This window comes from Anas acuta, chromosome 1 (assembly GCF_963932015.1).
Source record: "Anas acuta chromosome 1, bAnaAcu1.1, whole genome shotgun sequence".
NCBI classification, from domain to species: Eukaryota; Metazoa; Chordata; class Aves; order Anseriformes; family Anatidae; genus Anas; species Anas acuta.
Window position 1 is genome coordinate 34,373,995 of NC_088979.1, and position 288,358 is coordinate 34,662,352.

The 288,358-nt window shown below is 36.3% G+C and overlaps 1 protein-coding gene and 6 long non-coding RNA genes across 12 annotated transcripts; 3 read left to right on the forward strand and 4 right to left on the reverse strand.

Annotated features, from left to right (window-relative positions):
• Positions 1-3,391: 3,391 nt before the first annotated feature.
• Positions 3,392-30,364, forward strand: LOC137853404 (uncharacterized). Its single transcript, XR_011094489.1, has 3 exons — positions 3,392-4,849; positions 10,479-10,600; positions 30,000-30,364. It is a non-coding gene; the product is annotated as an uncharacterized lncRNA (long non-coding RNA).
• A 20,944-nt stretch (positions 30,365-51,308) lies between these two features.
• Positions 51,309-74,105, reverse strand: LOC137853408 (uncharacterized). The gene is made up of 3 exons (XR_011094490.1): positions 73,281-74,105; positions 56,664-56,793; positions 51,309-51,867 (listed from the first exon to the last, which is right to left on the reverse strand). It is a non-coding gene; the product is annotated as an uncharacterized lncRNA (long non-coding RNA).
• A 222-nt stretch (positions 74,106-74,327) lies between these two features.
• On the forward strand, positions 74,328-76,684 carry LOC137850109 (uncharacterized). Its single transcript, XR_011092268.1, has 3 exons — positions 74,328-74,538; positions 74,752-74,809; positions 76,130-76,684. It is a non-coding gene; the product is annotated as an uncharacterized lncRNA (long non-coding RNA).
• A 581-nt stretch (positions 76,685-77,265) lies between these two features.
• On the reverse strand, positions 77,266-84,657 carry LOC137850110 (uncharacterized). The gene is made up of 3 exons (XR_011092269.1): positions 81,070-84,657; positions 79,607-79,721; positions 77,266-78,833 (listed from the first exon to the last, which is right to left on the reverse strand). It is a non-coding gene; the product is annotated as an uncharacterized lncRNA (long non-coding RNA).
• Positions 84,658-88,892: 4,235 nt separating this feature from the next.
• On the reverse strand, positions 88,893-122,805 carry LOC137853410 (uncharacterized). 2 transcript variants are annotated; one of them, XR_011094492.1, is made up of 3 exons: positions 122,167-122,805; positions 107,348-107,486; positions 88,893-90,218 (listed from the first exon to the last, which is right to left on the reverse strand). It is a non-coding gene; the product is annotated as an uncharacterized lncRNA (long non-coding RNA). The 2 variants fall into 2 exon arrangements; XR_011094491.1 differs by lacking the exon at positions 88,893-90,218 and adding an exon at positions 96,089-98,076 and having other exon boundaries at positions 122,167-122,803.
• A 141-nt stretch (positions 122,806-122,946) lies between these two features.
• Positions 122,947-221,468, forward strand: PCDH17 (protocadherin 17). 5 transcript variants are annotated; one of them, XM_068675760.1, is made up of 6 exons: positions 123,210-123,838; positions 125,401-128,521; positions 151,871-151,929; positions 152,074-152,246; positions 207,697-207,771; positions 214,803-221,468. In XM_068675760.1, exons 2-6 carry the CDS (start codon positions 125,906-125,908, stop codon positions 215,483-215,485), a joined length of 3,606 nt encoding a protein of 1,201 aa, XP_068531861.1. In that variant the 5' UTR covers positions 123,210-123,838; positions 125,401-125,905; the 3' UTR covers positions 215,486-221,468. The 5 variants fall into 5 exon arrangements, 4 of the variants coding, with proteins under 4 accessions (XP_068531861.1, XP_068531869.1, XP_068531884.1 ...); XM_068675768.1 differs by having other exon boundaries at positions 152,077-152,246; XM_068675783.1 differs by having other exon boundaries at positions 207,680-207,771; positions 214,803-215,111.
• On the reverse strand, positions 144,591-151,090 carry LOC137853418 (uncharacterized). The gene is made up of 3 exons (XR_011094493.1): positions 150,820-151,090; positions 146,474-146,578; positions 144,591-146,308 (listed from the first exon to the last, which is right to left on the reverse strand). It is a non-coding gene; the product is annotated as an uncharacterized lncRNA (long non-coding RNA).
• Positions 221,469-288,358: the final 66,890 nt, after the last annotated feature.

Here is a 288,358-nt window from a genome sequence, read left to right on the forward strand (position 1 = left end):
TTGTTGTGTTGATTTGGTTTGGTTACTTTCATTGTTTCTTTTTGTTTGTTTGCTTGCTTGGTTGGTTTTGATATTTTGGCCTTGCTCCAAAGTAGTGTTTCCTAGTCTTCAGCTGTATTTGTACCTCCCTGGAAGACATGTGCATATTTCAGATACACTTTTTCTGTCATTGTGAATATCTTGGGGGGACATAGTAGCTACCCAGTTTGTGTGATACTGTCCTGTTCAAATGCAGAGCAGGTGATGCAAGCCCATGCTGATACAACTGGAGAATCTTTTCCAGTTGTTGTGTTATTCTCATAGATTCCCTAATATGATTCCCTAATGTTCATCTTCAAATTCATCTATAATGACTGCAGAAATAAATAAGTATATATATATAATTATATATATATATATATATATATATATATACATAGAGAGAGAGAGAGAGAGAAACTCAGGAGCAAGCTCAATCTTGGTACCTGGATACCTAGATATCTAGCTTCTGAGGGTGTATGGATAACAGCTATTAAAAACAAATAAATAAAAAAAATAACAAGGACTAGGATTCTAAGGCCACTGATTGACAGGCTACTGAGATACTCAACTAGAACTCTAGAACTTTATAACTGCTATAGGGGAAGGTAATGAGACAATTGTGGATCTCATAGGAAAGAGCGAACCTACAATGGAGTATTTCCTGGGGTTTATGGGACTGTATAATCTCATGGAATGTTTTAAGGGGGTTGTAAGTATATGTACTCCAGGATGTTTAGGAAAAATGCCGTGACTTGGGAAAGCTAGGGATCAAACTGTGACACCTACAAGCTTGTGAAGATGAAGAGGAATGAGTGATGCTCTTCTGGACAAACTCTGCAGCTAATCATTTATTTTATTATTAAATCCCATTCCTTGCTGTTTGCTGTGTGACCTTGTCGTCTGTTCTCTGTGTGACTTTTGTCGGGGTGTGATTCACTAGTGAACATCAAGCTGGACTAACTGATGAATAACCAGTATCTGGCCTGGACTGAAGGTTTGAGCTGGTGACTAGCTAAAGGTCTCAGGGTCCAGCATGGTTATCAGACTTAAAGCACATGCTAATATTTGATGTGGTTTTGTGAATGAGGAGAGTGAGGGTATGTGTATGTTTCAGTGGTTAACTTTAAATCTGATGAAATGGAAGAGGCCCAGGCTGTCTTTTTTCAGGTTTATAGGAGCACTGCTGGTGTTTATGTGGGTGCTGGAAATGACTCTGCTGTCTGTGTTGGCCTGTGTGGCCAGACACAAAGAGGAGAGATAGAAAATATACTGTTTAAATATCTATTATCATAAAAACTGTTCTTCTCATTTCTCATTTCTCATTTCATTTTAACTCAACAGTTTTAACTCTACTTCATAAAGGATCAAATTATCCCAATCACAAAGTGACAAAGGCATTCACACAGGATTTACTAGTTAAACTTTACATTTGTACTTGACTTTTAATCAGTGCTCATATTGCAAATATACAAAATAAAAACTGCTTTTGGTTTGCCTATCCTTAGGCTTTGCTGCCCATGTTCTCCCTCAAAAATCTTCTTTCTGCAGAATGTGTAATTGAATCATGTATTGAGGAGTGTTAAATGTGAACATGTGTGTACCTTTGCATCAAAAAACATAACAATCCCCAAAGTATCTGTTTTTACATTTGACCATAACAATGTGATCAGGTTAACAATACAGTTAAGGTTAATGAACCAATTATTTTTAGACTAAACAGGAAACACATGCACTAATTTCACTGTGTAAATAACTGCTTACTGTCAGTGGTCTTTTTATTACTGTTTGCACCTCTAAACTAGTTTTAGAAAAATATTAAAAAGATCTCAAGGAATTAGTAGCCATTAATGGTTTCTAAAACTGAATGTCACTCTAAGTGAAAGGTTTTGCTGAAATGTTTTTATTCTTTTGACATATATGTGTTTGTAACCTGATATTACAGACATCTCAGCAATCTAGTAGTATTATATGGAAATTTCTGCAAAAACTAAACTGTATGCTAGTGCTTGCCTAATACACTATACTTTAATCTGCGTAAATACAGAAAGTCTTATCATGATGACAATACCAGTGTGAGATTGACAGCTAAATTCTTGGTTTGGTGAAGATGAAAAAAGCCACAGGTAAGAGGATATAAACTTCACCACAAATACATCTTCCAGAAACATATTACAGCTTAGCATTATAAAAAGAACTTGACAAAAAGTTTTTTTTTCTTTTTTTTTTCTTTTTTTTTTTTTTTCACTGTACAGAAAGGAAATTATGGTTTCTTTTTCACCTGAGTCAACTGAAAGTCATTCCTGACTTTCCCAGATGAAAGGAGACAGAGCACCCTTGGTATTGGAAAGTGAGCTCAGTAGCCAAAAGTTTTTTAAGCAGCAATACAAAAGATTATTGTGAATAACCAACTCTGTATGCCATGTAAACATGTTGCTGTCGTGGTTCCACTCAAGTGGGCAGCCGAGCTCCACCACAGCCGCTCTCTCACTCCCCCTCCTCAAAGAGGAATGGGGAGAAAATATGTGAAAAGGGCTCAAGGGTTGAGATAAGGACGAGAAAATCACGCAATAATTATTGTAACGGGCAAAACAGACTCATCATAAGAAGATAGTAAGATTTATTGCTCATTACTAACAAGCTAGAGAAGTGAGAAACAAAGGAAAGAAACTAAAAGCACCTCCCCCCCAATCCACCCTCTTCCATCTCCTCCCCCCGAGCGGTGCAGGGGAACGGGGGAATGGGGGTTATGGTCAGTTTACAGCACTTCTTCTCTGCCGCTCCTTCTCGGTCACTCTCGTCCCCTGTGCTGTGGGGTCCCTCCCACGGGATACAGTCCTTGATGAACTGATCCGGCGTGGGCTTCCCACAGGCAGCAGCTCTTCCAGAACTGCTCCAGATATGGGTCCGTACCACGGGGTCCATCCCTCAGGAGAAAACTGCTCCAACCTGGCTCCCCCACGGGCAGCAGCTCCTGCCAGGTCACCTGCTCCTGCGTGGTCTCCTCTCCACAGGCTACAGGTCCGGCCCGGAATCTGCTCCAGCAGGGGTCTTCCACAGGCGGCAGCCTCCGTCGGTGCAGGGCCACCTGCTCCACCGTGGTCTCCTCCACGGGCTGCAGCGTGGGACCCTGCTCCACCGTGGTACTCCATGGGCTGCAGGGGGACATCCTGCTTCACCATGGTCCTCACCACAGGCCGCAGGGGACTTCTGCTCCGGCGCCTGGAGCACCTCTCCCCCTCCTTCTACACTGACCTTGGCACCTGCAAGGCTGTTTCTCACTGCCTTGACTCTCCCGGCTGCTGTGTGTCGCAGCATTTTTTTCCCTGTCTTAAATATGCTCTCACAGAGGCGCAAAACAACATCGCGTATTGGCTCAGATCTGGAAAACAATGGGGCCCTTCCCAAACATGGGGCGGCTTCTAGATCTTTCTCACAGAAACCACCCCTATGGCTCCCTGCTACCAAAACCTTGCCAAGTAAACCCACTACAGTTGCATGAGTAACAGGTATTTTTTCCAGTGAGCAATGAGGTAATCAGATCCTACTCACATAAGAATTGTACCTGTGTTCATGGCAGAGGTATTCAAATCTGTCTGGGGCATTGTTGTATACCACGTATCAACCATTTTCCTGCCTTTATAGAGAACAGATACAAAACTTGTCAAATGTCAACCAGAAATGTATTCCAAGGTGGACAACATGTTTTATGCAGATGGAGTATTGCTCTCCCATAAACAGCAAGCCACTGTTCAAGTAAGAACTTTTTCATTAAAATTGTGGTAAAAATTATCAGTGTAGAGGTTTCTGTGGTGATTATGCAAGAAAAAGTGTTGAGGACCATGAAATCACACAAGAGGTTTACTTTATAGCTAGCAGTCATTATAGAGGACAGTCATTATATGTGCTCTAGCCTATAGCTCTAGGCTACCACCAGAGCTCACCTGAATTTGAGCATTGTCATTTGTCTGTTACAGGTCACCTTCTCTCAGTGCCTGATTCTGAAGACACTTTAATCAAAACAAATTGGGTTACTTTAAACAGTGCAAATGGCAGGTCTTCTTTGTTCCAGGTCATTTTGACTGTTACAGAGTACTAGTAACAGCACTTCTGTAAGGAGATCTAATGGGGAGAGTAATCTCAGGTAGAAGAAAAAGGGACAACAGGGCTAAAATGGCAATGGTAGCCTTTTCTGTTGATACAGCTGAGTCACAAAGAGGCTGTTTATTCACAGTATAGAGATACTAATGGTAGGTATGCAGCCCCAGTGATACTAGTTGTGACAGGCTAGGAAATAAACATCAGCAGCAATGTGATCTAGGGATCAGCAGTGCTATAAAGCTGAATAATGAGATTCAAGCAGAGGCCGATTCAAGAAGAGTTTCAGTATTTTAGCCAGAATCCATATTCCCTTGCTATGAGCATATATCACATTATCAGATACAGCCAGCTCAGCAAGATGTCAAGGGTGTAGAAAGTCATTGCTGCATTTTAGTGTGGGATTGACAGCTATAGGTTTAACTATACCAGATGGGCAAACCTGTGGCATCTGAACAGTTCAAGTGTGGATCCATTGTAAAAACTGTGATGTGAATTGCTGCGGGCGAGCTCTCCTGGTGGAAAGCCTTCTGGATTTGTACCAGAAGTGAGGAAATGAGCCAGCACTGACTGTTTAAGCCAACACCAGCAGGTCTCTCAGGACTCAGCTGTCTGCTCATCCCACTCTCAGTCCACAGAAAAGTGTTACATAAATAACTGTCTAAGGAGAATGAATATTTTCTGACTGTGAACTGCTCTTGACTCCACCATAGGACATAGGTGTTTGATGAAGGTAAGATTTTTGTTTGTTGAGATTCTTGGAATAAAAGATCAGACATGCCTGAACTATACAACATACAGAACCTACTCTTGACCGTTTAAAAATATAAAAACATCTCACATTGTGCTGTAATAATCAGTGTCCAACTGAAAGTACAACTTGATGATATAGCCTTTTTTTGTTGTTGTTGTACTGTCAGTGGTACAAATCTGTTTCACTGAATGAAGGTAACAATAGGCATAAATCACTGTCATAGAAAATTCAGGTCAAAGAAGTTCTTAAGAACTTCTTGCTTCCTTGTTCTCTGCCTCTGTTGTTCTCTTGAAAGTCAAGCTGACCTCAGCAGGTAACAGCACCAGAACTTCTCACTGCAGCAACATTCACCTCAGTGATGCTGAGTCAAAGTGCTACACTCCACAAGAGTCAAAAACAGACATTGCACTAATCAAGCCTGTTGAGATATTTTTTCTTCTATGTTTTTTTTTTTTTTTTTTTAATTTATCTATTTATTTATTTATTCCTGGAAAATGTTTTTTGTTTTGTTTTTGGTGCTTACTTTTTATTATTTTTTTTATTATGGGAAAAAAAAGGCACAAAAGCACTTTTACTTCAAGCTACACCAACCCCAAAATTACCAGAGTCAATTTGAAAAGAAAGACACTTTTAATTGTTTTTATGGAAGAATTCATCAACCTAAACCCAATTTTGAGATAATAGAATGTGCCAAGAAAAAATGTAAGAACATTCTTATAACTCAGTGTTTAGACTCCTGAACAAGGCATGAAGCTGTGTACAATGCATTACCATTTGATTCCAGGAGTTATTTGAGTGTTCTTAAATTAGTGACTCCTTAAACTCCTCTGTTTTACCTTTTAGCTCTGGGGTTTATTGCACTTAAAAGTATGAAGACCAATGATTGCCTACTGAAGTATAATGCCTTCTTTGTGTTCTCCTAATGATAAAGCATCACCATGTGTTTGTAGCCAAATAAGGCAGATTTATTTCTGCCTTTGTGCTTGTGAGGTTGAAAGCAGCTGGATTATATCACCAAAACTTGTTTTCAATCTCTTCTCTAGAGAACTAGCAAAATTCTACAGAAAAAGCAGCTGCACAGAATGGCTGGGAATTACAGTTTGCACAAATTTTACTGTTTGGTTTCTTTATTACTGTTAGCATTTAGTTTGGCTTTTAAATTCTTCAGTGCTGCATACTGGTATCTGAGTGCCTGTTAGAAAAATCTGTGGAACACAATAAAATTTTAAGGTTTAGAGGTTTTTGTTTGTTTGGCTGGTTGGTTTGGGTTGGGTTGGGTTTTTTATTTTAAGTCATTTGTATTTATACTAGCCAAGAACCCAGCAAATTCTCAGAATAGCCTGCATGGACCTTACCACAAACAACTGGCCATGGCTTAAGCAATGTGTTACAGCTTTTCACTGGCATCCATAGCTGCCAGAAAATGATGGTACACTGCCAGTATAATGTGCAGATGTTAGTAATCATGAATTCAGTGTTGGGCATAAAGGAATGTGAAGTGAGGAATGCCAGAGAGTGTCCGGCAACATTGTGTGTGGCCAGAATTTTTCACGGGAATCACATGTGCTATGTTACTATTTGTGTACCTTCTGCCCAGATATATTTGAACACACGAGGGAGTAACTTCCTAATCAGCTGTTACCTGATGTCCATCTGCTATTCCAAATACCATGTGTCCGCTGTACAATTTAGTAATGTTTGTTTGTCACTCATTACTTTTATGGTATGCAGGATATGCTGTTTTATAAAATAATAGACATCCATTAAAGGTGGTATTCATACCACCTAACCACTTTGAGAGCTCAGACCTCTGAAAGTCTGATGCTTAGTCTAGACTGTTATACTGTTTCCTGCTATAGTTAGATGTATGCTTGTGTTGGGTTAGATGTATGGTTGTGTTGGGTAAAACCACCACAATGCTAAGCATCTTTAAAGGGAATTTCATACCATGATAAGTCTATCCAAAATCTAGAACAGTGACAGTGAGCTCTTCTCTGAAGGTAGTTTTCTCTTTCCTCTGAATACAGAGAGAATGAAATACCACTTTTTTAGATGTTGAAGTTAGCAACCTACAAGAAAGATTAATATTAATTTGGCTAATGCAGCTGTCTATAACCTCAGGCTCTTTTTTATAATCTTTGGAGAGAAGCATGTGCAATGTTCATGTGCAGTGTGTGTTCTACAGTCAGATGTCTAAAACAGGTGAGCTAAATCACACACTAGAGCTATATCTTCTTATGTATTGACTATGGTCAGGTACCTAAAGTCACTAGCAGAGATGCTGTTGAGACATATTGTACAGTAACAGCTGTTAGAAAAGGTCTAATAATGTCATGTCTTCATATAAAGACCACTTAGCAGTTAATTTTTTATTGCCATTCCCTGTACTGGACAGATATTACATGAAGAAATACTCTTCATGGGCAAATACTTAATCCCTAAATTCTTGTTATTGTATTAGACTGGTTGTTCAGATTCTACTTAGCTTGAAGTTTCTTGAAAATTCTCATTGACATAAATCACACTAGGAAAAAAGTTACAAGTGTGTTTCTTTCTTTTCAAAATAAATAAATAAATAAATAAATACCTGTTGCTGTCAGGAATCATCACATCTCAAATATATGAAGACCAAGATTCAAGTGCACTGTAGCTTCTTTGTGTTTCTGTACTTTCTGCACCTTTACCTTGATCTTGAGAAGAGAAGCATGAGCAGGAGAATCATTAGTAAATCAGAAAGGGAAAGCAGGCTACATATGGGGAAGGGTGTATTTCAGCCCCTGTTTTGTCCCCCCAGTCCCAAGAAACACTATCTAACCTTAAGGCAGCAATAGTCCCCGAAAGTCAATGTGTCATAAGCAATTCTATCTAAAGAAAAGCACACATTACTTTTTCCTGTAGGAAATGCTTTTTTTCTTGCGTAAGTATGAATGCCTTACACATTCTCTCTGCATGCATCCCCAGGATATACGAACTTTTAGACCCCACCAGCTACACCATGCTGCTATGTACCTCACCTTACTGCATCTCATGCATTTAGCCCTCAAAATCCTCTAGGAGAAAGCCAAGAGGTGCTGCTGGAGGTGGAATAAATCCATGAAAGATTCTCGCTGTCTACATTGAATTAGATCCTGTATTATGTATCATGTATCAAAAACTTTAAAACTTACAAAGACTGGTATATATTTCCTGTTAAACTCATTGGCATAAGATATCTGTTACTTATAAGGACTGAAGGTAAAATGAAATAATAACATCTCTCCTCACTCTCCCCTTCTGCCCCTTAACTTTGTCTCTAAGCTTAGCTCTCCCCCCAAATCAAAACAGAATAAAATGAAGGGAAACTTTCTGTAGCTTGAGCATTAGGAGGTATAAAAGCTAATACGGGTGTCAGCCTGGCAAGTAATAGCAGCTGCACTAGAGACAGTTGACCACCAAATGGTATCCTAGCAACATACAGTAGCATCGTTATACATAGTGCTATCAAACCAAATTTATCCTTTTCAATATCTTAGCTTCAAGAGAGCAGGGATGAATAAAGAGCAAAGGATGAAAATGGTGCTGATGAGAAAGACAACATGGGTTTTTTATTTAAGCAGAGGTTATATAGAATGTCTGTGTAAAATGAATAAAAAACATTGCATTTTTGCTACAAGGAAAGATACCTACCAGGGGTAAGGCACTCTCAAACAATTATGATTCAATTTGCTTTCAGAATACTAATCCTGTGTATATTTTAGCTTGGAACAAAATTTGCCGTACAGCTTCTCTTTAACTCCATTTAAATGTTTCTACTTAACTGGGGAGGGGAAAAGGGACATATATTTTCATTAATCAACATTTCTAAGTCTTTAAAAAAATCTCTAGGCAATCTACCTATAAATTGTGGTTTTCAAAAACAATTATAGCTTTCATTGTTTCTAATATTAAATTGGATAATTACAGCTCTGTTGAAAAACTCTTGAAATTGAGCAGTTTCCTCTTTTTAGACTATAAATTGTCTTTTATTCTCCTGTTATATTTAGAGCCATTGATCCTGCAATATCCACATAATTTACCAATGTGCATAATGATCATGACTGTAAATAGCCTTGTCAGAGAGAGTACAAATGAACCTACATGCAGATTAGTTACAGGAAAGAATCCTTTCTTCGGTTTGGAGCAAAGATTAGAAAAACCTGTTAGGAGTGTAGACCTGAGAAATTAGAAGATTTGGACTCTCCTGTCCAGCATAATCTAGGATGATTTCACTGATCCTAGTTGAAAGGGGGCCACCTAACCTCAGCTGGGGGTTTGTCCAAAAGCAAAAAGACTACTGATAACACAGACAGAATTGAAGTTAGGTAGGGCAGTAGTTATTAGTAAAAATTACTCCTGCTGACATGACCTCAAGCAGAAAGTAAAACTTTAATAGCTCATGTACTGCCAAGTACATTGCAAATATTAATATTTAGTATTAATATTAAGTAGTGCCAAACTTCTGATCACTGACCATTTTTAACGTATATTCCAAACATTATCCTTGCAGAGGATACACACCATCGGGAATGGATTTACAAAACTATGTTACATGATATACTAAGCATTTTTGTACACACAGGAAAATATGTATGAAAAAGTTTTCTATGTGACAGTCTGCAGCAGAGGATTGATTAGAGACTTTGCTGAAAAAAATAATAAATAAAATAAAAAGTGTATATATTAACTTATATATGTATTTATTAAATGACATAATTAAAACTAAACTTTAATCCAACATTCAATCTTTTCCTTAATTTGTATTTCTAACTATTTTCAAATACCATTTTTGGAACAGTGTATTTAGCTTCTTGTCTTTTGTTATTCATGCAGATCACAGCAATCCACTCTCCTCTCCAACTATTCTGACAATCTCTAGTGCTCAGTGGTAGTAACCCTTCTTTACATAAGTTGCTATCTTTCTAGCTTCTAAGGAATGAGTCTGCCCATAGTAGACTCTACTTTAACCTAGTAGAATAATTTATCTATCCAGTTCCAAGGGCATCTGCTATTCTGTCCCCAAATGTCTGTGCATTCATATAGCCAATGACAAGGAAAATTAAAATAAAATAAAATAAAATAAAATAAAATAAAATAAAATAAAATAAAATAAAATAAAATAAAATAAAATATAAAATAAAATAAAATAAATAAAGTAAAAATCACCCAGACAATTGACACATTTGCTTGTAATCTTGCTGCCACCATTCAGACTGTATGTTTGTGATTAGCATTCCTTAAGCAATCTATCAAAACAGTACTGGACAAGGAAGGGCCTGACAGTTGACAGGAGAGATATCCTCTGTTAGCTGGCAGCCACATTGACTGAGACCCATAACATATGTGCTGAATATTGCCTATGAAACAAATACATCTGCAGCAGTGTAGGCTGTATCAGAGGGACAACAGGCCAGTCTTTTTCTAAAAATGCGTTACATTATGCGTTAATAAAGCAAAGTATAACTTCTTGTATACACATGGATACCTATGAACAGATATTTCAAGCTGATGTAGTCTACCAAAGCAAGCATGTGTTTCAGAAGGTCTGTAGATTTTCAATGCATTAAATTTCTGGTCTATTTTCTTTACTTAGTCTGATCTTTGATAAGAGAGAAGCTAAGGACAGAGCTGCCCTATTCATAAGAAATGGAATGCTGTAATCAAGCTAAAGCAACTCTCACTTTTGCCTTCTTCATTACACAACAGAGGAAACAGGTAAGTCTTTGGGGTAATATGTGGAGCATGGGGCAATACAAATGCAGAGTGACTAAACAGAATTCATAGAAAGGAGTTAGAGTAAGCTTCTGAGATTTTACGTGACAATAAATTAAAGTTCCAGGGATATTAAAAACTTGGCAGCCAAGTGAGCAAAATTATTTAGAGAAATCATATCCAAAAAGTGCTGGAGCAATCCAGCTTGGTCGATTAGTGTAGGAATTTATGAAGTCATTATATGACATGTTTTCTTGTAATTGTAGAAACTGGATTTAGTGACCTGGGAAATCACTTCCATTTTTAGGATTCTGTGTTCACCTAACTTTCTTTTAAACTTTGAACACATTAGTGATGCAAGTGGAATTGCTATAATAATTTGTTGCCAATTCTTACGCACTTTCACCTTAAGTATTTTTAAGGTGTAATAGAAACAAACCTCCTTCAAGACTTTTATCTGTATCACACATTATGAAGAGTCTGTACTGTGTTAATCAGATAAAGCAAATGTCCCAGTTTTTGTGGGCAATGTGGCCAATTGTGGTGGTCTTACTGTGCTAGGCAGCTAAACACCACAATCACTTTCTCACTCCCCCTCTCAGATGAGGAGGGGAAGAAGTAAAGTAAAGAAAAACTCACAGGTTGAGATAATGATAATTTAATGAAAGGAAAAAATAATTATTAAGGAAAGATTATTATTAACTAAACAATTTAACTAAAGGGAAAAAAAGGTGGGGGGGAAGGGAGGAGGGAAAGGGAAAATAAAACAAAACAAAACAAATAAAGGCTACGTGGAAGTGTAGAGAAAAGAAATTACTCTCTACTCCCCACAAATGAGCAATGCTTGACAACGTCCTTGAAGCAGGGCCTCAATGCACGTAGCTGGTGTTCGGGAGGAGGACCAATGCCTTCACAACGAGAGCCCATCTCTTCCTCCTTTTTCCACCTTTTATTGCTGTGTGACATCATATGGTATGGAATATCCCTTTGGTTGATTTAGGTCAGCTGCCCTGGTGATGTTTCTCTTCTAGCTTTCTGCCCACACCCTAGGATGGTTAGAGAGAGTCCTGATGCTGTGCCAGCACTGCTCAGCAGCAAACACAACACTGGTGTGGTAACACTTCTGTTCTATCTACAAGTGCAGAGCACAGCACTGTATGGGCTGCTGCAGGGAAAGTTAACATCCCAGCCAGACCCAGTACACCAAAAATATATAATTAATATACAATACATAATATATTCATATATATTCACATATATATTTAATAACATATTAATGGTAATATAATAATATTATAATATAAATATATATAATATATTGTATAATATATATTATATATTAATATATTAATAGGTATTATATATATCACTTACATTAAATAATTATGTATCATATATTTATATTTATATAAAGTATATATTTTAAATATATTATATATAATATATATAAACACATACATTATAAAATATTATATATTATTATTTCATAACATATATATGATTAAATATTATATATAGAAATATTATAATATTATTTATATTATTTTGATATATATAATATAATATATAATATATTATCTTGATTATAATATTATACATATTATATTGATATATAATATTAATATATGTATATATATTAATATATTATAATATAATGATAATAATTAAACAATATATGGATATATACATATTTATAATATGTATATAAATTTATAATAAATAGGCAAACAAAACCAAGATAATTTTAGCTAGTGTTCTAGTTTGCTTCGCAAAGAAAATTACACTTATAACCAGTGCAACAGGCATGCCTTCTGCCATCTGTGTTAAGTTTGTGCATTGCAAGCACCTGGAGCTGTAAGGAACAGTTCTTGTAAAACAGATGGACAAAAGTACATCAAGTAGGGGGTTATGCTGTGTTTAAATCTGAGAAGACCATCACCCAGTCTAACTGCTGCCATTCAGACAGATGCATATATATTTGGAGTCACAGATTTTAATCAGCATAAACATGTCAGTGCTAAGGAGACTACACTGTTGTGAGCTTATAGCAAAAAATGGGAGAGACCACGGTGACCTAGTACTTAGGCAATGGTATGATACTGATTAGAGGAGATTATAGCTTCCTGAATGCAAAGCTCTAATTTAATGAGCATTTTAAGAGCAATGCAAGAAATCATGTTATGTCTAAGCCCTGTGAAGGTATGGAACAAAATGGAGGATTCACAGATGCACAAACTCAAATGTCAAAAGGGACAATTATAGACTTGCAAAGCTGTTTCTTATACACATGGTTGTAGGATTGCTACCAAAAAAAAAAAAAAGTTTGTAAAGCCCCATTTTCACAAAGGCTTGAAGAAGAATAAAGTGCCTTTGAAGAGGAATTACAAGCCTTAAACTAAGAAGAGCAATCCAGAAAAAACCTGTCTAACACACTGAAGCACTTGAAATTCTGTAGGAGTATAAGAGTCTTTGCCCAAAAGTTCCTAATTCAACTAACATTTTGATATTGTGTGTATGTAGTAGGCTGAGTGCTTCTTCTGAAATAACAATAACCAGTTTGGGACATAAAACACTGTCATTCTTCTGGTTAGACAAAATAAATGGGTATGCTCAAATCAAGCTCAAGTTGAAATATTGCAGCTCATATTGTCACAAAAATGGAAAGGTGTGACCTCAAAGTGATTTGGAAGTTGAAGGAAGAGGTAGACTGGTCTAAAAATGATGGCTGGAGTACTCAGCTGAGGGGAAACCAGGCAGCTCGTGTTTCCTTCATTATTTCTAGCCTTGCTATCCAGTAACAGTCTAAACTAAAATGCAGAAGAAAAACTGCTTGTACTACAGCTATTATGGCTAAGGCATACTGCTGAGATGTAAGTTTTGAAATTTTACAGTCTGATGATGGCTTAAACTATAGTTCTTGATGATTCATCCACCTGTAAGTGCAAAATGGTGCTGTGCTCCAGAAAAAGGCTTCAGGCTCTGAATATTTTACATCCAGGCAACAAACAGTATCAGATACATCTCACTGTTTCTTATTGGCTTGATTAAGCACCCCCCAAGTTAGCTATTTAAAACTAATTTCAAGAGTAATGGTACTCCTCCTATTCTAATCACATTGTGCTTTTCACTATTGACCACCTAAACTTTATTGGCCACAACACTGAAGTCATCAGTCCCTCTTTTGTCACCGATATGAATAACAACCTTCCCACCCCAAAGCAATTTTTTTTTTTAATCTCCTTTGAACTTACTATTCATTATTTTCTTTGATAAGAAGAATAAATTGAGCTCTGTAAATTTCAGTTTGCTTTTCATTGTCTTGATTACATTGTGTGGACATCAATAGAGAAAACAGTATTCTAAGAGTTATCTTATTTGTGTAGAATAGTGATCCAAAGATACAAAATAACTCCTTTTATATTAATGAGTCTTTTGGTCATAGAACTGTATTAAATGTTTCTACCGAGGGAAACAAATCAGTCTGAAATTTTGACTGACTGTTGTCTTCCTTGCATCTGGATGTATTAGGGTATGTTTTGATGAATTACAATTGTTACTGCAAAAAGTTCTGGTCTTGCTGTAACAATTACCTTTTTTTTAACCTAACACTTACCTCTTTGTTATTTACTCTTTAAGCCATTTTTGCATCTCTGAATAGTTCATCTGTCTAAGACTTTACAGTTGATATTAACAGATCCCAATTTGTGATCTCAAGACTTTGAACCAAACTATTGTGCAGAACAATACTTTTTTTTTTTTTTTTTTTTTTTTTTTTTTTTTTTTTTTTTTTTTTTAATATCGATTAATTAAACTTAGATGTGAAGAAAGCATTATAGCTCACAATAAATGTTAAAATGTTAATGGAGCCTATTTGTAGCCAAAAATCAATCAATCAATCAATCAAACAAACAAACAAAAAAGACTGCTTCAGACCATTTGTAAAATGTATCAGCAACTCTAGATCAGAAAATAATCCCTGGCAAGCCTAATAAGAACTGATCTGTAATAGGTTATAAATTAACACACACATATATATATACATATATTATTATATTAAATTAGCCAATTGGAGGCAATTGGAATATTTCTGATTTGTTCCAAGTAAGCTGGATAGTATCGTGGACTCACAGAATCACAGAATCACGGACTCATAGAATGGTTTGTGTTGGAAAGGACCTTTAAAGATCATCTAGTCCAGCCCTTTGCCATGGGCAGGGACATCTTCCACTAGGCTAGGTTGCTCAAAGCCCCATCCAACCTGGCCTTGAACACGTCCAGGGATGGGGCATCCACAACTTCTCTGGACAACTTGTTCCAGTGCCTCACCACCCTCATAGTGAATAATTTCTTCCCTATGTCTTATCTAAATCTACCCTATTTCTGTTTAAAATCATTACCCCTTGTCCTACTACTACAAACCCTTTCTCTTTTAAACAAGATTCTTTCCATCTTTCTCACAAGCCACCTTTAAGTATTGGAATGCTGCAAAAAGGTCTCCTTTGTGCCCTCTCTTCTTCAGGTTAAACAATCCTGTCTTAGACTTTGTAAGAGAAGTAACAGCAGTTACAGTAGGTGATTTTCATCCAGTTGGTATTCTTTCTAGCTACCTCAGATTTTTTTTTCTTTTCTTTTACCCAGAATGTCCAAATTAAAGAAATTTTTAATACTTAAAATCTGCTAATAATCAAGAGCTGTTGAGTGAAATACCCTGATACATCTTCTAACTAATGTGTTTCCCCAAAATCTTGAGTTAACAGGCTGGAGAGCTTAAATAAAACTGTTTTCTGTTGAATTCTCCTCCAACCCAATTTTCTGGAACCAGAGATAAACACAACATCAATTAAAATTTGTAAAGGTTATAAAGGTAATTTAAATATTTTACATTCTTTTGTATTCAGTTTTCACACTACTGGAAGAAGTAGTACCTGTATTTTAAAAGCTAATAAATTTCCTAAGAAATAAGAGATTCACTTATAGATGTATTTGAGAAAGTTGGTCTGTTTTCTTACTTTTGTCTCTAGGCTTTTACAAGTATTGTTTTTTTCAAAGTATTATAACCTATGTTTGGAAAATGTCTAGACTATATCATGGATGACACATAGATTTAAAAAATATGATTTCTAAATGTAAAAAGATAATTTTTATATCAGAAATATGCTAATTGATAGCTATAACATTATTTTAAAGAAGAAATATGCAATATGCATGTAAAATGATAAGAAGCCATTAAGTAATGGAACCATTAGGTCTGGGGTTAATTAGTGAAACTAGTGTGGTGATTTAATTATGGGAATTTCATTTTTCCAAAGCATTGAATTCAGCTTTTTAAATGATATTTCATAATCAGTGTGGTTGTGAAAGAAGACTTTCATAAAACAACATCAGAAGCCAGCTGATCTGTAAAGAAATCATTTCTCTAAATCAACAGTTTCATAAGTTTTATAACCCATCTGTTTTTATATAGTTAAGAAAACCTGAGATTCAGTATTCTTCCTGTGAAAGGAAAAAAGATTAATATTTATGAATTATGACTCAGATTAAGATTTATGTATTCCTTCCACATAAGTAAGCTTACTGAATCACCATTTCTCCCCACCTGAATTGCGGGTACCTTTTGCTTGGAAGGAAAGTGAATTTATAAATATATATTGTGCAGTGGGCATTCTAAGGTTTGAAACACACTTGCTGATGGCTGAGTGGCAGTGAATGGCAATTATCATATCTGTAAGTAGATTTTCTCTCAGGAATAAATTCCCTTCCAAAACTTGAATTTGAAATAACAATGAAAATAAAATTTTAGAAAGTTTAATGTAATTTTATAATTTTCCTTCTTCTAGAGGACAGCATGTTCTCCTTTATTACTGTTGTTGTTTTTGTTATTAACTATTTGTGTAAAAATGTGAGCTAAAGCCAGGGGACAAGATAGAATAACTGCTTATTCTAAAACAGCCTGTTACTTTTTCTTTTTGTTTGGGTTTTGCATGACTTCCTATGCTTTCTTCAGTGTTTTGAAATCATCAACAATTGCTATCTAAATGCCTGAGTTGGTTTATACCACAATGACTTGATAAAACACCTCTGATTTCAAGAAGAGTGTTAGTGCATGATAACAAGCATTTAATACATCACATCTTGGTTCACAGTTCTCAAATTTATAAAGCTCATAACCTGATTTATGTTTTAGTAGTTTTCATTATTTATCATGCATATAAACCCCTCAAAAAATCAAGAATAGAAATAGGAAAGACACTGCAGTGCATTGTTTCCTTGTTTGTTGCATTTGGTTTTGGTTTAGTTCTTTTTTTTTTTTTTTAATATAAATGTTTCACAGGGTTTGGATGTTATATATCAATATTTATTAGTGAAAGCAGGGCATGATATTCCATTTTCATGGACTGTAGTGTAATAAATGTTCTTTCACTTTGACTAAATACAAGTGAATGTAAAATAGAAATATTTGCAGTGACAATAATCACAATATAGTATAGGTACTTGCAAAATATTGCTCTTTCTTTCCCTTTTCTTTGATGAACATTGTAGATTTGAAATTCCTGATACCTTTTCAGGAAGTTATCATGGACAGCTGGTAGGAACAGAGAGTAAGAAAAGAAATTGAAGTTATCCTAAACATAATGTCTGTATTTCAATTACCTCTGAAAAACAGTCAGGATGCATCTGTCTGTATTTGGTAGTGTATTTAGAATATTACATGATCTAACTCTTTCAAATTGTCATTATCCCTCCCCTCGCCTCCTCTCCCCTCCCCTTCCCTCTTCCCTCTTCCCTCTTCCCTCTTCCCTCTTCCCTCTTCCCTCTTCCCTCTTCCCTCTTCCCTCTTCCCTCTTCCCTCTTCCCTCTTCCATCATTCAGACATTTAAATGATGTCAAATAACAGTATTGTCTTATCATGCATAGTGAAAATGAGAGGAAAAATAGAGCTCATTAAGAAAAGTTAGGCAACAAATTAAAATGTGTTATCAAAGTATTTTGCCTTAGGGAATACAACAAGAAGGCAAAACATCTATGGAATCTTTTATATACTGATTACGTGTTACATCTTTTCTTGTCAGAAGCATAGCATTAAGCCATGTGGAGAATGTTTTACTTTGGAAAGGCTTGAGTTTTAATAAGAATGTTCTGGGGTGGGTTACCCAGATTCAGGGGTCTGAAAAGTTTCCCTGAACAACAGAAAGTATCAGGTACAAATTAAATATTTGCAGCTGCTGACATGTCACTTGATTTTTGGCACACCTGTGTAATTGAAACATGGTAAAAAATACGCTTTAAAATAATTAAAAGAAAAAATAAAATCTATAAAGCTACAGAGTAACAAACTAAAATCAAACAAACAAACAAAATACCAAAACTCACAAAACAAAACACAAGTACAGAAGTAACCCCCCAAATAACATTTTCACTAGAATTTTCTTCATTAATCCACAGGATATTCAAGATTTTTTTTTTCTCATTTCTGAATGAAAAGTGTTTTCTGAATGAGAATTGTTTTCCATTAACTGGAAAACAAGACTTCCATTTGGATAATAATTTCAATGTTTAGGATTTTTTTTTTTTAATTTACATTTAAACAAAAACGAGACTTCTAAATTTTGCATTTTTTTTTTTAAATAAATTATAAAGAAAAGTTGAAAGTGGATAGTTTAGCTACACAGAGTTCTGTAACTGTTTTACCCTATAAATTAATATTCCATTAAAGATACTAGTAATCAGGCTCCCATCTGAGATGTGGACACCAAATTTGTTGTAAAAATTGTAATCATGGGTTTCTTCTATGCTGAGATTTTAGTTACTCTAATATACTTTTTTTCTTTTCCTTTTGAATTTATAACTTATTTCAGTTTAAAACATTGATAAAACTAGTCATGAGTTGGGGGAAAAACAACATTTTGCAGTGAAAATAATTATTTTGATGTCGATGATAATCAGTCATAAGCCTGAATTGCTAAGAAAGTTTGCATTTTCAATACACAAGCCAACCCACTTCCTAAAGTATGAATCTGGAGTTGCAAAGTTAGAACAGTAGGAGGATGCTATTTTGGGAACCTCAGCTGGCCAAAGTCTGATGATAAGGTGACCGTGGAGTTATAGGAGACTCAGTGTCATTATTTAAAAAAAAATGAAATTGGTTTATGATAATTTGAAATTTTTCAGGTTTATGTGTCTGTGGAATTTCTTTTGCAATTCATTTCCATTATAAAATTCAGCTTCATAATGTAGTCCCTCACAGTCACATCCCTTTGTATATATGTATTGGGTTTATGTGGCAAGGCTTTAGTAGCAAGGTGCTGCATGGGTGGTCTCTGTGAGAAGAGTCCAGCAGCTGCACCATGTTAGACAAAGGACAGTTTCAGAGGCTCCAAAGGAAACCATCACTGGCCAGAGCCAAGCCAATAAGCAATGCTGTTTGCACCTCTGTGAGAGCAGATTTGAGAAAGGGAAAAAAAAAAATAATAAAAAAAAAATGCTGCACAACAGCAGCTATGAAGCAAGGAGTGAGAACCAGCCCTGCAGCCCCCAAGGTCAGTGCAGAAGGAGAGCAGGAAGTGCACCAGAGCAGAAGTTCCCCTGCGGCCTGTGGAAAGGCCACTGGTGGAGCAGGCTGTCCCCCTGCAGCCCATGGGTCCCACATGGAGCAGATCTCCACGTTGCAGCCCCCCCTGTAGAGGAGCCCTCGGTGGAGCAGGTGGATGTGGCCTGGAGGAGGCTGCGGCCCATGGAGAGCCCCTACAGGAGCAGGCCCTGGGCCAGAGCTGCAGCCCGTGGAGAGAAGCCCACGCAGGAGCGGGGGACCTGGGGGGAGCTACCGCCCACCCGTGGGGGACCTGTGCTGGAGCAGTTTGCTCCTGGGGGATGGATGGACCCCGTTTTATGGAGCCATGTGGGAGCTGTTCTTGGGAGTTGCTGCATGTGGGCAGCCTCCACAGGCTCAGTTTGGGAAGGACAGCATCCCATGGGAGGGACCTCATGGGCAGCAGGGGCAGAGAGTGACCGTGAAGGGGCGTTGGAGATGAAGTGTTAGGGACTCACAGCAGCCCCCCTTGGAATTACCCCAGAAGAAAGATTAAATAATCTGATTGCTGTTGAATCAGATAAATATACAGTTTTTAATTCTCCTTGGCAGAAGAGTGAGCAGAGGAGCAGCAGGAACACCATTTTGAGGGAATCAGGGTTATCTTAATTCAAATCAGATACACTCCTAGAAAGCCTAGCAGATCAGATTCAAAAGAGTTAGAGAAATCCATAGTTTCAAGGCACCAGTGAATTCTATGGGTAAGGTAATTTTAAATATTTTTTAGTGTTACAACTTAAGGTTTAAATGTCTTTTAACACCTACTGCTTCTGCATGCATTCCAAAGCCCCTTTCTGAATTTAGTTTACAGAAATTTATGCAACATCTTTAAGGTGTCATAGCATGGCAGTATCACATCTGGATCCACTCTTTTCTACTCCTGTACATTATCTTCAATGCTATGGCAGAGAGGAGAAGGAATGTGAAGATGTGGAGTTCTTGTTCATTTGTTTGTTTTGTTTTGTTTTGTTTTGTTTTTCTGTTTCTCCTTAAAATACTATACTTCTTGATATTATGGCTATAGCAAATCATATAAATGAAAGTCACAGTAAATTGCTAGGATTTCAAATTTGTTCTTGGATCACTAAATTGCAGAACCTGTCCAGTTTAGACAAATCATTTATTTATCCTTAAACTTCTTGATGGATAAGAACTGAAAAGATGTATGTATATTCAAACATCTAGTAGAAAGGCACTTGCCATACATTTGGACATATTATTAAGCCTAAATGGTTTCAATTTTAGAATAATTCTTAAAGTAGGACATTCTTGTCTGTCATGTGTTTATCATAATGAAAGTAGTAGAACTTGCACAGATTCATATGAAAGCACTTTTTGTGTGTGTGTGTGTAGTACAGATTCTACAAACACACAAAGAGGACTCATACTATTCCTACTTCTTGATAATTAGGTACATTGTCCACTTAATGCAAACATACTTAACTGTATGAACTGGAAATAAATAGTCAAGTTAATCAGTTTTCAAGCCTGTCTAAAGGTGAATTTGTCTTTTATTTATTCAATACAGGAGGTTAAAGAAATGCCACTCTCTTACTTAGGACTTGCCTATTAAAACATTATGCAAACATCTTTTATTTAGCCTCTTTTTTTCCCTCAGCCTCATTAATAAGGTCATCATTCTTCCTCTGCAAGGCTGGCATGTCTTCAAACACAGCAAAGTTTACTTTTTCCAGCATTTAAATTCTTAACCCCATTTTAGAAAGCATAAATTTGCAGAAGAGTTGGATGTCCACTATTTTGACTAGGTAAAAAAGTTACCTTCACCCTCAGTTTAAGAAAAGCAAGCAAACAAACAAAAAAGTAAATAAGAACAAATATCAAAAACATAGAACATTTTTTGTAGGACTTTTTAGTAGTCCTCATTAATCAAACAGAAAGTAAAGTGGATCCATACCTTGCTCAAGACTTCTGGCTCTGGAAATGTGAGTAGAGCTTGATTCTGCTATATGCTATTTTTTGATATTTATAAGAAAAGTATAATGGACCCTCTATTCTTTCCTGTGCCACATAAGCCACTGTTTTCTATAGCTACATGGCTACAAAGTAAAAAGCTGTGGAAACCACGTGTCCCAAAGTAAAATGTCTGTTTCTTTCACAAAGCCTTTCATTATGATAAGGAAAGTGTTGTGTGCTACTTTCACCTTCTTAGGAAATTTTACCTATTAAAAACAAGGTCTTAGATTCTGGTTTTATCTCTAGCAGTTCTGTTGTAAAAAGCTACAAGACATCATAGCTTACAAATACATTGCAGCTTTTACAAATTAAGTTTGTAGTAGTACTCTAAAAACACCAGTATGGCTCTACACTAGCTGAAACTCCTATTATTCATTATTTTGGGAGGACATGTAATATAGCTGAACACGAGCTCATGTTATTCCCAGTTGCCAGAACTCATCCCTCATTGGTTCCAGAATATGAAGACATGTACCATTATTTCTCTCCCTCTCAGTGACCTGTCCAAAGTACAAATTGAATAAAGATCAGAATACAGCTGAGTCACACTTTAGCAATCCAGCTGTATTTAGTGTTCTTGACATGTACTATGACCATTACAATCTGAAATTAAGCATTTACTGGCTCTTACCAATCTTTGTAATTCAAAAGGAACTGGAGAACTGGTCTTTAAGTCAAGAAGGTAAATTCTACATCTTTTGTTTCATTCAAATTAAGCTCTAATAATTACTACAAGTTACTCAGGGATAGTCTATAATATTGATCCCACAGTTTTGTAACAGTATTTTGCACTGACTATAGTACACTGATAGTAAGAGGATTTTTATTCATCAGTCTTTCGTTTTTATATATATATTTAGAAACAATATGCACACAAAACAAACAAACAAACAAACAAAAAACAAACAGTAAAATTCTCAGTGGCAACATGGCAACATTAAGGAAAAATTAAATGAATGCAAAATGAGTATGAATAAACATCAAATTGTTTATGAATGTTATGTATACATGTAATGCACACAAAGAAAATTACTCCCTGCAACAAGGATTTTTTTTTTCTGACATCTCTTACATTTAAATATCATTCCATAACTAAACCAAGTATTATATTAGTGAAATATTGTAGCCTCTAAGGATTATCGTGGCAGATTCTTCCCAAAACAAATCCCCAAACTCAATAGCCTAGTTATAGGTAGCTAATTAAAGCAATGAATTTAATAGTGTACATGCCGTCTACAGTCAGTGGAGACAGAAGGGAGATCATGGTGGGCTGAGGGACATATCTGCAAGGGACATATTTTCTTTCTCCATTAATTATATTGAGCACAGGATGAGAACATTCCTTTCTTAACCTATTATTTCAGGTACTTAATATTAACCATGGTGTCTTCACATAGGAAATAAACAAGTCATGAACTCTCGTCATAATAATCAGTCATTTCTGACTCTCGTCAGAAGGTTCCTAGACTATTTCATCTCACTCACTTATCTTCCTTTAAAAAATAAAACAAATGAAAACACATTTTTCCTACCTGCTGAGAAGTCTTTCTTATGTGCATGTACAAATTGTAGGGACAGTTAAAACCTAAAGAAAAGATTACTAGAATCATGCTACAGTTGCCTTGGTGACATCAGTAATAAAGAAATAAAGAAAAACTTTTTACAGCATCTACCTGTACAGCCCACTTAAACTTCTACGTGTTTTTATCACTACAGAGCTTTTTTTAACAGTCTGGTTAAATAAACCTCTTACTAAACAAAAGTAGTTAGTGATTTTTTTGTCATATAGAAAAACACATTCCCACTTTTCCTTAGGAAAAGCAACAAAAACATGATTTTTCATAACAAAAATATATTAACAGTTGAATAGCAACAAAAATATATTAACAGTTGAATAGCATTACCCAAGTGTCAGCATTGTATTAAACAATAATAATTTATTATTGATTGATTAATTATAAAAGAAATATTGAAATATATGTGCAAAGACATTATCACATCCTTTATGTTATGTACAAAAAAAACCCATATAAATAAAAAGTCTGCAGTTTCATCACAGTGTCACTCTTTTGGCTGGAACAAAGTTAATTTTCTTCATAGAATCTCACACAATACTGTGTTTAGGATTTTTGATTAATATAGTGACGATAACACACCAATGTTTTTAGTTGTTGCAGAGCAGTGCTTACACAGAGCCAAGGACTTTTTTTTTGCTTCTGGTGCTGCCCTTCCAGTGAGCAGATTGGGGGTGCACCAGAAGCTGGGAGGGGACACAGCCAGGACAACTGGCCCCAGTTGGTCAAAGAGATATTCCATACCATGTGGCATCACGCTCAGCAATAAAAGATGGGATAAAGAAGGGGGGAACATTTGGAGTGATGGTGTTTGTCTTCCCAATAAACTGTTACATGTGGTGAGCCCTGCTTTGCTGGAAGTGGCTGAACACCTGCCTGACGATGGGAAACAGAAAATGGATTCCTTACTTTGCTTTGCTTGTGCACAGTTTTTGCTTTCCCTAGTAAACTCTCTTTATCTCAACCCATGTGCTCTTGCATTTTACCTCTCTGATTCTCTCCCCCTATCCCACCTGTGGAGAGCGAGTGAGTGGCTGTGTGGGGCTGAGCTGCCTGCCGGGTGAAACCGCAAGACACAGATAAAATACACTGTTAAATAGACTGGCTGGTGGTGAAAGAAGCCTCAGAGTCAGTGATATCTTTTGAGTTTAAGCTTGCGGTTGAAGTAACAGATAGTTATTTCTTAGATTTTCCATTAAAAAATAAATAAAAAATAAATAAAAAATAAAAGGTGAAAGTATTTCATATTTGTGCCTTGTTTTAGGTAAGAAAACCTAATGATAAGAAGCAGCATATTTAAATACATACACTTACATTCACATGAATCTATGCTATACATTTTAGTTGTTCTTCTTAGATGCCTAAAAAGGAATATTTTGAAAAATTCAGAAAAATCTTTATGGATTCTGTTATTGAGGCAAAAGTTCCTTAACCATGGGAAAACGAATAGATCATAGTAGCAGGGTAGTAGGGCTTTTTAAATACGTGATAATATGGTTAGGGTCATTGGCTATTTAAATGCGCTGCTTCTTATCATTGTGTTTTCTAACCTAAAATGACATAAGCTAGAGTCCATATTTAGGAGGTTGTAAGCTAATACAATAGGTCCAATTCTGACACAGCAGATTTGAATTTATGATTTTATGACATCCCATCTTTTTGATAGGTTACAAAACATTCCAAGTAAAATTATTTAAAATTCTTCTTTAATTCCCATTTTCCTGTTGAAACTGAAACATTTTCCTTCAAGAAAGTTCACAGAACAAAAAGTATGGACAGGAAAAGAGACGTTCCGGTTCTCAAGCCCAATTTTTGTCACATTAAGCTGAAAGGAGAGACCTGAGATCCTTTTCCCCTGTATATTGTTTGTGCCTATGTTTGTGAGCAGTGCAGACTAATACAAGTAGAGCAAAACAGTTCCTCAAATTATATACATTTCAATGTATTACATCAGATAGGATCCAGATAGAACACATTTCTGTAATATAGCCTACAGGTCATGAACAGAGACTATGAGCAGAGACAGGATATGAACAGAGACTATTAGTTGAGGTTTCATGTTTTGTAAATTATTCATATTTCAATTTTAAAATAATTTTTTTAATGTTATGGAAATCTTCCTGCCCTGGAGCAAGTTTCATAATACCATAAGTTAATACTAAGTTATACTTGCCTGTTACCTTCATAAGGTCTGGGTTTAAATCTGGCTTGGGTAATAAGTGAAATTAGCTTAATGGTCCCAAATTAGTCCTTAGTAGGCATTTGTCCATATTACAAAACTACTATTGTACATAATTTGGCAGTAGAGTACAATTGGCAGTCTATTCTCCAAGGAACCCAAAAAATGGAATGGAGGGGACATTGCAGAGCAGGTTTAATTCTGGCAATGGTATTTGGATCAAGCCAATGCAAATGATTTCTTACTTTCATGAAAATCATCATTCAGCAAACTAGTTAATGCAATGAGGTTGTCTAAATAAATTGACCATCATATTTAAATAGATCAAATTACAAGAAAAACACTGTTTTGCCATATTTTGGTAATATATTTTGGACATTGACTGCCCAAGCTAAACCTTGTCTGATTGATCTTATTTATGGCCACAGGCAAAAATTTCTGTAAGTAGTGACTGTATGGGAAAAAAACACTTTTTTTTTTTTAAAAAAAAAAAGATAATTAGAACATAAAACAACCAGGCAAACCATAATTAGAGGTTCAAATTAAAATAACATCATCAACATCATTCAACTGTACATAGTTAAATTAAATTAAATAATTTGCTGATTTTATGTGACCATCTTCATCTCATAATGTAAAAGAGAAAAGAAAAAAAATAAAATTTTTCAAGTAAATTAATTGTTTAAATTATTCCATTAGTTGTGCTAATACGGAAAAAAAAAAAAAAAAAAAAAAAAAAAAGCTGTAAAAATCCAAAATTGTATTTTATACATTTTTAAGACTATGAGTCACTGAAATTTCACTAACTTAAATGTAATCAAGAGGAGAAAAAAAAAAAAAAAAAAGTAGTGCTTCTGCTTACATAAGTATTTAGACACTTAATTGAATTGAACATTTTTAGGATAATAGTCTAGTTTCTTCAGCAGTTTCGCAAAAGATGCTTCAATAAATTAGTAGCATAAGAAATATAAGACTGCACAGAAGTATTAATTTTTTCTTGGGCTGGAAATGATTTTGAAAAGGGAACCCATCTCCTTTAATACCTGTCTCTACTATACATGTTGGTACATGAAATTTATTGAACCAGATCAGAACCTTCAGATCCACACATAACTGTAATAAATACATAACTGCTTTTTCTCTGTTCCTATAACACAGAGATGAATCTTGGTACAATGCATACATACATATATGCGTGTGTTTATATACACACACACACAAATGTGTTTATACAAATGCAAATATGCTTATGTAAATGAGGAAGTGTTCCCACAATGTGGATTTAGCAGATTAAATATTTTAAAAGCCAGATTTCAAGATCTTGCCCTGTTTATGCTTAAATATGTATGTTTATGATGTTTATGTTTGCCCTGTCTTGCCCTGTTCAAGACTTGCCATGTTTATGTTTAAAGATTGTTGTAGTTTAACATTTTGGTTTATAAAACTCTTAAGTGATTAAAAAAAAAAAAAGAGAGAGATGAAAGGAAGGGAAGGGAAGGGAAGGGAAGGGGAGGGAAGGGAAGGGAAGGGAAGGGAAGGGAAGCGAAGCGAAGCGAAGCGAAGCGAAGCGAAGCGAAGCGAAGCGAAGAGAAGAGAAGAGAAGAGAAGAGAAGAGAAGAGAAGAGAAGAGAAGAGAAGAGAAGAGAAGAGACGCAACATAGTGGAACATAATGAAGTAAGCGCAAGCACTGAATAATTAAGAAATCAATAAACAATTCAGCATTTTCTTGATGTTCAAATGACCTTCCTGAATTGGAAGCTAAGGCAGTGTATGCGATATGAAATCTTTAGCTAGCTAATGTACCAAGTAAATTTGAGTAGGCTGGTAAATTTTGATTTAACTATCTTAACTGTTTTGATAGGTTAACTGTAAAGATCATTGAATCAGTCAGATATTAGTTCAGCAGAAGCCAAATAAAAGAGAGTACTTACAAAGAAATAGACCTATAGAGAAAATGCCAGCAAGTTGTGGGAGGTAGGTGGTAAAATGACACTGTAATGATGCTCCTTCCTTCCAAAATCCATGATATAACCTCCCACTGTTGAAGACTGAGGTTACGCAAAACCCAAGGAAAGCCAAAAATACTTTTTTGATTAATAGAAATATCAGAGTTCATTGAGCATCTAGAAACATCTTACATGCCTGGGCCTGAGAAAGGCACAAATGAATATGGAAATCCCACCTTTGGCACCACGGTATGAATGGAGCAGTCTCACTGGACTGAGGCAGCTGAGCCAGGATTTGATGGCTTCAACACAAAGATACTGTTGGGGAGGGCAAAATGAGAGGTTGCAAGTCCTTTTTGTGTGTGTCAAACCACTAGTCTTTTTATCAGATAACTGTTTTATGAGCAGCAGTATGTTGTAGATGGGTAAATGTACAATGGCTGGAAGGTGATTTTTCTGCCTGAGGTCACAAAACACCTGACTCTACTGAATGAGTTTTCTTCTCTCACACCACCTACCTGCAGCAGTCTTGTTAGGATCACTCTGTGGATCAGCTTTTCTGCTTCTTCACTTATGTATTCAAGCCCAAATCCAGACCAGATATTCCTCTGTAACTGGCATATTATTAGGGATTCAGCTCAAGGACTCTACAAAGGCTCTACAAATTGCTGAATGCCTTTGGTATGAGGGCACACAGCTCTTCATAGAACAAATACAGCTCCCCCAGAAGTATAAATGAAATTGCCCCAAATGTCTCACCATGTATACAAAGTCTGTAATTCACTCTGTGTATCAGCTCTTTAAATGAGTCAATGCTCCTCATACACAAAAATAATCTTTCTGAGATGGTGGCAATAGATTTTTCCAAGATCAAGGGTAGCACTAAGAATCTGTGTTCACCTTTCATCTGCCTGCTTCGTGCTAGTTGTGTTGATGAAGTCTACAAAGCAGCCTGAATTGGAAGTCAGCTTGATAATTTGTATCTTGCTCTCTTACCTATCATTATAGTCCATCATTATCTTCTAAAAGATTTTCCATTGCTTTTGAAACAAGTGAAGTCAGCATTCTCTCTCTCTCCTTGGGAAGCAGTACAGCTGTCATTTTGCCAATCTACCCACAAAATGTTACATCCATTTAGCAGTTCTGAGGAAGAACTAAATGGTTTTAGCCATATTTGATCAATTTTAAGTTTATTTTTATGTTAGTTCAAATCATTAAAAATTTGAGCAATAAATGAGTAAATGGAAAATATCACTAAGAGTGATGTTATATGAAATTAATCATGAAGATTATCAGGATTTCTCAGGACATTACTTTCATTATCAACTCTAGAAGTATTGAAGATTAGCCTTTTCTTTTTCTTTTTAATTTTATTTCCTTTTTTTTTTTTTTTTTCCCAATTATTTATTTATTTTTCTGTCTCAAGCCAATCACATATGTTAGCATACAAACAAAAGACTAAACAGAGACAAAAGTGAACTGTGATGTACCTGTTTGGACCAGGAAGTCTGAGCACAAACCATGGCTGTGAGCTACTCATTACTGAGAACTCCCTCATTGATTATATAATCAATTTCAATAGAGATTGATTGCATAAGGAATCTACCCCCAAGCTTACATGCCATTTACACATTATATTCAGTATTTCTTAAAATTACCCAAATAATAATATATCATAAATCAAGAACTCAGAGTTCTTGATTTAAGAGTTCTCTGCTCATCGCAAAGAAATTGCTAGAAACCCTTGGAAACTTAATGCAAATTTACTTAAGCTATCACTTAACTCTACAAAATCTTGAAGCTTGTTTAAGAATTATTGTTAAGAATTATTTAAAATCAGAGCTGGAATTATTGGTCTATAGGGTGAAGAAAAACTAGTTTTTATGTTTGTTCCCCAAAAGATGAGTGTTTCAGCAACACATAAAAATAAACCCATGTGTAAATGGCACAGTCTGAGTCATGTATCAGATGCAGTAACTGGAGGGACATGACTGTGAAAAGTAGCCAACAGTTATTTCCAACTATTAATGAAATGAAATGAAATGAAATAAAAATAAGTATAAAATAAAATAAAATAATAATAATAATAATCATAAATATTAATAAAAAGTAGTGCAAGTGTATCAGCTGTGTACTTAGGCAGACAGTTTATAAGCAATCTGCTTTGTTGGCAGTATAAGAGCATAACTATAATAATAATGATAATTTAAAAAAAAAAAAAAAAGTATATGGAAGGCAGATTGCAGTAGAACATGAGCTTCTGACTTTCCAGCATTTGGACAGAACAGTGTGAATACCAAAGCTCCAGCCTCTGCTCAGTGTCAGAAATTTCCATCCTTGTCCCTGCCTTATATTTCCACCTTTTGACCACATAATAAGGTTGACTGGAGCAATTAAATTTCACAGTGAATTTTCTCCGACTTTGGAAAATACAGGAAAGGTTATATTATCCACTGTGACCCTAGAAATCTTTGATTTTGGCTTTTGACCTAAACATTTTGATACTAAAGTAAACATTATGAACAGTGATGAATATGAAAATGTTAATTTGTATATGGTACAGGTTAGTACTGCTATTAAGTAAGATACTTGCTGGTGGTAAATGTGATGACATTTTCTATACTGATATGTTCCAACTACCAGGAAACAAACGTCCATGGATTTTGTTAGAGTATTTATAGTCAGTGTGCTACTCTCTCCCCTTGATTGTCAAGGCAGTCAACACATTTTCTTCTGCAGGTCAGCATGTGAACTGACTGCTGTTTATTGCTTTCCCAACAGGTGACTGAACCTGGAAGCTCCAAATCAAAAATTTACTTGGATTCTGATTCAAACACTTCCAGGAGGCAGCCACAACATCTCTGGGCAACTTCTTCCTTATCACCCCCACAGTAAAGAAATTCTTCCTTATATCTGATCTAAATCTACCCTCTTTTATTTTAAAGCCATTCCACCTTGTCCTATCACTACAGTCCCTGACAATGATCCCCTCCCCAGCTGTTTTGTAGGCCTTCTCTTCTCCCAGCTGAACAACCTCAACTCCTCAGCATGTCTTCATAGGAGAGATGCTCCAGCCATTTGATCAACCTCATGGCCCTCCTCTGGACTTGTTCTAATATGTCCATCTCCTTTTTGTTCTAGGGGCTCCAGAGCTGATCACAGTACTCCATGTGGGGGGTCTCCCGAGAGCAGAGCAGAGGGGGACAATCACCTCCCTCACCCTTCTGGCCATGCTTTTTTTGATGCAGCCCAGATGGTTGGTTTTCTGGGCTGCATGTCCACATTGCGAGCTCATGGTGAGCTTCTTGTCAACCAACACCCCAAGGTCTTTCTCCTCAGGGCTGCTCTCAATGCATTCTCCACCCAGCCTGCATTTATGCTTGGGGTTGCCCCTGCCCAGATGCAGGACATATACCCAGCTCTGCATTGGCAACTCCACTCAGATGGTATGAGTTGTGAGCCAAAATTGACTTTGTAACAGTTGTTTTCATTAAAGAAGGCATAAAGGTGAATGGTGTAGGTATGCAGTGTTCTTTCGTCTCTGAGTAACTGTTCCTACTGCTTTAATTAAAGTGTAAGAGGTTACATGAAGATATACTGAAAGTCTAACAATGAAGTTGTAAAAGGATAGAATCAATTTACATTTTAAGAAATAAATTGTGACATAGATTGTCATTAACAACATTACTATGTTTTTGAGGAATTTCTAATATCTGGTAGTTTTTTTTTTTTAACACTTTTTCAATAAATATTCATAAATAAGTTTTAGGTTGAACGTATCGGACTGAAGGGTCACAAATAATAATACTGAAAAAATTCTGAAATCCTGAATAAGCAGTCAGCTGACATACAGGATGTTATTCCCTCCTGAAGAAAGTGTTTAGAGGTAAAACAGCAGAAACCCCATTGTCTACAAAAAAATGTGTTTTTTTTTTTTTCAGACATGCAACTTACAGCAGACAGTATCTTTGTCGTCAGATATTTAGGTTAGTCCTTCTGCCATACACCTTTATCAGAATAGCCTACTTGATATAAGAGGATTAAAGACAGATTTTTCTGTGCTTGTGGTATTCAACATGTTTAGTATGTGTAACATTTAGGTATTCTAAATCTGAACTCCCGTGCATCAAGATGATGGACATCTTTTATTAGGTGGCTCGAAATTTCTAGGAGACAGTATAATTTCAGTGAACATAGTGCTCATCCTTATGTTAAGAATTTTGGCATAATTCACAACCACATTTAGACACAAACCAGGGTTTAAATAATGAAAAGTCAAAGAGAAACATGATCTGTTAATAGCAACAAAATGAATTTGCCGTCTCTCCTCATGAAAATGAAGAAAAACTGCAAACTGTTTTCCGGTCTATTCAACAAACTCATTATAATCAACCATACTACTCACTTCTGGCAGGCAACAAGAAAGTTTAACAAAATATTATGCCTCACACAGACAGAACTTTCATAGAAACCCAGCAGAGAGAAGGGAGAGTGGAGGGACATCATTGATAGTTGTCAGGACTACTGGCTCTTCCATAAGACTGGAGAACAAAGAAGAGGCGAGAAGCATTTTCATTATCAGATACTCGTTTAACAATTCTAGCAAAGAGCATTTCTCATGCACGTCATCCGCTTCTGCTGGGAGAGTGGCTCTGAGAATGCAGCCATGGGGAGGCATGTTTTGATCAAGTCTGCTGCTTTCCCTTTCAAAGTGAATGAGATAATGTGGCTGTGGAACAGCACCTTTTAATCAGATCAGCAGGATCCCATTGAAATGAAGTACAATGCAGCTGCAAGTTAGTATTCCCTAAAACAGGTGTACACTTCTCCCTTTGAAATTGTGAACACAGCTCTTGTCCCTGTATCCCAAACTAAGCTTCAGTGGAACTGTGCTCAGCATTGCATTTTACTTTTTGCCCTTTTGTCACATTTTCTTTCTGTCCAAAGTAGATTTATATATGTGCCAAAAATACATTTAACTAGCACAAGTCAAATGAGTTTTAGGTATTTTTTTGCAAAAGGTGAAAGCAGCCTGAAAGTTAAATCACTTTCTTACCTCATTTACCCTCCTAGTTAGTTTCATCTTTATGCCTGGACTTAAAAGAAAACATGGCAGAGGATTGTGTTATGAGTTGAAGAAGATGATCAGAAGTCAGTATTTTGGGAAATAAAATGGGCTGATGTTACACAACCCCTACAAAGCCCTATATTCACTGTTGCTAGTTAGTAAATACAGTACCGTCAAACAAGTTCCTCCCCCCCTTTTCATGTACATTGCATAACAGATTAATTAGCCATAACTGATGCAGTTGTGAACAGCATAATGATCACAGAGTGCAGCATACAGCTCCTGGAACTCTGCCTAGGAATAAGAAAGTTACTGAGAAAAAACAGAAAAAAATCCAGAGATGTTTATGAGGTTGAACACAATCAGGGGAAAAAGGAAGGATAGTCACTTTATCATGATCTCTTTTAGAGCTGATTTTCAATACTCCCTTTTAGGGAATGGAAACAGGGTGGACCTTGTAAATGTTATGGGGCTAAACTTGGGTGATGTGAAAACCTTTTCTACTGATTAGTCTTGTGCAAGGGAGTTTTGCATGAAGCATCTCTGTGTACAGAGGGTGACACTGCACAGCTGGTGGTTTATGTCCAATGATCTTTCCAAATCTTCAGGTATAAAACCCAAGACTAACACCATTGACACAGGCTGAGACTTGGAACTGCAGAAATAAAGGAGTGGGAACCAGTGTGGGCAATTTCCATTGTTGTATGAAGGGCAGAGCAGTATTTTTTTCATCTCTGTAGAATGACAAATGCCTTGTGACAGCCTTGCCTGAGTTTCACACCCCCAGCTGCAGAAAATGGTTCCTCACCTGAGAAATTTAACAGCATGAGAGTTTTATCTTGAAAGCTATAAACTCTAGTTGTGCTTCCACTTAAATTTATGGTTGAAAGTTTAGAGACTAATAGAATGGAAAACATGAGTGTCTCAAACTTAAATTAGAGAGCTGGCCTTTGCAGCTTGGAGTTTGGAAAAATCTCTATTCAACAGGCACAGCAATGACATATAACATACTCCTGTACTGGGTACTCATCATCCCATTAAATAGAAACTTAAAATGAGCAAGCTAATTAAACAAACAAACAAAAAAAATAGTGGTGTGTAGTCATTGTAGTATTTTTTTTTTTCAATTCCCCACTGAAGTTATTGAAAAATAGGAAAATAGACTAAGCTCAAAGAAAACATGAATGTCTGCTTCCTCCTTTCTTTATCACTCCTGGGTGAAGGAACTTCAGAGGTGGAATTTGGTGAGATCTTCTTGAGAAATAACTGGATTATAAAATCTTTGGAGCCAGGTAAGCCAATACATTAACTATCACCCATAAATCTGTTTTCAGTTAAATGGAAGGATCTGTTGAACATAATTTATTAAAAGGAGCAAAAGTATATGAAAGTAGGTGTGTATTAAAAACTAAAATGGCCTCTAGTGAAAAGGCAGAGTCTGGACCTTCCTTATGTGAACATAAGAGCTTAGAAACTTTTACTAGGCAGTGTTTGCTTCAGCCCACACATGGGATCTTAGCCTCATCCAGATATTCCATAAAGTGGGGTACTTAACTTGAGATACAAGCTCAGTATATCCACAACAGACCCACAGGTAATAGTTGTCAGTTTTAAAGTTCTGTTTGCCTTGAAGCAGGGTTTAGAAAATAATACTTATTTCTTATGAAGATTGTATTTGAATTTTGTAAGTTAAATTAACATTATTCCTGAGGGATTTTTAATTTAAGATCCTACCTCTTCTGTATTTTTTTTCATAGACTCCTGGTTTTCTTTGCTTTTACAGTGCCTCTGAGGCTTAAATACTGTGACTGTTATTTCAAATTTATCTCCCTATGTAAATGATTTTATGGCACAAGAGTAAGAAGCAAGTAGAAACTCAAAAATAAAAATAATTAGTAGGAGATATTTAAAAGATAACAAATGATAAAAAAAAAAAAAAGTAAATGTAAATGTAAATATGAGGCCCCAAATCAGCCTTATTCATAAAAAGCAGGACTAAATTTGGTTAATGAAAGGAGCTATATATATATGAGACAAAAAAAGAAGAATTTATCTGATTGAGCTTCATATGTAAGTTTGAGTTTGTAACTTTAGTCTATCTCAGTAAATGAGAGCAAACAGTCAAATCTGGAGGCTAATATTTCTTGCTTATCTTAAATGCCTATCTCAGGATGAAATTAATGGCCATCTCCATTTGCTAATTTTTCCTAATTGATGGTAATCAGATCAGATTTAGGTGTCTAGTTTTGAAGTACCTACGTTAGAACAAATAAATTATGTCCAGGCTTTTCAAATACATGCTAATGAAAAAATGATTAGGAAAAAATAGTATAAGATACCTTCAGAAAATGTTTTACAGAATCATGGAGTATATTGAGCAGATATCTAGCTTTTAATACTTTGACTTTAAAAATCTGATTCTACCTCTATTGAAATCAGAGAAAAGATCTAAAATAACATTTTATTCAGGCAAGTGACAAGAACAACTCTTGCTTATTTCAGAAGACATTTAGAAATATTTTGTAAAATCCCAGCAGAAATTAGGGCTGAGTCCCTCTAGGCTTACTACTTACCTAATTGTATTTCTATCCTTTCCTTTCCTTCTCCTTCCCACTTACATATGGACTCTTTATATTCTCTCTTCTAGTCCTCTTCTTTATGCAGTTTATCTGTTCTCACTCAGCCACATCATATCTTGTTTTCCTCCCCCTTACTACCTTTCTTTTTTTCTTTTTAATTTTGTTGTTTAAAATACCATTTTGCTTCTCTTCCTAATTTTTTCTTTCACTTACCAATTTCCAAATCAATTTGGAGGGAGCCAAATGATCTTCTCTTGGATTTACTCCAATAGTTCCATCTTCTCTTAATCACATAATTCCACTAAGGCCTTTCTCTCGCTTTTTCATCTATGAAGTAAACAGCCTTCACATAGACTTGCACACATGTAGGCACAGACAGTTTTTAAATTCCATCACTTATGCAGTCACTAGGTTTTTCATTCTAAATATGAAAACAACAGAACCTGCAAGCATGTCTTTAAAAGCAAGCTACTTTTAGGGCTTATTTTAGTACTCTAAAGCTAACTCAACATCCAAAGACCCTTTCCAGTTCAATTTGTGAAGGACAGACTAACTCCCTGCAACACAGACACAGTTTTTCCGTCAGAAAACAAACCTGAGGTGTAATGGGACCAAATGGGCAAAAAAGTCATGGAATGTATTTTATTTTAGGTGAGAGTCTAAAAGATAAGCAAATATGTCTACTAGACACGGGGCAACAAATCATCTGTTCAATTCAGTACAGTAAAGGAGCTTTTCAGACACCTACTTTTGCCTTATATATTTCTGTAAGAATTCCAGGTACCAGAAAGTAGTCAATTTCCAATATATTTTTTTCTTTTCACCCTCTCCCCTTTCATTTTTTTTTTTTTTCTGCACGATTTCTCTTCTTAAAAGAAAAAGGAGATAGCAGCTGACAAACAGGCATTTCCTATCTTTTTTTTAGAAGACTGAATTAATGTTTTGATAAAGGAGTGAACAATAAAGATCCTTCCTACACACATGCACTAGTGTATCTGAGCTTTTTATATCTAATAGATTGTTCCTAGTATTTTAGTACATGAGGAGCAAGCTTTCCCATTATGCAACTGTTTCAGGTAGTGATAAGAAGAGCAAGATAAATGCATAGAAGTGTATTTTGAATTATTGGCTAACAAATAGATTTTAAGAATGTATAAGAAATGTAGATTTTCAAAAGCAAATGCAGTACTTAATAAAGTGACAATTTACTGCCTTGTGATGTCCTCTCTTTATTCACATAAAAGCACAGCTCTCAAATATCAGATGAAATTAAGCTTACCATAAAGATAACAGTTCAACACTTGAGTCTAGCTATCCTAGATTACTTGGCTGAGATTTCCAGGAGATGTGTCAAATAGCAACAGCTGTAATGTATCTTTTCATAAGTCAACAGACATATATCACCAAGCTCATTTCATACAGATCAATGGTTAGCCAAAGCAATTCACTGCTCTCTGAGGTCTGGTTTGGAACAGTCATCTAGAAAAGAAGGATACTATATCCCATTGTGATACTTCTGAATTCATAGACGTGCACTCAAGAAATTTTGCACATACTTCTTAAATCTAGCCAAGAACAATTACTCTGAGATGAAAGAAAAAAAGTCATCCAACCTTGGGAATAAGCCTCAAGAGTCACAGCACCTTTGCATTAATTACTCCTTCTCTGTTTTGATGGTCCTGACACCATTTCATATTTTCTGGCCTGACTAAGTAGGGCTTACAAGGTGACCATGAAATTATTAAATGTGTTACATACAGTAGGTTAGTTTATCCAATGAAACGTTATTATTCTTAAATGTTCATATATAATCACAATTCTATTTAGATAAACATCTTTCTTTTTTTTTTTTTTTTTTTTTTTTTTTTTATATATATAAATGTCCGTTGGTAAGGGGGCTCTCTAATTAGGTTAATTCTCCATACCTATTAAACTATGGATACCAACAGATGCCTCCCTGCTCACAGGTGAATAGGTGAGCAGAATAAGAACATCCTGCTCATATATCCTCACGTGATCCTCTCAGGAGATCAGAGTTTTTGATTCCTCAGTTTGTAGCTACAAACTAAGCACTAATATCTCAAGCATATTTGTATAAAATGAATTTGCAATGGCTAGCATTTGTCTTAGAACACATAGTTAATATGTCTTTGGACACTGGGTTTCAGAGCAGGATGATTTATGTATGTGTGTATGTGTGTATGCATGTATTTATTTTGCAGCTCAATAAAACATTCAAAGGGTAGGTCTAGATTTATCACAGGTGGGCAGTTCATAGAGATTGATTTAATCCTAAGGCTTTCAGTTCTCAGATTTACATTGTGCCAGCCACAAGTGTATAAGAACTGCAATTTATGTAAGCCCCAAGAGAACTAATTATGTGTTAAGAAGAACATACATTTTACTGTGTAGCATACAACACAGAAAAATTGCTGTGCATCAGGCTCTGGAGAGACAGAAGAACTTTAGGCAGGTAATAGGTATAGTTGTGTTTAGTTTTATTCTAAAACAAAATCCCTTGAAGGCTAATCAAAACTAATGCTTCTTTTTTTTTTTTTCTCATTTAAATATATCTTCTTCATAGTATAGAGTTTTTCCCCTGAAAATGTTCTGAATCCAAATACCATGTAAAGGTCTTTAAAAAAAATCTCAAGTTTCAACAGTTTTTTTTTTTTTTTTGTTCCTTGTACTAGCAATGTTAGGCAACAGTGCTTTACTGCAAAGCCAGTATCTAATGACACTAAGAGAGACTAACTGTCTATGTGGTGTATCTTCATGTTCAAAATTAGTACAGAATGTCATATTATGGTAATAAATGAGAGGAATATCTAAATTAACATTTTCCATGCTGTGATCATGGAAAATGAAATATATTTATAACAGTAATGATTATATGTGATCGTTACTGTTATAAATAAATATAATTTAAATGTGTGACAATTATGGTTTGAGGAACCAGTATCTCATGCCACTGAGTTTGTTAGGCGGTCTGTCCCATTGTATTTGGTTGTACTTGCAACAATATGCTATGTAAAGCTTTTTTACTCACATGGAAGATCTCAATTACAAAACTTAGAAAGACTTGGTTGCTTTCACCAGAAGTATGTGAATAATTCAGAGATGTATTATAGAAGCACAAGTTGGATGAATAATAATAATAATAATAATAATAATAATAATAATAATAATAATAATAATAATAATAATAATAATAATAATAATAATAATAATAATAATAATAAATGACATGGTCTATGGTACCATGTCAGTGGAGCTATGTTAAAAAATAAAAAATAAAAGACATCAATTTAAAAAGAACCAGTTTGTCAGAAAATGTTTTCATGGAAACTTTTTCAGAATAAGAGAGTATTTATTTCCTTATCTTACCTACTTTTCCACAAGAACACTTGACTGCAGCATGGTCAAGTAGTTCATGGTAGATGCTAAAAAAACATCCTTGAATCATAGGTTGTGGAGCTGTGAGAGCAGACAAAAAGCTGGATTAGACATATGATAGGAAAGTGGTCTATGTTTTTGGAAATGAATGTTGGGAAAGAACAAGAAAGGAAAGAAATGAATCTGGCTCTTGTGTCTGCATAAATGCTAAAAGGTTTTCGTGTCATTCAGACACTTTCTTGAAATTCATAACAGAGTATTTCTAAGGCTGCAGTGTCTTTCTCCTTCTAATGTATAAAAGGCTATGGCAACCACAAGTCTATCATCAGAGCCTAAACTCTTCTAAGAAATACCATTTTCAGAGTGCCTAGACAGATAGCCTTTTTCTAAATCTTTTCTGTAAAAGCAAGGATGGTGATGTGTTCCTCCCCATGCACTACTGAATCTGCAATGGTATATGATTTAGCCATTAGTATGTTTTCTTTATCTGTATATTTTTAGTGAAGACATTTTACATGTTAATTTGTTAACTGATTTAGCCCAAACATTCTTAGGAGGGAGTTTTAAGTGTACGGAGGGACACTGTCAAATACTAACATGCAGTTTATATAGACGAGCTTACTTGTGGTTGCTGTTGAAATGAAATTAGTCATTCTGGTGCTTGTCCAAAAACCATGAACTCAAGACATGAAATGTCACTTTGAAAGACATTCTGATTAAGAATTTTTTCAATGTTTTACATTGAAAACAACTGTAGCTGACACAACAGGAACAACAGGAGCTGACAGTGTAGTTGGTGATGCCTATCAGTGAAGTTAGTGACTTCAGGTATGAGGTCTTCAACAAAGAAGTAATTCTACCACCTAAAAATTTTGATTTAGCAACCTGGGTAAATAAGTACTTCTTTTCATGTGCCTTTACCTGTCTATCCTTCTCCTTAACATACAGAGTCCATGTGCAAAACATAAAACTATCATGGGAGTATAAGAAAGTAGGTCATGTAATATGACAGTAATCTCCCTGGCAATTTTCTTGGGCAGCAGCTCTTTAGCTCATCTCAGTATCTGTCAAGATAGGTGTATAAAGTACAAATGTACCTGTGGATCATAACAGTTCTGCTCTCCCTTCTGGTATACTCTTACAGTCAGTTATCAGCCTATGACTTTATGAAGTCCCAGTGTTTGGAAAAGGACGTAATTGCAAAGGTCCCAGACATCTGCAGGAAGTTTTCTACTCCATCTATAGAAATAGTGCAATCACCATTTTTATACTCCATCTGGAAGGCATGTTTCTGTCTCTAATACCAGTCCTAATAGGCCTTTAACACATGGTATCTTCAGACGTTCAAGTTTCAAACTCAACTACAGCTGTAGCTAAGGCAATTACAGCCTTACGGGCACTTATTCTGAAGTTCAGCTTATCCTGCATTAAAGAAGTAAGATGAAAGATCCCTTAACTCAGTCCCAGGTATGAATATTGTTTGCCTTTGCATGGTGGTGGGAGGAACCCATTTCCTCTTTTCTACTGCAACAAAGTCAGTCATGCAGACATTCAAGAGTTTTCATTGCTGAAAAATTCTCAATTGTCTGCTTGAGTTTACTGTCATTTTTATGAGAGCAGGGCTAACAACATTTTATTCCTTCCTTCTTTTCAAAGTATATGTAATTATTAAACAAGTACCCTCACCAGACTTTATAAATATGTCTAATGAAACTGATCTTTGGCATATATGGTCCCTAGTTCGTCAGCAGATACCATCATAATTCCCTCCCCTGTGATTCTGCCCCTTATTCCACTTATAAAATACATATTTGAATCAGGCCCTTGCTGTGTCTGTGCAATAAGCAAATGCCTTCAGAGAAAACCTAAAATGTCTTCCCAATCTTTTGAGGATTAGAAAGACTAGTAAAACGACATTTTATTTGTGTTTAACCCCCATAAGTGATTTTGACCTTTCATGGTGGATTTGCTTAAGTGAGCTTGAGTCATATCTCAAGATAGACATCATTCAGCAGTTTCACAGCACAAGGGTTGATACAAACATTTTCTTCACCTTGAGTGCGCACAGTTTTTCATCTACAGTATTTCACTGTTGAGTCCCAGTTTAAAAACAAAACAAATATTTAAAGCAAAAATACATAGCATAGATCTATGAGTTTGCCCAGGGTTCTTGATACCAAACTGCCTATTTTGATGCAAAAGCAATCAGCTAAAAAGCATTTACAGCTGAGTCACTGCTGGATATGTAAGCTATTCTCATGGTTTGGTCAGTATGATACTGTTCAATACACATATACAGGTATATTATAGGTACCTTGCCAAAACAGAAAAGTTCAGTTTATCAAAGATAAAGCTGACATCACAATTCATGTCAAGTTCTATTAGATGAGTTTTCCTTCTGCTTTCTGTTTATGAGTTAATTAACTGCTATATATAGTTTTCTCTATATATCTTTGGGTAGCAATCTGACAAACAGTTTCTAAGAATAATTGCTTGTGAGCCATTTGTTGAATACTTGAAATTCAAAACAGGAGTGATATTGAGTTGAAGTTATGTTGACAATGCTATTTTTCCTGATTGGAAACATGAATTATGTTAGTGAACTCACTTTACTTGACTACTTTTTTTATTATTTTTTATTTTTATTAGCTTAGTATTACCTATTTCTACAAATAATCCTGTCAGAACCTGCTTTTCAGAAAAGATAGGTAGGGAAGGAGGGGTGGGGTTGTTGTCCTCTGTGTTAGGGGATGGATCAGTTGTGAAGAGATGCCTCTGAGAAACAGCCATAGACAGATTGAGAGTTTGTGGGTAAAAGTTAAGTACCAGAGCAATAAAGGACACCTTTTGGCTGGGGTCTACTACAGGCCACCTGATCAAGGGGAGCCTGTGGATGAGGCATTTTTATTTCAACTATATGCTCTCATGCTTGCACTCTCTCATCCTGATGGGGGACTTTAATCACCTGGATGTCTGCTGGAAAAGTTATGCAGCAGGCTGTACACAATCCAGGAGACTCATGGAGAGCATTGAGGATAACTTCCTTGTCCAGACATTAGATAAAAAAATCAGATGAGAAGCTTCCTGGTGCTTACCAATGGTGCTTACCAATGCAGATGAACTCATCACAAAAGTTAAGATTGGAGGCAGCCTGGGCTGCAGTGACCATGCCCTGGTTGAGTTTGTGATCTTGAGGAATATGGGACTGGCAAAGAGCAAAGTCAGGATCCTGAACTTCCAAAGAGCGCACTTCTAGCTATTTGAAGACCTAGTGGATGAGGTCCCCTGGAACACTGTCCTTAGGGACAAAGGGGCTGAACAGAGCTGGCAACTCTTTAAGAATGTTTTCCTTAGAGTACAAGAACTCTCCATCTCCCTGTGTAAGAAAGTGGGCAGAGAGGGCAGAAAGCCGGGATGGCTGAGCAAGGACCTATTGATCAGACTGAGGTGCAGGAAAGAAATGTACAGGCAGTGGAAGCAGGGACACGTGGCCTGGAAGGTGTACAAGGATGCTGTCCAGATGTGCAGGGATGGGGTAAGAAAAGCCAAGGCATTAATAAAACTAAGCTTGGCAAGGGATGCAAAGAATAACAAGAAGAGATTTTATAGTTGCATTGCTCAGAAAAGAAAGGCCAAGGAGAGTGTGTCCCTTCCAACAAATGATAAGGGAGAACTAGTAACAACAGACATGGAGAACGCTGAGGCACCCAACAACTTCTTTGCCTCAGTCTTCACTGCCAGTCAGGCTTTCCACATCTCTCAGTTGCCTGAAACCCTAGGCAAGGTCTGGGAGAGTGAAGTCCCTCCCACTGGAAGTGAAGAGCAGATTCAAGACCACCTGATGAAACTTAACAACTGCAAGTCTATGGGGTCTGATGCTGTGCATCGCAGGGTCCTGAAGGAATTGGCTGATGGAGTTGTCAAGCCTCTCTCCATTATATTTGAAATGTCCTGGCAGTCAGATGAAGTCCCTGGTGAATGGAAAAAGGTACACTCCTCCCACACCCCTTTTTTAAAAAAAAGGTAAAAAAAGGAACTGGGGAACTACAAACACTGTGGTGAGCCTCACCTCTGTGCCTGGGAATATCATGGAACAGATTCTGAAAGCAATGTCAAGGCACATGCAAGACTAGGAGGTGATCTGAGATAGCCAGCACAGCTTCACCAAAGACATATCATGCCTGACCTATGTCTGGCATATGTCTGGTGACCTATGATGGAGTGACTGCATCTGTTGACAAGGGAAAACCAACCAATGTCATCTACCTGGACTTCTGTAAGGTCTTTGACACAGTCCCAAATGACCTCCTGGTCTCCAGATTGGAGAGAGATGGATTAGATGGGTTGACCATTCATTGGATAAGGAATTGGCTTGAAGGTTGCACCCACACAGTGGTGGTTAATGGTTCTATGTCCAGGTGGAGGCTGGTGACAAGCGGTGTACCTCAGGGGTCTGTCTTGGGACTGGTGCAGTTTAATAGTTCATGGTCTGAACTTTTGGGTAGACCTGTGCGGTGTCAAGAGTTGGACTTGATGATCCTTAAGGGTCCCTTCCAACTCAGGATATTCTATGATTCTATGATTCTATGAATATTTTTATTAATGACATAGACAGTGGGATCGAGTGCACCCTCAGCAAGTTTGCAGGTGACACCAAGCTGAGTGGTGTAGTCGATACAGCAGAAGGAAGAGGTGCCATCCAAAGGGGCCTGGACAAGCTTGAGAAAAGTGGACCCGTGTGGACCTAATGAGGTTCACCAAGTGTGAAGAAGAAGAAGATAGAAGTTGTGGATGTCCCATCCCTGGAGGTGTTCAAGATAAGGATGGATGAGGCCCTCAGCAACCTGACCTAGTGGGTGAAGTCCTTTCCCATGGCAGGGGGTTTGGAACTAGATGATCCGTAAGGTCCCTTCCAACCCAAGCCATTCCATGAAAATGTCATTCTTACAGATATTGCAGATATGTTACAAAGAGAAAGCACAGATGCAGCTAAAGCCAGTCTGCTTCTTTAAGAAGGTATCTTTTATAGTTTCAAAATTTAGTTTTAATGTTCCAGGTGTAGGCAAACTCAGCACCTTTTTCCTGCTTCTCCAGATTTCAGTTAATATTTTCTAACATCAACAAAATGTGCTCAGCAAATAGACTTCTGAAAGATGGATATTAATTCCCTCTGCATTCTTTTTGGGATCAAAAGATGGACTTCAGCCACTCTGTTCAAGTCCCAGATTTCTAAATTTGGAAAGGGATCACAATTTTTATTGTAACTTGTAGATGATGACATTCATACTGTAATCATTAGAAACTGAGCTGAACCGTCAAATTCATTTTGATTTGTAATCCCAAGCACTTCACATCCAGTTCTCCATAAGGGCAATTTAAATACATTGTTAGTCAAGATCTGCAGCTCTTCATGTGTTGTTAAATGATTTCAATTGAAAATTATATGTATTAGAGATGATATATGCCATTTTTTACTAGTAAGAATTAATTTGAATAACCATTTGAGGTACACTACAACCAGTTCCTAAGGTTTTGCAGTTCTCTGCTTTACACAATATAAGATAAACATTCAGCTTCTTTTTTTATTTTTTTTGTTCCTATTGATTTTTTTTCTTTAAAGACTCAGTCTCTTGTTTAAAATTTTACATAAGTATATCTAATTACACTATATGTAATCAGCATGTAATTATTCTGTGTATAAATGCAAATATGTTTTTTTCACAATTAACTTTGTTCACCAGTGAGGTAAAGAAGCTATTTATTTACAGTAGTAGCATGGCACACATTATGCCAGGAAACCTGAATCACACTCAAGTTCAAATGTTAATAATGGATTAGAAATATTCATTAAATGTGCAGGAATTGAGCAAAATTCAAGGTGGTACCATATATTCCTTCAACAGGAAATGCAGGAAATATTGTTTAATTACTGTATAATGCTTTTAAATCTTAAAAATCTTCAAAGTTAAGCTCACCTAGTAGTAGAACTAGAATGGTTAATAAGGTGATTAATATTGAGGGTTTGTAATTTTGGGTGCTGGATATTAATTTAAAACTTCTGAAGGGCACTGAAATTCATTACTACATATACTTTTTTGCTGTAACAAAAAAGATAAAAACAAAAACAAAAAGATAAAACAAACAAACAAACAAAAAAAACCAACACAATGGGTTTAGCCATAAACCACCTCACCTGTAAACTGGTAGGATATTTGTGTTAATGTTTTTCCCATTTCCTTGGATTTCAGATGGGAAGGCAAAGAGTTTTAAGGATTTTTTTTTCTCCATTTTTTTTTTCCACACCTTTTTACCAGTCTAATTTACTTAAGTCTATCTGCCCCATTTCTATTCCCAAACTCAAAATTCTCCTGGAATCAAGAGTCAATAATACCGTAAGACTCGTTTCTCTTCATTCTTACTGCCAAGGGGAAACCAACCAAACAACAACAAGAAACACAACTAACAACAAAAACATACAAACAGTGCAAATGAAAATCTTTTTGATAGTGTTTCATATATCTGAAATCTGAGAGCACTTCTCAATTGTCTGGAATGGATTCTTAAGATGAAGCAGAGAAGTGCAAATGTGCGGAGTAACTTCATTGTGTGGGATCTTGTATGTTAATTTTCTGCCTTCATAGACCAGGAGTTTGACTGAGAAGTTAACTACAGTGACACCAACTACTGCAAAAAGAAGAAAAGCACATCTAATGCCTGCTTTCCCCTCTCATCTTCAGGATGAGAAGAAGAGGAGAGCATGTATTAGAATTTAGTTCAAAAGTAGTATTAACATCCCTCATGTCTCTGAGTTCAACAAAAGCTCCCAGAACTCTTAGTTCAATAGGAATTTGCACAAATAAAGTAGTTCACTCATGTTTCAAACCGGACAATACAGTCTTTAATGTATAACTCCCTAAGGAGATTCCCCATTTCCAGCCTCAGCCTCCATGACACCATGAAAAGTTTGGGTGCCTTAAGAAAGATTGTATTTCTTTTATATGTTTCTTCATAGTTATGTGTGTGGGTTATTCACAAAGGTTTGAGCTGACAAGCAGGGAGAAACAGGAGCAATTGTGTCTATACTAATGAATTTAAATGATCCACAGAACCTTCTCCTGCTCTGGGATTCTGTCATCTCTTCAATTCAAGTTGCAGCCATAGTCCTTATACATGGTGTGGCCTGTGACATTTAAACTGCATTCGTAGTTGGAAGTTAGCAGAGAACAGGATCAGTTTGGCCATAGTCACTAAGCTTTAGAAAGCCAGAGCTTAACACTTCAGACTCAAGCATTTCCAAGGCAGTTAGCCTTGTTTCCAGAGAACAATCAAACACGCTTTTAATTTACCAGTAAAGAAGTAGCTCCTCTCAGGCTGTGACACTTGTGGTCAGGTGAAACTGAAAAGAGCGTGCATCTTCCCAGAGCACAATGTGGCACAGTTAGTTTGGGAAAGATTATCGGGAATATGGAAAACACAAAATGACCTGTGACACCTGAAAAGTATGAACCTGGTTCCCAGGAAGGGTTGAGGAAAAAAAAAAAAAAAAGTCTCTAAAATGGCAGAATGGGGTTTCTTGGGGTGCTGTCTTTAAGGCAAAGCTGGAAGAAGATCAGCCTCTGAACTCTCTTCACTTTGGAGTTTCTACCTCCCACAAATTAATAGTAATTATATCCATAGAAATAATTTATTTGTTTGTTTATTTTTAATCTCTCAGAATGTAAGGCAATCTAGCTAGTAATATTAATTACAACATTAGGTGACTCTCTCTCTCATTCTCATAACTGTCATTTCGGTGATAGAACTTAAATTAAGAACTTTATTACCTTAATATTTCTCATTTAGCATGACTGCTATACAAACTCACAAGCTAAGGAAGGCAGAAACAAATCATGCTAAAGAAATCTTCAAAGATATTTTCTCAAGGCTTTTTTTTTCTTTTTCTTTTTTTTTTTTTTTTTTTTTTTTTCCCAAAAGGTCTAAGCAAATTAGTTGAAATCGTTGAATGTCTATATGAGATTTTTCTAGCTTCAGTATTTAACAGGAGAGCAAAATCATTCTTTCTTTACAGTATTTTTATTTCCTTTTATAACGCTGTTCAGAAACGTATCAAGTCATACCACTTGTGCAACTATTTTGGAGAGCAAATGTCTAATACTTTTTTCTCATGGTAAACTGTCATTTTAGGGCTAGACTTTTCAATTGAAATATGTACATGTATTTTGAAGGTACTTGGAAATCATCTTCTTTGCCTATCATGTTAAACAACATTATAAGAAATAGGAGAAGGGGAATCCCCAAATCTGCTTTCTGAGCTAGCTGTTGACCAAAAGGAAATACCGAGGGCCAGGACAATGGCAGGATCTGAGATCCCACCTCTTTCTACAAATGACTTTCAGAATTTAGAGCCCAGAAGACTCTTCCAAAGTTAGGTACCTATATGCCACGCAGTGAAGGAGCATAAGAGTAACATGGTGGCTTACTTTGAGAGCCTGTTTAGAAAATAGCACTCTTGTTTTCTGGAGGTTGAAGTTGCTTTATTACATTTAAAAATAAATACATGTAAAATACCTTAATATTCTTGGTAGTTGAGAACAAAGCTCAGACTTCTTTCTGTAGGAGACATTTTTAAGGCTTTGATTTCTCATGATTATTGTTATTATTATTATTATTTTTACTTTTCCTATCTAGCAAAAATTAATCTTTTAAGATGTCTTTGCATTTTACACTATAGCACTATTTCACCACTTTTACTTAGTTCTGTTTCCAGCACTTTCTATTAAAACTTCTGTTAATTTTAAACTTCTATTATTTTAAACTATTAATTTTAAACTATTAAACTATTCATTTCTATTTTGGTACTGCAGAGACTTTCCAAGTGTCTGGAAGATGCAGTTTGACAGCCATTCTGGCTGAAGAAAACATTAATCCATTAGATGAGAGGTGGGAGCAACCACCACAATTGTTATCCTTGATTGTAAAGAAATGGCCTATGCTAGATTTCCGTGGGAAGGCCAAATATTTTGGTGGATTGTAGAAATGTTTGGGAGTTCTTTCAAATTGGATCCCTCAATCAAAAGATCACATAGGCTAGAGTTAATTTGACATAGTCTCCTCATGTTACCTGAGATGCACACTGCCGGTGTGCATGACAAAGAATTCTAGTGAGCCACACCGTCTCTAACACATAGGATTCATTTGGTCAAAGGCAGGCATCTACATCTGAATTAACATTCAAAAGCTCCCTTTTATACAACCTGTTGGAAAAAATAGAAACTTTTGAAGCCTAATTCATGTCATTCTAAGGTAGATGTCTAGATCAGCTTAATAGATCAGCTTAAATAAATCCTAATAATATTTAATAATTTATTCAGTTTACTTTTAAGAAACTGTATATCACAGGCTTCCTTGCACATGTCTACAGTGCATGCCTACATCTGTAGGTGGGACAGACTCTAGGCCTTACTTCTGGGGCTAGTTCCTCATCAGAAAGATGACAAGTTTCCAGGTTCAGTGTATGAAGAGGCAAGGCTCTAGTTATGTATAGGCTAATAAAGCGTAGAGGAACCTGCACAATTCAGACAGCAACAGACACAGGATAAAACTGATTTAATCTACCCCAAAACAACGGATTTTTTTTTTTTTTTTGGGAGGCTTTCTCTAGATTTTGATTTAAGATGTACTGCTGATAACCTACAAGATGATCTGAATTACCCTCCTCTCCAAAAAGTACCAGATAAAGGAGGCTTTAGGAGTTATCATGTCTCTTAAATCTGTTATTTTCAGAGCCACCAGATGTTGATAACTTTGTCAGATTCATTACAGGGAAAAAAAAAAAAAAAAGTCCCAAGTTTTACTAAGTTTTAATTCTACTAAAAAGAGTAGAGTGTTATTATCGAGTTGTTATTATTATTATTTTTTTTTTTTTTCACAGCTATAATGACCTAACAGTTTCTGATTTACTTAGAGATACTTGAGTTCACAGACCATTGACCGAATAGCCTGGAACAGCAACTCAGAAATTATGCTTTTTTATGTTGAACTGGTTTCCACATAATGGCATTCAGACACATTTGGAGGTGGAATAGGGCCAGCTAGGGCCAGAAAGGTATGTAAGGCAGAATTTACATGTAGTAAAAACATGAAAAATATTGAATTATTTAGTCAGTAAAAGAGAAATACTGAATGGGAACTGAATAAGATAATTGATACAATATAACACATAGGATAAAATAAAATAAAATAAAATAAAATAAAATAAAATAAATAAAATAAAATAAAATAAAATAAAATAAAATAAAATAAAATAAAATAAAATAAAATAAAATAAAATAAAACAAAATAGTTACTGTCATGTTCTGTCCCACAGTATATTAAAAAAGCATAAAATCATAAAATAACAAAGATAAATATCCAGCAAATTATAAAAGATGCCTTTATACTCTCAGCAAATAGAGTCAGAAAATCATGAGAGAAAATATTTCAACTAGGTCTTAAAAAAAAGATGGATAATTTTATACCCAGTAATAACATTTGTAACTATGGTAGCTAAGATAACGATAAGGCTAATCAGATCTCTTGTTGTAAGATATACTCTGATAACATGCTGCAGCCAGGAACGAAATATTTGTATCCTGTATGAACTATAATGTAATAGAGCTGGTTACATGTCCTATGGAGGAAGTTTCTGCTAAAACAGTAGGTGAAGACAATATTAAAATCATTCCTTTGCACAGTGACTGTGATCTAGAATAATCAGTCTGAGTAGAGACATCTAAATTTAGTTATGGTTCCTAAACACATTAATGAAAATGACAGTGTAGATTATTTGTCATTGAAAAAAATGCATTTGTTTACAAAATTGTTAAAAAAGGAATTGTTTTAATTTTAGTTTGTTTGACTTTTATTTCTTAAATTTAGTCTTTTACATAAAATCTGTAGAAAAACAGTAAAATGCAAAGTAGCTATGGGGAAGCCACATATAACAAGAAAGATTTCCTGCCTATGCACATTTTGTACCTTACACAAGCTGTAAAACCTTGGTTTCCCGGGATTTCTTATAAATATAGTGACAGCAATACTAGCATAAAAAATGCCATGTTGATAAGGTGTACAAATATTTAGAAACTAAACTGATACTGAAAGTGAGATTTACACACAATTTTTATTTGGTTAAATTATGTGTTAAGTTATATTCCAGAAATCTAGTTCATTTGTCCTTTTAATTGAGGTACTCTTTCAAGATGTCAAATTTATAACTATCCTTGTTATTAGATTTGTTTGTTTGTTTGTTTTCTCCTAGGGAAAACCACCAATGCCAACAACAAATTGCTTTTTTCTCTCACTGCTGTGAAAAAGCTGTTTTTACCACCTTTAGGGTAGAAGAGAAAAAGAGTGCTACCTATTTTTTACATTTCTGTAAAATCCAGTATCAGAGACCGTACACATATAATTATTTAGAAAATGCTTGGTACCATTCTCTGATGCATTTAACACTGGTCTTGATATGCTATTGCACTGCAGAATAACAAAAGCTAGCGCTTTATCAAAGCTTTTGACAAAATATGCGTCTCCCTCCTTTTACAAGGAGAGAAAAGCACACAGTAGTGAAATGATTTGCCAAATAACCTGACAGCCCGATGGTAGAAATATGCACAGAGATCAGATCTTTTGAGTCCCATTCCTCTGGGATACTCACCTAAAGGGTCTTCTCTGCTCAGAAGATGATGTTGTCAGATAATTGTTGCTATTGGAAATAGAATTTCAAGCACATGTTGCATCTAAACATTTGTAAAGAAACATGATATTTTTATTGCATTGCACTTCAGTAGCAATAGGTTTACAAGGGAATGGGTATAATTATCAGTGGAGAAAAGCTTGAATTAAGTCTCTAGATGCAATTTCATTGTCTGTAAAGAAAGTGAAAGTGGAACAGTCATTTTGGTGACTGTATAAAAGTCATTGCTTTGCAAAGTCAGTAGTTAATGCTTGTAAATATTCTACATGTATGTCACCTATACAAAATGTGTGGAAAACAGTGAGTCAGACTAGGACTTTTCCTTTGAAAAGAGAGATGTGAGGAACGGAATATATGTGCAAAGCATACCACTTTTTCTTAGTAGCCCCATAAATATGGATCTATTTAAAACCGTGGGGAGAAAGCTTAGCCCCAACCAGCTTCAACTCAGGCTTACATGCCATATATTGAGCACCCTGGGACGGAAATGTTTCCGTGGGAGGATCTGTTCTACTTCTGAAATAAGATTCATACCTACAAAACATTTTCTATTTTCACCTTGGGGGACAGTTCTGCTTCTTGCATATACACACACAAATCATTTGGCAATAGATAAATTTACATGAAAATATGTAGTTGCTGCCCATGCAACTCCACCTACATTTTGTGTGACTTCTGATCACAGTAGGATCACAGTGTTACCAAATGTAACATTCTGAGCATCTCTACACCAGCTAAATATAATACCGCAAATTGATGTAGCCAGACACAGGTAGCCAGACACAGGGAAAGCAAAAACTCACAAATCTATCAAAATATAAATTTGCTTTTTATGAGAGAAAAACTTTCACATCAGAGAGAAAACAATCTAAAATTCTAAATGGATGAGATAGAGGAATCTACAAAAAGGTGCTTGATGCTATGCTAGTTTTATGTTATGTCCTAAAATATTTTGTCTGTCCTCCTAATGCTTCTCTAAAAAACAGGAGTCACAGTTAGGTCCTGTATCACACCTTCTAGTCCTGTGTGGGTGTTTTATATACTTTAGAGCATCTAAAAAGACACCAGACACCTGAATTACTTCTCAGATTTCCCTACAGGTAGAATATAAGGAGAATAAATAAATAAATAAATAAATAAAAATCTATCTACTTTTAATGTGGAACTCAGAAAGTAATGCTGCATCTAAATTGCTTGGTAAGTGTCTCTGTGGCAGGCTGGGAAGCCCTGGTCACCTTATCATTCAAGTCAGAGACCTGGTAGGAGTGCAGAGTGGCTGCTTTCCAGCCTGTACAACTGAATTCCTTTTCCCTAAAAGCAATTGTTCACATTTTCAAAGGAATATATGACTAAATTTAAACTCTTACCAGGAAAGGTTTGGGCAAAATGTCTTTTTAGTTTATACTAAGAATGTGGAAACTAAAATAGACTTCATAATCCAGTCTGATTTTTAAGAAAACTGTAAGAAAAAAGGTGAGCAATAAGACTTGCCTGTGTGTAACGTGCATGAAATTGATATTCATTATCCCAGACTGTCTGTTGCACAAAAAGATGCTGATCTACTATGTGTCAGGACATAATATAGAGAATGGAAGATTGCTTGTGCTTTCCTCTTCATGGCTGCTTTCTCTATACTTTCAATCAGATTTTCTGGAAGCAACTTAAACAGTGATAAAAGTATAGCACAAATTTCCCTTTCATTTCAGAGTATTACAATAACAGATTGCAATTCCACACTTTATCAGCAGTCAAGTATAAGCACCTAAAGCTTGGTAGCATGAAAGTGTTGCAAGGTATGTGAACTTTAAACTGAATAAAATATATAACATGATCTAAACAAAGGAAGTTAATATTTTAACTGTAGCATAAATCTTACAAAATCATTAATTTCAAGTTGTTTAGATAAACAAAAAAAACAGTATATTTATCATCACATGATTTGAAAACAAATAACAATTTACATAAATTAAATGAAGACAATTATATTTCCTGGAAAGGTTAAGTGATGGATTTACCATATAAGGCTAAAATGTATCAAGAAATAGTAAATTAAATGTTAATAATTCCAATTCATGAAGTGCTACATTTATCATAGTTTTTTTAGTGCAGGTAATCTTGAATCCCAACAGAAAATTGTGCTTATTCGTCTTCATTGATCAGTAAATCCAGATTTATGTCAACCAAAATCTTCATCAAATCAAAGAACATAACAATCCAACAGAGTGAAACTGTCTGTAAGATAGGTTTATAAACAATTACTGAATCACTTAAATGTTAGTTATATTAAAAAGCTACCTTCTTACATATTGATGCTAAACAGTTAAATTTTTTTTTTTCATTTATTCCATATGTGGACATAAAATGTTATAGGAAAATAATAAATAATAAACAAACAAAAGAAAATCCTAACACCTAAGCATATGCTTAAAATTAAACTCCTTCTAATTTATAATAGTGAAATTCTCTGATGGTATAAGCACAGTTAATGTGAAATTGTCATCTTAATTTACAATCAATTTTTATGTTATTCTAGCAAAACAATAAAAAAAATAATTATCATTGTACCCTATAAATCACAGTTATTTTAGGCTTCTTTCTCTGTGAAAGGCTGTGCCTTGTGGACTACAAAAAATGATTCATTATCCAAAAAACTATTCTTGGCATACATTAAGAGTTAGGACAAGAACTATGTTAAATTAGTCGAATGAATTTTATGGTCTCAGTAATAAGGCAAGCTAAAGAATAATTCTGTTTTGCAAAAAAAAAAATGAAATATTTAACATTTTTATACTTCTAAACTAAAAAAAAAAGAAAAAAAAAATGAAAGAAAAAAGTGCCCAAATGTGTATTTTTAAAGAAGGTACTTCCATCAGTTGAGCTTCACCTCCCGTTCAGTTCCCTCTCTCCCAACCTTGGTTTCCATCTCCTTCTCACCATTTTGTCATGAATTAATGAAAATCATGGGATCTAAAAATCTCATTATAAAACTTTTTATATGGTATTTTTCCCCCCAAATATTACGGCTCAGATTATTTATTACTCAGATAGTTTAATTCTTTATTTCATAAAGAAATGTCTTTATTTCATAAAGAAATAACCAGAGAAATAATCAGAAAATTTTCTGATTTGTGTTTAGACCTTTGTCTTGTTAAACTAAATAAACCAGGCAAACAGTAGAAAGATTTCTAAGGAAACTTAGGCTACAGGAAGAGAAATTCTTTGTTACTGAAACCTTTGATTGGATGAAATTTTCAATTCTTTTGAAAGTTCATAGTAGCCGATCTTACAGTCTAAATAAAATTTCAGATTTCTTTCAGGAGAATATTGCACATCTCATTCTTCTCTTTTTCCTGCAGGGGTTAAAAACTTGAGACATACCAACTATTTTATCTACCTAAATTCTTAAACATTATAGCAAGTGGGACTTGTATAGAATTACAGCAATCAGAAAGGAAAATGAGCTATTGCAGTCCATCCCAATACCTTTGGATAACGTGCACACAGACTGTTTCTTGGTGGTTACCCAGAAGTTTTGGTCTGACCTCACCAGTTTTTTTCTGACAATATAACATGCAAATCCCATAATTTGCTTCTGAATTGAAACTGAATTCCTTCTGTAAGAAATAAATAGTTGATGTGGTACCAGTGTCCCAAGGTTCCCTCAGAAAGGTTATATAGAATTTTCAGCTTATCTAATGTAATTCAAAGTTCATTTGATTTTTTTTTTTTTCCTGTACTAATATCCAAGTTTAGCAGCAAGAAATCCTTTTAATCAAGATGCTTCCTGAGCTATTTATGCAGCAAGAGTTAATAAGCTATTTCTTGTTTTCTGCATATGGAAATTCTGAAGCATATATTATCATGGCTCAGCTTTTCCTCTGAAATTGCAGAAGCTTGTTTTTGTTTATGATCTGTCTCAAGTCTGTATAACAGACTGTCCAGGCCGTACAACAGTTTGTTCTCCAGTCTGTTTAGATGATGCAGTGTTATCTGCAGTTGTTTGTTTATTTGTATTTCATTTTTAGGAGAGTCTGGTATGGCACCAGACAGCTTAGTCCTGATAAAACCATCTTATTAGAGCTTGGCATTCCAGCCTGAGTTTCTCCTTGTGCTTTCATATTCTTTGTTCCATAGAAAACTAAAGTAAGCCAGGCCCAGCCATAACAATACTTTAGTGTTGTGTATACGTTTCTTATTATTTACAAGCTTGTTATTTTAGAAAACTGTTATAGGTAATATCTTTAAGATGTTAGATATTTCCTCTGACATTTCACTTGTAATGTAAAAGGGTCTTTGTTTTATGTTTAAAACCAAATATTTTTTAACCATTAACAATTATAATACTATTAATCAAGTTTATAAACTGCTGTCTTTAAAAGATTTTAGGGACAATAAAATATTTTTCTTTCAGGCTTTTTTTAGATTCCATCTTTTCTTATTGTTTGTTCAAGGAGAATATTTAGACTGGGGAGAAGGAGTCTAAAAAACAAACAAACAAACAAACAAACAAAAAAACAGAAATCTCAAAACTTTATCTAAAAAAGCCTCATAGCAAGTTCAAATATTTGAGAAATTATGGTAATATCCTACTAGACAGTAAATTAGTCATCTAAACCTGGTGAAATTTACCCTGAGGTACTTAGACTTCAATCTGGTAAAGCAATAAAAATGTTAGTGGGGTTTCATCCAAGATTTGTGCAGGATAGATAAAGTTCCACATGACTAGAAGTGTAAAACCACAAAGCTTACCTATAAAAAGGAATAGGCAGGGTATTACAGGACTATCATCATACTTTCAAACTCAGAAAATAACTAGGATATACTGTCTGTTGGTAAGCATACAGAAGATAGCAAGAGGCTAAGTAACAGTCAACATCGATCTGTCAAAAACAAATTATATCATTCCAAAGAAACTTCGATCTGTAGTAAGGGAGAAAAAGATTTGTTGTCATATAATGCAATGTAAGTAATGTATGTGATATTGTGACACATGTTCTCACCACAAAAGGAGTGAAAATTAATCTAGAAAAAAATATTTGAGTTGAATATTCAATTAGATGAAGATCTATGCTGAAAATATAGATATCATGATGGTGTCAAAATAGAAAGTTGTGTCAAGTGTTGGTCCACAGACGTCTGGTCTGAACCTGGCACTATTTAATATTTTCATTAATTATCTGGACAGTGAAAGAGAAGCAATGTTCATTAAATTTACAGATGATACCAAACTCAGAGCAGATGCAAGTATATTGAAGCATAGGATTAGAATTTCAAATGATTTACAAATGGAGAAAATAGCATAAAGTAAACAGAATACAATTCAAAATGGGACAAGAGCAAAATATTACTTTTAAATAGATATAAATAACCAGAATTACAACAGTGAGATCAACGAGTTAGACAGCAGTGCCGCTGAAAAATATTGAAGTACTGTCTCCAAGCTATCCAGCTATCACTTCTCCTCCTTTACCTTCTCTCCAGAAAAAGAGAAAAAGATTATGATGTATTATATGAAACCAGGAAACAGCAACACAAATAAATAGTACTCTTAAAAATGTAAGTCATGAGGACAGACTAAAAAAAATTAGAAAAGGTCTTGCTACTAGAAGACTTGGATAAATTTCTAATGGGAATCTAAAATGTCCAGAGGTTTTCTTTAGGTAATTAAGACCATCCAAAAGTTAAGAAAAGATTGGGTATTGTCATTATTCACTGGATGTTCACACAGAGATCCAAGCACTCCAGTTGAAGCTCTTTACAGTATCCAAGATGCAAGAAGAGACTGCCTGAAATGATACAGGAGCTTTGAAACAACAGTATTCTTCCTTCATAGTGGCTGGAGGCCAACACACACTGTACAATGTATTGAAAGGCAATAGACTTCTGTGTGGGGGTAACTCACTCCAACTCCAAAAATGATTTAGCTGCAGAAAGCAGGCAACTAAATGTCAATGTCCAAGTGATAATTATAGTCATTGCAGGTCTAAGGTTTAGTTGCACACCACGGGCATCTAGCAATGATTTACTCTATGGTATTGTGCCTGCCCCCCAGCAGCCCCTCCGGAAAATCATGTCACTTGTTGGCCTTATGTCTTAACTTGCAGTCACATCTGCATGTCTCAGGTATGATAGGGCATCTCAAAGGACCATTAGAACATAAACACATTCTCAACTGAAAAGCTCTCCAGGCAAAGTTAGACTTCATTCAGTGACCTCCAGATACTATTTCAGGAAAGCAGTTTTCTCACTGGTGTTGTGTCATATATGTCAGTCCCATCTGGATCTTTCAGACACACTAGGTACCACAGATGACAATAGGCATGGGTGGGCAGCTAAATCAAGCCCTATATTTCCAGTGGCTCTTATGGGATCACAATACTCTGAATATGTCTAAACACAGCATTTCAACTGTGTGTTTCACAAACCTGACAGACACATTTAGATAATTTAGGGTTAAACACTATGTGACGAATTCAATTCTGATGTGATCAAAAGATCCCATTCGGTTACCTCATCAGGGCTGAGCTAATATATAAGAAAAGAAGAATCTCGAGAAATTTGAGATATAAAATTTTTTCAATCACAAAATGTAGGAAATATTGCTAAAAAAGGTTATTTTCCTTGTCCCTATGACAAGGACAGGAAGTATTGCTCCTAAATGATAGAAAAGGAGATTTAGTTTAGACATGACAAAAAACTTTTGATCTGTAAAGGTGTTTAAGCACTACAACAGATTACCATGGAATACTATGGAATTTCTATCAGTGGAAGTTTCTGAAAACAAGTTAGAGAAATAGCTACCATGAATCTTTTAAATCTAGTTTATCCTGTCTTAAGGACAAACTATTAGACTCTCAAACTGCTTTTCGATCTGCTTCTATAATCTTGAAGTATAATTAGTATCATTTCTCTTCCTTCTTTTATGTTTTGGTCTTGATATTGTTGACATTTAAATTATCATCATTTAGGTTTTGTGCTACCATTGTAACTAAACTATGACAGGTCATACCTCTTATCACTATACTTACGGGATGGTCACAGTCAGACAAATAGCACTTCACAACTCTGTACTCTTTTCACAGTTTGACAGCAGTAGAAAACATGTTGGGTGAGAGGTGCAAGGGGCAGGTCTTCTACATTTCACAACAGCAATTACACCTGGACAGAGGTTTTAAAACCGTGTAAAAAAAGAAATAACAAAAGTTAAGTATATGGGAAAAAAAAAAAAAAAGGAAAAAAAAAGGAAAGACATTGTCAAGACAGACCTAACTTAGGTTTTCTTGAAGGCTAATGTCTGAGTGTGAAAAACTGCAAAAATATATCTTGAATGGGTCAATTGGATCAATTCATAGAAACACAACAGGAAAGGTGTGAATATAATGTTATTCTGAAAGCTGTAATCATAAGAGACTTGAATAATAGGAACACACAGTAAAAAAAAAAAAAAAAAAAAAAAGGAAAGCACAAAAAGAATTTCCAGTTTAAATTATGTTTACAAGTATTTATACTAATAAAGTGCCCAAACTGGGAAAATTGTTAGCTCTTACTGCCTCAGTTCTTGTCTAATGATGTCCCATCACTATTTCTTCTTTTCATTGGGATTACACAGATTTTAGAAGTCTATAACACCAATATTTTCCACAGCATGTGAGGGGCATATTTCTGCACATGGAAAATTGACAAGATGTTACAATTTTGCCCTTGGATGTTAGCACCAGCTTATTACAGGGATTTGTTCCACTGTCTGCCAGAGTATAGTGAGGCAGACATCTGGTTACTCTGTTTGATTTGCAGGATCAATCTATTCTTATATGTATTAGACAGCATATTTAGGATACTAGGTATGTTTTTTCAACACGCCACGAAAGTTAAATTCACACAACAAACAATAGCTGCACTTTGGGCCAAATTCTGTGTTCCTTATGTGTTCTTGCTATTTTCTGCATTAATCTTTGGTTGCCAGACATCATTTATCACTGTTTTCCTGTGATCAGTTTTTCTTATTATTATCTCTTCTCTGTCACATCCTCACATCTTTCCTTCTAAGCCTTCTGGGGTTCCTCATACAGGGTCCTTATGAGGACCACAAATCTTTTCTGAGTGTCTTGACTTGATATTTTCATTTCCTCAAATGAAATATTCAACATTGTCTTCTGGACTGAGTCTGACAAGTGGTCTACCCTAGAAAAAAAATGGCCGAAATACTAGCTGAGATCGTGGACATCACTGACAAGCATGAGCTGGTAACTTCTAAATAAATAAATAAATAAATAAATAAATAAATAAATTCCTGGACTGAGTATAAAAAGATCGCAGTTTGTTATAACTTGTGTGTTACACAGATAACGACTGAAAACAAGGCTCCATCTTATATGACTCTGTAAATATCACTTTTGGAAAGAGATATTCCTACACTTCACTTAAGATTTCAGAGTATATGCAAACTTTTGTAGAACTTGCACCTCCTTGCGAAAGACGGTCTTAAACATCCAGTTTGGGATTGTATTTTTGCATTAGTATCACTGTTTGTGACTAATTTGTCATCCTTTATGCCAAAGGTCAGCATGGTCTGCACGAGCCCACTGTTGCTTGTTCAAACCTGTAGCTGTTCATTTCTTTTCTTTACATAATCATTTCCTACCTCTAAAGCAAAATCCTTTCTGAACCAGCAGCTTTACAGTCTGTCTCTGTCTCTTACAAGTATTTGCTAAACTGTAGCTGCTAAGGAATGTAGACTCACTGAGCTGAGCATCTGCCAGGAGCTATTTGGCATACAGTCAGGATGAGACTGCTACAGAGGCAACATCAATAGACAGACCAACTTCTGTGGTAAATGTGCAGCCATTGCGTTATTTATAAACTGTGTCTCTCTATGTGAATTTTACATGCAATCTGGCCAGTAAAAGTAAAGAGAGGCTTTTCCCTATTGTCTGACTCTTTGTTGAGATTCTTTCTCCAGCAGATCTTGGCAGATGTTCCCACTGACTTTGTTGTAACTACCATGCCTGTGTCTTCCTGTGCAGATAAAAGGGAAAACTTCAATGCACTGGCCTCTAAGGACACTATATAGTACTCCAGTTAAATACAAAGGTAGTCCTTGTCTCTGGATAAGCACAGTGCAAGATGCTGTAAAGTATTTCCAGCAAGTTTACAGTGTTAGTGAATACACCTTTTTGTTATGCTGCTTTCAGAATAGAAAAGATGATTGAAAGATTGAGTTTAAAATGTACATTGAAATTCTGTGGTTGAATTCAACCACTTTTACTCATGATTAATAAAAAATAGACATTTATTCTAATATCAGTCTTCATCTGCAAAGTCTAACTTTCCACAAGCCAAAATACTTGAGAAATATTTCCCTTCTGTAATCAAGGTGGCTAGTCTTTGGGATTTCATTTGAATATTTCTCCAGCACATGACAATATCTAGAAATATCTCTGTTTTCAGATGGTCTAGGAAAAAATATATCAATTTAACATATAAAATATTGAATATAAATTCTGTTGTAGAAAGACAGCAGTAATTACTTGAGTATTATTTCTACCCCAGGTCTGGTTACTTAGCAAAGGAATCTCTATAGTAATATTTTTCTAAGCTTTCATTTCTCTACTTGAAACATCCAAATAGGACTAAGCATTTTGTAATCAGCTCTTTCCCTTGAAAAGCAGAACACAAGAGTAAGCAGTCATGAGGTACCTGGCATCTTTTTCTTCATGTGGGAGCAAGAGAATTAAAAAAAAAAAAAAAAAAAAAAGGAAGAAAACTGAAAGAGAGGGCTTTATTATTTCCTACAAATTGTACACAGATGTTAATTTGTATCTCAGCATGATTCGGCTGAATTGGAATCCATGAGAATATCTAGGTTCCTTTCTGGAACTCTTCTGGAAGGTTAGTGATATTTCTTATTGAAAGTTTAGACAACGTGCTAGATCTGAGGAAAGTTACCTGAATCTGCACACTAAAATGTCAGCAAAATAGATGTTAAATACTAAAAGGTATTGCTGCATCCATCAGTCAAGGCTATAATTTGACATTAAGAAACAATAAACCAGCATGATGCCCCAGTATTCTCAAATCAACTCTTGACCCATAACACAGTTCTGAAACACCACTTAGGTACAGCCCACTTAGGAACATATGTCCTCTTTCCCCATCTGCTCAGCTTTTCACCACTCCATCCAATGTTTATGTGTCTAAATGTATGATTGGATTTTCCATGCAAAGTAGCATATCAGTACCTTAAACCTCCTACTCATTTTTTTTCTCTCCAAATACAGTTATTTTCTAGTAAAACTCCAAGTGTTTAAGATCTGAAAGTCTGTTCATTATGCCTTAATGCTTACATGTCTGAGCCTTCAAAGATTAGAGCCTTCAGAGATACTGGTTTGTTGGAACACTGCCAGCCATACAAATTCTAGACCTAAACCTACCTAGCGGGGGGTACGGTTCATTCTGGTAATAGGAGGTAATGAAGTCCTGTATATTTGTACAAGTCTCCAAATAAGCCCATAAATGACTAGAAAATACAGTATTTTATTTCCTCACATATTTTTTTTAATGAATTGATGGTGCAAAAAGACAATGAAGGATGGCCTATGAAAGCAACTGTAATCATTCCTGAAGAAACCTCAAGCTAAAATCTGTACATGAAAAGGAATCTATTTTTCTCCTTATAAGAAGATACATAGACACATTTCCTATTTGAGTCTTGTTATTAAAGCTTATTAAATGAAAATCCTTTTCAAAAATAGAGAAGTTGAGATAGAAGTATCAACAAAGATAAAGACCAAGTAAAACAAAGTTTTAATTTGACCCTGCACAACAGGATCTTAAAGAAAATAAAGTACTTTAAATTGTCCATCTCTTTACACTAAATTCCAGGTTGAACTTGCAAAAATGAAAACCTAAACACACAATTAATTGTCCCAGGTTCCATCTGAATAAATTGTGTAGGGCAGGAAGGAAGATTTGGAGCACGGCAATAAAGTATGTTATAAAACAGAGAAGTGAACTAGAGTAAAAATGCAGCCACAGGAGCATGTTGGTGAAAAGATTAAATACTGCAAAGATGCTGGAGATGACTCTTCCTTTTACCAACTGATGTGATTCTGGTACTTTCAGGATAATTCCAGGCACTCAAAAGATGGCTGTGGAGGGCAATCACAAATGGCAAAGATGGAAAGAACAGTTCAAAGTAGCTCCCCACATTTCCTGAAATAGATACAGACTACCGTGGTCCTGAGCAAGAAAGAGCTGCTGTCACAATTCTGAGGGGGGGGAAGGAGTCCTGGCCTGTGGCTAGCTATGCCAAAGACAGGGAAAACTGGAAGGGAAAGATAAGAGGAGAGCAGATGTTTGACACTCAGTACCAGAGAGGAAACCTCTACTGTGGCTGTTGAAATGAAGAGATCCCCTGTGAGAACCATGTCTCAGAAAGCAGCTGCCAAGACAAATAGCCATTAAATCTCAGCAGAAACAAACATCATCACACTATGCTGTGCCTCTTTAGTAGACCCAACAGCAGTTCACACTGGGCTAGTATCAATTGTACCATACTAAGCCTGGACAAAAACACAGGTCAGAGTGACAAAAGCATGCACTTTTAATTTAGCAGTTTGAAATGAAAATAAAAATGTACTAGAGAAAAAAAAATAAATCTGTGAATTATACTTGTATTCTTTGTTATGGGTAGTGCCTCACTACTATGCCCTGATGTAAACCCTATGTCCATATTGGTCTGAGAAGCACTTAGATAACACTGGATTTTTACTAGTGCAAAGTATGTATTCCAGTTTGGGATAACACGGATTCTTGCCACCCCATGTTCCGTCTCTGTTGCTCCTGAATACCCATACAAGATGATATGAAATGAATTCTTAGACCTAGTTATTCTTTGTGTGTAGAGAAATCCTGTTAGGAATCTAGGTAAATGAGAAATACACCAAATTTGATTCCACATAAGGCACCTGTTATATCTTTGCCTGGGGAACAGAAAAATGCTACAGCTACCTGAAAGCACACAGGAAGTAGGAAGACAACTGACTACTGCATCAGTTCAGTTGATATCTAGAAAAATAAAAGGAGCTCTATAAATGTAGACAATTTCCTTTTCTGTGCCAGAACAGAGAAGTTAAAAATAAGTGAAAGCTGAAAGAGAAGCTTCAGATTTTGGACTGTTTAGACAGGCAAGAAAAAAAAGGAAGGCAGCTGTAATGGCAAAGAAGGAAGATGTGCTGCTGGTACTATGGCATACTCTGGTGTCTTCAAAGATTGTTCAGCTCAGACATACAAAATACATTGAACAAACACAAAAATCTGAATCCTGTGAAGAAAAAAAAAAAAAAAAAGGAAAAATTAGAAAATCTACCCTTTCCCCCCCCTTAATAATGCAGGATTTTCAGACTGCCTATCTGTATTGGTCAGGTTTCTTTTGTCTAGTACCTCCACCTATTTAATCATGTAGAAAGCCAAGGTAGGGTCCTACTGGTGACAATTCTGCAATACTGTTGCAGACAATCCCTCCTTCTTGGCTGGCTAATATTATACTGGGTAATCAACACACCTAAGTGGAGGCACTAAATTTCCTTTCTCCAGCAGGATAGAGAAAGGAGTTGAAGCATAATTCTTAAAATGTCATTACCATGATGGTGGACAACCACAGCAGATGGCTTGATGGCTTTATTCTTGCTGACTTCTGATAAGCTGTCCTAGTTGTATAAAAAGATCTAGGGTTGAGAAATCAAATAGAACTTGATGTGATGTTTGGGCAGAAAGAAAGTAGAAGGACTAACAACTCTGTGATTAATAGATTTGAGGGAAACAGTCCTTGGGGTAAGAGACAGTGGAATAGGTGAAACAATAATAATAAGAGTATAGAAATGGTGTTTTCTTTGGGACAGGAAAAAGGAACTGATGAATTACTGAAGAAGGACAGGAATAAATTGACAGACCTGTGAGAAAAGAGACATAATGAAGAATTCAGAGATATCCTTTGGGTGTGTACTATGCTGAGGGCAAATCATATATTGCTGATTGTGGCAACACATATTATAAGGAGCCAATGCAATACTTGGTTTGAATAAAAAAAGACATACTCTGGGTAAGAAATCACACGAATAGCATATAGTATGAAAGTAAGCATAATTAGGTAAATAACTAAGTGCAAAACAAGAGCAAGCAAGGAAAATTGATCCAACAAAGTATAGTTTCAAATTCTGACTGCAAAGATTAGATGATAAAACTATCACAGTGTGTATGATAATAAATCGTTTGTTGAACCTAAGCCTAAGGCTGTTATATGTTAATCTAATGAATTTAAAAGTAAGATTTACTGAACATATTTATGAATTTATAAAATGTAGTTAATGGTATCAGATGTGTGAGAAGAGACTTAGGGATCCCAGCTTGTTCAGAGAATGGACAAAATTGGGGAGAGTTAGCAGCAGCCCTCCCTTAGCTGTGAGGAAGTTAATGAAGAGGACAGAACCAGGCTCTTCAGAGCCGTGAAATGTGAGAGTGCAAAAGAGAATGGGCATAAGTAGAAACAAGAGGAGTTTTCAGACCATATGTAAGGGAAAGATTTTCATGATGAGGACAGCCAAATGAAGAAATAAGTTGTCCAGAAAGGTTGTGCTTCTGTCTCTGGAGATCTTTAAGACCCTACTAGGCAAAGTCCTGAGTAACCTGGTCTGATTTCAGAGCTGACCCATCTTTGAGCAGGAAGCTGGAGAAAATGATTTCCTGAGGTTCCTTCCAAACTCAGTTATCACATGATCCCATTAAATTTTGAGTGTCATCATGTGGCACTTGCAGGGCAAGCAGGTGGTCAGGCCCAGTCAGCATGGGTTTATGAAAGGCAGGTCCTGCTTGACGAACCTGAACTCCTGTGACAAAGTGACACACTGGGTGGATGAGGGAAAGGCTGTGGATGGGGTCTACCTTGACTTCAGCAAGGCTTTTGACACTGTTCCCCACAACATTCTCCTCAAGAAACTGGCTGCTCTTGGCTTGGACTGGCGTATGCTTCATTGGGTTAAAAACTGGCTGGATAGCCGGGCCCAAAGAGTCATGGTGAATGGAGTCAAATCCAGTTGGAGGCCGGTCACTAGTGGCGTTCCCCAGGGCTCAATGCTGGGGCCAGTCCTCTTTAATATCTTTATCAATGATCTGGATGAGGGCATCGAGTGCACCCTCACTAAGTTTGCAGATTACACCAAGTTAGATGCGTGTGTCGATATGCTCGAGGGTAGGAAGGCTCTGCAGGAGGATCTGGATGGGCTGAGGCCAACTGTATGAAGTTCAACAAGGCCAAGTGCCGGGTCCTGCACCTGGGGTGCAACAACCCCAAGCAGAGCTACAGACTGGGAGATGAGTGGCTAGAAAGCTGCCTGGCAGAGAAGGAGCTGGGAGTATTGGTTGATAGTCGGCTGAATATGAGCCAGCAGTGTGCTCAGGTGGCCAAGAAGGCCAACTCCATCCTGGCTTGTATAAGAAGCAGTGTGGCCAGCAGGTCTAGGGAAGTGATTGTCCCCCTGTACTCGGCTCTGGTGAGGCCGCACCTCGAGTACTGTGTTCAGTTTTGGGCCCCTCGCTACAAGAAGGACATCGAGGTGCTTGAGTGGGTCCAGAGAAGGGCAACAAAGCTGGTGAGGATTCTGGAGAACAAGTCTTACGAGGAGCGGCTGAAGGAGCTGGGTTTGTTCAGCCTGGAGAAGAGGAGGCTCAGGGGTGACTTTATTGCTCTCTATACGTATATTAAAGTAGGCTGTAGTGAGGTGGGGATTGGTCTATTCTCCCATGTGCCTGTGACAGGAGGATGGGGAATGGGCTAAAGTTGTGCCAGGGGTGTTTTAAGTTGGATATTAGGAATAAATTCTGTACTGAGAGGGTTGTTAGGCATTGGAATGGGCTGCCCAGGGAAGTGGTGGAGTCACCATCCCTGGAGGTCTTTAAAAGACATTTAGATGTTGAACTTCATGATAGGATTTAGTGGAGGACTGGTTAGTGTTAGGTCAGAGGTTGGACTCGATGATCTTAAGGTCTCTTCCAACCTAGACAGTTTTGTGATTCTGTAAAAGAGTTTTATATCAGTGTGCAATTGTTGCCTTCTGTCTACTTAGGAAAAATGCTAATGCTATCTTTATAATATCCTGAGGGTATGTGGCTATGTGTACCTTCCCCTCTCAAGTGTGTGTTTGCATGAGGCACACTACTTGGTAATTTTTAGGACATGAAAGGACATAAAAAGGAAAGAAAGTCAATCAAATATTTTTAGTGAACCTGTATGTACCATAGAGCAATAACAATGAAAGTGAAGAAAGGTCAAAATGGATTAAAAAGGAAAAGTTAATAAAAGTAGAATGTAGCTCCAGATTTATAAAATGTTCCACATTCATGTAAAGAACACACAAGATTACAGAATTAAATTGGCATGCACTGCAGTAGTACCAATGTTAATATCTTAGCAATCTCTCACCAAATCTGTAAATCTGTAAGACATTGAAAAGCATGAAGGGGTTCTAAAGGACACTAAGTTAGTAAACAGAAATTTTCTGTTTTCCTGTACATGACCATCTAAAATTCAACTAAGACGCAGAGGAGAAGAACCAATATGATTTCAGCAAGTTGACAACTTGTATTTTGCATGATATAAATTTCAGAAAACGTGAAAAGGAGTAACAATTTCAGACAATGATTGTGTCATATCACCAAGAGTTTGTGCCATGAATAAAACATAGGTATTTCATGCACATAATAACTGCAAAGTGGACAGAAATATTCCAAATCAGCTATAGGCCTACCAAGATGATTTTCTGATATTGATATTTTTTCTTCTGTATGGATGCATTATAAGCTAAGTCAGTAAGTACTCTCAGACTGTGCAACAGCTCTTTAGGAGCCATTAGAGCATATTGAACTAATGACCCATGGATAATCAAAGTGTCTCATTCACTTAATGATGGAGCCTTCATTCTAGTTCCTATGAATATATTATATTTGCTTTCCTTTTTGGTAATAAAGAGTAGGCATTAATTATGTCTCAATTGCTGTAAAAATCCTATTGAGGTACCTGCATTATTAAAGTATTGATTCTTTTTATTTTGATTGTTCTGGAAGGTTTTCATAAAATCAAAAGCATTATTATTATTATTTTTCTTGTATTTTATTGGTTAAGAATAGAACCTATTGCTTGGTATACCTCAGTATTGAATGTTTACGTTCTAACTGGTATCACATTTCACGGACATCATTGTTAATGAATTAGCAATCTTGTACCCTGAATTTAAGGCCAAATAGAGTCTTGTCAATGGAAATGTCAGAAAAATAGACATGTTGCCTTCAAATATTGACCTTTAAAAACTTTTGTCATTAATAAAATATCTAAGGGAGGTTGCTCAATGGAGTGTTGAGCATTATTGGTGGAACACCTTATAATAATCAACCACACTCTTCTTCTGTATCCTTACTAAAGCTAAACAAGGCCAGAGCTTTCTAAATGATACAAACACATCAAATATAAATAAATAAATAAAATTACCATGCCAAACAGTGTGCAAGCTGAAGGAAAACAAACAAACAAAAAATGCCAGGGGCCAAGGTGGGATGAAATAAAGTTAATAGATGGACAGTGGATTTAAGACTATTTCTAGATTACATGGAAGACTTATTGCAAAATCAAGAATTCTGAATCTCAAATCCAGTGTGTTGCCCAAGCAACCAGCTTTTTGCTGGCTAGACAACTGAAATCCTTGAATCTATGACTCTATGAAACATAACGTTAAGTGATACTATTACACCTTCCCCCCCTCCCTCTTTTTTTTCCCCACTGCTTCCTGGTGGAAGAATGATAAAAGAAAAGAACAACCAGTAAGCAACTAAGGCTATTTAGAGCCATTACCTTTGAATGTGAGCATTAAAAACAAAACACTATTAGGACAATGAAGACCACGTGAAACAACACCAATTCTGAATCTTAGAATTTGTTAATTTATCTGTTTAATTATAGTCAGTATCTACCACACTCAGAATCTTTATGGGCAAAAAGCAGGCACATCTTACATACACTAACATAAACTGTTGCTTTTATATGTAACTGAAACCTTAACATTCTAACCATAATCCAGACATAATTGTTATACAAAAAGAAATAATAAAGCAGTTAAAATTGTTATACATGCACATTCTTTCTGCTTCTTTTTTTTTTTTCCTCTGGTGTTATGATCACCCTCGCTCTGCTTTTGGGGGTCAGTGTTTTATTTCTTGGGAGGGAGAAGGAAGGGGGGGCATTGTTAAAGTGAGTTGTCAGCACCTAGAGTTCTTCACTGGAAGGAATATGTTCATGTTGATGATTTCTTCTTCACTCTGGGATTCTTTTTGTTTGCTAAATTGCTTTTATACCTTTGTTCTGTAGTTGCTGATCTGCAACTCCAAATTTACTGTATATGCTACTCTTCACATACGTGTATATACTATTTCTTTCTTATTATTTCTATCCCTAAAACCAGACTGCCCAGGTCTGCGTTCATTTAATATACCATGAGTGAGTTGTGGGGTCTCCAGTCCCCATTCTGGTGTCCCATTACTTATCATTCCCTCACTATCCCTATGCCACACTCATTGTTCCTACTTTTCAAGGCCTTTCATGTCATACCAGAATTGCATTTCTCTATATTACATTACCTTAGAACCATAAATATTGCATACTGCATAGAAAACTGCCTGATTCTATGATCTGTATAAAACTATAGCTTTATCATACACAGACAATAAAAAATAAAACAAATTAGCTCTAGATACCTAGTCAGTTAGAGAAACTGCTGTGACAGCTAAACCAAGTGACATAAATCTGCAGACTGGAAAAGACAAGTTCAAGCAGAGCAGGCATGACAAGACTCAGTCTTGCAAACTCACTGTGAAGCTTGTGGCCTGATACTAATAATGGCAATGCTGTAATGTAGGACTTAAAGCTTTTATATTATTATTTTTTTTTATATTATTATTTTATATCACATGTACTGTGATATAAGGTAAAAGATGTTTGTTCATTGCTCCCTGGTCCCTGCAATATCAAGACACAAGGGTCCAAGGTAAAGACTGGAATGAAGAGTCTGAACATTGAATTTCCTGTATTTTGTAGGCTTTAGTCAGAGCTTATCTCTGCCTATTATTACCAGGATTTATTTAATAACAGTTAATGGTGGAAAAGTAATAAAGGCACTGTATAGTGCATATTCAGTGACCTAATCGTTTTGAAAATAAACCTTTATTCTGGAGTTTTAAGGGGCAGTCTGCAATCATAGAATCAGAGAATGGTTTGGATTGGAAGGGACCTTAAAGGTACCACCTAATTACAACCCCCCTGCCATGCCACCTCCCACCAGACCAATTTGCTCAAAGGCCCCATCCATCCCAGTCATGAACACTTACAGGCATGGAGAAATCTACAACTTCTTGGGACAACCTCTTCCAGTGGCCTACCACCCTCCGAGCAAGTAATTTCTTCCTAATATCCAATCTAAATCTACCCTTCTTTAGTTTAAAATCATTATTCCTTGTCCTATTGCTACACTCCCCGACAAAGAGTCCCTCTTCTGCTTTCCTGTAGGACCCCTTTAGGTACTGGAATGCAACTATAAGATCTCCCCAAAGGTTGTTCTCCAAGATGAACAACCTCTCTCAGCCTCTCTTCATAGGAGAGGTGCTTCAGCCCTTCAATCATCTTCATGGCCCTCCTCTGGACTAGCTTTAGTAGGTCCATGTCCTTCATGTGCTAATGGCCCCAGAGCTGAACATAGTACTCCAGGTGGGGCTTCCTGAGAGCAGAGCAGAGGGAGAGAATTCACAGAATCACAGAACTGTAGGGGTTGGAAGGGACCTTGAAAGACCATCGGGTCCAACCCCCCCGCCAAAGCAGGTTCCTAAGAGCAGGCTGCCCAGGATCCCATTAGCCCTCTTGGCCACAAGGGCACAGTGCTGACTCATGGTCAACCTGTCATCCACCAGGATCCCCAGGTCCTTCTCCTCAGAGCTCCTCTCCAGCAGGTCGTCCCCCAGCCTGTACGGTTACTTTGGGTTGTTCCTTCCCAGGTGCAGGACTCTACACTTGCTCTTGTTAAACCTCGTTTGGTTCCTTCCTGCCCATCTCTCCGGCCAGTCCAGGTCTCGCTGAATGGCAGCACAGCTGTCTGGCGTGTCAGCCACTCCTCCCAGCTTTGTGTCATCAGCATACTTGCTGAGGGCAGACACTATTCCTTCATCAAGGTCGTTCATGAAGATGTTGAACAAGACTGGACCCAGCACCAACCCCTGAGGAACACTGCTAGTCACAGGCCTCCAGCCAGATTCTGCTCCTCTGATCACCACCCTCTGACTTTGGCCAGTCAGCCAGTTCTCAACCCACCTTGCTGTCCACTCATCTATCCCACACTTTCTCAGCTTTACTAGTAGGATGTCATGGGAGACAGTATTGAAAGCCTTCAAATTGCCTCCCTTGACCTGCTAGCCATGTTTCTTTTGATACAACCAAGGATACAGTTGGTTTTCTGGGCTGCAAGCACACATTACTGGCTCTATGTGAAGTTTCTTGTCATCCAACACCCTCAAGTTCTTCTCATCAGGGTTGCTCTAATGCATTCTCCATGCAGCCTGTATTTGTGCTTGGGATTACCCTGGTCCAGGTGCACGACCTTGCACTTGACTTTGTTGAACTTCATGATGTTCACACGGGCTCACCTCTTAAACCTGTCCAGGTCCTTCTGGAGTGCACCCCTCATCCAGCATATCGACAGCACTGTAATGGTACATTACTACTACACTTATAATAAAACATTGCTGTCAAATAACTGGGTAATAAATATTCCTTCCCAAGCCCTCCACTAAGTGCATATGATAAAGTTCCTGCATGACTCTATGAACTCTTCTGCTTCCTTACATTATCCACATATATTAGATGGAAGGTAATCCCATTTTATAATGGCAGATGACAAGTTGTGATGCTTCTTTGCAGATATTTTTTCTACAAATAGACCTTCATCTTGCCACACCTACAATTTAACAGCACTTAACACTACAAAGCTTATCTGTTTACCCAGGCTTTCTCTGAGGAGACTGTATAAAATGAGACCCATAATAACTGCCTATGGAAAATGAATGTGGTTTCCTCAATAAGTGCAGTATGTCTTATTCCTCTTTTGTCTTCCTATAGGGACTATATAGGCATTGCAAGACACCTGAGGTAACTTAAGTTGCTATCTAAAGAAATTGGCAAGGTTTTGGCAAAACAATATGTTTACATGGAGTTGCATAAAAACAAAACAAAAAAAAACAACCAACAAACAAAAACCTGCATCTTTTCTGCCTGTCTATTATTAATTTTCTGATCTTTATCAGTGACTCAATACTTATTTTAATACTTCTCAAAATTAACAAAATTGCCTACTGAACAACAATCCATTTCAAAGCACAGTAAAAGAGCACCTTTTATCCTGCAGTCTGTCATCCTTATTTTAGCAGTCATTTTACATGAGAAAATGTTTCTAAGCATGACTCTCTTACCTAATATTTATGATACTTCCCTGAAAAAGAAGAGACCTTGATTCTAGTCCCAGATCCAAAATTACATGTTTGCTATTTTGAACAGCTACTGGAGGAGGAAGAACCAATAAGAGCTGGAACAGAATTCAAACTGAAGTACACTGGGATGTGCTGCCAGGAGCATGTGCATGGTCAGTCAGCAATGAACTTACAGAAAGTATGTGTCAGAGGCTGATGGTCATAATTTCAGATGATTACCTGGAAGTCAGTGGATGTGATTTTTAGACCAAACTTGCTCTTAGTCATGCAATATTGAACAGCTTCAAAAGGTGGAGATAACATATCCCTCAGGATCACTATCTTCCCATACCATCTGCATATAAACACATACACCATTTTTTTTATTGCAGTTCTCACAGTTATTATATTAAACATGAATACTTATTGTATGTGTTCCAAGTTGTTGCAGATAGAAGATAAGAAGTCAAACAAGTTCCTGTGGAGGTCCCTTGCATGATGCTATATTGTGATAAAATTGTTTCATTGGGATACTCAAACTCTTCATTATTATTATTATTATTACTATTTACCTTAGACTTAAAAAGAAAAACAACTTGTAGTTGTACAAATTGTAGTTAATAGGAATTTTGCAGAAAAATACTGTATTTTCTCTTTCCTTCTACACGGAGAGGAGAAAGTTCCATATAATTGTGTTTGTGGAACCACGGTTTCTTGTGTGGAAAACTAGAGCTGGATTGAGCCTTACAAGTATTTGTTCTTCCCAAAGCCCCCAAAATAATGATACTGTTACCTTACCCATACTCTTTAAATGAAAATTACTAATCTCTTTGCCTAAAAGAAAGAGCTTGTAGCTTATTTATTTCAGACTAGTTATTTTAGAACTACAGGGTTTCAAAGGGGAAATCATTTTAACTGAAAAAAGAACACAGATTCCCTGCAAAAAGATTTTCTATTTGCCAGCTGTGCAGACTACTACAACAAGTGTCTAAACCTGAAAAAATAAAATATTGTACCGCATTTCAGAGCTTTTATACTGTGATTGTAAAATATCTGGGAGGTTTGCCAGACTCAGTCAAAAGAAGAACACAGCATTTTCTCATCACTAATAACAATGACCTGAAGTCACGTTGAAGATTGTAAGGTCAATTTCCCTCTTAAATCGAAAAAAGAAAATAGGAGAACAGATGTGGGTAGTTGCTTCTGTATTTATAAATTGCATGACAGCTGGGTTAGGCTATATGATCTCCGGTTTCTATGCATTTAAGGCGTTTTTTATTGAATCATTCATGACAATCAGATAAAAGCGTTAAAGTGAATTTTTCAGGTATTATATAAGAGAGTTCAAAGAATTGTCTAGGTTGGAAGAGACCTCAAGATCATCAAGTCCAACCTCTGACCTAACACTAACAGTCCTCCACTAAACCATATCCCTAAGCTCTACATCTAAACATCTTTTAAAGACCTCCAGGGATGGTAACTTCACCACTTCCCTGGGCAGCCCATTCCAATACCTAACAAACCTCTTGGTAAGTAAGTTCTTCCTAATATCCAAACTGAAACACCCCTGGAGCAACTGTAGCCCATTCCCCCTCGTCCTGTCACCAGGCAAGTGGGAGAACTAACCCCCACCTTGCTACAGCCTCCTTTAATGTACGTATAGAGAGCAATAAGGTCACCCCTGAGCCTTCTCTTCTCCAGGCTGTACAAACCCAGCTCCTTCAGCTGCTTCTCGTAAGACTTGTAAAGTTTAAGTAGCCAATTTTATTGCATATATTTAAAATTGAACACTTCTCTTCATTAAGTATGTTTAAACAATTTTACCAGGTAGAATGCAGATTTCAAGGAGAATTTTCTGGGTTTGAATTATTAGTTCAAAATTCACACAGCATATAGGAATGTGATCATGAAATTAGTAAATTTTAAGCAGATATGTAAATTCCATGTAGCTGTGTGAAAGATAATCCTAATCAAAATCACCTACTACCAGATATTTTTTTTAAAGTTTACAACTGTAACAACCACAGATGTGTAACCAACATCCTCATAATATTTATTCCATCATTTTAGCAGTGTATAATTCTATAAATTTTTACATGTAACAGGATTTCTGTTACTCTACTTCATATACTAAATTGACCACTTTATCAGATACATCATTTCTAGTTACTGACTCATTGCTTCTATATGCTGACACAAGACACGCACAGACTACACACCAGTATTTTTGGGTACTTTTTTTTTTCCATTAAAATGCCAGCCATCTGCTTGTGGATGTCAGCATCCAGACAACTCTTTTGTTTAAATCCCAGCATTTTCTTTGCCATCCCTTATTGGGTGAAACATGTAAATTGCATTTCTACTTTTTTTTTTTTTCCTTCTTCTTTACAGTGTGCAATTCATTTCACCTAATCTGCACCTTTTAACATCAGACATAGTAACCTACCGTGCCTAGATCTATGAGACGAAAAAGGAGCCTCATGAGAGCAGTTTATCTGAAACATCTTAAGTGTCTATCACAGGATGAGATAAATCTTTGAAGATGCCTTCTGGCTCCTTGACATAAGATGAGAGTAGGTGAATAGTTGGACTTAAAGGATTAACTTCTAACACTTACATCACAGCACCGAGCAAGAGCTTAGAAGAGAGGTCTCAATTAACTAAAACTGGGAGCTAGACCATTTTCTAATCTTCAGTGAACACAGCCAAACATTTGATCCATAGTTGTTTCTCTAGCCTATATCATGCGTACTTCAATTATTTCAGAAAAATAATTAGTGAACAGTATGAAATACTTTTAATATTTGCCAGATAGCAAAGGAATAGTTTGGTGGCCATCCAGAAAGGGTAAAGAGAAAAGTAAGGAAAGTAGAATGAATCAGTTTTAGTACACAACATCCTCTCCCGCCAGAGTTTTAGAAAAATTGGCAAGATATGTTGAAGCAGACCTCAAGCAGCTTAAACTTGTGCAATCAGCCTTTACAGAGCAGATTGTCCTAAGTCTCTCTGACCTTGGAAATGTTACAAGGGTCACATTTACACATAGGTGACCTTCTTCTGAATGATAATTGAAATGCTTACACAAGAAAATATACCTTTTTGTTTTCACAGTAGTCTGCATATCAGTCCTCATCTTTTTTTGAATTCCACTTCAGTAATGAGTGTGTATTTGTTATGTACCATGCAAGGAAAGAACTTCCTTGCCACGGACAGACCAAAGTTCTGAGTTCCAGCTCACCACACAAAGCCCTTGAACCCACCAAGTGTGATAGCTGTGCTCTCCTGCTCCTCCTCAGCAGCTGCAACCTCTATAGAAGTTAGAAGGCAATAAGCAATCCTGGTCTTACTAAGGAACCCAAGACTATTTCATCATACTGCAGCCCCCATCAGCCTCCCAGTTGTGCTGCATCAGCTCATCATTCCTGTTAGAGCCTCTAGGGACTACAATAAATAGTAAGCATTAAGAAATATGGCAAAGTCTAACAGTGTCCTTGCATCACTCATTACCATAATGACAAACTTGCAGCAAAACAGCCAAGGATTTACACTGATCATTTCTCCCTTCTCCTGCTAGCAGAGGAAGAATTCACATGACTCTGTGCTTGATCTTGACATCTCCTGCTTCTCTATATAGATATTCCATTCTTGCTAACAGGTATGGTTTTGTTGGATGAATAAAAATGGGGATTTAAACACAGAAGTAGCTAGTTTTCTGACGTGCCTTCCTACTGCAAGTTTATATATAAAATCTAGTTTTGATGAACAGAGGAAGAACTGTTGAAATTTCATCTGATCTCAGCTGGCAGAGACACTGAAGAGAAACTGACATTTTCACACTCTGCTCCTAATTCACTGCAAGACCATGCTGTCCATTAGCTATTGATTTTATACACATCTGCTGCAGATTATAAATAGTGACTCATGATGCCTGGATTCCTACTCTTCTAATACGCAGTTAATACTAGAATTACCTTAAGATTAAGTGCACCTGAAGTAGTGCTATCAGGTAGAACTGCTTCCAAACAATAAGGTATTTTGTTGAAACTTGTCTTCTGTGCTGAATCTATGCTTACTGGAAACAAAGCAACAAAGAAGGTTTATGGAGCACAAGATATAACAAAGGGCTGTCCAGGTCATTGATTCCTATCCCCTAACAAGCATCTCCTGCATCCTATAATCCCATTCAAAAATGTATTAAGCTCCACTTTAAAGATACTTAAGTTGTTTCCCTTTGTTACTCTTATTGGAAGGCAGTTCCAGACAGGTGGAAGGTGGCTAGACAGTTGTATTGATCTCTGAATTCCCTGGAAATTCTATTTATAAAATGTTAAGCACTTCGTTAAGGATTTCCAAGTGGGTGTTTCTGATTGCTCAATACATAACAATTGTTCTGCTGATAACAATCCTCTGTGTGTTTCATTTATAATGATCCATTTTATTTTCCTTGTAATAATAGCATATTGCCATTTCATGCAGCTGTTATGTGCACTTTATGAGTGTTCCACTGTTTTTTAACATAATTGACTCAGTCCTTTCAGTTACCAAGCACCTTATCTCTGATTTCAGTGAAAGAGCCTGAAGCAATACCCTAAAGTATTCACTGTATCCAAGGACCTTATTTCAGGTAGGCATACTTCTTTTTTTAGTCATTCATTTGAAGTGCTCTGTCTCTGTGCATAGTTTTGATTAATACAAAGTACTGAGTATAGCATTACTAAGATCAATGTGGATTTGGTTTTGTTACATCTTTAGTAATTATAACCTATTTTTGAAATATAATTTACAACTAACTATGAAGGCCACATTTTGGTTTCATTTATCTGAATTTAGACCTGGATTAAAAAGACAAATATTTTTTTTTCTATTGTTTTGTTTTTTAAAGAGCCTATACATAAGAACATATGAAGTATATACCACATATGGCAGCACTGTGCTTACTTGCTGTGAGTCACACTTGCCTTCCTGACTCATTTGAATTTGCTCATGGACTCTGAAATATGATTATAATGACCAGCTGTAATTATCAGAGACTTCAACTGCAGCATCCCCATGAAAGTAGATTTCTTAGCTTTCAGGATCAAAATTTATCCAGCATTTCTTCTGGCCTCGTGTTCGAAGGAAGCAATGTTATACATGTGACTTTTTAAAGAGGAAATTAATATTAATAATGTTATTAGAAAACCACTAAACCTACATGTCAAAATTCTGTTTGGGTACATTTTGCATCTCACTGGCTTATAGAATACACGTCACTGATGATTTCAACTGTTCCTTTTCTATATCCATCTGTGACATTTTTACCACTATGTGTTAATGAGCTAACTCCTGTAAATGAAATCCTGAGCCTTTTGTAGTTGATGAAAACAGACCTTCTTATTTTCAACTGAAATTATTGTCTTTCAGTAAGGTTATTGCAACGATCAGATCTTTGTGCTACCAGGAAGTACTGTCACTTTACTTAGAAAGGTCTCTGTAAGATGCTGAGGTTCTTCTTATTAGATTCTGTTAAACGATGTCAACACTTTACTCTAAAAACAGAGTATTAAAAAAACAACTAGTTAACGTACCTTGTCATACTGCTGTGAGATCATTTGTACAGTAAAAATTAATATTTGTGAAGTGAAGCACATTTGGATTATGGGATGAAAGACTATGTGTTTAAATACACAGTACTGAAATTCATCTTTGTGTTATTTTTTAGGAGAAAAAAAAAAAGGTGAGCAATTCAGTTTAACTAGCCAACTAACAACAACAACAAGAAATGCTTAACAATCTGTAATTTACTTTTCTGAATGAAAACATTATTGTGCTTAGATTATAGTCAGGATAATATTATTAGTAGAATGACTGACTCAAATTAATCATGACTGAAAATCTGATTATCATAAGGGATCATGCTGCTATCATAGACTATATACTTTTCCCTTTTATCTTCTTATTACAGCACCAAATTTCTCCCTCTATGCAGAGTGTGTACAGGATTTGCAGTTTCCAGTGTTTTAAAACTGCTGCTTTGATATTATAATGCATATCTTCTGAATGATGGGCTTCAAATTAATTTTATTCTTACAAAGAAACTGAAGACAAGGACAACTGTTTTTAATATTATTATTTACAAGGTGCTAATGTGCAATTTGTTGCTTGTCAAAACAGTGGGAATTATGTTCTCATTCCATGTTAAATATAATTAGCTAATACTTTCCAAAGGAAATGGAGGCAGAAGTGTCTCATATTTTTAGCTATGTTGCCAATTTCATTATTTACCTTCATTTGTACTCTCTCTCATAATGCAGAAGTTTAAGTTATGTCTCTAGCATGTTCAAATGAAATCCACAATAAAGAGGTTGTGTTTCCTCTTCAAGTGTATTCATGTTCTGTATATGTAGGTATCCAGAAAGATCTTCTAAAGGAAATAAATGTGTATTAGATTGTGTACAATGAATTGTTGCACTTTTTTCCTTCTGGGATTAAAAAAGCAAAAAACAAAAACACTTTCATGCCTTTGTCTCTTTGAAAGTTTTTTTTTTTTTTTTGTTCTTTTCCAAATCAAATTATGTATATAAATATGTTTCTTTTGGCGAGATAAATTAGTTTACAGCTTATTTAATTAGGACATAGAAATACATTATTTTTATGGTCTTGCTGAATGAAAAGGGTCTCTACAAGCCTATAACAAAAAAAACCAAAACCCTACCTCAAGGAGTTTTTATAACAAAATGACAAGAAGAAAAAGATTTTATGAAATAAAAAGTAGAAAAAGAAGGGTAAGAGAACACCCTGATTACATGCCACATTTTCTGGTGCAGAAAGTTGTGGGTACAATTTGTAGCAAATCACACTACGTCTACTCTTCTAACTGCATCCACCCCTCCACCCCAGGGAGTAACACTTGGCAGACATCAGAAGTAGTCCTTCTTGGACACATTATTTACATTTCAATGAGCACTTCTTAACTCTATATCCTTTCTTGGCCCTATACGGTTTAATTATATATATACACACACACACATACATATATATATATATATAAGCATGAAAATGCAGTCATGTATCACATACCTTGACAGGTGTTTGAGGTGTTTGAGGACATGGAAGAGTGCAGGAAAGTCCCAAGCCTGGTAGGAAGGACACCTCGGGTCAGGGGGATCAAAACTCCTCTCATCTGTATGAGATTCTATATTTCAGCATTCCTACTGGAAACATTTGTTGGAAAACATGCTCCATTGTTTGATTGGATTTATCTTGAGAGGCAAGTGCTTGGGTCAGAAGAGAAAAAACATTTATACACAACTGGCAGTCTGTACACTAAGACCAAAACTAAGATGGGGAAAGAAATTCATTGATACCCAGATAACACCAATGAGCTTGAAGAAACCCATGTAAGTCAGGCATTTCTATACAGATCTACCAATACCACAAATAGCAAGAAATAGTGATTTATTTATTCATTTTTTATATGTGGAATTAATCTCACCTAGATCAAAATTTATATCAATCTTCCAACCTAACTTCTGCAGTTTTGTAACTTTAAAACCTGATTTAATAATCTAAATTGACTATGGAATCTCTCTGGAGACTCTCTCACTCTCACCAGAGAGTGAAGTTGTCTCTGGAGAAGCCTACTTTGCTGTACTAACTATAGAGAAACCTAAGGCAATTCCAGTCTTAATTAAGTCTTTCATTTTAGATATCTATAGATAGTTAGGTAGATAAATTAGATTAATTTGGGCTACATTTCTCACTTTTGCATCTCTTTGCATCTCAGTGGTTGTAACATTGTACAAATTGCAATTCTTAGCAATGACAGCCATTTCAGGGTAAAAATGAAACAAAATACAAACCACAACACAGAGTCAAGAGATGAGAGCAGCAACAGAATAAAATGGAGAAGGGAGTTCATATCACTTTTATCTAGGCAGAGCTTACCTGTTAGGCAAATACTTATCTGATTACAGAGCATGGGACGATGCAAAACAGAAAAGGGAACCCACCACGTCTGCTGCTGAGATATGTCAAACATGTAGCCAAGAGAACAAGAATCATGAGTGAAGGAAACAGGGCAAGGGAAAATCTGATACCACAGTTTAAAAGCCAGAGCATAGGCTTAATAGAGAGACAGTAATTATAAAACCTGGTCTGTATGAATTTTACATTAGATGTCAGTGGATTGAATGCTGAAGCAGTCCACAGAACAGAAGCTAAAAGCCAAGCTTGTCTTCAAAGCCCCTAGAATGATAGAAATAAGGATATATATCCAAGTTTCTTTACCCTTACTTCTGTTTTTGCTCCATTATGCTTATATTCATGAGCACACAATACACAACAGGTTTAATATCAAGTGACACCTCCCCACCCCATCCCCTTACCTTCCAATCTATCATCTGGCTTCCTCTGGTATTTAGCTTGTTCTGACAGACAGAGATAGGAATCCTCCAGGCTGACATAACAAGGGAATCCAAGTATCTTGATTTTTGGAAAAGTTGCTGTGGAACTACCCCCAGGACTTGCAGAGTCATTGCATGTAACTTTTCAGAACCATTTTGTTCAATGTTTTCATCTACATTTGATGCTCCTTTGTTCCAGATCTACCTGTGTTTCTTCCAATTCTCCATTTCAATTTATGTTGTCCCAGTCTCATTTCAAGTTCACTGTGATGAAAAATACATATGTTAATAGCTTTTTAAAGTACACAACAATTGGATGGCTTGGAGTCTCTCCAGTGTATATAATACAATGTGCATATGAAAACAGGCAGGAGAGTATATCATTTATATATATTAAAGGTACGTTAAAGGATAGAAGCCATGTCTATCAACCAAAAAAGATAAAACCTTTCTGTTTTCAAGGAGGCTTTATATACCAATTCACAGTGATAATTTGGAGTGAAAATTATCTGCATTTCTAAGGTGAAAGGTCAACTGAAATGCTTTTATATAGCATCACTCAGTATTTCACTCAGTATTTCACTGTTATGCCCCAATATGGGAGAAACCTTCCAATAGAAAAAATACTTAACATTAACTGGTTCAATCTAGAAATATATGTCTCTATCTATCTATAGATAGATAGATACATCTGTCTTCTACTTTTTCAGGAGAATAGTACTTTCAGGATACAAAAACATCCAGCTTTCACTATGTATTTCACAAACTTCTTTGTTGTAACCTGCAAGCTGAATTTCTCTCTTGTGATGATACAGCTGTCACAGAAATGCTTATGATGCCAGAATACAATTGCTGACATGTTAGCTGTGTTCCACCATTCAATTTCTATTTATTTTTTCATTTTGAAGATTACCTTTAAAAAACAAGAAATCATTGCCACATCTACATAAGCACAGAACTCTAACCTTAATGAGATAAAAGCCTTCTACAGCTGTTACTCTTTTAATCTTCCTTAAAGAAACACCAGTTAATCTTACCACCATCCAGGTCCCCTCCGTTTGACAACAGCCACAGATGATAATATCCTGGAGTCCTAGCTCACTGACACTCCGCTGAGGCATAATATGCTGCCGAATGTGGGGCATCTAAAAGCTAAAGTGGGAGCAAAGGTTGTGGATTAGAATGAATTAAGCAAACATGGATTAAGAAAGGTCAATGAGCCTGGACACAGACTCATCAGGCTCTGTTTAGATAATCTGCTTGCTCTGACTAACATTTTCTTCCGATGTTACAGCTGAAGAAAATGTACTCGAAGCTCACTCTTGTCAGCTGAGAAACTACCAGTAAATCACACAGAAGAGATAGTACCCTGAAATGTAAAAACTCTGCCAAGAGCAGATACTGACCCTGATCCCCAAACACCAACTACCATGACTGAAAAGACAGGTCTGCAATCCCAGATGATGAAACCATCAGGTCAGTTGCTCTGGCTCAGTCAGTGTATCACCAAGGTAGAACAGAAAGAAGCAACAAATGATACTGTACTACACTGCAGAAAAGGGCAACGGGGAAAATCAGAAGGGCATCCCATAACATTGTGCATTACAAGTGATGACAGGAATGTTGGCAGAAGAGACCTGTCGTTTCAGAGGAAATAGCTAGTAAAAAAATGTAATCCTACAAACTGATCAGAGAAAACACTCAGGGTCACAAAAGCTGTGGGAGAAAGTTGAAAAAAGTGAAGTTCCCATAAACCACACAGTGAGCAGGGACATGAAAAGTGTTATCTTAGGAGTATTAGTTCATTTGCTATGTAATTGAAGTCTCGTAAAAAAGGGGGATCTGTCAGTCAGTAGAAAAAACAATGTCCTGACTCGTGCATAAGGTCAAAATTGTTGGAAAAATAACAAGGAAGTGTTACCAAATCCCCTACACTGAGATTCATATTTTATTGAGTGTATACTCTGCTACCTTGTAAAGTTGGGAAAGAAAAAAAAAATAAGAAAAGAAAAAGAAAAAAAGAAAAATCTGCCAAAGAACTGAAAAGAAAATACACTAGACATCACGTTACAGGAACCATCTTAGAAGCAATGGTATGCATGCTGAACAACACATTGCACATTCTAAGATCTCATAAGGTCTCAGATCTTGAATCTCAACCCATGTCTGCTTCTTTTACTGATGCTGAGAGAATGGATATTCTATAGAATTTAGAAATGGAAAAAAAATGTATAGTCAAGTTGCTTTTTTCTCTGTCACTGCAGTTTTTTTCTCAGATGCACATTTTAACTGATTTGCCACAGTAGTTATATCCAAAAGGTGCTAAAGAATTTTACAGATATACCAATAAGATTTTTGCTTAGGTAACAATGTGTAGTACCCGTAAAATTATGGGAATGGTTGGTTTCTCACAGAGTGACTGATGGAAAAAGATACTTAGTTTCCTGCCAGGGTAAAAGTTCTGAGAAAGTACAAATAGTGAAAAAATATATATATTTACCTTCCAGTCATCTGGTCATGATTCCAAAGAACATGGGTGGTTCCAGCACACAAACGAACATGAACAAGAAGATATTAGAATCAGTAAACAATATCAAAATTGGAATAAATAAGGGACATAAATTTGTCCCCTGTTGGGGGGGGAGTGTTTTTAGAGATGAGCAAGTCACTATCTATTCCAATAGATATCTATCACTGATACTAAGAAGAATAAATAACATAATGATTTGGGTTTACCTTACACTATGCATGCTTTTGTATTTTGCCAGGAAAAAAATAAAAATAAAATAAAATCTTGGTAAACTGGATTTTTTTTCTTTTTTTTTTTTTCTTTTTTTTTTTTTTTCTTTTTTCCACATTTCAGCATCCAGTGAATAACCCAGAATATCACTGAATAAATCGGTGCTGGGTCTGAACAGCACTCAGTTTACATTGGTCTCAGTCCAATGTAAATACTTGGATAACACAGCAGATTGGATTCATCTGCCCCAGCATCCTTTCTTTAGTAGATGTGAGTATGAGGAACAGGTATGCCTACAGACCTACAGCTCTTCTCTAACATGCTCGTGCAGCAGCTAGAGTCTGAGGGATTTCCTGAAATGAAGGCTCCAGACTTCTGTGTTCAATATAGACAATGGGCCTATCCTCAGTCCTTTTAAGAATCTAATTACAGTTTTGGCTTCTACAACATCTTGTGGCAATGAGTTCCACAATTTAATTATGGACGTGATATGACAAAATACTTCCTTTGTTTATTTCAAAGTTGCTTCATGAAACTTGCATTGAGTGCTCTGTAGATTTTGCATTGTGAGAAATAATGAACAATTAAGCAGTTTTCTTATCTGTGATGAAAAGCAAGTTATTCTTGATCCAAACAACTCCAGTTAGCTGTTTTTTCATCAGGATCACAAAGAACAGCACACACTGAAAAAATATATAAATGTAAGAAAACTTTATTGGTGAGAAAATCACAGTATCCTGAAGGGGGAAGGGAGAATGATAGCAGTTATTTGTTCACAGTTTTTTGTTTTGTTTTGTTTTGTTTTTCATGTTTACTCGGGAGGGCTTGCTTTTAACCATTTGCACAAGTGGATTTTAAAGTATTGAGCCTTGGGAATGTACTAAGATGTATTTTTAAAGGGTATTTTGTTAACGGAAGGGTAAAATGATTCCTGAAAGTACAAAGTTCACAATGTATATGATTACAAATTCCTTTTGCAATCTGTGTACTGCCTTATTCACTCCCTGATATTTAAGGGCACTTACTGAGGGAATGTAAGTGTTATTACTGTGAATGACATACCATATGGCAAGCAGGATCAGCTGCAGTTCTGCACACTGTTGTCATTTTTTCCCCCTTGTACTACAGTTTTACATGATGTAATGTTTTTCGGTGATTGTTCAACACTCTACCATTTAAGCCTGCCATATTATAAAATGCCATTTTAGGGGGTTGCAGCTGAACCTGCTCACCATAAGTCTGCATTTATTTCACAGATGTCTATCATGCTGTCATCCCACAGGTGCACTCAAACTTTAAAATTTTCCTATGCCTCAGCTTCTAATGTAAGAAAAATGTATTATGCAAGATGAGGAAATGGCAGCCAAAAAAGTAAATGCTGCTAAATGTCACTTGACAATACAACATGGGCATGGAAATGCAAGTAACCTTACAGGGTGATAATACTTGCACTCTCAGTAAAATGTGATGTGTAAATGATAGTGTAAGGGCAAGGTCCTAAAAATAAAGGCCTTCTCCAGGGTAAAAGTAAGAAATGTAAACTTTTTTTTTTCCTTTAATATGTGAGACATTTTATGTTATGCTTATGCTCATTTATAATCAGCAAGTATTCTAAAATTAAATTCATCCAGAGGTTATGTTCTGTCTTAAGTTTAGTTACAACTGGGATAAAGGCAGTTCTATTGTTCCATTCTCAAAAAGTTTGTACTGTATATTAAAAAAAAAAAAAAAAAGAACAAAACAAACAAACAAACAAAAAAGTTCAACAATTGAGCATAATCACACATTTAAGGAACAAAAAATGGGTTCCTATGACTGTTACTGCAAAGTTCACAGAATATGGAGGATCCTCTCCTCTCCCCTCCTCTTTTGACATCAACATGCCATGCCTTTTTTTCTATCTGTAGGTCATAAGTAATTTTAGTTTATAAAAAAAGCAAATTTCTGAATTATAACAGTATTGTTAATAAAAATATTTGCAGTATGAAACAATAAATATAGATTCACCAAGTGTTATTTCCATGCTCATGTACATTCTTTTGTTTTAGTTTTGGCATTCTGAAAATTAAAGACTGAAGAGATATTATAATAGCAAAAGATAATATATAAAACAAAAGACAAAATAAAAATACAATTAAACTTTGAATAAATCACCGTGATTTCTTCATAATTTTGGAGTACATATCAATACAGCACAATATGTATAATCCTGTATTTTGAGACAACATTGCTTTTGGTGTCAATGCAAAATTCCCATAAAATTACTACCTTGTTTAACGATAAATTAACTGAGATTACATATGGACTAATACTTTTGCTAAATTCTTCTCTGATCAGTCACAAAATTGTAACAACAACAATAAATAAATTAAAAAAAATAAATAAATAACCAAGTCCAAAATAATAGAAAACATTGGTATTGTTTTAGAAGTGTAATATAAGTTACTGTTTTCTGTTGACGTGTTTACCAGTTGCTTTACTTTGTTCTGGGTTGGAAAACAGAGCAGTCTGGTGACACAAAGCACTGCAACAATGGAAAGGTAAAAACCCTTCTCTCTCATTAACATATATATTTCACGTTTCATTTCATCTACTTTAAGTACACATTTACCAGATATTTCCTAACTGTACTTCATTAATAACTAGCAAGCAACATTGAAATACATGCTTAAAAAATCTTATCTTTTTTCCCTTTCCACAGAAAAAAATATGATCATTAGAACCTTTCTAGGCAATAGAAAAGTTTTTATAATTAAATACCCACAATAAAATTCACCGATGTCAAACAGACACCTAAGGCCTAATTTTTTTTCCACTTAGAAATTTGGAAGTCTGGTAAAGAAAAAGGACATTTGAGAAAACAGTCTTTAGTTAAAATTTTGTTATTTCTGTAGAGTTATTGTCACTTTCTTCTTTTACATAATTTTACATAATTTCCTAATGAAGGCTTTGCTTTTAAATAACAGCAGTTGTCAAGGTTTATGGCTTAACCTACTGGCACAAATATAACAAAAGCACTGAAAAGTCCATTGGAATTGAACAAGGTTGGTTAAAAATTCCACTTTCCTTTTAAAGATTTTAGTTCCACCGGTGAGCTTACTTGGTATTTATAAAGGAAACAGAAACATATTTTTTTCCAAGCTACACTTTGACATTTGTAATGCCAGCTGCATACAGTGTCCTGAGACAGAACAGGGCAATTCTTTTTGTTCACTCTGCTTCTACAACTCAGTGAAACTTAGAGAAGCTGGGAAACAAGGAAAAAGAGAGCCATAAAACAAACAAAAAAAAGTGTGATTCCATGAAAAAAAAATCTTAAAAAAAGGAAGTGATGACAGCAGGCTACTGAGAAAGTAAATATATTGGGATATCACAGAATCACAGAATTTTCTAGGTTGGAAGAGACCTCAAGATCATCGAGTCCAACCTCTGATCTAACACTAACAGTCCCCACTAAACCATATCCCTAAGCTCTACATCTAAACGTCTTTTGAAGACTTCCAGGGATGGTGACTCCACCACCTCCCTGGGCAGCCCGTTCCAATGCCTCACAACCCTTTCAGTAAAGAAATTCTTCCTAACATCTAACCTAAAACTCCCCTGGCGTAACTTTAGCCCATTCCCCCTCGTCCTGTCACCAGGCACATGGGAGAACAGGCCAACCCCCACCTTGCTACAGCCTCCTTTAATGTACTTATACAGAGCAATAAGGTCACCCCTGAGCCTCCTCTTCTCTAGGCTGAACAAGCCCAGCTCCTTCAGCCGCTCCTCGGCTCCTATGCCAAGCAACTTCAGAAAAAAAATTTTTCTTTTGTTTTGATGCTTTCAAATTGAGTTTGATTTTTTTTTTTCTAGATGACAATTAATAAACAGATCTCATAATGTTGCAATTTCTACTGGAAATAAATTATATCTGAAATATATTTTTTTCTACTAATTTTCTCTTAATACATCGTTTCTTTCTTTTTTTTTTTTTTTTTTTGCTTGCAGCTTTATTGCATCCATCTTTTTGATGCAAATATTTTGATGCAAATATTTGATGTTGAAAAAAATGTTACTTTTCATAGTGTGTCTTAACCAAAATACTGTAAATACTGTAAAATACTGTAAACCATGAAAAGTTTCCCAACTAATAACATTGAGATATAAAAATAACCATTTTAGTGGAATCACCAAATGGTTCTGCCATATAGCCTTATCAATCAGACAGTATAATAGATGCACATTTTACACAGAATAAAAGTATTGCAATAGCCGAAAAAAATGCAATGAAAATTCAGTAACATAATATTTATACCAACAGCACTTAAGTATCTGATCAGGAGACATCTCACCTAACTCTGGAGGTCTGCAAGACATATGCATATTAACCATTCTTTTTGAATTTATTTTTTATATCCAATGGAGATCAATAGTCAGTAGAAGATGGAATTTATGTGACCAGCTATAGAATTCAACTTTAGGAAGATATGAATCACAGACTAAGTGCCCATTTCTCTCTACTAACAATAAAAGAAGCCTACACAAATATCTCAGTATCTGCTTAATACTGATGTAAAAGTAAGTTAAAAGACTCATCATTTACTATTTTATTTATGTTGTTTTCCGCTTCAGTAATTTCAGGCACTGGATTATTTACAAGGATTATAATTGGAAGTACATAGTTGTGTGGCCATAGGAATCAGATTGTTTTATATGAACTAGACTGCAGGCAAAACCTCTATCATACAACACATAATAACTCCAAAATATAAAATTCACAGTAATTGATCTCTCAGTATGCAGTCATTTTCAAGGTCAGTTTGAACCTATGTTTTATTGGAAAATATGTAAAAGAACATCTAGAGTATATTATAATTTGCCAGTAATGCCAAGTGTTTTTGCAAAGTGACTTCATTTGGAATAGAAGCTTGAATGTGTAAAGTAGTACACAGAATTTGGTACACAACATGGCATATCCAGATATGGTCATTTAACAACCATTATTCTTGAATAATTACACTCCACCATGTTTTGGAGAGTTGAGAAAATTGAAAATGGGAAGTTTAACAGAGATTATCTTCCATCTGCAACTACGTCAGACACAACAAATAGAAACATTAAACATTTAAAAGCAGACATAAACACTGCCATGTTTGGCAAAAATCTTGTCTTTTCTGATGAGGAATGGTAAGATTAAGGCAAATCAGGCAAGGGTAAAATCTGAAAAAAAATAATCAGTAACATGAAAAGATGACACAAAACATGGGCAAGAAAAAAGTAGTAAATTAATTCAAACTGGTGGATATAGGAAGACTTCATTATATGAAAAAAAAAATAATCATTCAGAAAACTAACTGATTAGGTAGTTCAACACTTAACAGAAATGCATGGCAAACAGTTGTTTGGAATTATCATACAGGTTCATTTACAAAATCATTTGGGATAAGTTCCTATGCACAGAGATGATATACATGGTGAAATGATAAACCTCTGTCATCTTTTAAAACCACAGACAGTCATCAGTAAGTTTGGGGTTTTATAAGCGTGGTGGTTTTACCCAGAGGGGTAGCAGAGCTCCACCACAAACACTCTCTCACTCCCCCTCCTCAAAGGGAAAGGAAAGAAAATATGATGGAAAGGGCTCAAGGGTTGGGATGAGGACAGGGAGAGCACTCAGCAAATATTGTCATAGGCAAAACAGACAGTGTACGGGAGATAAAATAAGTTTATTACCTATTGCTAACAAGCTAGAGAAGTAAGAAACACAGAAAACAAACTAAAATCTTCCCCCCATCCACCCTCTTGTACCTCCTCCCTCCAAATGGCGCAGGGAATGGGGAATGGGGAATGGGGGCTGCGGTCAGTCCCTAACACTTCATCTTCACCATTCCTTCACAGCACTCTCTGCCTCTGCTCCACATGGGGTCCCTCCCATGGGATGCTGTCTTTCCTGAACTGACCCTGCGGAGCTTCCCACAGGCAGCAGCCTCTTCAAGAACTGCTCCCACATGGCTCCATACCACAGGGTCCATCCATCCACCAGGAGCAAACTGCTCCAGCACAGGTTCCCCATGGGTGGCAGCTCCCCCCAGGCCCCCTGCTCCTGTGTGGGCTCCTCTCCATGGGCTGCAGCTCTGGCCCAGGGCCTGCTCCTGCGGGCGGCTCTCCATGGGCCGCCGCCTCCTTCAGGCCACATCCACCTGCTCCACCCGGGCTCCTCCATGGTGGGGGGGCTGCAGCATGGAGATCTGCTCCATGTGGGACCCATGGGCTGCAGGGGGACAGCCTGCTCCACCAGTGGCCTCTCCACAGGCTGCAGTGGGAACTTTTTGCTCTGGTGCCTGCAGTACCTCCTGCTCTCCTTCTGCACTGACCTTGGGGCCTGCAGGGCTGGTTCTCACTCATCACTCTTCCAGCTGCTGTAGCGCAATACTTTTTCCTTTTCTTAAATAGGCTCTTCTGGAAGCCCAACCAGCGTCTCTCACTGGTTGGCCAGTGGCAGGTCCATTTGGAGCTGGCTGGGGCTGGCTGTGACCTAACATGTGGCAGCTTCTGGATTCTGGTCAAAGAGGCCACCCCTGCAGCCCCCCACTACCAAAATGTTGCCATGTAAACCCAATACAGTAAGGAAAAATAAAAAGGCTAAAATGTACAAGGAAAATAATCAAATAATTAGCATTGATGTGACAAATCTTAACAAAGAAGATACTGAATCTCATATTTTTAGTAGGCTTGTATTAGTACAACACTAGTTATAATCAATACCTGTTTTAAATTAAGAATTCCTTGTAAAAACAGGAAAAATGTTATTACCTAGAATGCTTTTTTGCAGCAGCTCTAAGTAAGACATTGTCTAAGTGAGACATTTAAGCAAGGTGAAAACTTAATAATTTCATGGCAGTTCTTTACATTCTGTATCACAAAAATAGTTGAAACACTATTCTTTATGCAATAATTTGTCATATAAGATGTTTCTGTGTAGTGACAGTGTTTGACACTGCACAGTGTTTATGTGTAGAACTTCAAACATCATAAATTCTCATGTTCCGCTATCACGACTGATCTTAATTATTTGCTACTTAAGTACTAGTTAACCTATTCAATTTTATTTGCCTCTGAAAAGATCAAGGTATTACAGTTGTATATTCCAAGAAGAGCTGCCAATGTCCTGTGAAAAGATTAAGTAACATGTTATTCCATCTGTAACAGCGTGTAGATTCTACAGCAAAGAAATCTAACAAATCTGGGGAAACTGGTGGTTTGCTCAAAAAGCTGACTAAGACTTTAAAATGGCTCATGGATGCCACTGGGTTTCAAGTTCTCTTTTTGTAATATACTTTGTTAACTCTTTGTGGGAAGAGAAGAGAAGAGAAGAGAAGAGAAGAGAAGAGAAGAGAAGAGAAGAGAAGAGAAGAGAAGAGAAGAGAAGAGAAGAGAAGAGAGAGAGAGAAGAGAAGAGAAGAGAAGAGAAGAGAAGAGAAGAGAAGAGAAGAGAAGAGAAGAGAAGAGAAGAGAAGGAGAAGAGAAGAGAAGAGAAGAGAAGAGAAGAGAAGAGAAGAGAAGAGAAGAGAAGAGAAGAGAAGAGAAGAGAAGAGAGAGAAGAGAGAGAAGAGAAAGAAAAAAACAGACCCTGCTGTTTCAGGTGCCTGATTTGAGAAGTTGCAAATATTGTCTATAGCACCCCAAGTACTGGCTACACTGTCATTTTTTCTCTTGTCTGATCCTGCTTTGGGATCACAACTACAATCACAAACATGTTCAGCCCTGACTTCAGAGTCAGTATGTTTCATACTGGACAGCCAGAGCATGAACTTCTCCATCTACCCAAAAAAAAAATGAGAAGCAGCTTTGCAGGGATGTAAAGAATTGTGAGTGTGGACTGAAGGATACCACTGAAACCAATTACAACACTCCTGTCCCCCGCCCCCCCCCCCCAACTCCCATCCCCTCCACTGTGGCTCCTTTTTTCTATCTAGTTTCTGTTTTTCTAGCTCTTGCTCTCTCCACACTGAACATTGTTTCTGACTGGAAACCTGTGAAGGAAGGAGGATTAATAGAAAAATTCATGACAAAATCAACAGACCAACTGCCTACTTTAATTAGTTATTTTCTTATTGTAATTTAGTCTGATGTGCAAAAAGTAACTGTAAAAGCATTATTTCTTTATATATCTAGATACTAACATAAAAATATCATTAAAAAATCTTTTAGAGACTTTCTATTACGTCTCGTAATTGAAGTAATGGTTTCTCTACAATGCATCCACTGCACTAGTACACATTAAGCAAACATTAGCAAAGCCAGATAAATTTCAATGGAATGGAACAGTGCTGTATGCTTTTTTTTTTTTTTTTCTTTTTTCTTTTTTTCAATGTTATCGTTCAGCCCAATAATAGCATTGAATACATTTCAAATTCCAGTGGCCCTGAAAGATGTCACAGGAATTTGCCAGCCTGGCAACAAATCTCACACCACTTTACCCCCAACACTGTATCTCAGCAGCCTTGCAAGTTGCTTTGTGACCCTCTGTCACACCAGAACAACACTGTCTCAAAAAAAAAAAAAAAAAAAAGAAAACCCACTGCTGACCTTAATGGTATCTCTTCAATTCAATAATTTCTGCTCTTGCATTTCTCCTACCACAAGCAACTTTTCCCAGATGGAGTCTCTTTCCCAGCACACATTCCCCAGTTTAGTCTCATAGGAACTTCTCTCTGTATTATAATCTCCCATAGCCTGGAAACACATCAGTATTGCCAAGATGTTTTGGACACACTGGCTGCTTCTCTGTGTGGCATTAACTCCATCTCACCCCTGCTGGTATTCCTTCTGTCTCTGTGTAGATTATCCCACAATGATCATTCCCCTTCTCCTTCCCATCTTCCTTCCACCTGATGAACATTGAGTCCATTAGTGGTGCTGGAATTCTGTTTAGAAAAAATGAAAGTGCCTTTTTTATTTAATAAGCTTAAATTGGAGAAAAGACTTAAGCATATGTCTGAATTCATCCACTCAAATGCACTCACTAACTTCATGGAATTATAGAATAGAATCATGGAATAAGAATCATTTAAGTTGGAAAAGGCTTCTAAGATCACCAAGTCCAGCTGTGACTATTTGTGCAAATTGTTTTGTATTTATTAGTAGGATTTATTATGGATAGTGGATCATGTTGTGCTTGAAGTACATCACCCCTACCTATGTGAATGCAAATTGTTTTATATTCACTCTTATTTTCAGACGGTGGTCAGGTTGTCCATGAAAAGTGTTGGCCATACTAATGTGAACTGCATTACTAAAATAATATATCCAGTTTGGGGCCTTGTTGTGGTCTCTCCCTTCCACATTCTCTTTCAAGCTAATAAATACTGCTGTAATATTCTTAGATGTTTTGCTTACAGAAATATTTCAGAAACAGCATCAGCAGCTTCTTTGTAATTCTCTTTTCTCCCTTGAGAAAGCATTTGGAGAGAGGAGCATTTGATAAAGAAGTAGTTTCCAATACGTTTCTAGTGTGCTTTACACTAAGGAGAGTCAAACTATTGGAATAATAACTGCTCTTTTATCTCTGAAGACAGCAAGCAAAGGAAAAAGACTTAAAAACAAACAAACAAACAAACAGTATTTCAAATGGCATATAGAAAGTTTATTGAAATTAGAAGATAAGAGACATGATTCTCTGCCCTCTAACTTGATGGAGTCAACAGAGGACTGAAACTAGTCAGTTAAGATTTCCCCCTCTTCCCCCCCAAGTGCAATGGCATGTGTAATTGTTTAACAAGCTAGTTATAGAACACTGAAGAGAAGACATTCAGAAAAAGAGCTAATTTAGCTTTTATCTTCTGTGGCAACTTTTTTATTTTTATTTTTTCTTTAAGTAAAGAAGAAAATTCATGTTTGATTAGCACTCATTAATTTTTTTTCTGGAAAATTTCACAATACGAATCCCCATATGAATACCTGAGACAAAAATGCTAAGCTTCGTTGTGGTGTGTTAACTTTGGGTAGCTGCCAGGTGCCCTTCAAGCTGCAATCTCATTGCACCTCCTCAGCAGAACAAGGGGAGAAAACATGACAAATAACTCATGGAATGAATGAAGTACAGAGAGATCACTCACAAACGAACATCTTGGGCAAAACAAATTTGACTCGTGGATAATTAGTTTAACATTCTGCCAATTAAATATACGATAGGATAGAGAGAAACAAAAACAAAACTAAAAGCACCTTCACCCCACCCTCCCTTCTTCCCAGGCTCAGCTTCACTCCTGAGTCTACCTCATCCCCCAAGCAGTGTAGGTGGATGGGGAGTGGAACTGTGGTCAGTTCATAGCATTTCATCTCTGCTGTTCCTCCCTCCTCACACTCTTCCCCAAAGTAAAATTCCTTTCATGGACCACAGTTCCTGCCAGGAGCCTTCTCCTGCAGGGGCTCTCCATGGGCCGCAGTCTCCTCCAGGCCACATCCACCTGCTCCACTGGGGGCTCCTCCATGGTGGGGGGGGCTGCAGCATGGAGATCTACTCCATGTGAGAACCATGGGTTGCAGGGGGACAGCCTGCTCCACGAGGGACATCTCTACAGGCTGCAGGGGAACTTCTGCTCTCCTGCCTGGAGCATCTCCTGCCCTCCTTTTGTACTGACCTTGGGGTCTGCAGGGATGGTTCTCTCGCATTTGCTTATTCCTCTCTCTCTCCCGGCTCCTGTGCAGCATTTTTATTTCTTTCATTATTCTTTCTTAAGTATATTGTTACAGAGTTACTGTCACCAGAGTTACTGCTAGGCTCAGCTGTGTCCTGTGGTGGGTCAGTCAGAGCTGGCTGAAACAGTTTCTGTCCAGCATTGGGGCAGCCTCTGGTCTCTTCTCACAGAGGACACACCTGCAGCTTCCCTGCTACTGAAACCTTGCCATGTACATTTGCCCAGTGCATTCTTTCAAACAGAAAACATTTTTTTTAGTTTGGTTTACTTGTAAAACAAAGCAAATAAAGCTTGAGACTAACTTTCTCCTGCCGGATGCTGTGATCATGGAATCTAGTCAATTTAATTAAAATAGACGTTTTCTTACAAATTCTATTGATTTGGATGAACTCCCAATCTCCATGAAATACTTTTCTCATTAAAAAAATATCAGCCAGCCAATTATTATTAATGTTTTAAGCCAAAGGAAAGGTTTAGAAAACGATCTGCCAGGAAAATTTTAAGATTCTAATCTACCTAGAACATTCCATGTAAATTTTAATATTTAAATGCAATTGAAAAAGACACTTAGCCACTTTATACTTTACTCTCTCCCATAGCATATTCAGTGACTATATCCTACCTAACACATGGAATTGTATGTGAAGTTGAATAAGAACATTTTCTCCACAGTTCAAAGAGAGCTAAGTGCTAGGATGTCCATTTCAATGCTGTTGCTGAAGGAAATAGCAGAAATGATAAATTGCTGGGATCTTGGGTTCTGAAGGTAACAATAACTGGGCTTTTTGTGCAGCAGCATCTCATGCTGTGCCCCCTGTCTCAGCAAATGACATCCTTAAGAGCACACCTTGAAGAGGCAGATGGAGACCTGGGTCATGTGTCTTTGCATAAGTGAAATCCTTTAAGGAAGAAGAAAACTGGTTCTTTGAATTTTGAAAAATAAACATGAAATAAAAATAGTGTATATTATATTTAATAACACTCATGTTCAGAATACCTTACAGTTCAAAACACTATGAAACCATCAAGTAATTAACTTTCACATAATTAAACTAACATAATTCAAGATGCAAAGATGCAACAGAAGAGTTTTAAAATGCACAAGCCAAATCCCCAAGCACACCTGAGAAGCTACACAACTCTGTAGCCAGATTCTATACAATTCTTGATATGCCACAGTGTCCAACATCAGCAGAACACATCAGCAGAACAAATCGTTTGGAAAACAATAAAGTCTCAAAGGAAATCTACGCTTATATATGGCTCTCCAGAGGGTCAGAATTTCATACTTTGACATTCAGGCCACCCATACTACCAATAGACGGAAAAGAATTGACCAGATAGTTTTTCGTTTGTTTGTTTGTTTGTTTTCTTGTAAACAGTATAAGATTTTATTGATAACTGATTTTTACAGCTTACAGTATGATTCTGGTTTTTATACACTCGGAGGTTCCATTGACTTAAATTGGAGTAGTGAGCGCACAAGGAATAGAGAATAAAGCCTTTGAAGTTCAGTATCATTATTTAGATTTCAGGCATGCCTGGAGACAGCACTCTAGATTAATAAAATGCTTTGCTTCAATTAGCTCTGTGTCTCCTGCATCCCTCCCCAATTCCCTCTGCCCTTGTTTAACATACTCCCTTATCCCTTCACATTATCCAGACAGGTGCTCTCTGCAACCGCAGACGGCTGGAAGTTTCACGGAGGAGATTCAGTGTGGGGAGGAGGAGGGTGTATATCAGTTTCTTGTCTCTGATGACAGAGAGTGTGTGAATCTGTACAGGAGTGTGCTATGTTCTGCCTCAGTATTGTTTCAGAGATCATTTTAAAAGATCTTTGAAAGAAACAAAATTTTAGATCTCAAACAGATATGTTCACTTCTATGTATGGCAAGAACATTTTCACAATTTAGCACAGAACATGTAAATCAAATGAGTATTATTTCTAGCTGATTAATTCTGGGCCAATATGAAGAAAAAAATATATATATATTGTGTATATCAAAGAAATCTTTATTGTAGTGGGACTCATATTTCTGCAATGATTTTGTCTGGTTTTCTACTGTAATAAACCCCCTCATTTCAGATTTCTTTGAAAGAGGCTTAGGAGCATAATGCAACGACCACTGGAAACTAATGCATCCTGCAAAGTGGGGGCAGGAAATTATAAGTTTCACATTGAGTTCAATGGGAAAGTCATAAGGCCCTGCTCCTTCTCCCTTGGGGTATTTTCCTATTTTATTGTCAGTACTATAATGGGCAATCAGTTCCTGAAATGGTGCCCTGCTGTCTAGATGAAGCATTTATAGGTTTTTTAAGCAGTCCATTTGAACACTGCAGAATAAAAAAGTCAGCCCTTGGAAGTTCAGGTTTTAGGGCCCTGATCCTCAATGAACTATGTGTTGGCAAACCTCTTACACACTTGGAATTCAGCACAAGATCAGGGTCTCGATTTCTCCATTTTCCACTGCAATTCAGACCTTTATTTATCACAGCTGGAAACAACATTACAAATAAAAATGCTTCTAAAAACCAAAGTGTCTGTCCCTTTTAAAAGTTAACTTCCTTAGATTTATGCACATACATTTACATAGTAATCCTCTGAACAGAGATGATGCTTCTAATGAATTAGGGGGTTACTACAGAAATATATAAATCATCACAAATGTTTTCCATACAGAAACACTTTCTTTGAAAAAAATTAAAAATAATGATAAAAAAAAATCTGTTAAAAACTCAAAGAAACAAAGAAGTCTTTTTTGAGGGCCTAACATTGGAAACTAGATCCAAGAAAGAGCTTACGGGCAAAGATTTAGGCCTAACATGAAACTAAGAGAATTTAGAGATCACTTAAGGTCAGTCTAATTTGTATTTAGAAGCCCAAATTTGCCTACAGCCCAGACCATTATCTAGGGCATCGCTTTTCAGCACTGCCTAATCCTCAAAAAAAATAGATGTATAAATTTTAGGTCTCTCTATAAAATTTTAGCCTTCCTCTATGGCTTAAAGTTTGCTATTGCTGAAAGTAGCCATGCTTGTTTAGAGCTGGCTGCTAAAGACATTGCCCGGATAAATTCTGATGTGATTGTGGTTTAATCAGAGGGTAGTAAGTCAATGAGCTAGCTACTTTTCCAGAAAAGTCTGAAAATATTGCTGTGGTGAAAACTGCAAAAGGGAATGACTTTTTTTCATATCTGCTTAATACACAGAATACTTTTTTTTTTTTTTTTTTTCCATAAAAGTTGGAGGTCCATTTCCAGCCCTGGGCTAACACTGTCCACAGCCTTAATGACAGCCACAGAAAAGGACATGTTCCACCTGCCTGCTGAGGTGGCACTGATGTGAAGCGGGAGTAAGTGACTCTTGTCACTTACTTAGACTTTTAAGTCTCTGAATTGTTACCAAATTTAATAGGAAAGATGGAAATCTGTCTTTTTTTTTTTTTTTTTTTTTTTTTTTTTCCCCAGGTGTTTACTCCCATTGAAATATTCCTATCCTTCGGTCTTTGTAACTGAATGGCATAAGAAATACATATCTATTCTGAGAGAGAACTAGAATTCCATTTCTCTCCCACTCAAAGGACTGTTGGAGAACTTTTTTTTTTTTTTTTTTTTTGTAGTCACTTGTCTCTTCTGCATACAATGACTTAATTTCAAGAGCAAAGGCAAAAATTTATCAGTAACTCTTGTCACCAAAATCCTGCTCCTCTCTTAGGAGGTCAGAGAGGCACTGCTGTATGGGGAAGAAGGAAGCATCAATTGCCTCAAGATTTGAAGATCTGCGTACTGGATGAATGGTTTAACTGCCAGCCTAGACAGGGAGTGGAATTTATCACCACTTTTCAAACTCATTCCCTTTGGTGCTTATTCCCCCAAGGTGTGTAGGCTCTCAAAATAAGCATCTCACTCTTTTCATCTGAATTCTTTCACATCAGAGCAAGATTTTTTTCATGGAAACTAGCTACTTGCTCTCAGCTGAGTGACATATATATGAGTTCACCATACCATATTCATTTCCTGGGCTCAGTTAACCTTGTCTCATGTAAAATGTAGAAGAGGGATGATAAAAAGAGTGGGACATAGATTTCCAGTAAGATTTTCTTTTTCTTTTCTTTTTCTTTTCTTTTCTTTTCTTTTCTTTTCTTTTCTTTTCTTTTCTTTTCTTTTCTTTTCTTTTCTTTTCTTTTCTTTTCTTTTCTTTTCTTTTCTTTTCTTTTCTTTTCTTTTCTTTTCTTTTCTTTTCTTTTCTTTTCTTTTCTTTTCTTTTCTTTTCTTTTCTTTTCTTTTCTTTTCTTTTCTTTTCATTTCCATTCCATTTTTAGATACATTTGAAGGCTGAGAATAAGGCTGTAGATGCAGATATAAAGATTCAAGTGTCAACCTATCCCAAGCTCCAGCTGGCCAGCTACAAAGCAACTTCAGTTCCAAGGCTGGGTGGTAGTGTTAATGTGGCACTGAGCCCAAGTTAACCAAGTGTCAGGAGACTCCTGATAAAGTGAGAGCATTGGCACCTTTGCAGCTTTTAAAGGCTTGAGACTGTATTTAAGTCACTCCCTTGGCCTCAGTGAATAGCTCCATTCAGTGGCAGGTGATTATCCTTAAGAGCAAGACCTATACGCACAGGGATAGAGAGCTCCTAAAGACACCCTACTGTGACTGTTTTTTTGGCAAGTCTCACCAGAGGCTTTGGCAGCCTCTCCTCTAAAGTGATAACTGTGTTTTGGCATGGCTATATTCTTCATGCAAACTAATATCACTGCCAACTTTAAGAACATGAAGAACTGATAATAATTATTGTTTTCACTGCTGGATAGCAGAGAACAACTGCAACACAGAGAAATATCATGACTTTATTTATTTATTTTTTTTTTTTAAGAAAATGTATCTATTTGGTTTAGTCTAAGCAATAAAACCTAGTTATCTAAAAACATATTTTAATTGCCTTTTCATTATACACATGTACATTTTGCAGTGTATTACAATCTTTAATTAAGGTCCCATGTGGTTATCAGAGTAGTGTAATTAGTAACTTCCAAAAACAATGTTACATTAATGATTAGGAAAAAATGTATTAGAAAAAATTAAAACAAAATAAAATAAAATGTATAATGTCTTAAAGATATATATACTTTTTTTTTTTTAGGACCAAACTAAATGTTTCTTTTATTATTTTTTTTTTAACTCTATTCAATGTTTGACAGAATGTAATGTTGGCAGATATGAATTCCTATTATTTCAAAAATGGAAATTGTTTACTTGCTTGGATTGAAAATGTCTCTTCAAAGTATTCATAATACAAGTTTAATCTGACCTCCTCTGGACTACCACATGAAGTTTTAATTCTGGAAAGAAGAGCAAAACAGGGTCTACAAAAATCGTGAAAAAGAAAAGTGATCAAAGGAAAAGGGATGGAAAGAGATGTAAATGGAATACATCTTGGAGCAATACCTCATGTATTCTCAATGTTAACGGTAGAAATTATTTCCAACATTTATAGCAATGATTTATCATTTGTGTGAAACATAAAATCTAATAATAATATTGGGCAGGCATCTGCCTAATTTCTACTAGGGTTAACAGCCACTGCAGTGGGAATACGCAGAATTTTAGTACTTGTCCACTCATAGCTCTTTGAAGCACATTCTCTTTGTGAACCTTGTTGGCCAAAATCAGGGAATATGAGGAAGACCTGTTCATGAAAGGAAAAGTCCCCATGTCTAAAAAAAAATAAAAAAATACTACTAATAAAAGTATCTAAAAAAGTATTTCTCCGAGTTCTCTGAGACTCTGAAACTTCTTGCTGGCCTAACTAAAAGCTTTGTTTTGCCAAGCAAGTACAATTTATTCCACTGTGTGAGCAATGCCGTGGTGAGAATGCAGAGAGCAGTGACGTTTCTGCTAGGCAAGGTGAGAGTTCCTGTCTCCTATAACTCTGGGTTGTGATATGGGAACAGTTTAGACTGCCAACAATATGTGTGTTAATGATTAGTCTTGCTTCCAAGATCTCAGCAGCAGATGACTCATCTCATGCATCACAGTAGCTCCTAACCCCTTGATACTGGCTAGATGCTAGACAGATTGGAGACCTGTTGGAAAAAAAAAATGTTATTACAGAACTCTGAATTATGCTGTATTCTAAATGCAGTAAGGCTGACAAGGCCTTGTAGGTGGCAGATGTCATTTTTACCACATGAATCTTCATTGCTGAAATTCCCACTCTAGCTCTTTTCAACTCCAAGTCTTTTGTTTACAACTGAAAAACAGGAACTCTAATTCGATAATTAATTCTCACATCAAGTATTTTTGACTCTGTGTCTTTTGTTTACTCATAATTCCATGCAGTTTTTTTGTTTGTTTGTTTGTTTGTTTCTGCTGTTGCAAGGGCTGAGAAACAAGGGATAAGCAAACAGTGATGTAGGACCTAACCACTATTTATGCTTATTTTTGGTTGATGTATCCTACATGTAATCAACATATATCTGTTTGTTTGCTTGTTTATTATTACAGTTTTAAATTATTTGGGCTTTAAACTGAAAGCAAAGGAGGATACTGATAATTTCTTCAATTGGTTCTCCTGTAATCCCCATGGCAGCGACACAAATCTGTGTTTTTTATTTGTCTTCAACAATCTACTGATCATATATTTATCTTAGTTCTCTTACCCTGATGGAGGAAAGCCTTTGGTATTTCAATGGGAAATTATACTTTGTCAAAAGGAGTAGAATTCAGAAGTTTTTGCTATCCCAACGATGGGGAGTATATGGTCCCAAAAATTGCAATTTAACACCTTCATCTCCACAATCCCTCCAAATACCTTTTGTCTCAGATGACATAAATGAATAATTTAAGTAAATAAAACTAATTGATTTGTCTTCAAGTTCATTTAAATTTGCATGTGAATATTTACAGTTCAACATTGTAGAAGGATTTGCATGTGTGCCTTTGACCTTATTGCTTCTGAGCTACTCTATGGTAAGGCGAGGCGTCACCTCCTTCTACACATCTAGTTTCACTCAGAAAAAATTCCTGTATTTTCTGTATCAGCAGGAGCTTTGGAGGTGACACTATATAATACTGGCAAAAGACTTAGAGTTAAAGGGAGAGAAATGAACCAGATCCAAAAATCTTTTTCTGACAGGTCTCCCAAGAGTCCGTAACATCTGATTCTCAGAAAAAGGTATCTTACGAAAAGTACATGTCTTTAAATAGAGGAATACTCTTAGCAGTTTGGAAGATTTTGATACAAACTAAAATTTTAGTCTTACTTTGAGTTCTTTATATGAAGACATCATTGTTTCTCTGTTTCTACATTTTGCTTGATACGTCCCAGGGTTGTAATTGCCTTTTAAAGGAGAAGCTGCATGAGGAAGTATCATTCCCTGATAGACTATTATAGCTAGTTCTTACTTTTTTTTTTTTTTTTTTTTTTCTCACTCCTATCTGATCTAGCTCCCAGGTTATTACTCTCCAGGAAAATGATACTGTACTCAACACAAATATGTTTTATTCTTCTATATTGCAGTCACCTATGTAATCCATTTTTTCTGATATTATGATCTTCATTGTACTGGTGACCCCTCACAGTGTTCTACAGTTCATGACATTTACAACAAGGTCATTAATGGAATATTGAAAAATTCTCATCTGTGATGTTCCTGGATCTCAAATCTTAATTTTAATTTTTATTTTTTTCTCCTTTCAACTCAAAACCTTTTCTCTAAGCAATGAGCCCTTGCTGTTTTTAATCACAAAAGTATTTTCAGATGTCTTCAGATAATAATACAAATCACAGTAGATATTGTCTTGTGGAAAGAAAAAGAAAAAAAACAAAACAACAACAACAAAAAAACTTTCATATGTACAATCAGGTGACAGCTCTGATATGTCACTGCCAGGATGTCCCTGAGCTATTCAGTTGTGTTTTCCACTAATTTAGGAACTAAAAAACATAAAACAAAAAGCTAGCTCTTTTCTTTTTTTTGGGGGGGGGGAGGGGAAGAAAAATATCCAAAACCAGCAGCAGCCTAACACTTGAGCAAAATATGAACAAAAATCTAATAACTTGAGGATAGTTTAATTGAAGACTTAATGATTATAGGCTATGTCTACATTAGGAATCAGAATATTGCAATACCTGAACATGTAGAATTAAACTATTAATTCCAGAGATCTATCCACTGAAGTATTAGCATATAAAATGGGGTGCTTTCGACAAGCTGCAGTCTTCTCCTGTGGACTGAATGCCCATTAGTAGCTGAATTGCAGGGAGTATGCCATGCTCCTATGGCACAGTTCCCAGTGTAATGCCATCTGCAAGGAATCCAAGCTACATGTTCCTAGCGTACTCCACAGTGTGAACCAAAACATATGGCTTTTGGAAGATGATCAGAAGTTTCACTTCAAGTGAATGCTCTTAATACAAAGTACAGTCCTAATGTTGATGTACCCAGAGACACAAAATTAATGTTATTCATTGTTACCTAATTTACCCCTGTAAGAACCTTAATGCCAAATTTAGAGTGTTACTCTAATACTGGCTAATCCCAGAAGTTTTTAAAGTTCCTGTTCCATCAAATCTATTTTGCAAAGTTTTCCATGTGTCTTTAATTCCTTTGTGAAGGCACTTAGAACAGGCCTAAGACCCTTCCAAAAGCACCTATATGCCAACACCCCCCACCCCACCCCGCCCCAGGATCAGCTTTCTTCACCCATCTTTCATGTAGACCATATAAGGGATTAAAAGGTATTCTTCAGCCGTCCCTGCACTAATTACAAAGACTGAGAGAATCATAGGGTGAAAAATCTCCCTAGAGATAAAGTCACTTACTGTGTACTGAATTTGACAGGTAACAAGACATCAAGACATCTATATCTATGAACTCGCAATTTTTACCAAAGATACAGTTACACCCACAACTCTTATGACATCCTAAAAAAGAGTTGTCTTTGGATTTGTGTTAGCTACTTATATAAGTTAAGAGAACTAACATATCTTTCTTTTCAGGGTCTTATATAAATTTAAATTGTGAATGTTTTTTATTTGACACCTTTCATATAATTACTAGCTTGTTTAAATATCACTCTGCTATTGCCTGAGGTAAATGCAGTAGAAAATCACTACATTCAATTTTACTGTCTTAGAGTTTCATCCCTTCTGTCAAACTGCAACATTTTTTAATTCTGAAGGATAATTTTTATTTTATTTGCTAGTTCATTCCTAATGTGGATGAATAAGTCATAGGTTATCTACTTGCAGTTATAGGACGTTTCCTACATCAAGTTTAAAATGGATCTCTGCATTTTTGTCCTTGTCAGATATTTTTTTCCTCTGCACAATAATGAAATGTAGAAAATATATATATATATATTTTGTATTTAAGTGATTGATAGTCAAATCAACTGCTGTTCATTCTACATCAGATTCTCAAACTTAATATAGACCAACTTTATGGGAAAAAAATGAGCACATACTTAAATCAAACTTTTGCTTCAGAAAAACTTGGAGTGAATTCAAAAGGTGGGTGCTGAGCAGGAACTCTGCATTCATATACAACAGCTGCAGAACAATACAGAACAGTGCTTGAAGTACTCAACAGCAGGGGGAACTGAGCACGCAATTCTTTACCTATTTTACATTAAACTGCCATTAGATAAAAAAACATGTGGCGATGGCAAGAATATAGACCAGAATACAAATACAGTTCTTCCTACTGAGTGCAGTATATTTTGAAATAGGAAAAACAGGTTTAATTCCAAGTCTCCAGCTTCTGTGGCAATTGCCCTAACCAATAACCATGCTACTGTGTGAAAGGCAGCCCCATCCAGGCAGCTGACTGCATCTTAGAATTGGAAGGGGAAGGATATTTACACACAATTTTTTGGCATTTGTAGCTGACTGGTCTTGAAATCACTCTATTCAGCACTCTGGCGTTTGTATATTCTATTCTTAGGTGTCTAATTCAGCACAATGAAATCAGTTCATGGGATAAGCAAATAACCTGTGCTGACACATATGCTTTCATTTGGAGCTGGTCCTTAGGCTACAACTACTGCATTAGGTGTCTACATCCAAAGGTTTTGTACCAGTGACATTTGCAAATCTCTGATATCACTTAGGAGGTGACTAACATTTCCGCTGGTAAAATCCTCACTATAACTAAGCTATTGCCAGAGGCCATGCATATTAACTTCGAACTTCTGACAGCATTAAATTGGTTGGTATCTTGATCATTAGACTCAAAATTCATAAAATAGACATTACTCAGTGTACTCAAGCCTGACAAACATTCTGAGTATTTCAGCTGTACTGGAATATCTACAAGAGCTGTTGATAAGACCCCACATCAGCCAAAGCCAGGTGGACCTGTCTAGATTTTTTCCTCGGAGTGACCACTCTGAAGGAGGATGGAAACACAGAAAAGTCAGGCTTTAATATTGTAGTATTGTAATATTAATATTGTAGTCTTTCAACTACAATAACTGATTTTGTTGTTCATATATATGTTTTCAACTACATATAGTCTTAGTCTTTCAACTACATGTATATGTTACATATATATATGCATTACATATATATGTAGTATATATGTGTATATATATATATATATATATATATATAAAGAGAACATTAGAAAAAAAAAAGGATAAAGATGGAAAAATAAAAAAAGAATTTATAAACAGGTTTCCCACAGCCCATCTCCCCCATGATCTCAAAGGCAGGTCTTTGCTTCTATACTTTTCTGTCAAGATGGCAGCTTCCTATCTGCAGAAAATGGTACTGTCCTCTGCAGTTAGTATTAATGTTGCTGCCTTGCTTCTGTCACCCCCAAAGCCTTTAACAAGGCTTTTAGCCTACTCAGGACCTGCAGGATCATTATTAAGTGCTGTATGCATCACTGCTTCCTATTCCTTTTCTCTCACCCTTGTGCCTGATCAGATGCTCTCTAGAAAAGGTCCAAACTCCCTATGGAGGGAACCCAGAAGGCCTACTCATCTTGAATTAATATAAATGTAATTTTGAACAACAATTTAAAATGACCAACTGACTGAATGAAATTCTCTGAAGTACTTACAGTTGTGATCCTTACTCTAAGGAAATGATCTTGCAGCAAGTAAACAAACATGCTAGGTCATCCCATTTCTGCATAGCACAAGAGTAGTCACCATTTCCTTGTTCAGCACACTGGCAGTTTTCTACCCCAAGTCTATCAGTCCAAAACACCTCTGCACTGCAGAACAAAGATAGCATCTGTTTCTGCAACACTGCAGGAAGAGTCAGGTGCTACAATATGCATTTGTACAACTGCTGTTCTCTAAAGAATGATGACCAGCAGCCTAGAGTGCTTAAAGAATCATTGATATTGCTACAAAAAACGTTTGAGACACAAATTAAGAAAAACTGAAAATTGAACCTATATTCAAACTGTTTATCTGTGTATTTGTTTGATTTTTTAAATTTAGTACTGCCAACAATCTTTACCAGGCTGGTTTCATAAAGGGAGTTTGAAGCTATTGATTTTAAATGGACATTATTGGATCTCATAGGAGTAATGAAAAAAAGATTCTAGGCAGAATTGTTTGTCCACTGGTATTCATCACTTAAAGCTTTCTGTACTCTGTGATAATGTGACCTTTGTATTTTCTATTGACCACCAGATTTGTATTCAACATAATACTGTATTTAAATATTAATGTATTAATTCATATATCTGTACTATATGTTACCTTTTTTTCTTTTTTTCCATTTTAATCTTAACTCATACTAGAAAGTTTAGATTTGAAAGAAATGTGAAATATGTCCTTGAAAACTTGTAACTAGATCTTATAAATATTACAAAAACAATAATTTTGCATCAGTATGGTGAACAAGTAGCAAAGTGCCTGAAGAATATAAATTGAATGTTCTCTGGAAGAATCGGTAAAGGTTAAAATTCATCATTTTAACTGATAGGCTTTCTTTGGAAAATAACTAATGCAGTGAATACAAAATACTACAATAATTTTGTGTTTCTACTCACTGTTTATTTTTTTTTCTTGAAAAACAATAATAAACCATATATTTTTTTCCCATTCATTCTGGAATTAAAGTTTGCTATGATGCTTGTCTTCATACACAATTGATAGTTTTTCCACTTTAAATTGAAACATTTTATCTGAATGAAGTGAACACTTCTGACCATTTCAGGAAAGGCTGCAATCTGATAGGAAATGCACTGTGACTTAGATCTTTTTTGGAAAAGACCTAGACAAGGTATGAAGACTGGTTGCTAAATACCACATTTACTATCACAGTTTCCATAGTGATTTTCAGACTACAACAGGCTGGAGGCTAAACTAGAAAAATAGGCATAAATACAATTTATGCTAGAAATAACAGCAGTATTTAGAAGCATCTGTTTGTCCTAGTCACTGCACCAATACCAATAGTCAACACCTTTTATTTTCAAGGTATTACTGAGTGAAGTAGAAAGGTATTGCCATCTTTCTATAGTTAAGAAAATTAAATGATATATTTTTTTCCACAGTTGTATAGGAAGATTGTCACAAATGAACCCAGGTCAGTTGAGCTTTGTTCCAGTATTAAACTGGACTTCAGTTTTTCATCAAGTATCTTTACTTTCTTTAGCTGTTATTTAAACTTCAGATTAACTTCCAATGCTGACAGCCTGAAGCTGACTTCTACATAAACTAGGTATCAATTTGTGAAGATTAGCTAATTCCAAGTATCAGGCTATCATAGAATATATATGATACCTGATACCATATGATACATGGACCAAAGTATTAAAGTAATATTATTAAATATTACTTAAATATTATTAAAGTAATATTAAATTAAGTAATATTGTTTCTTTCTGCCATGTCAATACGTCTGTCTACAGAAGACCCTCAGTACTGTGCCCTTTGTTCTTTTGGGTTGCAAAACAGGTTTTTAATTGCTTTGCCAAATTTAGGACTACTAGTATGATTGCTCTGTGTAGTAAAACAGGGCATACAGGGTCCAGATTTGTACTTAGCATTGCTGGCACTCTGACTACCACTAGTTCAAACATTCACAGATTTTCTCCATTAGGTAATCATCGCCCACCTTGACTGTCACGCATTCTGTGATCCCCAAGAACAAACTCTGTGGTAGACAGACCCAACAGCTTTTCACGGAGCACCATTTTGATACACTAAAAAAGGAGCTGCAGACACTTGTATCTAAAGTCCACGTGCAGAGTCTGTACAGTAGCACTGAAGGTTATGGACTGATTTTGCTTTTTTAATTCACCTTCAGACAGATGTATCCCCCCAGCTCAAATCCCTTAAAAGTTCACCACAAAAGGCACAATGATTCTGAGTGTGTGTTTGTATGTGTTCACCCTTAATCTTTACATTAGCTAAGAATTATTCCTGCTTCCTTTATGTCTTTCTCTCTCTCCCTCCTCCTCCCGCCCCCCCCCCCCCCCCCCCCCCCAATCTCTCTTCCTCTCTTTTTTCTCCTTTCTGCAGGCTATTCAGATAAGGATTTTCATTGTCACTGTTCCCACTTTATTCTGAATAAGTGGAGTCTACGGAAAAGCAAAACTCATAAAAGAATGAGCAAACACTGATGGCACCATTGGACTAGAATTTAAAGCTATCGCACAAGGACACTGTTAACATTTATCCTTCTCTCTGTAGGCCGACAAATTAAAATATTACTTGAAGTCTTGGATCAGTTTCTGCTACAGAATTTCATTTTGATTGATGTCCCTTATTAATATCAGTGATGCTAGTTAGCTTTAAGACACCCCAAAGGTTAGTCAACTAGTTAAAACTCCAAATGAACCTCATGCCAGCTGTTTAGCCCCTTGAAAGTTTTGCTGAGCATTGACAGAAGACCTTATCAATCATTACAATTAAGCACTTTCAGACTGTCCCTTCTAAGGGGAGTCAGTTGAAGTACCATCTGCTATTTTGCTTTTAAAATTCACTGGCCTCCTTCTCTAAGTTTCACTTTTGAAATGATGTTTCTTGTACAGGAGAGCAATGAGCTGATGAAGAAAACTTTTTGTTTTAATAATCAGCAGTTTTTATGATGTGACATAATTTTTGCAGTGCTCAGGGCCTTTTGCAAATCAAAAGGAATCCAACTAAAACGGTAATTAATGTCAAATGACTAGTCACATACGGCCCCATTTAATTAAAGTTCTAATCTTTGATTAAACCTCCGCACACGTTCCTGTGATTGCAAACTGTTGTCTGAAAAAAAAAAAGTAATTGGGTACATAATCTATTGTGTCTTCTAACTGACACCTGCTAATTGTCTCAAGAGCAAATGGCAGCAATTTTATTAGAAAGTTAAAAAGTATATCTTAAAATTGATTTTCATATTCTTTTTTTTTTTCCTGAATTATATATTCCTGTATTACACTGTGATGATTTCTTTGTGAATTTATCCTTTCTAGGAGTTTTGTGTTAAGAAATTTATTCCATTGTCTTTCCAAAACATGCTTTCCTTTAGTAAATACAAAACATGATTTACTGGTCTGTACATTTAGTGTGCAGTTAATATGTAAAACACTATTCATTTATTTTTTTTCCCTAAATATTGACTAATCTGCACAGCAGCCATTGCAAATAAATTTCTATACCCCAAGCTTGCAAGAAGAAATACAGGAGGAATAAGCCACAAAGATGAACTCGACAGGAATTCTGGCTAATTCAGAATTTCATCTGGGGAAAAACTGGCAACTATAACATTCTTCAGCAATATGGTGAAGGAGCTTATTTGTCTTCCTTTTCCTTTTGAGATCTTCAGGACCAGCAGTACAAACCAGACTGCTGGCCAGGCAAATAAAACTTGGTGTCACTGAAGTCAGTAGGAAAATAGCTGTTAATAGCTGTTAATTTCAGTGGATACAAAATTTTAAGGCAATGGTACCTTACTGAAAGGAGACACTTGTGGTGTTCTTGCTTCCTAGGCCTATGGCTAACCAACTCTAGATTTTTTTTTCTTTTGTCTCAGGCATGATCATTTGATGTTTACAGTTTTTCTGAGCTAGAGCTGTGGTACTACAAATATATTGCTATCTCCAGCTAAAATTCCCAGCAGGTATTTTGTATTCTTTATGTCTTGCTTTACCAATATTTTAAAAAGCCCTTTGGCATGTTGAATGAAGTACTTCTGGGAAGAATACCACCACTGTCTTTTGAAGAATCTTTGAAAGACACACATAATCCCACAAGCCAACTTGTAGGTGAAGTGTCTCTGAAAATATGTTTTGGTTATGATGTTTTCAGGTGTAGTTGAGCATCTCCTCCAGTCAAAATTACCTACGTGGGTGCAATCATTTCTACCTTTCTAGAAACATCAACAAAATCCAAACTCACCCTAGTACCTGCAAATGGTATGCCTATCACATCACGGTGGTTGTTGTGAAGGGGTCCATGTGGGATGTCCTGGGTGCGTCTTCTAACTGAACTCTAAAGACAATTCCAAATCCACTGAACAGTATCTGTCCTTTTTCACCTGTAATACAAAGAAAGAAAGAAAATAACTGCCTTCTCTGTCTTGCAGACAGAAAATTGTAACACAGCAAACCCATTCAAGATCACAGGGCCAATCAGTGTTTAGAGACAGCAAAATAAACTTGTGTCGCTTGCTTTCCACATTGCTGCTCTACTGTCAAAATATAAAAATAGCTATTAATATATGTGAATGTGTACAGACAGATAAAGGTAAAGATGATCTAGATAGCTTTTGTGACTTTTACTACATCAAGTCAGATGCAGCATGCTGATAGAATAGTAAATAAACACAGCAGAAATCTTCAAAATCTTTCAATTCAATGAAATCTTGAATTTCATAGAAAATCATCAACTTTCAAATGTCCAAATTTGGATTCAGTTGGCCAAATCATATATATATTTTTTCCCCATTTACAGTATCTTCAGCTATTCATCTCTTTTTTCTTCCCTGCTTCATGCTTTCATTATCACTCATCTGCTGTGACCTCTTGGCAACCATAACATTCTTGCCTCGAATCTCCCTCTTCCAGTCCACTCTAAACACTGTGGCCAAGGTTATCTTTCTGGTTCACCACTCTGATTGTGTCATCTCATGTCTCACTCTCTCAGGTGGTTTTCTGTCTCATTACACTACAAGGTAAAATTTCTCCTCTGCAATTTCAAGGTCCTGCAAGAGTCTGCCTTAGCCTACAAATGAATTTCTTGCTCTTTCCTGCTCAGTCCTGCCTACTGTGTGCATCCTTAGCTCATGCATGACTTCCTATTTTTTATTTCCCAAAACTGTTTTCAGTGCCTAAAATATCCTCTCTGCTCTGTCATGCCAGCCAACCTCACTTTCTTCATTCAGGTCCCATCAAAAGATTCATTACTAAACACCTGTCCATTCATACATCACACCATGTAGTTTTGTTCTTTAGTGTTTTAAGTTGTGTAAGTTACAGAGAAACAAACCTGAAGATCCTAGATGCGTGCCAAACACACTGCTCAGCAATCATTTTGCTGCCTTGCAATTTCTTTCCTTTCTATCCAGTTTGTTTTACATACCGAGCAAATTTGGCATAAGTACTCTGGGACAAAGTCTTGTTTTGAAAATTCCAGGCATTTGTGTAGTAGCACATATACCAATGACTTTGAAGAAAATTATAATTACAGAACCTTATTTGTTATCTCGCACTACACTGTAAATAAACATACAAAGAAAAATATATATAACCTCATTAAGTAGCATACAAATATATTTGGGTTAAGTAAATAACAGAAATGTCTCCAAATGTTTCTTCCAGACTTATACTCATGCAAAGGGAAAGGAATAGTTTTATTATGTGTGAGTCAGGTATAATTGATGGATTTGATTCCCTGACCAGATTGCCTTTCCTCTCTTTCAAAGATTGACCACAGCCAGATGATATATATTTAAATCACAGCTTGGACTTTATCATGGACTAAAGCATACCTTTTTTTTTTTTTTTCCTCCATTAAGACAAGGCCTCTGACAGTCTGCTATAAGCTCCATGACTCTTGAAAAAGTCTTGTTCTATGTTTTGAAATAAATATTGCCTTTCTTTTCTTAAGAAAGAAATAACAGATGAAGTTTATATAAATTACAAATGTTGGGAAAAGTTGGCACCATTTTGATCTCTCTTCTCTCAAAATAAAAATAATTTTAAAAAGGAAATAAAATCCCACAGACAGAACCCTTTATTTGTAGAGTTCCCTTAGGCAAGGAGCATTTCAGCTTCTTTATCATATAAATCTTTCCCATAACTCAGTTATAAAGCAACTGGATGCTATATCCATTTTCAGTTAAATTAACGTCTGTGAATCTTTACCACTGATGACATTATAATATCAGAAGCATTTAAGGGAAACTGCTTTCAGTTTTATTGACAGAAGTAGTAAGAAACAAAAGACACTTGCAGCAACAAATAAGCTTTTCCTCTTTCTTAAGAAAATGAGGTGCACGTGATTTATTTGTTTTAGTTTAGATATGAAAAGAACTAAACAGGGGAAAAAAATGCAAAAGCAAACAAACAAAACCAATGCCTGGCCACATAAGGTTTGCCTCTTGATGTGCAATTAACTTGATTAATTAACAGTATGCTTCTTAAACTGTAACATGTAGATGAGTTAAGTGAGAATAAAAAAAAAATCCCCTAAAAAATTCTGTATTGAATGCTATTATGGGAAAACAGCAACCCCCTCCCCAATTTGTCAAGGTAATTGAAACAGCAAAAGAGATAAAGATGTGTCATCACAAAGTGATATAGAAATTAATCTCTTTGAGAGCTCAGCATGTTACATTGATCACTGGCTGTCTAAATTCAAGCATGCATTCATGTTAGTTGTGACATTCACTCCAAACATCAGGAGATGTAGACTATGTAACATATAGCAACTCATCATCTATCTATTCTAAAAACATTGATAAAAGTTTGCTTATTCTTTCTTGGAAATACAGCAACAATGCTATAAAAATTGACATCTACCATTAAAAACTTTTTACCTTTAAAATTGATGACACCTGTTAATGTCAGCTGTGATTGTGTTGATCCTACTAAAAATGTATCAGAGACTCTACTCTCCACTCTGTGGTGCTAGTGAGTCAGGGTTGATAATGAGTAAGTCTAAAGATTTTGTCTGAAAATATTTCAAAGAAAAGTCATAATCCACTCAACAAACTGTTTCTTTTGTAGCATATCTCTGAACCAAATTAGAGTAATATTTCAGTTTTGCAGCCTCATATATTTACATACATAATTTCAAATAATTTCCACTAGCTTTTAATGGGATATTTTACTCCATCTGACATGGAAGAGACTTTTTGATGCATTCATTGCAAACTAAACTTCTGCTTACCTATATTAATCTAAAATAAGTATTTTCAGTATCACAAGGTTTACTCTTACTTCCATGATAATCAATGGCAATGTTCTATCTGATTTCAGAAGGATGAGGATAATTCCCCATATTTAAGTCCTCCGTTATCTGCCTCCTAGACTTTCACTTCTACTGAATTAAACACATTTATTCAATGCATATTACTCAAAGTTGTTTACTTGACTGCAAATAAATATAATATAATTGGAAATGAATTATTTTATGCTTTTGTGAAGAGTTGCATGGGCAGAAGCAATCATGTAAAGCAATTCTGTCATTTTTCTTTTTTTTTTTTTTTTTATTTTCTTACTTATGTATGTTTTTAAGGTATTTGTCCTTGTGTCTTAAAGATTAGGATCTGCCAATAGTCATAACTGGTTTTAGCTCATGGGTCTCAGTTTCCATGTTGTGGAACACAGCACTTTTCCATTTAACATTCCATTTTTGTCTCTGTGTAATTTTCAGTGCAGTGGCATTTAGAAAGGCTGACAAAACCTCAATATTTCTTTATTCTGCAGGTCAATATTTCAAATAATTGTCCTGAAATACTAAAAAAGTTAGTTTCATTATTGGTAGCCTTGTCACCAGGTATTTACCCCACAAAAAGGAAGAACATTTTTTTTATAATTTGTATCTATTAAAGTGTCTAGATATGCTTAATATCAGAAAGGACATGCTAAACCCAGTGTTCAGTAGGATAAGAGTTAGGCCTAAGTTATACTATAGATGATTATGATGTGATTTAATTAATTCTGAATTTATGCCAGTCATACATACTAGCAAGTCCCCCAAAGTATTAGTATTTGACTGACTGTTCATTAATCATCTTTTTTTTTTTTTTCCTATAATGTGATCGGGTGTGAACATTAACTATTGTTGTTTTTATTTTTGGTCCATTGACTGGAAAGCGGATGTATATACTGGAGACTATCCACATCTTGTACACTAAATAATAATACTTACAAAGAATACTTCCACCAAACAGAATAAAGAGATGAAGTATTAATCTGCAAATAAACTTACTTAGTAGAAGCTGCCAGCTGTAAATTGGCATTGTTTCTTATTTTAAACTCTTTGAGCTAGACAGTGTAAGCAATTCAGTCTCTCTGTGGTCTTTCAAAATCCTCCTGTGAATCTACTCTCTCTCTATTTTTTTTTATTATTATTATATAACTTTTATTTTATGTATTTACTGCAGAATAAGTGGCTTTTCAGACATTTGGGCATAATTCCCAGAGTACTATAGCCAGTTGTTGTTTGAGACTTTTGCTGTTTATTATGGAACAAAAGATAGTAAAGCCCCCTCTTTGTGAACTTTTTCCATAAAATCTGTAAATGAAAGAGTTTGCTATATGAATATTTTAAGAATAGTCACATGATAAAATTTAGAATTCTATTCACCTATTAATTGAGAGAGAGAGGGAGAGGGAGGGGAAGAGAGAGAGGGAGGTAAGAAGGGAGAGAGAAGGAGAAGAAAAGGGAAACGGAAATGGAAATGGAAACAGAGGGAGTGGAAGTTTTCTAAGGAAGAACCTATGATTCAAAGTTCATTAATTAATTAAACTTCTCTCCATATCATTTCAGTTGTTTAAGCACTTTTATGTTTGCATCATGTGGGACTAATGATCACAAGATGATCAGGTACATGAAGGTTTAAATCTGGATGTATTTTGATGATCCTTAGTAGGAAAGCACAAGTGCTTGTAAAATTATTTGTGAAAAATTACCAAAACTTCTGTTAAAACTTCTGTTCTTCTGGTAAAATTCTGCATGAGAGCAGAATCAGGATCACACCTGTAATGCCAGAGTGACAATTTATGTCTGCAAAAGAAGTGAACACTGTGCTAACATGATTACAGCCTTTAATAATAAAGACAATGATCAGGAATGCATCTTTCTCTTAGGGTAGAAAACAGCAAAGCAATTTAAAATGTACTTCTTCAGCACTTTTGTATGTGATTATGTATTGTAATAAGAGCTCAGTAATATCTGAACTCAGAAATTTTGGTGACCTAATATATTTCATACAGCTTAGGTCCCTGACACCACCTATTAGAAGTGATTTTATCTTTCTTCTGGTCTTATGTGGCCTTCCCTTCTCTGTTATACAGGTTTTTGATGGACATTCACCACTGTAGCATTCGAGTATCTAATATTAGTGTAGCAAGAAGTACAAATTAATCTAGTCTAAATTTGCTCTCTCATCATTGCCTCAAAGAAAAAATGTGTTGGAATTAGGTTACTGTTTTGTCTGAATAAATTTAAGTTACCCACGAATACATTTTGCTGTGTATTTGCATTAAAACAAGCATAGTAAAGAGGAGAGCCTTCCATCTAAAGCAGAAACCTGCTGAGGTGTAAAATGGCCATTGTTTCTTGTGGGATTTCATTCCACTGTATCGGGTTGTGCGGGTGGAAAAATGATATGCACTTCACTTGGAAGAGAGAAGCAGCAATACTGATAGGAAAGCTTATGCAACTTAACAAGGATTTGATGATGGCATAGTACACCTGATTATATTTGGGAGATACACTTATTTACACACTATGTAAAAGATGCTGTATACTACTCAAAGACACTACATGAAATACATTATGTGCTATATAGAGACTACATAGGGGATTGGGTTAGGTGATATTATATCAAGGAAACCCTCCCGTTGAGTCACAAGGAGCAGACACCCTTGCTTTCTGAACTTGAATGGTTGAGGTAAGGAGCCTAGGTGTGGCTGAATCTGCTCCTAGTCACAGACATGTCAATGGTTTATTTCTAAAGGATTATATGTATTATGTGAATCCTTTATACTAAGCTAAGATTATAAAGTGTGATCACAAAGCACCATTCTAGCACATTAGCATTCCGTTATGTTCCCAATCTACTTACCAACTATCTGTAGTGATAAGGGCCCTCTCAGTCTGCAGAAGTAACCCTGGGAAGAATCCCTGCCCAAGGGGAGATCCTGGCTTGTAGCCCACTGTCATGTCCAGAGAGCTCAGAAGGCTCTTGGGCTGCTCATTATTTATGGGGTAAGATGACTGACTTATGGCCACATTTGCACACAGATTTTAATTTCTTCCAAATTTGGCTTGATATGGACTTTTTTCCAAATTTGAACAGCAGTGTGGTTAGTCTGTGTGGGATATGCATTGCTCAGATTAGCCCTTGGCTATTTGTCTTATGTCTGCCCCAAATCCAGGATACAACCATAGTGTCCAGACACAACCATCATGATTGCTGTTGACGGTTATCTTCTTAAACCTGAGTCTCTACTTAAGCTGGTGGTGTGTGTGTGCTGCAGAGTACACTGTCACATGGGTCTCTCCACTTCAGGTGTCAGCTCCTTTTCCAGATAAACCATAGCTATAGAAAACTGTTTCACTGGGATGAAAAAAAAAAAAACAAAACAAAAAAGTGAAAAAGTGTCAACCACAGTCTTCATAAAGGACTTGGGCTTTTCAATACCTTGAATCATTAAGCACCTTCAGAAAAGGGTGAGATAGGAATCTTGACTGATACACCCCAAGACAGCCTTCATACTCTCACCCATCAGCCAGGAGCCTGCATTAGGGAAGAGATGCACTGCAGCACAGTGTCAGCTGAGCTTCCCCTGCAATGAGGGTGCACAGCCTCATCACTGCAGACACGAGGATATAGCCAATGCCAGGTCACCCTTCACCATAACAAAATGGCATATCCTAGCACCACAGAGGTCTTTTAATGCCCTTGATTTGATATGCAAATTAAGCAGTGAATTGAGAATTAAATTTTACTTATTTGGTAAAATTCTAAACAACAATCCTCTAAAAAACAATTAATCTAGGTTTAATAGGAGTTACTGCATGTTAAACAGGAACTAGTTATTAAGACATAAGGAAGTTAAAAAAAAAAAAAAAAAGATAAAAATCAGATAAAAAATATATAAAAAGGTATAAAATAATAAAAAGATATAAAATATATAAAAAGATAAAAAATATAAACATACATCTGAATGAATATATCTAAAATAACTATACTGTTTTATTAATGTAACTGACTCATTAGATGCAAATTAAACATCTGTAGTGTAAACCAAATCTTAATATAAAATATTACTCATCTTAATACAGTACCCTCCCCTTTACACTACAGTGGACACAGCTAGCGGAACAGGCAAATGCCAGAAGTTAGCCATTTAAATACTTAATGATTGTGCACATTAAATTAAAACTGTCTGCAACATACATTTTGTAGTATTTTATTTGCAATTCAGATGTTATCTCTAGATGTATGTAAAGCTCTTAAACCTGCTAACAATTTAAGATATTATAATAAAACAGAAAATTGTAGCAATCAGTTTATGTTAATTTATTGACGCTATAAACTCCTCAGGACAGCAGCCATGAATACACTTTCCTATATAAAACTAAAAACTACAGATAGAACCATGCAATAGAAATACTAACTAGTATTTGTATTTGCATGGATTTCTTTTTCTGCCTTCCTTCCTTTCATCCTTCCTTCCTTCTCTTTCTTTCTTTCTGCCAGCCTTTCTCTATTTTTTATTTCATCATTCCAACAGCATGTGCTATTACTTTAAAATTTCCATAGTGACAAGTGATTTTAAGTACTCATTGATAAGATGCCTTAAAGGTCCTGATTTCTAGGACATAGGCACTTTGTTGTTTTGAAAAGCCAAACCTCTTTAATATCTTTCATAAAGACAGATAAATTCACTTTATTTATTTTTTTATTCAGTCTCAAGGATACAATATTTCATGTTTTAATTTTAGGATCTGTTTTTGTTTTTACAGTATGTTAAAGGATTTTTTAAAGGTTAATTTTGCACCTTGGTTATTACATTTAGTTCTGGTGTTTTTTTAGTACTGGATTCTGACTAATCACTTATGACAAGATTCAAGACAACCGTTTGCCTGCAGAAAGGGGGATGCATAGCGGCACCATACCAGGAGCAATCAGAGATGGGAATTTTGACTTTTAGAAATGTAATTTCCATTCTTGCTTGCCCCTGCCTCTAAGGGGGGCACAAACTCCTACTACTCTGTGCCACCAGCCACCTGTCAGGTCAGCTCATCTCAGATGGCCGATGTGTTGAGGGGATGAAGCCAAAGCCCTGCATGTCCTCAAGCGCTGGCTGCCAATGCCCCATCAGGATGGGGATGGGTGGCCCTGCACAGGCTGCTGTTATCACTCTCCAGCTTTTGCCATGACCTGCAGTTCCACTAGCCCATGCCAGGAAGCAAACCCTCCAGTCTTCCTTATTTTCATGCACATTGGGGAAAAGAGTGTTTGACAATCTTATTTGGTTATTATGCCACCAAAACCAGTATTGAGGTCTCAATTTGGTAGTCAAAAAATACAAAGAAATCATATGCTACTCCGTTATCTAGTTGTAGCTGTCCTGGACACATCAGGCAAAGAACTTGATCTTGTAATGCCTGTGAGGACTTGCACGTTTATTGGAGGTTTGGCCCTCATTGGATCCTTCTCTCCATCAGAAAATGAAAGAGAGCTTCATACAAATAAATGGATTGCGCTGCATTTACAGACACGTCAAGCTTTGAAAACCTCATGCTCTAGACAGCCTTGCATTGCTGCTAATTGGTATGTTTTTCTTTAAAATGTGAAGATTCTAACCTTTTACTTGACAGATATGTGGGTAAAATGCCACACAACGTTTTGAAAGCTCATCTATAGTCTGCTGTTTACGAGCCTTGTTTATGTTGGAGCTCACACAGGAGTACACAAATGAAAAGGGTTAGCAGGAACACAACTGAATGGTTAACTTCAAATAGATGTGTAAACTAGGAAAAAAAGGTTTTCACCTACAGAAAGTCTAAAGATGTTACTCTCTTTTAAAGGTAACCATACAAACATGACATTTGACTCAGTAGATTTCTTATATCATTACTTATCCCTAGATTCCCTAGATGTATCCCTGGACTTTTGGGATGGTGAGTAGAAGAAGCAGTTTCATTACTTTTTTTTTTTTCTTTTTTTTTTTTTTCTTTTTTTCCCCTAATCTTATGAAATTGCTACAAGGAGAGAGTAAATGGAATTCAGTCTCTCTGTGAGATTTAACAACAGAACTGTTTACAGTGTTGCAATCAGTCATGTTTAAAGTAGAGCTACTAACTGCATAACTGAATAAGGGAATACTTTGGAAACAAAAGGGTTGCATAACAGGCAAATTTAGCTTGTAGAATCTTTAGTATGAACTGTATAAGAAATTTCATAAACCCTAGGGAGAGTTTGTACTTTTGTTGGTGGGTGCAAATGCTAACTTAGAAAAACTAAAACAACAAAAATATGGAAATAACTGACAATCAAAAAGCTGGGTTAATTTATTTTCTTCTTTTTCCAGTAGGAACTTCAAATTTATACACACAGATTGCTTTGTACTTATAGTTAATCCCTATTCTTATCAGGAAACTAACCACTGTACTAGAAAACCAGAAGTTTTGATGAAGTTTCATTCCAGCTAGGCAGTAAGGGTAAGAACACCAGCAGAGGTGAATCACTACGTAGCATTTTAAATTGGAATTATTTTAGAGCCTTCTCTGCTTCCTGACACAACTTGGAGGTGGCAGCACTGTCTCTGAATTTCTATAAAGACATTGGTCTTTGTCTTTACAAACCAACTGCTGACCTGTCTGACTGATGCTACAGCATACAAATCCTAAGCAGTGCTTTGAAAAGAAAAACTTTACCATAACTCTTTGGCTACTGCCAGTAACTATTGGCTCTGAAGAAACTGTAATACTGAAACACTAAAAAAAAGAGTGAAAAATAAAAACTTACCATTCCATAAGGAGCAATACCCGAATGATTAAAATTGGGGAAATTGTTTTGAAGAAGTGACCCAAATCTCCTGAAGCTTGAAGGTGTGAAATGTGGGAAGCCTGTGATGTTTCAGTTAAGAAACTTATTGGTTCTGCAGAGCTAGCCAGAGATTCAGCTTGACTCAGCAACAATATCAGCCTGCTCTCAATAATATCATAACATAGAAGGTGCAGTTATTTTATTCCTAAAAGGAGGTGCAGTGACACACTATGCTGAGATTTCAGTGAATTCCAAATTATTACCCATATTATTAATGTCCCTAGGGACATTCCTGTGTAAGAAACATGAAAAACACCCACCGGCTTCCTCACACTCCATTTTGTCAGTAATCTTGTTTTGTCATTGTTGTTTTTATAATGAAGACAGGAGAACCAGATTCTTTCCATACTTAAGCTCACTGTACATAACTTATGTACATCACTGTACATAACTTTGAAGTATATGGGGCAGTATGTATGCTCCACACCTGAGTTTCAGTGGGGTCCCAAAGGACCGTTGTCATACAGTGTCAATGCTTAATTCTATATGATAATAGAGGTTTCAATACCTCTGTTCATCCTGTTCCTGCTTATTCTCTGTGCATTCTTTCTTTGCATTCAAGTAACACGTAGGTATGTCTTTGAATTTTGGTATGCAGAGAAACAATATTCCAAGCAAAATGTCATGTGTTTTCCTTCCTTCAAATTTTGTATTAGTATAGTTAGGTAACTCCAGTTAACTGCTAGCTATTCACTTTGGCTGTGACAACTGATTTGTTTCATCTGCGCAATGTATGTCAGTTAGCCTGATCTTAGAGCTGGATATGCTTCTACCTTTTCCATAAAGTGAGCACTACCAGCACTCCTACAAGGGTTTTAAGCTTCAAAGATCAGATTTCACTTAAAAATAAAGCTAAATAAATTGTTGTTTCTGTATTCTGTGCTAAATTAGACAACATGCCTGAAGAGAAACATGAGAATCCAAGTCCTAAGCCACTTATCCATGGCCTAACAAGTCACCCTTTCTCTAAGCTTTATGAACCTCTCTCTCCTTTTTTTTTTTCTTCTTTTTCTCTCTTTCTCTTTTTTTTTCTTTTTCTTTTTTTTCCCTCCTAGAATAACAGAGGTATAACTGTAAATGTAATATGCCCCAGCAAGATGGAAGAAGCAGGTCTTAAATGTTTCAGTGACAATCTCAGGCTTATCCCCTTCTTCCTGCTTCCCTTTCCCTGAAGTGTTCTAATAGCCCAATGCTCCACTTCAGCATCCTTTTTGAATTTCTGTCACTTCTTGGCTCCTGCCCTCCATTAGTCCACTAATACCATCTGCTCAAACACTTCTCTTGCCGTTACCTACTGCACTGTCAGTTCTTATTCCCCTTCTCAGTAACTGTTCTTTCTTCCACATGTCTTGCTGTTTAAATTGACATAAAACTACTTCCATGCAGAGCCGCAGAAGTCATCTAATCTATTGTTCTGTTGGTACTTTGAAACAATACTAATAAACGGAAGAAATGCCCTTTTAATCTGTGTAAGTTCTGCTACTTTGTCATGATGGGATGCATCAAATCAGTGGAAAGGTTTCTATCGATTTCATTGAGTTTCTGGACAGTAGTTCTCTTACATTTCTCTAGATGCCATATGATTTCTATTTTTTATTGTCATTTCAACTAATTTTCCTAGTACTAAAAGTAAAGCTTGCCACACTGTAACTCCTTGATCACCCTTTTAGTCTTTTTTGAAGATAAACAGATTTTGTAACTTTTAATCCTCACACATAGTAACTGATTTTAATGACAGCATATTTTTAACAGTTGATTTACTTCATTTTTAGATTCTGTAAGAACTCTTGATGACTACCATTTAGTTAGATACTTTCTGCTCTTTGAGAATCTCTGTCTTGACACCTCAATATACACCCACATCTCATCTTTGTTACTAAAAAGAAAGATGATGAGGAAATATCTTCATTTGCTATGAGTACTACAGTACAGAAATGTAATTTCTCTGCAATACTATCTCTTTTATAGCTGACCAACTAATAGGTCCACAAATTTTGTCTTATGGCTTCCCCATTTTGATAAGGCATATGATTGTTTTTTTAGCAGTCACTTTGATTCTCTGATAGATGGATTCTTTGTTCCTCAAATTCCTTCCTCCGCTTTTCTAATTTTACCTCTTTCTATTGTTTTCAAGATGATTGGATTTGGGCTTTCCCAATGATACATTTTAGGCTCAAATAACTTAAATATTGAACCTTGACATTTAACTATATTGATCTTTTCCTTGCCTTCCCATTTTCTTTTATTTGTTTAGGGATGTTTGTTCTGAGACTTTTTGCTAAGTACCCTTCATGCTGAGACTAAAGATTTTCATTTGAAAACTTTTGATTGAGGATAATTCTTGTTTATATATATATATTTTTTTTTCTTTTTTTTTGGGGGGGGGGGAGTTAGGGGATGGGAGATGGGACTGGGGATAAAGGTTTACCTGTTCTTGCTGAGAACAGAATAAACTACTAGATTTTATAACAAACATTCCCCACAAAAAAATAATAATAATGAAAAAAAGGATAACATTGCATCATGTTCATGTTTTATTGTTTGCTTGTTTTTTTTTTTAAAAAAAAAAACAAACAAACTTGGTTTTGAGATAAGTCTTGTTACTACCTGTTATTTAGGTTGATGTGAGATTACAGCTTTCAATAAACAAACATTTCAAGTGTTAAAAATAGATTTCCAAATCATTATTTGATTCCTCCATACAAAGATCACTGTTAGAGCTGTTATATTGGACTTTGATCCTTTGCTGAGTTTCTCCAGCACAGTGCATTTAATATATTTTCCTTGATCAGCCTGATAGTGTAATAGGAATACACATATAGAAGGATTATTTAAGATTTCCACTTTGTCCATGTATTAGCCCCTCTACACTACAGTTTTATCACAAAACTGCTAATAAGTATTTTAAGATTCAGTTCATATTTTGTTTCTTTTTTTTTCAATCCATATTTAATACACAATGACATGGCACAGCACATAGGGATCATTGGCCCTCATTGGCATTACCTTCACACATCTTATTTCCATCTTTTCTACGTGAAAAATACAGTATAGAATTTCCATAGTATAGAAAAATAGTATAGAAAATTATGATGATACTCTAAGCTATCAAATAGGTAGTTTGTACTACAAATTTGACAGAAAAAAAAAAAAAAAAAAAAAACCACCGCATTTTAGATATACTGTAAAATCATTGAACAAATAAAATATTCATTACTTGCACAGGTGGATTAAAATCAATAAATGCCATTTTGTTGCTATAAACTGTCTGATGTAACAAACATCAGTCTGGCAGAGGCACATATTCATATGCAGGAATAGTTTTTTACCTGACTTTTTCCAGTTAGGCACCTAAGTCTCTATTGGGATTAAGTGCCACAATTTTTAAAGATGTCAAGCTGATGTGATTTCCAAGAAATCAGTTGAACTCGCTAATAATCATGACTGAAAATGAGTATTAAAAAATAGGTCTGATAAAGTTAGGACTAAAACACAGTGAATTGTAGGGTGAAGGGATAAGACCTTCACTTACGATCATCACCATAGTCAGTCATAGGTTTGAGGATCTAGTGTTGTGATTCAGAATTTATTTTCCCTCTAAGTATTCTATGCATGTTGTTGGCACCAATGGGATGTTGTAAGCTGCAAGGTGTTTGATGGAAGAAAAAGGCAGAATTTACAAGCAAAGACTCCCGTTACTTGAATAAAGGATTATATAGTTTTCCCTTTTAATTCAGAGTCCCGAGTACTTGTTTTACAAACTGCAGAGTGCCCTCAAATGTATTGACTTCATTGTGGAGTCTGAGTATTTACTGTGTAATGCTGAGTCACATAAAAGAGAAAGGCAGTCACTAGGCTATTGAAAAAAGTGATGGAGACACTGGCCTCCTCACCCAAAAAGTCAAATACATGTTTTTTTTTTTTTTCTTCTTCTTTTTAATTATCTTTTTAACATAAACAGACCAAGAGATACACTGCAAGAAACCTATTACACAGTATATGTCATTGTAATACTGAAATTGTTTTATCCTGCTGGTGCTCCACCTGCTCCCTCCTAAAACCAGTTATCGTACACGTAGGCACACGCGTGCACAGTACATGCCCCAAATGCAGCAGACTTCCTAGCTCGCTAGAGGGAGCCATGACATAATTGCAATGACCACTTTCCCCAGTTAGCAGAACTTGCATAGAAGATACCTGGACAACCTGAGACACCCTGCGGGCTTGGCATAGGCTACAGAATAAGGAAAGGAAAGCACAGGACTCAAGCTGCGGTGATACGAGGTCTCCTGGTAGCTCAGGGGCTAACTCTGGTGTTTGACACATTTTAAAAATAGTGCTGCTTTTTATAGGTGACTTTTCCAAATAAGTGACTTGGACGAATACGCCGATTTTCCTCAGCCAATCTGAAGCCTGCATTCAGAAAGCGAAGCCTATTTTGTAAACATATCCTTTATTTCGTCTGTCTGTCGCTCTCACGTAGAAAGTTGGCACGTCTGAGAGTAGTGATTTTACGCTGCCACTAATGTATGTATAGTTTATTTATACACCGCATTTTAACACAGCATTAGTTTTACAATGGTTACTAGCAGAGTCGTTCTGCATGGCAAACTATCCGTTTCAAAGCTGCAAAGAAATCTTCAGGACGGGGGTTGGGTCTAGAAAAAGCACTTACTTGGATTTATACATTAGTAAGACTTTCTCCAATGAGAATGATGTTTATGGCCATAACTCAGAAAGGGCTGGAGGTTATCCTATTGAGCAAGGCAGAAAAGCAGTTTCCTTAGCCCAATCTTTTAAAAGCCGCTACTAAAATAATTGTGAGGAGCGTCTTACAATTGCTCCAGAATTGGTCTCTCCCTCCCCTTTTCTCTCTCTCTTTTTTTTTTTTTTTCTTAAACCTTAAATGATTCATGCTACTTACACGCTCGTCACTCACAGCTCGCAAATGGCAGCTTCCTTTCGGCACTCCGGCAATCCAAGCTCTCACCTTTCCAGCCTCCGGCCTCCCCCCGCGCCCCAGAGCCCCCCCCCCAGCGCCGTGCCGGGGGTGGAGGCGGGCGCCGCGACCGCGAACCCCGCACCGGAGGATGCCGCCGTGACCGACCCCCCTTTCCCTGGGGTGGTCCCCCGTGCTCCTGCCGAGGATGGGAAGGATGAGACCCACTCGGGGCGGCTCCTGCAAGAACCGCGGCGGGGGCATGCGGTGGGGGCTCCCCATCCAGCCACCCGCCCTCCCCTCCCGCAGCCCCGGGCTGTGCGGGTCCCCGAGGAGGGAAGAGGGTGGGGAGGGGATCCAGTGTTCCCCGCTCACCTCCCTCGGAGCGATTTGAAGGAGGAGCGCGGCTGGGGTGTCACACCCGATACACACACACATAAACACACACACCCCAAAAACCTCGCGTCTCCTCCTTTTTTTTTTTTTTTAACCCGTCATCACGGAGGAGTTGTCAATACGTCTTAAAAACAAATAAATAAATAGATAAATAAATAATAAAAATAAAAAAAAATAAAAAATAAAAAAAAATAAAAGAAAAAATAAAAGAAAAAATAAAAGAAAAAATTTAAAATAAGAAGATTTCAAAAATAAAAATAAGAAAAAATATATATAAAAAAAAAGGAAAAATAACAAAAATTAAAAAAAAATAAAAAAAATAGAAAGGGAGGAAAACCGCGGGCGGGGGTGAAGGGGAGAGTGAAGGGAGGGACGGAGGGGGGGAATGAAGGGTGGTTGTGGATGGGGTATGTATGGGGGGTGCCCCCTCATCCCGCCCGACCCCCGCACACGCTGCGCGCCCCGGCAGCGCCGCGATCTCATCAATGGCACCCGGCGCCCGCCGCCACCGCCCCGCCCCCGGCCCCCCCCCCGAATTGCGCAGCCCCCCCATTGGCCGAGCGGCGCCGGGGCGGTCCGTCGGCTCGGGCGGCGATTGGCTGCGCGTGAATCAGTATCAATGTTTAAGCCGCGGCGTGCGGCGCATAGAGGCAGTCGGCGAGCGGCGCTGGGCGAGCGCGGCGCGGCGTGGCGGCACCGCCAGTGCTGCAGTGAGGGAGGCGAGGCGGAGGAGAGAAAAAAAAAAAAAAAAAAAGAGAGAGCGAGCGAGCGGCTCCAACTGTTGAATTTTCGCTGAACCTCCACTTGCTCCGCGGGCGGCTGGTGAAATGGATCTGGCTTACCAGGGATCGGCGTGGCTTTTGCGTGCTGTCTGGCTGAGGCTGGAGACCGTCTGTTTGAGAGGGGCCACCCGTCAATGAGGCGGAGAAGAGATCGGGTGTTTTCTTGGGGTTTTGAGAGCCTCTTCACCACAGGTTGCAGAATTAACTGTGTACTTTGGGGTCCGGACTCAAATAAAGGAGGAAAAAAAGCAGTGCAGGACTGAGACTTGGAACTAGATCTGTGAGCTATGCATTGGGAACTTATGGGTTGTTTTTTATTTTTTTTGCTATCTTAATCTGAAAGATCTCTGATTATTTCACACATAACACTGAGGAAAGGTGGTTAAAAACACTCAGCAAAGCAGGAGACAGACGCGCCTCTATGCCAGTGAGTGGATAACAGCCTTGTTTTCCTGATCCTCAGTCTCCAGGAGAAAGAGGTATAGTAAAAGTGTAGCTGGATCCGACACCCCCTTCTTTCATTCCTTTTTTTTCCCTCCAAAACATAAATCTGATTATTTTTTTTTTCTGTCTATAGAGTGAGTCAGAAGCGTTAGGAAGAAGCTGCAACTAATGTCTGTGAAGGGAGGAACATGAGGCGATAGTGAATGTGATTTGTTCCGCTGGATCTGACTCATCCAGCACATTCAAACACCTGTATTTCTGGATCTGCCATTCATTTATTTCTGGTTGTAAAAAGAACCTGAAATAAAATTTACCATTCCCCAATATTTACTTATACATCATTTTACTGGGAAAGGTAAATCAGACAGGGTGAATGTATCCAGCGTTGCTGCTGTTCTCCCCACTACACCAAGATGCCCAGAGAGACTACTAAAGCTTGAAAGGGCTGCAAAAAATGCATCACACCAGCCACGGAACTGCATAGGCTTTAATACAAGCGAATTAGTCGATTAAAAGATCTGCCACTTTATTCATCACCCAAATTGTTTTTTCTCTTCCTCTCCTCTCCCCTCCCTTAAATGAAGAGGACTAGGCGGCAGTGTCATTGGAAGGAGATACTGAATAGAAAGAAAAGAGAGGCACTTGACAGCGCAGCCTTGTGAATACAGAGACTGTTTCCCTTTTAGCGAGAGACTGAGAGAGTGTGTGTGTGGTGGCTTTTCATTCTTTCTTTCTCTCTTCCCCCCACCCCCTTAGTCCTTTCCTTTCTCTCTCGCTCGCTTTTTTTTTTTTTTTTTTTTTTTTTTTTTTATCTATCCGTGCAGCCATGGGTTGCCTGTTGATTTCCTCTTGACTGGAGAGAAAAGCAAACTGGAATTAAACTGCATCTAGAAAAGTGCAGCTCCTCAGACACGCATACGCACACACGCATAGATACACAGAGAAAGGATGTGGTGGTGGCGGCGGCTACTGGCCTGTCTTAAAGAAACCCAAGTGTGCATCTGATTGAACACAGCCTGTGATTTCTCTTAAAAGATATATGTTTACTGCTAAGTATGATGATCAGCTGGTGGGTTTCTTAATATTTTTCCACCCCAAAACGGTTGAGTGGGAGGCTGGTAGTAGAGGGAGAGAAAGAAAACTACAAATCCGGACACTAGTTTGTTATGTGTTTTGTTTTGTTTTCCCTTCTACCCTCCAATTCTAATTCCCTTGCCTTGTGATTCGGGAAGGAAAGAGTGAGGGTGTACGAGACAGAGAGGGGGAAATACCGGTGGCAGCGAGATGCAGCTCTCTGCCGCAAGCAATGCAAGATTAGATCTCTAAATGCAGCAAAACACTCCCTGAAAACCAACAACCCCGCGGTGCAATCAGACATTTCACTGCCTCTCACTGCACACGAAGAAGGCTTCAACAACAAGCTGAGACTTCTTTCCCCTTCTGTCTCTCTCTCATCCCTTCACTCTATCAATCGCATCGCAAGGGATGAGTAGCAAATAAGCTTTTCTCCCCTTGCTTACAGACCTGTGGCCATCACCCCTTTCCCCATGTATATATAAATACACGTATTAAAAAAAATCTTTTTGATCGTTTTTAGAAAAACAACCACCGCCGCCGATTTTTTATGATTGTTATTTTTACTATCCTTTGTACATCTGCGGAGATTCAAGGATCTGGAACACTTCGCCTGCCCAAAGGAGAAGACCTTTTTGCCAATTTTCTGATTTTTGAAATCCTCCCACTGCCGAAGTTGGACAGCCGAAGTAACTGCGAGGGGACTGCAAGCACGGCAAGCGCTTGCTGAAAGGCTGCCGAGGCTGCTCCCCCTCCCCCGCGGCCCCCCCGCTCGCTCGCTCCCTCCCTCTGAGCTACATGGTCCATTTGCTGCCTCTCATCCTGTGTCTCTGCAGATGTTTTAGAGCAACAGGTTCAGGAACTTAAAATATAGGGGTGGGGAGAGAGGAGGGGAAAAAGGAAAAAAAAAAAAAAAAAAAAAGGAACGGTGTTGGAGGAGGAAGAGCAATCCCCGCACAGGAGGCAGAGAAGACGGGGACAACCCTGGTCGCCGCTGCAGCTGCTGCCACCCCCACCCCTGCTCGGGGATGTACCTTTCCATTTGTTGCTTCTTCCTCTTCTGGGCTCCCGCCCTGTCGCTGAAGAACCTGAATTACTCGGTGCCGGAGGAGCAGGGAGCGGGCACGGTAATCGGGAACATCGGCCGCGATGCGCGTCTGGCGGCGGGCACGGCGGGCGGTGGGATGCTGCCCGCTGAGCGCGGCGGCCCCGGCGGTGGTCGCGGCGCCAAGTCCACCTTCAGGGTGCTGGAGAACTCAGCCCCGCACCTCCTCGATGTGGACGGGGAGAGCGGGCTGCTCTACACCAAGCAGCGCATTGACCGCGAGGCGCTGTGCCGGCGCAGTGCCAAGTGCCAGCTGTCCCTCGAGGTGTTTGCCAACGACCAGGAGATCTGCATGATCAAGGTGGAGATCCAGGACCTGAACGACAACGCACCGGCGTTCCCTTCTGACCAGGTGGACATGGACATTTCAGAAAATGCTGCGCCGGGCACCCGCTTCCCCCTCACCAGCGCCCACGACCCAGATGCTGGGGACAACGGGCTGCGCACCTACCTGCTCACCCGTGATGACTATGGCCTCTTCTCCCTTGACGTGAAGTCCCGTGGTGATGGCACAAAGTTTCCGGAGCTGGTCATCCAGAAGCCATTAGACCGTGAGGAGCAGAGCCACCACACCCTGGTGCTGACGGCACTGGATGGCGGTGACCCACCACGCTCAGGCACGGTGCAGATCAATGTGCGCCTCATTGACTCCAACGACAACAGCCCTGTCTTTGAGGCAGCCTCCTATGTGGTGGAACTGCCAGAGAATGCACCACTGGGCACAGCTGTCATTGACCTCAATGCCACTGATGCCGACGAGGGCACCAACGGGGAGGTGCTCTATTCCTTCAGTGGCTACGCACCTGAGCGTGTCCGCGACCTCTTCAGCATCGACCCACAGAGTGGCCTCATCCGTGTCAAGGGCAACCTGGACTACGAGGAGAGTGGCCTTATAGAGATCGATGTCCAGGCTCGGGACCTGGGACCCAACCCTATCCCTGCTCACTGTAAAGTCACCGTTCGTCTCATTGACCGCAACGACAATGCGCCCACCATTGGCTTTGTGTCTGTTCGCCAGGGAGCACTGAGTGAGGCTGCCCCACCAGGCACTGTCATTGCTCTGGTGCGGGTCACCGACCGTGACTCTGGCAAGAATGGGCAGCTCCAGTGCCGGGTGCTGGGCGGTGGTGGTGGGCCTGGAGCCGTCCCTTTCACCCTGGAGGAGAACTACGACAACTTCTACACTGTGGTCACCGACCGTCCCCTAGACCGTGAGGCACAGGACGAATACAATGTGACCATCGTGGCACGGGATGGGGGCAACCCACCACTCAACTCCACCAAATCGTTCTCTGTCCGGATCCTCGATGAGAATGACAACCCACCCCGCTTCAGCAAGAACCTCTATGTGTTGCAGGTGCCTGAGAACAATATCCCTGGAGAATACCTGGGCTCTGTATTGGCCCAGGACCCGGATCTAGGGCAAAATGGGACAGTTTCTTACTCCATTCTGCCTGGGCACGTAGGCGATGTCTCCATCTACACCTATGTCTCTGTCAACCCAACCAATGGTGCTATCTATGCCCTGAGGAGCTTCAACTATGAGCAGACAAAGCACTTTGAGTTTCGCGTGCTGGCCAAGGACTCGGGTTCGCCCCACCGCGAGAGCAATGCCACAGTACGTGTCACTGTGCTCGATGTCAATGATAATGCACCCCTCATTGTCCTGCCTGCCCTCATCAATGACACTGCTGAGCTGCAGGTGCCACGCAACGCCGGGGTGGGCTACCCGGTGGGCACTGTCCGTGCCCTGGACAGTGACTTTGGGGAGAGTGGGCGCCTCACATACGAGATTGTGGAAGGCAACGAGGAGCATCTCTTTGAGATGGACCCCACTAGTGGTGAGATACGTACCTTGCACCCCTACTGGGAGGAGCTCAGCCCTGTGGCTGAACTTGTGGTAAAAGTCAGTGACCATGGCAAGCCCAGCCTCTCTGCAGTGGCCAAGCTCATTGTGAGGGCCTTGGCAGGGCCCCTGCCTGAGGCTGGTGAGCCGCAAGTGAATGGCGAGCAGCACCGGCGACCACACTGGGACTTGTCTCTGCCCCTGATCGTGACCCTGAGCACTGTCTCCATCATCTTGCTGGCTGCCATGATCACTATTGCTGTGAAATGCAAGCGAGAGAACAAGGAGATCCGAACCTATAACTGTCGCATTGCTGAGTATAGCCACCCTCAGCTGGGAGGAGGGGGAGGCAGTGGCGGGGGAGGAGGAGGCAGTGGCAGTGGAGGGGGCAAGGGCAAGAAGAAGAAGATCAGCAAGAATGACATTATGCTGGTGCCCAGTGAGGGCGAGGACAGCCGGGGCCCCCTCAATGTCATGAACGTGGTGAGCAGCCCATCCCTGGCCACCTCACCCATGTACTTTGACTACCAGACCCGCCTGCCCCTCAGCTCTCCCAGGTCTGAGGTGATGTACCTGAAGCCCGCCTCCAACAACCTGACTGTACCCCAGGGACATGTGGGCTGCCATACCAGCTTCACAGGGCAAGGGACTAACGCCAGCGAGGCTCCCCCGAGCCGGATGTCCATAATTCAGGTAGGAGACTTTTAGAATACCCTGGACCTCACTTTAGACACTGGTTTAACTTTACATTTTGTCTGCAGTGAAATCTGCTGTAAGGCATCACTGAGGAGATCAACCCAAGTCATTAAGGAGAGGTGGACTTAATAAAAGTAGAAACAGATCACATTTGATGTGTCTGGTTCTGCTGTCACACTGGCATTTCCTGTGTGGCTCAAAAGTAAGTGCTCACTGAAAGAAATGGAGCAGTGTAAAAGAGGTGCATGTAAGAGTGCAGGTAGGCACTTAATTTTGGGTCACTTGGGGCACTTTGGATTATTTTCCCAGAAGATCATCAGACAGAGGTGGGCACTTCCACAGGTTTCACATTGCTTTGGTTTGGGGTGTAGAAGGGGGAGGATGTTTCTGAAGCAGTCATATCATCTGTAGTAACGTGACATGGGAGAAACTCTACACACTGAGGACATCTATTGCAACAGTATATAATAGCCCTCCAATCCTGTATGTAAATATGAGCTATCTTTTCCAGATGTATGTTTTTATTTTTTGTTTAATTTCCTTCTTTAGAATATATATACATAAATATTTATTTTTGACACAGAACAGTATCATTGGGGCCCCATTGCCTCCTCCTCTCCCCATAAACAACCTCCAATTTTTGCTTAGTCAAGTAGAAAAATTGTACGTGGCAGCTCCTTTCTACCCCCAAATGTTAACAAAACTCATATCCTGTCATAAAACAGCAAAACAACTAGTCAGATTTCCAGTAGCCTGAGTCAATATTGATTATTGCTTTATAGTGAAAGACTTATGTGCTCTGTCTTTTACCAAAGCTCATTTAGAAATTACAGCTGGGCTGCATTCTGCTGTCAGTTATATCCACACTGTCCTCTACTGACTTTTGTGACTCTGAGAAATGGCAGAATTTGGACCATTGGATAGAGGATGCTGATCAAATGACTTAATTTCTAGCAGATAGTTTAAAATCCAAACCCAGAAGATATATTCCAGAACAGTGAACTCACAGAGTGAAGGTGAAGGCAGAATTTGGCTCCAGTTGATTTAATTTAAAATATTACTTCATGATTAATGCAGCTTAATGTTCAAATACTACAGGTATGTTCCAAAGTGATTTTTAACTTTTGGATTGAAAGCAGGCTCTGGATAATGACTATTAAATATATTTGAAATGTCATATCTGTTTTGTCCTGTGGTTCTCCTAATATGCTGTTCTGAGTCATAGGGGAATGAGCTGAGTGTATCAGAAGTGACACAGACTCATTTTGTGTATGCAGCTAGTGGGAAAGAAGTTGCACTGTAGACACTTGATGTATTGAAAGAAAATTCATTATACCTTTGAGTTATCCTACCCTGCAGTCTGTGGACATCGAATGTTCTAGTTGCCAGCTGCATCTAACATTTTAAACTAAGTAGAAGTGGCCATCAGTAATTGTCAAGTAACCAAAATTCTGGTAACTGTGAATTGAATACTTTTAACAGAAAAAAAAACAAATAGAAAAAAGAAGAAAAAAAAAAAAAAAAAAACAAACAAGAAAAATCTGTCTGTACAAGGTCACTGTGAAATAATCCTCAATCTGCTACTGAGTTGTGTCACAGTAACCATTTTATGCCTATCATGAAGTTGTGTTGCTATCAATTAGGTGAGCAGAACAATACTTAAAATCTGGAATTGATTTTAACAAAAAGTGACACTTCAGGAAAAAGTTTAGGTTAGGACACAACCAGACATAATTTGATTTATAATTCATGCTTTACAAGACAAATAACTTTCAATGACATATTTAAGTAATGTCAATTTTTATTTTTTATTTTTATTTTTTAATGTAAAATTGAGTGGTCATAATGAAAACAAAAAAAAAGAATAATATGTTTTTTAACCTACTGACAAGTGTAATAGTTACTGAAAGACAGAAAATTTTACCTTTCTACAACCATGTAATGTCTATATAAAGCAATTAATTCATGTATTGATGCTACTGAGTAGTAAAGATTCAATTGTAGTGTAAACTCCCTATGGAAAATATGACTCCTTTTTTACAGTGTTCACTGTATATCAGTCATGACTTTTTTTTTTTTTTTTTTTTTCCCTGAGACATATATAAAGCTCTAAGAGGAATTTCCTCCCATAAAAAGGTGTGTTGTGGTTTCTATAAGAGTTTTCAACACAGGAACTGTGGGAAATGTTTACCATAACTTCACATAGAACATACATATGTAATGTTTTGCTCTTGCTTTCCTTGAATGTTTACACAGAGTGCTTGGGATGTATAGATGGTGCAGATAGCAGATTAGGAAACATTTTTTCTGTAGTGAACACTCATTCAAACGTAGTTTTTAATGCTGTACTTTGTAGTTACATTAACAAAACAAAACAGCATATGAAACCAAGCAGTTTTCTATTCAGGAAAGTCCCAGACTCAAAGTAGCTAGATGGGAATATCTGATTCTCTTTGCTATGATTTTGTATTACTAAAATACATTTTGTATTCTCCATCTCTAGAGTAAATATTATATAAGATTTGCATTTAGACAGTAGAATGTACATTTAGAATGTAGACAAGTACTTTCTGTCTGGTTCTTTATTTCTGTGTCATGTAAAATTCAAACTGCAAACTTACAGAGAAACAGTAAAGGATAAGCCCTCTCTCTGCATCTAATACATCCTTAATCAATCCAGAAAATCTCTGTCTGGAAGCGCAAATTGCACAGTTAGAATCAAAGGTATAGACAGTGGGGGGGAGGGAAGGGTGAAGGTGCAGAATCCAAACAGCTCAAAAAAGCAAAAAGGTGTTGTTACCTCAGTAAAGGAAAGCTAAATGTTTTGTAGCGAATATTCACTTTAGTTTTTCCAGATATATTACTGAGTCGTGATAATCTTACACTATATAATTTATACAATGGACCTGCTTTCCTTCACTCTCATTTTCTCGGCAAGTGTTTAATGGCAGATTTCTGTAACAGGAAGCCGTTATTAAAACTTTATGTTTATATACATATAAATATATTTACTTATACACTATGGATTTATATATATACACATACTAAGTGTTCTATTATTACTTAGTACATTCAACTGAGTTTATAAATATTTAAAATCAAATAAATAATTTCTTTCTTAGTAAGATCCAGGTTTTCTCTTATTAGGAGTGCCTATTTTTTTTCTTTGCAGTAATGGCTATTAACATCAGTAAGTATTATGATTCCCCGATTTCTGATGAATAGAATTTTGTTCTACATACAGCTCAGTTTGTATCAATGTACACCTGTGGGTTAAACTCATTGGCTATGGGTTTCAGACTGACACCAAAGGACCATCACTTGAGTAAAAAACTGCTTGATACGTGTTAGAGCTGTGTAATCTTATAAGCATCTTCTGTTCATTAGTCACAAGGTTTAAAAACTTGTTGTTTATTCACTACTTTGTAGCATTTGGCTATATGCAGTTATCCCATGTTATTAATGAACAATGAAATTATTCAGTGCCATATTAATTAGTTTAAACATGCACACATATAGGTACATATAACATTTTGGATTAATAGACAAGGACGCTGAATACCTACAGCATAAGATAGGCATTGACATAGTAGAGCTGCAAATGCTTAGGGTCTGTGAAAATAGACCATTCGTGATTCAAGTACTCATGAGGTTGACGTGCATGAAGAACAGTGTTTAACTGGGAAGTTAGAACAGCCATACATTAGCATGTTTCCATGTTTTTTGCTTCAGCAATCATATTCTAAACATTCTTTAGAAACAGTGCTTTCAAAGGGTGAGTCAATAAAAAATATTTAAATATTTGCAGGAGAAAATGGAGTCTCTTAATGGCTGAAATATAATGTGTATTCACTCTAGAATTTAAAGACTACTGGGAAAATTCTGTTCATCTTGTTCTGGAGAGTACATCAAGTTGATCTACTCACCTGGTTAAGAGAAACAGTATTTTGTTTTATTTTGAAGAGCAGTCATTAAATATTTGTATATGTAAAGCATATATATGTATAGATACAATTATGAAAAATGTATAAACTTACACACATATGTTCATATCTCTCCTACCAAAAAGTTCTGTGTTAATCAGTTTGTATTAACGTGGGAAAATCTTTCCCTGGTTGAGCAAGGCACAATTTTTTTTCCTGCAGGTTTCCAACAGATAAAAGAATGGATGGATACAGGGAAATGAATAAGTTGTTTAAATAAATAGGTTCTGGAAAAAGATTCCTCAAAGTGATATGATAGAGTTATAGAAACCTGTATACATATACAAAGATTGTTGATGATCCTAGAAATTATTTTTTATTTCACTTGTGGTGCAACTTGGAGAGGTTTGTATATGTATGAGGAATGAGAAGGGACTGAATAAAGGAGGCAGTGGTCACAGCTTTTTCTAAACAAACAACAAAAAAGAATGACTGTGTTGCAAGAAACTCTCAAGCTGGGAATCACTGCAGTTGCTGTACCAGCCAGTCCTACAGCATTTTAAGATAAAGTACACATCATTCCTAATACTTCAGGCACCTGATGTTTATGATGCACCAAAAGATTACTGTCAAGCCCCGGTGCAGCTTCGTTGCCAGGTGTGTGGTAGTACATAAGAAGCAGCAGTCTTCAAGAGAATTAAAAATATAATTTGTATTAATGCTCCCCTGTCTTTAGATGTAGTGTTGTTCCATGCTTTACTTTGATTGCAAAAAGAAGCACAAAACTTTACTTACAAAAGTGGCATTCATTCTCAGTGTTTTACATTCTTGTCATAAATCAGTCTAAGTCTGATTTTTGTATCTTCTGCTGCAAATAAGGAGTATTATTCTCTTACATTTTAGCTAATAGAAGTTTACATTTTGCACCAGGGAGATTTGGGGACAATTTTACATGTTTGCAGGTAGACAGGTCTGTACTCTATGTTTGGATTTTGCAGCTTCATATTCTAGGGCCATATTTAAGGATTGTTATCAAATGTAATATCAGAATTGCCTTACTGTAATGCATTATGGCAGTTATTATAATCTGTCAAGATTAGATTTCTTGCAAAATAACTCAAAATAGCTATGAATGCTTGCATTGTGTAGATAGAGTCTGCAATTAGTATGATTTTGTGTTTTGCAGTTCTGTAGCATTATGTTTACTTATTCATCGAAGTAATATTGGGGTTGACTGGAAAAGAATTGCAGGACAGAATCTTTTTTATGTTTTTGTGAAGCATTATCTCATTCTTCCTTAAGATACTCCTATAGCACAATGTACTTTGGGACCAGAACTGGCAACCTAGAGCTCACCCTTGCATCCACCCCGGCTGCCGAATTAGGCAGAGGAAGCAGGACTGGATTCCTGTTTTATGTTACTGCTGCTCTGGTTTTGGTCTTAATCTCCTTGCTAGTATTGTTTATAGTAATATTATTTTCAAAAAGATCATTCCTGATATATAAATCCATGTGAGATCTAAAGAATTTTGAAATGCTATGATATTAAGCAATAAAAATAATATAGATAAAGGCAACTTAGGAGGCTGAAGTAGAACACTGATGTAAGAAAGAAGTTGTTGCTGCCAGAATAGAAATTCTCAATTACCAATAAATTAAGTATAATAACGTCTCCATAGAATTTGCTGTTTTATAAATTATAAGAGTAGAAAAAAGTTAGTGAAGTTAAAATAAAAAAGATGAGGCAAGTCATGCAACATTTACTAGATCACACAATGGGTCTTAAAGTTGCTTGAGCTTTCCTCATCTTGGTTCTCACGCTTACTGCCTAACCTTACCAGGGAAAATTCACATACATTTGCGATTACCAGTTTTTTGTACGAATGATTCTTTGATCAGTTATCTTTTAACAGTAGATTTGGTCAGCTTTCTGTTAACCTTACACACACTGGTGAAAAAGGCTGGTTTTACTCAGATATCAGTCAATAGCATAATTTTGACTTCATCAATTATTTCAGTGGTTCAAGAGTAAATGACTAAGATTCTCACAGAGTGCAGCTAAGAATAGTATGATTAGGCCTGTTATTTTTAGACTTTAGCTTTTTGTATTTTCTTACAGCTTCTTTACAAACATTAATTGAGGAGACTGGAATTTAGAGGATTTCATAACTATGATGTAAACTGTAACATAATCAGGTGTGCAGCTGAAAGGAGAAATCAGACTTCATTGAACATATTGCTGAGCATATATTTTCATATGTTTTCACAAACTTTTAAAAGTGTGCGGAATACAGATTATTCTTAACATTCAACAAATATTGTTATGTAGTAAATTATCATTAGGTACCTGTAAAATATTGCCAGATAACACGGGCTATTAAGAAGGCATAGGTACAAACTTACTTTTCTAAGAAGGTAAAATTATCATCAAATAAGAATACATCCAAAGTCACAATACATGACCATGTATCCCAGTTGGGATTTTGTTTTCAAATGAAATTTTTTTTTTTCAACATTTTTTTCTTATTTTTTTATCTTCCTTCTCAGGAAGCAATAACATACATACTACTATTTACATTTATATTTTTAAAGATTTTGCTTTATCTCTCTTTCCTTCATTGTTCCTATAAAAATTAACATGTCTTGCCAAATTTGTTTTAGGTAGAAGACACTCATTATACATATAAAAAGTGTATGTATTTGGTTTGTTGTTTTCTTACTGAAGAAAACATGTAGGATGCATGGCAGAGGTCTTGAGATACCTCTTCAAGATTTACGATTCTCAGCACGTATAAAGGAAAGACATTTTGCTACTAGTACTAGTATTTTACAACAGGTGAGAATTTTCTGTGAAAAGAACTTAAACAATGATTTGTTGACCGGAGCAGAAACACAGCTCCGTTTTTATCTTTAAAAGTATCAAAGCAATCCTTTGATGTCAAAAGGTCAGAGTAGAACAGTTGGGACAAATTTTTGCAGCAGATAGTCTTACAGCTTTATGCTTTCGGTTGTATGTCTACTTCAACTGTAAGAAGAGAAGTGGAGAAATTAATGCTAAAGGGTTTGAGAATCTAGGAAAAAAGTGAAAAGTATCAGGGCAGTGCAGGTTATTACTTAAATAGGGAAAAATAAAAAATAAAAAGAAAGAAAAATAAGAAAGGTACGCAGAAGACAGTGGCAAAATCATTTTGTGGGAAAAGTTCACTGAGTGTAAGAGTTTCATTTGTTAGTTTTTTAAGGAAACAGCAAGGAGATTAACTATTTGTTGCAGCTTTTCTTGATATGATTAGATGAAATGGAGTAGTATACTGCCTGCCATAAGTCATAGCCAGGGTGTGTTCTAAGCCCTTGTAATGTATTTGTCATGGTCTTTTTAGCGCATCCTTTATTTTGTTTTGTTTTGTTTTGTTTTGTTTTCTTCCCTGCAGAAGATTCTGGATTAATTACTGTAAATCCCACAAGAAAAAAATAGATAAATTATTAAGCATTTTAGATAAAATTCTCAGTATTAAGTACGACATTCAAGAACAAGCAAATTCATATGAATGTCTCTGTTAATTAGGATATTAGGCAGTGCTTTAAATAACCTCCTTGATCAGTCATATATTTTATAGCTGAGTCCCAAAGGCTTCTGATACAATTCCTGCTTATTAAGGTCATAGGAGAAGTATATCTTTCTTTACTGAATTGCTTCAACTAGTTAGTGGTGTTACCTGTACAGGATAGCATCAAATCAGTTCATCTCTTACTTGCTTGAAATGATAATTATTATTATTTTTTTCCTATCTGGTGATGTGTCCTCAAAAAAGCAGTCCATCTACGTATGAAGATAAAGCTGAATTGCTTCAGCCAATTATTAATGTTGCTTGTAAAGAAGCACAGCATAAAGATCAGTTTGTATCTTATTTTCATGTGGTGAGGAGCCAATTCCTCTTTCAATCCCCAAGACAATCAATCCCATGCTGATCTATTTTCAGTTCTGTATTCTATAGGCAATCTAGACAAATAAATACTTCAAGTGAACAGTATTTCATATTAGCTGTGGACGTTTCTCCTGGCTGTCATATATGCATCAGACCAGAGTTCCTCTGGTTCAGAAAATACTTTTGCTCATAACAGAAGAGTTTCTAATCACATTCTGTTTGCTGCTGGGTGACTGCATGCTGCAGTCTCCATGGCATGCCAAAGGAGGACTCTAAAAGGGAAAAACAAAACTCTTGTTACAAGATACAAATGCATACTTTCAGTTGTGTGGGTGGTACCTCTGATCGATGCATTGTAAGTTTTTGCAGTGATAGACATGTGAAATTAGTTTCAGGCAGTGTTTCAGACTGTCTATTGATATATGTGTGACACGCTTGTATTTGCCTGTACTAGTTCTAGTGACACTATGATTACTGGTATTTGCAGTCCTTGCCCTGGAACACTTCCAAGCAGTTTTATTGTATTGAAATGGCTCTTACAGTTCATTGAGCATCTAGCATAACACTGCTGAATATGATTGGCGCGTTTGCATATATTTATTCAAAAAAAATCAGGCAGTTAAACTGCATAATTATGGGAAAACGAATCATAACAATAAAAGACCATTTAAGTTAACAAGCTTTGTGATCAAAGGATAAATACAGGTTGGATAAATGAGACTCTAGATGTAACTAATCTACATAAATAGGCTTTGGTCTGATTACAGGAAAGGAATGTATTAAAATTATCTAAAGGTATTAAAAATAATTTTTCTTCAGTACCTTAAAAACATTTACTCTTATTTTATTTTTAATATTTCTGCATAATAAAAATAGCTATGTTCAGAAATAGACCATGTTTATGTTTTTAGTTCTTGATTAGCAATGTTTACAGTGCAGAGAAAGCCTAAAGTAACACAAGTAAACAAGAACAAAAAAGTTTTTATTCTAGCTTAAATGCATCATGTGTCAAAAAAATTAAAAAAAAATCAGTCTTAATTTTATTTTTTTTTACTGTTGCAATGCTTTTTTATTTTTTCTTGATTGACTTTTAATTAAAGAAAAACATTAAAGGGAACATTTAAAGGACAATTTCTTGTTTACTGTCTTTATCAGCAGAGAGCAGCCTTTGTAGTCTTTGAAAGCCAGTGCATTAAAAATCAATTCAAAGTCTTCAAAGCTGCAAACTCTTGCTTGCTTTGTAGATATATACTGTGTTTAAAATCATTGGAAGCACACTTGACAATTGAATTAAAAACAAAAGGTAAATAATGGCTTCATCAAATTTTTGAAGGATTTTAATGTATTTTTAATAATAGCTAAAGGATTTTCTTGCAGAGAACAGACATGTGAATAACAATTTGTAGCTTTTAAATGCATAATTTGTTCCTAATGACAGTTATATGTATTCTTTTATTAATAGAGTTTTGTTTTAAATTTCTGTTGGTGTTATTCTGTTCTTCTTAATGAATACCAAGATTCAAACACAGAACATGTCAGTCAGTATCTTTACTTACTATATTTCTCTTTCATTCATTGCTGATTGCTAAGCAACCACTTATGGTTAAGCTTGTTTAGCAACAATTCAGCGTTTTTTCCTTTTATTTATTTATTTATTTTTTATTTTAAAGTTAAACCAATAACCAATATGAGCTAAACAAATTTTATGCATACTTAATGAAAATATTTGGATTTTATAAAATTTTAAAGGTGACAGAAACCCAAAAGCATTGTTTCAACAAAGCACCTTAGACTCAGCACTTGGTCTTTGTTCTGTCATTTTTGCCTGATATTGAGGTAAAGTCTGCTTTTTCCACAAATCTAGAAAGAGCAGGACAATTCAATTAATCAGCAGATGATTAATTTTAAGGCCTATGGACACCAACTTTAAAAAAAAATAAAAAAATCACAGTAGTATTATGTCTTCCAAGGCATGATCCTTAGAAAATATTCAGTGAATATTTTAATTTAGGTCAACAGAGGCACAGAGTTAAATAGATGGCTTACAGGATTGGAGTTACTGATATGTGTAAGCATATGCGGAACTCAATTTAGAATCTGTTAGTTGAACTGCTCCCTGTTGCTTCTCTGCCTTGCTTTAAAAAACATTGCAAAGCTGCAAAAGCTGTTCATATCACTTAGCCTCAAACTGCATTCTCTAGTACTCTACTGAGATAGTCCTCATGTCTGAATATTTGATGTTTTTGCTCTTTCACATAGACTTGCGTAATTTGATATGCAGATTTAAAGATCATAAAAACAATCCTGCTTTGATGATCATGAGCAAGATTATCCAGCCACAGCTGTAAAGTACCCAGTGTGTTCTTTTCTGATCTCTTCATCATTTCAGTGGATCAAATGACAATAAGAATATAGTGGAATTTAGAGTGCCTTTAATGAATTTAAATGTCTTTTAAAAATGAGAGCCAGGAAGCCTTGGAAACTATTTGAATTTCTACATTGTATGACAGATAATATACCTGCATGTGTGAATGCCTACATGTAGGTACATAGATGTTAAAACAGCATAGATTGAAAACAACTATCTAGCTGGATAAAAAGTATTGTTAACAACCTATGCACATCTAAATTATTTTATTTATTTCTTTATTTATGTTGTATATGATCTGTGCAGACTTCTGTCAGTCTGTATCTTTTACTGCACCCTAGAAAGCATCAAGTTCAGAGATAAATTCTGTTGTCATTTTTTCCTGAGGCAAGGATATAAGTAAGGAAGGACCTAATTTTCCACTTCATGGTAGAAGTTATACATCTTGCTTAAAACTGTGTATCCCACTATCAGACTTCAGGATTGAGAGGTATGATGAAAAGTAGGGATGAAAAGTAGGTACAAGTCATGTAAAATGTGAGCATAACCCTCAATCATTTTGCTAAGGTATTAAAAAACAAACAATAATTTGTATCTTATAGTTTTGAGGCAAGAAACTTATCCGTCAACTTTGTAGCCATGGGGTGAAAAAGAGAGGAAAACAAAATGTTTTGTGTTATTTCCCTTAGTGCATGGTCTTTATATTGTCTAAGCTTGTATTCTGTCTGTTTAAACCACCTGTAACTTCTTATAAGGCCTAACAAAATACAATGTTGCAAGAGACAGAATAACTTGATTAATTTGTTTTATTAGTGTATTAATGAGCCACCATGTATTTGATCTTCCCAAATAGTTTGCATCCCATCATCCCAAAAATGTTATCACACTGAAATAATAATTCTTTCAGTTGTGAAGTAGTTCATTTTAAGTATTCATGTGTTGATTGTTTCAAACAGACTACTAGATTTTTGAAGAAAGCTTTAATTAAACTTTATTTAAAAATATATGCACAGAAAACACATTGAGCCTCTTTTCTTCATCCCCTTCTATGCTTATATTGGCAAAGGAACCTTAGGAGTGAGTAGCCAGATTTCCAGGTTTCGACCCACTTCTTAGTCTATTTTACTTGGATGAAGATAAAGAAAAAGAAAACTGCTTCTATTAAACAAGCCTTAGGTATTTTGGCTAATATTGGCAAAGATCTTTAGATAAAGATAAATTGATTGCAGTTATACTGGTCTTGCTGATAGCAGTCAATGAAGAAATAAGTTCATGTGTTGAAGAGCTGGAGGAGGAGAAGAGATTATTTAAAAAGGTTTTGTTCTGATTTAAATTTTGAGCCATACATTTTCTATAGTATTTTATAATAAAGACAATTACACTGTAATTTGGGTTAGAATACATGCCCAGTTCCCAATCTCAAAACCCAATTTGTTACTAGCTGTGGCTATTTTATTAAAAAACAAACAAACAAACAACAACAAAAAAAAATTGGTATGAGTCTCAGCAGTCTAAAAGTAAATTTTTTTGTTTATTTTTTTCCAATTACAACACCTCCTTTAGGCAGATGTGTGAAAATGGCAGTTTCATTCTTGCCAGTATTTGTCTATTCCTTGTACATTCTAAAAATTGACGGTAGCTTGGCTCATCATTATGTTGTTGATGTTCATTATGCTATGATTAAGTTAAAGCAGCAATTCTATTATTAATCTTTAGAAATAAGGCTTTACACCATTACCTTGGAAACTCTCTGCTGAATTTTGATACAAAAGTTCCTAGGAATAAGATCTTAACTCAATTTTCATGGAAGAGGATTGATTTTGCTCTTGATCTTAGTGTACTTTTGAAGGACAGATTGTATTTTATTACTTTATACCTGAGAAGATTTAAACGACAACTACCAACAAACCCAGTTTACTCATTCTTGGGAACTCGTGTTGAAGTTAATGAAATTGCATGTGAACCGAAGACTGTATTTTTGGCCTTGCTTTTTGTTTTATTCACAATGGCACAGTAGCCATAGTAGCTTATTTAGAAATAAGCATCAATAAGTTACAATGTCATTTAATTCTGTAAATGAATAACTTTCCATTGAAATAACTTAATCCATCCCCTAATGAAATTCTCTCCCTGAAAGAAAACAAAACAAAGCAAACCACCACCAACAACAAAACTTTTGAGGGTATATGTGCAGATTTACATTTACAGGTATTCTCTCTCTAGAGACCATTCTTTGTAGACAAGAACTTTGTGTTGAGTTCCAGTGAAGTTGGAAGTTGATATGACTTCATGTGGGCTCTTGATCCACCTGCAGAGAGCAGCATTAGTCTGTACTACACATAATTGGTTTGTCTGTTCAGGAAGAGTAGTGGGAACAACCTTAAGTTAGAATTTTTCCCCTTTGCATGAGTTCTTGTTTGGAATTTCATGCACTTTACCTGTAATATTTTCACTTTCTTTTCCCATTTTGAAAGAGGATTCCTATCCACACACACTTATGCATGCTGGTTTGGGACTTATGTAATGTGGACAATGTTTATATAAGGTTGCATAAAGTCTTCTTTGAAAATTCAAATTTAAGAAAAAAAAAGAAAAAAAAAAGAAAGAAAAAAAGATATACATCATTCAGCTTCCATTGCATGCATTCTGTTCCTGAAAAAAAAAAAAAAAAAAAAAAAAAAGTGTTCAAGTGCTGTCTGAACATCCTGCTGATTAAATATAGAGGCAAACCCAAAATTTAATCACTGTATTCCAACTATACCCTCAGTCAGATATTAGTATTCCTGTACAGTCTCTATTCCTGGTGAAACTTGCAGCAGTGTCCTAGACATTGATAAACTAACACAGAAAGAGGACTTTTTCTAATCCTGCAGTCTTTGCAGAGAAGTCTTTGTTGTAAGGCTTATTTTAACATCAAAATATGATTTCATAGTCTCAGTATGACAAGTTTTAATGAGAGGCTTAATCCAAAAATTATTTTTCCCCAAGTTGTTAAGAATTTACATGTCAAAGGCATCCCCTAAAATACATATGAGTTTACAGATTACCAAGATAAGTGGGTGCAGTGTTCTAGGTAAGATGATCATACCTCAAGAAAGGTAACTATCTTCACTTGTTCTGTCATGTCAATTAACTTAATATGGTATTAAATTATAACCTGTATGAAGTCATTGCAGTATGTTAACATTAAAGTGACAGTGATATGGGTGATTATATGAAGCTCTGTATCCAAAAAAACTTATTTTTTCTGTCCAAGTCTACTTGTCCATTGCTATTGTATTAATGGTGTATTCAATCAAATTTTCATTTTATGAGGTATCTCATCATAGGCAAATGACTGTTATGGCTTTAAAATATATTTAGGGACAGAACCTCTAGCTAAATTTGTGCAAGCCTAAATTATTTATTTTATGTCACAAATAATAAATCAACTCATCACCATTTCACACTTGAAAATCTCCTTACACAGGCATGTGAATCTGTTAAGTTTGATCTACTATTTTGCCATAAATTCAGCCATTATTTTGGCAGTATATTTAGTGGTGTGTCTTTTTCTAATGCTAAGAGGAAATAATTATGCTAAGATATTTGTGTGAGAGCAGGGCTTTGCATACTATCAGTCTCTTATAGAATACCTTGTTGGTGATTTTTAACAAAATATTGTAAGAAATTTACATGACATAAATGTGATATTATGGTCACGTAGATGTAACCATATTGTAACCTTTAGCACCTATGTTTTACTTCTTATTTCCTAAGGAATTTAAGGGAATCATTGCTTTTCTGGGGAAGGCTTTTAGGAAAAGAACAGGGATAAGGTTGCAGCTTGAAAGGAAAAGAGGTGATCTAGATTTACTCCATTCTTCTGTCCATCACCTTAGAAGAAAGCTTCAGTGTCCCTCTCTAAATACATTTTCTGTACAGGCAGTGTGGTTTCAGAATCAGGTTCTGCTTTATCTTTATTGTTTTTTTTTTTTTTGTTTGTTTGTTTTTTTCTTTCCACACTGTAGTGAAGAAGCACAGAACTGGACTCTTCTGCCGCATGCAGTGTCTGTTGCCTAGTGAATCACCCTTCCCTGTCATTGACATTACTATTCTGTTTAAATGTTGTCCACGGAGCAGACCATATGCTGGGATAAAGGAACATTACATTTAAGAATATCTTCTCATTTTTCTATCACTACCATAATCTTTCTCCTGCTCCTTTGCAGCTTTCTACAGCATGCAACATATGAATCCGTGGGAATGTAGCACACTATGTAAAGGCTCACTTATCCCATAATTGAAGAAGACTGATCCAAGGACTACTGAAACCAATTTGACAATATCCATTGATTTCAGTGGACCTCAGGTCATGGCTAGTGGGAGTTTTATTGTTGACTTTAGTAAGAGTATATGTTGGACAGAAGAAGGTAAATGTAGTGGATAGATGTTAACAAAAACATAACAGATTTAAAATATCTGGTGTCTCTGTTACCCCTTACTAAATATTATGAGTACAAAACAGTTTGTCAGTGTTAAAAGGCCATAATTTGATCTCCTCTTCACCTTATATTATTGCAGCTTTTATAAAGCTTTTATCTGTTCAGAAAGCATTTCTGATATGCTGCTCTCAGAAACAGGAAAACAGCAGTTTAAAAAGAGGACAAATTCTACAACTCCTACTGGCTTCATTGGGTATTCCTGTTTGGTAAGATCTTTCAGATATGTGTCAAAATTAAAAATAAAATGCCAAGAGCTTTGTAATGCCAAGAGTAAATTGCATAGTGGAATTTGTGTTTATGAAAGAAAGGCAGAAAAGACAAAGTTGTTTTTACACAGGAAAAAAAAAAAGGTTACAAACATGTGAGAAAAAATATTTTTGAAATGCTAAGAAGTACTTTGATCATCTCCTTAAATTTCAAGACAGTAGTGCTTATTTTTTTTTTTTTTTTTAAGTCTCCATCTAATTTTAATTTCTTAACTTATAGATTTCATAGTTAATGTGGTTTGGAATGAAAAAAAAAAAAAAGCAACACACAAAAATAATGATATCAAAGATATTCCCCCAAATGTTATTTTGATTTCATGCTATGATATTTTTAGAGTAAACTGATGAGTGCAGATTTCATTCTAGTCAGCTAACTGTAGTTGAGTTTGTTATGCAGTAAACATAATATCTGTTAGGAATACTAAGGTAGACTCAATATGGTGGGAGCCATAGATAAAAGGTGCATTAAAGCGTTTCAAATTCAATCATTAGGTTTCATTGCACCCATCTGCTACCAGAAAATATAATTGGCAATTTGATTCATTGACCTTTAACTGTCATTTTGGACCACTTTTTTTTTTTTTTTTTAATCCATATTTTCAAGTAGATTCTGTAGACCTGCAGAGTTAATTTCATAAGAGAATACCTAATACGTTTTGATGAAATTACTTTTTTTTTTTTTTTTTTTTTTTTAAGAAACATTTTTTTAAAAATATAATTAGGTTTAATGGTCTGTTGTATATTCTACTAATCCAGTCAAAGTAGTTATTTAATATTGAATAGGTTAAAAGCAACTAATGTTCAACTTCATTAAGGCTTCTATTAAATAGAAGACTTGCTGAACTTCTACTTATATATATATAGTATATATATAAATACTATAGAATATATATTAAAATAATTAATATGAGGTAGTAGTTCACGTACATATATATATATAAAAGTATATATATATTCTACTTATATAATATATATATAAGTAGAATATAAGTAGAATATATATAAGTATATATATATACTTATATAAGTAGAATATATATATACTACATGTATATAAGTAGAATATATGTACTTATATATATGTACTTATATATATGCATGAACTACTATCTCATATTAATTATTTACAGGGTTCTCTATTATGCTAAAATTATACTTAGAAGCTTCATTATATCAAGATTATACATCACAATACAAGAGCTAAATAAACATTGAAATTGTGGAGCTTTTTATATTTTATTCCTAAAATGTGTCTTATCTTTTTATTTTTCTGGCACAGATACTATCTCATGTGCAATCTCCTGGCATTTCTATGTGTGTGGAACAAAAGCATACTATTTTATGATATAACAGTATTACTTTCAGCAAGCAGGAAAAATAATGTGATAAATGAGGATTATTTAATATTTCCTCAGTGATGGTAAACTATTAAAGGGTTACACATGTTTTTCTTCACACAGTTGCACAAAACTCCTCAAATATTTATATACTATAGAGACAGATGTATGTAACCTAACCTTATAATCCCATTTCACAGCTTTCCCTGATACTGGGGAGCTCAATAAATAGGAAGCCGATTATATTGGCAGTATAACTCCATTAATAGGATTTGGATTTGCCTTATTGACAAGCCAGTACTGTTAATATGATCCAGTATATTAAATTGACAGGAAAACTGGAGCAATAGAATGTATCTGCAGCCTAATTGACAAGGAAGCTCTTTCAAAAGGTTCTTAATGTGTTTTTTATTGACAGCGCAGCTTCAGTAAGTACATATCATTGGTGAACAGTGTAAATATATTGGATGCAACTGTACTAGTAGATTCAGGGGGAAGTAGTTACTGTTCTGTTTTCCCATACTTCCATTTTTACTTTGATATAAGTTGTATCAAGCTCTCATAAGATCTTCACAAATGTTTCTTAAAGCACTAGTCTAACTGCACTGCTCACAGGCGTTTGACAAGTTGTGAATTATTTTAAATGTGTTCATCATTTTTAAATGAATAGAGGCAATACAGAGCAATGCAATAATGTGTCATGAATTTCATTATGTTTATTTATTGATGCTGTGGTAGCAGAAGCAAAGCTATTGTACTTTCAGCTAGAGCTCTTTATGTGGTGTGATATTTTGCACCTCTTCCTACGTTCTGATCTTGCACCTTCTCCAAAAAAATAGTTCATTGTAAGAGTTCATATTACAATTAGATTTTCCTAGTCCCATTTGACAGCTCTGCACATTCTCTTCCCAGATTGTGTTAAATTCATTAGAGGCATACATTTCTTGTTTCTGTTCTGCAAAATAAAAAGAGACTCAGAAACCTAAAAACATTATGAAACCAACAGCAAATAAGTTCAGCCTGGAAAATCTTCTTGATTCTCTTTTCAGTAGAAGAAATTTTGGGGTTCAATTTCCATGCTTTTTTTCCTAGTTACACCTTTCTTTGAGAAGAAAGTCACACCTTTCTTAGAGGTCTCCCCATAAATACATATCCTATAACCTGGTACAGGAGCTTAAGGCTTTTGTTAAGCTTACTTTCCCTCTAATGAATAGGCAAACTTTTTCCTGAAAGGTTAAAACCTTTATTTACGCTTATATATACACATATAAGAAAATCTGATCCTGGTTTGTTCTTGATCGTCTTTCAGGTCTCTTTTTTTTTACCAGGGCCCAAAACAAATATGTCTCTCTGCAGTGACCTTTTTAGCTTCTTCAGACTTCAGGTTTGGTTCAACCATCGATGAAGTGAGAGAAAGTTTGACTGGCCCCTGTTTCAGTATGGTATTCCATCTTCTTCTGTGTCTTGTGCATCTCAGCATAAACTTGTAAAAAAATTTAAAATAATTTCTTTTAGTGAGACAGTACTAAAAATATAACTAAAATGTCTATAACGTATCAATAGGAAATCTTAAATAATAAATCAATTATATATATATGCAACAAATTTGGTATAATTGGATAGATTGGTAAATTATTCCTCTACTTACAGGAAAGAATGTTAGTTTCTGTCCCCTGAGTCTAATTTTTCAGAAGCCATACCATGCATCAACTGAATAGCTCAGGAACTCTTCCTCACAGTTTTGCTTTTCTCACTCAAGAGAAAAAGAAAACACAAGTCACCAGCATCTTTCAGTAAAACGTACAGCATCCTAGTGAATGATGTGGCCTTATGCATCTGTTTTTCTTGTCCTGTGTTTTTAAAGAACACTACGTATGTCAGAAATTCACATAAACGCATTGTAGTTCTTGTAGCACCAAAATATACATTTTTGCATCAAGTGTGAAACTTCTCAAATATGTATGTCATATAAGTTATACCTCAAAAATATTTTCAGAAGATAGAGAGTGGAGAGTAGATATTAGGACAAGATTTCTTAAGACAGTATACTTAAGTTTGCCCTTTAGATAAGTAAAATAATTTATTAAAAAAATTATGTTTATTTACTTTTCTACATTTTATATCATTATAAATATATTTTAATTGTATTTTAATTTATATTTTGTTGTTCGACTAATATCTCTTCTTAATGAAAAAAGTACAATGAAATCAAAAGCTACTTCTTCTAGCTAAGCAAATACGCTCAGTGGAAGACTGAGGTGCCTTTTGCAAGAATTGTATTATGTTGAACACAAACAGTTCCTAACAAAATCAAGACAATTGTCAGATCTTTCAAAACTTGATTTGGCAGAATACAATTCTTTTGTCTTGAAAAGTGATTGCCATTATATAGGAACTTCTTTTTTCTTGGGGGGAAGGGTGAGTGCTTGGAATTAAGCTTCTTAAGAAAAGACACAAAGTCCATGACTTAGATATTAAATGATAGTCTGATAAAGAGGATGATATTTCATTTCATTTTTGTATTTAATGTTTAATTAAAAAGAGTTAGATTCAGCAAAGACATTTTGCTTTATTATAGTTTCAGGTATGAACACCTACATAAAATAGAATTGTGTTGAATCATTTCTGAGAATGTGATACTTGTTCTTGTAATTCTGAGAAAAAATTATAAATATTCTAGTAGCCTAATATTCATAAATCTGATTAATGTTTTAGTCCTTCTTTTTTACATTTTCAAATACATCTTTCCCTAATATGACAATTATTTCCAGGCATAATTTGTCAAGAATACTTAAATATTGCATTTCTCTCTCTCTCTCTCTGTCTCTCTCTCTCTCTCACTTTTCCTCACTTTTTTTTTTCTTTTTATTTTATTGTTCTTTAACTTTATTTAAACAGTGTGAATTAGACCAATACTTGCTCTAAAATTTTCAGAATGATGGTATGAAAAAAGGTTTTGATTAAAAAGAGAAAAAGAAGAGAGCTAGAAACATCCAATTTTTAATAGACAGCTTTCTTTTTATAGGAATTTTTGAAAGCAGACATCCTGCAAAGTGCTCCACCATTCTTTCATTGAGCAATAGTCAATTCTCTGAAATTTGATTGAATAATATGATCCTGTAATTTTAATCCTAATATTCTTTTTGAAATATATATATATAATATACATAAACACATGGAGAACCACCATAGCTTCAGCTACAAAAATATCAAAACATTTCATTAATTTTGTAAACATTAATTTCTAAAAGAAAACAAAGAAAGAGAGATTAATGTAGCCCATTGTTAAAAATATTCCCAATAATTCCTATTTCACTGTGTCCAGGCTGGTTCAAACTGCTTTTACTTATGAAGTTTCTTTCTTTCTTTCTTTCTTTCTTTCTTTCTTTCTTTCTTTCTTTCTTTCTTTCTTTCTTTCTTTCTTTCTTTCTTTCTTTCTTTCTTTCTTTCTTTCTTTCTTTCTTTCTTTCTTTCTTTCTTTCTTTCTTTCTTTTCCTTCCTTCCTTCCTCCCTCCCTCCCTCCCTCCCTCCCTCCCTCCCTCCCTCCCTTCCTTCCTTCCTTCCTTCCTTCCTTCCTTCCTTCCTTCCTTCCTTCCTTCCTTCCTTCCTTCCTTCCTCTCTTTCTTTCTCTCTCTCTTTCTCTCTCTCTCTTTTTTATTTTTATTTATTTTTATTTTTTTTTTCCTCTCCCATGTGAGATTATTTAAGGTTTATAGATCTAATCAGGATTTTTTTCTGATAAATGTTAAAGTGTAACAATTTTGTGTATATGACCTTTCCCTTCTACTGGGAATAAAGTAAATAAAAGTTTAAGGGAGTTAGACATTCACATCTCTTTATGAATCACTTTGAATCAGATTCTTCTAAATCGTCTAGCCTTAAAATTAAATGTTTGCTTATTATCCCATTGTTTCATATGTGAAACAATGCTCTTTCTGCTGCCTAGATTTTGGACTGCCCTTTTACAAGTCATCACAAGCATGATATTTCCATAGTTCATACAAGAAGGCCTAATGCTTTTAGAATAGAAGGAAAAGAATACAACTCAGAGCTGTGCAGCTGTATATGTATAGTTGTCAACTATTTATAGCTGTCCTTTTGCAACAATGAACTTACTGTAAAATGGCAACCAGCTGTTTAGATGCAATATGAGGGAAATTTGTCAAATGACAATTGAATTAAAGGTCATTAATAATTACCATAAATACAAAATTTCTCAGAAGCAACTTCCACTGTTAAGAATGTAGGTAAGATTTTGTGGTAATTTCTATTTTAAAATTTATATTTTGCCTATTTCAGGGTGTGTGATATGCTTTTATTGCTATGACAAAGTAGAAGCAAAAGAAGCAAAAAGTATGCTCAGTTCTGACTATGGTCCAGATTATAGAGAAGTCCTTAGCACCATTTTTAAGGACCTGCTATAATTAATTGCAGGGCAAAAGTCTGTTTTGTGTTTCCTAAACAGATAGTAGAGATTTGATGAAAAGCCATTTTATAACATACATTTTGCCTGATGATGGCATGAATAATGGGTGTTAATTCTAGTTGCAATTGTGTTTAAGAGGAAGCAAATTTATCAGTAAAAGTATGAGGTCAGTTTTCCTGGACATCTATAGTTGTAATATTAGACCTAGAAAATAAATATGAATTCTGCAATTGTATACGTTTATTTAGGTCAAGATGTATGTGTATGTTGTAACCTTATATATATATATATATATCATACATATATATAGATGATGTGGATTTGCTGCTCACAAGAGATACTAGCTTTCAACTTGAAATGGGAAAAGAATAAAAGTCAGAATTAAGGCTGCTTCTGAAATCTGTTGTATTACATTTAAAAGATTAAGTATAAGAATGCTGTGCCTCTATTTTTTATTTTTTCCTTTTTTATTTTTTTTTTCTTTCAATATTTATGTTTATATCTTTAAACATGTTAAAAGTTAAGGCAGACTGTTGTTCTAACTGCATGTTTTAAAACTAGGATTTTTTATTTTCCTAAGTTCTTTTCAAAGCTCCCTAACTGAAGTGGTTAAATTTCCAAAAGTTTGAATAGCTGTAGCTGAAAATATGAATACTTCTGAAAAGCTGACTTGGAAAAGCAGTGACATTACACTGGATTTGGTGTCCCATATTTTCAGAATTCTCCTTCTGTAATGAAGAGTATTGTTTACTCTTGGACAGTATTTAAGAAGTTTTATAAGTTCACCCCTTAAAGCTGCTAAAGAACACGTATCTAGTTGGACACACAGACTTTTAAACAGCGTGCAATTTTGATATGATAAAGTCATTTAGAATTATAAATATCAGTGTTTTATGCTATATTTTTAAAACAGAAGAGTAACAATCTGATTCTTTCATACAGTTTATATCGAAGAAAATTTGCTGCTAAAACTAGTTATTTTTAGTTTTGCTAAAACTAGTTATTTTTATAACAACATACAAAACATATACAATGTACTCTGCAGCTTTAATTAGAAATTGCTTCAAAATGTGAACACGATCTGTTTTGCTTCAAATTTGAAGCAAAAGACTTAACTAGCAATAAGAAGAATTGCTAGTTACACTTGTGAAGTGTAGATACACTTAATAAATCCAAAATAGAAGACTTTTATCTTCTGTTTCTTTCCTAATTCACACAAGTTATCCATGATACACAAACACATCCATTTCACATATGCCTTGATCCTTAATCCATCTGCCTGGCAGATGGCTACCTATTTATTGTTGCTACCATGATTGTTATGTTTCAGATGTGACTTCATACATCTTTTCTGAACTCCTGTATTCCAACCATACAAACAGTAGCAAATATTTCTAATTATTACATGCCTACAAAACAAAACAAAAAACAAGTCACAAAACAAACAAACAAACAAACAAAAAAAACACAAAGTGAAGCTAAAAAAATTAAATGGGAAGTGGTAGGGAACAAAAAATATCAGGGAGACCAGTCACTTGTGTAAATACTTGTGCAACTTTAAACCTTACCTTGGACCTTCTGCTCCATTAATTGAGCACTGTCTGTGTAACTGATGCTGATACATGAGATGCTGTTGCAAAACTCATAGCCGCTGCGAAGCATAGTGCTGTGATATGAAGTGATGCAGAAAACAGTAGAAGCTCTGTCACTAGGTCAGCTGCAAGATGAAGTGACGTGTGTGAATCTACAGTATATGGGGTTTTGTGAAAGATTCAGTCTCTCTTTCTCCCAAAGAACTTCAGCTGATGATACAAGGAGAATTCAGTTCCCCTTGGCAGGACTCCATGTCGGTCTGGATGCTGTAAATACTTCTGCTTCTACAGTTACTTAGCTCATGCTGCTAAAAATATACTTATGACAGAGTTAATGAAAGTATCTTCTTTTTTAAAACCACTTGTCTACAACAATCATTTAATGTTCTTGTTTGCATGTGTGGTTCTCATTATTCAGGTGTAGCTATTAATACTGATGACAGTTAAAGAGAGAAAATCCAAATATTTTCATACTTGCACTTTTCCAGTAGAATTAAAAACAACAAAATACAGCCAAATGTCCACAAATAGTATTAATTAATTAATTAATTAATTTATATGTAATTCACAAATTATATTGCAATATATTAATTGCATTACAGTAGTAAGGGCTTCAGAATCCACATAGATGATGTAATTATGCTTAAAAAATTAGTATTACTGAATAATTCACTTTTGTAATATGCAAAAGTAATTTTTTTTTCTCTCATTTTCAATAACCATCAGTCTTAATATCTAACTAATAAAAAAAAACATAAACAGTGTCATCTGTCAGGTTGCTAACAGAGAATGCCACTTTTTGGAGCTTCATTGTTTACTTTAGCAGGTAATTTGTGGACCGGAATCATTTAATTGTTTTGAGCACATAATTACATGCCAGCATTTTCCAATTTAATTAAAATGTACAAATCTGAAGATTAAGGGAATTTTTGAATTATTAATCATTTCTCCTCTAGGAAATCTTGTTGCTCTGCAGGAGATTTGTCCAGTGTACAACTATACGTATTTTTTTCCTTCTCTTTCGCAGACAGACAATTTTCCCGCAGAGCCCAATTACATGGGCAGCAGGCAGCAGTTTGTTCAAAGGTAAGGCCTATTAAATAACTTTCTCGGCTTCCCCATTTGCATTCTTGTCAAAATTGCTTTGCCAGAGAGTACAATTCAACTTAGAACAAGTAAATACAACTCTCTCTCTCTCTTTTTCTCTCTCTTTTTAAATATGTATTTCAGTAGCTCCACGTTCAAGGATCCAGAAAGAGCCAGCTTGAGGGACAGCGGGCATGGGGACAGTGATCAGGCTGACAGTGACCAAGACACTAACAAAGGCTCCTGCTGTGACATGTCTGTTAGGGAGGCACTCAAGATGAAAACTACTTCAACTAAAAGCCAGCCACTTGAACAAGGTGAGTGAAGTCTCCAATGCTTACAGAGCGTAAAGTTTAAGCCATCATTATAAACCTATTAGCATTGCAATTGCAGTGTATCAGGGTAGAATAGCCCTCTGATAATACTATCAGAGAAAACAGTAAATCTTGTAGCTAGCCTAGAGCAAAGACATTCAGTATCTTTCAGAATGAACATGAAATGAAACCACAAGTATCCTTTTTTTTTTTTTTTTAAATCCAAAGCAGATTAAAAAAAAAGTACTTTTCTAAAATGATTAGAATATACTTTATCTCCATTGGCATTGCCTGTGATATATTATATACTGTTCTTCAGCCAAAGCGTGATTTGAAAACTGAAACTAGACATGACTGCAACAGATAAAAGAATGAGTCATTTACATTCCACATGTAGTTTGGAGAAGAGGAAAAGGAAAGAGACTTGGGATATCAGACAACAATAAAAATGGATCAGAAGGTGTTTCATTTCATGGATGTAATTTTCCTATTTGTAATGTTGATTTCACAATTAATAGTAACATGAGAACGGTCAAATACTAATTGGATTTTTAGTATAATTTCATTAATTTTCTAGGAAGATATCAAAGATGAGTATCTGTGAAACAGCTCAAATAACATATTTCAGGACAATGACAATAATCTCTGCAAGCCTTCGTTCTGACAAATAAGCATATTTATTTCTTCAAATAGTGCTCAAACAAAGTTTCCTCAGAGATATGTTTTATCTAACTATAAGGTCTTCTATTTCAAAAGAAAAAATATTTATTTATTTATTTATTTATTTATTTATTTATTTATTTATTTATTTAGCATCAGACAACCTGGCCACTCCAGCAGTGTGTGTTTATGCAATTTACTTCATAACCTATAATCAATAAGGAAGTGTACTACTGAATTATTTTGAAATGTTTTATATCTTTGCTTTAGTTTAGCTTGTGTGGAAGATGATTCAGTGTTAACAACAGTTAACAAATAATTAAATAAATCAACCTTAATAAGAAGCTACATTTTTAATTAAGCAGATATACATTATAAGCTTTTTATTAATTGTTGATTAATTGGAACTAGATTTTTTGTCTCTAGCCTAGTCTGATCTGTTGTACAATCATGAGGAATACATGTTCAACTTTTTTTTTTTTTTGTTATGTTGAGATTGCAATATATTTTTTGCTGTGTATTTAGAATACTACAGTATAATTTATTCTGTATGTACTTGAGGGTAGACCTCACATATGACCTTATTTTCCAAGTAATAAATGCCAGAAAGATTATTTTTTCCCGACCTTTTGCCACAGCAACTCTCTGCTTATAATTGGACATTGATCTGTATAAAGATGCAATACTAGACTTTTTTTTTTTTTTTTTAAGAAGCTCTTTGAATGTTTATCTAAATTTCTCAGTTTTGTATCTCCCTGAATATCTATCCATAAAGCAATAAATTACAGCAATGTAAGCATGAAGTTCTAAAATCCAAAAAGTTTAATTAGGAAAATAATTTACAATACACTATATTTTTTTTTTAATTATTATTTATATTATTTTAGAAAAATGCTGTATAGCTAGAGTTCAATTTGTACTGAAGTTTGCTCAACAGCATAAAGCCTAATACTGCTCAAAATATAAGAGCACTAGTCAGCATATTAAGCCAACCACTCCTATTATTTATTTTCGTTATAACACAGAGTTATATGTGCTATATGAGTTTATGGAGGTTTACACTTACCATTATATCTATATAAGCAGTCCCATTCATCAAGAGACATCTCATATCGGTGGCTTATATTAATTTCTCACATTCTCATTAAACATACACTGAACTATGTGCTAAGTACTGTCAGCCACTGAGTTGTAGCAGCAGGTGTTCATGTGATTCTTTTTATTGAGAAAAAGTATGAGCATTGAGAGATAAACTAACTTGTTCTTTCTTTCTTTCTTTTTTTTTCTTCTTTTTTCCCAAATGTAATTACAAATGCCAATGACATCCATTTGTTTACTTGTATGTACTCTTCCATCTCAAATGTAAGGTAATAAAGTCATTGGCATATTATGAAAACTGAACATGCAGTAAGAACTTTATGGGGGTTACAGATCATTATTGTAACAAATGCAGCACAATGTGTTTTTTTTCAATGAAATCAATGATTACTTGTCATTGAGCATAGTATGATTAGGGCTTTTAGTCCAATGTAACTTCTCTCTTTTGAAAGATAATGAACAAAATTGCTTTTTCTAGTCATTAGCCTAGCCTAGCCTAGCCATTTGCCATGTTGACAGAGGGTGAGAAATATGTTTGTGGGTAGAAAAAAGATGGCATTTTCTTCAGAGAAAAATTGTTCTCTAGGAAAAGGAGATGGACAGCTTGCTAGAAACAATTTTATAGAGTAGCACCTGAAGCAGTATCAGAAGTAGTGATTCTGTCATCTTTCTGGGTTGTGCTGAGGGATGGGAATTCACTGTTTTGTAGCAAAGTTTCTGGCTTGATTATTGTAATTTAAAGATATCTAAAATGGTTTAACTTTTGCAGTTAGAACAGTGACATTTTTGAAAAATAAACAGTCTTAACAGTCAAGTCAGGATCTAGATTTCATATTCCTAATTTAACAAGTGAGTTAAGTTTGAGTTTGAGAAGCTACATCTTCTGTATGTAGTTGGCACTATTGTAATTATTCCAGTTTCACCCAGGGCAATAATAAGAATCTTAGCAGTACTAGTATTTTAACTACAAGTTTGAGCAAATCTTGCTTAGGCAGCTTGAAAATCAGTAATGGAGAAATAAGACAGTATATGAAAAAATAATTTGTATAAATGGCATATGATTTTGGTATGCAATGGGAGGCAAACTCATTTTATGAGTTTCATTAAAATAGTGAAAGCAATGTAAAACCTCAAAAACTTTGCTATTAAACTATTTGATTTCAAGGAAAATATTTCTAAATAGCAAGTTTTGTCTAATGGTGATCATAAACATTAACACAAATGAGAAAGATCACCAATCAGCTATCATTATGAAATGCTTCTGGAAGCTCTTCACTTGGCCTTAATGGAAAGAAAGGGGTGGAGGGTGAGGAAGTGTGTGTGTGGGAGGACAACCCTTTAAATGTTACATTTAAATATTACAAGACAGTTAGTCTTGTGTTGAAATAAGTATGCCTCTTTTAAGTTATTTCAGTTATGTATCTCTCCCCCCCCCCCGTAAATTCCAAGCAATTTTCTGCATAAAAATATCTGTTTCTGATCAGCTTACTTATGCTGATTCAGTTGTCTTACTAAGCAGCTTGTTGTGTCTGTTACTTTTTCAGTAGAATAGTTTTAGACAAGTTTGTTTTAACTTTTTTTTTCTGTTTTCTTTCTGAGACTTTAAAACCCACCACTAATTCAGACAGTTTGAGATCACCCTGCTTATAAATCTTACAAGAATTATTAGTTTTGAATATCTGTTATATAAAAATTGCTGTTATACCTGATGTATTATCAATTATTCACACTATTATTCACTATTATTCACATTTGATGATTAACTGAGTAATATTTTTCTTTGCTGTTGTTTGTGCATGCATAGCAGCAATAATCTGTGTTCCTTGAAAAGATATCCAAAGCTAAAAATTACAATATGATATCTACAGGGATGCAGTACAGAAAAAAAAAAAAAAAAAAGCATTTTATACTTTTCTTAGTAAATCCTGAATATGTTTATCTGATAATGATAATTTTACTGATGCAAAACTAGAGATGTGGAGGTTTCTTACAGTTGCTTATATATTGTCTTAGATTTTCATCAGTATTTCTTCCTTACTTTTTTTTTTCTCTTTTACCTTTTTTACCTCTCTCTTTCTTCTTCCGCTTCTTTAACAAGTATATGAATTCAGCAGCTTTGGTTTTGTTTTTTTTTTTGCTTTATCACTGCATCACATCCTGCTTTCAGAACATTTGCTTGCCGTTCACTACATCCCGTAGAGAGGGTATTTCTGCATGTGCTGTTTACCTGTTTAACAGTAGCACAATCATGAGAATAAAGGAAAACCAGAGACATCTCCATGGAGAAAGACTGAAAGAAAGCTTCAGCATTGGAGTCAGAGACTCCTCTAGAACCTGTATTGCTTATCAGGTTTCTCTGTAGGACTGCATGCTTTTAATCTAAGACATAAGTGACTAGGATAAAAGGGCTGGAGTGAATCTTCAGGAAAAAAAAGTGAGATATTAAATATCACTCAAAAATATAATTTTATTTTTCTGTTGTCACAACAAAACAACAACATGCATTACAATTGATGCTTCCCTGCATGCAGCAGTCTAATCAGTGTTTTAGCATATTTGTGAGTACTGTCAACTCGAGTTTGTCCACTGAACTTGTTAATGGAACAAAACTCAAGTAATTTGTGCATTTATATTCTCAATTTCTAAAAAAAGAAAGGTCTCTGAAATCTCGTATCATGCATTATCCATCTGCAGTGGAATAGAAATTACCAGATTTTTTAGCAATATATATACATGTATATATTTTTTTCTGAAATATTAATTGATTTTCTTGTTATAATTCTTTAGTGTTAGGATAACTAATATTCATTCTGTTTAACTAAATGAGAATTAGTCTAGACTGATAAGTGAGGAAAGTTCAACAATCAAATTTCTGCTGTCATCAATTCTTTCTCTGCCATTGGGGACGATGAGTTCTTTTATGAGCACATCAATTTAAAGAGGTAATGGAAAAGAAGACTAGAGAAATATTTGTTTACCGAGTTCTCAGAGCTAGTGAAAGACTATGCTGAGAAACTGACTGAGGCTGGGAGTGCCCCCAGAGCTGACACAACCTGTGAGATATTCAGCATTAGTTCATCACAGTAGTGTTTTTTCTTCTGGACAGAATATCTCTTATCGCATTCTCTCTGTACTTAGAATGTGAACAGCTGTCAGACTGCACCACTAGGAGTCTTTATGTCGCCTAGGAGTCTTTATGTCCAGGACCCTTCCAACTCAGTTATCCCTAATAATCTCAGGTAAAACACTCGCTGATTTATGTCAGGGCTTGAACACAATATCCATTCTTCAATTTCATCTGATTAAGTGTTTTCTAGGCAAACTACAATAGCAACTTATTTGCATTGAGAGTCTCGCCTTTTATTTAATATGACTTAATAATACCTGTTTCTAGAGCTGTAAGTCTGGAAACAGTTAGGTGTAGCCCACACAAAATGAGATTTTTTTCCCCATTTATTTTTCCTTTTCTATGTAGTTCTCACTTGTTTGTTCAGCTTTCCTGCTTTATGTAAGCACATGTGTTGTCTTGGGTGAAGATTAAGACAGGCCAAAGACTAATTTATCTATTCTGTAGCTTATTATGGAGGAAGACTGCTTCTTGACCAAGTTTGTCATCAACACACTGTGGATATTTGATTTGTGCCTCATTCTAACAGTGGAACTTTTAATTTAAGACTGAAAAATCTGTAGAATTATGGACTTCTATGAAGAATAAGGCAATATTTACATTAGCTAGATGACTCCCTCAGTGCATTAAAAAAAAAATAAAAAAATATCATCATTATGACATTTAAACTGTCAGCACTTTCCTACTTTTCTGTTGTGAGAACATTGGTCAAGGAAACAGTACTTCTGAATTTAAGAAAATTAACAACGTTATTATGGTCCCATCCTTCTTGTGAAGTCTTTGCATTGGTATCTAAATTTTAAATATTTTTATAATAATAAATAATAATAATTTTAATATTTTTCACTCTTTTAGTTAGTGGAGTACACAGGAAAGTTTCAGATATTTTTAGTGCCTTAATCTCTAATAGTAATTTAAAGCTGACTAGGTCTTTGCACAACTTGCTTAGATAGGCTGAGCAAGGCTATGCAAATGTTCTGTAATGTCATTTTTTGAGTGACCAGAATACTATTTCCCCTTTGAATCTAAGTAACTGAGCTCAGTTGAGGAATATGGGTCAGTTGTGTTTGCTATACAGATGCGTGTCATTACCTTTCTCATGTACCCATAGTACCTAGTACCTATGACATATCCGTTGCTGCATTAACTCTTGAGCAAATTATATGATGGATTTGGGAAAAATAAAGACAAATTCCTTTATCTACAAATTTATTTACTCATAGTATTAAAGTATTATTATTATTATTATTATTATTATTATTATTATTATTATTATTATTATTATTATTATTATTATTTTCCCCTCTGTTACTCTTATGTTGAATATCTTCTTAAGTTTTATTTTTAGAACTACTACTCTACCAGAGAACTTACTTCCACCTGTCAGTTATTTTGATATTGAGTCTAGGTTCATGAGTGGCACTTTGTGACATTAGTTTGGGTGATAGCCAGATGTGTTTAGAAGCTGAGCCCAGCTTGTTTGATGCTTCCTCATTAGAAAGGAGAGTGTTCCCATGCATAGCTTCTCTCCATGGTGGGATCTCGTCATATGAGCAGCTCTGGAGTTCAAGCAAGGCTATCCAGGTGAGGAAAGAAAAGTCTGATGGAGCAGGTTCTTGTCCTAGCAGAAATCAGAAAAGGATGTGAAGTGGCAACATAATGGAGAAGGGATGGATTAGCTTAATACCTTGACTACTTACTTAGCTGCCTTCATTGTTACAAAACAGAAAAGCAGTGCAAACATTCTGGCAGCTGAAGTGACAGTGAATACACTTTGCATCAGGGTATCTTAGCCTATTATTTCCGCCTGTTATTGCCTATTATCCTGCTTTTCAACTGGAGTTGAGTTCTGCCAAACTAGGTTTTTAATCAGATGTGTGTTTCATCATCTTGCAGATTATTATCATGTTGTAGCAGTGACGTTTTGTGAAGAGCATACACAACATTTAATTAATGTACTTAGCCATAGATTAGGGGGGAAATTTCTATAACTGACTTTCAATACATACAGAAAGAACTTTCTGCATCTGTACACACACAAAACATATCACTGAGACATACGCAAAAAAGGACTATAATAATTCAGCACATTGTGATTTTTGCGCCATTTGATGTGTCATGCTACATTTTCCAAGTAATTTTATTGTCCCCCTATTGTTTCTATTTATTTTTTTAATTACAGATTAGTTCAGTGGTCTGTATTTTTGCCCTGTATCTTGATTTCACTGTAAACTTCACAAACAAATCAATTTAGATATATTATTACTGACATGTTAAAAGGCTGAAACTATACCAACAAGAATGTTAATACACTTCAGAAGTGATTTCTTTGATGAGCTTATTTGCAAATTAATGAATATCATGCACTTCAAGATCAAAAGTCTGTTACCATGAGTCTCACATCTGAGATGTAGGTGTAAATTTTAACATTGCAATGCTATAACTGATGGTGCTCATTTCATCATGCTTTGCTTTTAAGGCAACAAAACAGAATATTCCTCCCCTGTCACTAGTCTAAATCTCATCACTTCCTTTCTGTACTCTCTGTTTTGACACTGCCTTTCCTGGGGCTGAGCTCAGTTATTGTACTGCAGTTTGTTCTTGGAAGTCTTAGAATCCATAAATTAACTTTTTGCTTTATTCCCACTAGAAGAGCAAGTGAAGGATTTTCTATTCCCAGTAAAATGAAGCCCTTCTATGTCAAAATCATTATCTTGAGATAACATTTTTTATTTTCAGATTCTTTTTATAAATTGATAGGAAAGTAGGGGCATAGAAAGATCAACAGCTTTTGAAACATGGAAATCAGAAACTTGATAGTTTTCATTGTTTCAGGTTTTATACATTTCCCTGTAACATAATTGGATATGCTAACTTTTGTTAATGAAAATTTTAGGGCATATAGTAATGTATTGAATAGACAATATCACACAAACTATTTTAACTGGACTAGGGAGTCCATTTCTATTTCTTAGTCTGTTTTCTTTTAATTAAGCTAATTAATTAATTCTAGTTTAAATATATATGTGTGAATGTTTATTCAGTTATATAAAAAGTAAATTATATATATAATTTACTATATATTATATATATCCTCTCTCTCTATATCCTCTCTCTATATATTCTCTCTCTATATATCCTCTCTTTCTAATTTTATATCATCATTGTATGACTGTTAAAGAGTCAACAAATATATGGATACGATAAAAAAATGATATTACTCAGGTTTTCACACAATCCTGTTGCACATTCCAGCAACATTCTTGTTACCAAATTGAAGGAATGTTCTTTAGATGCAGTTACTCCAAAGCTAATGCCTATTAATTGGAAATCTGAATTTAGATTTTGGTTATCAACAGTTTTATGTCCAGCTGAGAAAACCATATCAACAGAAGCATCTTAAATAAGAGACAGGAATTAATTATTCCATTTAGTGATACTTCAGTTAGAATAACATTAACTGAATTTTATTTTCCTGGAACAAAGAATATCTTATAATTTCTATATACAACAATCCAGTCTGTCCTTTTGCTGGCCTTTTTGTTGTGTACATACTGCTTTTCTGCTATGTCCAGGTTTCTAGAGGGAGAGAAACGGTATAATTTAATTCAGTCCAGAGTTCCAACACATGCTATTTAGTGACACAACCTTTGTAGTCTGTTTGTGAGGGCATTTTTAAGGAAGATCTGAACAAATTCAAAGTAAATAGAGGAGTTAGAATAAAAGCATAAAACAGTAGTTTACAAAGCATGACCCATGGGTGAAGTCTGGAAGAACTGTGTTTTGTTTAGAGTTTGTATTTGTTTAAATGAACAAAGACTGAATGAAAACATAATAAAACTAAAATAAACAAAATAAAAAAGTGTATAAAAAGTTGTCATAAATAGACTATTAATTTTATTTAATTATTTAAATTTAATTTTATTAAATTTAATTAATTAATTAATTTGTAGTTTGCTGGGAAAACTGTTTAGGTTAAATATGAGGGAGAACTTTGCTATAAAGATATTTATGCACTGAAGCTGGCTATCCATATATGTTAAAGAATCCCTCTGCATAGTGGTTTCTAAAACATGTGAAATTTGTTAGTGATAACCCAGATTTATTTCAACCTACTGAGGGCCAGAGGATCCACTTTAGCACCGCTTTATATGATGACATAATTAAATGCAAGGGCGAGATGCACTGTCTAGTCCTGAGTAAAATGTACTGAAAGGGAATATTTACACTGACTTGTTCTATACCCTTTTGTCTGTAAACATCTTTTATGGGAAGAGCTCACCACATGAGAGAATTGCAGCGAATGTGGACTGTGCAGTGCTTCACAACAAGAATCCCTGATATACTGTAATAGCACTTAGCATTTAACGAGGACTTTGCTCAGACACAGAGCTGCAACATGATTAGCTTATTACTGCTCAGTGAAACTTTGTCTACTCTCTGTACATCAGTGATATACGCATGCATTGTGTCAGCCTGTGTGCCTACTGCCCATCCTTATATCCAGAATGGCATAACAGCTGGTTTCCATTCCCTGCTGCTGCTTTTTTCTATTCCAGCTGCCTCACTCAAATAACCTCCCTTCCCCAAGTGGGCTTCATATGGTTTGAAAGGGACTTAATGTACCTTAGTGCATAGGGAACTTTTGATGCATATTTCATCATGTTTCAGTTCTTTCTACAGGGAACAGTGCATGTATAACAGATGTTCCCTGAATACTACCCCTTCCTGAAGGTGACATGCCCTTTTTTGTGTTTCATCTCTAATGTATATGTAGCTGGTATTGCCTGTGTGGTACTAAAAAGTACTGTTCCATGGCTGCCCCTGTGCTGCATGCCAAGCTGTATTTAATTCCATCTGCTCCCCTTCCAGCATGAAATGGAGAGGAGCATATGCCCAGTATAACCAAGTCATAATGTGGCACAGAAAAAAAAAATAAATTACTTAAGACATGTACTTTTTTTTTTTTTTAATTTACGACCATATTTTTTTTCTAGTTTTATATCCACAAATTGTCTCATATAAATCAATATCGATGGAAATATGAGTAAATGTCAAAAAATCCTTCATCTTTTAATAGTTCCTCTGGTGTATATGTAATGTGTATTTTTAATATATGTACACATGTGTAAAAAAAAAAGATATTAACTGATGATCCTGATTTTTTTTTTTTTAAAAAAAAACTAAACCTGTATCTTAAACATATTGAAAATTGAAAGCCTTAAAAGTCTGGGCTTTTTAAAGACTGCAAATATGATTTCATTTTGGAAATTAATTTTATTAATTTGCAAATTAATTTAATTAATTTCATCAGAAATCTTGTTCTGAGAAAGTACATTTTTGAAGCAAAAGTTAACAATCCAAAATATACTATAGGTATTTCAAAAAACAAAGTTTTTAAATAAATAGTTGCTAATGTATAGTACTGCACATATAATGCACATATGCATGTGTACACAGATATATTTAATATATTTATCTGAACATATATATTACAATGTAATTGTAATTTAATCTCCTTAAATATTACTGGGATGTGCACTTTGGATTTTTATAGGAAATAATCCAATGTGCACTTTGGATTATTATCAACTTTTTTTTTCAGTTTTGGCTTAAACTTTACCATCTGTACATACAGAATTTTATTACGTGAACCAAATTTTGCTTGAACAAATAAATGCAGTTCTTAAAAGTATAATGTCAGTTGCCCATTGGACATATCTCTAGTTAGTTACAGTCAAACCCTTAAAATCCCCAAGTAAAAACCAAGAATACCAGAAAGACAAGTGGAATTGTGTCTGTTTCAATATTGAGGAAAGATTTCTGCAATTGGTCTGTAATCTGCAAGGCTATGGGAAGTGTCTATTTGATGCACAGATTTGGTGCACAGATGAATACGAATAATCCCAAACTTTATGCGCTGTTATTGGTTTTAACATGTGATTTCTTTTCTACTATCTGAACAGGTAGTAGAGGTACAAGGTTATGTACTTTGATATGAGGAATCTATCACTTGTCTATGAGATAGTTTGTTGTTGCAAGCAAAGTTCACACAAAGATGATGTAGGTGTACACATTATCTAAATTTGCTTTTTCTTATTTGAAGAAGTAATAGTTTCTATTATTATTATTATTTTATTCCCCCTGAGGTTTATAGAATTAATACTATACCTTCATAATAATTTCAGAAAGTACTAGTTTCAAAATCCTCTTTTATTCACATTCCTCTTTTATAGGAATATTTTACTTACAGTAGATTTTTTTTACATTTAGTGTAGCCAATTGCATCCTATAAACATGTCATTTTTGGGTGGATGCTCTTAATAAGGACTAATATTTTCTCCACAACAAAAACTGCAAAATAATTTATCAAATCAATTCCTGTCAAAATTTCAGCCTGATATATTTCGTATGCTTGGTATTTGCTCAAAACCAAATAATGCTTAAAACTAGTGATGTAGTCACTGCACCAAGCCTGTCTGAATTTAAAAAGCGTTTGGACTGTACACTTAGTCACATGGTGTAAACTTTTAGGCAGACCTGTGCGGTGCCAGGAGTTGGACTTGATGATCCTTATGGGTCCCTTCCAACTCGGGATATTCTATGATTCTATGATTCTAATAATAACAATAATTATAAAACACCATCAACAAAACACATTAAAAGAATTTGTTTAAAATATTTGTTAATTTTGTTTCCAAGTCCTAAAATACAGCAGTGTTGAACATGACCCCGAGTTAGGTCATGTAATACTTTCTTTTCTCAAGTCAAAGTGTTATGACCAAGTAATACCAGGTTGTTACCCAGGTTGCATAGGAATTTAACAAGGCCAAGTGCCGGGTCCTGCACCTGGGGCGCAATAACCCCAAGCAGAGCTACAGGCTGGGAGATGAGTAGTTGGAGAGCTGCCTGGCAGAGAAGGACCTGGGAGTGATGGTTGCTGGTCAGCTGAATATGAGCCAGCAGTGTGCTCAGGTTGCCAAGAAGGCCAACAGCATCCTGGCTTGTATCAGAAACAGTGTGGCCAGCAGGGCTAGGGGTGTGATTGTCCCCATGTACTTGGCTCTGGTGAGGCCGCACCTCGAGTACTGTGTTCAGTTTTGGGCCCCTCGCTACAAGAAGGACATCGAGGTGCTTGAGCGGGTCCAAAGAAGGGCGACGAAGCTGGTGAGGGGCCTGGAGAACAAGTCCTACGAGAAGCGGCTGAGGGAGCTGGGCTTGTTCAGCCTGGAGAAAAGGAGTCTCAGGGGTGACCTTACTGCTCTCTACAGATACCTTAAAGGAGGCTGTAGTGAGGTGGGGGTTGGTCTATTCTCCCACATGCCTGGTGACAGGACGAGGGGGAATGGGCTTAAGTTGCGCCAGGGGAGTTTTAGGTTGGATGTTAGGAAGAACTTCTTTCTCGAAAGGGTTGTTAGACACTGGAACAGGCTGCCCAGGGAAGTGGTGGAGTCACCATCCCTGGAAGTCTTTAAAAGACGTTTAGAGGTAGAACTTAGGGATATGGTTTAGTGGGGACTGTTAGTGTTAGGTCAGAGGTTGGACTCAATGATCTTGAGGTCTCTTCCAACCTAGAAATTCTGTGATTCTGTGATTCTTTGAATGGGGAAGCTGGTGGATCAAAGAGGGATGGAGAAAGAACTATACTGTAAACTCCAGCCACTCCAGACCACACTGCTTTCAGGACAACTCTAAACCCACTTTAGCTTGTCAGTATACTGTGGCTGCTTTTTGCTTCTCCAGAGTACCATAAAGCACACTAATGAATATGACCATAAAATTTAAAATAATAAAGATCATGTAAAGTTGATGCTGCATATCCATTAATCACTGGGATTATCATATAATTGGATTTCCTCCCCCCCCCTCCTCCCCCCCCCTTTGCCAATCAGGCTTATAGTAAACAAATAAGGATATTCTCAAAACTTTTATATGGATGGAATTACACTGCAAAATACACATCATCATGTGTGGTAAAATGCATTACAGCTTCCAACTGTCTCTAAAGCAAGCAGTATTATATTAATTCAGGGCACTTATATTTAACATTTATTACACCTTCCAAACACTAAAATAATAATAATGTATTTGACTAGAAGAAACTAGGAAGAATCCAGTAAAACTATTTCAGCTATCATTGTATGATTATTTCAGAGTAAGAATAGAATTTAAGTAGTGGGAAATTCTGAAATAAATATCTTGAAATTGAATGTCTTCATGCTTTTATTGTGGAAATAAAAATCCATGAGATATTTAAGACATGTTATTGATATATAGTTATAAAAATGGTGAACTTCACCCACAGATACATTTTATTTGTATGGAATTATTGATAATATTCATATTTGTGTTGCATTCAAATATTTATGTATCCATTCTTTATTATTAACATTTCATTTTTATTCATTTATTTGTATTTCTATGTTTTATTTTATTTTGTGTACATTCACATTTTTTCCTCAGTATCTGGAGGATGGCAGATGTGTTTACACTGATAGAATTTTGACACAATAGTAGTCTTTCAAAAACAGGTTAGTTAATAATTTGGAACCCATCTTCTCTGTGATCTTTAGAAATGCTAACCCATTGCTAATTCATCAATATTTGAAAGTGATCTCAGGAGTTACTTAAAGAGGTTAAAGAAGACAAACTAAGCTCTACTATTTATATATATATATATATAATATATGTATGTATACATATATATATGTATATATATATGTGTATATATATATGTCTTTACTACTTAAAGTCTAAACATTTATTTAAATTCTTTAAGACAAGTGCCAGTAGAACTTCAGACCATTGTAAGCTTAATAAATTTCTTAATCTTTTCACATGTACATGACAACAATAGATGGCTTATTGTGTATTATAAAAAGATTCTTGTATTTCTACTAGCATGCTTGAAAGATGAGTACTGTCCTGCTGTTTTCTTCATTGTAAACTTGATTCATTTTTGTGACATGCACAAGTATGGATAGATAGAAAGATTTACAAGAACAAGAAAAAAATAGCTTAGAATCTTAAGGTGTGGGAAAACAATGTAAAGAGGAAAAAAAAAAGTAATCAAAACACAGATTTGAAGAAGAAACCGGAAAACTGCTCAACCCTCAGAAATAATATGCTTTTGTTGAATTTACTAATTCTCTGCAAAAAATGATCAACATTTTTATTTTTCCCAAAGATCAGCTGCAACTAAATAATACTAATATGGAATAATATATTCCATATTAGGTAGGTACTTGTTGTTGCATAGTGGAGGTCCATCAAAGGCAGTAGGGTTGCCTATTTTGAACACAGTAAAATATTCATTAAATCTAACAAATCAACTAAACATTATCTTTTTTCTTTCCTATCCAATGTCAGGTATCAGCATTCTTTTGCTGGATGATGTCATTTGTGGCTGAACAAAAATAAAATACTTTCTCAAAATATGGATATTTTATTTAGGAATTTAGTGCTTTCACTAAAGGTCAGTTTGCTGTCATCATTTGAGAACCAATTACTCTGGTAAATGTAACAAAAGTAGACAATTGTTTAAGTTCAATACAGCAAAAATTGCACTTTTTAATCTTAAATTCAGGGAATGCTAGTTTGTTATCTTTATTTTCAGTAAATTTTACCTTTCAAAAACTAAGACTTGGAGTTTCTCCTATATATTTAGTCCTCTATAAGCACAGAGGAAGTGGGAAACCTGTATCTCAAAGTTGATGTTAAAAAGAAAAAAAAAGAAAAAAAAAAGCTTAATTCATCACTAAATTCATCAATTAATTCAACACATCACTAACCTCTACATTTTCAACACTTTTGGAGAGAAGAGTCCACAAGTTCTTAGGAATCTTGTCATTTTACCTATTGTCTTACCTGCATCTGAGATACCTTGATTATATATATATAATTAGTTGACAAGCTCTTTAGAATTAATGAAGCGAGAAATAGGCACTTTTAGAGCATGATTCATTTGACCTATTTTACATGAATCGTGCCTTCAAAATGTTCATATCTTTCCACTGTCAGTAAAAGGTGATTAACTCAGACATAGTTCAATATTTGCTGATGCTGAAGTTATGAAAGATGAATTGCAGTTAGTGTTTATTCAGGAAGCAGCTTTTAACACACTGGCCATTGCTTATCCCAACTTTTTTGTGTCTATGTCTATGTTTCTTAGTTGAATCTCTTTCATTTGAGAAACATGATTTCCGTTTGCACAGCTATTGTTCCATATATGTGTGTATGTTCCATATACATGTATGTGTAGCTGGGAGCAGTTTCTTCACTCACAAAGCTGAGTGACTGTTCATAGCTTCTGATGCTTTAGTTAAATATTTTTTTTTTTTCCTCTTGAATTCGTATGGCCAAATTGCTGGTGCCAGAAGCAATAAATTCTAGCATGTTAGAGATTTAAAGTTAGACTCTGAGATCAACCTGTACTTTGGCTTCTAAAAATCCCTACGTGCCAAAATACTTTACTGAAATGACTCACAGAAAAGGAAAAGGATGGTCTTAGTTTACATGGACCTGTACTTAAAATTAAAATAAATTTATCTGACTTCCTGAGCTATTATAATTTATGTTAATTAAATACCAAAGGATGAATAAAAAACATATTAATTTAAGGATTAACCTCTATATTAGATATCTGTATCTTACATAGTGTTAATCTTCAGTAAATTTTTATCACTTGGCGAATTGAAGTAACATGTGATCTTATTAAAGTTAACTTCTTCTTATGTCTAAGTCAGTTCTTGTATGTTCATTAAAGTACAACGGATTCTGGAATAGCTGCTAATCCTTGGCAAATATATTTAAGCATCAACTGGCATTTCATAAACATACAGTAGCAATCTTATTTAATCTAAGTAAAGATTTACTTAAGATACTTGGGTTCTATCCTCTTGTATCACAGCCACTGTAGTGTGTGCCATTATTGGTGGCAAGGTGAAGTTTATCTGCAGAAGAACACTTGCAACTCTTATCTCAACTCCACTGCCAAAGTCATCTGCTGGAGATATAGCACGTTGGCACAAAAAGGACTTCTACTAACCTTTCTACACCCTGTCCTCAAAAGAGATAAGCTAAGCTAAATATATAGTGATATGGCTACACTCATGACAACGCTTTCTGTCAAATAACTGGGGTTGTCTTTTTTTTTTTTTTTCCCAAACTTCCAGATGACACAGCTTTGCCAGAAATACTTCACAGTATAGATTCTGACAAGATGCTACTCATTATCTTTGTTATTAATAGTAAACATATAGTGAACAATAGTGAACTTTCTTACAAGGCTCACACAGATAAAGATTGAATTGCACTTTCGGCAAATTTGAAAGTTGTGGGGTTTTTTTGTTTGTTTGTTTGTTTTTAATCTTCATTTCATAGAAAGTCATCAGAAAGCTTAATCTCAATAAAAGTAAGAATATAAGCATATTTATAAGCATAGTTAAGTATTATGCTTTCAGGAATAAATGAGATCAGATTTTGAAACAGAAATTCAGCTTAGAACACTAATTTTGTAATAATAACGACCATACTAAAAAAGTACTGAAAGGGGGGCTAAATTTTCCATTGGTTATTCAATTTTTTCTTCCATGATATATATAAAAATCACGTATGCTTTCTGTGACTTTTCATAATCCTGATCCTATCTGTCTTTTGTTTCGTATCAGTATAGCAGAATCTACTGTGAAATTCTACTCCCATAAAATGCATTTCGTCTGGACTAGTCATGCAGTTAGATACATATGTATTTGATTTTATGAAAAAAAAAATCTTAATAAATTCTTTTAATTTTTTTGTTGGTACAAATATTTCAATACATTTTATTAAACTGAACTAAGCTAGTACTTAAAAAATAGCTCCCTGACATTCAGAGTAATGGATATGAAGGCAGGAGTAAAAAAAAATTGCTAGGAAGATGCAGTGTAAGCACTGATTCAGCAAATACCAGACTGATTTAAACATTTTCTTTAATACAGAAGATATACATCTGCAGGAATTTAAAAACATATGAATATAACTGTCTAGTAAGGCTTGAGATGTGGAAGTTTCTGTCAGCTAACAAATTAACACTCATCATCCAGCCTAGAGCAGCTGTATATGTTTATATACTTCATTTATAACAGTTGTAGGTTAACTCAATCATCCACCTAAACATAACATCTGAGTCACCTTGTGGAATTTCCAATCATTCTCCAGCAATTAAACAAAGACTTTAGGCTTACTACACTTTTCTGTATTTAAAGTTCTATGGAAGAGAATCAATGAAAAACAAAACAACAAAAAATAAAATAAAATAAAATTGCATGATACCTGGATGGATTTTTCTTCCAGGAATTTGGAAGAAAAAAATTGCACTGTGAACCCTTCACATCCATAATGGCTTTTGTAATAATCTCATAGAATTAAGGATGGAAAAGACCTTCAAGATCATCTGGTCCAACAGTCACCCTACTACCAATGTCACTCACAAGTTACTTAGGTGAGTGTACAAACACAATTTCATTGACTGAAGCTTCCATCTGATAATTTTTGGCAGTGCTCTTGCATTAGGAGAAATATTAAATAATTGTTTCCTAATAGGTTTTTCAGTGACAATGACAAATTACAAATCTTTTCATATTTTTACTTTGTTGTGTTTTCTCCAACCTAGAAGAAAAATCTTAGTTTATTTAAACTCTTATTTTATGAAAGCCTTTTCATAGCTTTGATGATCTTTTTGCTACCCTTTTTTATCTTTTTGGTTTTATTATATTCTTTTTAATTTGGCATGAGCAGAAATGCATACAGGAGTCTAGACACAGTAGCTGTGGATTTAAACAGAACACTTTGTGTTTAAATCTCTCCTCCTTTTCCAAGATTGCTTCCTACATGTATTCTAACTATTCTAACTCCATGAGCTGACGTCTTCATTTGACTGTCCAGATTAATACTAAAATCTGATTTAGAGTTCATAGTTTGTATATAGACAGTTGCTACTGTTTTTCATCATGTACATTACCTGCATGTGTTGGTTATTATACGACACCATGACAGCAATTTGCAGGTCTTCACAACCACTCCCAGATTTTACTACTCACATTTGCTATGTTACATTTGTTTGACACCGAAGTTAATTTAAGTGATAGTGTTACAATACTCCAATTTCATATTTAGGTTCCATCTGATCTTCTCATTTGTTGGGAGTCATTTTACTCATTTTCTCTAAAACAGTATTAATCTGTTATTAAACTGTTGAGTATTAATGTTTCAGTTGCAGGCAGTTTTTATGACTCATTTCTATTCCAGAATAACTGCATTTTGGGAATCTCTCTAAACTTCCTTCAGTCTAAAGTAAAAAAATAAATCTTTTCTTTTTTTTTTTCTTTTTTTCTTTTTTTTTCCTTTTTTTTTTTTTCTTTTCTTTTAGAATGGAGGTGTTGCTTGTGACCTTTCTTTCAATGTTGTTTTCATATATGCTGATCTATGTCAGCCTCACCATTAAATAATTCTCTGGCATGCTTTCCTTTTTTTTTTTTTTTGGGGGGGGGGTATAAAACTTGTATATATTACTTGTTATATCATTAATAAATTTTCTTCAGAATCTTTCCCATCCTTCCCTAAAATATTGTAAAATTTTATTAGTTTGACTTTATACATTTTTCTCTTCTTAATTTGCATGATTACTGCCTTTTTAAAGAGTTTGTTGTTGTTGCTTTATTTTATTTTATTTTACTTTTAATAGCCTCCTTTATGCTGCTGTCTCACATGCTGGTGTGGTTGTTTTACTCAGGTGGGCAGCTAAGCGCCACCACAACCATTCCCTCACTCCCCCCCTCCTAGAAGAGGAAGGGGGAAAATAGAACACAAAGAGCTTGAGATTTGAGATGAGAATGATTTAATTAAAGGGAAAGGAATTGAGGAGAAAAAGAAACAAAAGAAACAATAAGGCCACTCGGAAGCACAGAGAGAAAGAAAAAAACGTTATTCTCCACTTCCCATCAATGAGCAATGCTTGGTCATACCCTGGGAAGCAGGGCCTCAAAACACATAGTGGTTGTTCAGGAGGACGGCCCCCTCCCCCACGGGAGCCCCCTTTTTTATTGCTGAGTGTGACATCAGGTGTTATGGAATATCCCTTTGGTTGGATTAGGTCAGCTGTTTTGGTGATGTCCCCTTCCCATCACTTGCCCACCCCCAGCCTGCTGGCTCTTGGGGGTTTGGAGTGCACTACTGATGTAGTGCTAGCACTATGCAGCAATAGACACAACACTGGAGTGATATCAGTGCTGTTCCAGCTACGAGTGTAGAGCACAGCACTGTGTGGGCTGCTGCAGGGAAAGGTGACTCCATCCTAGACAGACCCAACACAGCTGGATATTTTTCTATCCATTTTGTGTTTTTGATGAGTGGTATACAGTTACTCTGAACTTCTAATACAGTATCTCTAAGCAGTTTGTTATGCTCTCTGCAAGCATTTAGTCTTTTAGTCGTCCTTTTCAACTTCCTTTTAAAAAGCTTTGTCATGTTCAGGTAATTCTTATTTTTGAAGTTAAATGTTACTGTAGTCAATTTCTTGTCTTTATCTTTTATACAATGACATTGAATTTGAGTGCTTTATGGCCAGCATTACAGTGTAACACATAGATAATTATATTTTCAGCCCAGCCTGTTGAATGTTAAAAACTAAATCACACAAGCAATATTTATCCTCTTGTGAACTCTTTGACTAGCTGCTTTAAGTGCAATGTACTTCATCATTCCTATGTAATTTGTATCTTGGCTTTATAATTACTCTAGGTTCCGCTGGGTATTTTCTTTCCACTTCCTCTGTGAAATTTCTGTTACATCAGATTCCTCACTTAGAACCAGCTGCTGCAATTCTTTTTTTTTTTTTTTTTTTAATACAAGCAAACAAAACAACAACAACAAAATAAACTTTATATAGAATCAAGTAAATATTTGGTCTGGTTACAAACCTTTGTGTGTCCTGTTCAATTAGGATTTTATTTGTTGGAGTTCTTTGATATTTTCTGCCGAAATATGGTAAACTTTTATTCTAACCATTCTTCCTTTTTGAATTAGAATAGGGAGTTTACTGTAGATGACAAATCACCTAAGATTGCATGTTTTTCTGTACCTGTGATTTGCCTTTAAGAAAAGAAACAAACAGATAAACACAACAATTATAACAAAAAGCCTCTTTCACAACACTTTCAAAGGTTGCCAGCATTTTATTTTATTTTTACTGTGTTGGCTTACTTAATTCCTATCCCTCTTGAATATGTTACATCCATTATAAACATTTTCTTAGTCACTAACTACCATCATCTTATCTAAATCAATTTTCAACCCCAAAAATGTATATAAGTCTGTCAATGACAGAAAGATGGCAAAAGGAAAACCACATGTATACCAAGTCAATTATAGAGATCCATATCTGTCTCATTCTCATGTTGAATTTTACCTTTCCCTTATGATTCAATTGACTCAAGCCTGTCTCTTCATAATGTTATTTATATATATATATATGAAAGAGACTTTGTTGTTATACTGAGTTATAAGGTTCAAATAAAAATAATTTACTTCCTTTTTTTTTTTTTTTCTTTTCTCCTCTTTCTGGAAAACAAACACACAAAAACAACAAACAAATGATATCAAATTACATCATATTGTTAGCCTTCAGTCTGTGCCACTATTTTGTATTTTCTGTTCCTTCAGATTTTTATTCTCACACTTCATGGGTGTTTTGTTAAATAACAATAACAAATACACATAGTAGCAACATCCATTTTGCTTTATGATGATGCATTATGATGATGCACATCAAAGACAACATTTTTTTCAGACATTTTAATTGTTACGTTGTTATGAAGCACTTTGAATGCTTATTGGTCTTTGAATGCTTTAGGTCTGTTCCTTACACTGCTGTCATTTTTATTTTCCTTACCCTTGGAAAGATATTTTTAGAGCTCTTTCATGAGTTATTGTTGCAGAATTCCACTCAGGAATACAAACATCAGTTTATTACTTTCACTGTTTAATGCTGTCACTGTTTTTCCCATTCTAGTGCATGTCTTAATGTTTTTGTCTTTTTCCACATTGGCGCAGCTGTGAAAATTTGTCCAAATTAGCATTACAGGTGGATTAGCTAAATCACTCTAAATCTCTGTATAGATGTCTTCATTTGTGTTTAAAATACAGCTGATTTGACTAAGCTTAAATCAATTCTAAAGTCAACTAAACTAAACTGAATCAGAAGCATTTCATTCTGAATAGGAATAAAAATAAGAATAAAAGAATAAGAACATCCACATTAAATCTTCTTTAAATTCACCCATTTAATTGATAAGGATTAATTTGCCAGTGTTTCCTCCCTTACTTGCATCAGACATGCCTACTTTCCTTTGCAATCAGATATGTCTGAACTTACATGCTCTGAAGTTCAGTGGTGTACCTTAGAGATGTTTTATCAAAGGCTGTTAAGGCTGTTTCTCCACCAGATGCCCTGCTTTAAAAATCTCTGCAGTGGGATCCATTCTCACCATGGGTCCTAACTGGGCTGCCACAGCTTTGTGGAGTTTTCTACAGCTTCACAGCTGTATCTGATACAGGAAGAATCAGAAGATACAAAAGAAGCATGTTGTCAATGCATCCATATTCACAGTTGTTCAGGTTCCTCAAAGCTTACCTTTGTAGAAAGAGACTATGGAGTCTCTGACTACAGTGGTTCTAAGTCTCCAAAACCAACTGTTACGTAACATGTTATGGTCACATAAACGCTTTCAGTCTCTTTTACCCTGAAGTGTAGAAAAATCATGTTCTTTTGTAATTACTGTGTTTTTCACACAAAATTTTCATTAAGGTAAAAAGTAATATCCAAGAAGAAAATTCCACTTGTCAGAGTCATCATAAATCTGTGTTTTTTGTCTATGCTAACTTCTGAATCTTGCTTAAAAATGCATGTCAGAATAACTGGGTTAGACCAAAGGTATGCCGGGTATACAGATTCCAGCCATACAGATGCTATAAGTACAGTAATTAAATGGTATAGACAGATATTATAGAATTATAGAATGGTTTATTTGGAAGGAATCTTAAAAATTCCAACACCTCTGCCACGGGCAGAGACACCTCCCACTAGACCAGGTTGCTAAGGCCCCATCTAGCGTAGTCTTGAATACTTCCAGGCATAGGGCATCTACAGCTTCTCTAGGAAACCTGTTCCAGTGCCTCACCACCCTCATAGTAAAGAATTTCTTCCTTGTATCTAATCTAAATCTACCCTCTTTTAGTTTAAAACCTTTACTCCCTGTTCTATTCCTCCACTCCCTGACAAATAGTCCCTCCCCAGCTTTCCTGTAGGCCCCCTTCAGGTACTGGAAGGCTGCTATAAGGTCTCCCTGAAACTTTCTCTTCTCAGGCTGAAAAACCTCAACTCACTCAGCCTGTCTTCATAGGAGAGGTGCACCAGCCCCTCAGTCATGGACCTCGCCTGGACTTGTTCTAATACTTCCATGTTCTTCTTGTCCTGGGGGCCCCAGAGATGAACACAGTACTCAAGGTATTCATGCCAAAGAATCTGTAAAGAAGGAATCAACATTTGAGCTCCACAGATTCACAGCTTCTTAGAGAAGGACGGCAGTCTCGGCTAATCTGGGAGATTTTACCTTCAATTCCAATATATATTTATTTTAAATTCTTCATGTGGAACCTTAGTAAAAGTAAGCTTCTTTCAGTTTCTATTCTAAAAGTTGTTAAAGTAAAAACTGAAATTTATGGAATCACAAACTCACAGAATCACAAGCAAAGCCATGAGCCCTGTATTCAGATTTTCCTTACTCAAAGAACAGAAAAGGACTGAATGTAAAGCTATGGTACACTGCACTGTCAGGCTGAACGACTCAAAGTTAGACAAGGATACCTGCAACTTTGTTCAGCTGAGCTTCAATTCCACCCTGATGCATGCTGAGAATTAGCATGATATACTTTTTTTTTTTTTTTTTTTTTTTTTTCCTCCGTGGTGACTGTCAGACGTGTAATTTTTCAAGCATATCCTGGCACTTGTTCTATACAGGAAAAACAGCTCTTCCAGCTATTTTGTAAGAATAGTGTGCAAGGAGAGTGAATTTCAGTGAACAATAAATAAAAATTGACAGTAGCAACATCTGAAAGGAAAAAAAAAAAGACTCCTGTTTCCTTGTAAAATACATGAGGATGTCAAAAATATTAAAGTAATATTGTTAGTGAAAAGACAAAGAAATATACAGCACATTCATTTTGATAAGTACAGTATGCTAAATTCCATTGAATTCAGATTTTACCTACCCCTTAATCAGTTTTCCAGATGTCTCTTATCACAATCTATGAGAACTAGCAATCCAAATCATTTGGATTCCATTATATTCATCCTGTGAGACCTGAGAGCGCAGTGTACAATAGCTTTGTATTCAGACCATGAGACCTGCTTGTGTTCAGCTGGTTATTGGGACAAAGTCCAGAATGGGTCCTTATGACTTTATTGAATTCATGTTTTTGTCTTCATTTCACCTGAGTTTCCATTAGAACAACGAGAATTGGATATGTGGATATGGAGCCATAGGCAAGGTGTACATCCTAGTAGATCTACACCACACTGTAAAGTCTGGTGTAACCATGGAGGAATTAATGACAGGTTCTGATTTCCAACCCCTAGCTTATAGACAGGGCAGTTTTTGTTTACTGGTGTTTAGCTTCCATTGTTGCTAACTTTCATTTTTCTTGGCTTTGATTACTTCAGTGTAGGAGAATCTGACTGGAGCCATTGTTTTTTTCTGGTGATGTGTCTTTTCCATCAAATGCCAGTCGTCAAATGAGAACATTTTACTTCTAGTCTTGAGAGCTTCACACTCACAAAAGTGGCCTAGAGGGACACAGCTGTCTCATTGTGTAGTGAGCACAGAATTATTCTGTGATGCATCCTGCTCAATAAAAGCCTTAAATATTGTGACCAGGTTCTTGAACTGGCATTGAAAATGAATTGAGAACCAGTGGAAAATATGAGCTGTTGGTATGATCTGTTGTGGTAGCTTTTCCTTTTAAACAGCTAGTTGTCTTGTTCTGTGCCAATTATACATGCTCCCTCCACTCTGATTTGCACATAATGTTAATGACAACAGGAAGAGATTATCAAACTGATAGTTGCTGTCAAATCCAACATAAAAAACAAACAAACAAACAACAACAACATACAATAATATCTTCAGAGGTAAAAATAAGGAATTCCTGTTCCTTTCTCTGTATTTGTAATGAGATATAATGTAGAGATGTAATGTAATACAGGACTTTTGAAATTTCCTTCCAACTGAAATATTCTATTCTATTCTATTCTATTCTATTCTATTCTATTCTATTCTATTCTATTCTATTCTATTCTATTCTATTCTATTCTATTCTATAGATGTTGTTCTACCTAGGTATATATACTAAGTGTATGATTTATGAAAACAGAGAACATTCGTAGTATTTAGATATTCAGATTCTTTTATTTATTTATTTAATTAATTAATTATTTTATTTTTTTCCTGCTGTCATCACTTCTTCCTTTCTCTGGCTAACACTGAATGAGACAAATACTTGACCGGTGTGTGTAATGATAGGATAAGGAGTAACAGCTTTAAAATAAATAATATAATAGATTTATATTAGATATAAGGAAAGAATTCTTTACTATGAGAGTGGTTAATTACTGTGAGAGGTTGCTCAGAGAGGTTATGCTACGGAGAGGTTATGAATGCCCTCTCCTTGAAGAAGAGATGCTACCTGATCTAGTGGAAAGTGTCCTTGCCCATGGTAGTGGGTTGGAACTTTCAGAGTCCCTTTTTACTCAAATAATTTCGTGATTCTATGAATTAACTATTTTTTGTCCTTTAGATTTAATGACATCTGTGTGATGATATAGAAGAAGTAGATATAAGCTATAAAAGGTCCATCATTTTGTGGATGACCCATTAGTGAGATTTACAGTCTCACTCATGCATGTGGCTAGCAAGTAACTTGTGGTCCTAAGTCATATGGGCATATTCATGCCCTCAATGTGAAAAATTCACATCCTAGAAATCTCTTGTGTACCCAAGTTTCTTTGGAAGCAGTTGATGCCTAGGAAGGCCAATACTTGGGATGGAATTAATGCACTTGAAACAAACAAACAAAAAGCTTTCTAAGGGAGGGACTGTCCCTAGAAAGTGTTAGCTCCTGATGAGCATGTGGTCTGTCATGTTCTCTTGAATGTCAAAAGTTTAAAGTATATAAATGGACATACATATAGAAGATATAACAGAATGAGTTTTCTTGTAAACCGTGAATGGCTACTGTGAATTTATTCCTTAATAGAAAGTTCAGACTTGTACTACAGACAAAATATTGAAAAGAATTTTAAATATTGTTGAATAAAACAAGATTGCAACACTCATAGGAATCAGATTTTACAAAATGTATTATAAGTGCAGATACAATGCATCTAGTCAAATGTGTTAGAAATTCTAAGGTGCTAAAAGCAAGCTTTAAAATCATTTCTATTCAATTTCTCTGGATAAAGAAAGTAGGCATTCCACTCCCAGAACAGGAGGTTTCTTAACATCTATGGTATTAGAGAAGATATCTTATGAAAGAATTATAAATTGAAATCTACATTGTGAGCAAGCATCTAGTTCCAACACGGGTGCAAGACTGATTTTTTGCCTTAGTAAAACAAGAAGAAAAAAATCAGGCATGAGGACTGCCAGTACTGACATGTGTTTAAATTCTTCCCACATCTTCACTTGATTGACATCTTCAACAAGCTGTTAATGACCCACTCCATTTGCTTTAAATGAGCCTTAAATTTTTAGATCTGATGTAGTTTTGTAGGAAGAGGGAATTAAGTAGATTTAATTGCCTTTTTTTTTTTTTTGTGTGTGTGTGTGTATGTGTGTGTTTGTTATTCACTATTCAAAGGAACATTATGCTTTGCCACTGTAATAAAATTTCTCAGTAGTCCTTTATTTGATTTGAGTTCTAGATGCAAAACTGTGTGCTAGTTATAATGAATCAGTGTTCCTATCCAAGCTAGGCTGTTTGTGTTAGGTAACAGTTATTCATAAAATAAGAGTTTTTCTCATAGTGTCTTTCAGTGTTTTAAAGTTGTAATTTAGAAGCTGTCTTGGATAGGGCTGTGAGCATGTTGGAAATCAAAGGTGACTTTGATTCCGTTCATGAGATGGGTTGGTACCACATTTTTATTAGTGTATTTTCCTTCCTTGTACTTTGATAGTTTTAGTCCCTGGGGCACAGAGCTGAGAAATAGAGATTGTAACTATCATGCTAGATGAGGAAAACAACGTAAGTGATGATGCAAAATGTATTGTCTTTGATAGTGAACAAGCAGAGACTAGCTTGTGTAAAACAAATTTTTACAGTCTAACTGTGATGGGTTATTCTCACCACACTGGTACCTGCTGAGGAGCTGTGTTATATTTAGTTCTTTCTTTAGTTCTTTATTTCTTTCAAGAAATGAGTTGCAAGTCTGTAGAGAAGTGATGATATAGGCAACCATGGCAGTTAATATGCACTTAGCATTTTATATTCAGGCATGAACATCTATATTGGTGCCAGATGCTAGTTAATTTGTGATTGTGATTGGAAAAAAAAATATTGGCAAGAGGGCTGGGAAGTGGTGAGCTAAACATCAAAGTGCCTATCATTGTAAGCCTCTATTGTTTCAAAATGAAGAGCTCACAATCTTTCCCCATTAGGAATGAATAAAAACTTAGAAGACGTGATAAATAGTGAGCTATTCTACTTCTTTTTATGCTGGGCATTCATATGGGCAGTACTTCACAGTGTGAAATTTGGACACTGTCTTCTGATGCAGGCTTATTAATAGTTTAGTTTCTGAATATATATGTTGTCAATTATCCACAAATATTTATGGTATATTGAATTTGCATAAGATGGAATGTATACAGTCACAAATTTTACATGTATGATATATTAAATATGAATATAAGTATATATATGAATAGTAGTACATTTGGTCTGCAGGTTTGAGCAGATTAACCTCCCTATGCCTGTCTGTATAACCTCTCCTGTCCTGTACCTCCCTTCTGAAGGAAGATAGCTGTGGCTTGCATTTATCTGGTAGACCACACTTTAGGCACCCTTGCTTTGGAGAGAAGGGAGTATGCCATTAACTGACTTAAAATGAAATACAATATCTGGTATAAAGTAGTCACCATGCTCTCTGTGACCTCATCCCTGCAAGGCAGCAGCTAATCAGTGTTATCTGGTGGGGTCTTTCTATTATGTCCCCTCTCTTACAATTCCTATCTGCTCAACAAATGACATATGATCTTTCATCTGCCTTTGTGCCTCCAATAAGCATAAAGTCTGACGGGGGCAGGAGGGGAAGGAGACTAACCTTTTCAGCTCGATTACAGAGAGAACAATTTGTTTTTGTAATTAGAGCTCAGCAGTGATCTCTGTTTATTTCACTGTTACTCAGCTCGGTGTAAACAGAACTCAATTTTGACAACTGTTTAGCTCATGGCACAGTTTTAAAGTATTAAAGGATAATGGAAGACTTATTAGATTAGCTTTTGCCATGATCTTTTAGTGTCCCAGATAATTATTATTTGTGATACAGCTGAATGGTTTAGGCTTGTATTATTATTATGCATGCATTTCTGTGTAATACTTTATATACTGTTGATGGGCACTAAAATATGCATTAGGAAGTATACATTTAGTCAGATTGAACAGATATTACTGGCATTTCCAAGTGGCTTAAATTGTTCTTTGTGTGTGTGTGTTTCATTTCATTTATTTTCCGTTATAACTGTTCTCAGTTCCTGATTTTTCTTTTTAAAACAAATCAATTCAATCACTATTACCCTTAATCATTCTTAGTAACACTAGTGTGACTTCTACCACACTCCTTTGATGCAGTCACTACATTACATTTCTTCCCAAGCATTTTACTTTTGTCATTCCCTCCATTTCATACACTTCGGTGTTGCATATTTTTTCTTGCACAATCTCCTTTTTTATCTTTCTTATTCAGTATCTCAGATCATTCCTGCTAGTTACATACTGTTTTCACCCTTGTATTTGATTTTTCTCATTATTACATTCTCATATCTCATTATTAATTATATGTTGCGTATTTCTCTGATCTATTAGCTTTTTAGCTTTTGATCACCTTTTCCCTATCTTGCATAAGGCATGTCTTTTTAATCTTTTAATTGCTTTCCTTTACACACTGTTCCCATTCTTACTCTTTTTTGCTGCCTAACACCATTCTATTAGTTTGACTGTCTCTGATCAGAAGCGATGCTTCTAATCTTATTTTCTATTTCTATTAAGAATGTTGTATACTGTTTTGTCCTTGTTTAAAGCTATGTAATTTTTTTTTTTTTTCTGTTTCCAGTAGTTGAAGTTTGTAACTTATTCTTATTTCTCTATATTTTAGGGCAATAATTTGAAGGTAATTACATGATCACCCTAAATTACTGGAGCAAGAAAATATTCTTTTGAGTTTTCACATTTGAATAATTATATTTTCTCTTAAGACGCATCATGAAAAGGAGCCTATGTCAGTGACTAAGTAGATACATTTAACAAAACATGAATATTAGTTCAAGAATGAAATACAGTTGTATTTTCATCTCAGTCTTAATGAACATTGTTGATTCATGCTATGAAAGCACAAAGATTGCTTGCTTAGGGCAAAGAAAGCTCTGTCAAGGTTAATGGCCCCAAATCCTTCTTCCCTAAACGTATATACATATATTTTAACTTAAATTTCTTATATTTGTTTTGAAAAAAAAAAAAAAAGAAAAAGAAAATATTCCAATAGGAAAATAAAGTGCCACAACAACTGCACTATGTGGTCCACCTCCCTCTTTTTCTTTTATATATTAATTTTTATGCTGCACTCATTCCAGTGCATTACCACATAGCAGGATGGTTTATTACTAGTTTTGTTTAAATTAGTTATCTCATGCTTGTGATTAGAGTTCTTGTTTATTCAGGCAAAACTTAGTAAGTTAAAGGCATCCAGGCCTTTCAGACATATTTTCAATTTGGAAGTGAAAGGCATGTATCTCTTTCTGAAGAAATCAGTCTTGTCAAACAGGAGTGTAGCAAAAGAGAAGATTGCTATCATCACTGTGTAGTAGGAAAAAATATATATTATAAATATATATGCACACCTTGCACATATACTGCCAAGTTATCATGAAAAGAGCAGGTAGTTTTCTGAAAGACATCCTTCTCCCACATTTTCATTATCTATTAGATATTCCTATTCATTCTGTTGACACTCATCACAGTAGTCTCTGAGTACCTCCCAGTGGTGTGATAAGCTCTTGACTTAAGATCTCTCATTTTCTTTCCAGAAGGAGAAAACAGCTGAGTGCCTCAACTTTAAATTCATGCATTTTTGGTATCCTATGTCCCAGAGGGCTCCAATTCTAGCTAAAATTCTTAATTCTGGATGAATATGAAACACCATATTCAGATTTGTGGCATTTAATCTGAAAATGGAATAATAACTGAGCAAGAACAGATCACTTTCTGCCTGGCAGAGACAGTTTTGTAGCCAGTTAGCAAAAGAGGGGAAAATATTATTTATAAAACGATTTTTTTTTTTGAGAACTTTAGAATAGAGATGTTAAGCTACATGGTGTATTTACTGTTCTTCCTCCTCATTTTGATAGCCAAACTGGAGTGAGAGTTTGCTCCAAAAGAATTTTAGCCACTATATCAAGAGCTTGACCTAAATAACCCTCTCTCTTTTCACTAAGTAGGTGGGGATCATAGTAAGGGTAACTTCTTAATTTACTTATTTAAGTAATGTATCCTCCCCCCAACATATATTACCTTATTCTTTATAGTGGTACAATTTTATCCACAGAAGACTACAATATAACTGAGAGCTTTATACTTTCGTGGGTCTTTCAGCACCATTAACTCTGTTGAATTTCTGCTAAACTAGTTAATATTTCTTCATGAGATGATCTTGTTAAAGTACCTTCCTGATTAAGGTAGCATCATTTTTCCGAGACAAAAAGAGATCAAACTATCTGCTATGCATGAGGTGTTGGCTTTTGAGTCCATATGGGAATTTGAGTGAATTATGTAACATAATATATAATATATGTAACCTATTTATGATACATATATCTAGGACCTGAAAGTATACTGATCATTATGCAGTTCACCAGAAGTGCAGGTTTTTGCCATGCTGGCTACACATGGAGGTTCTACTATTTCTCATTTCTGTCAAAAAGGTATAGCACATTCTCCCTAGATCAAACAAACTAGACAGACCTCATGGTTGACAGTATTAAATAATGCAGAGATACAGGAGTATAAGAATAATGAATGTCTTGTCTTCCTCTTTAGATCCATCATCAATGTGCTGTCAAATCTATGCCATGACCCGAGTCCAGACTGAATTTTCAAGAATATTAAACTTGCTTAGATTTTTTTTTTAGTTAACTAATGTCTTCCTGAGCTTGCTTAGGATTTAGACGATTGGATAGCTAATGTCAGTTTGTTATAGTTGGTATGTCTCAGCATTTACTAGAATACTGTTTTTGCAAAGAAAGGAAATATGACTTCTTTGACCAACACACTAGTCAGCATCATTTCTAGTCAGGATCAGTACCAGACAACTTCCAGTTATCACTCTTTATCTTCTGAACTGCAAAGGGTCTCATTCAGATTTCTTAGATCATCGGTTTCTCAGGATATGCACCATATCTCTGGTGAATAATTATACTGAAAATGTGGGTTTCTGATAGGCACATACCTGGTGCTTATTGCTGAAGTATATCCAACAATTTAGAAAGCAATTGAATATGAACTGCTTTTAATAAGACAAAAGTTTACAGTTCAGCTGTATACTGTAGGCGTTAGATTGAGTTTATTGTTTTTAATGGCGATTTGAGGTGAGATATGACATACTTGGTAAATGTTGATGGAAATAAATCAAAAGGATTTCTTGGTCTTAGTCAAAAAACAGGGGAGTCTCTATATCTGATGAAAAGTAAGATTTTCTGAAGGATAGACTGAGTGCACTTCAGTGGCTAAGGCTCAGATATAGTTACAAAGATTTGTTGCATCTTCATCTGGTGACCAACCCCCCCCCGCCCCCTCCCTTTTTTTTTTTAGATGTGGCCAGTGGAATCAGTGGAATTTCTTAGACAGTTGTTATATATAGAGATATTAATTTTATCTCTCTGAAATCAAGATAATTTGTTTTTCTTTCTGAGAGCTGAGAAGTATTTGATCACTACCAGAATAAGTATGGTCAAACCAAGGCATTTGCAGATTAGTATCCTCAAACATTATATGTAAGAACAAAGGTCAGGGCAAGATAAACTATGATGAAAGAGTCCATGTAAGAAGGTAAGGGCTATTTCAAAGCTGTGAAGATAGTACTTTCTGACAACTAGCATGTCTTGGTATAATCCTGAAGTGATGTAAGGTATATATAGCAATTGTGTCTTCTTTATTACTGCATACTAAACATAACTCAACAGCAATTACAAAATCTCTGGTTTTGATGAAATATAGGGAAAAAAAAAAAAAAAAAAAAGGAAAACATTTATAGGCAGGATTTTTCTTATAATAAGAAATTAATTTTCTCTACATTTATACTTAAAATCTAAAAATAGATGGTTTTGCAAAAAAAAAATAATAAATTAGTTCCCTAGAATTACTGCAACATACATGCAATGATTACCTTTAATAAGTGGACATCCACTGTCAATAGAAGCACAGTGTATTGTTCCTCCTCTTTAAAAAACATAATTCTGCTTATATATAGTCATTTTAAGAAGATATAAATGTGTATCTTTTTCAGATCAGTGTAGCGGGTAGAGGTCCCAATATCATAAAACTGCAGATTATAACTAATTGTATTAGTCACTATAGAAATCCATTTAGTAGAATTCCGATCAGTGACTGCTGAAAATGTAGAAAGTTATGTGCTACTTGGAAAAGGTTATTGACGCTACCTGAGCAAGACGTAATTTGCAGTGTAAAAATACAGTATTACAATTTTATTGATAATGTGCAGAAAGACTCTACCATAAATAATAGTATAGTTGTATCAATCTCTTATAAAACAGCTCTTTGTATTTTTATTGAAGATGCTGATGCATTTATTATTATTACTCACTGATAATCTAATAAATCTAATAAATCTCTAGTAAATCTAATATCTAAATTGAAGTCTGTCTGGATCAGTTCCAAGAATCCCTGTTTTCTAGGTACACTGCACAGTAAGTAGCAATGTGCTACATGGCAGGTAGTTTTAAGCAGTCTTCCAAGGTAATTTCAGTATATACAAGATGCAGAATGTCTTTCAGTTACTTTTAACATTCTTTAGCATTTCCTCTCTGCTTCTAAACTGTCTATTCTCCTTTGATTCCTTTGCTGGGAGCAGTTAAAGTTGGTGTGGAACAAAAGAGTTTTCTGCAACTTCAATAACTTAAAAGTGTAACTATAAAGAGAGTCCTTTCAAGCATATGCTGAAGAAATCCTTCATGGATTTATTTATTTATTTGTTTCCCACAAAGTAAAATTTTGCATTACAAAAGACTTTTTCTCCTGTTATGTATACATATATTTATAGCTAACTTTACTGGGAACATTGAAAAAGATGTCCATGTAATCTTTCAGTATTAAAGCAGGTTCTAGCATTAGACTCTGTTTAAAAAAATCTTTTTTTTTTATTTTTTTATTTTTACATATATATATATATATATACACATATATCTTAACAAAAAGAGGGATTTGATATTGGAAGTGTTTTGTTTTGTTTTTCATTTGAAAATGTTTTTTAACCTTCTATTTGGGGAGTAAAACAGACATCTTTCAGAAGGACAAAGAAATGAAATAATCTCATAATCTGTAACTATCCTACATGTAATTTTGCCTAAAGAAAATATATTAATCTTTTTTTTTTTTTTTTTTAAATTCATATTTAGTTAAAAAACATTCTTTTATTCATCTGTGTCAAACTTACTATACTACTGAAATGGCTTAATTTTTCTTTTCCTTAAAGCCTGAAGTTCAGGATCTGCAGTTTTGTGACCCTCTTAAAGAAAAAATGTTTCATATATGTGCATTCATGTGCATTCTCCATGGTAACTTTTAACTATTAGCCACCTTTTGTGAGAAGACAGATAATATTTTTCCTCCAGCAGGAGCCATCCGATTACATGATAAAGGGCAGTATCTACTCCAATTGTAAAATTATAAATGTGTGAGCAAAACATCCCATAAATATATAAAAAAAAATAATCATGCAGCAGGCAGGCTGTAAAATTATTAAAAATCATCATTATTTAAGCAAGTCTGGCAGAAAATATGGAAAATATACAATAGTGGTCTCATATACCAATAATATAAAAATAAAACTGAAAATATTAAACCAAGCAAAGCAATTCAATCCTCAGAGCACAAATATGAGGAGTTATCTATTGCTCATATTTCCATGGGGAAAATTGCTCATATTTCCATGGGGAAAATGTTCAACTTTATAAACATGTTTGGATCCCATCTTTTATAAACTAATTCAACATTCATTGAATAATTTCAGTTCAGGTATTTATACAAACCTGAAGACAGAATTCTCTAACTATGGTAGTTCTACTTTCACATTTATTTTCCACATTTTGTTTGTTTAAATGTTTCACATAAAATGAAATCCATTCTATTTCTGCATAGGATTGGCTTTTGTAATTTTGCTCTTCCTCTTTGTGTGTGTGTGTGAATTGAAGATTTACTACAATTTTACTAATTCTTTCTCATTTAATCCCAGCTTTAAATAATGTTTCCAGAATTAGGACCTTTACTTATCTTAATCAGTTAATTATTTGGAAATTCAGGGAAAAACATCTTGTACTTTTTTCAGTACTGAGGAACTGCTATATTTTAGTGGACCTTTTGAACATCTGTCAGTATAACATTTTCCATCTCTTTTAGGCTAAATGTCAAGTGCTACTTACTGAAATGAAGTATTACAAAATGAGGAGGATTTATCATGAAACCATGATTACTTTTGGGATGTATACTGAATTTATGTCAAAATTAGAAAAGCAAAGTGAGCCTATTTTTGAGATAAGAAAACAAATACATAGATAAATACTGAAAGACTGTCAACCTTTATACATAATGTCTTAAACAGATCTGGAAGCCTTCCTGGAGTGAGTATGGTGAGAGAATTCCTTCTGCTTGAAATGGACAAACTCTGAATTTTGCTCTCTCCCTTTATATACACCAGATATCACAATAAGAACAAAAAGTACATATGCGTTTCCCAGACTTATTTTTCGGTGTTTTCATGTGTTGTAAAAACATACTTCAATAAAGAAATATATACAAATTGAAAGAGAAGCCAAAGGAAAAACAAACAAACAAGAAAAAACAAACAAACAAACAAAAAAAAAACAACTGCAGGGCATCAGTGTGAAAAAATGTTTAAGATGCCTCTTATTAACTGCTCAACCTGTTTTATGCTGGATTTCTGCATAATTATGTTAGAGAGGAAGGGGAAAGAACAGATGTTGAATAAAGATTGAAAATAAGAAAATGAGACTGTTCAAAATATATATTTTTTAAAAAGTAGCTGTAGTTGCTCTCAGCTAGACTTTTTTTTTTTTTTTGGTTGGCAAGACTTTTAGACAGCAATCTACTTCTCAAATTCATTGCCCATTTCTGCAAGATTAAAGTAAAACAAAGTGTTTCTTTTTCAGTCTGATCAGTTGAACAATTATACAGCTCCAATAATCCCCAAGTCACTCTTTCAGAAAGCAGCAGAATGTTTCCTCAAGCAGTTTCATAAAGTAGATTAAATGAATATGATATCAGGTCAGAAATGCTATAAGCTCTTTCCATGGGAAGTTTTTTTATTGCTCATGCAATTAGTCTTTTTTCATACTTAACAAATAATATCTAAATAATGCATAGAGGATACATAATTTTTCCACGATTTTTCTTTATAGAATAAATGCCACTAAATTAAGCATCATTGTTTTTCCATCTCTTTTTCCCTTTCTTGCATCATGTTTTAAAGCAAACTGAACTATATTTTTTTAAGAATGCCCCTCACCCCCCTTTTTTTTTTGTTGTTGTTTTTCCTTTTTCTCTACTTAGTTGTTATTTTCTACACTGAGATTGAATACATTATGAAATTGTGGACTAGATAGAGGTATCTGAAAAAGATTTACATGCAAATTACATGCAGGTTACTACATTAAATCCTTTTCATTACCACCCTACTGTATACTCCTTTTTACCCTGAGTAGTTTATTTGTTTCAATGCAAGTTGAATAAGCCCTGTGGGTTTGACCAGTGACCCTTAACTAAAGAAATTGAGCACTTGAATGGCATTGCTACTGCACTTTTTTTCACAAGGTTAAGATAAAAGCAGAGACCATTCTGGAAGAAGGATTCAGAAGTGAAATTAATCCTTTCTGCAGTGTTTTAATTGTCTTCTTGCTAATGAAAAACAAACAAACAAACAAACAAACAACAACATTAAAAATTACATTAAAAGTTAAATATATATATATATATATTTAATGTTTTGTTGTTGTTGTTGTTGTCCTCACCCTACATACCATCTAAAGTGGGCTTTGGTCTGATGAATTGTCTTCAGGTGAAGAAATATATATATATATATATATTTTTTTTTTTCTTCTATTGTGATTGAAATTTTAAATGTAAGATTATAAAGCTATGTAGGATCTGTTTTTTTGAAAAGTCACAGCTTAAAAAGTAACAGCTCACAACTCAGTAGACTTGTTTCTTGAAAAGCTTAAAAGTAAACTGATGAAGAAACTATAGACTTTTAAGCATCTTATATTCAAATAAAATTTGAATATGACTGAAATTTTATCTGAAAAAAATCAAGCTAAGTCACTGTCTTATTTTAATTCTCTGGTATAGCTTCTAATAGAGAGCACACCATTTAGAAGAGGTATTGTAAAAAAAGACCATGTCGACTTGTATGACTGCGAGTATGTAGTGTGTGCATGTGCATTTTCTAGATACTTTCTTATTACAGATTTTCATTGCATTAATAGCAGTAGCTCAATGTTATAGTATGCTTAGTATGGCAACTGTGCCATTGTTACCAATCCCTGTAGGAAAGCATCGTTTGTGGATACCAGCAGGTTGACGGATTGTTCTGTGGAATCAGAACAAATCTTTCTTATGATTCATTTTTGCCACAGATAAGCCATAAAATGAAGACAGCAGATTGATGGAGGTTTAGTTTTTCTGCTCTTGTTTTAAACAGTAGATGTAGAACAGGTTCTTCTACTTTATAGCCTGAAGCTGAACTGCCAACATAAAAGGTATACAAACTTAATACTTGAGAGCTGGGCAGAAGAATTCCTTCCCACTTCTTTTTTTTTTTTTTTTTAATCATTTTGTTTTCTATTTATTTATTTATTTTTTTCTGAGCAGATTAAGCACCACATAATATAGCTCGTTACTGCCTAGTGTAAATTTATTGAAAAGGCATTTTTTGCTAAAGTGCCTGAAATACTTTGTCTTGTTACTATCTGTCCTACTGCGAAACACAGATACCAGCTAAGAAGGAAAAAATATTTTCATTTCAAATCTGCCTGTCCATATTTTGAAAATTCCTATATTTCACTAGTGTAACAAGCTTGAACACTTATTCGTACTTTTTTTTCTTTGTGATTGCATGTGAGACTCCATGTCTCACTTGATGTCATATAATTGTAGTCAGTGTACAATTATGTCCTATTATTAAATCCATAATAGGAAAATAAATAAATCACTAAAACAAAATTGAACATAATATGAAAAGAAAAATATCCAAAGATTATAACCATTCAGTTTTTATATATCACAACTTAATATATATCTTAATAATTTTATATATATCATAACAGTTTATATGTATCATTCAGCTTTGGATACTGATTCTCTGGTTTATTTTTACTTCTGGATATTTTTATTCAATGAAAAGTAAAATTATGATGCTTCATAAAAGTATATGTCAAGAATCAACACAGCAGTGTGTTACACATTTACAAGGTGGAACAAAAGAAGTGAAAAATGAACCGATAAACAGAAGAACAAGACTTGAAACAAAAGAATGAATAATAATAATAATAATAAAATTTATAAGAATATATCATTTTTCACACACTTGGCAGCAGTTTAAATTTCATTCAAGTTAACATACTTTTCATGTAGATAATTCTCCTGTTCATCACTACACATATATATGTCTAGAATCAGACCTCTTACAGGTGTGCACAGGATAAAAAGTACTACTATTTTAATTCCTGCTCATCTCCTGTTGGGTCAGCTGCACGGATGTGTGGAAAACTTATGTTAATGCTTAGCTAGAGTCCTGGTTCTTGGACATCTTTTAAAATGAATTCTGGTTTAAGGCTTACTGGAGATAAAACTTTTCTGTTACATCTTCTTTCAGTTTTGGTTGATACCATTAAAAAAAAAAATAAAAAAAATAAAAAAGCAAAACAATCAAATCATATCTGAGCTTAAATAAAACAATTTAAAACAAGTAAAACTTATATAGGAATAGAAACTGTTTTAAGAGGTGAACTGGGAATTTTTTATAATTGGCTGGATTTTTTTTTTTTAGTAGGATTTTACCCTTATGCAATACATATATATATACAGGGCCTTCCCTCTTACTTTGTGTTTCATGTTGGTACTTATATTTTTTTGTTTGTGCTTTTGAATTTTTCAAAAAGACCTATTGACATATATTTCATTATAAAATATTTTTTTTTCCTACTTACGTAGAGTATGGCATTCTTAAGCTTGCTAGGTTTAAAGTTTCTTTTACCTTGACATTTTTCTCCATAGTGAAATTCTGATCTGAAAGTTTATATAATAAATTTCCCTTCTGTTTGAAATGATCTTGAATGTCTATTAAAATTGTATCCAAATAAATGATGTCTGTTATTGTAGGCTGAAGATTTATAAAACAGTGCATGCTGCAGAATGATAAGTCTAAACTCACAATTCTTATTTAGAGAAAGAGTTTAGAAGTATTGCCTGAAGTTTTTGCCTTCCTCTTCTTCACCCTATTTTTATATATTTATCTGATATGATCTGATAGAAGTATGTTGGCCTCTTATTACTAATTTTGTCCTATAATCTCCTCAGATTTCACCTTTTTCAACCTTTGCTCAAAGTACGAGAGAATGAAAGATAACCTGTTCATTTTTTGCAAATATCAGTAGGAAATCTGTGCATGAGTTCCTTTTCCCTTACGGAAGAGGTCGGAATATGAGCAAGTTAAATTAGTTCTTTCTTGACTGGTGTAGGAAGATACAGGTTTCATTAATTGTGTGATGTAACACAGCTGGGCATGACAAGCTAGAGCATGTCTTCCAAGAAATTTCAAAACAGCTTTCTTGAAAACTGCTGTGAATGAAATAGCACATTTTTATAGTAAGACTAATTAATCAAAATAGGCCTTTCCTAACACAGAAATAAAATTAATCCAATTAGATGTCAGCTCTGTAGCTGTGCTCAGAATCTCTGCCAAAATTCTGTACAAAATACATTTCCACAAGAGTTACAGAATATAAATAATTTTGTATTTAGGGTAGAGAAGCAAACATTGTCGTATATTTCTATTTAAAGATATTACCTACATCTATATTTAGAAATTCAGAGTGGGATTTATTTATACAGCTAATTAGCAATGGGATTCAACTCAAATGTAGGTATATAGATTAGATAACTACAGTGAGATACCTAAAGTGAGCATTGCGTTCTCTTTTAACTAGATCTCCATTTACTATAATGGGAACTCAGACACCTATCTAACATATGAACCTCCTTCCTTAGAGGCACCTAAGTGTCTAAATCTAGGGCTATGTCCCACTTACATTCCTTAGTTAGGTAAAAATACATATACCTGTCTGTATGAGCAGCACGAAATAGTACTACATGCGGAGTGGAAGTGTCTGAGTTAGTTCAGTATCAGAAAAAATTTGGACATATTAGTATATGTAGTATATGTTTTTCTCAGGCTTATTAACTTCTCAACAAGGAATAATTTTAAGAGATTTTAAATTGATTAGCCCAGAGAGTGATATTTGAAAAATGTAGTCACTATGTAATATATGATAGTGTTCATGATCTCTTTGTGCTTTGCACATATTCAAACAAAAATAACTGTTGTGTAGGGAGGAGATCAGCCTTTCAACAACAATTATAGCTTGTTGTTGAAAATCATTTTAAGATGTATTTTCAAGTTTTCATTTATTTGTTTGTTTATTTATTTATTAAAGAAATAACACCATAGTAGCTCCAATAACTCCATGGAATTGCAAAATGTGTCTGACTGTTTCCCTGATTATGAGTAACTTTTGAGACAGTGCCTATCCAAGGACACAGAACTCAGAAATAAGTTTCCACAAATTTTGCATTTATAGACAGCTGTAATAAACTATATAATTGCCCAAAATAAGGGAAAAAATAATGTCACAGAATATTAGACACTGGAGACTCTTGACTGAAGAAAGACATTTTCAATGCCTCAGTTACCAAGAAAGCTTCAAGCAGACTGTGCCTTCCAAGACATGTTAGTCAATAACACTAACACAAATGGAGCTTGGGGTTATGGTTTAGTGGGGACTGTTAGCGTTAGGTCAGAGGTTGGACTCGATGATCTCGAGGTCTCTTCCAACCTAGAAATTCTGTGATTCTGTGAAATAATAAATGCAGAAAATAAGTATTAATTAGTTCTATTGCTCACGGACCTATGTGTTTTTGTTACCATGCTATCATTCAGATAGTAAAGTGAAATTCTGTGAATATCTAGCATTTGTGTGTCATTGGAAATTTAATAGAATTGCCTTACTGTAAAGTGAGAACAGCTTGGTTCTTAAGAGAAAAAAAAATAAAAAAAAAATCTATTTTTATCTCACATTTAGGCTTTTATAAAATACCATCATATTTTATTTTATTGAAGACAGTTTAATCACCCCTGAATATATAATTTCTTTAATACATTTTTTTTCTTTAAAAATATTGCTTAAAAACACATCAAGATACTCAATCTTTTTGAATATGTGAAAAATCCCCAGTTTATGGCACTATGAGACATGATTTAGCAATGATAATCAACAAGTCAAGTCAACAGTTACCTTGAAGATCTTGAAGGTTTTTTCCAATCTAAATGATTCACAAACTGTGGAAAATCTCATGGAGGGCAAAACTGTTATGACCAGGAATATCAGCAGAAGGAACACGCTAGAAGGCCAGTGAATGAGCAAAGCTATTCAAAGTTTTGCAGAAGCTTAAATTACCTTTGGTGGAAAATGGAAAGTCAGAGGATAGAACTGTAAGTGAAATGATTCTTTAAAACTCAGGGACAAACCAACTGACTTCTGAGATTCTTGAAAGGCTGACAAGACATTTGATTAAAATACTGAATATACGTGCATTTAACGCAGGGAGGACTTTTCTTTTTCTTTACATTCTCACCCTCTTTAAGCAGACAACTTGTATTTAGAAGAATAAATTAGAGAAAACTGGTAGCTCCTTAGCTTCGCCTGATCTGCTTGCAGGTGTACTTCACTGAGCCTGATTTTGCATGCCACTCTCCATAAAAGAAAGCAAAAATGCAAACACCACCAGTATGTTTTGAGAATGCTACAGATTTTGCTCTATGAATGAAAGATAAGCAGATGGTTCTTGGTACAACTATTAGCTATTCACAATTATAACTTATGGTGTTCATGGGACAGGACACATTTCTACAATATAGTAAGATTACAGTATGTCCGTTCTAATGCTTTAAAGCATCTTGTTGAATTATCTATCCTCTATTTTTGATCCTTTACCTGTTTTACTGAAGTATCTGTAAAACTGCTTGTTAAGAGAAAGAATGTTAACAGGTGTCCTTGTGCATTGGAGATAAATGCATCCTTGTAGGATGAATACATTATGGATATAGAATTGTCTTCACACTTCTCACAATCACCTTTTTTTTCACCTCTTCACAGAGTGAACACATCCAGATTGTTGTCACTGCACTTGATTGCAGCATAGGAGGCTTACAGGGTCACAGCCAGCCTTGTATCTTTTGTTCTGTCAATGCAAGTCTTGTGAGCTTTAATCTCACACTTTCAATCTTAATGTGGCTTTTTAAAAAATATTTTTATACATTAATAGCATAAGTATTTTTCATATATGTGTACAATGCCAGCTTTGTTTCTGTAATGTATATTCAAAGATAGCATTGTGAACATCTATGTTTATTTATGCATATGAAGATGATTCTTCTGACAGTCAGCGGGATACGAAATAATTTTGTACAAATTGTATTTATTACAGATAAAATTTGTAATTTTGCAAGACTCACATGGACCCATTGTACCAGTCTATTTTGCGAGGATCTGTCCAAAACTATATGCACATCAGAAAAAAACAATAATAATAAAAATACTAGATAAACCTCTTTTAAAATTTGGGGTGAAGATGAATTTTCACAGATGAACTTTATGTTTTCACTAATAGCAGTTTTTCTGTGTAAACAAGTATCAGTATTATGTGCACTAGTTCAGGAAGATGATGAGTTCATGTTTGATTTTAATTATGTGTCATCTCACTGAAAATGAGGAAATTTGTATATTCCTGCTGAATGTCAATAAATAGTGAAAGATGAAAGTACATAATGTAGAGTTGAACAGCAAATCTGATACAACTTACCCAAATGGGCACACAGCATACCTGAACATTTTGAGGAAAGAGAATAAATAAGATGTTTTAAAACAATTTTGTCTTTTTCCTGTTCAAAACTCTTGATGTGACATCCCATAATGTTGGTGAGTAGAGAGACTTTTAAGACAGGCAAAAGAAATCTTAAATTCAGGTGTGTTTCAGCCCTGGCCTATTACTACATTTTGAGATAATCACATGGCATGAGTTAAGGATTTTATCTATATTACAGATCTGTTCTCAGAAGGCTTTACATTCCCCATTGCAGCCTTTGATAATTCAATTAGTCTCTCAAAAAGTTGGGAGTAGCTGATAAATTCACTTTAATGTTAAATCAAGTACCCCAGCAGGTTTCTCTTAATACGACCGCTTCTCTGGGAGCTGAGCTCTAGAGGTGATACCTCCCAAATGGAGCCTTTTGCAAGGAATATGTAGGCCTCAGGAACAGATTAAAAGAACTGTCTGTACCAACATAGCTTCTTGCTATTAATAAATTTACTTCAGATCATGACAGTGATCTCATTCACTCAGGTGGCTGTCCATCTAGTTTAATTTAATTTAATTGACAACCTTAGCTCTCTCCATGGATCAGATTCCATGGATATGATGAATGTTCTCAGAAACAGAGAATGTCATTAAACAAGCTGATTTTAACCCTTCCCTTTAAACACTGTCTTTTGGGATTCCCAAATCTTATTGGCAGACACTGATTGCTGAATAACAAGTAGGAGGGGATTAGCTACATCTGCATTGACTGTGTCTTCAGAGAATGCTAACAATAATACCAGTTCTGTTTGTCTACTTCTAGGAAATGAACAAAGAGTATGTGTTAGATGAACAACAGGATTTAGTATAGTAAATAGATGTATGTCCCTGTAGAAATCAGCTAGCAAAGCAGAGAGAAAAAAGTCCTAATAAGAAAATGCTGCTTAGTACTTGCAACCAGTTGGCCTTAATAGGCAGATTGTCATTGACCTTCTGTACAGGATTACAATCTTGCTAGAAGTAAGACTTGAATTTTAGATGTATTCATCCATATTATCAAAGATGCATGTTGTCATCATAGTTGGAGCAGGCTAACTGTGACACTGGAATTATACAGAAAATGCTTAATTTTCCTATCCAAAGGTAGAAAATAGAAAGGGATGTGGAATATAAACCTCTCTGTATGTGTGAAATGCTTTATTCTATATTTTTATTCCACATTATCCTCTTTGAAATTAAATATGGAATTATATTAAAAGATAACTTTTGCTGATTGTTTTATAAAACAGATTCTCACAGTAAGCAAAATAAAATGTTACTTTAGATATGTTTGTTTCAAAGAAAGAGTTTGAATTAAAACAAATTATTTTCTAATGAATACATTGTATGAAACTTAGATATTTTACATAAACATTCAGATTTACTTTATAATTTCTTGTCTTATTTTATTTTTACTTGAAAATCAGAGACTTGAAAAATATTTTCTTTCTATGCTGAGTAATTAACTCATTATAGACTGTGCTGGTTTTATATACTTTTCATTTGCATATACTTTGCATTTTCATGCAATTATTATTTTCTCCTTAATATTCCCCTAGCTTTTTTTCTACTTAAAAAACAAAACAAAACACTCTAAAACTTACAATATCTATCCCAAGATATGTTGTAAATGTCAGCCTAGCTAATCCATCCAATATGACTTTAAAATACTCCTTGCAGTTATTCAGGTGCAATGAACTGTGGCTGCAAAATATTGGAGGCAGTTTGTAACACCCAGCTGCAATTGAATTTATCTTAATATCATGTAAAAACAGTAAAATAGTGTAAAATAGTGGCTAAAAGTATCTGTGTTCATATAACACAGGAGCATTTGATAATGCAGATGTGCTCTACAGGATTACCATCATTGGTTTTCATCATCTTTATACTACAACAACAACAAAACTGCTAAATAAGCATGTCAGCTTTTCAGAAGACTGTGACTGATGTTTTATGACCAAAGTTGTTGACAGTTTGGAAATCCTTGTTTATCATCCCAGCCTGACTTTCTCAGAAATGCCATCATTAAATCAAAAAGTACATTCCAAATTTAAACTGAGAATTTATTTAAAGAAGGAAAGAATATTTGGGCTGATGTTTGAAAGACAGAGACTCAATGAATGGGAGAGTTCAGTCCTACTGAACCTTCAAAATAGGAATTTTGAGCTCAGAATTGTTTTCAGGAATGGAATCAGCAGTTGGTGGGAATTTGAGATGTGCTGATTTACACCAATAATATTTTGTCTTTGGAAAGGAGAGAAGTGGCACACTGTGATTTACTTTACTCTTTACTTTTCAGACAACCCAAAATCTGGTTCTAAGATCCAGGGATAGCAATTCTATATTCTCAGGATGGACAGAAATGCATGAAAAAATCTGACACAAAAATATGGCCTGATTCACAAGAAAATCCTGTTAATTTCCTTGTTAAGTAAAATTTTAATGTATGCTTTTGTAGTAATTGCAGAAGATTTGTAGGTTTGAACTAATAGCTAGAAGAAAAAACGTGAAATTTAGCATTTTTGCAAATTACCCAGTACTCTGCTGTTTAAGATTCAGTGAGATCTGGGAGCCAACAGAGCCTGGGCAGCAAAAGCAAGGTATGGCAGCTCAGAGGAATTAGTGTGGAGCTCGGCTCTCATCTTCCTCTGCCTCTTAATTCAGGCAGGAGATATGATGTTCTGGACATAGCTATTATGTTAACTTGCTCTGCTCACAAAGTACAGCTGATCAGCTGCTCTGCATTTTTCTTGCTAAGTTTCTGGAAACAAAAATAAAATAAAATAAAATAAAATAAAATAAAATAAAATAAAATAAAATAAAATAAAATAAAATAAAATAAAATAAAATAAATTAATAAAGGGTTCTTCATACCATGTAAAACATTTTGCTTGTGTAAAGTTAGCAGCACCTGTACATCAGCAAAACCACTCCCTGCTGTGACTTTGATAAGTTGGAACCAGTGCTGCAACCTCGAGGACAGACTGGATCATCCACAATTTCCCTCAGAGAAGAGCAGCAAATCCCAGTGTGTTCCTTCAGGTATTCAAAATAGAACACTTTGAAGCAAATTTTACTTGTGTAAAAGGAGTTGTAGTTTGGTATAAGCATGGTAGCACAGTATTAAGAGGAGAAAGTAAGCTGTTTTACTTTTGAAAGGAAATATCTCAGTGGAAAAGTACCAGGAATTTTGGTCAGACTATATAGTGAATGAAATATTCAGTGGGAATCCCAGAAGTTATAAATGCATGTAAACCCTAGGATATTACTTTGCAAGGGAACATTTTTCTTACCAACAGTGTCACTTCTTGGAAAAGGGGACTCAAAATGCTGAGTTACATCTCACCTACATTAAATTAAGGGCAATTAGACTCTCAACAGTTTGTTGAGTGATGAAAAGCTTCAGCCAGCTAATTAGAAAAGCCAAACCAATGAGTGTGTATGACTCTAATACAGAAATAGGTATCTTCAGGATATGAACTCTGTGTATTCATTGAAAATAGGTAGGCCTGTCTGGAAGTATTTTAGATCTGGAGTATATCACCAAATACTGAATGACTCTCTGAATCCATCCTTCTCCATTGTCTCTAAAGACAACATAAAAATTCTAGTTCTTTTAATTGCAGGAAATTAGATTATGTGGTTTTCTGTTTCTTGAAAGAGATTATTGTTTCTCTTAGCTGCTGTTAGGCATCTAATGAAACTAATATATATATATTTTTTTCTCTAATCCTTTGATTGACAGGAACTCTCCTAAAATCTTGTAAATTAGATGTAAGATCTAGTTTTCTTTCCTGTTTCAGTCTAGTAAAAGCTTAAAGAGGAGGGCTGAAAAAAACATGTCTTGCCTCATTCACTAGGATTTAATGTATGTGGTAAGAGCTGCAGGCTCAGACAAATCTTCTGGCACATACATAGTTAAATTTTCCCACTCTATGAGTAAATTTGTGTGTAAAAGTTGCAGAACAATGCTATTCAAAATAAAAATTTAAAGTGACCACCATGTAAAATGGCACATTCTAAATGTTTGATTGTGTCCAATAAATGAGACCTTTCACAAAATGTCAGCTGTAAGAATGCATATATTTTCCCTGAATTCCAAACAGACTTAGACTGGCATATTAGTTAAAAAGCTTTGTAAAAGGAAAGATCATGCTCAGTAGTTGTACTTAACACAAATAAATTCTAGTAAAAGACTTATCTTGAATATATTTCTACGAGGAGCGGCTGAGGGAGCTGGGCTTGTTCAGCCTGGAGAAAAGGAGGCTCGGGGGTGACCTTATTGTTCTCTAGAGGTGCCTTAAAAGAGGCAGTAGCGAGGTGGGGGTTGGTCTCCCACATGCCTGGTGACAGGACAAGGGGGAATGGGCTAAAGTTGCACCAGGGGAGTTTTAGGTTGGATGTTAGGGAGAACTTCTTTCCCGAAAGGGTTGTTAGACATTGGAACGGGCTGCCCAGGGAAGTGGTGGAGTCACCATTCCTGGAGGTCTTTAAAAAACGCTTAGGGATATGGTTTAGTGGAGGACTGTTAGTGTTAGGTCAGAGGTTGGACTAGATGATCTTGAGGTCTCTTCCAACCTAGAAATTCTGTGATATTTTGTTACCATGGGTGATATAATGGCCTCGCCATTTGCCGAGGCGATCGGCTCCGGGGCAGACGCGTTCTGCAGCGGAGCGGGGGATCGGGCCAGGCAGGGCTAACTTTCCGGCATCGAGCCGACTTCAGGGAGCCGCCAGGACCCGGCAGCCCTCGTGAGGGAGGCTGACGAGGCGAAGGCGGAGCCAGCAGCGCCCCCTCCCCGGCCGTTCAAAAGCTGCCCCTAGGGAGCGCGAGAGACCAGGAGCGCGGCGAACAGGACGGGCAAACAGGGCGTGGCGCGTCAGAAGGGAGTGGCGCGGCAGTTAGCGCGGCAGGTCGCGCAGGCAGGGCGAGCAGGAAGGGCGGAGAGCAACCTCCTCCCATACGAACACCTCCTTAACGACAGCCGTTAGCTAGGTGATAATGGTCTCCACCAGGCACGGAGCGCTCTGCAGGAGGTCGGTACACACCCAGACCGAGTACCCGTTAAAGAATGCAGCGGTTCAGGTCACCGGATGCAGGGAGTGTCAGAGCCTGTTGCTGCCGTCGGCGGGAGGCAGAGACGCTGTGTGCGTGAGGTGTGAGCAGGTGGATGACCTGATCCGCATGGTGGCGGAGCTCAAGGAGGAGGTGGAGAGGCTGAGGGCCATCAGGGAGTGTGAGCGGGAGATAGACTTCTGGAGCAACTCCCTGCAGGGCCTCAAGGAGAGGTACCGGGGTGAGACACCCCAAATGGGGGTGGACCCCCTGCCCTGTCGCCGTCGGGCAGAGGGAGGGGATCTGGGAGTTGAGGAGGAATGGAGACAGGTCCATGCTCGACATGGCAGGCGATGCCCTCCCCTTCCGGCCCCACCTTCCCAGGTGCCCTTACAAAACAGGTTTGAGGCCCTGGAGAATGAGAGATCAACAGCAACTGAGGAAGAGGTAGAAAGTGTTCCCAGGAGGATTCCTAGGGCGAGGAGGTCGACTCCACGAATCAGGACTGCCTCCACCAAGAAAGACAGGAGGGTGATTGTTGTGGGTGACTCTGTCCTTAGGGGAACAGAGGGCCCTCTTTGTCGGCCTGACCCTACCCGTAGGGAAGTCTGCTGCCTCCCTGGGGCCAGGGTCAGGGACGTTGCCAAGAAAGTCAAGCGCCTGGTACGGCCCACTGACTACTACCCGCTACTGGTCTTTCAGGCTGGTAGCGATGAAGTAGCAAAGAGAAGTCCGAAGGCGATCAAAAGAGACTTTAGGGATTTGGGGCGACAACTTAGAGGTTCAGGCGCGCAGGTTGTGTTTGCCTCTGTCCTTCCGATAGGGGGGATCGAAGCTGAAAGGTGTGCTGTTCGCATAAACTCGTGGCTTTGAGACTGGTGTGACCGGCAGAACTTTGGGTTCTTTGATCACGGGAAGGTCTATGCTACACCGGGCCTGATGGCACCGGATGGGATGGGCCTCTCTCGGAGAGGGGTAAGGATCTTTGGTCAGGAGTTGGCAGGGCTGATAGATAGGGCTTTAAACTAGAGTCGAAGGGGGAAGGGGCTAAAACCAGGCGCGCCGGTGAAGACCTAAGGGATGGTACGCTAGAATCAGAGGGGCTGTGTGCCAGTGAGGTCCTTCAGTTAGATCCACAAGGTGCTGAGTGTAAGGAGACGCACCTGAAATGCTCCTACACGAACGCACGCAGTATGAGGAATAAAATGGATGAGCTAGAAGTCCTGGCCTGGTCCCGCAACTACGACATCATCGGCATAAGCGAAACCTGGTGGGATGAGTCCTGTGACTGGGGTGTTGCGATAGATGGTTACAGGCTCTTCAGGAGGGACAGGCAGGGTAGGCGAGGTGGTGGGGTGGCGATGTATGTGAAGCAGGGGCTGGACTGTGTGGAACTCCAGGTCGGCGATGGCAAAGTTGAGAGCCTCTGGGTAAGGATCAAGGGACGAACGAATAAAGGGGATGTCGTTGTGGGAGTCTATTACAGACCGCCTGGCCAGGACGATAGCGCCGATAACTTATTCTTTACAGAACTAAGAGAGGCCTCGAGATTAACTCCCCTTGTCCTTATGGGGGACTTCAACTTGCCAGACGTTAACTGGGAGTGCCACACGGCTGACACGAGCAAGTCCAGGAGGTTCATGAAGCACCTAGATGATAACTTCTTGGTGCAGGTGCTAACGGAGCCAACTAGGAAAGGTGCCCTCCTAGACCTGTTGCTAGAAAACAGAGAGGGTCTGGTGGGAGATGTGGTGATTGGTGGCCGCCTCGGTCATAGTGACCATGAAGTGGTTGAGTTCAAAATTTACGGTGACAGAAGGAAAAGTGCCACCAAAACCTCATCCCTAGATATGGGGAAGGCGGACTTCAGGCTGCTCAGGGAACTAGTCAGCAAGGTCCCCTGGGAAGCTGCTCTTGAAGGCCTTGATGTCCACCAGTGCTGGTCATTCTTTAAGCGATGCCTCCTAGAAGCACAAGATCAGGCAATTCCTAAATATCGCAAGTCAGGCAGGCGCAGCAAGAGGCCGGCGTGGCTGACCAGGAACATTCTTATGGAGATTAGGCGGAAACAGAGAGTGTTTCGCTACTGGAAGGAGGGCCAGGTGACATGGAAAGAATACAGGGATGCTGTTCCTGTTTGTAGGAAGAAAATTCGTGTGGCTAAAGCACACCTAGAGTTGAAGCTGGATGTGTCTGTGAGAGAAAATAAAAAGGGTTTTTTTAGATATGTGAATGGAAAAAGGAGAACTAAAGAATACATAGGGCCGCTCCTTGATAGGGAAGGTCTTCTCACAGACAATGACATAGGCAAAGCAGAGACGCTTAACGCCTTCTTTGCCTCTGTCTTCAATGCCGATGATGGGCTTTGGGACCCAGGGTGCCCTGAGCTGGATGACCGGGACGGTGGGGATGACAAACTCCCAACCGACCCTGAACGTGTGCAGGATTTGCTACTCCACCTGGATCCCTACAAGTCCATGGGTCCGGATGGGATTCATCCCCGGGTGCTGAAGGAGCTGGCGGACGTCATCGCGGAACCTCTCTCAATTATTTTTCAACGATCCTGGGAGTCTGGAGAGGTCCCGGTAGACTGGAAGCTGGCAAATGTTGTGCCGATTTTCAAGAAGGGTCAGAAAGAAGACCCTAGCAATTACAGGCCTGTCAGTCTCACGTCAGTGCCTAGTAAAATCATGGAGAAGATGGTTCTCGAACGTATTGAGGTGCACCTGGGGGACAAAGCAGTCATTGGTCCCAGCCAGCATGGGTTTGTGAAGGGTAGGTCCTGCCTAACTAACCTGATTTCCTTTTATGATAAGATCACCTGTATGGTGGACCAAGGGAAACCAGCTGATGTGATTTTTTTGGACTTCAGCAAGGCTTTTGACACGGTTTCCCATAGGATCCTACTGGACAAAATGTCCACCATACAGCTAAATAAAAACATCATACGATGGGTGAGCAATTGGCTAACGGGCAGGGCCCAAAGGGTTATGGTGAATGGGGCTGCGTCAGGCTGGCGGGCGGTCACCAGTGGGGTCCCTCAAGGCTCCATTTTAGGGCCGGTACTTTTCAATATTTTAATAAACGATCTGGATGTAGGAATAGAAGGTATTTTGAGCAAGTTTGCTGATGACACCAAACTTGGAGGAGTTGTGGACTCGAATGAGGGTGGAAAGGCCTTGCAGAGGGATCTGGATAGGTTGGAGAGCTGGGCGATCGCCAACCGCATGAAGTTCAATAAGAGCAAGTGCCGGGTCCTGCACCTGGGACGGGGAAACCCTGGCTGCACGTACAGACTGGGCGATGAGACGCTGGAGAGCAGCCTAGAAGAGAGGGATCTGGGGGTCGTGGTAGACAACAAGTTGAATATGAGCCGGCAGTGTGCCCTGGCAGCCAGGAGGGCCAACCGTGTCCTGGGGTGCATCAAGCACGGCATCGCTAGTAGGTCGAGGGAGGTGATTGTCCCGCTCTACTCTGCGCTGGTGCGACCTCACCTCGAGTACTGTGTGCAGTTCTGGGCACCACAGTATAAAAAGGACATGAAACTGTTGGAGAGTGTCCAGAGGAGGGCTACGAAGATGGTGAAAGGCCTGGAGGGGAACGGCTGAGGTCACTGGGCCTGTTCAGCCTGGAGAAGAGGAGGCTGAGGGGAGACCTCATCGCAGTCTACAACTTCCTCGTAAGGGGGTGTCGAGAGGCAGGAGACCTTTTCTCCATTAACACCAGTGACAGGACCCGTGGGAACGGGGTTAAGCTGAGGCAGGGGAAGTTTAGGCTTGATATCAGGAGGGGGTTCTTCACAGAGAGAGTGGTTGCACACTGGAACAGGCTCCCCAGGGAAGTGGTCACTGCACCGAGCCTGACTGAATTTAAGAAGAGATTGGACTGTGTACTTAGTCACATGGTCTGAACTTTTGGGTAGACCTGTGCGGTGTCAAGAGTTGGACTTGATGATCCTTAAGGGTCCCTTCCAACTCAGGATATTCTATGATTCTATGATATGTCAGATGTCAAATTACCCGTTCTTTTAAACTTTTTTTTTTTTTTTTTTTTTTTTTAAGAATTAATTTCTGTTTTCCCAATTAGAAGGAAAACAAAACAAAACAAGCAAACAAAAAAAAAAAAACAACATTTTGCTGTGGGGTTTTGGGGTGAACATTGACACAAAGGCTAAAATAAAAAATAAAACTTCAAAAAGTCTTCAGTTTAGTGTTCATTCTGTGCAGCTACCTCCATCTTTTAGATTAGTAGTGTTCTGCATGGTCTGCCTAACCAAAGAATAGGATTTTCCATGCTCTTTGATCTCTTCAAAATATATTGAAAACTGAAATCAAGTGCTTTGCCTGAGTTTGACTTTGCTGGCAACAGTGAGCTGAATAATGTACTAGGATTTAGAGTCCTCCTAATATCATCTAAAAAAAAAAATCTTCAGAATTGGTCATTGATCTGGCTATAACTGGGTGCTTTGAAGACATGATGTGTGAATAAAAGAATGAAGAGCAACAATCAAAAAAGTTTTTAAAAAGAGAGAGAATAAATAGAAAAAGGAATACCAGCTAAAACATATATAGAGGAAACAACCCTATATGATTAAGAGGCTGTACAAAGTGTCAAATGTCATTCTAAGAAGAGAGCACAATTTCTGTTTAAAATATTCAGAAGGAAGAGCTAAATTATTTTCTTGATAGCCATAGTGCAGAGCTCTTTGCATATATTGTCAATAATGCAAAAATAGTTCTACAAAACACAAATCTCTTTTCATTTATTTCTTTCACATTAATCATCTAGGTTAGAGGTTTTCTACATAGTAATACTAGGGACAATTAAGACTGTTTAACACAGAGACAGATGCCAGATGTATGCATGTAACAGTTACAGAGGAAGCATATGCATAGTATCAACTCTACAAATAGTTGAGCTCCCTAGGCACTCAACAGTTTTGAAGCTAAGGGAGGGAATGTTTTTATGTTATAACATTTTCCCTTGGTGGTAGCAAATTAGCTGCCTTGTATCCATCTTCAGCTACAACTGCAGAGTCACTTGAGAGCTTACAAATAAGTTTAGAGCTCTGCTAAACTGCTTCTTAGATACCTAAGCAGCAGGATATGCACCATGTGCATGATGTAACAGATTAACTAAAGAAAAAGAAAAAAAAATGGTTGATTTTTTTCTTCACATAAGATATTTTTTTTATACCTTAACTACTTGCAGAATTTGTGCAAGGTCTTTATAAAGACACCTTTACAATTACTGGAATCCATCACTATAATATTTACTTCATTTACAGTTTCATACATGCTTTCCACCATGACTTTACTTTAATGGGTGCCCCACCTCTTAGCCTTTTTGTTGTCTTGGAAAGAAAATCAAGAGACTACTACAGATACTTTTGGCCTGAAATCTTAGTATCACAGATAATGAAAGGAGGATATAAATGGACCCTTTTATCTACCGTAAGGCTTTTCAAAACCGGCCTCTGGGTTTTCTATAAATAGAATAAAATAAAATAAATAAAATGTTGCTCATGTTTCCATCTCTACAATGGGTTTGGCAACATTTTATAGCACGTCCACCACATTTCTAGGGGTGTAGCATCTTCATCATCTCTCCAGGGTAAGGACTTTTTTAAAGGAAGTCTACAGATAGACACTGACTGACATATTCTGAACCCTTCAGCAGTTTTAAAGGTATCAGCTTCAACTTCTACTTGTTTTGCCAGAACAATATTTAAGTCATATAATGCCTCACTGTTGAATTTTCTTTGAAGGATATTTAGACACATAATTTGAGGGCAAAGCTAAGACCCTGATTGCATTTTTCTTGGTGGCATTTTTTGTACCTAGCCTTTAAATCTATTTCTAGAACTAAAACACATTTCTTGTAGAAATATGACTCAGATGAGGGATTTCTAGAGACCAGAAAAAGAGCTTCTAACAATTAACAGGCTAAAAAAAGTGAACATAGTAGTGAAAAAAAAATGAACACATAATGACAACATCCTTCGACATAGACCCCAAATTATCAATTTTTTCTTAATGGTATGTTTGGTCACATCAGAGTCCTCTGACATCAGCACTACAGATTAAGCTATAACAAATGAAAAGGTGACAAAGAAAAATGTGACTCTGTTGAGCAGCTCAGTTACTGCAAATAAAAGTAACTTGCAAGAGAGATTTTCTGTATTCTTCTTGTTTATATATATAGTCTTGATCCTGGAAAGATAAGAAAGTGATATAGATTAGGGTTTTTGATGAAGGATCTGTGGAAATGAAGACACGAATACTCTGAAATCATCTTGAGTGTCTTTCAGAGATTCATTTACAGTCCATGAAGAACCTGGAAATACGATATTTAATCTGTTTACATGTACAATCCTCTTTGCCAAACTAGTTATTTTTAGAGAGTCAGATTTTGAAAACGCATCATTCATTATTCTTTCTGATTGATGTAATTAGAGCATCATTCAGGCAGAAACCTAAGTAAGATAGCATTATGAAACTCAAATTCGTAAAAGAGTGAGGGTGCTTCATAAATTGGCATAAGGTTAACCCCATTCTGGAGACCTCTTTTGAAGGTGGTAATAAAACACAACACCAGCAATCTGCTGAAAAATAGTCTAGGGCACCATCTAATCAAACAATAATGAATATGCTACTTATCATGCCATAACGGAGACTCCATATGAAACCGGTAAATCATTTCTTTTTTCCTAGCAAGACATTTCTGTGTCTGTATGTCCAAATGAGATTTCCTTAAGGAGAAACATCAAGGAAAGTGTTCTTCCTCCTATTCTGTCAGATGCATTTCACCTCCCATGAAGCCCAAGTGTATGACCCTTATACAATATCAACCTTTTGAAGCAGAGAATGATACCCAGTGGGTTTTTCTATCTATCAGTATAAAGCAGACATGGTCTTATTATGTCTCGTAAAGGAGATTTTAAATGTAAATCCAGACATGCTGGCAGGAATGTGGGGAAAGCTGTATTCTTTTTCACCAAAGTAGCCAGATTTTTGAATGGTTCAACATCTGTGGTGTTGCTAATTTTTGTTGTTGTTGTTTGTGTGTGAAATTTTGCAAAGGAAAATAGATAGTATCTGAAAAGCTTTAATGTGTTGATTCTGTATTGAACAAAATCCTCCTCCTACACAGAATGATACACTTCCATTCAAGAGAACCTACCTATAGTCAGGATGTAAATAGAGCTATCAGAAGATGTAGAAATAGATTTCTTCAGAAACCTGTTTCTCTACACAGTGGCACCCTCATCAGTCAACGTCTGTAAACAAGTTGTCATATCCAAATTTGAGACAAGCTTACAAAGCAAAAAGATTAGTGCCTTCTAATTAAAGATCTGTATACTGAGATAATTGGCAACTGATGAAGAAGGTTCAGTAGTATAATATATAGCTAATCATTGATGGCTTGATGCTGTGACAGATGGGGATAGCTTCTTTAAATTATGGAGTTTTTATATTGGTATTTTCAGGAAATGTCAACAGCATGATTATTTTTTCATTAATGTTGTCTTTCCTTCCCATTCATTGCTTTTGTTTGTCATAATCACTTGTCTCTAACTGTACAGTCTATTATTATTTGTATAGGACACAGCATAATGGGGCTGCTTAATGATTGGATTCCTAAACATTGCTGCAGTACAATATACAGTGTTTAACATTTACTAAGTATTACAAATTAGATATGGAAATTATAGATATTACAATATGACTAGCTCACAATAAAGTTAGCAATTTATTTATTTATTTATTTATTTTAATATCATGCAAATTCTGCTAAGGATTGCACAAATTCAGCTAGGTTTCAGTTATGAGTTATTCCAGTTTATGTGTCAGCACTGAAAAAATCCCAATATCAAATCTGTGGAACTGTCTTGATCAAGAATAAGAAAATGTGTTATACTAAAAATACTCTTTCTACCAGATCCTCAAACCTATTCTCTTCTGTTAATCACTGCAGTTTTGTTTCTCTTCTTTTCCAGGAAACAGCTTTTGGGCTCTACAACAAAGATTTACTGTTTAAAACTGTGAATTTGTCAGGTCACTAAAGTCTCGTTGTAGCTTCTCTACTAAGTGCAGAGCTGGCATAGCTAGCCTTTGTACATTCCTGCCTACAGTGCTGGGCTAAGAAGAGTTTTTTATGGTGGGATGGGGAAGAGGCCAAAATATCTTTTCATGGCTGTCATATGGTAATTTTACTGCAAATTGGAATAGGTGCCAGTCTGACTTGCAGGCAAACTTTGGAAAACAAAGCTGGGTTTCCAAAGATTTCTCCTCTAGTGGGAAGAAATTATTATTCAGATAGGCACTGTTTTTTCTCTGCTGCCCCAGACTGATAGGAAAGCAGATAATGAAGCACCCCCTCACCTTTCTTCTATGTGCTTTTGTCAAGGTGCAATAGAAAATAAGTGTTAGTTTCTAAGGTAGCTCCTCTCCCATTAGGTCTGTTGGGGTTTGTTGGGGAGAAGTGTCCCTTGCATTTGCCGTCTCAGTGCATGGGGCTGGAATACACTTTCACTTCACTATCAACTATAAATGACCGTGTTTGTACAGTCACTTTTGAGAACGATAGCAAGAAGTGTCAAGGACCATGAGCTATGTCCAAAACACCCATGAAAGCTGTTTTTCTGCTTTGGAAGTTTTGACATTATTGGGAATTTTGGAAGCAGAGCCTATCCCTGTCTGTGACTCACAGGTTTGATTTGCCTCCAGAACAGCAAGGCAGAGGCCAAAGACCCATTGTTGGGATCTGTGGACCAGCCCGCTGTGAGGATGGAAAATTTTCAGGTAACAGAAATATTTTCTTGCTGTTATGCTGTCTTTAAGTAAAAATATATGATTGTCATTAAATTGTAAATATGAATTTAAGGCACATTTCCATAAAATAAAATGTTAAATATTCTATAGTGCTTATTGTAATCCTGCAATATTTCTCTAATATTTATAGTCTGGGACAACTGTGAGCTAGAATTAAAGCCATAAACCCACTGGTTTTTATTGTTTTTAAAGTGTTTTATGTTATGCCAATATTAGAAATATATTTATCCTCTGTTCAAAAAACAAGCAAGCAAACAAAACAAAACAAAACAAAACACAATGACAACACAAACAACAACAACAAAAAAACAGAGGAAAATTATAAGGATTACAGGCATAAATGCTTTAGTTATAATATCAGGAAAAGACTGCATGATCCAAGAGGTTTACAAAGTGGCAACCCGTTCTTATTTTACTGCCAGTCATTTTGCTAATCTGAGCTACATAATTGCTTTGCCTAACTGAAAGGAGCCTTTAAACAGACCAGCCAATAAAAATACTCAGATTGGAGACAGTTCTGCTTAATAACAGTAAGCATGTGTATGGAAGTATTTGTTTACCTCTGCTCATTTATGTCAAAATCAATTGTAATTAAGCAGGAATCTAACCACAGAAGTAGTACTTTAGCTGGTTGTTCTCATTAGAAGTGTCATATACCCCTAGTCTTTAGGCCATGTCAAAGAAGCCCATTTATTTCCATCCTGTAATAAATACCTACTTACAGTCCTTTCACTTTAGTAAAGGCAATTGTCTGTCTGAAATCAAAAGAAGATTTTCAGGTATATTACAGGTATTACTGAAATTATGAGATCAGAGTTATTTATATTCTCCTTTGGATGTCAGATATAATTTATTGTCCATTTGTTTACACATGTTTACAGAAAATACAGACCTTCCATATCTATTTCATGGTATTAAAATATATAAATTGTACTTTATTAGTCTAAAGCATATACTACCTCTCCCCCCAACCCTGCCTCCAGCCCCTCCACAATGCACACCCATAATATGCCTGTCATCAGACCAGAGGAATATGCACTACAGATAATTTTATACCTTGGTTCATTATTGATTGAATTCTAAATGGAAATGTTTTCAGTAATGAACACAAATTCACAAAATTAAGGGTAAAATAAGTCTGTCTCATAGGGAATCAGTGTGAACTCCATGCATGCATTCAAAGGTTAATCCTTTTCTTTGTAATGTGAAACAAAGGCCAGAAATACCTGAATTACTGCTTATTCTGTAAAGTAATAAAGGATAGAACATTGCAAGAGTGAAGGTGAATAGCATCATCAATGTGAAACTGCATGCTTCAAAAAGAAGATACACTTTTTGGGATCAGTCCTCTCCTGTGTTTTTCATTTGGAGCTGTTAGTCCTTGAGATGTGTGAGTGAGCCATCCTTGCTTATTTTTTAGCTTCCATATTTATATAAGGGGAAAAAAATGAAAGTCTATTAGATGTTCATGTGATAGTAGAAACTAGGTGTCAACTTTTGATAGAGAAAAAAGGAGTTAATGGGTAAGACAAGAAGATTAAGTAGCATTTCCTGGGACAGTCAAATACAACAAAGGCTACTGTCATTTGAAAATATTCAGTATTATTTGTGCATTTATTTGGTCATATTTTTATTTATCCTCCTTTGATGAGCATATGTTAATATAAAACTATATATATACATTACATTTTGTAACAAGTTCTTAGAAAAGAATGCACTTAAATGACCATTTAACAAGTCATATTTTATAAATTAAGTGTCAAATTGTCTACTTTGCTTCACTTCTAACATAATTTGATAAAAACATTTACAGGTTTAGGGTGGAATATGATTATATATATGTATATATATGTGCATGTGTGTGTATATGTCCAAGCTTACATGTATGGGATGTATACACACACATATATTTAAAATCTGATTTTCACTATACACAAATACTTGAACACTTAATAGTACATTATATATAGTACTTTCATACAAATTACAGTGTTCTTCATGTTAAAAACATAGCACGTGAAATATTTCATAGAAGTATTTAAATGCTGAGGTTGTACATGTATTGTTTACTTTTGATTTGCTTTGTAGCTTCCTGTGTATGTGTAATTTAAATAATTAGGCTCCAATTAAACTGGAAAAAAATGAATTTATGAACACTGATTATGCTGAGTCATTGCTTTTTATTTTAATTTATTTTAAGAAAAAAAAATCCTTTTTGTCACCATTATGAAAATTGTGTATAATTAATGAATTAAGCTGTGATATCACAGTTTTAGCTATTGAAGGGAGCCAGATATCTAAAGCATTAATTAATTAGTTAAACGTATAGTGAAATATATTTATGGTGAAATCAAGTACCTCCTTTTAAGCGTACTCATAATATTTATGAGGAAAGGGTAGGAAATTAAAAGTAGTGCAATAAAAGCATCTTTTGCTTTAAACTTGCTACAGAAAACAGCTGTTAAATACCAGCTTCTCTGGTAATTTAGAATAAAATATGCAAGGTATGTCTAAGGTTACACCAAAAGACATATATTGCACTGCAATTCATATTTTTTTCAACATAACTTTCTTTGTAAACCATCTCAAATTTCTGTCCAGTAAAAGTTTGCTATATAGGTGTCTGTTGTTTCCAGTTAGCTTCTTTCCTTTTATTTCGATGGCTGACAATTTAGCAGTTCTATTTTTGTGTGTGTTCTCCCTGAAGTGCATAAAGCACTTCTGATTGTTTAGCCTTAAAGCTCTAGAGAGTTTGGAAAACCTCTAGGCTGCTTCTGTTTATTGTACACACTTGCACTGTTAAGGGCTTATTTTCAACAAGAGGGAAACAAGGTAAAGACCAATGGTGCATATCACTCTACCAGCACATCTTGCTGTACAGAACAGTGTTTGACCTATTTTACATATATATATGTATATATATACCATTAAATTGATTCTGTTTTCTCATAGGTACTAATTTGGTCCTTGGTGATAGTTCACTTCATGTTTATAGTTTCTGCTGCTAATACAAAGGGGCCTGTTCGATTTTCTTCACTGCCTGCTAGCTGTAACAGGCAAAATTACAGGCTAATGGTGAGATGAGCAACTTATTATGCATGATAATCAATACTTGAAATCCATTTCCCATGATGTGACACAAAAAAAGTGAAGTGAAAAGACAGATTTTCAAAACTAGAATATCAAAACTCATGCAGTGCAGGTGGTTTTCACTTCAAGGTCATTCGGGATTTGTTTCTTCACAAAACTGCCTTCTTTTTTGACTTCATATTTAATTCACTCACTGCTAAGATGCCCGGGGAGCAGAAATGGAAAGTTAGTCAATATTGCAAGTATGAATGCAAGTATAAAAACTGCTTTAGCAAATGCAGGAAATGGGAAGGGGAAGGAAGATGTTACAGCCAATATATATGATATATAAGCTGTACAGCATATATCTCTTTTACTTACAGAGCTTGCCAGCAAACTTTATATTTTTATTGATGTGAATGAACAATGCAAATACTGTATAAGTTATCCTCATACACAGTGTATGAGTAGGCAAATGAGCTAGCAAATTCAAATCTTAGACCACAACTTGGTGACAAAATTAACCTAACAATTTTGAAAATCTCAAAGCATAGTTTTTGGCACAGTACTGAGTACCTAGCATAGTTAAAATATTTCCAGTGGCTGAGAAATTCTCTGATCTTTACCTTTCATCTTAAGTTTATTAATTTCAACAAATGAATCAGCTCAGGGAATTATTTTGTTAATAATGTACAGTCAATTTTTAGATTAAGAGAGTTTTAAAATGGAATCTCCTATTACATAAATTATCCAGCTGTGTATACTTATATATATATTTAATGTTGATAGTAGGAAGTTATGTAAGTTAATTTTCAGACGCTATGACACAAAGCTTGTACCTGAAAGACTGAAAAAGCTTCCCTTCTTCAGATCTTCTGATTCTCTTCTAATAAACTGTGACCTTTCAACATATTAAATATGGGAGCTATTTTCCTTTTTTTTTAAAAAAAAATTATTTTAAATTTTTGTCTTTTGCTAAAAAGATACCAAAATTATATGAAAAAAAAAAAAAAAGAAGTATAAATTATAGTTAAGTTTCCAAAAAATAAAAACTAAAAATTGTTGGCAAATCTATTACTTGCTTAGGAAAACCTTCAAAAATGCCCGCAGACTTTTATTCAGCATTGTCATGCATACCATATAAGAAGAAAATCATTTTAGATATATGTTAGAGAAAATCCTGAATGAAGCAACTATTATTTCTCATTACTTTACACTTTTTCATTACGTTACACTTTTTAAGCCAGTGGGTAAGTTTACCACAAATCCACTCTAGGATTTGTAGGAGGAAAAGAAAAATTATCAAAATCAACTTAGAGAAAGCATTTGCAAAGTCTAAAATTCCCAAATTGCTATAGAAAGTTTGGTTTGCCTTGGCACATTTTTTTTAATTTCCACTTCTCTCTTTCTCTCTTTCTCTCTTTCTTTCTCTTTTTCTCTTTTTCTTTCTTTCTCTCTTTCTTTCTTTCTTTCTTTCTCTCTTTCTCTCTTTCTCTCTTTCTCTCTTTCTCTCTCTCTCTCTCTCTCTTTCTCTCTCTTTCTTTCTCTCTCTCTTTCTCTCTTTCTTTCTCTCTTTTTCTTTTTCTTTCTCTCTTTCTTTCTCTTTCTCTCTCTCTTTCTCTCTTAATCTCTTTCTCTTTCTTTCTCTCTCTTTCTCCTTCCTTCCTTCCTTCCTTCCTTCCTTCCTTCCTTCCTTCCTTCCTTCCTTCCTTCCTTCCTTCCTTCCTTCCTTCCTTCCTTCCTTCCTTCCTTCCTTCCTTCCTTCCTTCCTTCCTTCCTTCCTTCCTCTTGGTAGCTTTACACTGCAGAGCTTTGAAGCTGTAGAAGCTCTGGAAAACTAGATACAGAAAACCTTAGTGGAAGTGAACTAATGGTTGGAATAAGGTATATGTTATTTTTATGTATTAAATGTATGACTATATTTTTCATTAAACAGTTTTCCCACATGTTGTGCCTATGGGTGGGCATATATGTCCATTCCATTTTGTTCAAGTGAAGTGAAATCAGAATTTTTCCCAGTTCTGTCAGTGTACTATAGTCTCAAAATTGGGGATACATTTTACTCTTGCTTTTCATTATGATTACTCTAATTTGTATTCTACACTAGAACCAGAATACAGTTTACTTTTCCTTGGAGGTCCCCTAATTTTTTTATCTTTTAAGCCTATGGCTTAACATTCTCTTCCTCAAAAATCACTCTGTGTCCTCCTCATCATTCTTACTTGCTTTTGTTATTTATTTATTTATTTATTAGATATTAAACTTTTCAAGGAAGGGAGCATGTATACAGAATAACACTCTTTCATAGGATTTCATCATTAATAATAATAATAAAAAAAATCTGAGTAAATTATCTCATTTTGATTTAACTGATCATTGTGACATAACACAATTTTGGATAAATTTAAGTCACATTATATTCATGTCTATTGGACTCACAGAAGATGTGTTTTTTCTGTGTTAGGTTTTTACAGTGCAGCTGTACATGAATCTGGAGGTTATTTACAGACATCATAAGATTACAAGGAATTTATTTTTTAATTTAAAATTTACCCTATTTTCAGGTCAACAAGTTTGCTCTTTTTTTTTTTTATATATATATTTTTTTAAGATCTGTTGTACATGTGTGTGCGTGATACATCCTTACATATAAATACATATTTACAGTTTTTTTTTTTTTTTTTTTTTTTTTGCCAGCCTAAACTCCAGGCATTTAGTACATACTGAATTCCTCAAATCAAATTTGAAACACATTTTTCCATTTTGTGGCTGAAAATACTTAATAGTTAAAAATCAGATTCAAAATTCTGATCAAAACCTAGAGATGGTAAAAGGATTAATTTTGTCAGTATTGACTGAAGAGTACTGTGAAATTAAAGGAAGAAAAGGTATCTTGCATCACAGGTTTGCATTCTTGAAAAAATAAAAATAAAAATCATTTAAAGGTCACTTCTGGAATTTTATTGCTTCCTGAAATTAGGATAGTCATGTAAAGAATTTTAAAATGGTGAAGGGTAACCCAAACATATTCTCTTAGTGCAAAATAACAGACAAACTAAGAACTATTAAAATTTATGTTCTAAGACTGTAGTGAACAATATATATATATATTATTTAAATATATATATTTTGAAAGAAATAAGACTATAGAAATCCTGATAACATTATCAGTTCAAATATCATGTCATGGTTTGTCATTCTTTCAAACTGTACGTATTGAGGAAACACATTTTCAGTTATTGCACCAAAACAAAAAAACGGGAAAGCTGATTACATGATCCATACTCATGCCTAATAAAATTGCAATACACACTTTTTGACAAACTTATATTTAATGCATACTGGTGGAAAATTTTAGTTCTCTGTTCTCAGCAGGAAAAGTAGGCTCTTTAACAAAACATTTTTATTTCATGACTGTCGTACAACATAACAATTACAAAAGAAATGGAGGTGACAAAATGAAAAGCTAGCTTGCTGATTTGTATGAAGTGTTTGTATTTCCAGAAAGGCAGTCATTGCTCAGTTATTTGATTTGAAAAATTAATCCTGATAATGCCTTTTGAGTTCCTTAAGTACTGTTCGCTATTTTCTAGGATGAGTTTTACAGAACAAAGCCTAACAGATTTCTACAGCAGATTAGTTTACAGATGAAGCTCAATTCCACTGAGAATGATTCTCTAATGACCCCTTTTTGCTTCCATTGGGCTGTGTGAATGCTTTAATACCTAGAGAATAGCATTAAATAAATCTATTGTCTCAACTAGTCAGTCTATGCAATCCTTCTGAAATATTTTAATTACAGCTTTTCTTTTTCTCCATAATTAAGAAACCAGATGTCAAGTAAGTCCATCACAAGTTGATCATAGACTCTCCTTTAATTTAAAGAAAACCACTTATAACTAGAGTTTTTCTCTTTCTTCTTTGTTTTGCAGAGCAAGAAGAATGTGTTAACTGCACAGATGAATGCAGAGTGCTTGGTCATTCTGACAGGTGTTGGATGCCACAGTTCCCTGCAGCCAGCCAGGCTGAGAATGCAGATTATCGCACAAATCTCTTTGTACCCACAGTTGAAGCTAATGTTGAGACTGAGACTTATGAAACTGTGAATCCCACTGGGAAAAAGACTTTTTGTACATTTGGGAAAGACAAGAGAGAGCACACTATTCTCATTGCCAATGTTAAACCTTATTTAAAAGCCAAACGTGCCCTGAGTCCTCTGCTTCAGGAGGTTCCCTCAGCATCGAGCAGCCCAACCAAGACATGCATTGAGCCTTGCACCTCAACAAAAGGACCTCTGGATGGCTGTGAAGTGAAATCAGGAGCCTTGGCTGAACCAAACAGCCAATACTTGTCAACTGACAGTCAGTATCTATCGCCTAGTAAACAGTCAAAAGACGCTCCCTTCATTGCATCAGATCAGATGGCTAGGGCATTTGCAGATGTGCATTCCCGAGTAAGCCGAGACTCAAGTGAGATGGACTCTGTTCTGGAGCAGTTAGACCGTTCAGCCCGGGATCTAGGCAGGGAGTCGGTGGATGCCGAGGAAGTTGTCAGAGAAATAGACAAGCTCTTGCAGGACTGTCGGGGAAGCGACCCTGTGGCTGTCAGAAAGTGAGGGGAAAATAAGGACAGGCTGGCAGTTACATTCCTCTTCTTCTGATTAAAAACAAAACAATCAAAAATAAATAAATAAATCATAAAATCCCCTGGCTGTAACAGATTTACAAGAATGAAGGAAGACCAATGCTGCTTTAAGGCTTTTAGTGAACATCTGAAGTGCCCACAAGTATGTTCTTTTCACTGCTCTTTCTTTTTGACAGATAACACTGGTTTCATTTTGACCAAACTTTCATTAGGACAGAGTCAAGTACACTAAGAACTATATGAATGAAGGAAAGATGGTGCCATTTTGACAATCTGATAGGAAGGTGTGAGAAAGGTGGAATGGAAATACATCTGATACTTTGAGACTGTCCTCAATAGCTGATGCTGACTTTACTGTTTACGTATAAACCCCAAGAAAAACAGGGTTGAATATTTCTGCTGATCTGTGGTGAATTTCCAGCAGTGACCGCAGGCTTCTACTGAAAGTCCTAAAAAGAGTTCTTGTAGTAGTCCAAGTGACACCGAACATTAACATTCATTTGTGGTAAACATTTATGTACAAAGTTATCTGCCACAAATATGAGAAAAGAAAAAAAAAAAAAAAAAGAAAGAAAAAAAAAAGAAGGAACAAGAAAACAAACAAAAACCCACCATTCCAAATCATTACTCAACAAAACATATCCTGATCATTAGTAAAACACTTCATATCACATTAAGGTTAAATGTAAAATGATATAGTCCATCTTGTCCTGCACACACATAAGATAATTCACTTGATAAAAAAAGAAAAAAAAAAAGATTTTAATATCTATTTAGCATTTTAGTGTCCAACAAAACTATAGTTAGTGATAAGTTTAAAAGAAAAAAAAAAGGGAGAAATAAGTTTTGAAAAAAAAATAGTTACCTTTCATGGTAATGCGCAAAAGAAATTAACATTATTAACACTTTTATATTCATTTGTGGACACTAAAATAGCTCAGGAAAGTGAAAATGTCTTAGACATCCACACAAATCACATGATCATTTATATGTGCAAATGTAAGAAGATTCAGTGTGTTTACATCAAATGACATATTTTTATTGATTTATTGCAGATTCAGTGCATATGAGCCAAATTGTTGAGTGTATAAGAGCTATATTGTGTATTTTATTAAATTAATATATAGTTGTGTTGCAAAAATATTTGGGCTTATATTGTAAATGGCAAGTGTTGCCTCAGTAGCTGTCGAACTCTATGAGTTTTGTTTTTTCCTGCTTCCTTTTCCCCATGGATTGTGGGAAGCAGTGCCTCAGAGCAAAGTCTCTTGTTTAATGTATGGTCTACAAAGTACTGCAGTACATAATCTGTTCAAAATGTGTTTGAGTGAGCTGATGGAGCTAACTGAATGGCCTACAAATACATCCATCAGTCATGGTTATGTGCAAGTCCTTGTAGAAGCTAAACATGCAAACACATGTTTAATAACAAAAATTACACTCAAACCCACACCTGGAACCTCCTTGTTTGTTTTGTTCTGTTTTGCTTTCCGAAACACATGCAGATAGTCTATTTAATGTAGGATATTTTATTGACTTCTTAAGAGATGACACCCTTTTTAAAGTTTTGCTAATAAGTTGAGAGAGCTGCAAACATGTCAGTGCCAAAACATGTCAAGCCATAAACAGTATTTTTTCTGATTCTTTAGATTATGCCATTGATTACTGTAGTTCTAGTTATACATGGTTTATCTGCGGGGGTGGGGGGTGAGGGGGAAGTTTTAGTTTTGTTTTCATTTGTTCCAAAAAATATTTGCAGAATAACTTGGAAAGAGTTTCAACTTTTCAAATAATTTTTCTAAGGGTAATTTTATTGCATTTGAAAATTTCAAAATTACCTTCAGATGGAAGTTGAAAAAAGACAACCTGCATTCAAAATAAAATAACATAAAAGAAAAAGAAGAAAAAGAAAAAGAAAAAGAAAAAGAAAAAGAAAAAGAAAAAGAAAAAGAAAAAGAAAAAGAAAAAGAAAAAGAAAAAGAAAAAGAAAAAGAAAAAGAAAAAGAAAAAGAAAAAGAAAAAGAAAAAGAAAAAGAAAAAAATGTTTAGCTCAGGGTCTGTCCTTACATGCCTCAGATACTCTTGGATGCTCTATGGCACATTTTTTAAATATAGTGTCTGGGTTATATTAAATTTAAACTCTACTATACAAACACAAATAAAAGAGGTTATTTAATTTAGGTTGGCAATCTCAAATCTCACAAAGCCATACTTTACATCAGTTCAAGGAAGAACAGCTACATTTTCATGTTGGCATTGCTGTTAAAGGGTGATTTTAATTAGTCGGTCCTACAATGAATTGTCTTTGGTTGTTGGAAACACACATTCTGAAAGTTTGCTCTTAGCTCCTGCTGTTAGAAGAAGTTTACAATTACATGTAAACAAAGGATCTTGTACATGTTTTATCAAGCTACTCTCCATGTTTTGGACAATTTATGTAACTAAAATGTGGTGTTGTCTGTGTTATATATATTTTTTTCTTTTTGGCCAGGAGACCCAAGATTGATTTTGCTTGATAGCTTGATAGCTTGAAATTCCATAGTGGAGAGGATTTCCTATCATTTGATCAGTCTTTTATACGTATTTCTGTGGTGCTCATCACTTCAGTGTCTGTGCACCAAGTCTTTAGCTCTGCCAGTGAGATCCATTATTCAGCAAAATCTAAGCCAGTATGTAAATGCAGTCAAGTGATAGAGATTTGTGTATTTTATAAATGATTTTAACACTGAGTAACCAATTGTACAATTCATTGTATATGTCTGAAGACATAAACCCACAATATTTTGAGAAAGGGCTGTGCCAATGTAAGAAGAATTTACCTTAAGGCTCTCTGTCACTAGTGATTTACTAGCTTTAGCTGTTTAACACATTATCTGTATTTAGTAGTGATTATTTATTTACCACTCTGAGGTAATTCAGAATTCATGACTCACAGCTTTATAGAAGAGTTTAGGAAATCTTGCTTTTATTTAATTTGTCTGACAACTGCCTTGTGTTGTAGATCTTTGGCATACTGCTTCCAGTAAGCATATCCCAGGTTAAAAAATCCATTTCATAATTTAGGATTCATAACGTACCAAAAAAAACAGTGAAGCTTATACATTGTGAGTTTTGCTGGTTCAGTTAAAATTAACGTGATTATGTGTGAAGGAAATACCACACACAAAAGAATTAAAATGTATATTTTTTTTCTCTTTGGTATCTCTGCTATCTATCACCACTGGAGAAAGAGACAGCAATGGAAGATGGAGTTTGCGCTATTTCTCTCGTTTTTATGTACGTCTTATAAAACTGAAATAAAATGTCTGTCACATGACAATAGAGAGAATGGCTGAGCTAAGGGAAAGAAAGTAAAGTGATGAATAAAGTTGTACTGTACACTGTGAATAGAGCATAAGACATTTTGTATTTTACTTCCTTTTTTTTTTTTTTTTTTTTTTTTAAATTAATGAAAGCCAACAACTGAGAGTTCCTTAAAAGATTTGCCAATCAAATCAGGACTCAAAATCAGACCTTATTTTTTCCCCTCTTTTTTCCTAGCAGGAACATCAGGAAAGAGATTCTTCTAAACTATGATTTGCCACCTGAGGAGATAGGCTTTGCAGTCCAAGCTACTCCCAGAAGTTAAATATTGCTCACAATGGAGCAAGGTACATCACCCAAACAAACTTTTAAGCTGTTTGTTGCCTAATGGAAGGGAAATTGCTAAGGTGAAGAAGTCGGAAGCCTAGCATATTATACACCCACTATTGTTTAACTACTTTCTTTTGACATGAGGCAATGATTACTATTGCATTAATTCAAATGGAAGTTTTGGCTATCAAGATTTGTTGAAGTATAACTGAATGAAACCTGATTAAGGTTTTAACTTCTCTGGCCCAGTTGTGCTACAGGTTGGCATTCACTTTTATCAGCCCATGTCTCCCCATATGGCTCAAAGTTGCACCAATGACTGGTGAATGACACACAAACACACAAGAAACAAGCAAGCAAACAAACAAACAAAAAACCCCACACAAACAAACAAACAAAAGCAGCATACATTGTATGAATTATCTCAAACGCTATTGTTCAATGGCTGTGTTTAATGTGACCTATCTGGAAAATGAGGACTATGAATAAAAAGCAATTACTAATAGTGGTGTTGCCTGCTTTTGCATTCATTAACACAGAAGAAATGTGTTAAACACTGCATACCACAGGGAGCCTGATGGTAATTACTTTGGAAAAGCAACTTGTGGCATTGCGGCTGTTACAGCTAGTTATCAGTTTGCCAAAAAAATGACAGTTCCTGCTTCATTTATTAGAAATGTGTAACCGTTTTCTCTCAACAGGAAGGTGGTGAAGAGTTTTCATCAAGCTGGGTAGGTTTATCTTTTAAGCAGCTGATGTGCTGAATCCCTACAGGCTGTTATTTGCTCACAGATATATGGAGCTGAATAAAGGATAGTTTGGTTCAGTACGCTGGTGTGAGTTCACCAAAAGCATTATAAATGAGGGTAAAAGTTCTCAAAGGCTGTCAGCCCAACATGAAAGATCAAAACACAGCCTGAGTATACAAGTGGAGAAAATAATCTAAAGAATATAAGGCCTTTTTTTTCTTCTTCTTTTATTTTGTGTGTGTGTGTGTGTGTCTTTCTTAAGAGCCTGAGTAAATAATTTCATTTCATGTTGCTGTAAACATGACAAAAGCTGAGAAAATATGACTGTGTCCTATGTCCTGCTGATTGTGGTTGTTATAATTTAATACCTTAATTAACCTTTTTTTTAAAAAAAAAAAAAAAAAGAAAGAAAAAATAAAAACAAAAAATGGAAAGAGAAAAGCAAAAAAAAAAAAAAAGATAACTTCTGTTTGAACATAGTGAATTATTCTGAGTATGTGGCCCTCCTTTCTCCTTGTGTCTGTGTGATTGTGTGATGTAACATTGACATAGCAAATAATGTAAAACCTCTTTACTGGTTTATTTACTTATTTACTAATAATTAAGTAAATAGGCATTGCTTTTGTCAGCTAAATAGGATTTTTAGATTGTTCAGACTACTACAGGTATTTTAAAGATTAGTCCTGAAGGCAGAATTAACTTTTCCCATTGCATGTTTTCTGCAAGCATCTTTGCCAGAAACAAAACCAGCCTGCATCTAATTAGCTGGCTATTCTAGACATATAAAACCCCTATTGTTTCCTTCTCTTTTTCCTGCTACATATATTTGTCTTTCTACAGGCTGAATTCCAAAATCTAGCAAGCCACTGTCTGTGCAGAGTCCTGCCAGAATGTACCTTATGCTGCTGAAGGCCTCATTGGACATGGGATGTTGCTGTCTTGCTGTCTTCAACTGTGTGTTATTCAGAGCTTGGCTGGATCCACAGTATATGTAGAACAAGTCATAAACCATCCTGGCTTTTCTTTACCCAGAATACAGAGTCATTGATTTCTCATTTGGAAAGTGGCCAGATTGTCAAATAGAGATTCTTAGATTTCCCTTAAGCCAACCACATATAACTGCTTCGGGGTTTTCACTCATGGGATAAATGCGTTGTCTTTATCCCTTATTGAGTCTAAGACATAAAAGCAACTGAAAGCTTATTTTTTCATTTGGTAATGTTTCCCCAAAAAATTGTATTTCTCCTGCAGATACAAGAGATGGCTCTCTGCCTTATGTATAGTTTTATTTGTGAAAGGTCACCTTAGTATCAGTAGTGCATGAAGAAATGGATCAGGGAATTAATGAGCCACTTTAAAATTTTCTGAGATGTATATTCCATAATGCATACGTTATGATTCAGGGAAGAGAGCAGAGTATCTTGGTTTATTTATTACTGATGGTTCCCAATAATGCCTGGCTCACAAAAGCCATTAGTTTTGGATAAATGTTTTTTTCTGTGATCTGGATACATTCCTTTTTAATTATTATTGTATATGTACATTTTCCCCTAAATATATACTGTTCAAATTGTAGGCCCTTTGTTATTCTTTAAAATTAAAATAGTGTTCTGACATAGGGATCCTTCCTTTAGGTCCTTTGGGTTAGAGATATTTTATTTGTACCAGAATCCAAAATGTCTATAAACTGTCTGCCATTTACCTTGGTAAGAAGCAAGAATGTAGACATAGCTTGAAACATAGACAACTGGACAAAAGATTTAATTTTTGACGTGCTGGGAAACTGACTAATTAAAATTCCATCTCTTAAAATATTTTGTGTTTAGTGCCTTGACTTTTAAGTCCATATAATTCTTATTAAAGTGCACCTACTGAACTGCTGTCAAAGAGCTAGGGGATCAGCAAGTCTATCATCCTCAACTTTTTCCAAAAACAGCATTTAAACTGCCTCTAGAAATCAGTTGATTGCTCGTGCAATTCAAAAACATATTTGCAATATGTTTACAACAAGAAATACTCCTTAACAAATCTGCAATTACATTTTGTATTAGCTGTAAATTTTTCATCATTTTAAGGGCAATCGCATGCAGAATTCTTTTCAGTGGTTTGATTAGAAAGTGATAAAAAATATTATTGAGCTAGCATCAACATTAAAATGGAAACAGCATACCTGTCTGACCATCAGAAAATGACATTTATCTTCTTCTGTTATTATTGTTTTTAGCAAAATATTCTATGTATCTGTTTTTAACCCTTTTACAACAAACATCTTTTACAATGTTACATGCTATAAGGATTTTGCAAGTATCTCTTTTATTAGGCACATTTCCTCATTTTTTATGTGCATTTAAATATTTTACATTGCAAATTTATCTTGTATAGAGAATTCATATATTACCATATAATTAAAAAAAATTATATTCTGTACACAAGAATTCCATTTATTTCTCAGAATTCTAGTTGTTTAAAAATTTGATCATATTATATTTGCTAAAATATATAAAAGCCATATTTTTATTTTCCAGTTAAAACACTTTTCTTTTTATGGATAAATTCTCCATCACTATTGTGAGTTCAATGGGAGATTCTGTTGAGAGGAATATTATTAGTAAACTAGTCAACTTTAAATCATTGTTTCCATAATAACTAAATGTATAGCTATTTCATCTTCAATGAAAATTATTTTGTTTTGGTATTTTTTAACTGAAAATATGAGGAAGTTAAACAGCTGATATGTATATTCTAGATAATTAATGTATTCAATATCTTCTAACCATAATATGGATCATAACTATCTATTTCATTATCAATACATTTTTAGGAGCTGTCTTAAACCATATGACAAATTGTATTTATTCTCAATACCCTTTGGCTTTCTATGCTTAAATCAATATTGGCCATAGGAATGATTATCTATAACCTTATGTCTCACTCTAGGTGGAAAACAAAATGACTGCAAACTATTGCTGTAACATTTAATAACATTTGTATAACATCAAGTGAATTTAGTAAATATAGCAGAAAAGAATAAATGTGAAGCTATTTTAATAATGTTACAGTACCATTATATTATAAGAGATTTAGAAGGGAGATTAACAACTGTTAATAAGCCTTTATCTTTGACCACAACATAAGCTGCTTAAAAACATTGAGGTTTTGCCTCAGTTCAAAGTCTGTTGTGGAAAAGAAGTGAAAGTAGTGGAAGGCTCTAGAATAAACACCCTGTCCAGACAGACTCTGGACTTCTTTTGTGCTATTTTCTTCTGGAAGAGATTTTAAAGCCTGGTAATTATGCTTCCATAATAAATTTTGCTCAACCACACTACAGTGTAAGCAAAGCAGCTCCCCATTATACAGCAACTCTGCCACTCAGTGCACCAATACTACTTCAGTAGAATCTGATTAGTTGACTGATTTAGGGATGTAATGTGGGCAGGAAATGCATTTGTTTAGTTGACAGTGTTTTTTGTACACGTCAAAAGTAAGACAAAGCACTCCACTAAAAAGAAAACACATAACTTTTGAAAAGGGAAGAGTCTTCTTAAATAGTGTCCAGAAGACAATAAATAAATAAATAAATCAGGAAAGATGCAAATATAGCCTTGTTCATGGACAGTTTTCTTCCACAGTTCAATTTAGTAACACTGCTGATGACTATAAATATACCACCATTCTTTTCTAAACACACCATTTCCAGTAGACTAAAACAGGAATCTAGAAACAGGGAAAATAAATAAATAAATAAATAAATAAATAAAAAGCATGCTTGTTAAAGTTCTCCAACAATTATTAATAATCTCTGCAGTGCTAAAACTTAAAACCACTGCAAATTCAAATGTGGTTGGAGGCAGAAATCAAGAAAAAAAAAAGAAAAAAAAGGAAATAGAACAAGATGGTTTGAGCAGACTTAGAGTACTTACTAGATCTTACCAACCTAGGGAAAATGACAGGGACCCCCTATATATATACTTCTTGCAACAGTGAGAGAAGTAGGAACAATTTTAAGATGTTTGAATTGAGGGCTCATCTTCAAAAAACTTTCCTGAAGGTTTGCCGTGCTTAATGTGGGATCAAGGATGTAAAAATGAGACCGGTCTACCGCTAACCAGTAATTCTTCTAGACTAACGTTCTGTTTGCATCACCTCCTGCCTAGAAGAAATTTAAGCTTCACTGGGCAATGACAACATTCACTAGTGAGGAGCCATCAGGTGCTGCAGCTGAATCTCAAATCCCATAGCTTCCTGAAAGTGCATGCCAGCTCTCCTCATTCACTCTTTTTTTTTTGTTAATTTTATTTTTTTTTTTTATTTCCTTTATCCCGAGTGTTTGTAAGGCATATTAGAAAATACTAGTCCACATTCCCAAACCTTTGAGGGTGGTCTGGAGGAAGAGCAATCCTTACTCAATTCATGAGTTGGCTAGCACAGAATGGATTTTTACAGCCAGATAAAATTTGGTTAAAATTTTATTTGAAGAACCACGTTTGCTCAGTTTGTGAATTTCTTTAATTATTGTTTTTGTTTCATGTTATAAATAATCCAGAAAGACTTCAATGCTGGTGAAGCTAAAAGCATATTCATTTTTAACTGCAACATAAATATTAATCATGATCATCAATACAGACCGAGGACTTTATTTGGCTTAACATGAACAAATACTCAACAACTATGTAAAAATAGAAGTTATTATAAGCAGTAATTAATATACTGTGTTACCAGATGACTCAAAGCACTTTGCTCAGCATCCTTAGCTTAAAGACTACATCAAAGGTGATGGTTAAATGTATACCAGATTCAACAAAGCACAGCAGCCCTAGGATTTCTCTTCTAGTGGTGAATTACATTACCATCCAAAATGTGTTGCAGATTTGTTGGATTTTATCTGAGCTTTTGAGATGGAATTTTGCTATATTAAAAACAAACAAACAAACAAACAAAAAACCATACACAGTATAATTGTTGATTTACCACCTCTGCTCAGTCTAATTCAGTTCTTATGGTTCATTTGCATAACAAAATTTACATTTTATTTCACAGAAAACGGTATGAATCCACCTGCCTTACTTCATATAATGTGTCAGAAAGGAGAAAAAAAGGTACAAGAAAAAGAGTGAAAAGTCAGTTACTTATATTAAAACAAATAATGAATATACAGGTGTACTGTCTATGTGGGTAAATCAAAGTGCACAAAAATAAAAATCCTGCTCTCCATCACTTCTATCCCCTAGTTTCTGTTTTATTGGGCATTCACAGCTCAGAAGAAGTAATTTTCAAATGTGCTGCTATCACATGCCACCATCCTCATAAAATTGTATTCATTGTGAAGACTGACAGAGAATGTGCAGATATATGCAGACATATAGTGCCTTATCAAACTGCAACATCATTAAACATAACTGTCTTCCTATTGACTTGGACCTAATTCAGACACTAAAGATCACAGACAAATTACACCCTGCCCACAATGAGGTGATCAAAATAATAACAGATTAAGATTTTTTTTTTTTAAAATCAACAGTTTATACATATTTCTTTATATTTTTTTTCACTTCTTTCAAAGCTCAAATCCTATGGGTGACAGCTGTCATTTTAAAGATGACTCATTACTTTCATTTACAGAGTCCCCTAACAGATGGAAAGGTCTTTGTTTCCCAGGGAACACTGACAGGTTATGATTTCTAGAGCATTTAATCATTTTAACAAAACTTATACACATCTGTCAATTACTCTATTCAGTGATGTTAATAATACAGCAATCTGAGAATGACAAAGAATACTTCTCATGAAACCACAACTTTTCCATCAAGACTGGAGAAATGGGAAAAAAAAAAAAAAAAAAAAAAAAAAAAAAGTACTTTTGAAGAGCTGTTTTCTTCCAAAGTGAATATAGGGAACAGAATTTTTAACAGTGAAATTTTATTTTCATGGTACCTGTCCACAGAGCTTTCTCCCTCTCCTCACAAACTACAGTGATGCTATAAATCATTAAAACATACAACAGATAAAACATGACAAGCTGGAATCACATGAATAAGTAAAACAAAAGTCACTGTGCAGAACTGATAATTTTGGTCAGGTACAGAGCAAGGGCTTTTGCTGTGGTGCTTTTTCAGGTCCTGATGGCAAACACTTCAAGCTCCCAAGGCAGTTCTGAACAGAGGCAGCAGATGTGTGTGTGCCAGTAGATGTGTTGGTTCTGTCTCATGACTTTACTCATTCACTACTCATTCATACATTATAGACCTGAGGTCACAACCTCCTTATATAAACCACATATTTAACTGCAATGATATTACAGAACATCTACACAGATGTCTTTACATAGTCTTTACAGAGCAGTGACGCTGCGCTACTTTTTGGCATCTGTAATGTTCAATATCAGCTAAAACCTAAGCATTTAAACTACAACTTTTTAGTAAATCAAAATATTTTCAAAACATCTCATACCTTTGTTACTTTTAGAATTATCTATATATTATTATTATGATACCTACTACAAAACAAATAAATAAAAATAGCTAAATTCATTTGCAATGTAAACACAATTTAACTGCATTTTAGTAACATAATCCTTACATCTTTCAGTGAGGCTATGCTTTTAAGATCTTCTTGCAATGGAAAACCTCTATTCTTAGGTTGTTCTTAGGTTGTTCTTAGTGCTACGTAATATCATTGCAATCATACTTAAGACAACGAAGAAGGGATAACAGGTACTTATAAATCACTATTGATAGGTATCAAAACAATTCATATTTAAAAGAGTTTATAACAAAAAATGATCAAAAACAGCAAAAAAATCATAATAATCCAGTGCTTTGGACAGAGAAAATCTTATTATCTCCATACCACTCACAGCTGGAGTAATCAGACTGAGAATTTATAGATTATGCAGTCCACACAGGTAATACATGCTGGAGCTGGGAATTTAACTTGCTTTTTCCGAGACATCAAATCCAGACCTTTAACTACTACAACAAACTTTTTTATCTTCCATAAACTCAGGTTGGAACAGTTGCTAGAATTTAACCATGCTCCACAATAGTTTAACACTTTCTCCAGCTTCTCTGTCATTCTCTGTCATTCTTCTGGTAACAAAATAGTCAGTAAGGGTGTTTCTCAATTATTATTATTATTATTATTATTATTATTATTATTATTATTATTATTATTATTATTATTATTATTATTATTATTATTATTATTATAAAAACTTAGATATTGAAGATCCTTGGCATCTCTGTGTATATTCTTTTGGAAAGAGTATGGACTACATTCAAATGCTATTCTGTAAAGTAAAATAAGTGGCAGCTGGCACCATACAGTTTTGTTATAATGAAAACATGAGGTGGTTGCCATTACACAGTCCTGCACTAATGAGAACAGTAGGAGCCTAGCATTACAATAGTCTAATGAAAACAGGAAATGGCTGGCATTAGAGTGGTATAATGAAAACAGGAGGTGGCTGGCATTACACTTATACAATAAATAAATTAAGATTTCTGGCCCTACTAATCTCATCTACTTCATATATGATTCCAGCATGTAAGAGAGAGGCTTGTTTTTTAAAACACTTCAGATGCAGGACAACATCTTCTTGCAATTTTTAATTTCTATTTGATGGAAAAGTCTCAGGGAAATAGGGATATAATTTTAAAAAAATATTCTTCTTTTTATTTAGAAAATAATCAAAAGCAGCGTAATTTCTGACCTCTATCCTGCTAGAATGTGAAGGCTAAAACTAGTTCAATGAAAGTGAAATTCAATTCTATGGGACTTTTTAATTAGCCTCACAATTACCCCTCCAGAATTTGGTTTAAGTATCCCATGGCTAAAAATAAATCGGGGTGTTTCAAGTGACATAGAGAATTAGAAAGCAAAAAGAAAATAAGTAAAAAGTTAAGCACAAAATCAGTCATTCCACTAATGGCCTTTCCTCTAAGAAAAGAAAGGTCAGGTGTTTTTGTTCCTTGTTATTCAAGCTAACCTCTATAGCTGAGCCTTTTTAATCATTATTGTACAAGAGGGTCTTCTGTGTAGTTCTTAGATAATAAATACACAACCATTGTCTCTTTTGTTGTGACTTTTAGAGCCATCAGGAACTGACTGATTCTCACTCTCCTTAATCTGTCTGAATTCACTGTCAAGTTCATCTAGTTCAAGACCAGTACATTAAGATACTGCAGCAAACCATTTGTACGGTACCTTTCAGCTCCTCAGTCTCCCATTTCTCATCTTCAAGCTCAATAATTTTTTTCTGGACATTTTCCATCTAAATTAAGAGAAAACCTTTGCAGTGTGATTTTCAAAGCAGCAATTAGTGTGCTAGAATGTTCCAGCATAAAATGCTGTGTGTTTCCCGCAGTCTGGTATTCTGCCGATAGCTTCAGGTTTCATGCTCAGATTGCAGTGAAAATATTCCAGTCAGGTATCTCCAAGTGAAACAGCAGTGTGATGCAAATAAGGAACAGATAATCAAATCAAACTTTCTAATCGAGTTTTGCTATGCTGACTCTCTTATTTCTCTCTACCCTGCAGTTTGCATGTTGTTTTACAACACTGCAAAATTAGCTTAAAGAGTAAATACTTGTGAGTTTTCAGAATCCTGTCATGTCCTAAAAAGGAAAATAATTTTCCTGTGCTACTTCTACTGCTAGTTTGATTTTGTGGTGTTTTTGGGGTGGTACAGACTGAATCCTTTGGAAATAGGAGAATATGAGATTAGGAAGCAGACAGAGGGGTAAAACAGTGTGGTTGCTATTAGCAAAACTTTCATTTTCATCTTCCCCTCCTCCTTTTTTTTTTTTTTTTTAATTTTCTTCATCAAATAATAATAAAATTAAAACAAACAAACAAACAAACAAAAACTAACAGATTTTCAACTAAGATTTATAGCACTGGAATTAACATATGTTTTAGAAAATCTTCTGTTATGCATTGTGTGTGTTCAGGTCAGAGACCTGGCTTAATCAAGACAGGAGGAGACGCGTACCATGCATCTGAGATTAGTATTTGGCCCTCAGCCATTAATGCTGGCATCCTCAGAACTGACTCAGTCCGCTGCCAAACTTCTGCTGGGATTTGGATTCACTGAATCTGACTCACAGCATTTAATCCCCCAAGCAGTATCTCTTTGAATTGTGGAGCTTGCAAAACATCCAGGTGGTGGTCCAGACATGACTGTGCCTGTAAAAGCTCAAGAAACAGCATACCCAGCTTAAGAGTTTTACTACACAAGAAGCCCTTTACCATGCAAGTCTGAATGTCAGAACTTACTCTTCTTTTTATTGTGTTCATTGTACTGAAGAGACAATAGTCACACTGTTTATTGCATAAACCTTCAAATCTTTTTAAAATACTTGAGATCTGACAAATGTTGTCTGCTATAAATCTACTTGATGGGTCTCCTCAATCCATAAGCAATATTTTTCATTAGCCAGCTTTCCAGTAAAATAGCATTTTGCCTTATTTTCAAACTAACACATTTTGTCAGGGTTGGCATCTTTATTACATTATTAAATATATCAGTGAATACCACCTGGTGTAATTCAGTCTTGTTATATGATTCAGATAGTTGCTTAAACTATGGATTTTTCAAAGTCAAATTTTCTGGCAGAAAGAATATTCCTAATAGAATTTTAGATAAATAGACAGTGTATCACTGAAACTACTGATCTTGATTTAAGATAATTTGACCTCTCCATGTCAAATATTCAAAATCATTTATATTTGTGTGGCAACAAAAAAAACACTGTATAAAAGCTGTTTGATAATGCTTGATTTTTATTTTGTGCTATGTACCAAAAGTAGCACCTGACATTCACAATAGAACATGAATAGGTGTGACAGTGAAGTCCCCATAGAAGCCGACGAGGACTTTAAGTTCTTTTAAATTGTAACAGCGAATATACTCCCTTCTGTGTTTCTAAGCAATCAGGGAAAACAGCATCATGAAAAAGGTGGCTTTTAATGGTATTCAGAAATTAAAAGTTTAAAAGTCTGACATCACAAAAAGAATCACGGGAAAGTGAAAGATTTAAAACTGAGCCAAATGCTCATCTAAATTACATTCTGATCCAAATGCTTTTGTAGATATATTCACTGGTTTAAAAAAAAAAAAAAAAATATTTCCATTTTACTACACAGTTATTTAATTGAAAGTTTTCCATTTTCATGTTCATCTGTAATATGATTATATGATTTTGGACAGTCCATTTAATTACAAATATTGAAATGGCATCTAGACCTTTTTTTTTTCCCTTGTAATAGTTTTCTGCTTTTATTTGCAGATTGAGGAAATACTTGTAAAATCTAGAAATCTAGATAGGTATATAAAAAGCCCTTATTTTAACCAAATATAAGTACCAGATTATTATCAGCACTTCCTTTAACAGGACACTTTTTTTTTTAATTATTTTTCCAGATTATTAATTGACTTTTATTCAAAAATTATTCTTACATAGCTTACATAATGTTACAACTTCCATACCATTCCCATGGTAGGGAAAATGCAGGATTACTTAGTTTTAAGGCACCGTAATTTATTTGATGGTAGACAGTAAAACTTTGTAAGCTATAAATGACCACAAGAGCTTCATAGCTTAGAAAATGCTTGCATTTTCAGTGTACACAAAATCTATTTTGTTACAGTATCTACTTTTGCCAGATCAAATCAACTAAGTGAAGCTCACCCTAGTCAATTCTTGGGATGTGTCCAAGGAAAACACAATTAGATCTACTAAGTAAACTGGACTGTTTACCAGGTGATACTATCCTTCTAAGCCAACATTAAACTAATCAATATTAATTTAAATTATTTCACCTGATAAGTTTTCAGAGCCTTTTCAGAGCTCAAGGCATGAGCTCTGTTCTTATTTTCCGCCGTCTTATAATATGTGAAATGAAAATTTTGTTCAAAATCTACATGGACCACTATCAAACGTTCTGTCATCTCTACATTCTGTGGTCCTGAACATCTATTACAAGACTGCCAGAGGTGGCAGAAATTAAAATTGGTGCCCCAGGTGGGGTCATCCAAAGTTAGATTTCTATTGCCATCTTGTTTGAAGAGTGGAAACCTTGTCTTGCCCTGAGCTTCTTGTTTTTGGATCAGAGTTAAAAAGCATGGCATTGATTGTTAATGGCTCAATTGAAATTCTTTTAGATAAATTATATTTGCTCATGAGGATTTTTGCACCAGACTTCTATTTGGATTATTATATTATCCAAGGAAAGACTTCACATTCTCTGAGAAAAATTGAAGTTTTTTCCACAAATGCTGTGATTGTATCACTACCACTGTTAAAAGAAAGAAACAAACAAATAAACACAACCAAGAAAACTCGAATACACAATTATAATTATCTGATGATGATGATAATAACAAGCTTATTCTGTTCATGAAGGAACTTTCATTATAATTCATGTTTATGTATTTGCCACATATATGAAAAATGGTTACAGAATATTACAAAGCAGGCACTTATTTTCCTAGTACTGCTATAAAGCACACACTCACTTGTGCCAGAAGTACTTGGTAAGTAAAAAAAATCCTTTCATTTGGGCATTAAATGTGTCTAGGATCTCTGATAAGAGATAGACAATAACAATAGAATAAAAGCCTTGTAAAATTTTAGTCTCCCACTGACCATGTATTCATATCATGTACAAACAGACAAACGTTACAATCTGAAATCAGATTATTTTACTCTCTGACCTTACATCTTAGGGCATCTTCAAAAGTCAAAGCTTTTGGCTGCTAAGAACACAGATTTCACCAAAACTGGCAATATTAAGGCAAAAACATTATTGGTCTTGAATACTTTAGCACTTGTATATGTAAAGCATGTACATAAATCACATCTCAAAGAATAGTTGTCAGTATCTTTATTATTATTTTTTAATAATAAAACAGTAAAACAACAAGCTTTACAAAGAAAGAAAAAACCACACAGTTCCACACTTCAAATTACTCCCAATCAATCTAAAGAGAAGTCTACTTCATCCTTTCCCAACTGACATAAACAAAACTGATGAAAACAAAACTGATGTGGACAACTCCCTCCTCTTGATTTCTCATAATTACAAAATTAAAAATAAATAAATAAATAAAAATCATAAAGAACAAAACCAAAACCCACCATAACCTAAAAACTCTGAAATCCAGGACCCTGACTTTGTCTACACTGCTCTGAAGATCACAGCACTTTTGGTTGGAAGATAGTTGCAGGTGGATGCTAGCTATTTGGGAAGAAAGTGCATGATATTCTGAATAAGGATCTTTTTTTATGCAGAACTTTAGCATGAAAATGGAGAGAGTTAAGAGTTTTTTGTTTTTGTTTTTTTTTTTCCAAAAAAAACTCTTAACTCTTGTTAAGAGTTTTTTTTCAAAACCAGAGTGAGAAGGAACACTGGGAATGTGGGGAAAACTCACAAGAGTTTTCTAGTAAATGAGACTTTCTCCCTCATTATGAGGTGTCCAGATCAGAAGTTCTTGCCTTTATGGGGTTTTTCAACAAGCTAGAAATATGCTAGGAGGGCAATACAGGATTAGACAGGACGTCCAGGAATTTACTAGACTACTCTGGTAACAATTTTCAAATGCAAATACTGGAGGGTTGGCCTAGGGGTGGTACCTACTCCTGCTGCTCATAAATATAGAATTTGGTGGCAGTCACAGAGGGCAGCTTGGGTTGCAATGCAGCTGAGATTATTAAATTAAGGATCTGGAAGAGAAATGGAAAGGCATAGATGTCCATAGACCAGTGGACATCCCAAGATTTGCATTTAGTAAGGGAATGAGCCCTGGAATGCACTGCCCCTCCAGCCCCAGTAGAGAGCTTCTGTGGTTCTTGATACCCCTACTGGGACACAATACTCTTAGGATCCTTATGAGACGCATCAAAACATCTTCATCAATGATCTGGATGACGGCATTGAGTGCACCCTCAGTAAGTTTGCAGATGACACCAAGCTAGGTGCGTGTGTCGATCTGCTCGAGGGTAGGAAGGCTCTGCAGGAGGATCTGGATAGGCTGCACCGATGGGCTGAGGTCAACTGTATGAAGTTCAACAAGGCCAAGTGCCGGGTCCTGCACCTGGGGCGCAATAACCCCAAGCAGAACTACAGGCTGGGAGAGGAATGGTTGGAGAGCTGCCAGGCAGAGAAGGACCTGGGAGTGATGGTGGACAGTCGGCTGAATATGAGCCAGCAGTGTGCTCAGGTGGCCAAGAAGGCCAACGGCATCCTGGCTTGTATCAGAAACACTGTGACCAGCAGGGCTAGGGAGGTGATCGTCCCCCTGTACTCAGCTCTGGTGAGGCCGCACCTCGAGTACTGTGTTCAGTTTTGGGCCCCTCGCTACAAGAAGGACATCGAGGTGCTTGAGCGGGTCCAAAGAAGGGCGACGAAGCTGGTGAGGGGCCTGGAGAGCAAGTCCTACGAGGAGCGGCTGAAGGAGCTGGGCTTGTTCAGCCTAGAGAAGAGGAGGCTCAGGGGTGACCTTATTGCTCTGTATAAGTACATTAAAGGAGGCTGTAGCGAGGTGGGGGTTGGCCTGTTCTCCCATGTGCCTGGTGACAGGACGAGGGGGAATGGGCTAAAGTTACGCCAGGGGGGTTTTAGGTTAGATGTTAGGAAGAATTTCTTTACTGAAAGGGTTGTTAGGCACTGGAATGGGCTGCCCAGGGAGGTGGTGGAGTCACCATCCCTGGAAGTCTTCAAAAGACGTTTAGATGTAGAGCTTAGGGATATGGTTTAGTGGGGACTGTTAGTGTTAGGTCAGAGGTTGGACTCGATGATCTTGAGGTCTCTTCCAACCTAGAAATTCTGTGTGTGAAAAGGCTAAAAAGGGTAATATACATTCCACTAGCTTGTCACCAAATTCACCATCTGATAACAACCTATTAGAATCATCCTGACAGAAATGTTGACAGCATTTGGATCTGCATTTCCTCTCCTACACCTCTGTGAAAAATGTTTGCACAATTTCCTAACAGTTTGTCTCCCAATATAACAAATAAACAACTGAGTTTAGTTCTGTTCTTCTGCATCTTTATAACATTTTTTCTTTGTCACAGGTTACATTTTCATAAAAAAATACCTATAAACTGGGCACAGCAGTATTAGAATCTCAGTGTCAATAAAGAGAGAATAATTGATTACAGAAACCGATCTTTCCAATTCCTCCCCAAAACAAAACTCCTAAAAAAGTTAGACATAAACATTTATTCTAAAGCTGAAATGATTAAACATACTGTTTTTGGTTTATATCCTGTCATCACTCTCAATGATTTAATCAATAGATCAAGCAAATGGTTACCACATCTGAACTTGTTCCCACTTATTGTGTTTTCCAGGACGCCAAATATGTGTTTGCTAAGTTAGACTCTACAATTTATGCTAATAGGTCTTACTGCAGTTGAAGTTTAGAAACCTGTGGATTAACTATATAAACATAAGCATCCAGCACTATCTCAAATGTTCAATGGCATTATCTTATTGTTGCATTTTTTTTTCTGACAGTATTTTTTCTCCTGAAGTGATGTCCATAAGATTTCTGTTTAAGACAACAAGGAGAATGATAGGAGAACTGGGAGAGAGAAAATTAGATTTTCCAAACATATATATATATATATATATATATATATATATATATATATAGGTAACATTTATACCTGATATTCCTGGTTTAAATAGCTTTAACACTCAGCCAACTTAATAATTTACCAAATCATGCCAAGTGAAAAGAGTAGAAATAACATATGTGGGAGGCCTTGGATTTTTATCTGTATAGGACAAAACCTTTCACTTTTTTTCTCTAAAGCCGTTTGTCTCCTTTGCTGAGAAAATGAAAGGGGAAGCAATTTCCACTCAGAGTATCTCAAAGTGGATCTCTGTGTCCATTATGCTTTCTGAAGATTTATCTAAGCCACCTGAGAATATATGACCACACTCAACAAGGACCTCTGCAGCTTAGAAATGCAATTTGCATTCAGTGTAACACAGGGTTCCGTACACATTTTTACAAATCATTGTATTCTTAATGCATATGTTTTCCCTAGATGCCTCATATATAAAGAAAGTCTTTGAGTAATTATTACCATCTGCCTGTACTGCTTTGGAGCCACCTGCAGTAGAATACAGACAGATGAGCAGTCAGAAGAAAACAAACAAACAAACAACAACAAAAACTTCCTTCTATAAGAACAGGAATTTTTAGAAACAGGATATCTCCCTTCCCTCCCTATATTTTTTATATTCCACAGACACTAAAGAAGAAAATGGAGACTAGGCATGAGGGATCAAACCCTTCCTATCTTGGTTAACATACCGATGGACAGATAAGATATATCTTTGACTCTTTAGGACTTCATTGACCAAAATTACCTAATTTTAGGCATAGTGGAATATTTGCAAAATTTGAAGTAGCATGCACAAAGGAGCAGCACACAATTTAATTTACTGTGGATAAGTTTGAATCTTGACTATGACATGAGGAGATCGAGTATATTTTATAACTGAATTTAGCAGGACCACGTAATGGTGTTCCAGCTAAAGTATAATCCAAAATTTGTACCTTGCTAATGTGCCTTGTTAGTACTAAAGGCAAACTTCTTCACCCAATTGAATTTCTTAGCATAAGGGAAGAACTGTGAAAAAAGCGAACCTTCTAAACAAGCCAGTTTTTCTATGATGGTGTTTCTACTAGCTATATAACATATGCATATGTTGACAAACTAAGCAACAGCTGCTTTATTGGCAATATTCAATTCTAAGACATTGATGCTATGCCTTAGAGGGAACTCTTCTTGTAGCAAACCACAGCTAAATACATCTCATCCTGTCTGAACTCTAAAGGAAACAAAGCAGGTATCCACTGCATTTTAAATGATCCAATTGGAAAAGAGCAGCAGCATGTATGAAAAGTGCCAGTATTCCATCCAAGGCAATTAAGTATTATTATATATATATTTATTTTAAACTGGTTAGGTATCTCTAAAAAAAATCTCTTGAGTTGGTACAGCACAAACACACTCACAGGAAGGTTAGAGTTAGCAACTTCTATGAACCTGTGCATTCTTCTAGCTTGGCAAAATTCCTAACAAGGATGTAGAAAGAGTCATGAAGTGCCTTGTTCTCACCTTGATGAGCACTTAAAATGTAATTTACTGTTGCTCTCAATTATTGTAGATTCCACAAGTGTTTACTGCTTTTGGCATCCTGGAACCTCACATCCAAATGATGATGAATGAATGTAATGATTTGTTCTGTTTTAACAGAAATCTGGTGCTAAGGCAAAATAAGATATTTAGGCTAATCCGCATGACTACTTCTTGAAACTTTAATAAACATTCAAGAAGATGTGCTAACATTAGGATGAAAAAGATGTTCCAGAATAACAGACTTTTCTATGGAGTAAGTTATTTCATTAAAAAAAAAAAAAAAAAAAAAAAAAAAAGAGAGAGAGAAAAAAAAAAGAGAGAGAGAAAAAAGAGAGAGAGAGAGAAAGAAAGAAAGAAAAAGAAATAGAAAGTGGAATATTTTGCAAATATGTTCTTTTTTGTATTAATTATGAAGAAGGTCCTCTTTAGTTGTGCAGTTACAGTTGTGATAGAGGGGAACATCTAGCACCCAAGGAGGAGGATCCAGTGCTTAGGAAATTGACAACTGCTGACTGCCTTCATCATTAGCAGCAAATTTCTTTCTGTAGGCAAAAGCTATGAAAATTCCTCAGCAACTTTTTCTCAGCCTTTCAGATGTTTTAACTACTTTTTAATTTTTTTTCTTTTCCTTCCATCTTCCTCTTGTGTTTTGCTCTTTGGCCACAAAGAGAAAAGCAACTATGAAATAGTGTTTATTTCCTCCCTTTTGTAGTCCCTTTCTTATGTATTAAAACAATTATAGATTAGAACCAGGTATAGAATTTAGCTAAATATGTACTTCATAGATTCCTACAGGGAGGTCCAGGTACAAAACCTCAGAAAAAAAATAATAAAAAAAATATATACATATACATACGTATATATATATATACGTATATACACATGTACTATCTTATATGGCACCATAAGTGGCCTGGTATTCCACATGAGGTTAAATGAACCCTTATTTCATTTTGCATTTTACTACAAATAGAAATGGACTGTAAACAAATATATTTAATGTCCAATATGTGCTTTTTTTTTTTTTTTTTAAACCAAGATTCCAGGTAGCTGTATATATGCATATATTACAGCATCAGCCTGTCCACAGTTTTCACTGAAGAACATTCTTTCAACATAGGCTCTATCAGGAACAGGTTCTGCCTTTTGGTCCTTCTTTTCAGACTTCTGACCCAAATCTTAGATCCATATCTAATGTTTTCATTTTCTTTCACCACAGAGCCTTCTGTTCTGACAGATGGTATTGCAGACTGTAAAATTTGAGGACAGGAATGTGGAAATTTAAGAATAATTTTGTGGCTGTGGGTTATCTTCTGAAAATTTGCCATGCAGAAATGTAAATGGCACAGGTTTTCCTAAATAAATGCCTCTAAGATTGCATAACAGTTACCTTTGAAAATTTGTGTCCATAACCTGCATTCAGTGGGAACATTCAGTGAACATTAAGCAGACAACATTAGAATTATAATTTAAAGTAAAATTATGGCAGCATTATTCAATCTTATCAACCATTCTTCTTTAAAAATAAGAATCTATAGTCAATGCCAATAAAATAGTTTAATACATTTATGTACATAAAGAAAAAAAATCCTTTCTACTAAATAGGATCATACGTACAAAAACATAGTAATTTGGTTATGCTATTTATTGAACTGATAGAGAAATTAGAGACAGTAGTTCTCTGCATTATGATGGACTCCTGGTTTTAACCAAAATGCCAGTAGGTTCACAGACTGATGTAATCAGAGAGCTACATGAAAGACTTCCTCGTGCTGCTTTGTTTCTAACAAAGATTCTAGATGGATTCTCATTTAGTCTATTCATAAATATTTGACGACTATGTTTGCTTATGCAACATGAATGCATCATTATTTAAACTAATCCTTAGGGAATATTTCTGCAGTTGCTATGTTTTTTGCAGTACCATGCTCTTTCTGTAATTTTGGTTTTGGACATCTCTTGTCATCAACAGTTTAAGGCTGTACAGAGACTATAAACATTTAGATGTCAAGAAGAATGTTTAGGCATTGCATATATATGTTTTTGTATTTTGTTGTTTTTGTTCTTGGTTTGCTGTTGCTATTCTTTAACTATTACTTTCATGCTGGTGCTTGAAAAATTCACCCTAAAATGTAATATTCTCTCATGATGTGTGAGGTCATAGAATAATGGAATTGCTAAAGAATGTCATTTAAAGATATTGTTGTCTAATACTTTAGGAAAAGTTGTTCCTCTTTAAATGCACTTATATGTATGCTCCCTAACCCAGACCACACAGACTATGTCTATATTACTAAACAAAATATGGTCGAGGCCAATCCTGTACTTTGAGGCACAGACTAGCTCTTGTTCATATTCTTCAGAGCTATCTCCTTCCAGAATAGACTGGTCTTATGTGACACAAACCACTCAGCCCAAGCTCCCCTCTAGAATCTATGTGATGCCCTTTGGGTTCTCTAACTCGATTGATTAGTACGCATATAATAATCTGTGGTATTAATTCAAATTGTTTGAAATAATATTTTGGGGGAATGGCATACACTGAAGTCCAAGTACATAACGGTTCTGAGTCCAGGCTGATAAGAAATAAGAGGATGATGAAGACAAGATATTTCACAGGAACCAAAAAACACACAATTTACAGAACAAACAGCTTTAGAGTTTGAAAGACATACTTATTAAGGGTTGTATTATATCCTTTCAAGCTACCATGCTTGTGAATAATTAGTCTTATGTCTAGTGCCTCCTGCAATAGTCATGCTGTCAGTCAGGTTACTGTTCTTAAGCAATACTGACAGCATGTATTTCTCCTTACCCGACCAGCTATGAACAAACTTATCAAAGGGGTTCCATTGTGTAGATTTGAGGGAATGCAGTCTCCATCCCTGCCTCTTGTAAGTCTTTGATCTGTCTGCTAAAAGTACTCATTAGTGATGATGGACATGGGTTCAGAACCCAAGCATCTTCACTTTCCTTTGATGATGTAGGGAGTATAGATGACTATTTTTGTTTTAAGAAATTCTTTTCTGTGAAAAAATTATATTTTCCTTTAACAGCTGCAAGTCCTCAAAGAAGTACACTGGATACCCACAAAACCCTGGGAAAACTCTGAAACTGCAAATTCTGTGGGAGCTGTAGTCTTCAGCTGTGTTACTGACTCTCAGAAGAAAGTGATAGAAATAAAGTAGTAAGCCCAAGAGCATGTTTGAGGATCTGGATATAGAAACAATGCCAGACCTCTGACAAGGGTTAGAAATGGGTTAGGATGGGAAACTGATCCTCTGAATTCTTGTGATTGTTATGGATTGTTATGTTATGCTGTTTCAAGCAAACAGCTGTTTTGAGAGAGGTAGTTTAGATCTGAAGTTAACAGGTAACCCTCTAAAGTTATCTATTTTTGTGCTGATTCCTAAAGTTAAGTTTTATAAATATACCTCTAAAAGAACATGGGAAAAATATCATCCACAAAAAGTGTAACCTGTGTATGTCCCAAAAGGCTGATTGAGGAAAGAAACACAATGAACACAGTAAAATAAATAAATAAATCACTGTTTTTCATAACTCACAAAATAAAGAGCATCTCAGGAGACCATACATGTAGAATCATTATCTTGGAGGTCTTTTCCAACCTTAATCTGGTCCAAACATCCCCTATCACCAATATCACCCACTAAACCATGTTTCTAAGCACCATGTCCAACCTTTAATGGTTGATGAACAGACAGTAGCTTCATAATGATCAACAAGTTTTTTGTTTGTTTGTTTTCACACTGTGTAATTAAAATGAAATTTTTATTTTCATAGGAAGTTAATAATTCTCAACAAGTACTAAAAAAGCTCAGGAAGTAAAGATTCTTTGATAGCTGTTAAAGACAGTGGCCTAAATGAAACTTCCAGCACAAGAAGCCTCAGGCAGCTGATGCTTGGAAAAGGAAAGCAAGACCAGAAAAAGTGTCACTTCTTCCTTGCCTTACTTGTGCTCTTCCCAATTGTTTGTTGGATGTTAGACTCCAGGTTGTTGGACTAAATGAGCCCTTTGTTGTTTTCTGTTATAGACACTCTAGTGTTCTTAAGAAAGTTGTAGGAGTTTTGCAAATGTCACCTTTTAAACTGAATTTAATCATTTCCCACTTGAGCTAGATCTTTTTTGAACCACTGAATTTCTTTAAGGAAATATAATCTTACAACAGTGTCCATGTAAGTTGCTTGAATGAAAACCACCTTGGGTTTTGTGGGTTTGTGTATGATAATGGCTTTTTAAAAATAATTTATATATACTTAATAAACATATATATACTGTATATATACTTAATAAACAATAATGTATATATACTTAATAAACAATACATACTTTTATGATGCATATATCCGTCTATACAAAAGTCAGGTATCTTCTGCAATGAGTAGAACATGATGCAGTAATATTTGTCTTATTATTTTCCTTTTTTTTTTTTTCTTAGTATAATGCACTAAACAGGTAATTTTTCTTAGCTTGATGCATCTGAATTACAAGATAGCAGTAGCCATACATTGCCTGATACCTACAGGCAAGAAAAAACGCTCATGTTCAGAGTTTTCAGTTATCCCCTCCTATATATGATTTGACATCTCCTCTGAGCTCCATGTTTCAGACATGGTTTTGGCTGAAATAGGGTTAATTTTATTCATAGTAGCTCATACGGTTCCATGTTTTGAATTTGTGACCAAAACACTGTTGATAACATGCCAGTGTTTTCACTATGCCTGAGCAGCACTTGTACAACTTCAAAGTCTTCTCTGTTTCTCACTCTGCAAAACCAGCAAGGAGGCTGGGGGTGCACAAGGAGCTGAAAAGGGGCATAGCTAGAACAGCTGACTACATCTGACTGAAGAGATATCCCATACCATATATCATCATGCTCAGCAATAAAAGCTGGGTGAAAGAAGGAGGAAGGGGAGGATATTGAAGTAACTGTTACATGTGGCGAGCCCTGTTTTCCTGGAATTGGCTGAACTGAAGTGGCCTGCCAATGGGAAGTAGTGAATGAATTCCTGATCTTTCTTCTTCTGTACTTATTAAAGTGTCTTTATCTCAACCCACAATTTCTTGTACATTTACCTTTCTGATTCTCTCCTCTATACTACAGGAGGGGAGTGAGCAAGTAGCTGTATCAAGCCTGACTAGCTACCAGGGTTAAGCCACAACACAGCCCTCAGATATCTAAGTACTGAGTCATTTTTCATGCCTTATATATAATATATATATATATATATATTTGATATATATATCAAATATATATATATATATATATATATCAAAGTGTCTGAGATAAATTGAGAGCTGTGATGCATTTCAGCCCACTAAACTGCTTTTCTCATTGTCCAAATCTGTGGATATAACCCCAGAATTGCACAATATCACCAAAATATACTACATTTTAGTAGTGGTCCTTGCCCAAACCACATTTGAGTTTTGGCAAAGGTAAATTAGTTTGCCCACACACAAAGAGTTAAAATTAAATGATAGCATGATAGCAGGAATTAGAAAGAAATATTCAGTCCTTCTCTAAAAATTAAAACACAAATTTATTGTACTTTTTTTTTTTTGTGAGGAAGATGTTTCTTTTTCCCATAGCTGCAATCTTTGTAACATCTTGTTAATGTTTTCCCAATTAATTTCATTCAAAAAGTAAATATATATTATAGCCAGAATAGTAAAGCTAAGGTGACTAGTTGAATACTGCCAGGTTGGTGATGACTACAGTGTTAACCAAAGAGAGATTCTTTACCCACTCAGCACAGTAATGAGCACTCACAGATGCAGCTTTTAACAGAAGCAACTTAACCTTAAAATCTGCAATTAAGAGTGTGGTTTCCACGGAGACAGCTGTGAAAGATGCAATGGAGCTGTAAAATAAACAAGTTGTAGAGTGTCAGACACATAAACTAGCCTGAAAGTAAAAGAAAAAACCAGGAGAAAACAAGGTATGAATTGTTTTCTGCACTGTAGCTCCTCACGTGACCTTAATGTTATTTAAAATGTAAGCAATTCAGAAAAAGCAACAATGGAGGATCATATTTACAAGAAGTGTTATATTTCATCAAGAAATAAACATAGAAAACTATGAAAAAATAAATATATATATATATATAATGCATAACATGATAGATATTAGCATTCATCCTTATTGTACAATAATAACAATATGAAATCCCTTTCACTTTTTAGAATACACTTCAGCATGTTAGTAGATACTTCTTCAACTGCATAGAGAATATGTTGTAGGAAAACAAAATATTTCAGAAGGGTCACATTAAGGATGCAGAAATCAAATAATAAAAGTTACAAAATGCCAGTAATGAGGTTGCTCAGCTTCAGTTTTCTATTTAGATGTCTAAACATAAGTGGAAACAATCTTTCTACAGATATTGCCAAGGACATTAGCTCTTCTCCATTTATAATGCCCGTTTCAGGAGAACTGAATTACTAGACACCCCAAACTGAAGCACAAACTGCATCTGTCACTTACTGCAATTGGAATTCATCCTGTGACATTGCCTTCATTGACATAATCAGCTGTGTCACTCAATACCTAGTCAGGGACTTTTTTCATTTAGTATTCACATTATTCAAAACATGTGGTGTAAGGATGTGTTTAATACAGTTCTCAGATCCTGCTCTGGACATGGAATTCCCCCCCCTCCCCAATATTTTTTCTTCTCTAGAGTCTCAAACACTAAACAGCCAACAAGTCTTCATCCCTTCCTGGCTGTGTTAATGGGACACTACTTTACAGGTGCAGACCAGCAGAACAAGAATGTTATAGTCAAATGCCCAAATTGAGACAACTAGTATCCAATTATTCAAAGTACTTGGCATTAAACTTCTGTTTTACCTGTTAGTAAACAGCTTCCAACACTTCTGCAAATCAGACACACAGATCTTGAATGAGATATGTAGAAAAGAGGCAAGATATGATACTGTCTAAGGTGTCTGAGTTTTCCCAGAGTAATTTCAGTGGCTGTAATGTAAAATGCAGAACTAGGTTAATATCTCAATTTATATCTCTTATTCAAAATGTTGCTTTAATGACAAATTAATCTTTACATTCATTGAGTGCCACAGGGTCCATCTTCAAAAGAAGTTCAAAAGTAACTCTTTCCTAAACTGTAGGAATCATGGCACAGTGTACAGAGTTGAGGGATGGTCCAAAACAGTTTCCTACATGGCAAGCAATGCACCAGGTCCAGGATGTGTTCAGGGAATCCCATTAGAGGCAACAAGAGTCAGGGCAAGAGACAGAGCCTGAGACAAGCTACAAAATATATCTGAGCCAGGATACAAGCTACCCACAGCACAGGGACAGGGTCCATCCAGAAGGCAAGGCTGGAGAAAAGTTCCCCTACAAACTAGCTCAGGAAGGATCTGAAGTAGCAAGGCTGAGCTGAAATTGGGCAGCTGGTCAGAGCTGTGGGCAATGTGGGCAGAGAGTACTAGTGGGGCAGCCAGGTGATGCTGTTCAGGGTCATTAAAGCTTATTAGCGCACTCATGACACGAACTTATAATCTTGTGCTGGTTTGGTGTCTTGTCCTCCTAACAATCTTACTCCTTTCAACTGTTTTCTGTGATTTTTATATATATATATATGTAGATAAATAGATAGATATGAGTTCTTGTTTTTATGTATTTTTCTTCTGCACTCTGGAATAATCTTCATGAAGAATGGTAATTTGCTCAGCAGCCACTAGGTAAGGCTGATGTATGGAAAGGCTTCATAGCTTTTACCATATTAATAGTTATTTCTTACATTATTCCTCCCAGCATCTCGGTAGCCTATTCTAACCAAGGGTTTCACTAACATGTTTATGAAGATGCCCAAGAATCAGGAGTTCCTGAGGGATGGCTGGGATCCAAAAGTATCACAAAACAGAGAGAATGTGCTGCAGAATATTGTTTTTATTTCTACCAGTATAGTTTCTGTGTTCTCATCCCTTTCCACAATGTTTTCTAGGCCCTCTAGGAGTCTATGTCCATTTTGAAACAATTCATCAATTGTTTTAGATAACTTTGAACAAATTATCATTTGTGAATACAAAAATTGGAAAACCTGTGTCGCGTTAAGGGGTGTATTAACTGTTATGGGCCCAGTTGGATTCAGGGTACTGAACTATCACAATCACAGAATTCACCAATAACACATTAACCGTTAGGGGTCTGGTTGGATTCAGAACACAGTCATGGATTCACCAATAATGTACAACCACCCTTACTCTAGTCACATTTAATGAGAGCTATCACGACCAGGAACAATGTGATTTATTACAGCAACAGGTACACAGGTTTTTTGGATTGCCAGTGATAGTGACTGTCTGCAAAAGCAAGCTAGCATTCATTAAATACACAGGTGTTACAGGTGCACAGCCTAGAAATTAATGCATTAAAAGGATCAATGTCTCTAGAAAGATTTATAACCAAGTGTTCAAATCTCACCCAAAGGTGTTCCAATGGGGGGGGGGGGGGGGGGGGGGGAAGAGAGGCTCAGCCTGTCAACTGATCCCAGGAGTCAGGAGGTCCTAAGGATGTTGTACTCCCTCAGGATGGTATCTTCCTTAACATCCCCTCTCTCTTAGGCCAATTTATATTATTTTCTATCTTTTAGGTGGAGCTTGAGTGACTCTAGTCAAGCATATCTTAGTTATGATTGGTGAAAAGTTCTCCCGTCTCCATTTAAAGTAATAGGCTCCAAGAAATTCAGAGCGCGTACTCACTGAGGGGTGGTCACACCTTGGAGGTGGATAGCTTTTGGGATGGAGGTGTGTTTTGGTATTATAATGATATTATAACGAGCAAAACTACACTAGGGTACAGCATTTGTCAAAACATGACAGGTCCTTGGCTCAGGGTAGAAAAAAATGCAGCTTATCGGTCTTGGTGTGCACAAGAACAATAGAGTCCCCACCTGGTCACAGAGCCTAGCTATGGTGTCTCCACTCCACTCTATGCTCCATACTGTTCCTTAGGGCTAGCACACCGGATTTCCCCGGTGTGATAGCATCTAAGGTTGGAAGCCTAGGGAACGCTCAATGTAGCTACGCCCTACCCTGAAAGCCTCTTCAATGCTGTACATTTTCTTCAAAGTGTGAATGTTACTTTTATTTTCCTAGTTACTTCAGGCAATTGCACCACAACCTGATAGCAGGTAGTTTTCTTTTCCTAATAATTTTCACATCCCTTTTGGTCTTGATTGTCATCTTTGTGTCATTTTTTCACCTCACTGCACAATCTTCTTTTCCAGGTCATTAATGAAATGTATTAAAAAGCATTGATTTTAATGTGAAACATTCTTTTTTAACTTTAAAATATCTTTCATCTGGTTTAACAGAGACAGCTACAATAGTCTAGATGCTGACATTGATCTAATCAATGAAAAGATGCTAAGCAGCCTCACATTACTGAAGCCTGGCATTGAAAAAAAAATGTATGAAAGAAGGTAGCATAAGTGTGACATACAATAAATACTGTCTGTGTCAATGAATCTTGAATTTCTTCCTGATGTCAGTTGCAGTGTCAACAGTACAAATGTCTGTACTAATATTTCAGATAGACTATATCCCATTAGTTAACAGCTTTGGTTGGGATTATGACCAAATTATGTTAGAAAGCTACCAGACTTCAAAGACTTAAGCCCATGAATCTTGCTTGTTAGGGAAAGGAGGTGTGCTACTACTCAGGCCACTGTAAATTGAGATTTGGGCTCTGCCACTGCCTTTTGGGAAGAAATCAGTCCTGATAGGATGTGTTACATGTGCTCTGTAGAAAACTTCTGAACTGAACCTTTTTCTGAATATAAGAGAAAAGACATCTGAGATCTGAGTCCCAGCTCTGAGGTCTGATGGTTTTTTTTCAAACACATTATGACCGGTTTGTTCTGTACATGCAAAGAATCTAAAGCTTAGGTGTCTGACTAGTTTTCTGTAGATATGTACATGTGTAAGTTCTCACACAGAAGATACTTATGGTGAGTAGATTCCTAATTTTGGTGTCTGGAGGTAGGTAGTATGAACCTGTTAACTTTGAAATCAGATGTGAGCTGAACTGTTATTGAAGTTTTAGTGTCTAAACTTTCATCTACATACCATTACAATTACCCCAGGTAATTGTAAAGTACTTTAAGGTCTTCCCTCAGCTTTCTTTTCTCTAAGACAATTCCAGCTCCCTCAGCCACTCCTCATAAGACTTGTTCTCTAGACCCTTCACCAGCTTAGTTGTCCTTCTTTGGGCATGCTCCAGCTCTTTGATGTCCTTCTTGTAGTGAGGGGCCCAAAACTGAACACAGTATTCAAGGTGTGGCCACACCACAGCCAAGTACAGAGGGACCATCACTTCCCTACTCCTGCTGGCCATGCTATTTCTGATACCAGCCAGGATGCTGTTGGCCTTCTTGACCTGAGCATACTGCTGGCTCACATTCAGCTGGCTGTTGACCAATATCCCCAGATCCCTTTCTGCTGGGCATCTTTCCAGCCACTCTTCTCCCAGCCTGTTCTTGTTTATCAGGAATAGTGTAGCCAGCAGGACCATGCAGGTGATTGTTCCCCTGTAATCTGCTGAATAGTAATGACCCTATAGGGTTGCATACATCTATGTGGAGTACCAGGTCACTAACCATTTCCTCATGGATTCATTCTGCTCCTTGTCCCTATCTGCCAGCCCCAGGGGGCTGAGTACCCAGAGAACAACTGGTCCTGCTGCTAAAGACTGAGGCAAAGAAGGCATTAAGTACTTCAGCCTTTTCCTCATCTCTTGTCACCATGTTTCCCCACACATCCAATAAAAGATGGAGATTCTTCTTAGCTTTCCTTTTCTCATGTATTTATAAAAATAGTTTTAATCGTCTTTAACGGCAATAGGCAGATTGAGCTCCAGTTGGGCTTTGGACCTTCTAATTTTCTCCCTGCACAGCCTCATGATGTCTTTGTAGTCTTCTTGAGTGGCCCACCCCTTCTTCTGAAAGTCATAAATCCTCTTTTTCTTCCTGAGCTCTAGCCACAGCTCTCTGTTCAGCCAGGCCAACCTTCTTCCACATCAGCTCATCTTTCAGCATGTGGGGATGGCCTGCTCCTGTAACTTCAGGATTTCTTTCCTGAAGAGCGTCCAGACTTCCTGGAGTCCTTTGCACTTCAGGGCTGCCTCCCAAGGGACTCCACTAACCAGTCTCCTTAACAGGCCAAAGTCTGACCTCTGGAACCCCAAGGTGGCAGTTCTGCTAACCCCCCTCCCTAACTTTTCCAAGAATTGAAAACTATTAATTCATGACTGCTGAGCCCAAAATCATCTACAACCTCCACATCACCCATAAGTCCTTCTCTATTTACAATAAAAGGGGGGGTGGGGCGGAACTGTCCCTATTTGGCTCACTCACCAGCTGTGTCAGGAATTTATCTTCAACACACTCTTGAAATCACCTAGACTGTTTCCTCTCTGAAGTTTTCTATTTCCAGCAAACATCTGGTACATTGAATTTCCCATGAGAACAAGGGCTAGCGATTGTGAGATTTCTCCCAGATGCTAGTAAAATATTTTGTCTGCTTCTTCAGCCTGGTTAAGCAGTCTATAACGGATGTCCACCAGGACATCTGACTCGTTGGCTTTAGCCCTGATTCTTACCTATAAACTTTCAATCCTGTCATATCCATTATTAATCTCAAGACAAGACCTTGTATACTATATACAATATATAATATACGATATATATACATGTATAGAGAGACATATAGACAATATACTATATATATATTGTGTGTACTACTATATATGTATGTTTTTATATTGGTTCTCAGAATCAGTTTTGCATTAAGGCTAAGAGGCCTTTTATTTATTCATTCATTTATTTTTTGAGAATTAGGCCATACCTTCTAACACTTAGTTATTTTTGTTGTTGTTGTTCCAACTAAAAAACTGAAGTCATAAATGTTATTTCTTGGTATCCCTAGGTTTGTACACACAACATAAGAGCTGCCCATTCATCCTGGGCTCATGATGACTAAACAGAAGTCTTCTGAACTTGTATAGCAGTGTAGTCTAAACTTGTTAGCAATTAAAACAGTAGGTAAAAATATGTATTAGAACACAGCAGAAGTGTATAGCTCCAACTGATTTGAATATATATGCAATGCTTGTGGCTCTTCTTTACATAAAAGTGTAGGATAGGACAGGATAGAACAGGATAGGATATGATAGTTCAGTTGGAAGGACCTTCAAAGATCATTAAGCCCAACTGCCTGACCACTTCAACGTTAACCAAAAACTAAAGAAAGTTATTGAGAGCATTAGCTCTTTCGGCACTGAGATCATTTTACTTTCTCCTTTGTAGAACCAATTTCACATTCAGTGGATCTGTAAAAGAGCACTCTTTCTCCACCTTCCTACCTCACAAATAAAACTGTATCTTATGAACAGCCAGAAAACCATAATATTGCTTACTAATGACACAATTTACATGTTTTTCTGCATACCACATCATTTAAATCAGGAGACTGAGAAAAAGATAATGTACAGCTGTGTCCTGTGAAGAAATAATCACTGTGAAAAGTATATGTTCAAACCTAACGTCCTAGTTAAGTTATTTTTATGTTTCATTTGAGAGACTTACAGCTTACATTGCTGAAGCAGACACAAGCAATAGGTACCTCCTTTTCAAGAATCACAGAATCACAGAATCACAGAATTTTCTAGGTTGGAAGAGACCTCAAGATCATCGAGTCCAACCTCTGACCTAAAACTAACAGTCCCCACTAAACCATATCCCTAAGCTCTACATCTAAACGTCTTTTGAAGACTTCCAGGGATGGTGACTCCACCACCTCCCTGGGCAGCCCGTTCCAATGCCTCACAACCCTTTCAGTAAAGAAATTCTTCCTAACATCTAACCTAAAACCCCCCTGGCGTAACTTTAGCCCATTTCCCCTCGTCCTGTCACCAGGCACATGGGAGAACAGGCCAACCCCCACCTCGCTACAGCCTCCTTTAATGTACTTATACAGAGCAATAAGGTCACCCCTGAGCCTCCTCTTCTCTAGGCTGAACAAGCCCAGCTCCTTCAGCCGCTCCTCGTAGGACTTGCTCTCCAGGCCCCTCACCAGCTTCGTCGCCCTTCTTTGGACCCGCTCAAGCACCTCGATGTCCTTCTTGTAGCGAGGGGCCCAAAACTGAACACAGTACTCGAGGTGCGGCCTCACCAGAGCCGAGTACAGGGGGACGATCACCTCCCTAGCCCTGCTGGTCACACTGTTTCTGATACAAGCCAGGATGCCGTTGGCCTTCTTGGCCACCAGAGCACACTGCTGGCTCATATTCAGCCGACTGTCCACCATCACTCCCAGGTCCTTCTCTGCCTGGCAGCTCTCCAACCATTCCTCTCCCAGCCTGTAGTTCTGCTTGGGGTTATTGCGCCCCAGGTGCAGGACCCGGCACTTGGCCTTGTTGAACTTCATACAGTTGACCTCAGCCCATCGGTGCAGCCTATCCAGATCCTCCTGCAGAGCCTTCCTACCCTCGAGCAGATCGACACACGCGCATAGCTTGGTGTCATCTGCAAACTTACTGAGGGTGCACTCAATGCCGTCATCCAGATCATTGATGAAGATGTTAAAGAGGACCGGCCCCAGCACCGAGCCCTGGGGGACGCCACTAGTGACTGGCCTCCAACTGGACTTGACTCCATTCACCACAACTCTTTGGGCCCGGCTATCCAGCCAGTTTCTAACCCAACGAAGCGTACGCCAGTCCAAGCCAAGAGCAGCCAGTTTCTTGAGGAGAATGCTGTGGGAGACGGTGTCAAAAGCCTTGCTGAAGTCAAGGTAGATCACATCCACAGCCTTTCCCTCGTCCACCCAGCGCGTCACTTTGTCGTAGAAGGAGATCAGGTTCGTCAAGCAGGACCTGCCTTCCATAAACCCATGCTGGCTGGGCCTGATCGCCTGCTTGCCCTTCAAGTGCCGCATGATGACTCCCAAGAGGATCTGCTCCATGAGCTTCCCTGGTACTGAGGTTAAACTGACAGGCCTGTAGTTCCCCGGGTCTGCCCTCCGGCCCTTCTTGTAGATGGGCGTCACATTTGCTAGCCGCCAGTCAGCTGGGACCTCCCCCGATAGCCAGGACTGCTGATAAATGATGGATAGGGGCTTGGCCAGCTCATCTGCCAGTTCTCTCAGTACCCTTGGGTGGATCCCATCCGGCCCCATCGATTTGTGGACATCCAAGTGCCGTAGCAGGTCACCAACCAGTTCTTCGTGGATGGTGAGGGCCACATCCTGCTCCCCGTCCCCTTCCACCAGTTCTGGGTACTGGGTATCCAGAGAGCAACCGGTTTTGCCGCTAAAGACTGAGGCAAAGAAGGCATTGAGTACCTCCGCCTTTTCCTCATCTCTTGTAACTAAGTTTCCCCCTGCATCCAGTAAAGGATGGAGATTCTCCCTAGTCCTCCTTTTTGTGTTGATGTATTTATAAAAGCGTTTTTTATTATCTTTAACGGCAGTAGCCAGATTGAGCTCCAGACGAGCTTTGGCCTTCCTAATCTTGTCCCTGCACAGCCTCGCTACATCCTTATAGTCCTCCTTAGTGGCCTGCCCAATTTTCCAAAGATTATAAACCCTCTTTTTTCTCCTAAGCTCAAGCCACAATTCTCTGTTGAGCCAGGCTGGTCTTCTTCCCCGCTGGCTCATCTTTGGGCGCATGGGAATAGACCGCTCCTGCACCATTAGGATTTGCCTCTTAAAGAGCGCCCAGCTCTTTAAGAAATGTCCGTAATTATTCCTAAAAAAAATGGGAATCAAGTATATGCCTTGTGAAAGTAATTTTGGTGCAGTGTTATACAAATTGAGAATTCTGTGGACTTTTGTTGTAGACATAATTGCTCTTTTAATTGTCTTAGTTCAGTATTGCTATTTACTCTGAGAGCTGTTTTACAGATATGATAATTTTGTAAAATTAATTCTTCCTTTAGTACTTGACTTTATTTTAGTTATATAATGGGATGAAAATATATATGTCAGTCATTTGGGTAAATGCCTAAAAACTGCAAAAATTATCTAATCAGAATTAAGGACAAATTACAGCAAATAGTCTGGTTGTGCATTTTCCTTTACCTAATTCTACATTTCAAAGTAAAGAAAGAGATCAGCCCAACTCATAGTACTTTCAAGGACAGTTCTTTACTATGTGGGAACTTGAGATTGTGGCTTTGAAATATGAAGTTGGGAAAATAAATAAATAAATAAATATAAAATGCTTGAAAGCCATAAACTCTAAAGACAGAATTCCATATCTAATTTAGGAGGTTTGGCAAGTGTTGTATATTGACTTTAATAGTTATTTTCTGTCCTTTTTTGTAACATTAAAATGTCACATGGTGTGTTGTAAAGCATAAGAAAGGTTCTTTCCATTCTTTTGTATGAGTATATTCTTTTTGGGCATCTTTTTTTTTCAATACTTACATCTGTTGCTTAAAATGCTATTCCTGGTACAATTGTTTTTTAAATGCAAACCCATATGTGTGATCTCAAGAGAAGCTGGCAAATTTCACCAAATGGGCATCCCTAAATTACATGCCATCTGCAGCTAGTGATGAGAGGACTAAACCCAGTCAGCTGTGATCTTTCACCACTGCATCTATCATTTTGATTGGCTCTAGGGAAATCAACAGCTTTTGGCTTGAACTCTTCCAACCCCAACAGGTTATTATGGACTGGTTGAGATGTACTGGCTAACAACTGATCTCTGTTATCTGCATATAGACCTCGACGTGTTTTCTTGTGAAAATCAGTGGCAAACTGCAAAATTCAGCAGAGCAGAAGTGAGCCCTTATTCTTGAACTGATTCAGATTTTATAAGGTATAAATGTGCAGCCTTATTAACTTAGACAGTTGAAATATGCAAAACACAGAAGAAAATTTAAGAAACATTATTATTGCCTGTGTAATTGTAAATTGATAGCACAAGAAACAAAAACAACAACAACAAAACTTTTCAGAACAGCTTGTTCACATTCTGAAGGGATAATTGCTGAAATGGGGATTATTTTATTATGTCATGTGAGACTTTAGGATCATATCAGAGAAAAACAAACAAAAAAACTAGTAGGAAAATAATACATAGATGCTACCTTACTAAGAAAAAGTCCTCAAGAATACTATGTCATTATAAGTAGTATATATATGTCATTATTCTTCCACTCTAAAGTGCCCTCCCTTTCATTCCTATCCTGTCATATTCCTTTATTCTTGTATTACTTTAAAGTAATGCAATATCTTGTATTAATTTAAAACAACTAACATTATCTACCTAGACTACTGCAAGCAAAATATTTGACACAGTTCCACATAATATCCTTGTCTCAAAATTGGAGAGACATGGATTTGATGGATGGACAGTGGATAAGAAATTGGCTGGATGGTGACACACACATTTGCAGCCCATGGCTCAACGTCCAGGTGGACACTAGTGGTGAGTGTTTTTCCTCAGGGGTTGGTATTGGGACTGGTGTTATTTAACATCTTTGTTGGTGAAATGGACAGCGAGATTGAGAGCACCCTTGACTAGTCTGCAGACAAAACCAAGCTGAGTGGTACAGTCAACATGCTGGAAGGAAGGAATGCCATCCAGAAGGGCCTTGACAGACTTGAGAAATGGGTCCACATGAACTTCATGAAGCCCAACAATGCCAAGTGCAAGATCCTGCACCTGGGCCAAGGCAATCCCAAGAGTGAATATAGGCTGGGAGATGAGTGGGTAGAGACCATCCCTGTGGAGAAGGATTTGGGGGTACTGGTGGTTGAAAAGCTCGATGTAAGCTGGCAATGTGAGCATGAAACCCAGAAAGCCAACCATATCCTGGGCTGCATCAAAAGAAGCCTGACCAGCAGGTCGAGGGAGGTGATTGAAATAGATATTAGGCAGAAATTCTTTACTATGAGAGTGGCAAGGCACTGGACCAGGTTGCCTAGATATTTCAAAGAACTCTCTGAAAGTGTTCAAGGCTAGGTTGGATGGGCTTTGTATAACCTTTGTATAACCTATCCAGTAGAAGATGTCTCTGCCCATGCTGAAGGGGTTGGAACTAGATGGTCTTGAAGGTCCCTTCCAACTCAAACCAGTCTATGATTATGAGCTAATTAAAACTGCAGTTTAACAATTTAACTGGAAATATACTGAGATGCACCTTGCTTTTGCTAACTTGGAAAATGTACATGATTAGACCTCATGAGCCAAGCTAAACATTTCATTTAAAATACATTTATTTATTTATTTATGGCCTAAATAGATGAACTAACAAAATCACAAAACAGGATTGGAGGTAAGGGATTCCTCATCTACAGAGCTCCAAATGGTAAGTACAGGATTAATTTATTTTAACCCACGAATGTGCATTTAAATGATGAGATAAGTAGGAATGAAGGGCATAGCATCCAGCATGGTTGGGAACAGGACGAATGAATCCTGGGAGATGATAAAAGAAGGGAACCTCTAAAATCCTGTCTTTTGAGCTAAGACATCAGTATGTCTGTGGGATTCAGGATTCAGAGCCCCTTTTGAAAGATATCTGTAGGTATCTATGTAGAGAAGAGTAACCTGATCTGTGCTTTCCCGGTACAGAGGCAGCTCCTCACAGCCATGCGTATAACGGAGTTCTTGTAACAAACAGGATGGGAAAGCCTCTCATTTATCTGATGGTTATTTTCATGAGTCACTCTATTAGATAAAGAAGATACTAGAATGATTTGACTCTGCCTGATAGCAGTTGCTTTGCTAGGGCTTAGATATCACTTTAGGCATCAAAAATGTAACATTAGAGTTGCCAGTGTTTAAATTTATCTTTTGGTCATTCAGCTATGCTTGTTTTCAAGTTCTGTCCTCAATGCTAGGATTTTAATATGCACATTTAGCATGCTCTGAGAGTGCATGCTGATGATATTCCTCAGGAGATTTAAGCAAAGGAATGACTGGTGTCTGCAAATAGATTCATTTAAAGGCTAGATGCTGAGTTGCTCAAACCTCTTAGAGTTTAGGTGCTTAAAGGATGTGTCGCAATTCAGCTGCAGTTACCTAGAGAGTTCTTTAAGGTCACAAAATAAAGGATGTTCGGAAGTTGGGAATTTCTAAGATATTTTGAATGGGGAGTCTTAAAGATAGCAAATTCAGGATTTTGGTTTCTAAATTACATATATATTCAAATTTAGATGCCTGAATTATGTTTTGTTGTTGTTTTGGCCTGTTTACTAGCTTCTCGATGCTTTAGTTTCCCATGTGTGGACTATATCTCTATTCCCAAACAGAGTGCTGTAAGAGAAAATACTTTAAAATCTGTGCACCCTCATCTCTTATAGGAGTCTATTCAGTAGGGTATCTAATAAATACTTAAAATTTGAGGTAATATAAGATTTTAAGAAATATTATGAAAGAAAAGGGAAGAAAACCAGAAGATGGTACTAAGAAGATAAACAAAATGAGAGATAAGGCAGCATGAAAATAATATTTTCTGACTTTTTATGGACTTCCTGGTCCTTATCTCCTTCAAGATTTTCTTAAAAGCTTGTGCAAAAAGAGTCAAAGGTAGTTCAAAACAAATCTTTCCATTCCACTTGATATCTTAGAAAGTTAGAGGCTTATATAACTTTTAAAATAATATTTATTTTCTCCCATAAGTGACTAAAGGTTCAAAACTGAGAGGTTATGAACTTGTTCTTTCAAGATGCTTTATTTGAGCATTTCCTGCTGAAGCCAATATATTATGTGCACTGTCTCACTTTACCTGATTGCTTGCTAGTGTAACATCAGTAAGATTATAAGCATTCATGTTTTAAGAAATGTGTCATTTCTAGCAGAAAAATATTAATTACAACCAAAATGATAAAAGACACACACAAACACACACACACACACACACACATAAATTTGGTTATTATGCTAGGCAAACTTGGTAGTTAAACTCTCTGAATTATTGTAACAATTAAAGCCAGGATAAAACGCAAAAAAAAAAAAAAAAAAAAGAATATTGAAAGGAAAGAGAAAGCACTCCACAAGAGTGACTTGAGTGACTTGCACAGAACAGCAAAGACATTTGTAATATTTTATGCACAGTTTGCTATCATCCATGAACTTTACTAAAAATATATCAACTGATGGCAGACTTCGGCTACAGAATCCATCAAGCGTTTGCTGTGAGTGCTTAAACATGTCTTTACAAGCAGCAGAAATATGAAAAAAACTTTAGATTTTTAAAACTCTGCTGCAAAATAGGGTATATTATTTTATTCCCCCACTTGAAAGAGCCATAGGACTATCACAGTGACTTTTCCAAATTATGTACTTTTCTCTCCAAAGTATTGCTCACTTAGATGTCTGAATAAAGCTGAGACCTTTACATTGATTTTTTCAGGTGTTTTTTGCTGGTGTGTATTCCTCAAGACTAATGTTAGGACCCTCTCACAGCTTTGCACCATTACCTTTATTTATTACATTTACCAGAAACATTTTCTCTTTGATGTCCAGTACCCAGCAATCAAAATAGCTGCAACAGCTGGAAAAAGATCAATATTGTGGTGTAACCAACTAAAGCTTTCAATAGGTGACATGAAACCATTCTCTAAGGCAATGCAAAGAAATGTTTATTGGTATCTACTTATACTTAAACAAAAACAGGAATAAGTGGTAGAAATGTCAAGTGATTTTCAGACAGTTTTGTACTGTAAAATTATTTTCTCTATGATGTCAACAAGAAGTTTTGTTATTGACTTTGGTAAAGACAGTATTTTACTCAGAATATTTTTGTTTCATAAGGACAGATGGATAGAAAGGAATGAGGGGAAGTTTTCCATTATATATTTATGTATATATATATATATATTATATATATATATCATATATATATATTATATTTGTATTCTCTGCAGTTGCAGAAGAACACAAATGCAAAGGATGAAGGTCAGTTTCTAACTAATCAGCTCAACAACACCGTTCAAATAGGAAATTAAATCCAGTCTATCAGATAACATGGATAAAATGGCAAGTTTTGGCTAAACAAAAATTTTCCATTCATGAAAAAAATATTTTGTGTTCTCAACATTCAAGCACAGAAGGCAAAAGCTGTTAAAGTTTCATGTCATAGTCTTAGTCCTGGAGCCCCATGCTACATGAAACTCATCTGTACTTGGGAGGGATGATGAGGTGAATTGACACTTTAAGTACTTGAAAAAATTATCTTGAAAGAATTTGAGTATTTTAAACTCACATTTACTGCCTTTTTCTTTTTCTTTTTCGGCCATACAAGCTTGACTGTCCTTAGGATAGGTATATACCTTTCATGTTCTGTTTGAAGGCAATTCAACAAACCTATGAAACTACAAGGAAATGGTGCTTTCAAGATTGTATGGAGATGCAATTCTTTTCTCTACTGCCCTTCCTATCATTGCGTATATCATGGTTCTGAGTTTTTATAGTATTTTCTTTGACTATATAGAGTGGAATCTTTCCTTTATCTGTATTTTTGAAAAACATACAAGCAGAAAACAACAGCAACAAGGTATTGAGGAAGAACAATAGTTTTCTGTGTCTTTTTTCTTTGTAATTCTAATATCTGTCAAAGGAAAAAAAAAAAGGTAAATATGGAAAATAAGAAGATCAACTTTCACAAAATTAAAACCTTGATTTTGTAAAAATTTGAAACAACAAAGAACGGGAGTGTATAATTTTATGAAAAGTATGGTGGGTTATTTTTTATTTTTCTCTCTCAAGTTTTCTCTTTTGGTGGCACATCAGGTAAAATCAAATTTGCATAATCTAGCGTGTTTGTACATAAAAAATACATACACAACCTGTAGTTATTTCCAAGCTTGTGATGCACTGTGTCTGGGCTACTCCTCTGAGACAAGGAAAACTTTCCTTGTCTCCCTAACCTACAATGAAATAGGACATCATTATGCAGATACCGTGGTGCACTGCTTTTTGTTTGGGACACATACGGAAGGGTTGCAATGTAAGCTATGGAACATGGAAATCCTTTTCCACTCACTTCCTTACAGAAGATGGACAATTAAAAGTCTTTCATAGAGTGACTGAATTAAAGAGCCAGCATGGTGAATACACAAAACTGAGAATATAAGAAAGACCACTGGGGAGGGGGGGGAGGGCTCCTACTGCTTTGTCTTCATTCTCTCAACTTTGTCCACTATGACCTGGATTTTGCCTTTGTTTTTGTCATTGAATATGCCCTTTGGAGTGACCCTTTTGGAGTTTGCAAGCAAAGCACCAGCTTGTGATGCATAATGTTTTGTTCTCATTGTTGCATTCCAAATGGACTACTCTTGCCAGTTCAGTTAAAATGAAAACCAAAATCTTCGTTTATATCTCTGTCCAAATGAAATGATATTGTCATTGCTTTTCTAATTTACCTTAATGCAGCTCCATCTCTGATTTTTCTGTCTATCTGTACTAGTAAACTGAGCTTGGGTATATTCATACATATTGTAGGAAAATGAGTTGTGAATTGTTCAGGCAAGATAAAGACAAGATAAAGACAACCAAATTCATGACAGAGAAATTTCTATAATTTAGTATCATACATGATAATGATCAGCACCCATATATATATGCAGATATGAGTGAAATGGCTGACATGAGAAGTATCTTCCCTAGAAAAATCTTTTCTTACATGTTAGTATCACTTCTAAGTGTGTTGTTTGTGACTTTTTTTCCAGTCCAGATAGAATAGGATGCAAGACCTTATCAGCAAGATCTGAGAATAAAAGAATAATTTTAGTTGATTTAGCTTTTGGTCTTGAACCACTTTATAGATTCAAAATATTTGTAGTAGGAATTGCCTTACTCATCTTCAGATATCTACAATGTGAGTATGTACATATGAGCGACTAATTGCGTATTTTTTTTTTAGTGACAAAGAAATACATGTAGGCACACATTCATCAGGTGTGCTTTAACTGGACAGTTTTAGCTATGCTCTTTAAGGCTGACTGGACTCAAGCCCTGAAAGTGCCTGCCTTTTTACCACTGAATGTAAGGGTAGACTATTTCAGACACAGCAGCAAGCTAAAATGTGATTTACTGATTGAAGAGACAGATACAGCTAAAGCACAGTCTGATTAACTCTCTGCCTTCTTGTTTGAACAAAAGACTTACTGAAAGTAGCCCAGGTGAAGAAATCGACCTTTGATCAGTTGAATCCTACACTCAGTAAGACTTACTCTTGAAATGTAAGTTTCCTCCTAAAAGCAAACAAACAGACAAATAAACAAGTTCAATGTTTTTACTTTGAGTAGGTAAATTCCCTTTTGCAGTGGTTTCACAGAGTTTATGCTGTGGGATTCAGGCAGTGGGCTGCGTGCTCTCTGTTGTGCTTTCCACACTGACTGGAGAAGGATGAACCAGGTTCTGGCCTCACTTAGTCTAAACTATATTTGTTCATATACTCTATTCATGTTATACCTGTTTTCAAAGAGGTTTCAGCTCCATCTGGAAATGTTTCTCCCATGCATTTTTGCAACTTTTTTTTTTTTTTTTTTAGAAACCTCAAGGGGATACTTCCACGTCTTGGAGCTGTGTTAAGCTTCAGGTGTTCTAATTCCTTGATCACCTGTTCTAGCTGAATCTTACCTCCTTTGGTATTTTTTCTTGCTCTCTTGGGAAATTTATGTCTATTTCTGACATCTGTCCCCAAGCCTTCTGTGTGAACACAGAAGCGAAGAATTCTTCTTATTGTGCTTTAGTTATGTCTGTAAATTCTTCAGTTATGTCTGTAAATTATGTCTTCAGTCAGTAAATTACTCAGGACAGCTCTGAGAATTTCTACTGTCTCTTCCAATGACCTCTTGTTCAATATGATCTTGAATAAAAGAAAACTTTGTTATTTATCTTAACCTCTTCTACAATTTTCCTTTCATTTCACATTTTCACCATTCCTAGCAGATTGCTGTGTTTCCTACTGTGTTACATCATCTCTTCAGTTATCCTCATTCTTTTAATACTTTGCCTCAGCCTCTTTGTTGTCTTTCAATAACTTTTGTGCTGAATCCTCCAAGTTTTCTTTTTAGAGGCTGTTTTTATTTGTTGGATAATTCTGACAATGATAGAGCACACATTAATTCATTCATCACTGCTTTTCACTTTCACGTTATCTTTTTTCCTGTTGTTTGATTTCATTCAATTACACAAAAAACTAGCAATCTTAAAATGTGCTTGGTGGAAATAGCAAGATGTATGTATCTAAATTTTAAGCACACAGAGGTGTATTTCTAGTTTTACCATGGCGTTGCTGTAAATTTTGGGGAAAACAAAACAAAGCAAAGCAAAAATAAATAAATAAATATAGACTAGACATAGGCCAAACTATACATCTGTGGGTGGCAAAATGTTAGAAGTGAGAGAGTGAGCTGTCAGAGCTTGGTCACCACAAATGGTAGTTAGTGGCAGACACTGCACCTCATTCTCTCAGGAACATGGGATTAGGCGCTGGAATACATAACAGAAACATACATAACATGTTTTATAAAATTGTTTTAGTCTTCTGGAGCATGCTTTAGGGTGAGTCACTACAATCCTGCTGACCACCATCACTAGTCTCTAAACATAAAACTGCAAAGAATGTTTCTGATAACTTAAAAACCTATCTAGAAGTTCAGTTTATGAGAAAGTAAAAAATGGTTCTGAGTATGAAATAGTATTTCCACACCTGTTTTATCTCTTCAGTTGTTATGTAGCATAGTCACATATGCTCCTAGAACTTCATTTTGTGGGGGAGTAGGGGAGGAATTGGAAAACGATACAAGGCATGTTATGATCACCAGCTACAGTTCACAGAAAAGAACTGGAGAACTGAATAAAGAGGAATTACATATACAACTCCCACCAAAATCTACAGCAGTATTTTTGAATGGAGAGTTTTTGTTTCCAGTCAAAAGTTTTCATCCAGGAGTTTTTCCAGTTTTTATTTTTTTTTTTTCAGATAAGTCAATGTTTTCCACAGGGAAGGAAACAAAATAGCATAATCTTCCAACTAGTTTTGAGTGTAACAAATGTATATTTTTGTAAAGTGCTTTTAGACCATCAGATGAAGGTCACTGGGGAAGTGGAAAATGTCATTAAGAAATTCACTGACTTGATTTTCCACAGGTTTAGACTTCATTTGCCAGCTAAATACTACACTTTTTTGTCTACAGTGAAGTCTGTTACAAGATTCAAAATGAAATTAGATTGTGTGTTCTAGTTCTCTGTTGGTATTAAGGTCACACCAAACTACATCTATAAATTACCTAGGCACAGTCAGTTCTTAATGCAGCCCCCAAGGACACTCCAGTGCAGTGGTGTGAAGAGAGGATTTCTTTGGCTTAGCATTAGGCATAATCGTTCCAGGACATGCTTTCCCCTGAGCAGTCTTACAATACTCAAATTGAGGACAATCCATTTGATACAATTCTCCCAACACCCTGACTTGCAACAGGTCTTGTAACTCCTGACTATTGCAGTCTCTCTGATAACTCTTAGAATATTTGCTCCTGCTCAGCCCTCTGAAACTCCTCTGAAAAGAGGCCTCTTACACTGGTTCTTCTCTTTGCTGTGCTGGAGAGAAACCCTCCTGCTTAGTATGGGAGGTACAGCTCAGTAGTACCTGCTACGAAATGAATAGGTCTAAAATATTTATTATTAAACCATTCCTGAAGGGAAGCATTGTCACCCCCTGTTTTTGTATGGAGGGATACAGTTATGGGAGGCTTACTCTTAGGGATCTTAAACAGGGAGTTAACTAAAACCAGGCTGGGGGGCATTCTAGCACTGACAGTAAAAACGTGATGTTATTTCTGTCTTGAAGCTGCCCTGAGAAGCTCTGAATAGTATAGTAAATGGATCTAGGAAGGTTGGATTTAGGAGTTAGGCATGTAAATACTTCTTAAGAGCGTTTCTGAGAAACTCACTGCCGATAATATATGGAGTAGGAATTTACAAGCTAGAGCTGTAAATGCTGAGGTATTCCAAAACAACTGATGTATTCTTTATGAATAGTCCCTGATGCTACAAGTCACATATTCTTGCTTAATGCTCTAAAAAAAAAAAAAAAAAAAAAAAAAAAAAAGTACACTAGGAGTTTCACAATAAAAAAGGGTTTCATTAGAAAATACTGGTTCACGATACTCTTCCAGCATAGGCTGGATTTTATGGTGGAACTGGGATTCTCCTTAAAGTGTCCGATAATCAAAGTCTCTGGGCATTTATCTACAATGTGGGAAATTCAGGTTAAAGCCTTTTTTTTTTTTTTCTTTTTTTTTTTTTCTGCATTTTTTCCACAGCCCAGTGAACAATTTAGTCAATTTTTACTAGCTATTTTGGGGTCACTATCCCCTGTTCATTTATACTAGCTTGTTCCTTTCTGTATGGATAATTAAATAGTCATTGGAATGGAACTATAGTTTTGGCAATACAGAGCTTTCTGAAAATTCACTGTCAAATTCCACCCAGTTCTAATAAATAGTCCCAGTGTATTAAACTGGCTAGGTCTCAGAATTCAGGTGCAAATACAGACTAGGTTGAGGCCTCTTTATGTTGATCCCAGTGAATATTGGAGTACACTGGAACCAATTTCTTATGTGTTATCATCTTTGTTTCATCCCTCAGATTTTTCCTGATTACTTGACTCATTTTACAGCACAGAAATTCTTTTGATTTTTATGCTGTTTGCTTAAGTCAGACAATCAATAGCAAATTTCTAACACCAGTTTTCTCCCTTTATTATTTTCAAAATACTTCATTGTAGGCAGATCAGATTTAACCCAGCTTCATCTCTGCTAAGGTCCTTGGTGTCTTTTCCTTTTTAGCTACACTTGGGGAAAATGCCAAGCACTCTTAACTACTGTGTTCACTTGGAAATTACTTCACTGGCACTTGTCTGGGAACACAGAAGAGACACAACCTAATCGATCCATAAAGGTAAAAATAAGAGCTGTGTTAATGCAAAATGTATTTTTATGGTAAAAGGAATTCAAAATGAAAAACATTGAAGGTAGAGAGAAAGAATGATATGTTTTTTTGAAGAGAGGCTGATATTTCTAGAATAGAAAATTATGAAAATCAAAATGACAGCTCACAGCCATTTTCCAGCTGTCCATTAGATAAAGTCTTCCAACTTTCCTCAGGTAATTTGAAGAGGTACAATGTCTGGAACTTCATAATGGAAAGAGGTTAAATGTATACTAATGTAAATAATTGAAACACAACTTGTCTTACAAAGTCCAGAGGAAATGTCACAATACTTATTCCTCCCGCCTTTTGATGCCATTAAACTAACTACACCCATTGCTATCAATGGGCAAAATGTACTTGTGAAAGCCATTTTTTTTAATCTTACTGATGACTTCCTGATAACTGTTAGAGCACAGATTATGCAGTGGCTCTCTGGGATCCATACCCACCAACACAATAGGAGCTAGTATTACATAGGACAGAGTCTACAACTGTTGCGCAGAAAGCCTATTAGAGCTTGCAGTGAGGAAAGTAATCCTATTTATGAAGAATTAATGATGTATTACCGTTGCACAGGAAACAAAATGTCTGGCATTACAGACAAGATGGGGTGAAAAACACATATGAAACAAGTGCAGACCTCTGAACTTATCAGATACCTATTCTCTGTTCACCCTTTTAAGCATTTTTACAGTATTTTTACAGTATTTTGCTAACCATCTACATGCAACAACACAGAAAATCCTCCCCCCCCCCCAAAAAAAAAAAAAAAAGCCTCTACTGCAGGGCATGGGTGGGCACAGCAGCCAAGATGATGGTGTCTTGGGGCAATGCACTTGAGAACTGCAGAACAGCAGTGAGGACTGAGTGAAAAAAAAATAAAAATAAATGAATAAAAAAGGCATGTGAGAAACAGCCCTGCAGACACCAAGGTCAGAGAACAAGTAGGGGGAGAAGGTGCTCTGGAGCAGAGATTCTCCTGCAGCCTTTGGTACAGATCCTAGTAAAGTGGGTTGTCTCTCTGCAGCCTGTGGAGAGTTTCATGCCAGAGCAGATCTCCACGCTGCAGCCAGTGGAGGACCCCACACTGGAGCATGTGGATATACAAATCCAGAAGGAAGCTGCAGCCCATGGAGAGACCACACTAGCTCAGGGAAAATGTGTGAGGAGGAAGGATTTACAGAGAGGAACTGACAAAAACTCCCATTCCCCTTCCTCCCTGTACCATTTGGCAGGAAGGAGGTAGAGAATTTGGGAATGAATCATTGTGTTTGACCCTGGGAAAAGTGGGAGCAATAGGTATTTTAGGTGTTGATTCTTACCACCCTTCTTCTTAATTGCCAATAATTACATTATTTTTCCCCAAGTCAAATCTGTTTGCTTGTGATGGCAAACAGATGTGATGGTAAATGATGTCCCTGTCCTTATCTCAGCTCAGAAGCTTTTTCATCTTATTTTCTGCTACTGTCTTGTTGAAGAAGGGAGGTGAGAGAGCAGCTGGATGGGTATCTGGCAGCCAGCCAAGGTAAGCCTACCACAGTAGCACATAAGACAATCCTTAATAGCGTACTTTGCTCTTTTTGTACCTTTATTGCTAAAGTTACTCCTAAGAAAATTTTCAGTGTTCAGTAGTTAGTGGGGCTCTGGAATCTTCAGTGCTGGAACATGAATCTGTGTCTTAGGGTGTCACCCAACATTGTATTACTTTGGGAATTTAACTAGTTTGAGATCTGTCTTCTTCCAATTACTCTTTATATCTTTGCTAATCTCTCTCTTTTTTTAACCAAAGTTATTAAATTGGCTCAAGTTATATTGCAATACCACAAAAAGTGGTATTGACATGACAGAAAGAATGGCAAATAGTTATCAAGGAAGTAAGAACAAACTACTGTTAAGTGGGGAAATCTAAAGTCCACCTTTACTGCAGCAGCAAATGTATTTGGAAAAGCACCTGGATCTCTGTGTTGGCCTTGAGCTCCCTCATCTAGTTATTGTAGATTGACACTTTATAACAGCACTCTATAATTTAAATTGCAAATGACCATGAAACCTGCCCTAAACCCTTCATTCTGAAAGATCATCTCATATGTGAAATATGTGTATCACCAGTTGAAGAGCAGCAGCATTCTTTATAAATGCCAACACAAGCAGACAGTATAGTGTCAAGAGTTTCTTTAAAGTAGCAGAGAAATTCATAACAAGAAACAGACAGTGAAGGTAACACTATACAAATTAAGGGGAAAAAATGAAAAATAAAATGTTTTACCAATTCTGCCAGATGTTCTACAACACTAGAAAAGCCTGTTTCCAGGAACTTATACTAGAAAAAAAAAACCTTCAGTAATAACAGCCCCAGTCTTCACTGAGAAAAGTAAGAATATAAAGTGGCATTTTGTGTGTTTTGTTGTTGTTTCTTTGTTTGCTTTTTCAGGACGGAAACTATTTCTTTATTCACAACAGATGACAGTCATGTATTCAGAAATAAACTTTTCTAGGAAGCAAAGGAATATAGTAGAAGAAAAGCAAATTTTGAAAAGTTGAATAGAAATTGACAGTATAAAAGGCTATCACCTGTGATCTACCTTGGCAACAACACGGCTATTGAAAACACTGTCTGTTGAACAACAAGATCAGCTGATCTTTCCTGACGGTGAGATCTCATTCTCTGTTGAGTATCCAGGTCATGAAGACATTGTTCAGCTCTTGGGTGCATTCATCTGTTCTTTCTATGAATGCACTTTCCAGAGGCTTGGGGAAAGCATATGCCTATGCATATACGAAGAAAGTTGATATTTTATATGGATGCTACTGATGTAGAGCCTGGTCTAGGCTCCTGTTTTTTGTTTGTTGTCAAGTATTTGTTGTCATAACTGCCTCCATGCATTATTATTATTGCTCAGATAGCCAGCCCACATTTTTCAGCACAATTTATTCTAATAGCTGCACTGCACAATACTTTGCTGCAATTTCTGTATTTATTTGAAAGAAGCTAATGAAATGTACCTTGGAGAGGAGTCATGGCATATTGAACCAGAACTAAGTCCTTACCACTAATGGGGACATTTGCTGTTTTCTTTGCCTTGCCTCATCTCAATGCCACAGATAGTGTGGCATATGTCACCACATTCTGTGAAGAAGCACTATTTTATTCATCCCCAAGTCTAAAATTTAGTGATGTTTTGACCAAAATGTGCCAAACTACACACTATTATACAGCAGTTATGTGAATATGATCTAGTATAGCTTAGCCTTTCTTACTTGACAAATGATGCTGACAGACTGCCCCCTTCCTGAGGAGCACATCCATCTGACATAAGTTCTCAGAGAGGCCTGAACTGCTTTCTTCCCTGTAGATAATTATCCCAGACTCGTTAAGTGACAGTTTTTTAATTCCCCTTCCCTTCCCTTCCCTTCCCTTCCCTTCCCTTCCCTTCCCTTCCCTTCCCTTCCCTTCCCTTCCCTTCCCTTCCCTTCCCTTCCCTTCCCTTCCCTTCCCTTCCCTTCCCTTCCCTTCCCTTCCCTTCCCTTCCCTTCCCTTCCCTTCCCTTCCCTTCCCTTCCCTTCCCTTCCCTTCCGAAATTTAAGAAGTTCCTGTTATTATACAAAATATTTTGTCAGTGATAAATTATAGATGTGATCTTGTCTTGCATACCTGTACACTTCTTGGTGTACATATAATAGGTTTTCACTATATTCATTCTAGTTACTACTCAGTGGACAAATCACGACTCAGTTGAAAGCAATAACAGTTCATGTAGTAGTTTTCACAGCTGCCTCAGAGATTTTCATGTGTGTGATGCCATAAGAGGCATCTTTCCTCTAATAACATCCTTGTCCTTACAACTGATTTTGGTATGGGTAGAGAGGCTGGTCAAGAAAATCAACCATATATCAAGGGAATATGGTAGGAAGAAAAATAGCAGAATTTTGTGACTGGCATCCACAGAGCTATCCAAACAGAAAAGGAGTCTCCCAGGAAAAAAAAAAAAAAAAAAAAAAAAAAGCTTTAAATTTTCTTAATAATAACATCAGACACTACGACAAAGATTTTTATTTACCCAGGTGGATATTCTTTGACTGGAGTAATTAAGTATAAATTTGTATTCAACAATTCATACAGTCATATGATATAGTCATTGTATAGATAATTTCCAGAATATGGTAATATTGCATTGCAAATACTATTTCTATGTCATATTACAAACAAATGGGAATGTTTTCAAGTGACCTGGTATACAATGAGTATGGAAAAGCACTTCTATGTGTATGGAAATGATCAACAACATATTGTTCTCTGGATACCACATACAATTAAATTAGACAGAAAAGGGCCATATGAATACTGGAGATCATTCAGCATTTCCAAAAAGAAATATAATCTTTAAATAGAAACTTGTCATTATGAGCATGTCTGTAGTCATAAATGAAGCCTTTCTAACTGTTCAATACAAAGATTCTGCAAATATTGATGTATATATAACTGCTGCTTTAATTTTTCTTTACTTGTCCATAAGATACAATTGAGACTTCAATTACATTATTATTATTAATCTGAGTGTTTACAGATTGCGTGTTGCTTAAGGCTTGAACACATGGGGACAGGTCCTGAGGCTATGGTTTGTCCAGCCTTCATGAAGAATGAATGAAATGATGAAAATGCATCAGGCCTGCTCTACCTACATGTACCACATAGCTGGGTTGAGTATGCATCAAGAAATTCTTCATCATTCTCACTGCAGATGTATCACTGCTCTGTCTGCTGCTTAGTAATCTCCTGAAATGGGATTGCATGAGATCTGCTTAGTTTAAATTTCTTTTACCATGAGCAACTTCTGACAAATCCACAGCAAAATTACTGGGGAGTTTTCATGAAGCACAGCTCTGTATGCTGTGCTTTATGAAAATATGCTACTTTATGAAATCCTGTGAGCTCACCTCATTTTAATTGTATGTGAGTTTAAGTGCTAACTCCTTTCTTAGGGTTGAAGGACATGTCAGTGTGCTTTCACACCTCTGTTCTCATACAATGCACAACCTATAGCTCCAGGGCTTGATCCCATGAGCTCATTCATGCCTTGGGCAGAACCAGTTTCATGAACCTTGTGTCTAGTTTAGGGAGCTAATCTGACAAGGCTCCCCACTGTACCAGTGAAGAGAGATTAGTTCCTGCAGAGCAACTGAACTAGAGCACTGCTCTGATTTTTCCTCAGGAACAGTTTATTTTCAACTGCAAGAGAATCATTACTATGTATTCCTTGAATTACTTAGTTATATAGATAAAATTGCCATGGTACTTACCTATAGTCTGAACATGCTAAATCCCTGCAGATATGAAATCACTGAGAGTCATGAAAATGTAGGTTTGATGGCTTTGTTTCCCTAATAACATGCTAAAATATCTTTAAATAAACACTCAGAGAAAATGTGTTCTAAAGCATATTTATCCAGGGAGCTGCATGGCCTTTTAGCTTTTTTTTTTTTCCTTTTTTTTTTTTTTTTTTCCTCCCATGTATTCAGGTGGCTTACTCTTTAGAAGTACAGGAATGACATGGAACAGTTAACAGGAATAAGAAGCAAGCATTTTTGCATTTTTCTTACACTGCTGGAAACAAAGAGGGAAAAAGAAAATAGAAACAAAAAGATGTTGATAAAGTAACGGGGTAACAGAGATTAAATGGTGGAGATTCAGGATATGGGGAGCAAGAAAAGGGAAGGAAATAGAGCAGATGGAAGTGAGAGATTAAACAACAAATAGAATCAGACAGTATGACTAACTTATTCCATAAGGACAAAACACTTATTATAACTAAATTGCATTTGAGCTTGGTTAACATGCTTTAATCCCTCTAAGAAATTTCTGCAGTTGCACCGGGGTTGTTGTTGATCACAGCTACGGAAAGTGTCCATGAGACAATCACCTTATGAAAATATGGTCCACATGTTGGGAGAATCTAAAGACTCTTGCTATTGATAAAATAATGGGCTCAGAAATTACACTATAGTAAGCAACAGAGAAATAGCTGTAAATAAATAGAAGAACAGATGGCTGTGCTGGAGATGGGGATTTCTGCAAGATTCCCCTCACAAGGTTTTCTCTGAATCAGTCTGTCATAAGGATGTCATAAAGTTGTGTTTATGTCTATCATGCTTTTCTCAACAACCCCATCCTTTCACAGCAATAACTGACCAAGGTTTTGATCAACAAATATACAGGTTTACCATGTCTACCAGCAGTCATACACTTTTTGTACATAGATGGTTATTTGTGAATGTCAGTGATAAAGAATATGTTGGATTTAGATACTTAGTACAGACTTTTTCTTGAACCTTTCCCTTGGAGTAGTGAGGAGGAGTATTTCATTATCAGGACAAATGTGTATAGGCAAAATATCTGCAAGTTTAGGTTTAAACTCAGATACATTGATTAAAACATAAGAAAGTTCAAAATATTTAGAAAGCAAATATAATAATTAAGATTAGATTAAATAGCAGTTTCTGCAATTCTTGAACTCTTATTAGTAGAAATACAGATTCTCTATGTCCCTAGAACCCTTGGCACATGAAAGAAAAAGAAACTGTCAATATCTGTTGACAGGTAACTGGGGAGTCTCCTTGTGTGTGTGTGTGGGCGGGGTGGTGGTGGTAGTGGTCTCTGACATCACAAGTCAGCTCTTATGTCTTTCTACCCCACAATATTGAGAAAGAGTTCACATCAAGGTCATGGATTGCCAGGTGATAGGTGGAACAAGAGAGAAAAGCAGTCCTTTGGGATCATTACACAGGATTTGCTCAAAAGACTGCCATCAAAAAGAAAGAAATAACTAATCAACTGCACTTTACTATAGAATAGTCTTGTAAGGGACAAAAATAATCTTATTCTACATGTATTTTGTTGTTGTTGTTGTTATGAAGATGTAGTATTTTTATCATTGTCACAATTACTGTACATCTATGTGAATAGATCAATGGATTTTCTTTTATTGGTAGTATAAAACACTAGTATGCTTATTAGAGCTGATATAAATCTCTTGGGAGTTTTTTAACAGTAAAATAAAAATAAAACTAAAAAGTTACATGAGTAGTTGTTTTGTTTCGTTTTGCTTTGATTTGTTTTTATCTTTGAGAAAAGCATTTTCAATGCTATGTTTTTATTTATAGCATTTTGCAAAGCTCTCCTAACAATTGGCCTATTTAAGGTAAGAATATACAGAGAGATTTGCCACAGAACACTTTTCTGCAATGTTATATACCAAATGCCCATTTAAAATATGACTATCTACAAGATCTTTTACTTAAGTTATTGTGACTTTGGATACAGCATTTGGTCTCTAAGACTATGTTTCTTATCCTGCAGAAAAATAAAATATGGAAAAAAGTTGGTGCCTCTGACAAACAGAAAAGATAAGCAAATACCAACAGCCACAAAACTGATTTCTAGTTGTCTAATAGCTGGTATGCACATGACAGAAAGTGCAGTTAATAATAAGCAGGAAAGGGCAGAATTAATTTTTCTGTGGAAACCTCTGTTCTCAGTTTTCTTTGGGCTTAAGTTTGCCCTATCTTGTTGCAGTAAGCCTAGAAAGACTAAAGTTAAAACAAACAAATAAATAAATAAATAAACTATAATAATAATAATAAAAGATGGGAAGAAGAAAAGGTAGGAAACTAAGCTATTTCTGTCCCTATCAGTGTGCAGGGCAGTGATGTGCCTATATGGAACAGAGAAGATTTGGGGTAATTTGAGGGACAGAACTGAGAATAATAACTTCAGACATTTCTAAAATCTTGATTCATTTGTTATTTTGTAAATGCTTGTACATTTAACTCAAAAAATTTTTCAAGCCTCTCTGCACACATAAAAGAATTGTCTCTTGCTCTGCTACATTTGACTCAACATGCATTGTCAATTTTGCTGCAGTTGTTATATAAACAACTTCCATTTTGTTTTGATCTCCCTATGGCTTTGCATAATGCACTTTAGCTTTTTTTTTTTTTTTTTTTAAGGTGAACTATTAAAATAAACTAATTTAAAAGAATTACATTTAAATCTAAAGCAAAACATTGTTTCTATGGTGGTATGATATTCACCTTTCTGATTAGACATTGCCAGCTGATGTACAGGTATCATAAGCCATCATTCACTTCTATGTTTTTTGCATCTCTGATTTTACTTCATCTCTTCTTCACTTTTCATTATTGTTACTTTATACTATAATAGCCCGGGATTGTAATGGGGCTGTATTGTTGGTTTGCAAGTATTTACTACATCACACTTAGTTACATGGTATAGACAGGGCGTCTTGCCTTATTTGTATCATATTTTGATACAAAAGTATTACAAAGCTTTAATTATAATCTTATATATATGCTGTCCTTTCTATTGTATTATGCTGTCAATTGCTGGACATTATCCAGTAAGCATCAGGTTAAAATCATTGTGAACTTTTAGTATTTCCAAGACTTTCTGGAGGACCCTTTATGTGCAGCATGTGCATCTTTCTTTCTTTTCTTTCTTTCTTTCTTTCTTTCTTTCTTTCTTTCTTTCTTTCTTTCTTTCTTTCTTTCTTGTGTTCTTTGAGGTTGTCTGTGTCAAGCTAGTAAAAACCAATCACTTCTTTTCATCCTTCTCAGTGCTCAGGAAAGGGCACAGCTCTCTGTAGAGCTCCCTTATAAAGGTATATAAAATAGACCTGATAAAAAGAACAGGAGGCAGGATACCTGCTATCATTTTTTAATTTATTTTTTAAATATATATATACGGTAGTAGCAATGGTCATTTCAAGCAGGAAGTTATACCTTGTTCTTTCTGCTCAGTTTCCATTTTTTTAATTTCTTTTAAACTACAATTTATACATGTCCACATTAGAAAATCTGTAGCAATTGACAACTGATTTCTAATATGGCCATCATCAGAAAATAGAAGAATTGATAGCAATTTTATCATAGTCCAGTTTCAACCACAGTCTGAACTTCTTCCTATGATACAATGACTTCTTTGCAGGTTAATTTCTTCATATGTATTTTGGAAGAGATGCACTTAGACTTCTGTATTATATTCAAAAATAGTAAAACAAACAAACAAACAAACAAACAAACAAAACAGCTTTACTGCAAATGCTTAGAAATGGAAAAAATAGCTATACTGGAAATTAGTCTTATTTTCAGTAACTAATTCTAAAGAGATTATTACTGATCTTATACTTTTTAATTAAAAAACAAAAACACCACCTATTTTAATGCAACAAAAATAAATTTGTGAATATAAGAATGTAAGAAACTTCTGCTTTATTTCATACACCGGTGCAAATTCATTAATCCATAGGACTTACTCCTATCTATTGAGCAGAAATTCAGGACCTTTTTTTCATGACATGTTTAATCATAATCTGTTAAATAATGACTGATTTACATCTTTGTCTAGTTAGGAGTATGAGCTCTTCATACTTGCCGAAAGTTAACTTGAACTATTGAAATGGTTAGGTTTTCAGTTAAAACTAGTCATCTAGCTTCACACACCAAGTGAGATAGGTGCCTTTCTAATCTCTAAGACACCTCTCATATTGGGAACTGTTCTTTGCAGAAGCTGTGAGAAAACTGACGATGTGTGCACAGATAAGTACATATATATTTAGACATAGGAAAAAGGGGGGGGGGGAGGGGGAGAGAGAGATTTGTATATGCATACATTCACATGCACTCACAGAGATAACTATAAATTGACGTATACATCCTAACATTCTTTCCAACCTGACAGTGCCACCATAAAAGCCAGGAATACTGGGAGACATGCTGCGGTAGTGTATAAAGGGAAGTCTACTTTGATATTTCACATCAATATGATACCTAGAATTATGTGGACCAGACACTCCCTCTGGGTGTCCTTGTTCTACTGTCTCTTTCCCCTTAGCTGTCTTTCTTCCTCTTGTATATCTACCTGTTCCCTTCCTCCAGATGATTTTTTCTTTTATCTTGAACTTTCTAAAGCACAACGAGACAAAATGTGCTGTTACTCAGTTTGATATTGTTTGCTATATCATGAACTCCCTTTCCACTGGTGAATCAACAATGCAATCTAAATTTTATTTTATTTTATTTTATTTTATTTTATTTTATTTTATTTTATTTTATTTTATTTTATTTTATTTTATTTTATTTTATTTTATTTTTATTTATTTTTATTTATTTTATTTTATTTATTTTATTTTTATTTATTTTTATGTTTTGGAGGGGGAGAACCACAGCACTGAAGTTATGAGAACCTGACAATGTAGTACCCATTTCCAGGGCTAATGAACATGTCTAAAGGGATTTCCTCCCCCATAAAAATCCACTCATCACCCAGATCGAGGTGGGTGGGATTGTGCTTATTCCCAGGTTGTGTAACTTAGTGAAGGCTGCATAGCTTTAGCAATGTAGACTGGAACTGTGTCAACCTGGTGATAACAGCTTCCATAGTTCATATCAGTTTCATCATGCAACCTTCCAGAAGCAAAAACACTGAAATATTTCCAAAGAAAATCAAGACTTGGCAATGCTGCAGAAAGAAGTGTAGTGAGTATGTCTGAGAGCTTGCATATGTGTTGTGCCTACAGAAATGAAAATGTTTTTTGTTAGTATGTAACAGCCTGAAAATGTCTTTGTGGTTAACACTGGAGTGTGTGGTAAGTAGATATACAAATATATTTAATGTGTTATTCATATGTTAAATTCAGTCTTAGAAGCTTGGCTAAAATAATATGCTGTTTGAAATCACTGTTTAACAGAGGTTTCGCAATTGAGAAAGGGAAGTATTTTTCATTGTCCCATTGAAACATACCTTTATATCTACACAAGTATAATGAGTGTCAGAATTGTCTCTTCTGCTGGGAACTATATTCAGAAACTTTCATATTAAGATTACATTCAATTCGTTAGTATAATGATATGATCTTAGTTCCACATTACCCTCTGCAACCTCTCTGCTCAAATTCCCATTTCTTCTATCTTGTATTGCTTCTTGATATCTATATACTGTTGCATTATTTTTTTCACCTTTAGTCCTTATGCTCTTGAGTACTTACCTTCTCATGCAGCTTTATGGATAGACAAAGATTGCACCGCTTTATGTAAAATGGGTTTATATTCTGTGTCCAAAGGAAGGCCAGACTTACTAGCTGTTGAAACACTGTTCTCAGTTATCCACTCATGGCTGCAAATACTAATGTCTCTGACCACAACGCTTGCTAATTTCCAAATAACTTTAACCCAATAATTTAGAAAATACTGTTAGAGGTTTTCCAAATTCATAGAATTTTTGTCAAGTCACTAGTTGTCCTTCTGTTTCGTTGACACAAAAAAAAATAATAAAAAAAAAAAAAATCTCATATAATACTCAAAGCAAGAACAAAATGCCCTTTGAATTCAGAACATGAACACCATCATTCAAAATAGGCTGAAACTAAAATTTTTAACTCCTGGGGGATGTGGTTGAATAGATGAAGACTACTTGGCACAGTAGCTGGATACATAAAGCATTAAAACATGACGTGGTATTAATTACAGGGACAACACCAGCCAGTCAGAAACACAGCAATGGTCTTGAATTGTTGATTTGTTATCTTGTTAGTTTTAATTAGCATTATATAATATTCAGGATTTAGTGCTGCTTTGTTTCTCTTAATTATATTAAATATATATATAAAATAAAACAAAACCCACACAGATATACTTAAAAGTGTTTCCTTCACAGAACAGAAGACTCTTTGTGCTCTAGCTCTGACATTCGTGACCCTAGGAATACATTAGTGTTGGATCTAGGCACTATTTGTTGACATTGGTAGTAAATTCCTATATAATTCTTGCAGACTGTTTGACACATAACATACTATTCTGGGAGATGGTGAGCCAAAAACCATGCAATATTAACATTTTCAAATACAGAAAAACTGTGTAAACTGATTGATAAATATCCAAAACAGAAGTACATTCATGAGAACTTTTAAAAAAGACTTCTATGTAAAGATTCTTCATATGTATACCATGCAGTATGAGGTAATTTTTAATTCATACATGTAGCAAGTTAAGATACAGTGATATGTGAATCCTCATATAGGAAATATAAAAAAGCTTTTCACTATAATAAACTACTAAAAATATAATAATAAAATAAGATGTATAATAAATAATAAATATAAATAAATAATAAATAAATAATATAATAAGATATATAATAAAATAAGGGTCCTTATCTAGGACCCTATTAAAAAAAAAAAAAAAAAAAAAAAAAAAAAAAAAAAGATCAGTCCAATATATTAATAAAAGAAATGGGTCAGAAGTAAAGGAATAAGCATTAGTTCAACCATGACTGTTCTAAAAATATTTATTAGGAAGAGAATGGGGAAAATGAAGTAAATAAACTTAGATGAATGTCAAAGGAGAATGGATCAATCATACACACACAAAAAGAAGTATCCAATTACTTTCTTAGCTGGTGTACACCAATGAAGTCATAAGGAAAAACTAGTATCTGTGCATGTTAAGTACCAAACAAAAGAGGTTCAAAGTAGAGGACTCATCATATGTATCAATGAAAAAAATGCAGAAGGTACATCTTCATTTTACAAAATCAGACATAATTCTGACTGATGCATTAAGGAAAAAGTCACACTGACTTTGTTGTTTAATGATTGAAATCTTTATATTTTGATAATTGCTGCTTTCTTGCACTCAGACAACCCATCAAATTCAGATGAATTTTTTTTGACAAGTCATGCCAGAAAATAACCAATAACCTCACCAGGTTTTTGGTCACAGCATTCTCTTATTGTAATTTATTGATTTATTTATTTCCTGCAGACAGTTTAGATTATTAGTCTTTGAATTTTAATACATTGTGTGTTCTAATATTTCTTTTACATTATTGTGATTGACATTGATTTTGCTATGCGTAGCTTGTACTCTGAAATAGCAGAAGACTTTGCAAAGAAAAGGTGCACCATTGTCTGTGTTTCAACTATAAACTTAGTTGCTACAAACAGTAGATCTCCATGTGATTACAGGTAATGGTTTGATGAACATCACTGCTAAGACTTTGAGGGAGGAGCATCTCAAGGTCACCAGAAAGAAACCACATAAAAATTTGGCACTTAAAATTTTATTTTCCTTTGCTGCAATTAAGGATGTCTGGCAATCTATTCTGAAGAGAACAGCTGGAACAGAAAGGGTCTTGGAAATCTGTAATGAACCACATTGGCAGGCTGGGAGCTTGTACTGTGCCTGCTTGCATTATGTCTGCTTGTGCTGCACTTTCCACAAAATTTTAAAGCAGGACTTAATCTAACATTTCAACCAAAGTCCAATGTCTGTCCTTGGAAGAGTGAACTAACTGATTCCACAAAGCAGCAGACCACAGGGTTCTTGTAGATACCTGAGTCACAGTTGATCTAGAGGATCAGTTTCTAATCTTTCCTATTCACTACAAACCTGGGTTCACAGAACATTGTGTACCAGATCACCTCTTCTCTCAGAAGTGCTTCTGGCCACCATCCTCCTTCTCTGAAGGTGAGAAATCAGAGACTGAAAATGTTTTTCTTGTTCCATTTCTATCTTTTTCTCTCCTTGCTGAACTGTACTGACCTATAAGAATTGTTAACTTAGCTTTCAACCATTTGCTGGATGACCTACAAAAATATTTTGAAAAATGGAAATTAGGTTATAAACTCTGGCTCTTATCACAGTGTGTCATGCTGGTAATTTATTACAGGATGGAACAAGCAGTACGCTGGAATTTTTCATTGGAAATAGCTTCAGGGCTCTCGGTCCTGTTTCTAAACTTCTATTTTATTGTTATTAGTCCTCTGGAGAATTTTTCATTTCTAATTGAGAAAGCTTTCCTTTCCCTCTAATAACAAAAACAAAATCAGCAACAACAACAACAATAATAATAATGCAAAATCCAATTTAATGAAAGAAATCACAGAGAGAGTGGTTGCACACTGGAACAGGCTCCCCAGGGAAGTGGTCACTGCACCGAGCCTGTCTGAATTTAAGAAGAGATTGGACTGTGCACTTAGTCACATGGTCTGAACTTTTGGGTAGACCTGTGCAGTGTCAAGAGTTGGACTTGATGATCCTTAAGGGTCCCTTCCAACTCAGGATATTCTATGATTCTATGATTCTATGAAATCATGTAGGATTTATTGGTGAAAGTATTGAAATAGGATTCTAACTCATGAATTCAAACTAGAAGTCTGTATTGATTTGTTGCACTAATTTGTCCATGGCATTAAGTAAATTAATTGTTATTTTCTTGTGCCTCAGTTTGTTTATTTGTAAAACAGGAATAATAAAACTATTTACTTCATAGGAACTTTTCAGAAGGTTTAATTATGGTTTTTAATGGCCCTTAGGTGCATTGGATGGTAGATGCTGTGTAAGTTGCAACATGCTATTGTTCCCATTTGTCTTCTCTGTCATGGGAGTTTCTCTGCTTTCGAAGCCTTACAAATGTGAATTAAACTTAACAGTAACCAGGCCCCTACATTGTATGCAATCTGAGGAAATATACTATAACAGTTGTTTCCAAAAAGTGTATTTTATGTCACTAGGTAGATATAGATCTAGAAACCTGGAATAAACCCAACAGTTTTCTTCCTAACAGAATAAGAATGGTGAATACTGTATTTTGTTTCTGCAGGTATGAAAAACTATCTGCAATAATTTAGCATTTTGTGGCAGAGCTCATAGAAATGGAAGAAGGGAATTTATGGCATTTAGCTCAAGATAAAGTATTATCCTGATATGTCGTTGAAGTATTTTTTACCAAATGGTTTCATGTTAAATATTTTGATGACCAAACCCATTCAATTTGCAATCTTAATTATCTTGTCCAACACTAGTGTAGATCTCTTCTGAGATCATTAACAAATGTTTATAATGAACTATTGAATATCATAAACAATACTTTTTTTTTTTTTTTTTTTTTTCAAGGGATGAGTCATTTTCCCTCCTTTTTCATGAATGAATCATCTTGCAAATACTGTGTATTTGTTCATCAGGAGACATATCAAATGGGCATATGGGTGCACTCAGTTGCCTGTGTAACATCAGAAAAATCTAGCAATCCTAACAAATCATTTTCATGTGTTGCAGGTGCTGCCTATTAGAAGGAAAGATGTACTTTGATGCTCTCTAATTAAAGTTTCAATTACTTTAGTTATTATTCTAAAAAGAACTGCATTAGAAATTCTAGTGCTGAGTGTCCTGTGAGGTCAGAAAGTATTAATGGCCAGTAGGCTAATGCTACTAATAATATCTTTACATCTACATGTGTGATACATGAGTGGTGTGTGCTGAGTTGCAAATCAAACCTCACAGTTTACTACATTCAAAGCTTCCTCCTCAGCACAGAACATCCTCTTTAAGTAATCCTTTTCTTTTCTTTCTGCCTAATCTTCTTTCGTTCCCTTGTTGAGTCTGTTTTGCTTTATGTATTATGAGCTATTTCAATAGACCGAAATGACCTCAGTGAAAATAAGCTTAAACTAGATAAACACTTCTGCAGACAGCAACAATTTTATGTCCATCTTCTGCAGAATGTAGGGGCTGTGAGGGCATGGCCTGATAGACAGAACCTGTCCCAGTGCCCCAGCCAGGAACAGTGCAGCCAGGGGCACCCGGGCAGCCCCAGGCCCAGGCATTCGATACCTCCCTGGGGATGGAGACAGGCTGAGGACTGGCCGGGATGTGGGTCTGTCTTGGTGGAGCCGATGATCAGGAAGGGTGCTGAGGAGCTGCAGTGCTGGCTCTGCTGCAGCCTCACTGGGGCAGGGGCTGATAGACCTAGGAGCTGAAATGAAGTCTTGTGCTGTGAGCAGGGGCAGTGAGGCCTGTCAATGCCCTCGAGACTCCAACTCTCATGTTGGGGTAATATCAGGTTACTAGTATCAGGTTGAGAAAAGGTGTCCGGAATGATTTTGATCAGTTGTCACTGTCCCCTGTATTTTCACCATGATGGAGAATTAGAGTGGGCCAAGGATTATAGGCTGTTTGCATGGGGCCAGCCTGTTTAGAAAACAATACCGCAATAGTATGGATAATAGATTAAAAAAACCAGAGTGGTCCCATGACATTTTGCTTCAGTGCCAGAAAATACACTCAGAGACATTTAACTTATCAGTGTAGATAAAGCACAGCTGTCTTAGGACACATCTGAACTGGTGATGGCAATGCTCTGTAGAGCCGGTGGTGCTCATTCAAGTGTTGAAATCACTCCAGCCGAAACACCATGGAGCAGGCTAACTAACATGGATTTATCAGTCTAAAAGCCTTCACCTTTATCCTTCACTTCCCACTAAAACCTTCCAGTGCAGAATAAATACTCCTGATTTTGTGGTGTTTTACACATCACTGCACGTCATAACTATGGTTGTGTTTTTTTTGTTGTTTGTTTGTTTGTTTGTTTTCCCTACTCCTGTACTGAATTGACCCTGCAGTGGTGCCTACAACAGACAAGTACTGCTAGGATGACAGTTTGGATGAGATTCATCTGACCCAATGAACATGTCTGCATCCAGAACTGTCACCTTAAACTTCATTTGTAGTCACTAGAAGGAAATAGAAACTCCTGGATTCAATTCATCTCACAGTAATTGTCTAAAATAGGTCAGGAAAGTAGTTCTCAGTAAATCCACTTTTTATCCTGTTGATATATACATGTATATAAAACCCAAGTGAGACTAGTTCGGAAATAGATATTCAATGCAGCTGTATAAACTTTGATTAAAAGGCATTCACACATTTTTTTTTCTTCTGTTGGCTTATTCCCAAATCTTTATTTTTGAATGTAACTCATATTACCTGATGAGTTCCAAAGCAGATCTGCATTGCTGTAATAAATATAATTATTATGATAATTATTTGTAATTCTCACTAAGGTTAGCATACTGTATAATAACACAGGGAAAGAGGAGGTCACCAGCTGTCTGTGCTTCTGGAAACAGGAAAAATTTGCACACTTTGATTCTAAAGGATCTTCTGGAGTGTTATGGAAATACAGCAGTAGCTGAAATATACTCTGGGCTGTTTCTGTGCACCAGGAGACCATTATCATGATAATTTAACACCTGTATCACTGATTTTTGGTAGTGCAACCTGTAATCAGAATCTGAAGCAATCTCTGAAGCAGTTATAATTTAGATTACAATTTAATATAAAACAGTATTGGTTCTGAGCATTTGGATCACAGAATGTGGAACACCTCACTGAGCCATGATTGTAGTAACTAGGATTTACCATAAAGGAGGGCAATAACATAATTCTATAGTCTTGAAATGTAGCCAGGCTTCACTGAGTTTATATCTAGAGCAGGATGGCCCGTTTTTTTGCAGTGTGATACCATACAGGATGTTTTCATGAGGCATCTTTCTGGTATAGTTATGTTTAAAATAGGCCCAGTGCACACTTCTAATTTTCCTTCAGGCCGTGATTTTGAAGGGCAGTCAGTATAACTCAGGAAATAGAGGAGTCCTGTGAAAAGAAAGTTTTATCAATGCGACATCTCAGGTATTACAAATGAAGAAAAATAACACAGCCAAGCAGAGCTGTCAACACTCAGCTGTGTACCTTCCACCTCCGCTGTCTCACCAATGCTGACAAAGTCTGTGGGATAGTAGGCACAGCATAGATGCCTGTAAAGCTTTCTGTCATGAGAGATAAGGAGGGAGAAGATATCCAAGCTATTCTCCCTGCCTTTGAAGCTGGTTAGGAAAGGAAAATTAAGTCATATCTCCCAGAATGATTATTTGTTTCTGTGCTGACAATGTTATCAGCAATGTAGGTTTTGGTGCTGCTATAATGTGGCCTGCGCTCTTATTTTAGACAAAACACTGTTTGCTCCTTTTTGCTTTCCTCCTTAGCGAAATTGCTGCCTATGCAAATTTTGCAGCTACATGAAGCCCTGGGACTGGCCAGGGGGACTGGCAGACTGGCATCAGAACTGTGAGTTAGGTTGAAGTGAAAAGAAGTCCTGGCCATTGCACTTATTTATTGTGATAGGTTCCAGTCCAGCTGTCATGTGGAATCGCTACCATGAGATAATACAACAAGAAAGGTAAAGAGGTAATTTTTTTTGTTGTTGTTTTTGTTTTTGTTTTGTTTTGTTTTCTGGACAGGACTGAATACGTGAAATGGAAAAGCTGTGTAAAGTTTAATTTCTTATGAGCTTCCTGTTTGATTGTTTAATAGCTTAGGAAAAAATAAGGTATGTGGACATATTTATATAGCCCTAGTACTCAAATCACCTGGGTGAAGGTTTCTGGCATTCTTATCACTGTTAATAGGTGGTTCTGCCACACTGCAACTCACTCCTACTTATTCAGTGGTATTCAGATGTCTAAATAATTGCAATGTTCTGGATGGTTGTACTGTCTTTTCATGGCAAGGTTTTAATAGTGGGGGGTCGTGGGGGTGGGCTCTGTGAGAAGAATCCAGAAGCTGCCCCATGTTAGATAAGGGCCAGTTTCAGCGGGCTCCAGAGATCTGCCGCTGCCCAGAGCCAAGCCAAACAAGTGATGTTGTTTGTACCTCTGTGAGAGCAGATTTAAGAAAGGGGAAACAAAACAAAACAAAACAAACAAACAAACAAAACCCCACCAAACTGCTGCTCAACTGCAACTGGATGTCTGAGGAGGGAGAACCAGCCCTGTAGCCCCCAAGTGCAGCGCAGCAGGAGGGCAGGAAGTGCTCCAGGCATGCAGCAGAAGTTTCCCTGCAGCCTGTGGAGAGGCCCCTGGTGGAGCAGGCTGTCCCCCTGCAGCCCATGCGTCCCACATGGAGCAGATCTCCACGCTGCAGCCCGTGGAGGAGCCCCCGGTGGAGCAGGTGGATGTGGCCTGGAGGAGGCTGCGGCCCATGGAGAGCCCCTGCAGGAATAGGCCGTGGGCTGGAGCTGCAGCCTGTGGAGAGGAGCCCATGCAGCAGCAGGAGTCTGGGGGGAGCTGCTGCCTGTGGGGGACTCATGCTGGAACAGTCAGCTCCTGACAGATGAATCCAAAATGGGAGCAGTTCTTGAAGAGCTGCTGCCTGTGGGAAGCCCACACAGGATCACTTTGTGAAGGACGGCATCCTGTGGGAGGGACCCCATGTGGAGCAGGGGCAGAGAGTGACTGTGAAGGAGTGTTGGAGACAAAACCTTAGGGACTGACTGCAGTCCCATCCCCTGTTCCCCTGTGCCACTCAGGGGGAGGAAGTGGAAGAGGGTGGTTGGGGGGAAGATGTCTTTAATTTTTTTGTTTCTCACTTCTGTAGCTTGTTAGTAATAGGTAATACATTTCTCTAATCTCCCTATGCTGAGTCTGTTTTGCCTGTCACAATGATTGTTGAGTGATCTTCCTGTCCTCATCTCAGCCCTTGAGCCCTTTTCATCATATTTTCCCCCCCTTTTCATTTTAGGAGGGGGTGTGAGTGAGCAGTTGTGGTGGAGCTCAGCTGCCCAGCAAGGTAAAACTACCACAATGTTATGACTTGTTCAAGTTCTCTCCCATATACAGTGAATTCAATGGAAATTTGTCACTGAAATTTAAAAATGTTTTGGATACACTTTTGAGGAGGAAGTTCAAACTTTGACTGAAGAAAGACCCAAGACTTAGTATAGAGAAGGGCCCTATAGGTATAGCAGATCTCTAGAGAAATGTCATCTTATTGAATTTCTTTAAGGCCATAAAGAATCACAGAATCACAGAATTTCTAGGTTGGAAGACACCTCAAGATCATCGAGTCCAACTTCTCACCTAACACTAACAAGTACTCCACTAAACCATATTGCTAAGTTCAACATCTAAACGTCTTTTAAAGACCTCCAGGGATGGTGACTCCACCACTTCCCTGGGCAGCCTGTTCCAATGTCTAACAACCCTTTCGGTAAAGAAGTTCTTTCTAACATCCAACCTAAAACTCCCCTGGCGCAACTTTAGCCCATTCCCCCTCGTCCTGTCACCGGGCACGTGGGGGAACAGACCAACCCCCACCTCGCTACAGCCTCGTTCAATGTACCTATAAAGAGCAATAAGGTCACCCCTGAGCCTCCTTTCCTCCAGGCTGAACAAGCCCAGCTCCCTCAGCCGCTCCTCATAGGACTTGTTCTCCAGACCCCTCACAAGCTTCGTCGCCCTTCTCTGGACTCGCTCGAGCACCTCCATGTCCTTCTTGTAGCGAGGGACCCAAAACTGAACACAGTACTCGAGGTGTGGCCTCACCAGAGCTGAGTACAGGGGGACAATCACTTCCCTAGACCTGCTGGCCACACTGCTTATGCAAGCCAGAATGTTGTTGGCCTTCTTGGCCACCTGAGCACACTGCTGGCTCATATTCAGCCGACTATCAACCAATAGTCCCAGGTCCTTCTGCGCCAGGCAGCTTTCCAACCAGTCCTCTCCCAGCCTGTAGCTCTGCTTGGGGTTATTGTGCCCCAGGTGCAGGACCCGGCACCTGGCCTTGTTGAACTTCATGCAGTTGACCTCAGCTCACCGGTCCAGCCTATCCAGATCCTCCTGCAGAGCCTTCCTACCTTCGAGCAGGTCGACACACGCACCTAACTTGGTGTCATCTGCGAATTTACTGAGGGTTCACTCAATGCCCTCATCCAGATCATCGATAAAGATATTAAAGAGGACTGGCCCCAGTACCGAGCCCTGGGGAACACCACTAGTGACTGGCCTCCAACTGGACTTGACTCCATTTACCACAACTCTTTGGGCCCGGCTATCCAGCCAGTTTCTAACCCAATGAAGCGTGCGCCAGTCCAAGCCTAGGGCAGCCAGTTTCTTCAGGAGAATGCTGTGGGAAACAGTGTCAAAAGCCTTGCTGAAGTCAAGGTAGACCCCATCCACAGCCTTTCCCTCGTCCACCCAGCGTGTCACTTTGTCATAGAAGGAGATCAGGTTCATCAAGCAGGACCTGCCTTTCATAAACCCATGCTGACTGGGCCTGATCGCCTGCTTGCCCTGCAAGTGCCACGTGATGACTCTCAAGATAATCTGCTCCATGAGCTTCCCTGGCACTGAGGTCAAACTGACAGGCCTGTAGTTCCCCGGGTCTACCCTATGGCCCTTCTTGTAAATGGGCATCACATTTGCTAGCCGCCAGTCAACTGGGACCTCCCCTGATAGCCAGGACTGTTGATAAATGATGGATAGGGGCTTGGCCAGCTCTTCTGCCAGTTCTCTCAGTATCCTCGGGTGGATCCCATCTGTCCCCATCGACTTGTGTGCATCCAAGTGCTGTAGCAGGTTGCCAACCATTTCTTCGTGGATAGTGAGGGCCACATTCTGCTCCCCATCACCTTCCGCCAGCTCAGGGTACTGGGTATCCAGAGAGCAACTGGTTTTGCCACTAAAGACTGAGGCAAAGAAGGCATTAAGCACCTCCGCCTTTTCCTCATCTTTTGTGACAAGGTTTCCCCCTGCATCCAGTAAATGATGGGGATTCTCCTTAGTCCTTCATTTTGCGCTGATGTATTTGTAAAAAGATTTTTTATTGTCTTTAACTGCAGTAGCCAGATTGAGCTCCAGATGAGCTTTGGCCTTTCTAATTTTGTCCCTGCACAGCCTCGCTATATCCTTATAGTCCTCAGTGGCCCACCGTTTTTTCCAAAGATTATAAACCCTCTTTTTTCTCCTAAGCTCAAACTGCAACTCTCTGTTGAGCCAGGCCGGTCTTCTTCCACGCTGGCTCATCTTTGGGCACATGGGGACAGACTGCTCCTGTGCCATTAAGATTTCCGTCTTGAAGAGCGCCCAGCCTTCCTGGACTACTCTGCCATTCAGAACCGCCTCCCAATGGACTCTACCAACCAGTGTCCTGAGCAGCTCAAAGTCAGCCCTCCGGATGTCCAATACAGTGGTTTTACTGGTCCCCTTCCTGGCCTCACCAAGAATAGAGAACTCTACCATTTCAGGGTCACTCTTCCCAAGACAGCTTCCAACCACCACATCTCCCACCAGTCCTTCTCTGTGAAGAGAAGGTCTAGCGGAGCGCCACCCCTGGTAGGCTCACTAACCAGCTGCGTCAGGAAGCTATCTTCCATGCTCTCCAGAAACCTCCTAGACTGCTTTCTCTGGGCTGTGTTGTGCTTCCAGGATATGTCTGGGAAGTTGAAGTCCCCCACGAGAACAAGCGTTGACGATTTTGCAACTTCTGTCAGCTGCCTGTAGAACTCCTCATCCATCTCCTCATCCTGGTTCAGCAGTCTATAACAGACCCCAACCAGGACGCTAGCCTTGTTGGCCTTCCCGCCGACCCTAACCGAAAGGGAATCAGCCTTGTCATTCCCAGCCTCGAGTTCTACAACATCGAAAGATTCTCTCATATAGAGAGCCACACCACCACCCCTTCTGTGCTGCCTGTCCCTTCTGAAGAGGTTATAGCCAGACATTGCAGCATGAGAGTGGTCCCACCACGTCTCCGTGATGGCAATCAAGTTGTAGTCTGCCTGCTGCACGATGGCTTCCAGCTCCTCCTGTTTGTTACCCATGCTGCGTGCATTGGTATAGATGCACTTCAGCTGGGCCATTGCCTTATCTCCCAGCCTTGCCATTGTTCCCTCTGACACAGCTCCAACAAGCCTTGTTTCAGCCCCATCCCCCATCTTACCTAGTTTAAAGCCCTCTCAATGAGCCCCACCAGCTCCTGGCCCAGGATCCATTTTCCCCTAAAAGATAGGGACCCATCTGCGGCCATCAGGCCGGGTGCCGAGTAAAGCACCCCATGGTCAAGAAAAACAAGATTTCTATGCTGGCACCAGCCTCTGAGCCACGTGTTTATCAGGTGGGCTTTCCGTGTCCTCTCAGTACCTCTCCCTGCCACCATAGGGATAGACGAAAACACCACCTGTACTCCCGCTCCATCCACTAACCATCCCAGCCCCCTAAAGTCCCATTTGATAGCCTTGAGGCTTCTCTCTTCAATGTCATCACTGCCCGCCTGGACTCTTAAAAGAGGATAATAGTCAGAGGGATGAACCAGGTTGGGAAACCTCCTGGCAACATCCCTGACCTTGGCCCCAGGGAGGCAGCAGACTTCCCTATGGGTAGGGTCAGGCTGACAAATAGGGCCCTCTGTTCCCCTGAGAAGAGTCTCCTACAACAATCACCCTTCTTTCTTTCTTGGTGGAGGCAGTCCTGAGGCGTGGAGTCGACTTCCTCACCCTAGGCATCCTCCTGGGAACACTTTCTACCTCTTCCTCAGCTACCGGTCTCTCAATCTCCAGGGCCTCAAACCTGTTGCATAAGGGCACCTGGGAAGGTGGGGCTGGAAGGGGAGGGCATCACCTGTGATGTCGAGCAGGGACTTGTCTCCATTCCTCCTCAACTCCCAGGTCCCATCCCTCTGCCCGACGGCGACAGGGCAGGGGGTCCACCCCCATTTGGGGTGTCTCACCCCGGTACCTCTCCTTGAGGCCCTGAAGGGAGTTCCTCCACCAGTCTATCTCCTGCTCGCACTCCCTGATATCCCTCAACCTCTCCACCTCCTCCTTGAGGTCTGCCACCATGCGGACCGGGTCATCCACCTGCTCACACCTCACGCATGCAGTTTCTCTGCCTCCCGCCGATGGCAGCAACAGGCTCAGACACTCCCCACATCCGGTGACCTGAACTGCTGCATTTTTGAACAGGTAGTCAGTCTGGGTGTGTACCGACTTTCTGGAGAGCGCACCGTGCCTGGTGGAGACCATTGCAGCCTAGCTATCGTTACAGGAGGCGTTCTTATGGGCGGGGGAGAGCTCTCTGCCCTTCCTGCTCATCCTGTTTACCCGCCCTGTTCGCCGCACTCCTGGTCTCTCGCGCTCCCTAGGGGCAGCTTTTGAACGGCTGGGGAGGGGCGCTGCTGGCTCCGCCTATGCCTCATCAGCCTCCCTCACAAGGGCTGCCAGGTCCTGGCGGCTCCCTCAAGTAGGCTCGATGCTGGAAAAATTAGCCCTGCCTGGCCCGATCCCCCGCTCTGCTGCAGAACGTGTCTGCCCCGGAGCCGATTGCCTCGGCAAGGAGTAGTAACATAAAATTTTTTATAACTCATATAACATTTTCAGTTATGGCTAAGGCATTGCAGTGTCACTTGAATACCTTCAAATCTCATTCCACAAGATTCCTGTTTACTACTGACTGTAGGCAAGCCAAAATGTCTTATCATGAATCTTACTTGCGATCTCACTTGTAAGTCCAAGTTTGAGCTAAGGCTGTGGGGGATCACCTGGCTAAGTCCTGACTTTACTGAGTCATTCTGATCTGAAGTTCACACTGCAGTTTTAAAGCAGTTTTCATGGGAATTATTTTGCTTGTAGAAGTACTCGCTGTCACAGATACACTAGAATTAAAAACAAAAACAACTATCCAATTAGGCTTCACACAAAACCTCCCAAGAAGGAGGGATGTTGAGCATTCATCTGTCATATGGAACTCCCATGATTAAATCTCTCATTTGGTTAAAAAGAGAGAAAATTTACTTAAGAACCTGGTATCCTAGTTGACTGAAGGTTTAGGGCACCTGTGTTGAAATCATAACCATACATGATGCAGATGAAGAATATTCAGAAGCTCTGGATGTGGAACTAGTTCTGTTCTTGGTCCAACATAACTTTTCAGATGGTACCCACTCACTAGATAGCTTATCTTGACTATGTTAGTCCCACTGTGGTCTAAGGACACAATATTTTTCAGGACATTAGAAGCCTGGCAATAGAAATTCTAACTGACAAAAACTTAGCTAGACATCTTAGGCACCTCCAAAACGAGGTAACAGCTGAGAAGAGGTTTGTAAATTCTGAATGGTCTGAACTATTTTCCCTAAATGAAGTCCTACATATTTATGGATCACGCAGCTCAAATGGCTCACTCTCATAGATTTTTGTGCTTCTTGTCATGTCACTGTAAAGGAGAACAAGCAGAAACAACAATGGTTTCATAAAGATATTTTATTTGTACATTATGAGTTATTATTGTCTTGTCCAATTAGGAAAAACACTCATTTTGTAAGTTCTACTGATAGGCATCTTGAACTCATCTCTGATGAATGCAGGAAACATGGTTTGTGTATCATATTAGAAAAGGAGTAGCAAATAACCCAATTTTATCATATTTTTCAGATTTTTATGAATTAGTCTGCAAATAAATATCTTGAAGTTTGAAATTACTTCAGCAAAGCTTGACATGGTAATAAAGGCTCACACTTGTGCTCGTTATTCTCTAACCGGGCCCTTAGCCATATTATTTGCATTTTGTCTTTGCTCCCAACTATCCTTATGTTCTTGTCAAAGCTATTACACTTGCTGTTACAAAGAAACGAGGCTATCTGTATTCCCAACATTCTGGGACAGAATAAAGGAGCAAACACTTCTGCACAAAGCTCCTTTGAGCTATTTAATTTACTTTCTGACAAAAGGAAAGATGACATTGAGCACTCTACAAAGAACAAAATTATTTCTTAAAACATGAAATACAAATGATAATTCAATCATTAGGAAAAATTCTATTAAGTTCAGGAAAATTCCATTATGCTCCCTTCATTACAGATTGTGAACTAGCCACTACTGTAGTGGGCTGTAAAAGTTTTGTTGAATTTTGTTTTTAGGCAGGCCTACTAACAAACAAACAAAAAAAAAAAAAAAAAAAAAAACTACTTTGAAATGCAGATGTAAACTCACCTTCTTCCATTTTATTAATAATAATAAAAACAAAAACAAAACACAACAACAAAACATACTACCTTGGCTCAGGAACAAATGGGAAATTTTCAGTGGGAACAAAACAGAACAAAGCTGTTATTGTCACTGTATGAAACACATATATCTTCCCTTTATTTTTATATATTTTAATGATCCATGGCTTCCTTTAAATAAGGAGTATGCCATACTGAAATAAAATAAGCTAAAACAATGAATGACAGCTAACAAAAGCCTGAAGTGTCTGGTTGTTCAATTATATCTTCAAATGCTATTTTTTAAAACTGTGGTCACAATTGGTGCCTTTTATTGGGAAAAAAAAAATGGTTTCTGGTTTCAGGTTTTCAACTACTATGAATTTAGAAACTGGCAGTCAGTGGATGGACTATTTGGATTTTTGAAATAATTCACGCTCTTGGTGACTAATGTCATTTTATGTGTAGTAGAACATCTCACCTGGTCTCTAGCTGCTGCTTCATAAAAACAGGGATCTCCTGTAGATCCTATTTTATATATGCCAGTGCGGGGCAGATGTTTCAGATAAAAAGGAGCATCTCAGTCATGATGGTGTTAAGGTAAATGAAGCCTTAGTATTTTAAATAAGGCAGCCCA

Coding starts and splice junctions, on each gene's coding strand:
- PCDH17 (XM_068675760.1), top strand. CDS start 125,906: ATGTACCTTTCCATTTGTTGCTTCTTCCTCTTCTGGGCTCCCGCCCTG. Junction 152,247..207,696: donor AAGCCAGCCACTTGAACAAG/GTGAGTGAAGTC, acceptor ATTTGCCTCCAG/AACAGCAAGGCAGAGGCCAA. Junction 207,772..214,802: donor TGAGGATGGAAAATTTTCAG/GTAACAGAAATA, acceptor TTTGTTTTGCAG/AGCAAGAAGAATGTGTTAAC.